This window comes from Oncorhynchus nerka, linkage group LG2 (assembly GCF_034236695.1).
Source record: "Oncorhynchus nerka isolate Pitt River linkage group LG2, Oner_Uvic_2.0, whole genome shotgun sequence".
Classification (NCBI taxonomy): Eukaryota; Metazoa; Chordata; class Actinopteri; order Salmoniformes; family Salmonidae; genus Oncorhynchus; species Oncorhynchus nerka.
In genome coordinates this window covers 64974216-65247618 of record NC_088397.1, presented here as the reverse complement: position 1 = coordinate 65247618, position 273403 = coordinate 64974216, and the positions used below count along the sequence as shown (strand labels likewise).

The 273403-nt window shown below is 44.4% G+C and overlaps 7 protein-coding genes, 1 long non-coding RNA gene and 1 pseudogene across 11 annotated transcripts; 4 read left to right on the top strand and 5 right to left on the bottom strand.

Moving 5' to 3' along the window:
- Positions 1-4865: 4865 nt before the first annotated feature.
- LOC115131453 (photoreceptor ankyrin repeat protein-like) lies at positions 4866-15198 on the bottom strand. Its single transcript, XM_029663202.2, has 4 exons — positions 14893-15198; positions 14549-14678; positions 6919-7059; positions 4866-5934 (listed from the first exon to the last, which is right to left on the bottom strand). Exons 1-4 carry the CDS (start codon positions 15154-15156, stop codon positions 5105-5107), a joined length of 1365 nt encoding a protein of 454 aa, XP_029519062.2. The 5' UTR covers positions 15157-15198; the 3' UTR covers positions 4866-5104.
- Positions 15199-32134: 16936 nt separating this feature from the next.
- LOC115139845 (rho guanine nucleotide exchange factor 25-like) lies at positions 32135-72353 on the top strand. Its single transcript, XM_029677675.2, has 16 exons — positions 32135-32558; positions 58720-59060; positions 59278-59379; positions 63242-63369; positions 63748-63814; positions 64044-64147; positions 64849-64918; positions 65919-66008; positions 66478-66570; positions 67027-67077; positions 67293-67370; positions 67633-67824; positions 67912-68092; positions 68500-68702; positions 68923-69054; positions 71011-72353. The coding sequence occupies exons 1-16, from the start codon at positions 32465-32467 to the stop codon at positions 71125-71127; spliced, it is 2043 nt and encodes a 680-aa protein (XP_029533535.1). The 5' UTR covers positions 32135-32464; the 3' UTR covers positions 71128-72353.
- Positions 72354-75540: 3187 nt separating this feature from the next.
- On the bottom strand, positions 75541-78338 carry LOC115131446 (transcription factor Sp5-like; annotated as a pseudogene).
- A 14405-nt stretch (positions 78339-92743) lies between these two features.
- b4galnt1b (beta-1,4-N-acetyl-galactosaminyl transferase 1b) lies at positions 92744-113762 on the bottom strand. Of its 3 annotated transcripts, XM_065001591.1 has the most exons (13): positions 113573-113762; positions 106372-106486; positions 102334-102426; positions 101825-102094; positions 101503-101679; positions 101082-101188; positions 98955-98992; positions 98663-98843; positions 98432-98524; positions 98119-98306; positions 97757-97897; positions 95369-95606; positions 92744-94834 (listed from the first exon to the last, which is right to left on the bottom strand). In XM_065001591.1, the coding sequence occupies exons 4-13, from the start codon at positions 102037-102039 to the stop codon at positions 94617-94619; spliced, it is 1596 nt and encodes a 531-aa protein (XP_064857663.1). In that variant the 5' UTR covers positions 102040-102094; positions 102334-102426; positions 106372-106486; positions 113573-113762; the 3' UTR covers positions 92744-94616. The 3 variants fall into 3 exon arrangements, with proteins under 3 accessions (XP_064857663.1, XP_029533509.1, XP_029533501.1); XM_029677649.2 differs by lacking the exon at positions 106372-106486; XM_029677641.2 differs by lacking the exon at positions 106372-106486 and having other exon boundaries at positions 101825-102047.
- On the top strand, positions 96706-99535 carry LOC115139838 (uncharacterized). Its single transcript, XR_003865167.2, has 3 exons — positions 96706-97240; positions 97534-97579; positions 97760-99535. It is a non-coding gene; the product is annotated as an uncharacterized LOC115139838 (long non-coding RNA).
- Positions 113763-117688: 3926 nt separating the features above from the next.
- Positions 117689-129375, top strand: LOC115139812 (protein OS-9-like). Of its 2 annotated transcripts, XM_029677618.2 has the most exons (15): positions 117691-117895; positions 118324-118506; positions 119028-119091; positions 119361-119437; positions 123692-123790; positions 123968-124169; positions 125634-125771; positions 125897-125997; positions 126079-126133; positions 126247-126338; positions 126457-126657; positions 126858-127065; positions 127439-127606; positions 128274-128383; positions 128636-129375. In XM_029677618.2, exons 1-15 carry the CDS (start codon positions 117746-117748, stop codon positions 128774-128776), a joined length of 1989 nt encoding a protein of 662 aa, XP_029533478.1. In that variant the 5' UTR covers positions 117691-117745; the 3' UTR covers positions 128777-129375. The 2 variants fall into 2 exon arrangements, with proteins under 2 accessions (XP_029533487.1, XP_029533478.1); XM_029677627.2 differs by lacking the exon at positions 127439-127606 and having other exon boundaries at positions 117689-117895.
- Positions 129376-160556: 31181 nt separating this feature from the next.
- Positions 160557-198591, top strand: apof (apolipoprotein F). Its single transcript, XM_029677608.2, has 2 exons — positions 160557-160664; positions 196801-198591. Exon 2 carries the CDS (start codon positions 196848-196850, stop codon positions 198168-198170), a length of 1323 nt encoding a protein of 440 aa, XP_029533468.1. The 5' UTR covers positions 160557-160664; positions 196801-196847; the 3' UTR covers positions 198171-198591.
- A 17197-nt stretch (positions 198592-215788) lies between these two features.
- Positions 215789-218695, bottom strand: LOC115139798 (G-protein coupled receptor 84). The gene is made up of 2 exons (XM_029677596.2): positions 218605-218695; positions 215789-217557 (listed from the first exon to the last, which is right to left on the bottom strand). The coding sequence occupies exon 2, from the start codon at positions 217554-217556 to the stop codon at positions 216303-216305; it is 1254 nt and encodes a 417-aa protein (XP_029533456.1). The 5' UTR covers position 217557; positions 218605-218695; the 3' UTR covers positions 215789-216302.
- A 383-nt stretch (positions 218696-219078) lies between these two features.
- LOC115139792 (zinc finger protein 385A-like) lies at positions 219079-260152 on the bottom strand. Its single transcript, XM_029677582.2, has 7 exons — positions 259990-260152; positions 242215-242325; positions 229117-229288; positions 226778-227107; positions 224125-224312; positions 223258-223344; positions 219079-223085 (listed from the first exon to the last, which is right to left on the bottom strand). The coding sequence occupies exons 1-7, from the start codon at positions 260146-260148 to the stop codon at positions 222813-222815; spliced, it is 1320 nt and encodes a 439-aa protein (XP_029533442.2). The 5' UTR covers positions 260149-260152; the 3' UTR covers positions 219079-222812.
- Between the last annotated feature and the right edge of the window lie 13251 nt (positions 260153-273403).

Here is a 273403-nt window from a genome sequence, read left to right as displayed (position 1 = left end):
TTCTGAAAAATAAACAGTGTGTATGCATTGAAATTGACACCATACATCTAAAAAGGAGGACACAGAAATCAACTCCATCTTTTTGAGAGAGCCGTGTCCCTCCCTCCTAGACACCGAAATGTGCCTTTAGGCTGGACACAGTACAGTAATCCCTCCATTGTCATTGTATTGTGTTACATTGTAGAGGCATCAGAGTTACCTAATACTGTCTTTCCGCTCAGCTCCACCTTGGATTGATTCATTTGTCCACAGTAGAAGAGGGTGTGGTCCTGCTCATGTATGTCACATATAGAGGGAGCTAGTTTGATCCAGTTTATTGTATCTCTTCTCTCTCTCTCTCTCTCTCTCTCTCTCTCTCTCTCTTCTCTCTCTCTCTCTCTCGCTCTCTCTCTCTCTCTCTTGCTCTCTCTTGCTCTCTCTCTCTCTCTCTCTCTCTCTCTCTCTCTCTGCTCTTCTCTCTCTCTCTCTCTCTCTCTCTCTTGCTCTCTCTCTCTCTCTCTCTCTCTTGCTCTCTCTTGCTCTCTCTCTCTCTCTCTCTTGCTCTCTCTCTCTCTCTCTCTCTCTCTCTCTCTCTCACACACACACACATTGTGCTGAACACATTCAAGAATAGTTTTGTACATCATAGTAAGTATCCAGTATTATTTAATGCAGTCATAAGGAACAGCCCACAGGGCACAGATGTTAATTCAACATCTATTCCATGTTGATTCAACGTAATTGAATTGAAATTACGTTAAAACAACATTGATTCAAACCGTGTGTACCAGTGGGAGTGTAGTGTTCAAAGCAATGCAACTCTGTCTTGCTACAGCACATGTATACTCCCAACATTTCCCCTGGAACCGATAATACAACACGAGTTGATTTAATTACTCATGATTACCATCTAGATACCGAATCCAGTGAAGCACTCATGATCTCTCTCTCTTTCGTAAAAATAAATAAATAGAAGCTCTTTTTTCCTCTGTAACACTCCATTTGTCCAGCATTCAAATAACTAAAAGAGCAGACATTTACCCGAAATAAACTTTGTAATATCTTTGGTTACATAAATTAAAGTCATGCATATTATACGAACTATAGCCTAATTCCATTTGTAAGTATTTGCATAAAGGTTGAACTCCTTTGAATTAGCTCCAGACCATAATCTAGTGTCCTCTACCTTTATAGGGGGATTGGTCTGTACATTATGGCAATGCCTAATCCCCCTAAATCTAAAGAAATACTCTGCCCTTGGCCCCCAGTCAACCCCCACCACGCCCTAGGTTGCCAGACTGACCAGACAGGCGGAGGCTTTGAAGGGGTATTATCTCTCTGAAGTTCACTGACTCCCACACATACAGATATTTACAACCATACCCCGACAGGCCTACACATAGTTTACACAGAGAGAAGTGTAGAGAGGAAACACTGCCTTCAACCATATACTGACATACTGTAAGACACATTATCTGATGGATAGGAGTGTGGGACACAAATGCATTATTTTGGGGGGATCAAAATGTGGATTAAGGTGAAGTATAATCCAAAGAACCAATGTCTTTTTTTTTGCATTAGTATTATTTTGTTGTATAATTCTTGTAAGTGTGACCAATAAGTCATGTCAAATACATTTCCATTTTGATAAGCTTAGCTAGAGCTCATTAGTTTTGCCTATTACACTCTGATCTTAAAAGTAGCATTTTTAAATCGATGCCGTCTTGTAGTTTCATTCACTTATTGTACTTTGATCATTTTACCTTGATTGTAGTATTTCCAGTCAGACTGCGTCGACAGTCTTGAGTAAAGCCGTGAGGAATGAAAAAAGAGAAACAAGGTCGCCCTCGGGTGGCAGATTTGAGGTAAAGTGTAGCCCAAGTGAAGTCTGTCAAGTCCTTTTTACACCTGAAAATAGCAGGTGCCAACTTTGCACTGTTGCATGCTTGTATCTGGCTCATACATCATTCAAATGTAAAAAAAAAAAAAATGTAATAAAATGTACCTAGGATGGCATGGCCCATTATACCTTTGACTTCATGTCAGAGGATTACTATTTTAAAATTAGACTCAGCGATATGACGTAGATTGAGAAAGTAAACAGCATAGTGGGTCAATTTCCGCATCAACTAAGAGCGTTGAAGACTTGATTTACAAAACTCAGTCCTGACTCCTAAATCTTAAAATGGCCTCAGCCCTCCATTTTAGGTCCACGGTAAACAGCACAGAATCAAATGACATCATAAACAGGCATCTTTCACAATGGTTTATTTACACAATAAAGTCACCAACACACACATATATAAATGTATGTATGTATGTATGTATATATATATATATACATACATACATACATACATACATTTATATATATATATATACACATGATGAGAGAGGCCTGTAATTTTCATCATAGGTACACTTCAACTATGACAGACAAAATGAGAAAGAAAAAAAATCCAGAAAATCACATTGTAGGATTTTTAATGAATGTATTTGCAAATTATGGTGGAAAATAAGTATTTGGTCACCTACAAACAAGCAAGATTTCTGTCTCTCACGGACCTGTAACTTCTTCTTTAAGAGGCTCCTCTGTCCTCCACTCGTTGCCTGTATTAATGGCACCTGTTTGAACTTGTTGTCAGTATAAAAGACACCTGTCCACAACCTCAAACAGTCACACTCCAAACTCCACTATGGCCAAGACCAAAGAGCTGTCAAAGGACACTCAATACTTTGTTATATACCCTTTGTTGGCAATGACAGAGGTCAAATGTTTTCTGTAAGTCTTCACAAGGTTTTCACACACTGTTGCTGGTATTTTGGCCCATTCCTCCATGCAGATTTCCTCTAGAGCAGTGATGTTTTGGGGCTGTTGCTGGGCAACACAGACTTTCAACTCCCTCCAAATATTTTCTATGGGGAGATCTGGAGACTGGCTAGGCCACTCCAGGACCTTGAAATGCTTCTTACGAAGCCACTCCTTCGTTGCCCGGGTGGTGTGTTTGGGATCATTGTCATGCTGAAAGACCCAGCCACGTTTCATCTTCAATGCCCTTGCTGATGGAAGTGGGTTTTCACTCAAAATCTCACGATACATGGCCCCATTCATTCTTTCCTTTACACGGATCAGTCGTCCTGGTCCCTTTGCAGAAAAACAGCCCCAAAGCATGATGTTTCCATCCCCATGCTTCAGACTAGGTATGGTGTTCTTTGGATGCAACTCAGCATTCTTTGTCCTCCAAACACGACGAGTTGAGTTTTTACCAAAAAGTTGTATTTTAGTTTCATCTGACCATATGACATTCTCCCAATCTTCTTCTGGATCATCCAAATGCTCTCTAGCAAACTTCAGACGGGCCTGGACATGTACTGGCTTAAGCAGGGGGACACGTCTGGCACTGCAGGATTTGAGTCCCTGGCGGCGTAGTGTGTTACTGATGGTAGGCTTTGTTACTTTGGTCCCAGCTCTCTGCAGGTCATTCACTAGGTCCTCCCGTGTGGTTCTGGGATTTTTACTCACCGTTCTTGTGATCATTTTGACCCCACGGGGTGAGATCTTGCGTGGAGCCCCAGATCGAGGGAGATTATCAGTGGTCTTGTATGTCTTCCATTTCCTAATAATTGCTCCCTCAATTGATTTCTTCAAACCAAGCTGCTTACCTATTGCAGATTCAGTGTTCCCAGCCTGGTGCAGGTCTACAATTTTGTTTCTGGTGTCCTTTGACAGCTCTTTGGTCTTGGCCATAGTGGAGTTTAGAGTGTGACTGTTTGAGGTTGTGGACAGGTGTCTGTTATACTGATAACAAGTTCAAACAGGTGCTATTAATACAGGTAACAAGTGGAGGACAGAGGAGCCTCTTAAAGAAGAAGTTACAGGTCTGTGAGAGCCAGAAATGTTGCTTGTTTGTAGGTGACTTATTTTCCACCATAATTTGCAAATAAATCCATAAAAAATCCTACAATGTGATTTTCTGGATTTTTTTTCTCATTTTGTCTGTCATAGTTGACGTGTACCTATGATGAAAATTACAGGCCTCTCTCATCTTTTTAAGTGGGAGAACTTGCACAATTGGTGGCTGACTAAATACTTTTTTCCCCGACTGTACATACATACATTTATATACATACATACATTTATTTATATATATATATATATATATATATATATATATATATATGTGTGTGTGTTGGTGACTTTATTGTGTAAATAAACCATTGTGAAAGATGCATTCGGAAAGTATTCAGACCCCTTAACTTTTTCCACATTTTGTTACGTATTTTTTTTAAATCCTCATCGATCTACATACAGTACCCCATAATGCCAAAGCAATTGGTGGGACCTTCTAAAGACAGGTGTGTGCCTTTTCAATCAATTTACCACAAGTGGACTCAAATTAAGTTGAAGAAACATCTCAAGGATGAACAAGGCAGTTAACCCACTGTTCCTAGGCCGTCATTGAAAATAAGAATATGTTCTTAACTGACTAGCCTAGTTAAATAAAGGTAAAAATAAAAAACAATGGAAACAGGATGCACCTGAGCTTAATATGGAGTCTCATAGCAAAGGGTCTGAATACTTATGTAAATAAGGTATTTCTGTTTTTTATATATTAATAAATGTGCAAACATTTCTAAAAGCCTGTTTTCGCTTTGTCATTATGGGTTATTGTGTGTAGATTGCTGAGGATAATTTAAAAAACAAAAAACATTTTAGAATAAGGCTGTAACATAACAAAATGTCAAAAAGTCAAGAGGTCTGAATGCTTTCCTGTATATTCCAGAATTATTTTCAGATGAACTGTTTTATACAAATAATTATCAGACTCAAGTTGCAAATGCTGGTAAACACTTGAATACATTCAGTTATAAAAATTTCACAAATGTAGTGCACGGGGCCTTTACTGGTCCTGTAAAAAAAAAAAAACTTTACAAAGCAGTATGAATATGATGGCCTTTAAAGAATCAATTTTACTGCATTGGCCATAAAACCGAGTCCAAACCTTTGAGTAATTTGAGCAGTACTTCATCATTCAGATGTTTGGAGTATAACTCCAGGAAAAATATATAGGAAGTTATTGGAAATGTGTGGCATCGAAATAAATTGGCAGCTTTAGACATCTCACTACTTCTCTCTCTTCTTTTTCCTTTCCTTTTCCTTCTTGGCCTTCTCTTTTTCTTTCTCTGCTTTCTTCTTCTCCTTATTCTCTTGCTTCTCTGCTTTGTACTTCCATACGGGCAGCTCCAGGTGACCCTTGTGCCTCTTCTTCTTTTTTTCCTTCCTAGGCGTGGGCTCTCCAGACTTCACTATCTGGATCTTGGGGATGCAGCCGGAAGGGAACACACTATTCCTGTGGGCCATGTTCCTGGGCATGAAGGTGCACACCCCGATTGAGGCTATAGAGATAATACTGCCCCTGCGCTCTGTGTCCACACAGCAGGACGTGGCGATGGTCTCGGCCAAGTGGATGTGTGGAATGATGGAGGAGACGGAGACGGAGCCTTTGCTGTGGCACACAGAGCTCTCCTCCAGCTTCTTCTCTGAGTGCTTCTTCCTCAGCTCAGGCACGGCCAAGCGCCTCTTTCCCACCTCGGGGGGGCTGGTGGGGCATAGCGGCCGGCAGGCGGTGGCCACCAAAGGGCTGTGGATGCTGGTGGTGATACGCACCATATGGTCCAAGACCCCGTTGTCCTGGGGGTCTTGGAGAAAATTGAAGCTGAAGGTGGACTTGATGCGCTGGGTGATCATCTGGCCGGTGCTCTTGTTGGCTGTGGCTTTGGCCACCAGCACTTTCAGTTCTGGCCACTCGGGGATGTAGCTCTCAGTAAACTGCTCGGCTCTAGGCCGCAGGTTGAGGCGGCGGAGGCGGCTCAAGGTCTCGTAGCGGCCCGTCTTTAGTGCCCAGTCCCGCGCACACTTCTGCTTCCTGGTGTCTATTGCATTTAGGTCTGCACCTGGAAGACAAATAGCAGTGAAGGGAAAAAATAAATAGCTTTCAGGTCATAATATTTCTCCATTGAAACACTTTCATTCACATTCCATTGCATATAGATCTATATTATAGCACCATAATGATAATCATGTGCTACATGAATAAGAAAACATAGATGCTTCTTGGTTTATGATGGATAGAGGGGAGAATTAATTATCTTTAATGTGATGGGGGAAAGGCTTCAGTTAGCTGAGCATGTTTTCCTCAACTCTTTTAGCATATTGACAAATGAGTGACTGTGACTCCAGTGGATACTACTGATCTTGTGAAAAGAGGACAACATATCTGGAGTAAAGAAACTTCGCTAATCTCCCGGCAGCCAAGACAAAGATTACACCAGAGTGTGCCCCCTAATTGATCCCTTAAACCTGGCATCCGTCACTAACACATGCTCCCAACCAGAGAAAGTTGACTGCAAACATTGGCAGACACACCACAGGTACATCCATCCCAAACACATTACTACACACTTCCTATAACCTTTGCCCTTCAATTTGTGGGTTCATGCTCAACCCCAAATAGAACAGAGATTTTATAATTGCCAATTGCCTGAGTCAGCAACATTGCTACCTGGGAGAAAGCATAGGCTAATCCCAGAATTCTGTGTGTATAACTATCTATTCCTCCTCTCTCCCTCTCTGGGCCTTACTTCTGTTTAGAAGTATACCCTTTGGAATCTCTGAAGTAATTTAATTAATTTAATGTCAGCGGACACACTGTTGTGTGTCTGATAATACATGTGAGCTATGTGAACTGTGAACTGTGAACTGCACAAACATACAATGAAGGCTTATACCCAGTATACGCAGGTAAATTAGGGTCAGAATTATGTTTTTATACTTGTAACATCAATTTCTCAGGTTATCTAAACATTCATAAGATGTTTTCTCATGACTACAGTATGGTGTGTATGGTAGCGTTGAAGTGGAGGAGGCCTCTCACTCACCGGCCATGACGAGGGAAGACACCACATCGTCTCGGCCCTGCATGGCAGCTTTAATGAGTGCGGTGAAGCCACGGCAGTCCCGGATCTCTGTGTCTGCCCCGGGGTAGTAGTTTAGGATGTAGGTCACTGTAATGGTGTGACCTGGAGAAGGATACAGGGTGAGAATGGGTTCAGGGTATCATGAGGCGCCATCGAAAATACTAAAGGCCTGTCACAAATGTCACCATTATTTCCTATGTAGTGCACTACTTTTGAAGTAGTAAGTACCACAGATAGAACAATGAGCCGGATATTTCACTGGATGTTTGAATGTGAAAAATCTGGAGGGCGTTTCCACTCACTACCAAATAAGGTGAGGAGAGGAAGCCCAGTGGCCGGCAGTGGGAGAAGATGGAGTGGTTTTGGCCAACATTCTGCTAATTTTCTCATCGATTAAACATTTGATCTCTATACAATTTTCTCTTTCCAAAACTATCATCTGTAATCTGTACCGCCCCCAGAAACCTTCTCCTTTTACTCTCTATTCCAGACGTCCTAGACGACCAATTCTCATAGCTTTCAGCCGTACCCTTAGCCTACTCCTCCTCTGTTCCTCTGGTGATGTAGAGGTTAATCCAGGCCCTGCAGTGCCTAGCTCCACTCCTATTCCCCAGGCGCTCTCTTTTGATGACTTTTGTAACTGTAATAGCCTTGGTTTCATGTATGTTAACATTAGAAGCCTCCTCCCTAAGTTTGTTTTATTCACTGCTTTAGCACACTCTGCCAACCCGGATGTCCTAGCCGTGTCTGAATCCTGGTTTAGGAAGACCACCAAAAACTCTAAAATCTCCATCCCTAACGACAACATTTTCAGACAAGATAGGATGACCAAAGGGGGCGGTGTTGCAATCTACTGCAGAGATAGCCTTCTACTTCAAAAAATCCACCTCTCTAAAAACAAGTCTCTCACCGTTGCCGCCTGCTATAGACCACCCTCTGCCCCCAGCTGTGCTCTGGACACCACCACCACCATTGTTGCGACCACTATTACCAGCCTGTTCAACCTCTCTTTCGTGTCGACTGAGATTCACAAAGATGTTTTTTTTAACATTTTTATATATTTTTTAAATTTCACCTTTATTTAACCAGGTAGGCTAGTTGAGAACAAGTTCTCATTTACAACTGCGACCTGGCCAAGATAAAGCATAGCAGTGTGAACATACAACACAGAGTTACACATGGAGTAAACAATTAACAAGTCAATAACACAGTAGAAAAAAAAGAGAGTCTATATACATTGTGTGCAAAAGGCATGAGGAGGTAGGCGAATAATTACAATTTTGCAGATTAACACTGAAGTGATAAATGATCAGATGGTCATGTACAGGTAGAGATACTGGTGTGCAAAAGAGCAGAAAAGTAAATAAATATAAACAGTATGGTAGGTAAAATTGGGTGGGCTATTTACCGATAGACTATGTAGAGCTGCAGCGATCGGTTAGCAGCTCAGATAGCAGATGTTTGAAGTTGGTGAGGGAGATAAAAGTCTCCAACTTCAGCGATTTTTGCAGTTCGTTCCAGTGACAGGCAGCAGAGAACTGGAACGAAAGGCGGCCAAATGAGGTGTTGGCTTTAGGGATGATCAGTGAGATACACCTGCTGGAGCGTGTGCTATGGGTGGGTGTTGCCATCGTGACCAGTGAACTGAGATAAGGCGGAGCTTTACCTAGCATGGACTTGTAGATGACCTGGAGCCAGTGGGTCTGGCGACGAATATGTAGCGAGGGCCAGCCGTCTAGAGCATACAGGTCGCAGTGGTGGGTGGTATAAGGTGCTTTAGTAACAAAACGGATGGCACTTTGATAAACTGCATCCAGTTTGCTGAGTAGAGTATTGGAAGTTATTTTGTAGATGTCATCGCCGAAGTTGAGGATCGGTAGGATAGTCAGTTTTACTAGGGTAAGTTTGGCGGCGTGAGTGAAGGAGGCTTTGTTGCGGAATAGAAAGCCGACTCTAGATTTGATTTTAGATTGGAGATGTTTGATATGAGTCTGGAAGGAGAGTTTACAGTCTAGTCAGACACCTAGGTACTTATAGATGTCCACATATTCTAGGTCGGAACCATCCAGGGTGATGATGCTAGTCGGGCGTGCGGGTGCAGGCAGCGATCGGTTGAAAAGCATGCATTTGGTTTTACTAGCGTTTAAGAGCAGTTGGAGGCCACGGAAGGAGTGTTGTATGGCATTGAAGCTCGTTTGGAGGTTAGCTAGCACAGTGTCCAAGGAAGGGCCGGAAGTATACAGAATGGTGTCGTCTGCGTAGAGGTGGATCAGGGAATCGCCCGCAGCAAGAGCAACATCATTGATATATACAGAGAAAAGAGTCGGCCCGAGAATTGAACCCTGTGGCACCCCCATAGAGACTGCCAGAGGACCGGACAACATGCCCACCGATTTGACACACTGAACTCTGTCTGGAAAGTAGTTGGTGAACCAGGCAAGGCAGTCATTAGAAAAACCGAGGCTACTGAGTCTGCCGATAAGAATATGGTGATTGACAGAGTCGAAATCCTTGGCCAGGTCGATGAAGACGGCTGCACAGTACTGTCTTTTATCAATGGCGGTTATGATATCGTTTAGTATCTTGAGCGTGACTGCGGTGCACCCGTGACCGGCTCGGAAACCAGATTGCACAGCGGAGAAGGTACGGTGTGATTCGAGATGGTCAGTGACCTGTTTGTTGACTTTGCTTTCGTAGACCTTAGATAGGCAGGGCAGGATGGATATAGGTCTGTAACAGTTTGGGTCCAGGGTGTCTCCCCTTTGAAGAGGGGGACGACTGCGGCAGCTTTCCAATCCTTGGGGATCTCAGACGATATGAAAGAGAGGTTGAACAGGCTGGTAATAGGGGTTGCTACAATGGCGGCGGATAGTTTCAGAAATAGAGGGTCCAGATTGTCAAGCCCAGCTGATTTGTACGCGTCCAGGTTTTGCAGCTCTTTCAGAACATCTGCTATCTGGATTTGGGTAAAAGATAACCTGGAGAGGCTTGGGCGAGTAGCTGCGGGGGGGGTGGGGGGGGGGGGGGGCGGAGCTGTTGGCCCGAGGTTGGAGTAGCCAGGAGGAAGGCATGGCCAGCCGTTGAGAAATGCTTGTTGAAGTTTTCGATAATCATGGATTTATCGGTGGTGACCGTGTTACCTAGCCTCAGTGTAGTTGGCAGCTGGGAGGAGGTGCTATTGTTCTCCATGGACTTTACAGTGTCCCAGAACTTTTTGGAGTTAGAGCTACAGGATGCAAATTTCTGCCTGAAGAAGCTGGCCTTTGCTTTCCTGACTGACTGCGTGTATTGGTTCCTGACTTCCCTGAACAGTTGCATATTGCGGGGACTATTCGATGCTATCCGCCACAGGATGTTTTTGTGCTGGTCGAGGGCAGTCAGGTCTGGGGTGAACCAAGGGCTATATCTGTTCTTAGTTCTGCATTTTTTGAACGGAGCATGCTTATCTAAAATGGTGAGGAAGTTACTTTTAAAGAATGACCAGGCATCCTCAACTGACGGGATGAGGTCAATATCCTTCCAGGATTCCCGGGCCAGGTCGATTAGAAAGGCCTGCTCGCAGAAGTGTTTTAGGGAGCGTTTGACAGTGATGAGGGGTGGTCGTTTGACTGCGGATCCGTAGCGGATACAGGCAATGAGGCAGTGATCGGGGTGTTAAGCATATCCCAGTTTAGGTCACCTAACAGAACAAACTCTGAAGCTAGATGGGGGGTGATCAATTCACAAATGGTGTCCAGGGCACAGCTGGGAGCTGAGGGGGGTCGGTAGCAGGCGGCAACAGTGAGAGACTTATTCCTGGAGAGAGTAATTTTTAAAATGAGTAGTTCGAACTGTTTGGGTATGGACCTGGAAAGTATGACATTACTTTGCAGGCTATCTCTGCAGTAGACTGCAACTCCTCCCCCTTTGGCAGTTCTATCTTGACGGACAATGTTATAGTTGGGTATGGAAATCTAAGCCAGGATTCAGACATGGCAAGGACATCTGGGTTAGCAGAGTGTGCTAAAGCAGTGAGTAAAACAAACTTAGGGAGGAGGCTTCTGATGTTGACATGCATGAAACCAAGGCTTTTTCGATCACAGAAGTCAACAAATGAGGGTGTCTGGTTGGAAACCAAAGATTTTGGAAAGCAGCTGCGGTCATCCCCCTCTTCAAAGGGGGGGACACTCTGGACCCAAACTGCTACAGACCTATATCTATCCTACCCTGCCTTCTAAGGTCTTCGAAAGCCAAGTCAACAAACAGATTACCGACCATTTCGAATCCCACCGCACATTCTCCGCTATGCAATCTGGTTTCAGAGCTGGTCATGGGTGCACCTCAGCCACGCTCAAGGTCCTAAACGATATCTTAACCGCCATTGATAAGAAACAATACTGTGCAGCCGTATTCATTGACCTGGCCAAGGCTTTCGACGTTCGTCAATCACCACATCCTCGATAGCCTTGGTTTCTCAAATGATTTTTATTTTATTTTACCTTTATTTAACTAGGCAAGTCAGTTAAGAACAAATTCTTATTTTCAATGACGGCCTAGGAACAGTGGGTTAACTGCCTGTTCAGGGGCAGAATGACAGATTTGTACCTTGTCAGCTCGGGGGTTTGAACTTGCAACCTTCCGGTTACTAGTCCAACGCTCTAACCACTAGGCTACCCTCGCCTGGTTCACCAATTACTTCTCTGATAGAGTTCAGTGTGTCAAATAAGAGGGCCTGTTGTCCGGGCCTCTGACAATCTCTATTGGGGTGCCACAGGGTTCAATTATTGGGCCGACTCTCTTCTCTGTATATATCAATGATGTCGCTCTTGCTGCTGGTGAGTCTCTGATCCACCTCTACGCAGACGACACCATTCTGTATACTTCTTGCCCTTCTTTGGACACTGTGTTAACAACCCTCCAAACGAGCTTCAATGCCATTACAACTCTCCTTCCGTGGCCTCCAACTGCTCTTAAATACAAGTAAAACTAAATGCATGCTTTTCAACTGATCGCTGCCTGCACCTGCCCACCCTTCCAGCATCACTACTCTGGACGGTTCTGACTTAGAATATGTGGAAAACTACAAATACCTAGGTGTCTGATTAGACTGTAAACTCTCCTTCCAGACTCACATCAAACATCACCAATCCAAAGTTAAATCTTGAATTGGCTTCCTATTTCGCAAACAAAGCATCCTTCACTCATGCTGCCAAACATACCCTCGTAAAACTGACCATCCACTCCTCGACTTCGGCGATGTCATTTACAAAATAGCCTCCAATACCCTACTCAATAAATTGGATGCAGTCTATCACAGTGCCATCCATTTTGTCACCAAAGCCCCATATACTATCCACAACTGCGACCTGTACGCTCTCGTTGTCTGGCCCTCGCTTCACTCTCGTCGCCAAACCCACTGGCTCCAGGTCATTTTTTTATTTTTTTATTTCACCTTTATTTAACCAGGTAGGCTAGTTGAGAACAAGTTCTCATTTGCAACTGCGACCTGGCCAAGATAAAGCATAGCAGTGTGAACAGACAACACAGAGTTACACATGGAGTAAACAATTAACAAGTCAATAACACAGTAGAAAAAAAAATGGGCAGTCTATATACAATGTGTGCAAAAGGCATGAGGAGGTAGGCGAATAATACAATTTTGCAGATTAACACTGGGGTGATAAATGATCAGATGGCCATGTACAGGTAGAGATATTGGTGTGCAAAAGAGCAGAAAAGTAAATAAATAAATAAAAAAACAGTATAAAAACAGTATGGGAATGAGGTAGGTGAAAATGGGTGGGCTATTTACCAATAGACTATGTACAGCTGCAGCGATCGGTTAGCTGCTCGGATAGCTGATGTTTGAAGTTGGTGAGGGAGATAAAAGTCTCCAACTTCAGCGATTTTTGCAGTTCGTTCCAGTCACAGGCAGCAGAGTACTGGAACGAAAGGCGGCCAAATGAGGTGTTGGCTTTAGGGATGATCAGTGAGATACACCTGCTGGAGCGTGTGCTACGGATGGGTGTTGCCATCGTGACCAGTGAACTGAGATAAGGCGGAGCTTTACCTAGCATGGACTTGTAGATGACCTGGAGCCAGTGGGTCTGGCGACGAATATGTAGCGAGGGCCAGCCGACTAGAGCATACAAGTCGCAGTGGTGGGTGGTATAAGGTGCTTTGGTGACAAAACGGATGGCACTATGATAGACTGCATCCAGTTTGCTGAGTAGAGTGTTGGAAGCCATTTTGTAGATGACATCGCCGAAATCGAGGATCGGTAGGATAGTCAGTTTTACTAGGGTAAGCTTGGCGGCGTGAGTGAAGGAGGCTTTGTTGCGGAATAGAAAGCCGACTCTTGATTTGATTTTCGATTGGAGATGTTTGATGTGAGTCTGGAAGGAGAGTTTGCAGTCTAGCCAGACACCTAGGTACTTATAGATGTCCACATATTCAAGGTCGGAACCATCCAGGGTGGTGATGCTAGTCGGGCATGCGGGTGCAGGCAGCGATCGGTTGAAAAGCATGCATTTGGTTTTACTCGTCATCTACAAGACCCTGCTAGGTAAAGTCCCCCCTTATCTCAGCTCGCTGGTCACCATAGCAGCACCCACCTGTAGCACGCGCTCCAGCAGGTATATCTCTCTGGTCACGCCCAAAACCAATTCTTCCTTTGGCCGCCTCTCCTTCCAGTTCTCTGCTGCCAATGACTGGAACGAACTACAAAAATCTCTGAAACTGGAAACACTTATCTCCCTCACTAGCTTTAAGCACCAGCTGTCAGAGCAGCTCACAGATTACTGCACCTGTACATAGCCCATCTATAATTTAGCCCAAACAACTACCTCTTCCCCTACTGCATTTATTTATTTATTTATTTTGCTCCTTTGCACCCCATTATTTTTATTTCTACTTTGCACATTCTTCCACTGCAAATCTACCATTCCAGTGTTTTACTTGCTATATTGTATTTACTTTGCCACCATGGCCTTTTTTTGCCTTTACCTCCCTTCTCACCTCATTTGCTCACATCGTATATAGACTTGTTTCTACTGTATTATTGACTGTATGTTTGTTTTACTCCATGTGTAACTCTGTGTCGTTGTACCTGTCGAACTGCTTTGCTTTATCTTGGCCAGGTCGCAATTGTAAATGAGAACTTTGTTCTCAACTTGCATACCTGGTTAAATAAAGGTGAAATAAAAAATAAATAAAATAAACAAACAGAGTGGACTGTGTTTTGTAGACTTTACCCTTTGTCAATTTTTTTTTTTTTTAGTTGTTTAAAAGGAGTGCAAGGGCAAAATGAGTTATTGCACACGCATACTTCACAGGGTATACGTTCCCCAAGGGAAATATTCAAATAAATACTAGAACGCGCCAATAGGATCTCACTATCTTGTGCTTGGCTCTACCCACCACCTTGCTTGTTCTGCCCACTATGATTAATTTTCTCCCATTGGAAACGACAGGCTCTGGTATACCCTGGATTAGTTATAAAAATCTTTGGTTGTACTCTATAAAGGAAATAGGTTCCATTTGGAATGCAACCATGTGCTAATGACGTTTCACTGTGTAGTATTTAGTAATAGGTCTGGTGAGAGTGGCTCACCTGCTTGTGCAGCGATCATCAGTGCTGTGTTGCCATCGTTGTCCTGGTGATTTATGTCCAGGTAGGGACAGTGGTAAAGAGATTGCACAATGTCCAAAAAACCCTTATAGCACGCCACCATCAGTCCAGTCTGTTGGGTAAAAAAATGTGGATTAGACTGATGAAGAAAAAATCTGACTGTGTCAGAGTGAAGGCTGCAATTAAGTCCAACAACAATTATACATGACTTGATTGAAGCATTCTGTGTCTTCATACAGGGGGCATGATGCTCCTGGTATTTAAACTAGTAATCCTCAGGACTCGCTGGATCATACACCCCCAAAGCTAGCAAGAGAGACCCATACCCAGCCGTTGTGGTCTACCGCCATGACCTCCTCTTTTGTAACCCCTCTCTCCAGAACCTTTCGGAGCGCCAGGGGGTCATTCCGAGTGCACACATCATACAGCGTGTTGGCAGTACCCTGTGAATCACCTTCCTGCTCGTAGTCATCTGAGAGGACACTCCCAGAGTCTAACACACTCCCTGACAAAGACACCTCTGAGGCGTCCTTGTCAGGGCCTTTGCCCAGGAGGGGGTCCTCAGACACAGAGTTCTTCACAGCAGCCATCTTGGAAGAGATGGAACTGGACCCTCAGCCTACATCACAACTGGAGCTTTGAGAAACAGAACAAGATGGGTCAAATGTCAGAGACTAAAACGCAGTCTGGCATGGGCACACACCTAGAGACCTCTATGGGAAATAAACCAGGGGTCAGACCAGTCTGTTGATTGTGTTAACATTGAAGTTGAGGCAAAACCACAGAGCCATTCAATGGGCCATTAGAATGATCTATAGATCAACAACACATTTCTCTGATATGATTGACAGATTGACTGGAGGAAACGCAACATAATTCTTCATCAGGGATAATGATTGTTTATCTCTTTGAGAGTGGTTACACTTCTCCAGCCCTATCCCTCAGCTGTTTACCAAATAAGTGGGGGGATGACCAGTTTGTTGTTGTCCTAGATTGCCCATTTAATCTCTGTGTATGGCAACAGAACGGTTGTGGCTGAGCGAACTCAACGTGCCTTCAGTGTTGAATAACTGGATTAGGATCTGAAAGCCCTTCTGAACACAATGCTAAATTCACACTAAGAATAAAAAGAGTCACACGTGGGACTTCAGCGGCTCGTGTTTGGGCTTTAAATCCAGCCACACCTGTACCAGGCCATCCTCGCATCTTGGCCATTGAAACGTCTCTGGTTGTTTTTCGCTTACGAGGATAAGCCTCAGAGATGTTGAGATGTTGGATATACGTATTACTGATGCATAACGCATCACAGATGCATCACAGATACATGTATCCTCAGACTAATTGTACAGTGTTTCAACGACCCCAGCGACCCCACATCAGGGTGCCACACTGTTAAAGAACAAATGGAGGGTTGAGAAACCAATAGATAGACAGAGGACCACTGAGGATAGAGTGTCACCCAGGGAGACAGGTGTTTCAGAGATGCTGATGTAAAACACATCAACAGAGTCCCTGGGGTTACAAAGCCTCTTATGCAAGATTAAAGGCACTCTATTTGCAAAACATGGAACCATCTATAATATAAGCTTGAGAATTTGTTCTACATCGTCTTTGATGTCCAGAGCACAGACTGAAATGCAGTTGAGCGTCCTGAACCATTGCCTCTTAACGGCAGAAAACAGTCAGCAACTGTTGTGCTCGGTTCAATTATCGTTCACCTGAGCATGCACATTTCTAGAAGATCATTATAAAGAACACAATCTATAATTAAATCTTCAAAACTGTCTCTAGTAGAACGTCTCTGGCAGAACATCTTTTAAAACCCATCCCTGAAGAATGCACTTACCTCAAAAATCTAACTGGTTTCTACTCACTCTGCCTCTTGAGAAGATATTGTTCAAACTGCCCAAAAAAATTATTCTCTGTAGATATGGTACACCACCCAACAACCGTGTAAAGATACAGAAGTCACTTCCTAATCCACCTCTTTTCCTGTGTCCTTCCAGTGAGTGACAGGTGAATGCAGGTTTCCCACACAGGCCCATTTACGTCGGTGCATTTCCCTTCTCCATCCCATAGTCTGCCGGACGACATGAGGATCAGAGGAGGAGTCAGAGGAGGAGTCTTAACGTAGACACCAGGTGTCTCAAGTCAGCCAGCATGCTCTCTCACCTCATCCCAATTACTGAGGATTTCAAGAGGGGATTATTGAATGGCCATTTCCATCTCTCTCTACAAACCACAAATACGTTGAGACCTATGCCACCTTAAGTCTGAAACAAACCGACTGTCCCTTTCCCTCTTATATTGTCCTCTCTGAGCCACTGTAACACAGTGTTAGGAAATTATGTTGTGTAATCACGAGTGTCATGCAAGGTTTTCCCCCCATTTCATTCAGTTAATCCATTGCCTTATTCGACATCTTTTTGAAGCAGACAGGTATGACTGTTGTGCCAAAGTCCCCCTCAAGCCAACAAACTTCCCCCTTGTGTTGTCCTCCTGACCAATGAGAGGTATTTCTCTTACAGTCATACTTACCTCACCATCTTGTGGCTCCCCAGTTTGGACACTGTTCTAATGTGTCATTCATGGTTTGTGAAGACCGGTCTCGTATTTTTACAAATGATGTGATTTGTGGCTTAAAAACAACACAGATGTGTTTATGACCCATTACAAAGGTCTACGTGAGAGTTGCAGTCAGAACAGAGTAAACAGTCCAGTGGTGTTGAAGACAGAACTGTAGGGGAAACAAGGAAGAAGGAGGCAAAGAGATGACTCAGCAAAGTCTGCCCAACAGACCTTTCCCATGATGCCTCTGTCATAATCTTATTGTGTCTGTTCTTTATTTTCTCTGATATTCCACCTGTCTGGCAGGGTGACTCCCTCAAGCTTCTCATTCCATCCAAATACACATAGTCCTGCCTGATCAGAGTTTACTGTGGGACACAGCTTTGTTACCAAACACACTGCTGCTTGTCAAGCCCCACCAATGGGGTGGCCTAGACTGGGATAAGGCTGGAATTAAGTAGTATAAGTACTCGTATAACGACACATGACATGGATACAGAACGAGAGGTGACACTCCCACCACCTTTTTCTCTCAATCTTGCTCTTTCTATTTAGATTATGATTCGATAATACACTAAAAACAGCCAACTTCTTCTCATCTTTTAAATAGTGTTTGTTGTTCAACATACCAGAGCCAGACAGAGAGCAATGATCTGGTGCTTTAATGAAAGCAGCTTATGCCAGAGGAGTCTAAATGTTTTCTAGGACTTTAAATCTATCAAATCTATCACTTTCTCACGGTCATTTAATTCCCACTAAGATCTTCAGATCTGTTGGTTTGATTTCGCAGACTAGTGGAACAGCTTAGATTTACCACAGAGTGGCGCTACTGCTGAGCTAAAAACAAAACAGAACTCCTGTCCTTTTACAGTACAGAACTAGAAAGAGAGATTTAGCTGTTTTTTTCTGATTCAGTTCTTGGGGTTTACCTCATACGTTTTTTCATGGACACACTCATTCGTCCTATCTCCTGATATGGGACTGGAAAGAAGCTACAATATCTTTCAGGGAAAGGAACTGGGGCTATGTCTAAAACCAAATCTATGTTTTAACCAAAGTCATGGGTCTGGCTAATATTGGATTCTTGGCAGTTGATCAATAATGAATCTCCAATGGTTATGGCTTTGAAAAAGGGTTTAAATAGACATATTCCCTGCTGGTTATTCCTAATAATTTTCTGTTTTTCATTCAATTACTTCAGTTGTAAGTGTTTAAAAAAGTACAACGTCTTTGTTAGGTGTTAAGCCTGTGTTAAAAGATGCTTAAAATGATTCAAATACTAAAATAAATTGTGTGTGTGTTGAATCATCTTTGGGAAAAAAAGAGAGATGTGGATTTTAAAATGTTGTGGTAATTTCATTCAATACATGAATTCTGATTATTTCCAGGGATGCACAACATCCTGAAATATATATAGGCATCTTTGCTAAAAAGAAAACTATATTTCCCTTGACGGAGTGATGCTGAATGTAAAAAATGGCTCAGCTTACCCCTACATACGCTCACACACACTGAATCAAATATTCCCATTCTAACTTACTTTCAGTGTATCCAACACATACACATGAATCCTACATCACATGTACAAATGGTATCTGGAGGAGGACAACAGTGCAATGCTGCAACTGTCTGAAAACTGTTTTTGTGTTGTCTCAGAGGTACAGGCCACTGGGGCAAATGGTGAGTGGGTGTTTTGAGAGTGTTATAACTTTGTGTTTTATACAGAGGACAAACAATGCCTCTGTTAGTGATGATACTAGGATTCTTGGAAACATAATGTGTGGCTCTCACAGAAATAAGCATTACAAAGCAAACTTACACACACACACACACACACACAGTATAAGCAAATATATATACACAGACAAGCGTATACCCATACAGTACAAGTCAAAAGTTTGGACACACCAACTCATTCAACGATTTTTGTTTATTTTTACTATTCTCTACATTATAGAATAATACTGAAGAAATCCATATTTTGAAATAACCCATATTGAATCATGTAGTAACCAAAAAAGTGTTAAACAAATCAAAATATACTTTATATTTTTCAAAGTAGCCACCCTTTGCCTTGATGACAGCTTTGAACACTCTTGGCATTCTCTCAACCAGCTTAACCTGGAATGATTTTCCAACAGTCTATAAAAGGAGTTTCCACATATGCTGAGCACTTGTTGGCTGCTTTTACTTCCCTCTGCGGTCCAACTCATCCCAAACTATCTGAATTGGGTTGAGGTCGGGTGATTGTGGAGGCCAGGTCATCTCATGCAGCACTCCATCACTCTCATTCTTGGTCAAATAGCCTTTACAGAGCTTGGAGGTGTGTTGGGTCATTGTCCTGTTGAAAAATCGAATTTTAAAAAACTGCGCTCAAACCAGATGGGATGGCGTATCGCTGCAGAATGCTGTGGTAGTTATGCTGGTTAAGTGTGCCTTGAATTCAAAATAAATCACAGACAGTGTCACTAGCAAAGCACCCCCACACCATCACACCTCCTCCTCCATGCTTCATGGAGGAAACCAGACATGCGTAGATCATCCATTAACCTACTCTGCGTCTCACAAAGACATGGCGATTGGAACCAAAAATCTCAAATTTGGACTCATCAGACCAAAGGACAAATTTCCACTGGTCTAATGTCCATTGCTCGTGTTTCTTGGCCTAAGCAAGTCTCTTCTTATTATTGATGTCCTTTAGTAGTGGTTTCAAATCAAATCAAAATCTAATTTTATTTTATTTGTCATATACACATGGTTAGCAGATGTTAATGCAAGTGTAGTGAAAAGCTTGTGCTTCTAGTTCCGACAATGCAATAATAACCAACGAGTAATCTAACCTAACAATTTCACAAGAACTACCTTATACACAGAAGTGTAAAGGGATGAAGAATATGTACATAAAGATATATGAATGAGTGATGGTACAGAACGGCATAGGCAAGATGCAGTAGATGGTATCGAGTACAGTATATACATATGAGATGAGCAATGTAGAGTATGTAAACATTATATTAAGTGGCATTGTTAAAAGTGGCTAGTGATACTTTTTTTTACATCAATTTCCATTATTAAAGTGGCTGGAGTTGAGTCAGCAGACACTCAATGTTAGTGATGGCTGTTTAACAGTCTGATGGCCTTGAGATAGAAGCTGTTTTTCAGTCTCTCTAATAGCTTGTTTGATTGCCTTGCGGAGGGAATAGCTACACTGTTTGTATTCGGTCATGTTTCCGGTCACCTTGCCCTGGTTAAAAGCAATGGTTGGTGCTTTCAGTTTCGTGCGAATGCTGCCATCAATCCAAGGTTTCTGGTTTGGGAATGCTTTAATAGACATCACGATGCACTTGTTAATAAACTCGCTCACCGAATCAGCGTATTCGTCAATGTTGTTGTTTGACGCAATGCGGAACATATCCCAATCCACGCGATCGAAGCAATCTTGAAGCGTGGAATCAGATTTGTCGGGCCAGCGTTGAACAGACCTGAGCACTGGAGCTTCCTGTTTTAGTCTCTGGTTTCTTTGCAGCAATTCGACCATGAAGAACTGATTCTCGCCTCCGTTGATTCTCATTGATGTTGAGATGTGTCTGTTACTTGAACACTGTGAAGCATTTACAGTGGGGCAAAAAAGTATTTAGTCAGCCACCAATTGTGCAAGTTCTCCCACTTAAAAAGATGAGAGAGGCCTGTAATTTTCATCATAGGTACATTTCAATTATGACAGACAAAATGAGAAAAAAAATCCAGAAAATCATATTGTAGGATTTTTAATGAATTTATTTGCAAACTATGGTGGAAAATAAGTATTTGGTCACCTACAAACAAGCAAGATTTCTGGCTCTCACAGACCTGTAACTTCTTCTTTAAGAGGCTCATCTGTCCTCCACTCGTTACATGTATTAATGGCACCTGTTTGAACTTGTTGTCAGTATAAAAGACACCTGTCCACAACCTCAAACAGTCACACTCCAAACTCCATGGCCAAGACCAAAGAGCTGTCAAAGGACACCAGAAACAAAGTTCTTGAAATGTTCTGCATTGACTGCTGTTCATGTCTTAAAGTAATGATGGACTGTCATTTTTATTTGCTTATTTCAGCTGTTCTTGCCATAATATGGACTTGGTCTTTTACCAAATAGGGCTATGTTCTGTATACTACCCCTACCTTGTCACAACCCAACTGATTGGCTCAAACGCATTAAGAAGTTAACTTTTAACAAGGCACACCTGTTCATTGAAATGCATTCCAGGTGATTACCTCATGAAGCTGGTTTAGAGAATGCCAAGAGTGTGCAAAGCTGTCATCAAGGCAAAGGGTGGCAACTTTGAAGAATCTAAAATCTAACATCTATTTTGATTTGTTTAACACTTTTTTGGTTACTACACGATTCCATATGTGTTATTTCATAGTTTTGATGTCTGCACTATTACTATACAATGTAGAAAATAGTCAAAAACCCTTGAATGAGTAGGCGTGTCCAAATATTTGACTGGTACTGTGTGTCCATAGACATACAGCCAGACAACAGAGAACATTTGGTGGAGACACAGAAGTGCATGTATTAATGGTTTGTTCTTTCTTTCTTTCTCTCTCTCTCTCTCTCTCTCTCTCTCTCTCTTTCTCTTTCTTTCTCTCTCACTCCTCTCTCTCTCTCTCTCTCTCTCTCTCTCTCTCTCTCTTTCTCTCTCACTCCCTCTCTCTCTATCTCTGTGTCTTTCATTACAATGCGGGGAAAAGAGAAGAAAGTGTAGGAAAATATATATATAATGTAATGTTATTGGTCACATGCACCGAATACAACAAGTGTAGACTTTACAGTGAAATGCTTACTTACAAGCACATTCCCAACAATGCAGAGATAAAAAGCACATTGTAACACAAAAACAATAATGAGGCTATATACAAGGAGTACCAGTACCGAGTCAATGTACAGGGGTACGAGGTAGTTGAGGTAATAAAGTATGTACATGTAGGTAGGGGTAAAAGTGACTAGGAAATCATGGTATATAATAAACAGAGTAGCAGCGTATTTTAAATGTGGAAGTGTGTCTATGTGTGGGTGTGTGTGTTTTGTGTTTGTGAGCATATGTGTGTTGGGAGTGTCAGTGTAATATGTGTGAGTGTGTGGGTGGAGGTGAGTGTACATAGAACCAGTGCAAGGAAGTTAGTGCAAAACAAGAATTAAATAATAAAGGGGGTCAATGTAAACATTTCAGGAAGCCATTAGATTAACTGATCAGCAGTCTTATGGCTTTGGGTAGAAGCTGTTCAGGTGCCTTTTGGTTCCAGACTTGGCGCTCCGGTACCACTTGCCGTGTGGTAGCAGAGAGAAAAGTCATGGCTTGGGTGACTGGAGTCTTTGACAATTATTTTTAGGGCCTTCCTCTGACACCGCCTGGTATAGAGGTCCTGGATGGCAGGGAGCTCGGCCCCAGTGATGTTCTGGGCTGTACGCACGACATGAGAGAAAGCGATAAGAAGAGGGAGGTTGCTAGGGGAAGGATGAGGAAAGGGGTGAAATGGTTGGTTACATCTGATACCCAATACCAAAGAAGGCAGTTGGAGTGGGTAAGGAGCAAATGGAAATCTGTTACAGAACTTCGACATGACAGAGGAATTTGTTCTGTTTTTTTTCATAGAGTTTGAAGGGGTTTTATAGGATAGATTTGGTTAGATGGACATTTTTAGCTTGTGCTGAAGGTTCTGAAGGTTCAGAAGCTGCTCTGAGAGCAAGAGACTACTGGGAAAAGGGAGGAAAATATTCTAAGGGTTTGAAGAGAAGATACACAGAAAGCATAGAATGACATGTATATTCTTCCATGTAAGCTGCAGTAAGGTAGTTTACACAATATACATCACAGAAGACTGAAGTAGAAGAAAAGCGTTTAACTTAGAAACACCTGGTTTTCTGCGTAAAAAAACGATGTTATTAATTATGAAAAGTATTAATAACATTCCACCCATGAGGCCACTGAAGGGCCATTTGGTCATTTGTCTGCAGGAAAGGGCTACGAGCCACATCATAGCACTGTAAGATAATAGGTAAACACACAGTGCATTCAGAAAATATTCAGACCCTGTTACGGTTTTCTTCCGTCGAAGGAGAGTCAGACCAAAATGCAGCGTGGTAATTTCCATACATGTTTATTGAACGAAAAAACACGAACAATACAAAACAACAAACGAAACGTGAAAACCTATACAGCCTATCTGGTGACTATAAACACAGAGACAGGAACAATCACCCACGAAATACACAGTGAAACCCCGGCTACCTAAATATGGTTCCCAATCAGAGACAACGAGAATCACCTGACTCTGATTGAGAACCGACTCAGGCAGCCAAACCTATGCTACACCCCTACTCAGCCGTAATCCCAATGCCTACAAAACCCCAATACGAAATACAACATTTAAACCCATGTCACACCCTGGCCTGACCAAATATATAACGACAACACAAAATACTATGACCAAGGCGTGACAGAACCCCCCCCCCCTAAGGTGCGGACTCCCGGACGCACCTCAAAACCATAGGGAGGGTCAGGGTGGGCGTCTGTCCATGGTGGCGGCTCCGGCTCGGGACGTGGACCCCACTCCATTAATGTCATAGTTCCTCCCCTTCGCGTCCTGGGATAATCCACCCTCGCCGCCGACCATGGCCTAATAGTCCTCACCCAGAACCCCACTGAACTGAGGGGCAGCTCGTGACTGAGTGGCAGCTCGGGACTGGGGCAGCTCGGGACTGAGGGGAAGCTCGGGACTGAGGGGAAGCTCGGGACTGAGGGGAAGCTCGGGACTGAGGGGAAGCTCGGTACTGAGGGGAAGCCCGGGACTGAGGGGAAGCCCGGGACTGAGGGGAAGCCCAGTACTGAGAGGAAGCCCAGTACTGAGAGGAAGCCCAGTACTGAGATGGAGCTCAGGCAGGTAGTTGGCTCCGGCAGCTCCTGGCTGGCTGGCGGATCTGAAAGAGTCTGGTTGACTGGCAGATCTGGAAGATCATGGCTGATCCATGTTGACTGACAGCTCAGGCTGCTCCATGCAGATTGACAGCTCTGGCTGCTCCATGCAGACTGGCAGCTCTGGCTGCTCCATGCAGATTGACAGCTCTGGCTGCTCCATGCAGACTGACATCTCAGGCTGCTCCATGCAGTCTGACAGCTCAGGCTGCTCCATGCAGGCTGACAGCTCTGGCTGCTCCATGCAGGCTGACAGCTCTGGCTGCTCCATGCAGACTGGCAGCTCTGGCTGCTCCATGCAGTCTGGCAGCTCAGGCTGCTCCGAACAGGCAGGAGGCTCCGGCAGCGCTGTAGAGGAGGAAGGCTCTGGAAGCACTGAACAGGCGGGAGACTCCGACAGCGCAGGAGAGGAGGAAAGCGCTGGCTGCGCTGAACAGGCGGGAGGCTCCGGCAGCGCAGGAGAGGAGAAAGGCTCTGGCTGCGCTAAACAGGTGGGAGACTCCAGCAGCGCTGTAGAGGAGGAAGGCTCTGGCTGCGCTGAACAGGCGGAAGGCTCCGACAGCGCTAGAGGGAAGGAAGGCTCTGGCTGTGCTGAACAGGCGAGGCGCACTGAAGGCCTGGTGCGTGGTGCTGGAACTGGTGGTACTGGATCGAGGACACGCACAGGAAGCCTGGTGCGGGGAGCTGCCACCGGAGGACTGGTATGTGAAGGTGGCACAGGATGGACTGGACCGTGAAGGTGTACTGGAGAGCCTGAGAGCAGGACTGGCACAGGACGTGCAAGGCTAGGTAGGTACACAGGAGGCCTAGTGCGTGAGGCTGGCACATTTTTCACCAGCCGACTAACACGCACCTCAGGACGAGTATGGAGCGCTGACCCAGGTGCCATCAAATCCCCGACACGCTCCGTCGGACGAATCTTGTACCTAAAGCACCAAGCTAGCAACTCCCTCATTACTCTCCACTCCACTTTCCCCATTAACTCCTTCACAGTCTCTGCTTCGCTCACCTCTAACACCGGCTCTGGTTCTGGTCTCCTCCTTGGCTCCTCACGATTAACAAGGAGAGTTGGCTCAGGTCTATCTCCTGACTCTGCCACTCTCCCTCTGAGCCCCCCCCCAATACATTTTTTGGGGCCGACTCACGGGCTTTCTTCTGCGCCGTCGTGATTGTTTCTCCAACTCCATTCTCCTATAACCCTCTTCGCACTGCTCCAGCGAATCCCAGGCGGGCTCCGGCACTCTCTCTGGGTCGACCGCCCACCTGTCTATTTCTTCCCACGTCGTATAGTCCCGATATTCTCCCGGCTGATCCCAGGGTCCTTCTCCGAACAATTCATCCTCCTTTCGCTGCTCCTGCTCCTGCTGCCTGTTACCACGCCACTCGGTCCGTGTGTGGTGGGTGATTCTGTTACGGTTTTCTTCCGTCGAAGGAGAGTCGGACCAAAATGCCGCGTGGTAATTTCCATACATGTTTATTGAACGAAAAAAACACGAACAATACAAAACAACAAACGAAACGTGAAAACCTATACAGCCTATCTGGTGACTATAAACACAGAGACAGGAACAATCACTCACGAAATACACAGTGAAACCCCGGCTACCTAAATATGGTTCCCAATCAGAGACAACGAGAATCACCTGACTCTGATTGAGAACCGCCTCAGGCAGCCAAACCTATGCTACACCCCTACTCAGCCGCAATCCCAATGCCTACAAAACCCCAATACGAAATACAACATTTAAACCCATGTCACACCCTGGCCTGACCAAATATATAACGACAACACAAAATACTATGACCAAGGCGTGACAGACCCCTTGACTTTTTCCACATTTTGTAATGCTACAACCTTATTCTAAAATGTATAAAATATTTTTTTACAAACAATAAACAATAACCCATAATGATGAATTGAAAACAGATTGTTAGATTTTTTTGCAAATGCATAAAAAAATATATAAAACAGAAATACCATATTTACATAAGTATTCAGACCCTTTGCTATGAGACACGAAATTGTGAGAAGGTGCATCCTGTTTCCATTGATCATCCTTGAGATTTTTCTACAACTCGATTGGAGTCCACCTTTGGCAAATTCCATTGATTGTACAGGATTTGGAAAGGCACCTGCACCTGTCTATATTAGGTCACACAGCTGACAGTGCATGTCAGAGCTAAAACCAAGGCATGAGGTCGAGAGTTCCTCTGTGGAGCTGGGAGAACCTTCCAGAAGGACAACCATCTCTGTAGCACCACCAATCAGGCCTTTGTGGTAGAGTGGTCACTCCTCAGTAAAAGGCACATGACAGCCCACTTGGAGTTTGCCAAAAGGCACCTAAAGGACTATCAGACCATGAGAAACAATATTGTCTGATTAAAGAAAGATTGAACTCTTTGGCTGAATGCCAAGCGTCACATCTGGAGGAAACCTGGCACCATCCATATGGTGATGCATGGTGGTGACAGCATCGTGCTGTGTGGATGTTTTTCAGGGACAGGGACTGGGAGACTAGTCAAGACTGAAAGAAAGATTAACGGAGAAAAGTACAGAAAGATCCTTGATGAAAACCTCCTCTAGAGCGCTCAGGACCTCAGACTGGGGCCAAGGTTCACCTTCCAACAGGACAGCGACCCTAAGCACACAGCCAAGACAACACAGGAGTGGCTTCGGGACAAGTCTCTGAATGTCCTTGAGTGGCCCAGCCAGAGCCCGGACTTGAACCTGATCAAACATCTCTGGAGAGACATTTACATTTACATTTAAGTCATTTAGCAGACGCTCTTATCCAGAGCGACTTACAAATTGGTGCTTTCACCTTATGACATCCAGTGGAACAGCCACTTTACAATAGTGCATCTAGGTCTTTTAAGGGGGGAGGATTACTTTATCCTATCCTAGGTATTCCTTAAAGAGGTGGGGTTTCAGGTGTCTCCGGAAGGTGGTGATTGACTCCGCTGTCCTGGCGTCGTGAGGGAGTTTGTTCCACCATTGGGGGGCCAGAGCAGCGAACAGTTTTGACTGGGCTGAGCGGGAACTGTACTTCCTCAGTGGTAGGGAGGCGAGCAGGCCAGAGGTGGATGAACGCAGTGCCCTTGTTTGGGTGTAGACCTGAAAATAGCTGTACAGCGACACTCCTCATCCAACCTGACAGAGCTTGAGAGGATCTGCAGAGAAGAATGGCAGAAACTCCCCAAATACAGGTGTGCCGAGCTTGTAGCGTCATACCCAAGAAGACTCGAGGCTGTAATCGCTGCCAAAAGTGCTTCAACAAAGTACTGAGTATAGGGTGTCTGTTCCCAATAATGTTTGCACTATGTTTTGTGCTGCTACTATGTTGTGCTGCTGCCATGTTGTGTTGCTACCATGTTGTTGTCATGTTGAGTTGCTACCATGCTGTATTTTCATGTGTTGCTGCCATGCTATGTTGTTGTCTTAGGTCTCTTTATGTAGCGTTATGGTGTCTCTCTTGACATGATGTGTGTTTTGTCCTATATTTTTAATTTATTTAACATTTTTAATCCCAGCCCCAGTCCCCACAGGAGGCCTTTAGCCTTCTGGTAGGCCGTCATTGTAAATAATAATTTGTTCTTAACTGACTTGCCGAGTTAAATAAAGGTCAAATAAAAAATATAAATATATATTCTTATGTAAATGTGACATTTCAGTTTTTTATTTGTAATGCATTTGCAAAAAAATCTAAAACACTGTTTTTGCTTTGTCGTTATGGGGTATTATGTGTAGACTGAGGAGGGAATTTAAAAAAAATCAATTTTAGAATAAGGCTGTAACTTAACAAAATGTGGGAAATGTCAAGGGGGAGTCTGAATACTTTCTGAATGCACTGTATTTGTAGGACTACTGGTAAAAGTAGAAATACAGAGTGCTACATGTCTCTTTGGAGGACTGTATGGCTCCATATACTTTACATAAGATCCAGATAGTGTATTTCCCACAGATGATATCATGGGCGCAACTTTGGTTTTAGAAGTGGGGGGGGGGACATAATTATTATTATAGATTTTTTATCCAGTCGGATAAACACTCCAAACAGCATCCTCATGGTCCTAAAGCACACCGTTTCCTCTTTTTGTATCACATTCCAATTATAAAACTGGGGGAATGCAATTTCAGAATGTGGGGGGGACATGTCCCTATCACCAGTGAAAGTTGCACCCCTGGAAGATATAAGAGACAACTATTCTGGGGCTGAGATAGTGAGAGAGGGTAGTGAGAGAGGGTGGCTTCACTGCTTTAACATTCCCTCAGTTAAATGTAATCTTTCCAGAATTATTACCAATGACCAGATGCAATGGGTCCAGTCTAATTTCATTTAGTCAAATTAAATGTAACATTTATTAATTTTGTAATTTCATTGCGTGAATTATCCAGTGTGTTTGGTTTAATTCATTCTGAAAGGTTTTACTCTGTCCTAAATCTATCTCATGTTGAAGATTTCCAAGACAAAGGAGGACCGGCTGCTGCTTGGTTAGCAGAAGTGGAGAGCAGAGAGGGGTTTCAGATGGAGACTGAGACCTAGTGAGATCCTGGGACTGGGAGGCCGAAAAGATAAGGAAGATAGGGGTGGTGGGGGTGATAGGGGTGGGGGGGTGGATGGTAAGGGGAAGTGTGCTGTCAAATATAGCAGCATTCTATTAAGGGTCAGTTTGACCTGTCAATCAGAATCAAAACAACCATCAACTCTAGGGGGTCACACAAAAGTATTTCAAGGATCCAAATTGATAATATGATGCAGTGCTTTGCTTCACCACTAGGTGACAGTATCAGACCCAGTCTCTGTGCCTTGGGCTGTATCCCTCCTCGCTGCAGACAGGGCAGGTAAACACAGCAAGGCCTGCCTATCTGTCTGTAGCTGGAGGGCTCCAGGCCAGAGTTCTGCAGTCTGTCCCATGTCCCCCTCCCTCTCCTCCCCGTCTCCACCAGAGGAACTGTCTAACTATATCCCAAATGATACCCTATTCCCTACATAGTGCACAACTTTTAACCAGAGCCCTTACAGGCCTTGGTCAAAAGTAGTACGCTATACAGGAAACAGGGTGCAATTTGGGACAAACTCTGACGGCTCCTTAGCCCCAACCAGAGCAGAGGGTAGGGAGGGGAAGGAAGGAGGAGGGCAAATTAGATTTGGTAGGGAGAGAAATCAAGCCACATTTCCTTGAGCAGGAGTTGGAAATGGTTTCAGGAGAGTGCAGAAAGGAAGAAGTGGTACCGGGGCTGGGGTTGGGTCAGGGTGCAGATGTTTACAGTTTGGATTGGGAAGGAAAGGCTGATCTGAAGGTGTTTTGATTCTAGAAGCATAGTTATGTCTACTCTAGCCTCACCTTCTGAGCAACAATTCCATACTACCAGCAACACAGTGATCCAACCCTTCAACATACACACGTACGCAACACACACACACATTGGAGAAAGATCAACGCTTTTCAGCTCACTGGGTTCGTCATTTAAGCAGGGGTTTTAAAGAGGCTTAAGTAGATGGCCAAGGGACCAAGCGCATTTAGATATTTTTATAGCCTTAATCTCCTGGGTAGATTCAGATTGCTGGGTTGTGCTGGTCTACCCATGATCGAGAGAGTGGATAGAGAGAGGGTGTGCGATAGAGGATGGATGGAGTGAGATGGATGATGAGACAGAGAGGGTGAGAGAATGAGAGACACATATGCTGCTTCTTCATAACCTTCCTATAATTTCTGCTCCAGTAAGCCTGCTGCAGTCATTCTCCATTTCTAGGTTCATATAAATTATTTTAGACGTAGCTCTCCATGGAGTAAACGCTACCACGGCCACACGCACCTGTGCTGCTGAGATCATCTGGTCAAAAATTATTTTATCTGAGATTAGAGAAAACAAGACTCCAGGCCTCAGGCTTTGTTATTTACTGTGTGTGGGATATTTTACCTGCACATCGCTGCTTACTCTTGAGAGAGAGAGAGAGAATGAGAGAGAGAGAGAGAGAGACTAACACCACTGTAAATACAACCCATATTTATGTTTATTTAATTCACAATAATATAAAATTGAAATACCACTATTCTTTTGAAACTATTGTGAGTGTAATGTTTACTGTTAATTTCTGACTGTTTATTTAACTTTTGTTTATGATCTATTTCACTTGCTTCGGCAATGTGAACATATGTTTCCCATGCCAATAAAGCCAATTGAATTGAATTGAGAGAGAGAGATTTCTATACTGACATTATAAGCCTCGGTCTAAACACGCAATGGACTCCATTGTGATTGGTATCTGTCTGTACCGCCACGAACATCTGGAGAATCTATAGTCAATGGTGGAGAGTGGAGAAGTGTATATGACAGACCAGACTACACACTATGTCCACTTACATCTACAAATCCCTTTAGAAGGCAGCTGTCCTCTTGATTAACAAGAGACAGAGGGAGGGAGAGACTGTGGAAGTAGAGAAGGTGTTATGATTAGTAAAATACATTATTATATCAAATATATGATATAAGTTCTCCGTAAATACATGTTTGCAACAAAACATACTCACTTTAAATTGTACTACTGTCACGCCCTGACCGTTGAGAGCTTTTATATGTCTCTATTTTGGTTTGGTCAGGGTGTGATTTGGGTGGGCATTCTATGTTCCTTGTTCTATGATTTGTATTTCTGTGTGTTTGGCCGGGTGTGGTTCTCAATCAGAGGCAGCTGTCTATCGTTGTCTCTGATTGAGAACCATACTTAGGTAGCCTTTTCCCCCACATGTATTGGTGGGTAGTTGTCCATGTATAGTTGCCTTTGCGCACTACGTTGGCGTTTCGGTTGATGTTTATTGGTTTGTTGGCGAAGTATGTACGCTCCCCGACGCTGAACCTTGGTCCACTGTTTACACCTTAGACGATCGTGACAACTACTTTATTAAAAACAAAAAAATTTTTTTCTCTTTAACCAAATTGATTATTTATCTTTAGGCTTCATTAGTGGTAAACGACAACATTTAGAAATGACAAAATATTAGATCCATGGATCTCAATATTTTTAGACAGGTGACATTTTGTGTTGAGCAAGACTAGTGGCATCCAGGGAAAGTTTGTGACATGAAGTGGTTTCTGTAAGAATTCCAGGTGTGTGTGTGTGTGTGTGTGTGTGTGTGTGCGCGTGCATTTTGAATGTGTGTTGCTGAACGCTGTTGATATGCACGTGTTTACATAAACAAATGAGCCTCAAAGATATCGTCCTGGAGTAAACATTTGATATACACCCAGTTCTGTATTGACCAGTTTCATTCCTTATACTCCAATCAAACATTTAGGCAAAGATATATGCACTTACATGGAGACCTTAATGACACTACCAGGAATAAAGGAGAACAGAAAGTATACAGCAAACAGGTATACCATAAGGTCAAATAACAGTGAGTATTATAAACATTCACTTTCCCACAAAAAAATCCATAGGAAGAAAAAGAGAAGCAGGGTTGCCAGGACAATGTCCGGGTGAGAGATGCAGACACCGTTGGTGCGTTTCAGTTGAGGATTTACCATGGTGTTTTACCCAAAAGACTCAAACGTTTCTGTTTCCATCTACTCAGACCTGCAGCCATGTCTCACTGGGGCATGGCTCCGGCAAACCTGCCCTGACAAGGCCCCAGGCCCTGGGTCCTTTTCAGCCTCAATTTACCAACAATGGCTAACTCTGAACTTTAACACCTTCTTGAAAAGCAACTGTCTTGAATGATGCAGGTGTTGATTCTGCTCGCACCAAGTCTTAGTGTCACATTCCTGATGGAAACAGAACTACACTAGAGCTGACATTAACATAAACATTGGTGACAGACTGGTGTGGGGGTAAGTGTCATTGGAAAAGCACCATGAGTAAATGAGAATGAAAGCTCAGGCTGGTGTGGTGAGGGAAAATAGGAAGGAGAAAAAAGGTAGAAAAAAATATGAGGCGGAGGGAACTACATGCTGGAATAGCCAGCGAGCAGAGCTGTAGACTCCACCCCCCTGCCTCCCTCAATCTCTCTATTTCTATCTCTCTCTCTGTTCCACACACACAGAATGCTAGCCCACTATGTGACCACAGAGTGAGCTCAGTGAATTGTGGAAAGCATATTGTTTCTCCACATCTCTCCCTCTCTCTTTCACTCTTCCACATGGGATCCTAAAAGACTGGACTATTTCTTCTTTGGATATCCTCCTCCTGCTCTGGGATTTAACTGAGAGTAGAGCAAGCTTTCTTTCTTTTTCTTTCCTGAATTTTTTTTTTATCTTCTGGGGATTACCACAGAAATACCTCCTGTGTGCGTTTGAGCGTGAGTGTGTGTGTGTGTGTCCTGTGCCATGCCCACCCCTGGTCGCTTTGGGACTAACGGCAGTGGATCAGCATGAAGGGGGGTCACCATCAGCGGGGGTGCGGGTGTCCGCACCTGTTCCGAAAAGTACTGGCTAAGTGTGGCTGCTGCTACGCCCGAGTTCGAGGTTGGTACATCTCTGCCTTATGTCCGTCATTTTCACCCAGCTACCTCTCTTCGCTTTACTGGTCTCAGATGAGATGGGAGTTTAGTTTGCTTTCTCAGTTATACTGTAGGTCAGATGGTCTGTGCAGTTGTGAAGTCTGTGTTTTTTGCTTCTGTAAACTTACACATGTTTGTCCGAGATGGTTTGAGATCAGATGATGAGAGAGAATCAGCAGTGCTCCATCGATTGCTGGTTGATATTCAATCTGTTTTTAGGTCAGATACTACTAGCAAATGGGCACCATTAAGTATAGCCTATACTCTTCTTCACTGTCCAAATCGGTTGTTCTGAGATCAGATATTGAGACTGAGACACTGCTACAGCTATAGGCTGAGAGAATTTATCCTTTTTATTGGGGTATTATGAATCATACTATGGTACTCTATTGGAATGAATGGCAGTAGAGGCATAATCCTGATTTTACTTATGTAGGAAAATAAAACAAAGGCGTGTGATATATCAGAAATTGTGTAATATAATATTTTTTTGTCAACCTAAAATATTGTCATATAATCATAAATACAGTTTATATGCATTTTATACAAATGTTCCGTATAAATAGCTTCTAAAATATATGTAAACTGACCATAAATGTCAACATTTTTGTTTTCTTGAAAAGCTGAGAGTGCTGTTATATGATACAATATCAGTACTTGTCCTAGCATCTACTGATTTCAGCCAGTGTACGGCTGTGGATTCACTGCATTGTTTGAATGGAATGTTGACATATTGGCAATTCATTTGAAACATTTATGGAATCCTTCCTCTAAAACTGTCTGGCTAGCTACCTAACAAACATATAGTGCAGATAAATTCTTCAAATTCATTATTTTACACAATCTTACCACAGAAATGGCAACGATGGTTGACCAGCTCCCTGACCAAAATGGCTGACCTTTATTCCATCATAAGTTCACCCAATTCTCGTATTCTAAGTCCTAATTCTATGGGGGCGACCTCTAGGAGGTGTGTGGTACGTCAGTGTCTCTATCTTACTCTCACTCTTTCATTTTCTTTTTTTGTCAGTCTGTCTGTCCTTCTCCCTCTTACCTCCTCATTCCTTTCCACTCTTCTCTCTTGTTCTCTCTCGGGGGAGAGACAGCTGACGATAATTGATGGTGATGTTTTGCTGATACTCCAACTCCTCCAGAGGAAATTAAATGAAATGTCTTTGGGCCCTGGTTGTGTTCACTCTGCTCTGGGGTTTGCAGCAGACACATTGCTAGTCTCATGCGGACACGGGAAGCTGTGCAGAATGTGAAAATGTATCACGCTACACATCTAGTTAGAGAGACTATCAGTTATATATAAAGTTAGAACAGTGACATAATTATTGTATTCTCAGTAATATAGAGTTCAAACAAAAACAGTAACTATACAGCGCCTTCGGAAACTCTTCAGACCCCTTGACTTTTTCCACATTTACGTTACAGCCTTATTCAAACATCTCATCAATCTACACACAATACCCCAAACAGATTTGTAGAATTATTTTCTAATTGATTACAAATGAAAAATGTGAAATATCGCATTTGCAAAAGTATTCAGACCCTTTACGCAGTACTTTGTTGAAGTACATACGGCAGTGATTACAGCATCGAATCTTCTTGGGTATGCCGCTACAAGCTTAGCACACCTGTATTTGGGGAGTTTCTCCCATTCTTCTCTGCAGATTCTCTAGTTCTGTCAGGTTAGATGGGTGCGTCGCTGCACAGATATTTTCATATCTCTCCAGAGATGATCGATTGGGTTCAAGTACGGGCTCTGGCTGGGCCACTCAAGGACATTCACAGACTTGTCCTGAAGCCACTCCTGCGTTGTATTGGCTGTGTGCTTAGGGTCGTTGTGCTGTTGGAAGGTGAACCTTCACCCTAGTCTGAGGCCCGAGCTCTCTGGAGCACGTTTTCATCAAGGACCTCTCTGTACTTTTCTCCATTAATCTTTGCCTCGATCCTGACTACTCTCCCAGTCCCTGCCACTGAAAAACCTCCCACAGCACGATGCTGCCATGGTGCCAGGTTTCCTCCAGACGTGACACTTGGCATTCAGAAGTTATGCTTGGCATTCAGGCCAAAGAGTTCAGACCAGACAATATTGTTTCTCATGGTCTGAGAGTCTTTAGGTGTCTTTTGGCAAACAACAAGCTGGCCGTCATGTGCCTTTTACTGAGGAGTGGCTTCTGTCTGTCATAAAGGCCTGATTGGTGGAGTGCTGCAGAGATTGTTGTCCTTCTGGAAGTTTCTCCCATCTCTACAGAGGAACTCTGAAGCTCTGTCAGAGTGACGGCCGAGTTCTTGGTCACCTCCCTGACCAAGGCCCTTCTCCCCCGATTGCTCAGTTTGGCTGGGAGGCCAGCTCTAGGAAGAGTTTTGGTGTTTCCAAACTTCTTCCATTTAAGAATGATGGAGGCCACTATGTTCTTGGGGATCTTCAATTCTGCAGAAATGTTTTGGTACCCTTCCCCAGATCTGTGCCTCGACACAATCGTGTCTCGGCGCTCTACGAACAATTCCTTCGACCTCATGGCTTGGTTTTTGCTCTGACATGCACTGTCAACTGTGAGACCTTATATAGACAGGTGTGTGCCTTTCCAAATGATGTCCAATCAATTGAATTTACCACAGGTGACTCCAATCAAGTTGTAGAAACATCTCAAGGATAATCAACAGAAACAGGATGCACCTGAGATCAATTTTGAGTCTCATAGCAAGGGTCTGAATAATTAAGTAAATAAAGTATTTCTGTTTATTACATTTAATACATTTGAAAACATTTCTAGAATGCTGTTTTCGCTTTGTCATTTTGGGGTATTGTGTGTAGATTGCTCAAGATTTTTTATTTAAAAAAAAAATCTATTTTAGAATAAGGCTGTAACGTAATGAAATGTGAAAAAAGTCAAGGAGTCTGAATACTTTCTGAAGGCACTGTATACAGTACTATTGGGTTTAAACTAAGGTTGCAAAATGTACATAGACACTGTGACTCTGCTCAGTGAAGTAGGTTTGACATAGACACTGTGACTCTTTTCTCAGTGATGTAGGGGTGCAATAGACACTGTTACTTACTCTTTGCTCAGTAATGTAGGGTTTTCATAGACACTGTGACTCTGCTCAGTGATGTAGGGTTGACATAGACACTGTGGCCCTTTGCTCAGTGATGTAGGGTTTTCATAGACACTGTGACTCTTTGCTCAGTGGTGTAGGGTTGACATAGACACTGTGACCCTTTGCTCAGTGATGTAGGGTTTACATAGACACTGTGACCCTTTGCCTAGTGATGTAGGGTTTACATAGACACTGTGACCCTTTTATCATTGATGTAGGGTTGACATAGACACTGTGACCCTTTTATCAGTGATGTAGGGTTTACATAGACACTGTGACCCTTTGCTCAGTGATGTAGGGTTTACATAGACACTGTGACCCTTTGCTCAGTGATGTAGGGTTTACATAGACACTGTGCCCCTTTGCTCAGTGATGTAGGGTTTACATAGACACTGTGCCCCTTTGCTCAGTGATGTAGGGTTTACATAGACACTGTGACCCTTTGCTCAGTGATGCAGGGTTTACATAGACACTGTGACCCTTTTATCAGTGATGTAGGGTTGACATAGACACTGTGACCCTTTGCTCAGTGATGCAGGGTTTACATAGACACTGTGACCCTTTGCTCAGTGATGCAGGGTTTACATAGACACTGTGACCCTTTGCTCAGTGATGCAGGGTTTACATAGACACTGTGACCCTTTGCTCAGTGATGCAGGGTTTACATAGACACTGTGACCCTTTGCTCAGTGATGCAGGGTTTACATATATCCCGAGAGAGTCAGCGATACGCTCACATCTGGAAATCTGCAGTGTCTCGGAATGTGCTGCTTTCGGATCATTGGATCATGGAAACGCTGGAGTCACTGAGTCACTCTGCCGAACATTCCTTTCCCCCAAAAAGCTAGGCTTAAGCAACCCCCTGACCCCCCCCCCAATACACACACAAACTCTGAACAGCTATCCCCCCCCAAAAAACTGTTCCCGACAACTGAAAGGGGATTTATGGAGCACTGTGGTGAATAAATGTTATGTTCATTATCGTCTGTTCACAGAAGCACAGAGCTGATGACTGCTGGATAGAAAAATGCTGCTGTACTCTAACTGTGGGGCTACAGGTGCGGTATGGTACAGGAGTTGTAGCGATGAGACAAAAGACAGTAACTACCAACAATTGGATACCACGAAAAGGGGGTGAAAAAAAGAGGAGATAGTATCACAATGGTCAAATACCACAATGTTTAGACAATTTAGACATTATTTGACCATTGTGATACTCTCTCCTCTTTTTTTTACCCCCCCTTTCTCCCCAATTTCGTGGTATCCAATTGTTGGTAGTTACTGTCTTGTCTCATCGCTACAACTCCTGTACGGGCTCGGGAGAGACGAAGGTCGAGAGCCATGCGTCCTCTGAAACACAACCCAACCAAGCCGCATTGCTTCTTAAACCTTTTAAGGAGGCTGCGAATTTTTGCAAAATTTCAACGTCCTGCTACTTATGCCAGGAATATAGTATATGCATATGATTAGTATGTGTGGATAGAAAACACTCTGAAGTCTCTAAAACTGGTTAAATCATGTCTGTGACTATAACAGAACGTGTGTAGGAGGCAAAATACCAAGGAAAACTGTTCACAAAAAACACACAAAAAATATCCCTCCGCCAGTCTCTGTATTGTCTATGGCAAGGGAAAATAGATAGCGTCCAGTTTACAATGCCTACAGCTTCCACACGGTGTCGCCATTACTGGCAATTGGCCTGAAGTTTATCCTTGGTTAGATGAGGAATACGCACTTCCTGTCTTCGGGTACACCAGAGGAAGTTATGAAAGGAAGAAAATGGACCATGATTTCAAGACTTGCTGCTATCGAATACAGATCGCCCCGTGATCAATTTGATCGATTATTAACGTTTACTAATACCTAAAGTTGGATTACAAAAGTAGTTTGAAGTGTTTTGTCAAAGTTTATAGGCAACTTTTTTAATTAAAAAAAATGACGTTGCGTTTTTGAAAGCAGTTTTTTCTTGATCAGACGGGCTTCATAAATGGACATTTTGGGTATACATGGACGGATTTAATCGAAAAAAAGACCCAATTGTGATGTTTATGGGACATATAGGAGTGCCAACAAATAAGCTCGTCAAAGGTAATGAATGTTTTATATTTTATTTCTGCGTTTTGTGTAGCGCCGGCTACGCTAATTATTCTGTTTACGTCCCCTTTGGGTATTTTGGGCGTTGCATGCTATCAGATAATAGCTTCTCATGCTTTCGCCGAAAAGCATTTAAAAAATCTGACATGTTGGCTAGATTCACAACGAGTGTAGCTTTAATTGAGTACCCTGCATGTGTGTTTTAATGAAAGTTTGAGTTGTATCGAGTACTATGAGTTGTCACTCTGAAATTTCCGCTGATTTCCGCTGATGTTGATCCCTGTACAGGGCTGCAGCCCTAAAAGGCAGCGCACATCCAACCCGGAAGCCAGCCGCATCAATGTGTCGGAGGAAACACCGTCAAACACCTAGCGACCTAAAAATGGTCAAATACTCCAGCCACCCTAGCCATAGACTGTTCTCTGCTTACGCACAACAAGCGTTACCGGAGCGCCAAGGCTAGGTCCAAGAGGCTTCTAAACAGCTTCTACCCCAGCTTCTTCTTTCACTGTAAGATCTACACCTGTTGTATTCGGCGCATGTGACTAATACAAGACTAATACAATTAGATTAGATTTGATATTGATAATGAGAGGGAGAGCGAGAGAGCGAGAGAGTGAGAGAGAGATATGGAGTTGAGGGGACAAACACACAGGGGGGTTGTGAAGGGAATCAAGGTCTAGAAACAACAGAAACACACAGAGAAAGAGAAAAGTAGGAGGTGGAAAGAAGGGAAAAGTAGAAGGCCTGGCTCTAACCACTTTTCTCCCCTCATGTGTCCTAAGAGTGGAGGATAGAAAGCAAGATGAGAGAGTGGAAAGACAGAGAGGAAAGACAGAGAGAAATGACAGAGAGAAATGACAGGCACTGTACCTGGCCCACCACAGGAGTCGCTAGTGACAAGGATATCCCTACCGGCCAAACCCCTCCCGGTCACGGCCGGCTGCAACAGAGCCTGGGCTCGAACCCAGAGTTTCTGGTGGCCTTAGACCACTGCACCACCCGGGAGGCCTGTACTCTCTCCTCTTTTTGACTAGAGGTCCTCTCAGTTCCTCAAAGCTCTGTCTTTGGCACAATTTAGCAGTGCTGTGAGCCTGCCCTGGCACAGAAGCTGTACAGGAGAGCTCTCCTCTCCATGAGTTAGGGATGTCAGAGAGCTCCCTCCCTGCCAAAATATTTGTACTCTTGTAATCACGACTGTGTGTATGTGTGTGTGGGTTTGTTTAAGTGTGTGTACATGTTGAAGTGTGTTTGTACAGTGTAGAGATAATCTCCTCTCTCTTTCTGCCGACCCTGTTTTGATTCATTTCCTAATTTACCAAAGGCTAAATATAAAGATACTGAGGCTTGAGGCCTGTTTGAATGACAGATCTGCTGCCTGGCTGACCGAGGATTACATCCTCTATCCATCCTGCACACATCCTCAAATGCGAGCCAACACACACACAAACACACATACGAACATTCACGCAGATCGTCAACCGAACAACCTATTTGTGGAGCATGTTAACCTTTTAGCATTTCAGTGTAGATAAGACCTACGTACCTTATCAACAGCCAAACAGCCAAACTATATAGTGCACTATATTTGACCAGGGCCCATAGGAATAGGGTTGCTTTAGGGACATGGACCTAGTTTTATTCATCAAAGTGCAGTGATGTACCATAGCAACAACTGCTCTGCACCGTAGTGCAGTAGAGCTGATGGAGACTCCAGAATATCATGCTGTTATAATCTGACTTCTGACTGGGACCATCCACATCTACAAGATAATACTGATCAACCAGAGAGCTTAATGCCCACTGGTTGTGTGTCTGTGTCTGTCTGTGTGTGTGTGTGTGTGTGTGTGTGTGTGTGTGTGTGTGTGTGTGTGTGTGTGTGTGTGTGTGTGTGTGTGTGTGTGTGTGTGTGTGTGTGTGTGTGTGTGTGTGTGTGTGTTTGTGTGTGTGTGTGTGTGTGTGTGTGTGTCTGTCTGTCTGTGTGTGTGTCTGTGTGTGTGTGTGTTCGTGGGTGTGCCTGTGTGTGTCACATCTCCCAGTGTGGTTGTAAGTATATGTGCAAGTGTCTGTCTGCTGCCTTTCCTCTTTTTCTGTGACAGTGTTTGGTTTGCACAGAGTGGTGTGTGCACGCGGGGGAGTCAGTACTGTGCCGGGACAGATTACCACTCTCTCCCTCTGTCTGTCCCTGTTTCTCTCTCCCCCCCTCTTAAATCCTTTGTTGTTCCAGTTGCTCAGGCAGTGATTAAAGTGCAGTTCTATCCATGCTGCAGAGACAAAGTAGATGTGTGAAATGGGTAAACTAGGAAAGCATTATGTTAGGATGGCACTCTTACTATGCTGCCTTTCTCTCACTCATTCTACCTTGTTGTCTTTCAAAGCAAGTGACAGCATATCTCTTACACCCAGTGTCTCTTTGGTCCTGGCCACTGCACCATATACACGCACGCACACACACACACACACACACACACACACACACACACACACACACACACACACACACACACACACACACACACACACACACACACACACACACACACACACACACACACACACACACACACACACACACACACACGCACACAGCATAGACTAAGCCATGATGATGATCTCAGTGTATTTTCAACCATCATTCCTCTTGGAAGATCTATCTTTCTCTACAGTAATTGTCATGTAGCCTGTCAGACAGTGTCAAAGTGTTCCTGTTAATGTGACAGTGATAATTGGTGTTTTAAAAGAAACTGAGTGAGGTCACCATCAACCTGGTGGTTTGATGCTCTGTTATACTGAGAGAGAGAGAGAGATCATTACAACACTGTATATAGACACAATATGACATTTGAAATGTATTCTTTTGGATCTTTTGTGAGTGTAATGTTTACTGTTGTTACTTTTGTGTTGTTTATTTCACTTGCTTCGGCAATGTAAAAATGTTCCCATGCCAATAAAGCCCCTTAAATTGAAATTGAATTGAATCCCCTGTCTCTCTCTGTCCACTGTTAAGTCTCTGATTTAGAATGTATGTGTATGTGTGTGTGCTCTTTATTGTCACTGCCGGGTGTAAGTGTCTGACTGTCTCCTCATGGAGCTTTCTGTCCCCCTTTCCACTCTTTCTCCTCTGTCTTTCCTCTCTTTCTCCTCTGTCTTTCCTCTCTCTCTCCTCTGTCTTTCCTCTCTCTCTCCTCTGTCTTTCCTCTCTCTCTCCTCTGTCTTTCCTCTCTCTCTCTCTCCTCTGTCTTTCCTCTCTCTCTCCTCTGTCTTTCCTCTCTCTCTCTCTCTCCTCCGTCTTTCCTCTCTTTCTCCTCTGTCTTTCCTCTCTCTCTCCTCTGTCTTTCCACTCTCTCTCTCCTCCGTCTTTCCTCTCTTTCTCCACTGTCTTTCCACTCTCTCTCTCCTCCGTCTTTCCTCTCTTTCTCCTCTGTCTTTCCACTCTCTCTCCTCTGTTTTTCCACTCTCTCTCCTCTGTTTTTCCACTCTCTCTCCTCTATCGTTCCTCTCTCTCCTCTGTCTTTCCTCTCTCTCTCTCTCCTCTGTCTTTCCTCTCTCTCTCTCCTCTCTTTCCTCTCTCTCCTCTATCTTTCCACTCTCTCTCTCATCCGTCTTTCCTCTCTCTCTCCTCTGTCTTTCCTCTCTCTCTCTCGCTCTCTCTCTCGCTCTCTGTCTCTCTCTCTCTTTCTCTCTCTCTCTCCTCTGTCTTTCATCTCTCTCTCCTCTGTCGTTCCTCTCTCTCTCTCGCTGTCTTTCTCTCTCTCCTCTGTCTTTCCTCTCTCTCTCCTCTGTCTTTCCTCTCTCTCTTTCCTTTGTCTTTCCTCTTTCTCTCCTCTGTCTTTCGACTCTCTCAGCTGGATTTCCATCCTCCACTCTTAGGATACATGAGGGGAGAAAAGTGGTTAGAGCCAGTTAGGCCTTCTACTTTTCCTTTCTTTCCACCTCCTACTATTCTCTTTCTCTGTGTGTTTCTGTTGTTTCTAGACCTTGATTCCCTACACAACCCCCGGTGTGTGTTTGTCTCCTCAACTCCCTATCCCTCTCTCTCCCTCTCATTATCAAAATCAAATCGAATCAAATTGTATTAGTCACATGCGCTGAATACAACAGGAATACAACAGGTGTGAAGGAAGAATCTTACAGTGAAGGAAGAATCTGGGGTAGAAGCTGTTTAGAAGCCCCTAGTCTTGGCGCTCCGGTAACGCTTGTCGTGCGGTAGCAGAGAACAGTCTATGGCTAGGGTGGCTGGAGTATTTGAACATTTTTAGGGCCTTCCTCTGACACCGCATGGTATAGAGGTCCTGGATGACGGGAAGCTTGGCCCTAGTGATGTACTGGGCCGTACGCACCACCCTCTCTAGTGCCTTGCGGTCGGAGGCCGAGCAGTTGCCATACCAGGCAGTGATGCAACCAGTCAGGATGCTCTCGATGGTGCAGATGTAGAACCTTTTGAGGATCTGAGGACCCATGCCAAATCTTTTTAGTTTCCTGAAGGGGAATTGGTTTCGTCGTGCCCTCTTCATGACTGTCTTGGTGTGTTGGACCATGTTAGTTAGTTGGTAATGTGGACACCAAGGAACATAAAGCTCTCAAGCTGCTCCGCTACAGCGTCGTCGATGAGAATGGGGGCGTGCCCGGTCCTCTTTTTCCTGTAATACACAATCATCTCCTTAGTCTTGCTCACGTTGAGGGAGAGATTGTTGTCTTGGCACCACACGGCCAGGTCTCTGGCCTCCTCCCTATAGGCTGTCTCGTCTTTGTCGGTGATCAGGCCTACCACTGTTGTGTCATCGGTAAACTTGGAGTCTTCCCTGGTTGTGCAGTCATGAGTGAACAGGGAGTACAGGAGGGGACTGAGCACGCACCCCTGAGGGGCCCCTGTGTTGAGGAGGTTACCTACCCTTAACACCTGGGGGCGGCCCGTCAAGAAGTCCAGGATCCAGTTGCAGAGGGAGGTGTTTAGTCCCAGGGTCCTTAGCTTATTGATTGGAGTAGGGTTTTCTGACCAGCCTTTCAAAGCACTTCATGGCTACAGACATGAGTGCTACGGGTCAGTAGTCATTTAGGCAGGTTATCTTAGTGTTCTTGGGCACAGGGACTATGGTGGTCTGCTTAAAACATGTAGGTATTACAGACTCGGACAGGGAGAGGTTGAAAATGTCAGTGAAGTCACTTGCCAGTTGTTCAGCGCATGCTCTCAGTACACGTCCTAGTAATCCGTCTCGCCCTGCGACTTTGTGAATGTTGACCTGTTTAAAGGTCTTACTCACATTGGCTGTGGAGAGCGTGATCATAGTCTTCCGGAACTGCTGGTGCTCTCATGGATGTTTCAGTATTATTTGCCTCGAAGCGAGCATAGAGGTAGTTTAGCTCGTCTGATAGGCCCGTGTCACTGGGCAGCTCTCGGCTGTGCTTCCCTTTGTAGTCTGTAATGGTTTGCAAGCCTTGCCACATCCGACGAGCATCAGAGCCGGTGTAGTATGACTTGATCTTATTTCTGTTTTGACACTTTGCCTGTTTGATGGTTCGTCGGAGGGCATAGCAGGATTTCTTATAAGCTTCCGAGTTAGTGTCCTGCTCCTTGAAAACGACAGCTCTACACCTGCATTGCTTGCTGTTTGGGGTTTTAGGCTGGGTTTCTGTACAGCATTTTGAGATATCAGCTGATGTACGAAGGGCTATATAAATAAATTTGATTTGATTTGATTTGACTCTAGCCTTTAGCTCAATGCGGATGTTGCCTGTAATCCATGGCTTCTGGTTGGGGTATGTACATACGGTCACTGTGGGAATTTCATCATCGATGCACGTATTGATGAAACCATTGCCTAATGTGGTGTACTCCTCAATGCCATCGGAGGAATCCCAGAACATATTCCAGTCTGTGCTAGCAAAACAGTCCTGTAGCTTAGCATCTGCTTCATCTGACTACCTTTTTATTGATTGAGTTTAATTTTTGTTTGTAAGCAGGAATCAGGAGGATAGAATTATGGTCAGAGTTGCCAAATGGAGGGCGAGGGAGAGCTTTGTACGCATCTCTGTGTGTGGAGTAAAGGTGGTCTAGAGTTTTTTTCCCTCTGGTTGCACGTTTAACATGCTGATAGAAATTTGGTAAGACGGATTTAAGTTTCCCTGCATTAAAGTCTCCGGCTACTAGGAGCGCCGCCTCTGGGTGAATGCTTTCGTGTTTGCTTATGGCGAAAAAACCTCAAGACTTCCTTAGATATCATGCACCAGCTGTTATTTACAAATATACATAGTGCGTCGCCCCTTGTCTTACCAGATGCTGCTGTTCTGTCCTGCTGATACAGCGTACAACCAGCCAGCTGTATGTGGATAATGTTGTCGTTCAGCCACGGCTCCGTGAAGCATAAGATATTACTGTTTTGAATGTCCCGTTGGTAGTTTAATCTTCCGCATAGGTCATTGATTTTATTTTCATAAAGATTGCACGTTTGCTAGCAGAATGGAAGGAAGTGGGATTCATTGGATCGCCTACAAATTCTCCGAAGGCAGCCTGCCCTCTGGCTCCTTTTTCTCCGCCTTCTATTCACGCAAATGAAGGGATCTGGGCCTGTTCTCGGGGGCTCGTCGGACTCATTAAAAGAAAAAAAGGATTCTGCTAGTCCGTGGTGAATAATTGCAGTTCTAATGCCCAGAAGTTATTTTCGGACATAAGAGACAGTAGAAGCAATATTATGTACAAAATAAGTAAAAAAATAAGTTACAAACAACGCAAAGAAACAAACAAAAAACACAATTGGTTAGGAATACGTAAAACATCAGCCTTGTTCTCCGGAGCCATCTTATCTTATCTCTCTACCCTCTACCTCCCCTCTCTCTCCTCTCTCTGTGTTAACCATTACCTCTCCCCCAACACCCCAACACCCCAGTGACCCAACCTGTTCTGTTCCTCCTCCGTCTCCCTTGTTTATTAACCTGAGACAGAGAGTCAAAACAGAACCATATTCGCTCTTCCTTACATCTCAATCCCTCACTTTTTCTCTCTGTCTCTCTCACTTTCTCTCTGTCTCTCTTACTCTCTCTCTTTATCTCCCCTCTTCTCCCAGTTTATCTAAGAAGATGTAATGTGACTTTCTATATGTTGATGTGAACATTTTTCAGCAGCTGTTGTCTATCAGTGATGTCAGGGTCAGAGACGCCATCATTTTTGGGGGATAAATAGGCAGGAATGCCTGGTGATGTTAGTGCATTCCCAGCTAGTGCATCTGGTCCTTGGAAGTTGTGGGAACGTACATTTTAGGTTTCCCATAGGTTCTGGGAACAAAGCCATACATTTCCTGACCATTAAAACTGAATGTTTTTTTTTACTTTCTGAGAATGGAAGGGACACTTTTGCCTCTTCTGGTAATGTACATTTTTAGGTTGCAGGGAGGTTCTGAGAATGTTTTACTATGGTTCTCTATGGTTCCCTGAACGGTTTTATTACCGTTCTAAGAATGGAGATAAGTTATTTGAACATGATTAAAAAACATTCTGAGAACATTTTATAAATCTAGTGAACGTTTTGAACAAAATTGTAATGTATTTTTTTTATTTTTTACTTTCACTGAATGTTTCAACAAGACTTTCAATTACACTGCTAACTTAGTTTTGGTTAACTGTTTTGAACACCAAGGACAGATAGGACACATGGAAATTAATTTGCTTTGTCATTAATCATGCAAACACATGAATTTTTTATTATGGCATGGTCGTCAGTGAGATTCAAACCTATGATCTTCTGTTCTCTATATTCTGTTCTGCGCTACCAGGATGTAGGTACCGTGCCATGTTTAAAAAAAAAAGTCACACAAAGCTGTTCATTTTAGTCTATTCAAACGGACCCAATTTCAAAGAAAACAAGCACTCAATATTTGAACGTTACTAATGTTTTCTTGTGTGTTTTTATGGAATGTTGTCTTTATGTTCTGAGAACATCACTTTAAATAGAGGAATGAGAAAACCTGCAGAAAATGTTATGCAGAAGTACTGAAATTCCCACAGAAGAACATTGTTTCTTAACATTCTCTGAACGTTCAAGATCATGACTTTAAATAGAACCACGCGGAAACCTGTAGGAAACGTTATGCTGAAGTATTGAAATTCCCACAGAAGAACGTTGTTTCTTAGCATTCTCTGGACTGTTTCACAACATTCCCAATGTCAAACCAGTTGGAGAACATTCCTAGAACATGACCAAAAATATAATTAAATGTAACCATGTTTGAACTTTTAGGAAATGTTCTGTTAAAGTAATGAAATGCCAAGAAAATAGCCTTGTTTTGTCATGTTCCTTAAATGTGCTGAGAATGTTCCAAAGCCAAGCAATATCCTGCAACATTCCCAGAAAGTTGTGGGAAGGTTGTATGCAAAATAACCATAGGACAATCAATCTCTCACCAATCTCTAAGAAACACGGTTTTCAGAACGTTATGTGCTAGCTGTATTCTCTCTTTGTCATCAGCTTAAGGCAGAATCAAGACCCCTCCTTTCATGATGGAAAAATATGTATTAATAGTTTTAATAGCTCGCAATTGAAAGCAATTCTTGCAAATTCAACTGAATTCGGAGGCTGGTGATATTTTTATACTGTACTTATCAAGGCCACTGTCTTTTCCTCGAACTTGCTCACTAAAATTTATCACTCACACATATAAACTTTTATTTTCTTTCTCTCCTCTCTTCCTCATCCTCTCTTCCCATTTTTCATTAGGCTCAAAATTCAGTGAACTGTATACAAACACAAAGTGAGAAAGACTGAATATGTTATGAAAATGTTTGGGAAAATGTAATCGGAAACACACTCAAATCAAATCAAATGTATTTATATAGCCCTTCGTACATCAGCTGGTATCTCAAAGTGCTGTACAGAAACCCAGCCTAAAACCCCAAACAGCAAGCAATGCAGGTGTAGAAGCACGGTGGCTAGGAAAAACTCCCTAGAAAGGCCAAAACCTAGGAAGAAACCTAGAGAGGAACCAGGCTATGTGGGGTGGCCAGTCCTCTTCTGGCTGTGCCGGGTGGAGATTATAACAGAACATGGCCAAGATGTTCAAATGTTCACAAATGACCAGCATGGTTAAATAATAATAATCACAGTAGTTGTTGAGGGTGCAGCAAGTCAGCACCTCAGGAATAAATGTCAGTTGGCTTTTCATAGCTGATCATTAAGAGTATCTCTACCACTCCTGCTATCTCTAGAGAGTTGAAAACAGCAGGTCTGGGACAGGTAGCACGTCGGGTGAACAGGTCAGGGTTCCATAGCCGCAGGCAGAACAGTTGAAACTGGAGCAGCAGCACGGCCAGGCGGACTGGAGACAGCAAGGAGTCATCATGCCAGGTAGTCGTGAGGCATGGTCCGAGGGCTCAGGTCCTCCGAGAGAGAGAAAGAAAGAGAGAATTAGAGAGAGCATACTTAAATTCACACAGGACACCGGATAAGACAGGAGAAGTACTCCAGATATAACAAACAGACCCTAGCCCCCCGACACAAACTACTGCAGCATACATACTGGAGGCTGAGACAGGAGGGGTCAGGAGACACTGTGGCCCCATCCGATGACACCCCCGGACAGGGCCAAACAGGAAGGATATAACCCCACCCACTTTGCCAAAGCACAGCCCCCACACCACTAGAGGGATATCTTCAACCACCAACTTACCATCATGAGACAAGGCCGAGTATAGCCTTGAGTCACATCAGTGACTCAACCCACTCAGAGCCCTCAAAGAGAATTTAGCATCTCTGACTCCTAAACTACTGCAGCACATAAACTCTGACTAATTACCCAGTCTCTGTGTGTGTGTGTGTGTGTGGTCATCACTGCCGGTAAAGTGTAAAAATAAACCTGATACAAAGTAATTAAAAAGGAAATGATGGTGGTGATGTGTGGCTTTCAGACTTTCCTAATGCACACAGATTTTCCTAATTCAGACTTTCCTAATGCACACTAACTGTTTATGATAAGGGCCTGGAGTTTTTCCTTTTCTTGAACAAGTGATCCTGACCAGGCAAAACTCCTGGCCCTACAGTGTATCTATGGGGATGTGGGGATGATTACTGACATTTAGAGAACCCACTGGGCACAGCCGTCATTTCAACGTCTAGTTTTGATTTACATTTGGTTGAGTTGTCAACTAACATGAATTCATTGTGAAATCAACAAAAAGGTTAGGCTAAAAGTTGGCTGAAAAAATATTAAATTCCCTTAAACTGATTACTCTTTTCAAATCCAATCAGTTTTCCATGATGATTCAACGTCATCACATAGAATTTTGAGATTGAAATGACATGGAAACAATGTGGATTGAACCAGGTCACAAAAACAAACAGTCCTGTTTTATTTGGGTGTACCAGATTAAGGATCATTATCAGATTAAATTACTCAGACTCATGTGAAACCAGAATGATTATGTTCGGTGTATAAAACACAGTATAATCCCTCGCTTTCTAGGGATGTACAGTGACAGTTTCTGTACCCTTTTTGGCCTATGAGCAGAGTTAATACTAATCGGATAGGAGAGGATAGGAAAGGGTTAAATTGTTCTATAACAGATTCATAGTTTGCTGATGAGAGCAGTGTGCACTGAGGGGTATTTGCCTTGGCAGCTTTCCAACAGGAAGTTCAGAGCAGCTAGCCATAGGAGCCATCACAGCCCAACAGTCCACAGTTTACTGCAGTGGGGATGACCTCATCTAAAGGCGCAGTTAAAAAAAAAAATAGACACAAATTATTTAATCGAAATTCATAACAGGCCAAACAGGAAGGATATAACCCCACCCACTTTGCCATTACACTATTTTGTATTACACTATTTTCATCACAATGTATTGTGTGTATTACACAACTTTCTTTATTTATATCGCATTTGTTCATGTACATTACACAAATTCCAATTTGTGGTTGCTAACATTAGCTAGGTGGCTAACATTAGTTAGGCTAGCTAGGTGGCTAACGTTAACTAGGCTAGGGGTTAAGATTAAGGTTAGGGTTTAAGGTTAGGGTAAGGTTTAGGGGTTAAGGTTATGGTTATGGTTAGGTCACATGCTAGCTAAGTAGTTAAAGGGTTAAGTTTAAGGTTAGGAGTTAGGAGTTAGGTTAAAGGGTTAAGGTTAGGATTATGGGGAAGGGTTAGGTAACATTCTAAGTAGTTGCACAGTAGCTAACAAGTAGTAAGTAGTGGCAAAGTTGCTAATTAGCTAAAATGCTAACGTTTTCCCTGATTCGAACACACAACCTTCCGGTTGCTAGACATTCGTGTTGAAAGCCTACCCATCCTCCCAGACCAACCTTCCTCCTATTGTTTCTGTCTTAAGTTACCTACTGTCTTCATCTATGATTGAAATTCACTGTATAGAAAATTGTGTACTGCCCATGAAAAATGTGCAGTTTTATAGCTAATCTCATGCTATTTTACACGTTTTGCCATGAAGCTGAGAGACAATGTTGCGGTTTTACAGCTCAAGGATTCTTAAAAGATGGGACAATATCAAATATTGTGTTAATATTAACAACATTTGAAACATATATTTTGATAGACCAAAGCATTAGCTATCAAACCAACCTCCTAATTATATATTTTTTCTTCATATAATGCAATTACAATAACTGAATTTATGTCAACTCCGTCACACAATAAAAGGCATTTCATTTCTACAATTATTCTTTAATCACAGAGGGCTTTTGCAAGAAACTACATACAATCATGTGCCACCTCAGATTTGTCCTTTTTGTAAATGTATATATGATCTTTTGTTTAAGATTTTTCTTCTTCTCTGTAATACTACTAGCCACAGAGCAATTTGGCTTTAACCAGCCCAGATAGTTTCCCAATTTCTAAACTAGCTACCAAGAAGACATTTAAGGCTATCAATCAAGTTTGAGTAGCTAGCTTGCCTAACTTTATTAGCTGGCATGCCTACTGGCAAGGTTAGTAGACTTAAGAAAAGCAAGCAATTACTAAATGTACTGACTCACGTTGCGTTCAACCTTTACCCAGATTTAAGCAAAAAAACACAGATCAGGAGGATACAGACAGCTCAAGAGGTATGCTTAGACATGCAGAAAATTACAAATATTTTTTTATATAGAATTAAGCATAATGATTACGGCTCTAGATTGCAGGAAACATTTTTTTGACAACCCCACAGCCATCCTGACATACTTTGTGCCCCTCAGATTGCATGATGCACCTGCAATTTGTGTGTATTTGGCGCGCTACAGTTAGGCCCTAAAGCTTATGCTTAGGCTATCCACTAATGCCAGACAAAAATAATGGAAAAAAACCTCAACGTAGCCTATAGACATGAATTGCACAATAATTATACATTCATGTTTTTTAATGTATTGTTTTCTCTTTATTCAAGCGACCCGTCACCCAACCGCCCTTCAGCCACACAATATTTCATGACCCTAAGCCCCCCCGCCGGCGGGTTATAAGTCATTGGTCTCTGACCCTGTTATCACACCCCACATATTTTCAAAGAGATTTGGTTTGACTTTGGAGCCAATTCAACTCTAACCAGTATGGCTGATCTAAACAGCCCTGTGAAAAAGGTACATTTGTCACATATTTTCATGGCTACTGTGTGTAGTAGGTCAACTTTAGGACTACATCTCTCCATTTGTGAGGATCCGTGTTTAGTGTTATGCTGCCGAGTAAGTAGGTGTACTGTAGATAAGGGTTTTGCCTGGCTATAAGTGAACATAACCATGTGTAACTGTATGCTGAGTAACACAGGGCTCTATATGGGTAATAGTAGTCCTGTCCTCTTTCTCTTTAGACTGGGAAGACCCCTTTTACCATGGTTGTCTGAGAGCAGGGCCCTACCTTCTTGATACTAGCCATCCCGGATCCGGGATCGTGAATACAGCCTCAAGCTCATTACCATAACGCAACGTTAACTATTCATGAAAATCGCAAATGAAATTAAATAAATATGCTAGCTCTCAAGCTTAGCCTTTTGTTAACAACACTGTCATCTCAGATTTTCAAAATATGCTTTTTCAACCAAGCATTTGTGTAAGAGTATTGATAGCTAGCGTAGCATTTAGCGTTAGCATTCAGCGGGCAACATTTTCACAAAAACAAGAAAAGCATTCAAATAAAATCATTTACCTTTGAAGAACTTCAGATGTTTTCAATGAGGAGACTCAGTTAGATAGCAAATGTTCAGTTTGTCCAAAAAGATTCTTTGTATAGGAGAAATCGCTCCGTTTGGTACATCACGTTTGGCTACCAAAAAACCCCGAAAATTCAGTCATCAAAACGCCGAACTTTTTTCCAAATTAACTCCATAATATCGACTGAAACATGGCAAACATTGTTTAGAATCAATCTTCAAGGTGTTTTTCACATATCTCTTCGATGATATATCGTTCGTGGAAGTGTGCTTTCTCCTCTGAATCCCATGGGAAAATGCCTGCAGCTGAAGATTACGCACCAATTTAGACAAAGGACACCGGGCAGACACCTGGTAAATGTAGTCTCTTATGGCCAATCTTCCAATGATATGCCTACAAATACGTCACAATGCTGCAGACACCTTGGGCAAACGGCAGAAAGCGTAGGCTCATTCAGGGCACATTCACAGCCATATAAGGAGACAATGGAAAACAGAGCCTCAAATTCTGCTCATTTCCTGTTTAAAGTTTCATCTTGGTTTCGCCTGTAGCATCAGTTCTGTGGCACTCACAGATAATATCTTTGCAGTTTTGGAAACGTCAGAGTGTTTTCTTTCCAAAGCTGTCAATTATATGCATAGTCGAGCATCTTTTTGTGACAAAATATTGCGCTTAAAACGGGCACGTTTTTTTATCCAATAATGAAATAGCGCCCCCATAGCTTCTTAAGTAGGTCACAAAAGTGGATCCCATCTTTCTGTTTGTGTTTCTATCTGTGTGTGTGTACAGTTGAAGTCGGAAGTTTACATACAATTTGGGGCATTGTTCATTTGGAAGTCCCATTAGCAACCAAGCTTTAACTTCCTGACTGATGTCTTGAGATGTTGCTTCAATATATCCACCTAATTTTCCTGCCATCTATTTTGTGAAGTGCACCATTCCCTCCTGCAGCAAAGCACCCCCACAACATGATGCTGCCACACACGTGCTTCATGGTTGGGACGGTGTTCTTCAAATTGCAAGCCTCCCCTTTTTTCCTCCAAACATAACGATGGTCATTATGGCCAAACAGTTCTATTTTTGTTTCATCTATTTGAATTAAAGGGCTTCCTAAAGATACAGTGAGCTCCAAAGTATTGGGACAGTGACACGTTTGGTTGTTTTGGCTCTGCACTCCTGCAAGCATATTATTGCGTCAAATTCACTTATGTGCATTAAAATAGAAAAAAGTAAAGTATTGGGTCCCATATTCATAGCACACAATGACTACATCATGCTTGGGAAATTTGTGGATGCTACCATGATTACGGATTATCCTTAATGAATCGTGAATAATGATGAGTAAGAAAGTTACACACACACACAAATATCATACCCCCAAGACATGCTAACCTCTCACCATTACAATAACAGGGGAGGTTAGCATTTTTCGGCTGGGGACTCCAAATGACTCAATACATTATTTACCATGAATTTCTATTGGGCACATTATAATTTGAAACACAACCAAAACAAACAGCAAATGCATCCAACAATTTGTAGAGTCACAAGCTTTTGTCATTGCCTGCTAAGAATATGGGACCAAATATTTCACTTTTTACTTCTTTAATACACATATAAGTGTATTTGTCCCAATACCTGCTACACTTGTGAGTAACACGTTTTGGTTTATTTCATACTGTCATTTACAATGTTTTTCCCCGAATTTTGTCATTGTATTTTGTTTGGAGCGCTTCATGTGAGCAATGAGGATGTGTCTGTTTTCTCTGTCCTCTTAATGTTGATTCAGCGTGCGCACCTGAGCATGCACAGAAGTAGGCTAACTAGCCTGCTGCGAGAAAATGCATGAAAGAACCCATTTGGCGTTGTCTGATTTCTTATTGACTTGTTGGCTTTATGTATTTTTACTTAGTTGTCAAGGAAGTTATAGGCCTACTGCTACATTGGCCTAGGGCTAGGCTATCTCTTAGTTCCATGCACTTATTTCTTTAGCCATTCAACCTCCATTGCTCACAGGAAGCAAACGGAGGAGGTGCTCTGTCTCAAAAGCCAGGGACCTGTAAGAAATAGGCATAACCTTGGGAGCAAAAGCTGCATTAGGACATAACAAACTCCAAACAGGAATGCTGTACTGATAGTGTGTGGAGATCTCCAACGCGCTTGGCCGATGCCAAGGCCATGAGCAGGGCATTATTGTAGGAAAGGACGTTCAGCACCACAGACTCCAGTGGTTCAAACGAAGGGTTACACAGAACATCCAGGACCAAAGCCAGGTCCCAGGTTGGTGACATAGGCTTAGACACTGGTCTGAGCCACCAGATTCAACAACAGACCCTCCTGACGGACACTATCTACGGTGGCCTGAATCAAGTCCACCGGAAGAAACGCATAGAGCAGGGTCCGAGGCCACTGACATGCCAAAGCATCCGTTCCCAACGGAGTGCCCAGTTCCGCCATTGAGAAGAACAGACAACAATGCACGTTTTCTCACAATGAGTGAAGATCTATGTCAGCCCTGGCTAACTGGTCCCATATCTAGACAACCACCAGTCTCCACTCCGTAGAGATACGACCCCCCCCCCCCCCCCCCGGGAAAGTAGATCCGCACCCACGTAGAGAGATCCAGGAAGATGCATCACCCTGAGCGACAGGACATTCTCTCTGCTCCATAAGAGCAGATAATGGGTCAGGTTCAGCAAAGAGAGAAAGCCCATCCCCACTGCCTGTTTATGTGCACCACCACTGTCCTGTTATCAGACCTTACAAGGAGCCAAAGCCCTTATGCACGACAAGAATACCATGAGCAACCGATGTCAGTGGCGAGATGCGTCCAGACTTGAAGCAATCACTCAGCTCTGAAACAGATGCATACACAGCAGTCCCAGATGCACCACAGCTGTCATAAAGGCCATCAGACCAAATAACTGCAGCCACAATTGAAAAGGCACCGAGTTCCCCAGCTGAAACTGTGCCAGACAGAGCTGGAAAGCGACCCTCTTTGTTGCGACAAAAATGCATGCTTCAGAACCAAGTTCAGAACAAGTCCCAGATGCTGAGCTAAAGTCAAACAGCTTTTCTTGTGATTCATTATGAACCCCAGAGGCTGAATACGGAAAACCAGCGTGGCAGTGTGGAGCTCCACCTGTTCCCTCAATTACAGCCAATCGTCCAGATAAGCCCCACCGGTGCAAAATCCGCTTCCACCACCATAGAAAAGTAATGACAGGGAAACTAAGCTTCCTGAAGCATTGGGGTTTTTCAGACAATTGCGTTGAAATAGGTTAATTACTCCAGGCTTTGATCAGCACAGTGTACACTAGTGGCACCTGCTGGTCAAAAGTATTTAGAGCAGCCACATGATTATAGATGCTGTCCCACTGATACCAAACCAATCAGGTGGTTGTTCAAGGAAATTAAGCTTTGGACGTCATTGATCACGTGCTTCCGATAAAATGATACAGTCATCGGAACACTGCTTCGAAGTACACTGCTTACCGATTTTGACACGTATCTCGGAGCTCCAGCATCAAACGTAACATAACTGTAGAAAAGGTGCAAGGATTAGGGACAGCCCGAAAGGCAGGACCAGAAACTTGTAGGCCACACCCTCAAAATGAAACCTCATCTATGGGGAGGCTGTATAAATGATCCTCTTAAGGATCCGCCCCTTTTTAAAAATTTGCACCTAAAATGACATACCCAAATCTAACTGCCTGTAGCTCAGGATCTGAAGCAAGGATATGCATATTCATGGTACCATTTGAAAGGAAACACTTTGAAGTTTGTGGAAATGTTAAAGGAATGTAGGAGAATATAAAACATTAGATCTAGTAAAAGATAATACAAGGAAAAAAACAACATTTTTTGTGCCATCATCTTTAAAATGCAAGAGAAAGGCCATAATGTATTATGCCAGCCCAGGTGCAATTTAGATTTTGGCCACTAGATGACAGCAGTGTGTGTGCAAAGTTTTAGACTGATCCAATGAACCATTGTATTTCTGTTCAAAATGTTGCAAGACTGTGCACTCTCCTCAGACAATAACATGGTATTCTTTCACTGTAATAGCTACTGTAAATTGGACAGTGCAGCAGTTGGATTAACAAGAATTTAAGCTTTCTGCCAATATCAGATATGTCCAGGGAATTTCTTGTTATTTGCAACCTTGTGCTATTCACATTAGCCAACATTAGCTCAACTGTCCCTCAGGGGACCCACCAATCCTGAAGATGACTAAATGAAAAAGCACATCCTTCAGATCTATGGACGTGAACCAATCTTTGGTCAGGTTGGATGGGGAGCGTTGTTGCACAGCTGTTTTGAGGTCTGTCCAGAGCTGTTTGATTTGGTTCAAGTCTAGGGTCTGGCTGAGTCACTCAAGGACATTCAGAGACTTGTCCCGAAGCCACTCCTGCGTTGTCTTGACTGTGTGCTTAGAGTCGTTTTCCTGTGCGAAGGTGGACCTTCGCCCCAGTCTGAGGTCCTGTGCGCTCTGGAGCAGCTTTTCATCAAGGATCTCTCTGTACTTTGCTCCGTTCATCTTTCCCTCGATTCTCACTAGTCTCCCAGTCCCTGCCACTGAAAAAATGTCCCCACAACATGATGTTGCCACCACCATCCTTCAACGTAGGGATGGTGCGAGGTTTCCTCCAGACATGACACTTAAAATTCAGGCCAAAGAGTTCAATATTGGTTTCATCAGACCAGAGAATCTTGTTTCTCATGTTCTGAGAGTCCTTTAGGTGCCTTTTGGCAAACTCTAAGCAGGCTGTCATGCGCATTTTACTGAAGAGTGGCATCTGTCTGGCCATTCTACCATAAAGGCCTGATTGTTGGAGTCCTGCAGAGATCGTTGTACTTCTGGAAGGTTCTCCCATATTCACAGAGGAACTCTGGAGCTCTGTCAGAGTGAACATCGGGTTCTTGGTCACCTCCTTACCAAGGCCCTTTTCCGAATGCTCAGTTTGGCCGGGCAGCCAGCTCTAGGAAGAGTCTTAGTGGTTCCAAACTTATTTTATTTAAGAATGACGGAGGTCACTGTGTTCTTGGGTGCCTTTCAATGTTGCAGAAATGTTTGGTACCCTTCCCCAGATCTGTTGCTCATCACAATCCTGTCTTGGAGTTCTACATACAATTCCTTCGACCTCATGGCTTAGGATTTGCTCTGACATTCACTGTCAACTGTGGGACCTTTTATAGACAGGTGTGTGCCTTGGACTCCAATCAAGTTGTAGAAACATCTCAAAGATGATCAATGGAAACCGGATGCACCTGAGCTCAATTTTGAGTCTCATACCAAGGGGTCTGAATACTTATGTTAATAAAGGTATTTATGCATTTTATTTTAAATACATTTTCAAAAAATTATAAAACCTTTTTTTGCTGTGTCATTATGGGCTATTGTGTGTAGATTGATGAGGAAAACAATTCATTTAATTAATTTTAGAATAAGGCTGTAATGTAATGTCTGAATACTTTCTGAATGCACTGTAAAAACATTTACAATACATTCCGTTCTCAGCATCAACAAAACTCTCTCTATCCTCAATCTTGTTAAGTGTGTTCAGGTGTGTTGCCGTCTAATTGGCCACACATCTTAATGTGTGCTTGTTTCCTTTGAAATGGAGTCTGTTTGAATAGACCAAAATGAATGTATGTGTAAAAAAGCATTGTATTCTAGCTCCATCATGATGATGCAGTGGACTAATTTCATGGATAGAAAACAGAAGACTGTAGGTTTGAATCTCACTGATGTCGTGTCACAATAAAAAATAAATGTGTTTGCATGATTAAAGCCCAAGGAAATTAATTTCCATGTGTCCTATCTGTGATTGGAGTTTTTAAAAAAGTTAACCGAAAATAAGATAGCAGTGTTATTAAAACTCGTATTGAAATATTTAGTAAAAGTTGAGGAAGTTTAAAAGAAACTCAAAATAGCATTATTTTTCCATTCTCAGAGCATTAATAAAACTTCCCAGGAAAACTTTCAAGGAACCAGAGTAAAACGTTCTCAGAACCTCCCTGCAACCTAAAAATAAAAGTTCCCTGAACAGAAATCTCCACTTTAAAAAAACGTTCAGTTTTAACGGTCAGGAAACGTATGGCTTCATTCCCACAACCAATGTGAAACCAAAACATACATTTCCACAACTTCCAAGAAACCAAATGTGCTAGCTGGGTATAAATTAAAAGTGACCAGTACCAGAGAAATGGCCATGTTATTAACAGTGTAACCGCCAATGCGGTGTCTCCTAAAAATGGCTATGTCAGACTTCTACAGAAGATCTGTCTCAGCTTTTCTCTGGGCCACTGATACCCCATTTCTATGATTACAGCTTAAATCAATATGCTGGCGGTACATAGTTAGGAGTCTGGGAGGTGGTCAAAGTGGCAGCAAAGAGCCACAAAGAGGTTAAACCACTGCTGAGATCAGCAAAACAAAATCAAACGTTAATGTTGGGGCTTCCTAATCAGAGCAGTGTGTTTGAGATCATACTCTTTTCCATAGTCTAAAGGCTTCGTTAATGGAATTCATTCTATGGTGTGAGTGAGTGACAGCACTTGTATTAGCCCACTAATGCTAAGTTAGGAGTACAGGAAACAATGGTTAGGATAGAATGAGTGATAGGGGCTGGCTTTGGCTGTCATGATTTAAATCAGCTGCTTTTCCAACACTACAAGACAGACTTACAGACAGAGTGTCTCAGTCAGCTTGCTCTTGCTGACGATGTGTTTTCTCAAGGCCTCATTCGTCTCCCAAGAAAACTCTTCGCTCTTGTCTTCCTCTCTCTCCTCTCAAACTATTTTACTGTGTGTTCGTCCCTCCACCTCCTGCCTCTCAATTCCTCTCACTCTTTCTCACTCCTTTTCCCCTTTGTACCTCTTCTTTTCCTCGTTTTCACTGTCATTGCAATGTCTCATTGGAATCCAAATATACAGTGGGGTCAGCCAGTGTATACCATTCTGTAAACACCAACTCCTTACCCCCTGAGAGAGAAGACACGGTGGGCCGGGCTCAACCCAGCACGGCATGAGTTTAAAACTCATATCCACACTCTCTTTGAGGACATATACAGTATGTGTTAACATAAACCTCCTCCAATATGTTTACCCCTTTCTCCCTGCAGACCCGATCCACACTCTTGTTCCTCCTCTTCCTGCCTCTCTCTCAGTGATGATATCACATCGGCAGGCTGACTCGATGGCTGTGTCATCTGTCGCGTGTGAACTATTTTAGGACGTCAAATCAACAGCTCTCTCTATAGCTTAGTTAAGAATGCCTCCTACCCCCCCCCCCCCACCACACACACACACACACACACACACACACACACACACACACACACACACACACACACACACACACACACACACACACACACACACAAACAGTGTCCGAGCCAAAGTATCTTGTTCTTTCTGTTTCTTTCTTTGTACTGTGAAGTGAGTTTCCACCTGTGGATTTGTTGATTAAATGTGGTTTATTTCGGCCCGGCATGTGACTCCCTATTCTACAATGGTATAAATACCCCTTCTGCTTAAAACAGATAATTTAAGCACATTTTTGTGAGGTGGTAAGGCAATATCCACATGAGAGCTCTGTGTGGGTTAGAAAGCAGTAAATGGCCTGGTTGCTGTGGTATTAAAGCTGGTACTGGGAAATTGAGTACTGTTAATACATTAGTCTATAAATTCAATGTATTCTAAGGAAGTAACCAATAGAAAAACCTGTGCTTAAATCAAGTTGGACTAAATTACCTCAATAACTGAATAACCAAAACCTCTCTCTCTCTGTCTCCCCTGTAGAGTCGTACTCTGTGGCCGGCAGTGAGGGCAGCATCACTCCATCCGTAGGCTCTGTGGCCAACCAGGCCTCTGGCATCTCCAGCCCCTGCTCGCCCTCCTCCCCTGGGGAGTCACGGCACTCCGTCAGTGCCCTGAAGAAGTGGCTCACCAACCCCGTCCGCAAGCTGAGCGTGGGGGGAGGAGGAGGAGTGAAAGGAGGAGGGGGATGCAAGGAGGACAGGCAGGTCCACAGGCTGGATGGGAAGCATCCCTCTCCCCTCCTCCCTAACGGCCAAGCCCTTGGAAGGCCTCTGGAGCAGGGGGAGAACTACACAATCCTCCCCTGCACTGATGTGGACTTGGTGAGGCATTACTCTCTACTATAGCCTTGGAATCCACACAGAGGTTTTTATAAAAGATTGTGATAACATCACTTCAGGACAAACCCCTGACTCCAATGACTTAATATGAATGCCCAAGTAACGTGAATAGATTACGTGTGTATGTGTGTGTGTGTGTGTGTATGTGTGTGTGCGTGCGTGTATGTGTGTTATATTGTGTATGTTGTGTGTTGTGCAGGGTAATGATGGCCTGGTGAGTCAAGCGACGTACTCTCCAACACACCCGCTCTGTCACAGCTACCTATCTGACCTACTACAGGACAGGGATACACACAGTCTGGTAAGGATTACACACATACACACACACAAACAGAGCAGACAGAGGACACTGCAGCCTTTTGTACCCCCCACATTGATTCGGTACCGGTAACCCCTGTACACGGTGCCTTCGGAAAGTATTCAGACACCTTGACTTTTTCCATATTTTGTTACTGTACGTTACAGCCTTACCCTCATTTTTTTTCTTTTTCTTATCAATCTACAAACAATACTGCATAATGACAAAGCAGAAACAGGTTTCTAGAAATGTTTGCTAATTTATTAAAAATAAAAAACAGAAATATCACATTTACATAAGTATTCAGACCCTTTACTCAGCACATTGTTGAAGCACCTTTGGCAGTGATTACGGCCATGAGTCTTCTTGGTTATGACGCTACAAGCTTGGCACAACTGTATTTGGGGAATTTCTCCTATTCTTCTCTGCAGATCCTCTCAAGCTCTGTCAGGTTGGATTGGGAGCGTCGCTGCACAGCTATTTTCAGGTTTCTCCAGAGATGTTCGATTGGGTTTAAGTCCAGGCTCTGACTGGGCCACTCAAGGACATTCAGAGATCTGTCCCGAAGCCACTCCTGTGTCGTCTTGGCTGTGAGCTTAGGGTCGCTGTCCTGTTGGAAGGTGAACCTTCACCCCAGTCTGAGGTCCTGAGCGCTCTGGAGCCCTCAATCCTGTCGCTGAAAAACATCCCCACAGCATGCTTGACCATAGCGATGGTGCCAGGTTTCCTCCAGACGTGATGCCTGGCATTCAGGCCAAAGAGTTCAATCTTTGTTTAATCAGACCAGAGAATCTTGTTTCTCATGGTCTGAGAGTCTTTAGGTGCCTTTTGGCAAACTCCAAGCTGGCTGTCATGTGTCTTTTACTACTGAAGAGTGGCTTCCGTCTGGCCACTAAACCATAAAGGCCTGATTGGTGAAGTGCTGCAGAGATAGTTGTCCTTCTGGAAGGTTCTCCCATCTCCACAGGGGAACTCTGGAGCTCTGTCAGAGTGACCATCGGGTTCTTGATCACCTCCCTGACCAAGGCCCTTCTCCCCCAATTGCTCATTATGGCTCGGAGGCCAGCTCTAGGAAGAGTCTTGGTGGTTCCAAACTTCTTCCATTTAAGAATGGGTCTTGGGGACCTTCAATGCTGCAGAAATGTTTTGGTACAATTCCCCAGCTCTGTGCCACAATGCAATCCTGTCTCGGAGCTCTACGGACAATTCCTTCAACCTTGTGGCTTGGTTTTTGCTCTAAAATACACTGTCAACTGTGGGAACAGGTGTGTTTCTTTCCAAATCATGTCCAATCAATTGAATTTACCACAGCTGGACTCCAATCAAGTTGTAGAAACATCTCAAGGATGATCAATGGAAACAGGATGCATCTGAGCTCAATATAGAGTCTCACAGCAATCGGTCTGAATACTTATGTAAATAAGGTATGTGTTTTCTATTTTTTTTATACATTTATAACAACCTGTTTTTGCTTTGTCATTATGGGGTATTGTGTGTAGATTGCTGATAATTCTTAAAAATATACATATTTTAGAATAAGGCTGTGACGTAACAAAATGTGGAAAAGGTCAATGGGTCTGAATTCTTTCCGAAGGCACTGTTATTGCAATTTTATTGCATTCCTTTAAAAAATATATTTTTTTCATTTTAGTTTATTTATTAAATATTTTCTTATCTCTTCATAAAACTCCTTGCTTAAGGGCTTGTAAATAAGCATTTCACGTGAAGGTCTACACTTGTTGTTTTCGGCACATGTGACAAATACAATTTGATTTGATTGTTAGAGCTCTGTACACAAAGGCTGATTCTGTGGAGATTTAGAGAACAAAGAGATATTACAGCTGTCAGAGCATTCATTTCCCTGTTAGTCAAACACTGGCACTGAGCCTGAAACAACTCCCTTTAAAACCCGTATCAATATTCAATAAGGAGAGAGTGGGGGGAGGTGGCGAAAGAGAGAGAGAGAGAGAGATATCAAAAGAAAGTAAGAGAGAGAGAGAGAAAGAGAATCCTGAACAACAGAGAAAGTGGAGGCGAGGTAACCATAAATAGATGTAAAGTCAGAAAATATCAAGTCTCTCCTCATGTAACCTGAGATACCGCTGTTGCTGGGCAACCGCTTACTGGTTAATGCAAAAATCCTGGTAATTAGAGCATTAACATTCAAACAGAGCACATAAGCAATGCTAGAGTCATCAAACAAACCAGAGGAGTATGCTAAATTAGTATAACAGTTTCCCCCGCAAATACATAGTCACTGGGAATGCTGTACAGTGTATTCAGTGTACAGTATCTGGCAGTAACTCCAATTCACCCAAACATTACCTTCAAAGAACAACTTTGCCTTATCAGTTATTATACGCACATGCACACAAAAACACACACACACGCTCTCGCCCCCTCAAACAATCAGGAAAAACTCTCACCACTTTAAATCTAAAGAACCTTTAAGAAAGCCCTTGCTCAGTGGGATCAATCCTGTGGGATTTTCCAGGCTGCATCTGGAAGTGATCAAGCAGCGATGCAGCAGATCAGCCCCGGACAGTCTACTGCGTCCACAGACTCACTGGGGAGCTGAAAACAGGGTCAGGGCTGGGGGTGGAGGGCTGGAGGGGTGGGTGGAGTAGAGGTCCGGGGAAGACTAAGACGTGGGTGTTAGAGAAAAAGCTACAGGGATGCTGGATATAACATGGTTAGGGAGCAGAGGTAGGGGTAGAGAGGGGTTGAGGGAGACGTGGGTAATGGGGGAAAGAAGAGAAACCAGGGGAGGCTGTCAAGGGGAGGGAATAGGGAGGTAGAGGGGGACTGGAGGTCAGAACAGGGTCTTGGGTGAGTCTCGGTCAGGCTTAGAGAGACTGGAGAATTTACGGGAAGGAAGAAGAGGAAATGGGGGGGGGAGGGGGGCTTGAGGAAGTGCTAGAGGGAATGGCCAGGCTGGAAATGTTCTCACTCCCTCCCTCCTCCTAACTCTTACTGAAACTCCAGCCTTTACACCCCATGACACATTCTAACCACTGAAGCTCTCCATGAGGGTCAATAAATATGTAAATCTTTAGGACTCTTATCAAAGCTCTGCCGTTGCCTTTACCTCCCCTCCACTGTCAGAAGAGATGACCCTGAGCTGAGCTGCCATGAATAGGCTACCTCACTAGGTCCATCAGGAGCTCTGCCATCCCTTTAACATAGCTTAGGTACTGGTGAATAGACATACTGTCTGTGGGCTGCCTGGCGGTGGTAACATTAGGATACGAGGAAGCATGAGGCAGAGGTGCTGTGGCTATCAGCACCCATTTGAGCGGTGGGTTGAGCGGTGGTACAGATAAATACAAGGGTGGCTGAAGTCTTAGAAAGAGAAGATTACATTCTTATTCCTATTAAGAGATTAACCTGTATTTGAGGTGAAGTCTTATTTATTCTTTGAAATATTACTCTCTTGCCATTTCAGCCTGCTATCACCTAGGCAAGAAAGAGAGAAAGGAAAAGAGATGGAAAAGTGCTTATTGCTATCAGAGTACAGAGGGTGTGGACTAAGTGTCACGGCAGGCAGTTTTTTTCAGAGGGGATAAGTTGTGAGGAGTCTCCCTCCTGGAACAACCCAAACGGTGCTGGAGTTGTCCTGAGTAGTCTCCCTCTTGGAACAGCCTACAGGGTGCTGGCCTTGTCCTAAGGAGTCTTCCTACTTCCTCCCTCTCCTTCCCATGGACGTCTGCTTCCTGGATTAGGAGCTACCAGCCATAGGTCCAATTAATGAACTGTCTGTCGGGCCTGGACTCTATGCTCTCTTTGTATAGAAGACATATGCTTACAGTCAACAGACCTGGAGTGAATACATGTATGAACTCACCTCGCCACACTCTTTTTTCAGAACCATCATTATTCCACTATTCTCCCAGAAGAAGAAGATGGCTCCTCCCTGATTGATGACTCGACCAGCCAATGGTCAGCCACCATGGACAGTGAGGAGGACAGGAGGAGTGCCTTAGAGAAGAGCATGTAGGTGGTTGTGACCTCCACGTGAACCCACAGTGTGTCCAGTCTTATGGTCCCTATCCCATTAATGGACTGTCAGTTTTCCACCACAGTATAATGCAGCATATAAGTGCTCCTGGTGCTGCAGTCATTAAGTCCCATTGTCCCAAATGGCAGTCCGTTCCCTAAGGGCCCTGGTCAAAAGTAGTGTACTATACAGGGAATATGGTTCCAGTTGGGATGTAATTCTGTATGCTGTGTCCTGATGAGAGCTAACGGTGTGGTGGAAGTGCTGGCTCCACTCTGGGAGAACCCCATCCCTCACTGTGATGAGAGAAGACACTGTTTAATGGCTGCCCTCTATTACTACAGCCAACTCATCTCTCTCTCTCTCGCTCTCAGATATGTGCTGACAGAGCTGATAGAGACAGAGAAGTTGTATGTGGACGACCTGGGCCTCATAGTAGAGGTGTGTGACAAATCGATCATGTGACATTTTTTATGCTGACCCCCCCTATCAGTTATTTTTTATATAAAGTACCTAGTCTGAAAAAATACTATTTTTTCTGTTATGCCATAGAAGTTATGCTATTGTCTCTACCATATTACACAATGATGACTATAGCCAGATGCCCTCCTGTGAAGTAGCAGTATTTCCTGTCCTGAGGTAGGATGTGTGTGTCTTCTACTTTGCCCAGGGCTACATGGCCAGCATGGCCACTCAAGGGATTCCAGAGGACATGAAGGGCAAAGACAAGATAGTGTTCGGGAACATCCACCAGATCTATGACTGGCATAAAGAGTAGGTCTCACGCTCTTGGCTAAACGTGTGTGAATGTGAATGCTGAGCGCTGTTTATGTGAAGAGCGTATGTGTGAGAGCTCACTGAGACTGGAGCATGTTCATCAGCACGTATCATATAAGTCTGATGCTCTCACACTGAATCCACATGGCTGTCAGATATTTCCTGTGTGTGTGTGTGTGGTCTCGGTAAAACCTGTCGGATCTGTTTCTCTCGATCTTTCTGTGTTTCTGTGTGTATCTGTTTCCATGTGTATAGTTGTGTGTGTATCTGTGTGTCTCTTCCCCTCTGCCTGTGTGTGTGTGTAGACGAGTGTATATTGGTGTTCGACCCTCCCCTCTGCTCTGTGTGTGTGTATCTGTGTGTCTCTTCCCCTCTGCCTGTGTGTGTGTAGACGAGTGTATATTGGTGTTCGACCCTCCCCTCTGCTCTGTGTGTGTGTATCGGTGTGTCTCTTCCCCTCTGCATGTGTGTGTGTAGATGAGTGTATATTGGTGTTCGACCCTCCCCTCTGCTCTGTGTGTGTGTATCTGTGTGTCTCTTCCCCTCTGCCTGTGTGTGTGTAGATGAGTGTATATTGGTGTTCGACCCTCCCCTCTGCTCTGTGTGTGTGTATCTGTGTGTCTCTTCCCCTCTGCCTGTGTGTGTGTAGATGAGTGTATATTGGTGTTCGACCCTCCCCTCTGCTCTGTGTGTCACAGCTATCTCCTGGGGGAGCTGGAGAAGTGTGTGTCAGAGCCCGACAGACTGGCCCAACTCTTCATCAAGCATGTGAGTCTGTGTGTGTGTGTGCAAATGAGTGTTTGTGTTTGCATAAGTGTAACTCTTTGTTTGCGGACACACCATGACAACCTAGCCCCTTACATGGTCTTTGATTCTGTTTTCTTGTATTTGGAATGAAGTTCCAGGGTGTCCCTCTGTGTGTCTGGTAAGAAGTCCTGGTCTCTTCAGAGTACTGACTGTTTACTGTCCCTGTCTCTGGCTCACTGCCATCCAGATGTGTCTTGATCGTTCAGGCTGCCTGGAGGAGAGGAGAGGTGAAAGCCAGTAGAATAATAATAAGTGCAGGCATAATTGTCCTACAGGGCTTTGTACTGTGCTACGGTCAGCTAACAGGTCCAGTTACAAAGAACCAGTGTTCAAACGCCAGGCTGTTTGTGAAACTGCAGAAACAAATGAGCCATAATGACAGATAAATGACATTCAAAGCAAATAAACAGCTGTGTTTGTACTTAGTGCACACACACAAACGTGCGCGCACACATGCACACACACAAACAGCTGGGTTTGTGTGTGAAGGTCTGGATCTCACAGAAAAAAATAGGCCGAGTGAGAAAAGCAAAACCATGGCAGGAAATCGTCCATGTACACATACACACATTCTTACATTATCTTCTATAGACACATGCACATACTCTCTCTTTCGCTCTCCCACTTCCCGGTCTCTCTTTCGCTCCCTCTCTGTTCCTTCATTAGTCCAGCAAGTTTAATTAAGCAAGAGTGAATTAAAGGATTCTTCCAAGGCTGCCGGAACCATTTAATAAGGCAAAGTTCCTGCTCTTATTTAACAGACTTCAAAAGGGCCTGGAGGGGAAGGAGAACTGAGTCAAACTTAGAGGAATAAGAGGGTTAGAGCGTCCACAACGGCAGAGACATTTAGCCTACATACACACACACACACACACACACTAGCTCTCTCACACACAGGGACCACAGGCGCCACCATCTGGTAAAGCTCTCATCATCTCTGTGTTTGTTTTTGGACCTCTAGGAGCGGCGTCTCCACATGTACGTAGTGTACTGTCAGAACAAGCCCAAGTCAGAGCACATTGTCTCAGAGTATATCGAGACCTACTTCGAGGTGAGTGACTCTTCACAGTACAACGACAAGGATAGTTTAAGAGCAGTTAAATCCCACTCAGGCATCATTCTAGCCTAATTCCTCTTATTTCTCTAACTCTGGTCTGGGTTGTTTGTATCTTAAGTGCTAATTCTATGTCTCTTTATGTCTGACTGACCCGAACCTGCCCTTTGTTCTGTATGTCTTCCAACTGGGCACAGACATCAGTTCAACGTCTAATTTTGATTTACATTTGGTTGAGTTGTCAACTAACTTGAATTCAATGTGATTTCAACAAAAACATATGTTTTCTGAAAATCCAATCAGTTTTCCATGTTGATTCAACATCACATACATTTTTTTTGTTGAAATGGCATTGAAACAACGTTGATTCAATCCATTTTTGTTCAGTGGGTTCTGTCTGGCTGACCCAAAGCTGCCCTTAGTTATGTGTGTGTCCGATGAGGAGCTAACCTGTCTGGTTCTGTAGGAGCTGAGGCAGCAGCTGGGCCACAGACTACAACTCAACGACCTGCTCATCAAACCAGTACAGAGGATCATGAAATACCAACTACTGCTCAAGGTGTGTGTGTTTGCATCTGCATGTGTACTTGTCTAAGTGCGTCTGCCTGTGTGCGTATATGTGTGTGTTTGAAATCCCTCTGGAATATGGAAAATAACTGGTATAATTAGCATGATGTTATCTAGCCCTAGCTGATTTGAGTCATCGTGAAATGGAGCTGTATTGAATGACTTGTCACTGGAAGAGATGGAGAGAAAGGCAGGAAGAAAGACACATTGTGAGTGACTGGAGAATAAGCAGCCTGCCCCTCAGCATTGTGGGAGCTTTTACTGTGATTTAGAGATGAATGTTGAAAGCTTTTGTCCCAAGAGTCCCAAGTCCTCTTATCAGCTCACTAATCTCACAATGGATAATATATCGCTATTACATGATGAAACACAAGATACAGTACAGTCCCATTTTGTTCAGAAATCACTCTGAAACGTTCAGTAACTATTCTCTGATTGGATCCCTCAGGACTTCCTGAAGTACTACACCAAAGCAGGAAGGGATACCTCCGAGCTGGAGGTGAGAGTTCTCCCAAAACCATGGTACAAACAGTCATGGTCAAAACATTTCCAATACTTTCTTGTGATATTACTGTGAACTGCACACAGAGTTCTCTCATGTACACAGCTCTGTTGGAGAACGAGAAAAAAATACTGTTTTAAGTTGCAAACCATAATTGTCGATCCCACAACATCTCTTTCTCTCCATCTCCACCCCTCTTTTCTCACCCACAGAGAGCGGTGGAGGTGACGTGTTTCGTGCCCAAGCGCTGTAATGATATGATGAATGTGGGCAGGCTGCAGGGCTTTGAGGTGAGATAGACACCAGACGCTGTTCTCCATGTGATGTTGTGTTGTGTTTTCTAGCACAGTTGGCAAGCATGTATGAGACGACTGAAAACAGGTGGAAACCATTTTGATTATATCACTTGTCAAAGAAAAACATTATACATGATGAGTACAAAAAGTATGGAAATCTATTCACTCACAACTTTAAGTTGCTCTGGATAAGAGTGTCCGCTAAATGACTCAAATGAGTGTTTTTCTTTCTATCTTATGGGGGTCTCTCTCTCAGGGGAAGATCACAGCTCAGGGGAAGCTGCTCCAGCAGGACACCTTTACAGTCAGTGAGCAGGACAGCAGCTTCCTGTCCCGCGCCAAGGAGAGGCGTGTCTTCCTGTTTGAACAGCTGGTCATTATCAGTGAGCCAATCGACAGGAAAAAGGGCTTCTCTCTGCCAGGGTACACCTTTAAAAACAGCATCAAGGTGAGAATGGCGGAGTACTGTGTGTGTTTGTGTTTCTGTGCGCGCGTGTGTGTGTATGTGACCCTTGTGCATCTCTCTCTACTGCAGCTCAGTTGTCTGGGTGTGGAGGACCACTGTGAGGAGGACCCATGTCGTCTGGTCCTGACGTCCCGCGGGCCTGATGGGAGCGTGACACGCTTCGTCCTACAGGCATCGTCCCCTGAGACGCGAAGGGCCTGGGTCAACGACGTGGTCCAGATCCTGGAGACACAGAGGAACTTCCTCAATGGTACTGCTGCTGACAGCTGGACCAGGGCCACATACATCATGTGTTCCAAATGACATCCTATTCCCTATTTGTGTACTACTTTTTTCTCTGATGTTTACACACACAAGTATACAAAACATTTCCATGACAGACTGACCAGGTGACTACAGGTAAAAGCTATGATCCCTTATTGATGTCACTTGTTAAATTCACTTCATTCAGTGTAGATGAAGGGGAGGAGACGGGTTAAAGAAGGATTTTTAAGCCTTGAGAGAAGTGAGACATGGATTCTGCCATATGGATACATTTATAGATGCTCAATAAACAAGTAAATAGTACCATTGGTTAAGCATCAACTGCATGATTGTGTCTCACTCTTTCTCCCTACAACGAACCTCCTGTCTTTCCCCATCTCCTGTGGTCCATAGCTCTCCAGTCTCCTATAGAGTACCAGCGAAGGGAGTCCAACAGCCTGGGACGAGCCATGAGGGCGCCCGTGGCAACGACCTCTGGCCTGCGACCCCACTCCTCGGCCTCCATTGACCGCCACCGGCTACCTTACCTGCACTCCTACAACACCTCTCTGCCCTCCCTGCACCTGCCCAGCCAGGGACCCACTGCAGAAACACAGGTAGGCACTAATAACACCACCCCATTCCCTACATAGTAGGGAACCGGAGCCCTATTGAATAGGGTGCCATTTGGGATGCTGACCACAGAAAGTGAAGATACCAGTAGCTACTAAAACTATTGTAAGAATACATTTAATCTAATTACCTAATTATTTATCGCTCTCTATTTCTCTCTCTCGCTGTCTTTCTCTTATTCACCCCTCCTTTTTCCTCTTTTAGTCCCCACTGTACCTTAGCCCTGCAACACCCCGTCCCTCTCACCTCCCTCTGAAGCTCACCATGTCCCAAGAGGCCAGGCACTGCCAGGGGGTGTCCAACGGCCTGTGCCCCCCTACCCAGCACAGCTTACAGGTATTCAACCACACTGCAGAGAAATACAATAAGAACCCACTGACTCCAACACTCGCCTTATAGCAGTGATATAGTATCTTGCAGGTTCTGACAATTCACAACTGCTATCCACATTGACCAAATCCTATTTTGAGAGCAACCACACATTTCTACAGAAATATAATCAAAGCATGATTTACAGTACGGGAAAGTCTGAGTTAACTTAGGACTCACTGCCATTTGGGCTCCTGAGTGGTGCAGTGGTCTAAGGCACTGCATCTCAGTGCTAGAGGTGTCACTAAAAACCCTGGTTCGATTCCAGGTTGTATCACAACTGGCTGTGATTGGGAGTCCCATAGGAGAGCAGCGCACAATTGGCCCAGTGTTGCCGTCATTGTAAATAAGAATTTGTTCTGATCTGACTTGCCTAATTAAATAAAAATGTGCCGGATATCTGTCATTAACCTCCCATAAACTCTCTCATCACTACAGATCAGTGAATAGTTTAGTTTATAAATAGCTCTTCTACGGTTAGGATGAGGGGAATAACTCAGCACTTTCCCAGGTTCTTTACTGTTCCATTATATTATTCCCCTGGCCATTGGCCCAGGTTGTCGTGGTTGCCAGTGCTAGAGGGAAATGACTGGGCCAGTCCTATCCTCTGTCCGAATGGAGATATCCTGTTGTTGTTCCCAGCTGGGGTTACACTACTAATGGCACCCTGGCTGGCTGTCATATTGATCTGTGGTCAGTTCCTAGAAATACTATAGAAACCATATAGATTGCTGTCGAGTCCCGCTGATCCCAAGTCAGAATACTCTGAGGATGTCATCTTCAGCAGACAATCTGATCCCTAGTCAGTTTTGGATAGGCTCAGGGGTTAAAAACATTCCTTTGTCCCAATGTTCTCCAGTCAGTTCCCAGGGATAACTAGCCCAGTGCCCTGACTGGTGGTTTATCTTATTTAGCCAGACTCTCCCCATTAAAAGGAGGAAATGGGTTTGATTTCAGGGCTCTTATCAGAGGCTTGTCATGCCTGTTTCCACACTTCATTTCGTTCCTCCTCTCTCTCTGGTAGATGCAGACAGGGGGATAGGGAACTTTTGGGGCCTTTGGAAAAAAGTGTAGTCCTGTCAGTGGGTTGAGGGCTATTTGAAACAGTTCTTTGTGTTTGGAAAGAGATGTATGCTACAATAGATATAGAGAAGGTGAGAGGACTGATAGCATTGTGTGAAGGCTGAGTGAGTTTAAACTGTTGGGTCACTCTCTCTTCCTGTCTCCATCCAGGGTTGATGTAAGGATAGGATCTTGCTTTATAACCATTCAACATAGCATCATCTTTGTCTTTCCTCTTTGCAAGGCTAGGTAGGGTTTCAATTTCTCTGTGTGTTTGTCTCTCCATCTCTCTGAGATTAAGAGCTCAGTTCACTGTGGGGATATGCAGGTGGTCCAGGAAACAAAGGAACTCCGAATCTACTAGAAATAATGTAACTTTAAAGTATATTCCAATAACCCCTCAGCGACAGTAAGGAAGGCAATTACCAGCTTCCTCCTATACACAATATACAGGCCTTCTTGTAACAGATTTTTTTTATTTAACCTTTATTTAACTAGGCTAGTCAGTTAAGAACAAATTCTTATTTACATTGACGGCCTACCCCGGACGACGCTGGGCCAATTGTGCACCGCCTTATGGGACTCCCAATCACAGCCAGACGTGATACAGCCGGGATACGAACCAGGGACTGCAGTGACAGCTCTTGCACTGAGATACAGTTCCTTAGACCCCTGCACCACTCAGGAGCAGATACAGACTTTCGTTTGGAATATGACTCAGAGACTGCACAGATGTCCAAACGGAATATGTAATAAAGGCTTTGATATAAAAGTTGACATATTAGGCCTCTTGCCCCAGGTATGACTCCACTATGTGTATGTAACTGAACACGCTGCCTCTGTCTACTCTGGTCTTCTCAGGGTGGTACTGTCTGTTACCATGGAGCCATGCCAGGGGAGGGAGGGACTTACGCATCGCATCGCTCAGGCAACCTGGATCAGCTAACTGAACTCTCTCTGCATGAGCATGAGTGCTGATAACCTTTTACTTCACAGCCTGAATGAAGGGGTGTAGGGTGAAGTTGCCCCTAGACGCTGATCTTAGGTCAGTTTAGAATTTCCCCCAGGTTAGGTTTGGGGGATGAGGAAGCTGATCCTAGATCTGTACCTAGTGTAACCTTCACAGTCTATAGCGAATGAGGGGCAGGCTGATAGAGCCCTGGTTAACCTGGCTCCACTCAGGACAGGCAGGGGGCCTAGGGCGGGGTTAGTTCAGACAGTTTCACTATCACAACTCTTGTGATTACCCTAATAACATTATGATTACTATGGTATCTCTAGCTTCTAATTATGATTTTTTTGTTGGTATTTCTGTCATATTACATTTTCTACTATTTTGAAACCTGTATTTACTATTGTGATGCGAGAAGTGAAGCAGAAATGCAGCCCTCTGGTGTTTGTGAGAGAAAAGGAAAAGTAGCCAATGGTGTCTCTCGCTCTCTGTGTGTCTGTGTGTCTGTGTGTGTGTGGTGTGTGTGTGTGTCTCTCTCTGGTGGAATGCATCTGCGTTGCAACGGTTGCTATTCACACTGCAAACCGTTTCTACAGTACAGTACCACTCATATGGTGACACGCTTAACACCATTTGTTTTCGTATAGAAATAGACATTTGGGAACTACCACGAGTCGCCAGCCCTTTCATGTTGCTTTTTCTTAAACACTGGGACCATATTAACATTATGCTACTGCTACGTGTGACAGATTTGATCACTTTGCACAACAAGGAAAGTAAAACAGCAGTGGGGAGGTAATGCCATATCTATTCTCTGTCCCTCTTCCTAAATAGCTATCCTCCTATTCTGAATTCATCCTCACCACCATTTCATAAAGCAGCCTTTGGGTCAAGAGTGTTGACATTGTGGGCCGAAGAACTATTTGAGCCTGATTGTGGGACTGAATTTGTCCAGGGCTTGAGCAGTCATGATTGTCTCCTCTATCCATTATTACTGTGTTGCTCGGTTTGTATACTTTTCCCTTCATTTAAGGGGCCACTTTAACCCTGCCATTGTTCCAACGTTATCTGAAGAAAACACACGTAAACTCACACAAAGCCCACTCCAAACTCTGAAGGAGAGAGGAAAAGGGGACACCGACAGAGGGCGTGCTCATCTGTCAGTGTCATCATGAATGTAAATAATCTGCTGTGAGATCAGATCAATAAACAACGTTTATGAAACACTGCTGCTGTTTCTCCCCCCATCATACTTCTGGTCTTGGTCATGTTATGTTATAAGACTGCCGAAAAGGAACTGATAGTGAGATGACTTGAATATCCTGGAAATTCCCAGAATGACCATTTCCTTCACGTAGTCAACACTAGCTGTTGCCTTTGAGATGAATACTTCCACCACACAGGAACAATACAAAAGTGAACAATAGCACCACTAAGCAAGAGTAATTCAATTTATTCTGTCTAAAACTAAACAATAACGTTTCACATCCATTGGTGATTTGTTTAGCGTCCACGTGGTTCATTTTGCCTCCCTAACAGGCTTTGGGAGGGTATTGGAAAAATACTACAGGTATTTAGCTTCCTCAAAATGGTGAGTTGAGGGACAACTTTAAATGCTCAAAATAGGGCACTTGGTGATAGATGGCTACCTGATAGAAGATGCTCACGCACATGTTCAAATATATTGTCAACAGTAATTGACAACAGTTGACAAAATGGCCAAACAATCACTTGAGTTATCATTACTTGTCACGTTGTAGAAGTGATTGGAGACAGGCGCAGGAATATGTAAAAGGGAGCTTCAATACTCGACCCAAAAATACAACATGCCATGAAAAGGCACAGGGACGAATCCCAAAACAAACGAGACCCGTAATAATGCACAGGACGAGTCCCGTAACAACAATGCACAGGACGAGACACGTAACAACGAGAACACAAAACACGCAGGGCAAAAGCCGAAACAAACTACAGGTACTCACAAGACCAACGGACCTGGGAACAACAACCAAACAAAACAATGGTGAACAGAGGGCACATATATAAATCAAATCAAATCAAATTTGATTTGTCACATACACATGGTTAGCAGATGTTAATGCGAGTGTAGCGAAATGCTTGTGCTTCTAGTTCCGACAATGCAGTGATAACCAACAAGTAATCTAATTAACAATTCCAAAACGACTCTCTTATACACAGTGTAAGGGGATAAAGAATATGTACATAAGGATATATGAATGAGTGATGGTACAGAGCAGCATACAGTAGATGGTATCGAGTACAGTATATACATATGAGATGAGTATGTAGACAAAGTAAACAAAGTGGCATAGTTAAAGTGGCTAGTGATACATGTATTACATAAGGATGCAGTCGATGATGTAGAGTACAGTATATACGTATGCATATGAGATGAATAATGTAGGGTAAGTAACATTATATAAGGTAGCATTGTTTAAAGTGGCTAGTGATATATTTACATAATTTTCCATCAATTCCCATTATTAAGTGGCTGGAGTTGGGTCAGTGTCAATGACAGTGTGTTGGCAACAGCCACTCAATGTTAGTGGTGGCTGTTTAACAGTCTGATGGCCTTGAGATAGAAGCTGTTTTTCAGTCTCTCGGTCCCAGCTTTGATGCACCTGTACTGACCTCGCCTTCTGGATGATAGCGGGGTGAACAGGCAGTGGTCCGGGTGGTTGATGTCCTTGATGATCTTTATGGCCTTCCTGTAACATCGGGTGGTGTAGGTGTCCTGGAGGGCAGGTAGTTTGCCCCCGGTGATGCGTTGTGCAGACCTCACTACCCTCTGGAGAGCCTTACGGTTGAGGGCGGAGCAGTTGCCGTACCAGGCGGTGATACAGCCCGCCAGGATGCTCTCGATTGTGCATCTGTAGAAGTTTGTGAGTGCTTTTGGTGACAAGCCGAATTTCTTCAGCCTCCTGAGGTTGAAGAGGCGCTGCTGCGCCTTCTTCACGACGCTGTCAGTGTGAGTGGACCAATTCAGTTTGTCTGTGATGTGTATGCCGAGGAACTTAAAAACTTGCTACCCTCTCCACTACTGTTCCATCGATGTGGATAGGGGGGTGTTCCCTCTGCTGTTTCCTGAAGTCCACAATCATCTCCTTAGTTTTGTTGACGTTGAGTGTGAGGTTATTTTCCTGACACCACACTCCGAGGGCCCTCACCTCCTCCCTGTAGGCCGTCTCGTCGTTGTTGGTAATCAAGCCTACCACTGTTGTGTCGTCCGCAAACTTGATGATTGAGTTGGAGGCGTGCGTGGCCACGCAGTCGTGGGTGAACAGGGAGTACAGGAGAGGGCTCAGAACGCACCCTTGTGGGGCCCCCGTGTTGAGGATCAGCGGGGAGGAGATGTTGTTGCCTACCCTCACCACCTTTGCTAATCAGGGGGAATTGCTAATCAGGGGGAATGGGAACCAGGTGTGCGTAATGAAACAGTTCATTGACGCCTAGAGTCCGGTGACGTAGACCTCAGAAGCTGGTGCACGGAATGACCAGCAGTACCGGGGGAATCCGTGACATTACTGAAAGTGTTCAGTCTTTTATTGTTTTATTTGAATGAAACCAAGCTCAAACAGTTTGTTTTACTCAAACATAGTTTTGATTCTTTCTGATTTTATACTCATGTAATGTAGATCAGTGTTAATTGAATCACTATTATTTTGGCTTTCTGACAACCAAATTACAATTAATGTCAGTTATCCTGTGCATCATGCTAAATCGACTAATATATGTAATTAATTTACAATACATTGTATGATATCAATACAAATGTCCCAAAAATACACACTTAAGAAATAAGCCCAATAAACCGCTACTTTGTACTTATCCAAAAGAGAATGTGGTCCTTCCTCTAAGGATTACAATACATTCTAGTGTGGTGTTATTGAAAACCATAACTCCGCATTCATATATTCTCTACTGGCAGACTGAATTAAAATAGCCATTGTAAACAGCATTACAGCATTATTTCCAAAATTATTTGTATTCTGACTTCCTCCCTGATGTCTTTGGTCACTCTCTGAGACCAGTTATCTCCATTAGAGGTCCATGAGAAAGGAATATTCAACCACCACAACTCTTCTGCTTTTATTGCCAATCTCCACACAGGCAGTCATGCTGAACAGAACATCATCTGAAGATCACAGGCCTCCTGCTGGCGGAGTGGACAATGCTGGCTACAATGACCATGACAAACATGTTGTCATGACAATGGTTTGATGGTGTAAAAGTTTGTGTAAGAAGTCTCTTTCTCCAAAGAAAGGCCATTGGTCTGCCCTCGACTCTGTCTCCACACTGGCCCTTCTGTCTTTCTGCGGGTCTCATGGCCTGAACTCCACACACACAGAGACAGGAGCTGGGGTTCTCAATAAAACACACCATACTGACCGCGAGTCACTTTGCTTTTTGTATTTTCTCTACTCCTTCTTGATGTTCCTGGCTGGTGCCACCCTGTGGCTGTGGAGCCTCCTGTTGGGGGCCCTGGTTGTCGTGGACCCTCCCCCCTGGTGGGTCTCGTGTTTTGCCAGGTGGTCGCTCCGCATGAACCTCTTCCCACACGTCTGGCAGCCGAAGCGCTTTTCCCCAGTATGTGTGCGCAGGTGCCTCTGCAGCTCGTCTGAGCGTGTGCAGTTCTTCCCGCAGAAGAGCCAGCTGCAGACGAAAGGTCGCTCCCCGGCATGCCATCGCAGGTGGGCCTTCAGGTGGGAAGTCTTCTTGTACACCTTGCCACACTCGGGCAAGTGGCAGATGTGGAGCCTCCTCTGGCCTGGTTCCTCAGGGTTAGCTGGAGCACCTGTGCACCCAGAGGAGGCCTGGCAGTTGGGGCACTTGCAGTGCCTGCAGCACCGTGTGGAGCCCAGCAGGCACTTGGAGGAGCCTTGGAGGAGGGCTGCAATCTGAGGCTGGTTCCCCAACACCAGCTGTCTGCCCAGGGCAAAGGGGTGAGAGTGGTGATGGTGGGTCTGGCCATGAGGTTGCTGATGACCATGGGGGATGCTGGTGGTCTGGGGTAATATCCACCACTGCTGACTGTATCCACCCTTCCTCTGTATGCCGACCAGGGTGGTGGGGGTGTCTTTCTGTGGAACCTTGGAGGAAGTTCTCCCCCATACCATTGTGCTGGGGGTGGAAGTATGGAGTATGAGAGCTAACCTGGACCTGAGGAGCGAGCATCTTCACTGGGGGGAGCTCAAAGGTGTAGGCAGCCGGGGTGGAGGAGGGCTCAGCAGGAGGGGTGAGAGGCAGCTCATGGAGGTGGTGGTGCTGGTGTGGATGGGGGTGAAGGTCCAGTCCGCTCTGGACGTGTCCAGGAAAATTAAGTTTTGGCACTGTCAGAGTTGCCACCTGTTGGACCCTTAGACTGGAGCTCTGGGCCACTTCACTGCCCAATAGCTGGAGCATCCCAGTCATGGAACTCATGGTCCCTTCATAGGATGAGTGTGGCCGTTCCTGCCGCAGTCCACTGCCCCCCAGCCGGGCTTGGCCCCAGGGTCTGGCCAGGAAGGAGGAGAGGGGATGGGGTCCGTTCTCAGGAGAGGAGCTGGGTGTGCGGTCCTATGGGGTATAGAAAGAATGGATGTTAGACATGCTGTACACTATTGAATGAGATATTCCTGAGCAAAAACCACATACAGAATCAAGATATTATAGTGATAACACAGAACTTAGACTTCTTTCTAATAAGAAACTATAGAACAGTGGTGACCTTTTACTGTGAACTTCTACATCTCTATTTCTAAAATATATGTTATAATTTTATTGATGTAGTCAATGTATTTTATTAACTAAAATAGAGTAAATATTTTAAGGTAAAATACTGCTGCTAACAAATGAATCCAGACGAATTCCTATAAATATATTGGGAGAAAATGTATCAATAATTGCACTTGACAATTTCAAAATGTACTCTGAAGAAGGCTAACACTGAAATGACTCTCCCATACCAAATTCCACTAAAAACATTTTCCTCGTCTGTAAGAAATGGTTGAGAAAGTGGTCGGTCCCCGGAAATGCGGCCATGACTTTTGCGCGCTTCTGCGGCCAACGTAGTTTTTAAACTGGTCTCAGCACAAGTGCAGCACCGAAACAAAATCTAGAAAACGGGATTTTGCTGTGTCTCAATTCTCTTCCAAAGTCAGTCTAATTTTCTGAAAAAAAAACAACAACCTCATAACGTGTTTTATATTGTTGTGGAGAAATATAAGTGGATTAAAAAAATTGATTGTAGGAATGATTAATTCCAAAATACGTGCTACGGCGGTATCCCTTCTGCATCCTTGTCTTCACTGATTGCCTCGAACGCTATGACTGGATATCCTTTGAAGTGTGCGGAGAACCAATCGACACATTCTTGGCAGCATCTTGTTTGGGAGAGATTTCACAGTACAGATAAAGTAAGAACCGTCTGTGTGTGTTTGTCAATGAGAGGGTTAGATTAATCTCGCCCGGGTGCCAGTGTTGGCGTGTTTTGCATTGGCTGAAAGTTAAATCGATTGCATTCGATTTTAAACCGGGCCTCCCGGGCTTGAGCCAAGCGCCCTGTTAAAGCCCACGGTTAAGTCTGCTCAAAACAAATGTGACGTAATTAAGCACATGTAGTAGCATAATTATTAGGATTGTGTGTTTTCTCATCCAAAGGTGATTGGTTTTGATATTAGGCCTAAACGCTTTATCTTCCTTTCCCCAAAAAAATGTAATAGAAAAATTATAACATTTATTTTATGGAAAAGAGCTGGGCGATGCACCATACTGCCCTGTTGACAAAATCTTCGATTACTATTTGATTTGAGAATGGCGCTCATTTCTCCCGATTACTTGACCGGCCTTTGCCTGGTCCCCTGCAGCTCAGCATAATCGAATCCGACAGAGAGCGAGAAAGAGAGGAGGGGCGAGGGACATAGACATTCACTATATGGTTTACCTGAATAATTTACCCTTACTTTTACTGCAGTTTTGAAACTCTAAAAGTGCAGTAACTGCAGTACACTGTGGTATTTTGGATGCAGTAATTGCAGAATAACTGCAGCATACTGCAGTTATACTGCCCACTAACTGCAGCTACACTGCAAAATTACTACAGTAAAAAAAACGGTGTAATTTTGGATGCAGTATTTGCAGCATATAGTATATATGTAACAGTATAACTTCAGTCACTCGCCCCTACCTGGGCTCGGCACACATCGACAACAGCCACTCTCGAAGCATCGTTACCCATTGCGCCACAAAAGCCGCGGGGAACAACTATTTCAAGGTCTCAGAGCAAGTGACGTCACTGATTGAAACGCTATTAGCGCGCACCACCGCGAACTAGCTAGGCATTTCACATCGGTTACATAAAGGCTACAGTAGTGTAGGCTATATGAACATCTGGGATAATGTTTTTTCTTTGGGCCGAATTAGCCTGATTTCACTAATGGACAAATATCCACAATTTATCTTTTTATAATAGGTGGTCTACTACTATTTCATTGCAAGTATTTGGAAATGGTTTTGTTTCTTTTTGTGTGTGTTTCTTTCTTGATTGTGTATAATAATACAAGATCAAAGCGCCCCAATACCGTCTGAAAATCAATCAAACTAATGGTTTTCGAAGATCTCCCTCCCCGGGTTCAAGTGAAGGCCATATCTAATCTTATTGCAAATGCAGACACAACAGTTTGTAACGGTGACCATTTTACCTCTTCAAAGAGCCTTCCAAGAGGTGTCAAGTGATATTTGCATAGCAACAAATAACAGTCCCGTCCCATCCTAATCTCAATGACAACCAACAGGACATTTCTCTTTTGCATTCAATTTCAAACTAATGATGTTGTCACTGTTGCTTTAAATCAATTATGGACTTTTGTTTATTTTGATTGTGTCTTTATTCTGGCATTTTTATACATTTACTTTCCTTACTAGTTAACTATGACACCATATTTCACTCAGGAGTCAATAACCATTGTGAAGTTATTTGTCAATTGTATTCATCCATATCTCTTTTCCCCTGCATTTCAGTTTAAAAATGTATCCATAGAAATGAAATGGACAATGGACATTTCATTTTAATGGATATATAAGGTATAAGGTTTGCTTCATCTTTCAGTCATGTCTCCATGACATCCCATCATACATCTATATTTGCACCAAGGACTGTGACATCTGTTATGACAAAATGGTCAGATGTGAGGGACAGGCCAACAAACCTATAGCATTTAGGCTATTACCTGTTAAAGACAAATGAGGGTCAGTTAAGAGGCCATGATGTTATATGTTAAGTGTTATATGTCTTATATGCCCATATCTGCTGTTGGAAACATGAATGTTTTGATCCTAAAGTTTGTTTTGTTATGAAAGGTTGCTGGAGGAAAACTGTAACACACCAAAAATGGAGTTGAAAATATTTTGGCAGATTACGTTTGTCAGGAATTTTTCACATTGGAATATAGAAATGAAATTTAATAGAAAATGTTGTAAATTCTGTTAAGAGGTTATTTTACAATGTAAGTATTTTTTTTCACATCTGAAGCTATGGATGAATCACCCCCTGAATCTCCCTGCGCTCCGGCTCTCCCTTGGTTCCAGAGGCACGGGCAGGGAGAGATCCCAGGGATCACTAGAACAGGCTAGGTGGAGAGGTAGCACATCACATCAACAAACAGGCTTTCATACCTTTCTCTCTGGCATTAATGAGAGAGAGGCCTTAACTGAAATATTGACACTCCCTCAGTTGGCACCTCCAACGTGATCATTTGATTAATGTAGTGAGTGAATGAGTGAAGGAGCATGCGGTTTTGTGGTTTCATCTGCTAGAGCTCAAGGTCGTGGTTTGTGTTGGAAACCCTCTAGCACTGCCCACTGTCCAAATCACTTTTTTATTTGTCACATTCTTTTTAAACAACATGTGTAGACTAACATTGAAATGCTTACTTATGGGCACATTCCCAACAATGCAGAGAGAAAGAAAATAGAGAAATAATAGAAAAGTAATGACACATAATAAATACGCAATGAGTAATGATAACTTGGCTATATACATTTTTATTATTTTTTATTAAACTAGGCAAGTCAGTTAAGAACAAATTATTATTTACAATGACAGCCTACTTGTAAAGCCCCCCCGGCCAAACCCTCCCCTGACCCAGACAACACTGGGACAATTGTGCGCCACCCTATGTGATTCCTGATCGTGGCCGGTTGTGATACAGCCCAGGATCGAACCTGGGTCTGTATTGACACCTCTACCACTGCAATGCAGTGACTTTGACCGTTGCGCCACTCAGGAGGCCAAACATGGGGTACCGGTACTGAGTCGATGTGCAGGGATACGGGGTAATTGAGGTATATATGTACATATAACTAGGAATACAGTAACTAGTTAACAGGACAGATAATAAACAGTAGCAACAGCATAAGTGATGAGTCAAAAAAGTTAGTGCAGAAAGGGTCAATTCAGATAGTCCAGGTAGCTATTTGGTTAACTATTTAACTAACTATTTAGCTGTCTAATAGCTTGAGGGTAGAAGCGGTTCAGGGTCCTGTTGGTTCTAGACTTGGTACATTGGTACCGCTTGCCGTGCAGTAGCAGAGAGAACAGTCAATTACTTAGGTGGCTGGAGTCTTTGACAATTTTTAGGGCCTTCCTCTGGCACCGCCTTGTATAGAGGTCCTGGATGGCAGGGAGCTCGGCCCCAGTGATGTACTGGGCCGTACGCACTACCGTCTGTAGCGCCCTGCGATAGGATGCCAAGCAGTTGCCATACCAAGCGCTGATGCAGCCAGTCAAGATTCTCGCAATGGGGGCCTCCCGGGTGGCGCAGTGGTTAAGGGCACTGCACTGCAGCGCTAGCTGTGCCACCAGAGACTGGGCTCGCGCCCAGGCTCTGTCGCAACCAGCAGCGATCGGGAGGTCTGTGGAGCGATGCACAATTGGCCTAGGGTTAGGGTTAGGGAGGGCTTGGCCGGTAGGGATATCCGTGTCTCATCGCGCACCAGCGACTCCTGTGGCGGGCCGGGCACAGTGCACGCCAACCAAGGTCGCCAGGTGCACAGTGTTTCCTCTGACACATTGGTTGCGGCTGGCTTCCGGGTTGGATGCACGCTGTGTTAAGAAGCAGTGCAGCTTGGTTGGGTTGTGTATCGGAGGACGCATGACTTTCAACCTTCGTCTCTCCCGAGCCCGTACGGGAGTTGTAGCGATGAGACAAGATAGTAGCTACTAAACAATTGGATCCCACAAAATTGGGGAGAAAATGGGGTAAACATTAACAACAACAAAAAATAACAAAAAAAAGAAAAATCTCAAATTTGGACTCATCAGACCAAAGGACAGATTTCCACCGGTCTAATGTCCATTGCTCGTGTTTCTTGGCCCAAGCAAGTCTCTTCTTCTTATTGGTGTCCTTTAGTAGTGGTTTCTTTGCAGCAATTCGACCATGAAGGCCTGATTCACGCTGTCTTCTCTGAACAAACATGGGAGTAATGCTTCACTCTTTGATATGCCACGTCAATATTTTACTCACCAATCAGCTGGCATGTGCCTTCTCCTTTTGACTCATCACATACGCTGCTGCTACTGCATATTATCTAATCTGTTGCCCAGTGACTTTACCCCTACCTACAGTATATGTACATATCTATCTCAATTACATTACATCAATTACATGGGCTCTCGAATGGCGCAACGGTCTACGGCAGGGGTCTCCATTCCTGTTCCTGGAAAGCTACCCTCCTGTAGGCTTTTGCTCCAACCCCAGTTGTAACTAACCTGATTCACCTTATCAACCAGCTAATTATTAGAATCAGGTGTGCTAGATTAGGGTTGGTTGAAAACCTACAGGACGGTAGCTTTCCAGGAGCAGGGTTGGAGAGCCCTGGTCTAAGGTACTGCATCTCAGTGCTAGAGGTGTTACTACAGACACTCTGGTTCAAATCCAGGCTGTATCACAACCAGCCTTGATTGGGAGTCCCATAGGGCGACGCACAATTGGCCCAACTTCATCCGGGTTTGGCTGTCATTGTAAATAAGAACTTGTTCTTAACTGACTTGCCTAGTTAAATGGGGAACAGTGGGTTAACTGCCTTGTTCGAGGGCAGACAACAGATTTGTAACTTGTCAGCTGGGGATTCGATTCCGCAACCGTTCGGTTACTGGCACAACTCCCCATATGCAGCATATGCAGCTGCTCGGCCATGGAAACCCATTTCTGTTATTGTGCTGAAGTTGCTTCCAGAAGCAGTTTGGAACTCAGTAGTGAGTATGGCAACCGAGGACAGACAGTTTACACGCTTCAGCACTCGGCGGTCCAGTTCTGTGAGCTTGTGTGGCCTACCACTGTGGCTGAGCCGTTGTTGCTATGCCGGGGGCAGGTCTAACAGGCAGAACTTTGACCAACTGACTTGTTGGAAAGGTGGCGTCCTATGACGGTGCCACGTTGAAAGTCACTGAGCTCTTCAGTAAGGCCATTCTACTGCCAATGTTTTTCTATGGAGAAGGCCTGCACACACCCTCACCCAGTCTCACTGACTTGGTGTAGCTGAGCTGCTCATCATCGGGTTGGAGCGAGCGGTCGCATCCGCGCTTCGGTCTGCTTCGGTCTGCAGGTTGTATAACTTTTCATTACATTTCATTACATTTCATTATAGTACAACGGTTTGATTTGTCTAATCTTAGCAATTTCTTCTTAGCTAGCTACATAGCCGTCTTTGTATCAAAGATAATTGCGTAATTATCGTATTTCGTCGTCCTCCTATCTGCCCAGCAGCTAGCCAGCTAGCTAACGTTCACCGTCTACCGTAGCACTGTAGTAACTATCACACTCAACTGAACGACTTGATTAGTGTAGTGTTAGCTAGCTACATAGTTGTCTTTGCTGTCTTCGTATCCAAGATAATTGTGTAGTTTAGAGTGTGTAGTCTTAGAGCGATTATCTTAATTTACCGAGGTTAGCTAGCCAGCTATTTGTCGTCCTTAACGTAGGAGTCACTCCTAGCTAGCCAACAGCTAGCCAACGTCTACTGAATAGAACTTTCGCATGCCGGTCGCATTCCGCTTCGCTCCACAGGTAGTATCACATTTTCATTTCATTTCATTACAGTCCCAACGGTGTGATTTGTTTGATCGTAGCTAGCTACATAGCTAGCTACATAGCCGTCTTTGTTTCAAAGATAATTGTGTAGTCTAGAGCGATTTTCTAGGTTAGCTAGCCAGCTATTGTCGTTCTTTTAACGCAACGTAACGTAATCAACACTGCTAGCTAGCCAGCTAGCCCCGAATAGCAGCATTGTAGAAACTTTACACTCAACGGAACGACTTGATTAGTGTAGTGTCAACAACGCAGCCACTGCCAGCTAGCCTACAAAGTCAACAACGCAGCCACTGCCAGCTAGCCTACCTCAGCAGTACTGTATCATTTTAATCATTTTAGTCAATTAGATTCTTGCTACGTAAGCTTAACTTTCTGAACATTCGAGACGTGTAGTCCACTTGTCATTCCAATCTCCTTTGCATTAGCGTAGCCTCTTCTCTAGCCTGTCAACTATGTGTCTGTCTATCCCTGTTCTCTCCTCTCTGCACAGACCATACAAACGCTCCACACCGCGTGGCCGCGCCACCCTAATCTGGTGGTCCCAGCGCGCACGACCCACGTGGAGTTCCAGGTCTCCGGTAGCCTCTGGAACTGCTGATCTGCGGCCAACAAGGCAGAGTTCATCTCAGCCTATGCCTCCCTCCAGTCCCTCGACTTCTTGGCACTGACGGAAACATGGATCACCACAGACAACACCGCTACTCCTACTGCTCTCTCTTCGTCCGCCCACGTGTTCTCGCACACCCCGAGAGCTTCTGGTCAGCGGGGTGGTGGCACCGGGATCCTCATCTCTCCCAAGTGGTCATTCTCTCTTTCTCCCCTTACCCATCTGTCTATCGCCTCCTTTGAATTCCATGCTGTCACAGTTACCAGCCCTTTCAAGCTTAACATCCTTATCATTTATCGCCCTCCAGGTTCCTCGGAGAGTTCATCAATGAGCTTGATGCCTTGATAAGCTCCTTTCCTGAGGACGGCTCACCTCTCACAGTTCTGGGCGACTTTAACCTCCCCACGTCTACCTTTGACTCATTCCTCTCTGCCTCCTTCTTTCCACTCCTCTCCTCTTTGACCTCACCCTCTCACCTCCCCCTACTCACAAGGCAGGCAATACGCTCGACCTCATCTTTACTAGATGCTGTTCTTCCACTAACCTCATTGCAACTCCCCTCCAAGTCTCCGACCACTACCTTGTATCCTTTTCCCTCTCGCTCTCATCCAACACTTCCCACACTGCCCCTACTCGGATGGTATCGCGCCGTCCCAACCTTCGCTCTCTCTCCCCCGCTACTCTCTCCTCTTCCATCCTATCATCTCTTCCCTCTGCTCAAACCTTCTCCAACCTATCTCCTGATTCTGCCTCCTCAACCCTCCTCTCCTCCCTTTCTGCATCCTTTGACTCTCTATGTCCCCTATCCTCCAGGCCGGCTCGGTCCTCCCTCCCGCTCCGTGGCTCGACGACTCATTGCGAGCTCACAGAACAGGGCTCCGGGCAGCCGAGCGGAAATGGAGGAAAACTCGCCTCCCTGCGGACCTGGCATCCTTTCACTCCCTCCTCTCTACATTTTCCTCCTCTGTCTCTGCTGCTAAAGCCACTTTCTACCACTCTAAATTCCAAGCATCTGCCTCTAACCCTAGGAAGCTCTTTGCCACCTTCTCCTCCCTCCTGAATCCTCCTCCCCCTCCTCCTCTCTGCAGATGACTTCGTCAACCATTTTGAAAAGAAGGTCGACGACATCCGATCCTCGTTTGCTAAGTCAAACGACACCGCTGGTTCTGCTCACACTGCCCTACCCTGTGCTCTGACATCTTTCTCCCCTCTCTCTCCAGATGACATCTCGCGTCTTGTGACGGCCGGCCGCCCAACAACCTGCCCGCTTGACCCTATCCCCTCCTCTCTTCTCCAGACCATTTCCGGTGACCTTCTCCCTTACCTCACCTCGCTCATCAACTCATCCCTGACCGCTGGCTGCGTCCCTCCCGTCTTCAAGAGAGCGAGAGTTGCACCCCTTCTGAAAAAACCTACACTCGATCCCTCCGATGTCAACAACTACAGACCAGTATCCCTTCTTTCTTTTCTCTCCAAAACTCTTGAACGTGCCGTCCTTGGCCAGCTCTCCCGCTATCTCTCTCAGAATGACCTTCTTGATCCAAATCAGTCAGGTTTCAAGACTAGTCATTCAACTGAGACTGCTCTTCTCTGTATCACGGAGGCACTCCGCACTGCTAAAGCTAACTCTCTCTCCTCTGCTCTCATCCTTCTAGACCTATCGGCTGCCTTCGATACTGTGAACCATCAGATCCTCCTCTCCACCCTCTCCGAGTTGGGCATCTCCGGCGCGGCCCATGCTTGGATTGCGTCCTACCTGACAGGTCGCTCCTACCAGGTGGCGTGGCGAGAATCTGTCTCCTCACCACGCGCTCTCACCACTGGTGTCCCCAGGGCTCTGTTCTAGGCCCTCTCCTATTCTCGCTATACACCAAGTCACTTGGCTCTGTCATAACCTCACATGGTCTCTCTTATCATTGCTATGCAGACGACACACAATTAATCTTCTCCTTTCCCCCCTCTGATGACCAGGTGGCGAATCGCATCTCTGCATGTCTGGCAGACATATCAGTGTGGATGACGGATCACCACCTCAAGCTGAACCTCGGCAAGACGGAGCTGCTCTTCCTCCCGGGAAGGACTGCCCGTTCCATGATCTCGCCATCACGGTTGACAACTCCATCGTGTCCTCCTCCCAGAGCGCTAAGAACCTTGGCGTGATCCTGGACAACACCCTGTCGTTCTCAACTAACATCAAGGCGGTGGCCCGTTCCTGTAGGTTCATGCTCTACAACATCCGCAGAGTACGACCCTGCCTCACACAGGAAGCGGCGCAGGTCCTAATCCAGGCACTTGTCATCTCCCGTCTGGATTACTGCAACTCGCTGTTGGCTGGGCTCCCTGCCTGTGCCATTAAACCCCTACAACTCATCCAGAATGCCGCAGCCCGTCTGGTGTTCAACCTTCCCAAGTTCTCTCTCACGTCACCCCGCTCCCTCCACTGGCTTCCAGTTGAAGCTCGCATCCGCTACAAGACCATGGTGCTTGCCTACGGAGCTGTGAGGGGAACGGCACCTCAGTACCTCCAGGCTCTGATCAGGCCCTACACCCAAACAAGGGCACTGCGTTCATCCACCTCTGGCCTGCTCGCCTCCCTACCACTGAGGAAGTACAGTTCCCGCTCAGCCCAGTCAAAACTGTTCGCTGCTCTGGCCCCCCAATGGTGGAACAAACTCCCTCACGACGCCAGGACAGCGGAGTCAATCACCACCTTCCGGAGACACCTGAAACCCCACCTCTTTAAGGAATACCTAGGATAGGATAAAGTAATCCTTCTCACCCCCTTAAAAGATTTAGATGCACTATTGTAAAGTGGCTGTTCCACTGGATGTCATAAGGTGAAAGCACCAATTTGTAAGTCGCTCTGGATAAGAGCGTCTGCTAAATGACTTAAATGTAATGTAAATGTAAACAAAAACAACAAAACGAACGTGACGCTATGACAACGAGTGCAGACACAGGCAACTACACATAGACAATAACCCACGAAATACCCAAAGAAGATGGCTGCCTAAATATGGTTCCAAATCAGAGACAACGGTAAACACCTGCCTCTAATTGAGAACCAATCTAGGCAACCATAGACATATATAAACACCTAGATGATAAACAACCCCATAAACTTACAAAACCCCTAGACAGTACAAAAACACATTCATCACCCATGTCACACCCTGACCTAACCAAAACAACTGGGTCGAGGACACGCACCTCAGGGCGAGTGTGGGGAGGAGGAACAGGGCGTACTGGACTGCCGAGGCACACTATAGGCCTGGTGCGTGGTGCCGGCACTGGTGGTACCGGGCTGGGGACACGCACCTCAGGGCGAGTGTGGGGAGGAGGAACAGGTGTACAGGGCTCTGGAGAAGCACAGGAAGCCTGGTGCGTGATGTTGGCACTGGTGGTACTGGGCTGGGGACACGCACCTCAGGGCGAGTGCGGGGAGCAGGCACAGGACGTACTGGGCTGTGGAGGCGTACTGGAGGTCTGGAGTGTAAAGATGACACAACCCATCCTGGCTGGATGCTCATTCTAGCCCGGCCAATGTGAGGAGCTGGAATATAGCGCACCGGGCTAGAAGTGCGCACTGGAGACACCATGCGCATCTCTGCATAACACAGTGCCTGACCAGTTACGCGCTCCCCACGGTAAGCACGAGGAGTTGGCTCACTTAGCCAATCTCCTCGTGTGCCCCTCCCCCAAAAATGATTGGGGCTGCCTCTCGGGCTTCCGTGCTAGCCGTGTACCCTTATATCTTCGCCGTTCCTCCATTCTCCTGTATCCCTCCTCGCACTGTTCCAAAGAATCCCCTGCAGGCTCTGGCACTCTCCCTGGATCGATCGCCCAACTCTCAATCTCCTCCCAGGCTGTTACCCATTCGTCCTTCTCCCGGGTCCATTTCTCCATTAAGCGCTGTTCCTCCCAATCACGCTGCTTGGTCCTTTTAAGGTGGGTTATTCTGTCACGATCGTCGTAGTGAGGAGACCAAAGCGCAGCGTGATGTGAATACATCTTCTAATTAATGAATGAAGAACACTTAAACAAAAACAACAAAACTAACGCGACACTATGACAATGAGTGCAGACACAGGCAACTACACACAGACAATAGCCCACGAAATACCCAAAGAAGATGGCTGCCTAAATATGGTTCCAAATCAGAGACAACGATAAACACCTGCCTCTAATTGAGAACCAATCTAGGCAACCATAGACATATATAAACACCTAGATGATAAACAACCCCATAAACGTACAAAACCCCTAGACAGTCCAAAAACACATACATCACCCATGTCACACCCTGACCGAACCAAAACAATAAAGAAAACAAAGAATACTCAGGTCAGGGCGTGACACTCAGATATAGGACAGACACTTTTTGGGGGGACTATCTGTTGTTCCATGTACTGAATCTGTTATTAAATGTGTTTCTTTGGGCATTAAAGAATTAATATCTATAACCTGTAAAAACCATGTTAAGTAAAATGTATAATCTGACTGAGTATAATTGAAATAAGATCTGATATAATAACATTTTTTTTTAGTCGAATAGACCCACATAAGGATTAATTCAAGTAGTCTGGTAAAATTCCGATTGAATTCTTAGACCGATTTTCACAATAAGTCAGTTCCAAAGCTGAAGTTTTAATGAGTTTAGAAAAAAATGGAATATAGATCAGGGGAAAGGGAAGTGGAAGGATATAAGTTGGGAATAAATTTGAAAATAAACATGGTAAGAGGCAGAAAAGAACAAATTGTATTTAAGAAAAAGGGAGAGATTAATGAGGATCCTAATTAAGGGAAAAACTAAATGTTCAGTGGTCTAGGAGTAGGTAATGGGGCTTATCAAAAGGGATGGATAGGAAACTAAAAAAAAAAAAAAATGTAAGCTAACAATTGGGAATAGAAGTTAAAGATATAATCAGATAAAACATATGAGAAATTGTTTGTTAACCAAGCCTGTATGTCCAGGATTGTATGCATTACAGGTGAACTACAGGTGAAGTCACTCAATCCAGTCCCAGAGGCTTGGGGACCATAGAAGACCCTGGTGACAGCTAGCTGAAAGAACCCAGATTCATATCCACGGCATAGAAGGAATAGTCATTGGGATAAAATCGTTTTAAATAGTTTTGTTTGGTTCAAATTGGTAAGACATTTTTTCACTGTCGGACAATAAACAGAGTTCGGGAGAAGAACTGGAATTAAGCAGAATTGGCCGTAATTGGGCCAACTCTCGTGATGGTGGAATGAAGTAACCCTACCTGTCCTATCACCCCTGTTTTTGAGAAGTGAAGATGTGTCTGGCTCAAATGTGTATTTTGTTCCAAAATAAGTTTTGATTAATCATTAAGAATCCCTAGATCTGGGTAGACAAGAAGTTAGAGAAGATTACATGGTCTAACTGACTTCATATTGGACAGTTCTAGGATTGGAGAAGAGGATACCGGTATAGCATGGAGGATCCCACAAGGGTGGATAGGTTTTCCATGATATGGGGAAACCTGGGAGCAATGTTGAACTTTGTAAAGGTGATGAAATCCTACTAACCATCAAAACTATTAAGCTCTCTGATGCAGGCACTCTCACCCTCGGACTACAAAGGACGAGGACAGACATGATGGGTGTGTTTTCTATCAGGGTACTGCCAAGACCAGAGGTAACCTGGGGCTTATTGGATAGAAACTAAAAAAAAAAAAAAAGAAGCTAACACACTCCGTCACTCAATCCCAGAAGGCTTGGGGGCTCAGATTCATATCACCATTTTTCACTGTCGGACAATAAACAGAGTTCGGGAGAAGAACTGGAATTAACAGAATTCGAGGGCCAACTCTTTCAGATGAAGTAAACCTGTCCTATCACCCTGTTTTTGTTCTACCACCACACCATTAAGAAGACTATTGAACTGGTATTGATCAATTAGAAACTGAGACTGGTAGGGACAATTTGTGGCTGTCTTATATGAGGTACACAGCTAAAACCCTGAGAGGAAAGGACTGTATTATTTGAAGTTATGCTAGACCTGTTCTGGCTACACCCATTTGCTGTAGGAGAAGGAGAGGGGTGGTTGTGTATTTTGAGAAGTTTTTACCAGGTTAAGCCCAATTCAACCCTCTGTTCCTCTTTGAGCCTTGTGTTTCCTGCAGTACCTCCTCATCGGGCCTCTTGGGGTGTTGAGGCATATGGGGCAATTACGAGTGCATCACGGGTACAGGTAATGGCATTGATTATGGGAGATTGCCTGAAGCTGATTGCAGGAGTAACATAACCATTCATTCCACTTGGCCAGTTACAGGCCTAAACCAAACGAGTGGTCTGGCTGATGTATGTTGGACCAGTGGAGCCAAAAGAGGGCTGAGACCCATTCTTAGAGGAGAATGGCAAGGTACGTGTGGTCTGACCAGTTTGATAATTCCACGGACCATTGTTGATGTTGTTGCTGAACAGCTGCTGAGTTCTGTAACCAGGGGACCTGAAAACATTCCATCCCATGGGAGACAGATGTAGTAGTGCTCCATGGACAGAGGATGTAGTTGACATACACTAACCTGATGGGAGTGCCAGTGGGGATTCCTCATGAGTTTCAGGCCTTGGGTAGGAATGATGGACTCTGGCACTTACTACCTACTATGGGTCCAGCCATGGTGGATGCTGGACAGACTGCATGGATTAATTATATCTACTATGGTCAACAGCGTTTTGTGAATTACTCCCGTGATGCACTCACTAGTATGTCTGAACAGCTTGAGGCCACATTTGGGGTTTCCAGACAGAATAGACTTGCCTTGGATATGCTTCTTGCCAGTCAGGGGACGTCTGCAAGATGTTCGGCAAACAATGTTGCACGATATTCCTAATACCAGTCCAGATGATAGTTTTAAACTTCACAATCTAAGGCGGGGTTGATGCACTATCTGCTAAGATGAGGTCCACGGGGGGGTGGAGGAGTCTGTTCTCTTGGCCTGGTTTGGTAAGTGCACTGGTAGGATGGTTACTGGATTTCTGACCCTAATTCTTGTATTATTTGTTATTGATGTGATGTGCTGTTTGCATCATACTGTGTTTTGACAAGTCTGTTACAGATGTGGTGAGGGCTTCAGGCATGATGCCTTTGCTTGATGCTCCAGTTGGCGATGCCGATACGGAAGCATGCTTTCAGGGGAGGATGGGACTGACTGATGATGACACATGGTTTGGAGTCCCTGGGTGGCAAGGTGCCCACTTGGTACAGGATAGAAGTAGCTGAGAGGACCAGATGGTTTCTAATAATTCTTTACTCTGTTTTCCATGACCAAAGTTTTATCCTACATCTTACATGTCAATAACAATAAAGTTTTATCCTGTTTTTGATAAGTGACACCCTTGGGGGGAACAAAGGCATACAACAAAGGCATATATAACTTGTTATTAGTAATAAACTTTTTATTATTTTCATGAAATGCTATGACTGCTGGAATAAAGGATAATTGAGTGACACCCTAGCAGGAGTAAAAAGGGGGATCCAGTTGCTTTTATTGATTAAGCTTCTCCATTGTATGTCGTGTCCCATCTGGGATGGGAAGAGGGGGAAATTATTTTTCTTTGTGGGCCATTTCCGGATAGACATACCTAGTTTAGGATATTTTTCCTTTTTGGATTATGTCTTCGTTTTTGCTTGGAGTAATGTATCTGGACTATATCACATCTCTTAGGAGATGTGAAGAGAGGGTATCAGAAACTTTTTCCTGCTGGAAAAGCTGGCTAATGTGGACAATAATTTTTACTTTTATTTTGAGCTGTTCTCCGCTCTGTTAAATGAGGGTTGTAAGCCAACTTAGTACATAGTGGGATTGAATGGAGAACATGATGGGAATACATATATATCTATTTCTGTTTAGTACCGTGCCTTATTTCATAGTCCCTTAGGGGGAAGTTTTTTGTTTGTTTTTGTTTTTTTTGTGTTGTGTCTGGATCTAGTTAGGTGGTGTCACGTCTCTGAGGAGACGTGAAGAGAGGGATAAGGAATTGCTATTTCGTATGCAGGTGACTAAACTTACTGCTAATTACATGGCTACAACTCACAGTAAAAGCCTGTGGGGTCCCCTACAGGATAGCTCCCACATTACACACATAACTTTTAACCGAACACTGTGCCCGAAGAAGATCCTACGATGACGGACAGACAACTGAGCCAAACAGACTACAACCAGCTGAACCAATCCGGAGATCCGATCTTCCTAGGGTCAACCTACTTTCTGTGACGTATATAAGGGCTGTGCTGACTGTTTACGCTCTCTGCCTGCTGTTCCAACACGAACTAACGGAAGAGCCGTATTTACGTGTACCAGATATTCTCCCTCTGAAATAAACTGTCGCTTGTCGTACAATTTTAACACCTGGTCTGAATCGATCCTTAATCTCCGGATTGGTTCAGCTGGTTGTAGTCTGTAGTCTTCCGCCATTGGCTCAGTTGTCTGTCCGTCATCGTAGGATCTTCTTCGGGCACAGTGTTCGGTTAAAAAAGGGAGATTATGTGTGTAATGTGGGAGCTATCCTGTAGGGGACCCCACAGGCTTTTACTGTGAGTTGTAGCCATGTAATTAGCAGTAAGTTTAGTCACCTGCATACGAAATAGCAATTCCTTACAAAAGAAGAGTACAAAATGTATTAATAAAAAACTATTTTCCAAAGCCTTTAAGTGGGCACAGACAATTCAACATTCATTCCACTTTGGTTCAATGTAATTTTATTGAAATGCAGTGGAAACAACGTTGATTCAACCAGTGTGTGTGCAGTGGGATGTGACCAATTTTAAGAAATTTATTGTATAGTAATAATTTGTAACAATGCACCAACAAATTGCATCTTGCAACCCACCTGGACTCATGCAGTGACCCATAAGTGGGAACCACTGCACCAGAACACCCTCTTAAATGTTGCCTTAAAAAATCACAGTACCATACATCAGCTGTATTTTTTTATCAGAGACTTTATAATCATGTTTAAACGAAAACAGTCTGATAATGCAGAAGGTTGTTGTGATGATAGTCGTCAGGTTGGAAAGACTCAGACCCGTGGTTCTATGGTGAAGCAAGCAGAAAAAATACAACCGCCATCATCATCATCATCAACATCAGTTGAACAATGGAAATCACTGTCCAAATCCCTTCAGAGAATGGAATTCAATCAAACCTATCATTAAGCAGTGTCTTTGTTGACAAACTACTGCCCCTACTCACATGCAGAACACTTCTCATTCTGAAAACGGGAAGTGTCTAGCTGGTATTAGTCATAGATTCCCATGGAAGAGCTACTCCAATCAAGGTTCAATTGAACTGAGATCTCACTTAGTGTTAAATATCCCCTTTCATGAAAGACAAATCTAAATCTGGCATCACCCAAAATTGTATCTGTTTTAAAATCTTCCTCTATTCAAAAAGGAAAAAATAAAAAGGTATCTAATGTATCACTGGCACCTTGGGGTATTTCATAACAAATTCAAAAAAACTATTTGTTGTTTGATTTTAGAAAACACTATTCTGATGCAAGGGTGCCATCTAGCGGTCATGACACACAATAACATTATGTGATCCTGCTGTCAGGTTGCATGGCAGAGGAACTGGAAGTATAAAATGTTTTGCTTGCCTTGGTACTTCGGTGTGACTGTGACCCTTATTTTCTCATTCATATCATCTCTCTGTGATGTGTTATCCTAACATTGTGTCTCTCCAACCATTTCCTTTGGTGCTCTACTCATTCTTACAGCGTTTCAACTCTCTAAACTCAAACTGTGCCATTATTGCCATCATTCTATTAGTGTGTGTTTATTTCCATGTAAGAATTGGTAAAGAAATAGAGAGACATGCACTTTGGTCAAACTAACCCTTCTGTTCGAGGTAGCATATGAAAATGCAATTCATCTCCCCTCCCATTCAAATGCGTACATGGATAGAAGCATTCCATATTATGATGCTTGGAGTATAAAACAGAGTGGAATCGACCCTAGATAGACAGAATGCACTAGACCAGGTGAAACAGGGATATTATTCCTGGGTTAGATCCCAGACCAGATGGATGAGCATCATTCTCCTCAAGCATGGGCCAGTCAAGGGCGACACAGAGGTTTCAAACCAAATATATAATTCAACACCAAACCACCTGGGAAACCATTGGCACAGACACCCAGGGAGAATCAGCCACACATTTAGAGTCTTGTATGCGTTCATTGTCTGGGGTTGGAAAGGGAGCACCCATGCGTTGTGTCTCTGAAGGGGTTGTCACATGCTGAGAAGTGTCCTCTCTACTGAATGACTGTCAATCCCCATCCTCAGTCCCCCTTGGTCCCCACAATCCTCATTTGTCTGACCCTTAGAGCTCAGTCCAGCTCAAACTGTATAGTGCAAAGGGAAGGACAGAGTACACATACCTCTGATCTCTTCATAACAGTATGGAAACTCGTTCACCTCATTTAGTCCTGTGAGGGCATAAGGCTAACTCTTTCCTCAACAAAAGGACTCGGTGGCGACTCGTCAGATAAGATTTGAGGCACAAAACGCACATATATCCCTTAATATGATCTCAACCTAGAGTTTACAATCAAGAGTACACAACTGAAGAGAAATTATGATTAAGTTAAGAGAAATGACAGCTTTGCTCTGTTTGAATGGCAATCCCTCTAGAGTGAAACAAGCAAGGTCGATATTCAAGGGGATGTGTGTAATGTGGTTGTTTAAAATCTTATCCGATTGGACACATCGGGCGAGAGCTTCTTTGGCAACTCAGAAAGAGCATGAATCTTGAACGAGAGGAGAAACGACAGGTTAACAAAACAGGTCATTTAATTGTGAGTCAAACACTGGAAGCGGTTCTTGAAATAGAGGAGGCCGTTTTTGGTGTGTGTGGCATCCGAAGAGGCTGGTGGGTAGCGGAACTTGGCATACGTCTTGTCACTCTCTGATTGGCTGACCCAGGGAAGCTTGATCTTGGTGGCGTGGTTGACAATGACATCATCACAGGATCCCACGTGAAGCGAGCCGAGGCCATCGATGAAAAACTCTGTGACAAGAACCAAGGGGTCAAGAGCAAAAGAAAAGAGGTTAGTTTTTATGCTAAGGGAACTTAAAGTATCACACAATTTATATGTACAAAAGCAACTAACAAACATTTGAGAAGAAGCTATTTCGTTCCCTTCTTGAGCTTTTTGATACATAATTAATGAATGACTATTCAGACTGGTTTTGAAGATCTGTTACCTATATCACTTTCTTCCAAATGTAGATGGTGCAGCTCAGGGGTTAAATTGTGAATTCGGACATGGAGGAGCCCTATTTGGAGGGTTTTGGATCAGGGTTAAGCCAGGGTTGAACACAAGTTATGCCAAGATTAGGGTTTAGGGTTAGGATTGAGTTGGGATGTGGACACAAAGCTAGGGTTAGGGTACTCGTATCCTACTTTCTATCCTACTCCTCTTTGGACTCATAAGGTGCAGGTGCAGGCTCCGCGTAGCACCGACTACATTTGACTACTGGTACAGCTGATGTTATGGACAGGCACACTCTGTGTGGTGCTGGGGTTTGGGTCTGTACTCACCCAGGTGGGCCACTCTGGCCAGACGGGGGTCAAAGCCCACTTGCTGGACTTTGTCTGTGCGGGCCAGGAAGAAGTTGATGACCCCGTCCGTGACTACGCAGTTTGGAAAGCCCTGGATGATGTGGTGGAAGCCCCTCCGCATATGCAAGCAGTCACCCTCCTCCTCCCCTGGCTCAATGGACATGGTCTGCCTGTAGGTGGCAGTATAGCCAGTGGCCTCCCGCACTGCACCACCCACCTAAATTACACACACACACACACAGTGCATAAAACACAGATACAAATGTGCATATAAAGAATGCATTAACTGATTCTGACATACATACACACAAAGAACATACAGTGCATTTGGAAAGTATTCAGATCCCTTGACTTTTTCCACATTTTGTTACGTTACAGCCTTATTCTAAAATTGTTTAAATCATTTTTTCCCCCTCATCAATCTATATACAATAACGCATAATGACAAAGCAAAAACAGTTTTTTTGACTATTTTGCTAATTTATTACAAATAAAAAAATACTTAAGTATTCAGACCCTCTACTCAGTACTTTGTTGAAGCACCTTTGGCAGTGATTAAAGCCTTGAGTCTTCTTGGGTACGACTCTACAAGCTTGGCATTCCTGTATTTGGGGAGTTTCTCCCATTTTACTCTGCAGATCCTCTTATTCTCAAGCTCTGTCAGGTTGGATGGGTTCGTCGCTGCACAGCCATTTTCATGTCTCTTCAGAGATGTTCGATCAGGTTCAAGTCCGGGCTCTGGCTGGGCCACTCAAGGACATTCAGAGACTTGTCCCGAAGCCACTCCTGCTGTGTGCTTAGGGTCGTTGTCCTGTTGGAAGGTGAACCTTCACCCCTGTGTGAGGTCCTGAGCACTCTGGAGCAGGTTTACATCAAAGATCTCTCTATACTTTGCTCTGTACATCTTTCCTTCGATCCTGACTAGTCTCCCAGTCCCTGCCCCTGAAAAACATCCCCACAGCATGATGCAGGTGGACTCCAAGTTGTAGAAACATCTCAAGGATGAACAATGGAAACAGGTTGCACCTGAGCTCAATTTCGAGTGTCATAGCAAAGGGTCTGAAAACGTATGTAAATAGGTGATTTCTGTTTATTATTATCAGTTTTAGAAAAAGGCTGTAACTTAACAAAATGTGGAAAGTTTAGGGGTCTGAATACTTCAGAATGCACTGTATACTATGTACAAAACAAACATTAGGGGTACTTCCAATTGTCTGACTGAAGTTGATCATGAGTGCATGCTGTAGTGATATACGAAATCAGAGGGAAACCGATGGAAACAGTTGGATCCTTGATCACGTCATCTTTCCAAAGGACACAATAAACAGACAAAACTAAAATAAGAACCAGAAAACCGAGAAGTATCTCCGTTCCATGTTTGTCTGTCTGTGCTTTTGGGGTCCGAAGAAAGAAGCGATTCAAAGTGTCCAGCAGACCAGCTGCTGACATGTGTAACCCATAGAGTCCCCTCTCAAGAGTAGGAGTCCCAGTCTATGGTACACAAGAGGTCTATTCTATTCCCAGAGCACACAGTAAGTCTCTGAGCGGGATTCAGGCTCCAGCCAAAACACCCTTCACCCTCAAACAGAAACACACAGATCATTCATTACAAGCCTTATGTGTGGGTGTCAGCTTTTGTGGCTTTTGTGCTAGGATTGTGTGTATGACATGTGTGTGTGCGTGCATGCATCCATGCCTGCATGTGTGCGTGTTTGTGTGAGTTTGTGCACACGCGCATGACTAATATTGCTGTGGTGTTCATGTATTACAGAGCAAGAATATGCCTGTACGGTTCAGTGAAGAAGAGAGGATGAGAGAACGGAAGAGTCTGTTGAGAGATTGTTTTCTTCTGTAAGTAGTAAACAAGGCCTGGGATTCAATATTATCACGCTTGTAGACAATGCAGCTTTTAAAGGCAATGTTATCGCATTTGTGAGATGATAGACTGGATGTGGCTAGCAAGGAATGCCTCCTCCTCATTTGTCATCTTCAGAAGACAGCTAACATAATTCATTTCAATAGTCTTTTCATGATGTGCTGTAATTCTAAATGATTTTTAAACTTTCATTTAATAACTCATAATAAGTTGTGTCTGTTGGGCAAAATGACTGAAATGTTGATTATGTTTCCTCATGCTACCCAAGATTGAATCGTGTAGGTGCTGTTTTTGGCTTTGCAGAGTAAATCCCAGTGAGTAACCAATGTGTTCTGAGTCCAGAGAAAAGATTCTGAACTGGATTCGACTGTTGCATAGAAAGTGGACCATTGTTGAATTATTGGAACTAACTATCAAAGTATTTGAACGATTTCATGTGATATTTGAACCCAGGTCTACAATACAGTATGGCAATGCCTGTGCCCCCTCACCAGGTCCAGGGTAGTCCTCTCCAGGACGTCCACCAGTTTCTCCAGCTTGGTGTTGGCCGTGAAGATGAAGTCATCGTCCACCCACAGCACATACTTGGTAGTCACCTGGGAAACGGCTAGGTTCCGTCCTGCAAACCAGCCCTAGTTGTTGTGACACAGAGAACAGGATGTGGGAAAGAGGAAGCAGAAGCGAAAGGACAACTAAGAAAATCACAGACAGTACTTTTTCACTTAAGGTCATCTGTCAAGGATCATTTAAGCAAACAATGATAGTGTTAGACACATTTTTGACCTGACAGGTACACGTACACTGTATCCCATCCCTTACTTGCAAATAGAGGCAGTAGTGTTTAAAAACAAACCTTTCCAAATGGCATGATGTAATGTTCGATGTAGGGGCCAGAGACCATCTTTGGGTTTTCACTGTCATCAGCTATTACTATGGTGACAGTGGAATAGTATTTTCGCACACTGTCGATGAGATCTTGGAGCTTGTCATAGCGCAGGAAGGTTTTGGTTGCTATGGTAACAAGGGCACTGATGTTGTATTCTAGAAGGGGAACAGAGAGAGACAAAACGTTAGGGTATTGATCTCAGATGCAATTATTATTTATTGTTTTGTAAGTGTTGTGCGGTTGTGACAGATACAGTCAGCCGTTGTATTTGTCGACATACCCCCGTTGGGTCCCGTGTTGTAGAGTTTTGGAGTTACACCATGACGGACCTTGATAGTAAACATGGCTTGGTGACCCTCTGTCTCAACCTGCACTGAAAGACACAGCAAGAGTATTTCCAACCTCATTACCACAAATATTTTACAGATGTTATTTGGCATAGGACTTTGATAATGTACACAACACAGAAATAAGTAGTACACAGCAGAAGGACAGGTGTGTCTGGCCTCACCTGTGTCTGCTGTACTAGGGTGGAACAGTGTGTTGGTATAGGTGACAAACTGTAGCTGCCGGTTCAAATTGGACAGCAGGCTGCTGGTCAGGGTCATGTGCATCTCCCCGTCACCTTTGACCTTTACCCCCTCAACCTCTGCTGCCACGTTTAACGTTCCCAGGGTGGAGGTGAAGTTGACCTGAGAAAGAAAAAAATTAAGAGGGAGACAGAGAACAAAGAAGACAAGGACCAGACAAATGGAATAGTATTGGAAATAATAACTCAAACCAAATGTTATTGGTCTACTTACTGTGTACAGCTCTCTGGGATGGTCTTGTACTGCAAGTCCTGAAAACATATGACATCAATTTACTGGCATATTTGATGAAGGTGTTGGATGTTTATCCAATCCAAATTCACCACATCAATTGTCAGCTGGAGTAAACACTATTTCTCTGTTGTGCAACAAAACACTATTCTCTCCTCTAAAACAGCCATACAGTGCAGTAGGTTATCATGGTAGTAATAGTGGTAAGGGTATAGAAAGTAGATGTCAGTGGTTGCAATAATAGTACTAACACCGTAGTAATACTAGTGTTAGATTGTTAGAACACCTATTGTCTGTCACGTTAAAAGACAATGAGTTTTACCTCCAAATACCCTGATGAAGATAGATTGAGACCAGCACGTTGGTGAATAAGATCAGCATCAAGATTACCGGTGTGCTGGGGTTTTTCTTCTTTTTAACATTGTTGTAATAGGACAGTCTCCCTGAATTCGTAACTTGATACAATTACACTTGTATTTGTATGCTTGCCCTATTTTGCCAGGTTTCCTGATGAAGGTCGGCTGACTGAAAGCTCAGCCACAATTAAAGAAATGTGCATCTGACTAGAAGTGTGCAGAGACTTGTTCCTGTTTCTCCAGTTTTGCCTTTTGGCTCCAGCACCTTCACTAATCAGCTCTGGGTGAGCAGTAGATTTTGCCTGTTATCGCCAGGTTTCCATTACAAATTAGGTTTTAAATATCAAGGAACCTACAGTCCATTCGGGAAAGTATTCAGACCCCTTCTCTTTTTCCACATTTTGTTACGTTACAGCTTTATTCTAAAATGGATTATCAATCTACACACAATACCCCATAACGACAAAGTGAAAACAGGTTTGTAGACATTCTTGCTAATTTATAATTTAAAAAAAAAAAACACGTATTCAGAGCCTTTGCTATGAGACTTGAAATTGAGCTCAGGTGCATCCTGTTTCCATTGATCATCCTTGAGATCTTTCTACAACTTAACTGAATTCACCACAGGTGGACTCCAATCAATTGGACATGATTTGGAAAGACACACACCTGTCTATGTAAGGTCCCACAGTTGACCGTTCATGTCAGAGCAAAGACCAAGCCATGAGGTTGAAGGAAATGTTCGTAGAGCTCCTAGACTGGATTGTGTCGAGGCACAGATCTGGGGAAGGGTACCAAAACATTTCTGCAGCATTGAAGATCCCCAAGAACACAGTGGGCTCCCTCATTCTTAAATTGAATAGGTTTGGAACCACCAAGACTCTTCCTAGAGTTGGCCGCCCGGCCAAACTGAGCATCGGGACGTGACCAAGAACCCAATGGTCACTCTGACAGAGCCCCAGAGATGGGAGAACCTTCCAGAAGGACAACCATCTCTGCAGCACTCCACCAATCAGGTCTTATGGAAGTGGCCAAACGGAAGCCACTCCTCAGTATAACGCACATGACAGCCCGCATGGAGTTTGCCAAAAGAAACCTAAAGACTCTCAGACCATGAGAAACAAGATTCTCTGGTCTGATGAAACGAAGATTGAATTCTTTGGCTTGAATTCCAAGTGTTAAATCTGGAGGAAACCTGTCACCATCCTGGTGGTGGCAGCATCATGCTGTGGGGATGTTTTTCAGCAGCAGGGACTCTGAGACTAGTCAGGATTGAGGGAAAGATGAACAGAGCAAAGCACAGAGAGATCCTTGATGAAAACCTGCTCCAGAGTGCTCACGATCTCAGACTGGAGTGACGATTCACTTTCCAACAGAACAATGACCATAAGCACAGAGCCAAGACAACGCAGGAGTGGCTTCGGGACAAGTCTCTGAATGTCCTTGAGTGGCCCAGCCAGAACCTGGACTTGAACCCAATCAAACATCTCTGGAGAGACCTGAAAATAGCTGTGCAGCGACGCTCCCCATCCAACCTGACAGAGCATTCCGTTTTTTTACATTTCTAAAAACCTGTTTTTGCTTTGTCATTATGGGGTATTGTGTGTAGATTGATTAGATTTGAATTTATTTAATCCGTTTTAGAATAATGCTGTCACGTAACAAAATGTGGAAAAGGTCAAGGGGTCTGAATACTTTCCGAATGCAATGTATGTCAAGGTACAATTAAACTAATCTCTGTTATGGGTCAGACCTGGGATGAGGATGGTTTTGAGTGGCCGTACTTCCATCCCCTGTGTTGGGTACTGCAGAGGATTGTTGGCCTCGGCCACAATGAGCATATCTGCAGGAGTCTGAGATCTGTAGGGGCAGATACACACCAGTTTAATAATCAGTACTCAAAGCTATTACAGCTAGACTAAAGCCTCGTGAACCCTATTTGGCCTATATGTTTTAAAAACTGGGTAATGTTGAGCCTAACCCAATGACATCATCTCGTTTGTTCAAAAGACCTACAGCAAGTTTAACCTAAACCTAAGAATTTCCAATCTTGGTATTTAGTCACATGAAATGACAAACACAGCAACTTCCCCTAGGGTAAGGACTACCTACGATGATATATGGGAAGTCCTTCCCTTTCAGTTTTGTGCTGGTGTACAGTCCTTTGCTCTCACCTCATCTGGAAGCCCTGGTACTCCTTGGCCCTTCGTTTCTTCATCTCTTCCAGCTCAGAAGCCTCAAATGCAGTGTGCATGGGGTGGGCCGACACCCGGGGGAACAGCAGCTGGGCAAAGGGCAGGTTCATGCCCCCACTCTCACCTTCACACACACACCCGTTACGTGCCAACAGACTGGAGACAGACGAAAGGGATGATAGGACTTCATCAATCAAATGACAATAAAACATGATTTCCACCACATCATCAGCTTATTGAATCAGAATATCAAAGAGAGAAAAAAATGAATAATTTCAAAGGTCTTATATCAAATACTAACCCTGCAACACTCTCCTTCACGCGATAGGGGATGTTGGCAGATCTGTGGTCTGGTTCTGGGAACCTCTCCTCCAGGTGCCTCTCTACTGCAGGCCCTGGTCTCTGCCAGACATCCACGGTGGTGTAGGCCCGGGTGGGCCAAGAATGGAGGAGGGCCATCACCAACACCACAGACGCCACGATGGCCAATAACACTGTCTTCCTTAAGGAACGCATCCTAAAAACTGTCACAGCACACAAGGACAAACAGGAGAGGTGCTGCGGTCACCACCTGCTTGGGCGGCGAAGAAAAAGTCCAACATTATGTGACCATATCTGAGGTGACAAGATTAGCCCAATTGCTGGATGAATTGAACGCTGCCATGATTCGGTTATCTTCAGCTACAGTAAATGGCAGCTTACAGTATCACATGAAATCTGATTTAACACTTTCTAAACAACTTGAATTTGTTATGCAACAGAAAAAACATGTCTGGCATCCATTACAGTAAAAGACAGCTGGAATCATACCCTACTGCCTGTATCCACTCAGAGAGAAGGCATCTCCTGTCGGCCATTGGATCCCCCAAAATCCCATAATGAACAGCTAAGGACTTTCCCCATCTGTAAATAATAACACACAGTTATGTTTATTCAGTAGGATACCTGAAGTAACTTCTAATTTCCAAGAGCAAGGTATTAACGGACAAGTGAAAAATATGAATGTTTGTAAAAAAAATAAAAATAGATCTAGAGGGGAGGAAACTGTGACATGCAGGTACAGCAAAGGTAAGGATTTTTAGCAGATTGAATGGCCTTTTATGATGGAGCTGTTAAATGAATGGTAGTGATGACGGTTGTGTTAACAGCAGATAAATGCTGAGCAAAGTCTAGTGGGAAAGAAGGCTCTATTTAAGTACAACAATAAGAGCCAAGGGAGATAACAAACTTGTCTGGTCGGTGACTTGTTTCATGATAATTGCCAATGTTAAGATAATCAAACAATTCTACTGACTTAGTTTTAAAGCAGACACGAGAGATCGCTCAAGGTTGTAGCAAGTTCAGTAATCTATCCCCTTCCTTTGGAATATGCATCTACTGTAGCGACATTCCACTTCTGACACAATTGCAGTGAATTCAGGGGTCTCAATGACTATCACTGAAGCAGAATTCATAGTTTACAGCTGCAGAGACACACCCACAATAGTTCACCAACTGATTATGACATATACAGTGGGGCAAAAAAGTATTTAGTCAGCCACCAATTGTGCAAGTTCTCCCACCTACAAAGATGAGAGAGGCCTGTAATTTTCATCATAGGTACACTTCAACTATGACAGACAAAATGAGAAAGATATCCAGAAAATCACATTGTAGGATTTTTAATGAATTTATTTGCAAATTATGGTGGAAAACAAGTATTTGGTCACCTACAAACAAGCAAGATTTCTGGCTCTCACAGACGTGTAACTTCTTCTTTAAGAGGCTCCTCTGTCCTCCACTCGTTACCTGTATTAATGGCACCTGTTTGAACTTGTTATCAGTATAAAAGACACCTGTCCACAACCTCAAACAGTCACACTCCAAACTCCACTATGGCCAAGACCAAAGAGCTGTCAAAGGACACCAGGAACAAAATTGTAGACCTGCACCAGGCTGAGAAGACTGAATATGCAATAGGTAAGCAGCTTGGTTTGAAGAAATCAACTGTGGGAGCAATTATTAGGAAATGGAAGACATACAAGACCACTGATAATATCCCTCGATCTGGGGCTCCACACAAGATCTCACCCCGTGGGGTCAAAATGATCACAAGAACGGTGAGAAAAAATCCCAGAACCACACGGGGGGACCTAGTGAATGACCTGCAGAGAGCTGGGACCAAAGTAACAAAGCCTACCATCAGCAAGGGCATTGAAGATGAAACGTGGCTGGGTCTTTCAGCATGACAATGATCCCAAACACACCGCCTGGGCAACGAAGGAGTGGCTTCGTAAGAAGCATTTCAAGGTCCTGGAATGGCCTAGCCAGTCTCCAGATCTCAACCCCATAGAAAATCTTTGGAGGGAGTTGAAAGGCCATGTTGCCCAGCAACAGCCCCAAAACATCACTGCTCTAGAGGAGATCTGCATGGAGGAATGGGCCAAAATACCAGCATCAGTGTGTGAAAACCTTGTGAAGACTTACAGAAAACGTTTGACCTCTGTCATTGCCAACAAAGGGTATATAACAAATTATTGAGATAAACTTTTGTTATTGACCAAATACTTATTTTCCACCATAATTTGCAAATACATTCATTAAAAATCCTACAATGTGATTTTCTGGAGAAAAAAAAATCTAATTTTGTCTGTCATAGTTGAAGTGTACCTATGATGAAAATTACAAGCCTCTCTCATATTTTTAAGTGGGAGAACTTGCACAATTGGTGGCTGACTAAATACTTTTTTGCCCCACTGTAGGCTGCGTTTACACAGGCAGCCCAATTCAGATCTTTTGCAAATTAGGCTGTGTTTACACAGGGAGCCCAATTCTGAGCTTTTTGCCACTAATTGGTCTTTTGACCAATCAGATAAAATTATTTTGCCAATAATTGGGCAAAAGATCAGAATTGGACTGCCTGTTTAAACACAGCCGTATTTGCATATCTGATACCTGCATATCTGATTTGCATATCTGATACCTGTCTGATATTTTATGTATAAACAGAAAGAAAAAAAACACATGGATTTGGATCTTTTGACATCCGATTTATACTACCTACAATTGGCTGCTTTTACAGAGGCGGATCAATTTGGATTATCTTTTCACTAATTGGTATTTTGACCAATCAGATCAGTTCTGAAAAAGATCTGACGTGAAAAGATCTGATGTGATTGATTAAAAGACCAATTAGTGAAAAAATATCAGAATTCGGCTGAAGGTGTTAATGCAGGTACAGTCGAAGTTGGAAGTTTACATACAGTTAGGTTGGAGTCATTAAAACCTGTTTTTCAACCACTCCACAAATTTCTTGTTAACATACTATAGTTTTGGCAAGTCGGACACGACATCTACATTGTGCATGACACAAGTAATTTTTCCAACAATTATTTACGGACAGACTATTTCACTTATAATTCACTGTATCACAATTCCAGTGGGTCAGAAGTTTACATACACTAAGTTGACTGTGCCTTTAAACAGCTTGGAAAATTCCAGAAAATGATGTCATGGCTTTAGAAACTTCTGATAGGCTAACTGACATCATTTGAGTCCATTGGAGGTGTACCTATGGATGTATTTCAAGGCCAACCTTCAAACTCAGTCCCTCTTTGCTTGACATCATGGGAAAATCAAAAGAAATCATCCAAGACCACAGAAAAAAATTGTAGACCTCCACAAGTCTGGTTCATCCTTGGGAGCAATTTCCAAATGCCTGAAGGTACCACGTTCATCTGTACAAAGAATAGTATGCAAGTATAAACACTATGGGACCACGCAGCCGTCATATCGCTCAGTAAGAAGACGCGTTCTGTCTCCTAGAGATGAACATACTTTGGTGTGAAAAGTCCAAATCATCCCAGAACAAGGGCAAAGGACCTTGTGAAGATGCTGGAGGAAACAGGTACACACGTATCTATATCCACAGTCTATCGACATAACCTGAAAAGCCACTCAGCAAGGAAGAAGCCACTGCTCCAAAACCGCCATGAAAAAAGCCAGACTACGCTTTGCAACTGCACATGGGGACAAATTGTACTTTTGGGAGAAATGTCCTCTGGTCTGATGAAACAAAAATAGAACTGTTTGGCCATAATGACCATCGTTATGTTTGGAGGAAAAAGGTGGAGGCTTGCAAGTCGAAGAACACCATCCCAACCGTGAAGCACGGGGGTGGCAGCATCATGTTGTGGGGGTGCTTTGCTGCAGGAGGGACTGGTGCACTTCCCAAAATAGATGGCATCATGACGTAGGAAAATGATGTGGATATATTGAAGCAACATCTCAATACATCAGTCATGAAGTTAAAGCTTGGTTGCAAATGGGTCTTCCAAATGGACAATGACCCCAAGCATACTTCTAAAGTTGTGGCAAAATGGCTTAAGGACAACAAAGGCAAGGTATTGGAGTGGCCATCACAAAGCCCTGACCTCAGTCCTATAGAACATTTGTGGGCAGAACTGAAAAAGCATGTGCGAGCACGGAGGCCTACAAACCTGACTCAGTTACAGCAGCTCTGTCAGGAGGAATGGGCCAAAATCCACCCAACTTATTGTGGCTTATAGAAGGCTACCCAAACCGTTTGACCATAGTTAAACAATTTAAAGGCAATGCTACCAAATACTAATTGAGTGTATGTAAACTTCTGACCCACTGGGAATGTGATGATAGAAGTAAAAGCTGAAATAAATCATTATCTCTACTATTATTCTGACATTTCACATTCTTAAAATAAAGTGGTGATCCTAACTGACCTAAGACAAAGAATTCTTACTAGGATTAAAAGTCAGGAATTGTGAAAAACTGAGTTTAGATGTATTTGGCTAAGGTGTATGTAATCTTCCGACTTCAACTGTATGTACATACGTATTCTGCTACAAACCCAATCCTCCAAATGCGACCGCTGTCTGGACGCTCAGATCAGATTGATTTGCTCTGAAGTGTTTTTATTTAGCACCCTGCCGTGTTCATGACAACCACCCTAAAATTGAAAGGAACAGTGAAAGGATATAAGCATTGTGTCTGTGTACTACTTCAGAGGATACATCAGTGTGAATGTGCAAATATGATATGGGTCACATGTAAAACTGGGTGTGGACAGTCAGAAAAAAAGAATGGATATCGAAAGGAAATCAGATTTGGGTTCTTCGGTTGTCTGTGTAAACACAGCCATACAAGCCTAATTTAATTGGTTCATATGAGGTTCGGAAGTCATAATTGTCTTTCAGACTATCATGTCTGTGGCGGTGAACTATGTTACCAAGTTTTCCAGTATTTTTAATAATGAGATATGCACCTTGATTTCGAAGAATATAACAAGAATACCTTCATGGGATTACTACACCTATGTTATGTACTTTATTACAACCAAACAACAAATAGTTTCAAGTCGTGTTCAGAAAACATGTTGCTCTCATGTGGAATTTCATTCATTGATCATTACATACTGTTTCATAGAAATCATGTACTATTTGCATGTAAAAATGTTATGGTCATGGAATACACTTGCACCATTGTTTATGTCTTAGTTGGTGACCCACTCTTTGAGGATATCCACATCTTACAGAGTGTAGCTTTAAACAATAGTACAACGTTGCACCGTTCACATTCAAACAAAGGACATGCAAATATTCCTACTTTGTGGTACCGTCTTACTTATTATATACATAAGGACTGTAAAGTAAGTAGCCTGACCCCTTGCATTAAGCATAGTACAATCCCCCAAAATAGATATAGTCTATCAAATTAAAAACAGTTCAAACCTATTTGTGCACTTTCAATGCAGATAAATAAGTCAGGTGCATTTCATTGACAATTACATTTGTCAGATATTAGTTCAAGATTTTTACTTTATGAAAGCCACAACAATGTTTTGACATGGAGACCAATGATGTCATATACAGTAACCAGCCACCTACTGGTCATTTATTTATGTGATCATTATCACAGAGGACTGTAACGATCTTCTTCATCTGATGAGGAGTATGAAAGATCGGACCAAAACGCAGCGTGGTAAGTGTCCATTTTAATCAAATATAACTGAACACTGAATACAAAATAACCAAAGTGAAACAATGAAAATCAAAACAGTTCTGTATGGTGAAACACAGACAAAGAAAACAACTACCCACAACCCATAGTGGGAAAACAGGCTGCCTAAGTATGGTTCTCAATCAGAGACAATGACAGACAGCTGTCCCTGATTGAGAACCATACCCGGCCAAAAACACAGAAATACAAAAACATAGAAAAAAAGAACATAGAACGCCCACCCTAGTCAAACCAAAATAGAGAATAAAAAGGGCGTGACAAGGACACTGATTTCCCTTCAGACTATAGCTGTACTGATTAATTTGGTTGGAGTGTATGTAGGGGGCAGGGAGAGTGTGTATAGGGGGTCAGGAGAGTGTGTATATGGGGTAGGGAGAGTATGTGTAAGGGGGTAGGAAGAGTGTGTATAGGGGGTAAGGAGAGTGTGTATATGGCGTAGGGAGAGTATGTGTAAGGGGGTAGGAAGAGTGTGTATAGGGGGTAAGGAGAGTGTGTATAGGGGTTAGGGAGAGTATGTGTAAGGGGGTAGGAAGAGTGTGTATAGGGGGTAAGGAGAGTGTGTATATGGCGTAGGGAGAGTATGTGTAGGGGGTAGGGAGAGTGTGTATATGGGGTAGGGAGAGGGCGCGACCTGCAAGAGTTCCCACTGTGTAGAACCTAATGCTTGTGTCCAAGCAACTCCCGTTTTCATAAGGGATGGATATTTTAATTAAGACTATTAAAGGTTTTAGTGGCCTCTGGAGTGGCACAGCAGTCTAAGGCGCTGCATCGCAGTGCTAATGGCGTCACTACAGATCCGGGTTTGATCCCGGTCTGTATCACAACCAGCCGTGATCCGAAGTCCTATAGGGCGGCACACAATTGGCCCAGCGTCGGGCACCTGCAGGCATCAGTTGAAGGGTCGTCAGTTGAACTGTGTTTCCTCCGACACATTGGTGCGGCTGGCTACCGGGTTACACGGGCAGGTGTTAAGAAGTGTGTTTTGGCGGATCATGTTTCGGGGGGACACATAACTTGACCTCCGATTCCCAAGCCCATTGGGGAGTTACAGCGATGAGACAATATCGAAATTGGGGTAAAATACAAAGGTATTAGTGCCCTAAACATTCATGCATGTCACTTGGGTTGGGTACTAATTATTTCTCTGACATTTTTCAAACATATATCTATCTATATTAGATAGCCTGCATCAAACAAACTTACAGATACAGTGCATTCAGAAAGTATTCGGACCCCTTGACTTTTTCCACATTTTATTACATTACAGCCTTATTCTAAATATTTATTAAATTACATTTTTTTCCTGATTAATCTACACACAATACCCCATAATGACAAAGCGAAAACAGGTTTTCAGAAATGTTTGCTAATTTATTAACAATATAAAGCATAAATACCTTATGTACATAAGTGCCCTCACCTCCTCCATGTAGGCTGTCTTGTCATTGTTGTTAATCAAGCCCACTAATGTAGTGTCATCTGCAAACTTGATGATTGAGTTGGAGGCGTGCATGGCCATGCAGTCATGGGTGAACAGGGAGTACAGGAGGGGGCTGAGCACGCACCCTTGTGGGGCCCCAGTGTTGAGGATCAGTGAAGTGGAGATGCTGTTTCCTACCTTCACCACCTGGGGGCAGCCCATCAGGAAGTCCAGGACCCAATTGCACAGGGCGGCGTTGAGACCCTGGGCCTCAAGCTTAATGATGAGCTTGGAGGGTTATATGGTGTTGAATGCTGAGCTGTAGTCAATGAACAGCATTCTTACATAGGTTTTCCTCTTGTCCAGATGGGATAGTGTGCAGTGTGATGGCGATTGCATCATCTGTGGACCTGTTGGGGCAGTATGCAAACTGAAGTGGGTCTAGGGTGGCAGGTAAGGCTGAGGTGATCCTTGACTAGTTTGTCAAAGCACTTCATGATGACAGAACTGAGTGCTACGGGGTGATAGTCATTCAGTTCAGTTATCTTTGCCTTCTTGGGTACAGGAACAATGGTGGCCATCTTGAAGCATGTGGGGACAATAGACTGGTATAGGGAGCGATTGAATATGTAACTCTGTGTTTCTGTCTGTTCACACTGCTATGCTTTATCTTGGCCAGGTCGCAGTTGTAAATGAGAACTTGTTCTCAACAAGCCTACCTGGTTAAATAATGGTGAAATATTTTTTAATTTTTAAAAAATATGTCCGTAAACACACCAGCCAGCTGGTCTGCACATGCTCTGGGCCAGCAGCCTTGCTAGTCGGCCATGGAGAAGGAGAGGGGGGGTGTGCAGTACTTGTTAGTGGGCTGCAACGGTGGCACTGTATTATCCTCAAAGCGGGCAACGGTGTTTCGTTTGGTTGGAAGCGTGACGTCGGTGTCCGTGACATGGCTGGTTTTCTTTTTGCAGTCTGTGATTTCCTGTAGACCCTGCCACATAGTCTCGTGTCTGAGCCGTTGAATTGCGACTCCACTTTGTCCCTGTACCGGCATTTCGCTTCTTTGATTTCCTTGCGGAGTGAATAACTATACTGTTTATATTCAGCCATATTCCCAGACCTCTTTCCATGGTTAAATGCAGTGGTTCGCACTTTCAATTTTGCGCGAATGCCGCCATCCATCCACGGTTTCTGGTTAGGGTAAGTTTTAATATTCACAGTGGGTACAACATCTCCAATGCACTTCCTTATAAACTCACTCACAGAGTCAGCGTATAGATCAATGTTGTTCTCTGAGGCTGACCGGAACATATCCCAATCCGCGTGATCAAAACAATCTTGAAGCGTGGATTCCGATTTGTCAGACCAGCGTTGCATGGTTCTAGTCACTGGTTCATCCTGTTTGAGTTTCTGCCTATAAGACAGTCAAGCAAGATGGCGTCATGGTCGGATTTGCTGAAGGGAGGGTGGGAGAGGGCTTTGTATGCATCGCGGAAGTTAGAGTAGCAGTGATCGAGTGTATTATCTCTGAGAGTACTGCAATCAATATGCTGATAGAATTTAGGTAGTCTTGTTCTTAAATTTGCTTTGTTAAAATCCCCAACTACAATAAATGTGGCCTCAGGATATATGGTTTCCAGTTTACATAGAGTCCAGTGAAGTTCCTTGAGGGCCGTCGTTGTGTCTGCTTGAGGAGAATGCACACAGCCATAACAATAGCTGACGAGAATTCTCTTGGGAGGTAATATGGCCGGCATTTGATTGTAAGTAATTATAGGACAGGTGAGTAGAAGGACTTGAGTTCCTGTAGTTCCTGAGTCGTTAATCATGAAGCATACACCCGCCCTTCCTCTTCCCAGAGAGGTGTTTATCTCTGTTGGCGCAATGCATGGAGAAGCCCGGTGGCTGAACCAATTCGGACAACATATCCTGAGAGAGCCATGTTTCCGTGAAACAGAGAATGTTACAATCTCTGTTGTCTCTCTGGAAGGCAACCCTTGCTCTAATTTCATCTACCTTGTTGTTAAGAGACTGGACATTGGCGAGTAGTATACTCAGGGGAGGTGGGCAATGTGCACGTCTATGAATCCTGACCAGGAGGCCGCTCCGTCTGTCCCTTCTGCGGCGCCGTTGTTTTGGGTCGGCTTCTGAAATTAGATCCATTGTCCTGGGTGGTGGTCCAAACAGGGGATCCGCTTCGGGAAAGTCATATTCCTGGTCCTAATGTTGGTAAGTTGACATTGCTCTTATATCCAATAGTTCTTCCCGGCTGTATGTAATAAGACTTCAGTTTTCCTGGGGTAACAATGTAAGAAATAATACATAAAAAAACAAAATACTGCATATTTTCCTAAGGACTTGAAGTGAGGCAACCATCTCTGTTGGCGCCATTTGCTCGGAATACAGCAGGTTTTCGCCGAAAAGCCGGGCCGCACGACCATCATTGAACACCATGTTTGCACCCGGCCCGGGGATACGGTACAAAAGAGGCCAAACTTGAGGCCCGAATGAAGGCCGTGAAGCAGGAAGTGAAGGCTATGCTGAGGATGGGGGTCATTGAAGAGTCCCACAGCGCATGGTGTTGGTGCCAAAACTGGCGCTGCTGGACTCGCTCAGGCAAGCTGGGTTGACAGCAAACCCCAAGAAATGCAAGCTAGTGCTGAAAAGGTGGAGTACCTGGGGTATTTGTTCAGACGGGGGAACGTCAAGCCCCAGGAGAGGAAGGTCCATGCGGTACGTGACTGGCCCATTACACGCACCAGTCCTTCCGGGGATTGGCAGGATACTACAGCCGGTTTATCCCCAACTTTGTAGCTATAGCATCCCCCCTTACCGTTCTAACCAGGGCCTGCCTCCCGAAAACAGTCAAATGGACGGGAACGAGACCGAAGCGGGGTTCAAGCGCCTGAAGGAAGCTCTGTGCTCCCATCCACATCACTAAGGATGGAACATGGTCCACACACACCAGCACAGTCTTGAAGAGGGCACGGCAGAACCTCTTCCCCCTCAAAAAGATTTGGCATTGGCCCTTGGATCCTCTAAAGTTCTACAGCTGCACCATCGAGAGCATATTGACTGGCTGCATCACCGCTTGGTATGGCAAATGCAGTGCAGACAGCCCAGTACATCACTGGGGCCGAGCTCCCAGACATCCAGCACCTCTATGTAACAGTATAGCTTTTATCCGTCCCCTCGCCGGGCTCAAACCAGGGACCCTCTGCACACAGACAACAGTTACCCACGAAGCATCGTTACCCATCGCGCCACAAAAGCCATGGCCCTTGCAGAGCAAGGGGAACAACTACTTCAAGTCTCAGAGAGAGTTACCTCACCCGATTGAAACCGCTAACTAGCTAGCCATTTCACATCGGTCACATCTATTTCTGACACTTTTACACTCATCATTTGTTGCTGCTAGTCTGTACTTTATTCTACTCTTATTATTATCTATCCTGATGCCTATTCACTTCACCCTTCCTTCATGTACATACAGTGGCAAGAAAAAGTATGTGAACCCTTTGGAATTACCTAGATATCTGCATAAATTGGTCATAAAATTTGATCTGATCTTCACCTAAGTCACAACAATAGACAAACACAGGTTGCTTACACTAATAACACACACATTATTGTATTTTTTCTTGTCTGTATTGAATACATAATTTAAGCATTCACAGTGTACTGCAAATATGACTACAAGAGCACAGTGCAGAATGCTCATTAAGAAGAGTCCTAGAGTGTCAGCTAAGGATTCACAGAAATCTCTGGAACATGCTAACATCTCTGTTGACGAGCCTACACTAAACAAGAATAGTGTTCATGGGAGGACAACACGGAAGAAGCCACTGCTGTCTAAAAAACAAAAAAAAACGTTTACATGCAAACGCAAGAACAGGTCGGCTATAATAGTCGATGGAATATACAGAATCAAAGAGTTGGATGCCTGTATCCTTGCCAGCGCCATGTCTAGTAGCGCTGTCTGTGTCCCTCCCGACTAATGTGTGTAATGCTTATTTTGCCTTTCCAGGACCCGTAACAATTTAGAATTTATTTACTGCAGTCATCGACAGGCTTATGTGTGAGCATCTCATCCTTGCGCTCCGTTATATTTCCTCTGATGCAATCCAATTGCACAAACTAGGAAAAACGCACTATGTTGTCATTCAGATCTAATCAAATCTGGACCAATTTCAGGTCAAAGCACGTCGATGGACAGAATTGAGATATATGATTCAGCCTTTCTCAGAGGCCTCTGAATTGACCGGGTGCGGTTGGTGCACGTAGACAAATGATACAGGTATAATTGTTTATTATAATGTATTTTTTCTCAATACAAATTAAATATGGCAGCAATACACTCGTAAAAGGTCACCAACGTCTCTAATGATATTTAACAAGATATAATTAGGATATATCTTATTCTGAATCAAAGCCTCTAATTCGCATATAATGTGCATAAATGCTGTGAAACAATTATATATTTGCACGACTGTTTCAAGTTAAATGGGAATGCAACTGATAAAATTCTCAATAATAATCCATCATAAGGAAATCATAGGCCTTTCATGAATATTATAACCTCAAAATAAATCGTACCTTAACGTCTCCACCAATCAGATTGTCCGTTTGAAATTGCCACCAATATACTTATAATGCATGCGTAAAATAATGTTGTTAAAAATCTAGTTACATTCCATTTATGTGAATCCGGCAGTAGCACTGTTTTAATTCCGATAGATGATATGCTTCATCCCCCTGCATGCAGCACAGTGCTGTGCGCCCACGCCAGGCTGTTCCGCCAAGACTCGTAAAACAGACGCAAGAGCGATGCCACGAGCGGCCAGTCGTTGGAATCGCAGCAGAATGCATGCATCGAATTTAATTGCATGAAGGTTCATGCAAAGGCATATCCAACGGAAGACTATCATTATAAAATGTACTGCAAAGCAATAGACTAGTCTCGATCAGACCAGCATCATTGCGTTTTGGACCAGAAGTACATTCATTTTCAATTTTGCAACAATATGCATCAAATTGTATGCATAGTAGGAAAAAGTGAATGTTGAACTTTTGTTGCATACATATTCAGTAAAAAAGTTTGACTGCAGAGTTTATTACACAGCATTGACGCAACGGCACTGTCGTCTGATCGAGGTGTGGCGCACTAACCTACATCATCTGCCAAGAGATCTGGACCTTTATTGCACAGGTGATGGTGCAGTGGTGACTGCAGGGTCTCTGCCCAGCTCCACTACAGTTATTGCTACATTTATTATGGCAGCGGTAGAATAATTCCAGTGGTCTCTTATGCCACGAAGGTGTATTCATGCAGCGAGAGAGAAAACAACGAGACAGACAAACAGAGAAATGGATAATGTTTTTTTTGTACTTATTGCTACATTTATTATGGCAGCGGTAGAATAATTCCAGTGGTCTCTTATGCCACGAAGGTGTATTCATGCAGCGAGAGAGAAAACAACGAGACAGACAAACAGAGAAATGGATAATGTTTTTTTTGTACTTTGACAAGAAATTGTACAACTGGCAGCAACAAGACGAATTGAGAGAGAGAGAGAGAGAGAGAAAGAGAGAAAGGGAGGCTGAGCAGCCCAATTCCGCACCCTTTCCCAAATGGTTTATTTACACACTTTCTAGCATGGATTTTGAATGTTGGTACCTCGCTCCAGCCAATTATTTGCTTGCAATTCAATGCTTTTAAATCAATTACGGGAGTGTGCGCTTCAGTTGTGTTGCATTGCATTTTGACTAAACACTAGAACGCAAATACAAACCGTACGGAAACTTTTTATAGCATGCCATATAATGGGTGGGTATCACTGGGCAAATTCGTTTAACATCCCCCGGTTCCCCGAGGTTATTAGTTTAGACCGTTCCAATGGTCCTTAACACTTGTTTTTATTACATTTTATTTAACTAGGCAAGTCAGTTAAGGACAAATTATTATTTGCAATGATGGCAAATAATAATGATTCCCCAGCCTGTGCCCAGGGTCCTTCTCCGTTTAAAATCTCCTCCCATGTCCAGGAGTCTTGAGATTTCTGCCGCTGCCCGTTACCACGCTGCTTGGTCCTTGGTTGGTGGGTGATTCTGTAACGCTCGTCTTCCTCCTCTTCTGAGGAGGAGTAGCAAGGATTGGAGGACCAATGCGCAGCGTGGTACGTGTTCATGATGAATTTATTAAACACACTAAAACAAAAATAACAAGGAGAATGACACGAAATGAAACAGTCCTGTCTGGTGACATACACAAAGACAGAAAACAATCACCCAAGAAACACAGGTGGGAAAAGGCTACCTAAGTATGATTCTCAATCAGAGACAACTAACAACACCTTTCTCTGATTGAGAACCATACCAGGCCAAATGCAAAACACAACATAGAAAAACGAACAAAGACAACCCTCCCCAACTCTTGCCATGACCAACCTAAAACAAAGACAAAACAAAAGAACTAAGGTCAGAACGTGACAAAGGTAGGAGAGTCAGACACTCACACTTACTTCCTGTATTGGAGTTGTTGGTTATGTGGGTTGTGCGGATGGGGAACCAGCATAGGGTTCTTATTTTGCAGCTGTAGCCAGACCCCAGCTTGTCTAAATTGTCCACCCTTCCTTTTGTGGCATTGCAATCCACTATGATCTCTGTTTTTTGAGGTTCCTGGCCATAGATTCTCCCATCCCTATGCAGCTTCATTTTTTGCCTTTCTTTGGCACATTGGACACTAGGGACGTGTCAGCTGTGAACAGAGGAATTGATAGGCCTGTTCCATGTATTCAACAGCTGAGGAGGGAGCTCTGGCATGTTTTTTCGTACTGTTCCTACCATCGTCAGGTTCCTCTTGAGGAGCTCCTGTCCCAGCTTGTGCGAAGTGAAAAAGTTATCGTATGTGATGTTGTGGCCACAGAGACCCTGTGTCACGTCCAGGACAACCCGCATTCCTTGGTTCTTCTCAGGGGCTCCACCATCTGGCTTCTCCGTATACACTTGTAAGTTCCACACATATGATAAAGCAGCATCACAGGCAGCCCAGAACTTGATTCCATATTTTGCGGGTTTAGACGGTATGTACTGCCTGAAGGGGCAGCAGCCCCTAAATGGCATAAGCTGCATATCAACAATAACTTTGGGCCCAGGGTTGTGAAACAGGGGAAGGCAGTCCACCAACTTGTCCCACACTGACCTGATTGCAGCTAGCTTGTCTCTCTGCCCCCGAGCTGGTCTGGTGTCTCGGTTATCGAAGCGGATAATCCTGGAAATAATGTAGAAGTTTTCCCAGAGACATTGTTGCACAGAAAAGTTATCTGGCAGTTTCTGCATCCCGCAGGGATTCTGTGGATTCCCGATTGGATCTAAAAATACCAGCAAGGATAAGAACCCCAAAGTATGCATGTGAATGAGTTTGGTCCATCTCCTTCCATCTCTCTCCAAAAACACACCTTCCTTCCAAATTAGTGCAGTCCAGAATGATTTTCTGATGGTGTCTGGGATGAACAGTTATGTCCTGCACACGAGTAAGCGCCATCCGCGTTGATCCTGGTTGCATCCTTATCACATTGGCAGCCATCTGGGGTGGCTCATTCCTTGGACAAGAAGACCATTCAAGTTCACACATTTTTGACATCCATATTTCTCCTCCTGCCGACTGCTGATGAGCTGATTGCTGACGGGCTGGTCATGGGAATGGCTGAGGGTCAATCTCATCCTCTTCTTCCAACTCAGTCAGACTCCGAATTGACAGAGACATGATCCTCATATTCTGAAATTTAAGGAGTCACATATGCCATGGTAAGGAGTCACATATGCCATGGTAAGGAGTCACATATGCCATGGTAAGGAGTCACATATGCCATGGTAAGGAGTCACATATGCCAAGCTATTTATTATTATGTGTCCCTCCCCAAATTTGCCCCTGGCTGGGGTATATTTTTACAATGTATCGAAATAATGTATTGTAATAACATTGTGCAGGTTCCCGCAATACATTGTGTAGTTTCACACACTTACAAAGGGTAAAGAGTACGAGAAAAGCTGAAGACATGCAGATAGGCAGGGAGACAGACAGACAGGTTCTTGGTGTTATGTTGAAACAGCAGGCCCAGGGAGGAGGGTGACACAGTGAAGGCACACAGCAAACCTTTTTGTTTCATTTTTACTTGTTTTGACCTACACATACACTTTTCCACACTTTTATTACCCTCGGGTCCAGTGGACCTGATCACCAAATATGTGCTTTATAAATGTGTAGGAGTGTACACAGTGTGCACTCAATGAAAATGTGTTATTTTACATGTTCTTCACAGAAAATGAGCCAAGGCCAATGAGTCTCAGGTTGAAAAAATTATTAATTGTATAGTTTTTATTTGAGTAAACATTGAAAATTGGTCCCACAGACCCAAACACCACACAAGGGTTAACAAGGGTTAAATTAAATCTAAACTCACCCGGGGATCCGGGCCATGCAAAACGAACTCACCCAATGATGTATGAGCCACGCCTATACATACTTATTCGACCAATCGAGGAAACAGTCGTGTCCAAAACGAGGGATTCTGGATATGTTTGACAATTATCCAATAGGACAACGTAGTGGCTTTGATTGACATGTATAATACCGTATTATGTGGTATTTGATGTCCCTGTTGTCCAATCCATGACGTTCCATAGCACAAATAAACAGCAACAAGACTTGACAGATGTAGCTAGCTAGCTTTTATACAATAGAAGAAAGAGAAGCAGAAACTAGCTATCATGGCTGCTTCCGTGGTTAGGTGGTTGAGGGGATTGTACGTTTTCTTTTTGACATGTCAGCTATCCGTCTTGGCTTTCTTGAATCTAGAGGAATTAAACGAGGTGAAATATGGGATCCAGATTCTTCCAGATCCTGTCATTATGGGGCAGGTGAGACGTGAAATTAAGAAATTATAGTTTACGTTAGCTAGCATGCATGGTCTCAGCGATTCTGCCCAGTTAGCTATCTAACGTTACTATAGATCGCTAGTGGAGTCAGATGGCTAATGGCTTGCTAACGTTAGTCGTGATATTTGAATGAAATGATAATGCACTAGCTATCTAATTAGATGAAGTAACGTTAAAATAGTGCTGCTAGCTAGCGCCCCAGTCAACAATGCGGACGTTACCGTTATGCACAGACTGATACATTGTGCTAACTGTTGCTACCTACTAATATGTAGCTATCGTTTAGAAAACGCAGTTTCAAGTTGACAGCAGCTGTCAGATAGCATACTTGCCTAGCTAGCTATCTCGTTAACTAGCTATGTAATAGAGTCTGTTTTATCTAGCGTTATGTCATGTTTTCTACAATACAGGCTAAGACAGAAGAAGTCATGCTGGTGTCCAGCAAATACAAGCAGATGTATGAATGTCGCCTTCCAGCCCAGGCAGTGAGGTTTCACCAGGACCGAGCCTCTGAGCCTGACTCCCAAGGCTACACCGGACCAAGCATCCCAGACCTGCTCAAGCCCATGCACACTGCCCCCTGCCTAGTGAAGGTCAGACACACACACGCACACACACAAGAAGACTAAGGGGAGGAATACTATACCACTGCCTAGAGACAACAGTGCTTCATATTGCATCAATGTCTAAACAGTTTTCTCCCCTGGCCACTTTACACCAGAACTATTGCAGACAGTTATAAAATGATGCTTTTAATTAAATGGAAGAGAATACGTTTAGTTGGCCCAGGTTGGATGCTTGCAATGAGTTGTGCAACTTGTATTGACAGTTAAATACCTATCGTGCTTATCTGATTTGGTCAGTTTGCATAACCTAACCATCCAAATTGTCTCTACAATAAGCTACCTCTCTTACTGTATATGGATGAAGAAGTCACTTGGATTATTGAACTTGTAATCTACCGGACCTTGAGTTGGACAGACTCCATATGCACATAAGAAATCAACTTCTCCATATAAGGCTATTTGCTATTCTTCTAGTATTGTAAGGTCACTGTCAACATGAATATGAAATGTCATAGCAACTGAAACGTTGTCATTCTCTATAACTGCAGACAAAAGACTGGTGGACATATGAGTTCTGCTATGGACAACACATTAGACAGTACCACCTTGAGGGTAAGATTTATTTTCAACCACGGTGTTTGCCAAAAGTTAACACAAGTAGCAACAGCTGGATCATCTTGTTTGTACTCACTGTTTACACTTTCACCATGTTTATTTTGGATCCCCTTGTTACACGTCATTATTTACTTATCTGGTGTTGACCTGTCTAGTGTTGACCTGTCTGTCAAGTGCTACTGCATCACATGGTTTACCTGATGGTGCTTTGTCTATTTAGATTTAGGCCTTGCCTCTAATGATAGTCTGTTTTTATCTCTCCACAGACACAGACATCAAAGGGGATGTTCTCTTCCTGGGGTACTATGATTCAGAGTTTGACTGGAACAATGAAACAGCCAAGGTAACTGGCTTAATCCTCTGTTGCATGCAGCCCCTCTCCTCTCTACCCTTAAAGCATTTTGTCATACTTTGTGGTGTTACTTCGTGGCGCTGGAGGGGATGACTGACATTTTACGTCCTCCTAACCAACTTTGCTATTTAAAAAAAAAAAAAATGCATTTCACTTTTTAAACTTATTTTGTACATAATGTAGCTGCAACTGTCTCTTATGACCGAAAATAACTTCTGGACATCAGAACAGCGATTACTCACCTCGAACTGGAAGAATATTTTTTTCTTTAACGAGTCCGACGCGAAGGATATACTGCTTTCTCGGGAACGGGCTCAAATCCCGTCATTAGCGTGAAAAAGAGGGTGGAGGCCGGGCTTCCTTCTCATAATTCGTAGGCCAGTGAGTAAACTCCCATTGCACGTTGGCCAATAGAACAGATGGCAGTCATTGGAAAATAAAATAGATGACCTGCGATCACGATTATACAACCAATGGGACATTATCTGTAATATCTTGTGTTTCACCGAGTCGTGGCTGAATGACGACACGGATAATATAGAGCTGGCGTTATTTTCCATGCACCAGCAGGACAGAGAAGCTACGTCTGTTAAGACGAGGGGCGGGGGTGTGTGTCTATTTGTCAATAACAGCTGGTGCGCGATGTCTAATATTAAAGAAGTCTCTAGGTATTGCTCGCCTGAGGTAGAGTACCTTATGATAAGCTGTAGACCACACTATCTACCTAGAGAGTTCTCATCTATATTATTCTTATCTTTCTATTTACCACCACGATGCTGACACTAAGACCGCACTCAACCAGCTGTATAAGGCCATAAGCAAACAAGAAAAATGCTCATCCAGAAGTGGTGCCCCTAGTGACTGGGGACTTTAATGCAGGCAAACTTACATCTGTTTTACCTCATTTCTACCAACATTTCACATGTGCAACCAGAGGGAAAGAGAACTCTAGACCACCTTTACTCCACACACAGTGATGCATATAAAGCTCTTCTCCCGCCCTCCATTTGGCAAATCTGACCATAATTCTATGCTCCTGATTCCTGCTTACAAGCACAAACTAAAGAAGGAAGTACTAGTGACTTGCTCAATACGGAAGTGGTCAGATGACGCGGACTGTTTTGCTAGCACAGACTGGAATATGTTCCGTGATTCATCAAATGGCGTTGAGGAGTGTACCACATCAGTCATCGGCTTCATCAATAAGTGCACCAATGACGTTGTCCCCACAGTGACTGTACGTAGATATCCCAACCAGAAGCCATGGATTAGAGGCAACATCCACATTGAGCTAAAGGCTAGAGCTGCCGCTTTCAAGGAGCGTTACACTAATCTGGACCCTTATAAGAAATCCCGCTATGCCCTCAGATGAAACATTAAAAAAGCAAAGCATCAATACAGGATTAAGATTGAATCCTACTACATCGGTTCTGAAGCTTGTCGGATGTGGCAGGGCTTGAAAACTATTACGGACTACAAAGGGAAACCCAGACGTGAGCTGCCCAGTGTCGCGAGCCGACCAGACGAGCTAAATGCCTTTTATGCTTGCTTCAAGGCAAGCAACACTGAAGCATGCACGAGAGCACCAGCTGTTCTGGACAACTGTGTGATAACGCTCTTGGTCGCTGATGTGAGACTTTTAAACAGGTCAACATTCACAATGCAGCGGGAACAGGATTACCAGGACGTGTACTCAAAGCATGCGCGGACCAACTGGAAAGTGTCTAAACGGACATTTTCAACCTCTTCCTGACTGAGTCTGTAATATCTACATGTTTCAAGCAGACCACCATAGTTCCTGTGCCCAAGGAAGTGAAGGTAACCAGCCTAAATGATTACCGCCCCGTAGCACTCACGTCGGTAGGCATGGAGTGCTTTGAAAAGCTGGTCATGGCTCACAACAGCATCCATCCTGGATACCCTAGACCCACTCCAATTCGCATACCGCTCCAACAGATCCACAGACGACACAATCTCAATCGCACTCCACACTGCCCTTTCCCACCTGGACAAAAGGGAACACTTATGTGAGAATGCTGTTCATTGACTACAGTTGAGTGTTCAACACCATAGTGCCCACTAAGCTAAGGACTCTGGGACTTAACACCTCCCTCTGCAATTGGATCCTGGACTTCCTGAAGGGCCGCCCCCAGGTGGGAAGGGTAGGTAACAACACGTCTGCTATGCAGATCCTCAAAACTGGGGCGCCTCAAGGGTGTGTGCTTAGTCCCCTCCTGTACTCTTTTCACCCGCAACTGCGAGGCCAAACACAACTCCAACACCCTCATCAAGTTGATGACACAACAGTGGTAGGCCTGATAAAATCAAATCAAATTGATTTATATAGCCCTTCGTACATCAGCTGATATCTCAAAGTGCTGTACAGAAACCCAGCCTAAAACCCCAAACGGCAAGCAATGCAGGTGTAGAAGCACAGTGGCTAGGAAAAACTCCCTAGAAAGGCCAAAACCTAGAGAGGAACCAGGCTATGTGGGGTGGCCAGTCCTCTTCTGGCTGTGCCGGGTGGATATTATAACAGAACATGGCCAAGATGTTCAAATGTTCATAAATGACCAGCATGGTCAAATAATAATAATCACAGGCAGAACAGTTGAAACTGGAGCAGCAGCACGGCCAGGTGGACTGGGGACAGCGAGTAGTCATGTCAGGTAGTCCTGAGGCATGGTCCTGGGCTCAGGTCCTCCGAGAGAGAGAAGAAGAGAATTAGAGAGAATATACTTAAATTCACACAGGACACCGGATAGGACAGGAGAAGTACTCCAGATATAACAAACTGACCCTAGCCCCCCGACACAAACTACTGCAGCATAAATTCTGGAGGCTGAAGCACCCCCACAACACTAGAGGGATATCTTCAATCACCAACTTACCATCCTGAGACGAGGCCGAGTATAGCCCACAAAGATCTCTGCCATGGCACAACCCAAGGTCAACCCAAGATCACCGACAACGAGGAGACACCTATAGGGAGTAGGTCCGAGACCTGGCAGTGTGGTACCAGGACAACAACCTCTCCCTCAATGTGAGCAAGACAAATGAGCCGATCGTGGACTATGGGAAAAGGCGGGCCGAACAGGCCCCCATTAACATCAATGGGGCTATAGTGGAGCGGGTCGAGAGTTTCAAGTTCCTTGGTGTCCACATCCCCAATGAACTATCATGGTCCAAACACACCAAGACAGTCATGAAGATTCCACAACACCTTTTCCCCCTCAGTAGACTGAAAATATTTAGCAGGGGTTCCTAGATCCTCAAAGTTCTACAGCTGCACCATCGAGAGCATCCTGCCCAGTTGCATCACTGCCTGGTATGGTCATTTTTTTACACTGTTGCTACTCGCTGTTTATTATCTATGCATAGTCATTTCAACCCTACCTACATGTACAAATTACCTCTACCCCCACACTGATTCAATACCGGTATTCACTGTATATAGCATCGTTATTTTATTGTGTTACTTTTAATTCTTTTTTCGTAACTCTTTATCTTCAACTGCACTGTTGGTTAAGGGCTTGTAATAAGCATTTCACGGTATTCGGCGCATTTTAACAAATAAACAAATAAAGTTTATCTGATTCAGTATGTGTTTAACTCATACAAAGGACAAAACCAAGAGTTTTTCATGTATACTTGCTGGAAAACATGCAAAAAACATGTTGTATAAGCCAATTGAGAGAGAATGTACAGGAAAATCTCAAGCTGTTTAGATTTGTATCCTACTTTGTTTTCACCCATTTTACTATAGTTGCATTAGGGTTAGAATGAGTGCTTGGCAGGTACGGGCTGCTTGTTTGTTTTGGAACACAGCATGTACCTTGTTCAGGTTGATGATATGATGAGGGAAAGAACCGCGTGTGAGGCTGACTTGATTGCTACAGCAGAAGTGACTCCCTCCCCTGATACTCACCCGCTGTTTCAAGTTGTATGTACAGGATACACTGTCCAACAAAATTCTTACTGGCAGGTTCCTTCTGGACAATTCAACAATAAAAGTTTAGATTACAAACATAAAGTAAATGGCTCAGTAGAATATAATAAACATTTTAAGTATAATACAGGAAGGCACAATTTATGGTGCAATATTAACACGTCTATCAGGAAAGGGGGGCATTGGGGGCAAGTGTTTAAATTTGATGTAATGGTCTATGCAATTTGATGATACAGTAGAATATCTATGGTGTATGTGTTGATAATAATCTCTTTCTCTTCCTCCCTGGTGCCCAGGCCTCCAAGCAACACAGACTGAAGCGCTACCACAGTCAGAGCTATGTCAATGGCTCCAAGTGTGACCTGAACGGGAACGCCAGGGAGACTGAAGTCAGGGTGAGAGCCTATGCGATGGGGTCTTAATATTGCAATAAACATCAGTAAGGACAACCTGTGTTTTGTATTGTATTTAATAAATATTGTAAAACTCCAAACACATTAGATATGACTGGTGTGGCTCCTTGACAATCCATGACTTCTGGCCCCTGATTTGCTCTGGTCTGTGTTGTCCAGTTTGTGTGTGAGGAGGGCTCGGGGGACTACGTGGCCCGTGTGGATGAGCCCCAGTCGTGCCGCTACGTGCTGACGGTCCACACCACCCGCACCTGCCAGCACCCCTTCCTGCGCCCGCCCTACACCGCCAAGCCCCAGGGCATTGTGTGCCAGCCAGCCCTCAGCACCCAGCAGTACATGGACTATGTCAAGGCCCAAGTCTGTGAGTCAACAGGGGCTGGGGGTCTTTGGGAGGGTGCTTGGCCTATACAGTGGTTGCTCAACAAAATGTTTTGCGATTATGCTGTGGGACTTAGAGGTAATTTGTGGTTTAATACGGTACCCTGCATCACTACTTCATTGCTCTAGACCAGCGCAATGGGGAGTTGGAGCACTGATTATCCTTTTGGGTCCCAAGGCGCTACTGTGTCTCTAACTGACAATTAATGGGCGACATAAACCAAATAGAAACTGAGTCCTCACATGTCCTCAACTGGCAGCTTCATTAAATAGTAGCCACAAAACACCAGTCTCAACATCAACAGTGAAGTGGCGACTCCGGGATGCTGACCTTCTAGGCAGTCATTTCTAAGTCATTTATCCCCGGCACCTACATAAAGCTGAGTGACTCACTCATTCATGGCTTTGGATCAAAATAAGTACCAACATTCTTTCTGATAGTCTTTAATAAAGAAATGTTTTGGTTATCCTGACCTAGACACCATGTACAGTATTATAATAGCCCATTATGGGCTATTAGCAGGACAATATACCTTTACCAACACCTCTGTATTTTGGTACTTTGTGCATGGCAATTGATCAGCGTTAAACTTTGTGGATGGGGCCTCCCGAGTGGCGCAGCGGTCTAAGACACTGCATTACTACAGATGCTGCTTTGATACCTGTGCCAGCCGCCACCGGGAGACCCATGAGGCGGCTTTTGGTTTCTCTCCCTCTAAAAACAGAAATAAACCATTCTAAATAACAAACTTTATTTACAAATTAGTGAGAATGTCTCACCCCATGTTTAAGAATGGCCTTTTCTCGCTCACTAGGTTAAATGAAAACAAAATCATCTCCAAAATATCGTTAATTTTTAAACAAAGCGATTTATTATTAATTAGTTTCGAATGATATGAATGCCCATTAGATATTCTCACAGATCAGATTTGCCCTAATGAAAAATGCCTCTTAGATATTAATTTAGAATCCTCCAATGCTCTTAGTACTGTAGCCTTCTCCCGACCATCACGTTATACAGGATGGAACGGAAAATATGGCATTAACGGAAACCCTGAGGGTTTCGTTTTTCGTCCAATAGTAACGCCATAATATTCAATTAATTAAGCTACATTTCTTAAAATCAATCCCATATACTATGTTCTTACAAAAGAGTTGTACAATTCTTTAGTCTTCAATATTGGCATTACTATCAAATGCTTCTCAAAGATGCCCTCTGGTGGTCTAACTAGCATTAATGGTAAAAATGGCTGACAATCACATAACGTGTCATAGAATTCTGCAGCAGCCCACAAGGTGTGCTGCAGTATGATGCAACTTTTTAAAGGAGGAACCACTATGTACTGTGATATGGAGCCAGACTGAATATTTTAATTGGTACTTTCCTGATTTCACAAGTCCTAATGAATAATGTAACTCTGCTTCTCGCTCTGTCTTTCATTTTCAGCGGATACGAAACGTAAAGTGGAGCAGATCTCAGAGGAGCTGAAGACTCTTGATGAGATGTTGGCTGGTGACGAGGGGACAGACGAGGACTCAGCGACGCCAACTGATGACCCAGATGTCCTGGGGTCAGACACAAAAGGTACAAATCCCGTTTGCTTAATCAAAGTACTTAATTTTTTAAGGACAGCTTGCTTGCAGGATTTTATAATGAAAGCATCATATTGAGAAATAATCTGTCCTCTTGATTCATTCCTCTTGGACCAGATGCAGTTCTGACCTCTGAAGAGCCCGAAGATTCTGATTTCTGGGAGGGAGTGACAAAGCCAGGGAGTACCACAGCAACTGACACCACTTCAGAGCATCAGGTACAGTCAGTGATCGTCATATCTTTGAACGTATGTCTTAGTCTTCCACAAGATGGCACCAACAGTGTTTTGTTTTCACAGGCTGGAGAGGATGCCTATGATAATCAGCTCACAGACAATGAGGTCACAGAGGATGGTAATATATTAAACTGGAATTTATTTATTTTTTCACCGTAATATCACTTCTGATGCTTTCAAGTATTTTCCTTTTGGTTAATATCCATCTGGTGTTTTCTTTACTCCGCATAGCTTTTGGAGATGAACAATTTAACTTCAAGATCATCACTGACCCTGCAGACCTGATGAAATTTGTGCAGCATCTCAAAGAGAGCAACAGAAAGGTTAGTGCTGCCTTTAGGCCATGGCACAGTTTACTTTTACCCATAACAATGTATTCATAATTCAGTGACATTTTTGTGCATTTCATTTCAATATGGTTAATTCTGAGTTTGTTCTCAGAAAGCAGAAAATGAAGCAAAACAAGAACGAGAGGAACTCCAAAATGAGAAGGAAAAGGAGAGGGATGAGGAGGGGGATGAAGAAGAGCATCTCTTGCTGCAGGAGTTTGAGGAGGAGATAGCTGACATCTCAGTGCCTTCTGCCAACATTGAGGAAATGAAAGGGGAAATGCAAAAGGAGTTTGACAACATCATAGACGAGGTGCGAACAGACACTAGAGATGCTAGACAAGTGTACAGGCTGTAAATGGGTCTCTGTAATAGAACAGGTTATTGAGTGCTCAACCACATTATTGGCCAAACATGTGAGGTAGATGGACATCTAAATGACCATTATTTTGTCAACATGTTAATATTTTGATTGATAATGTTGCTTTGTGGGGTTTCTCTTTTTTGTTCTAGGCTCAGCAAGAACTGGAGACCGAGGGTCTGAAGGGGGAGTTTGACCGCACTCAGGCAACCCAGACCCTGGAGGCTACTCTGGACAAGCTGCTGGACCGCCTGGAGGACAAAGAGGCCAGGGACACAGAGGCAGAGCCCCAGACAGAGGGAGGCCAGAGGGCCAATGACCCAGCCAGGGGCAGTCCCAGCCTGGCCCCTCGACAGCCAGGTAACTGGGCTCTCTGCCTGGACCTCCACCCTCTGGGCCTGGCTCTGTGTTCATAGATCATACATCTACATTCCATGTATATTCATTTCTATGTAGATGTCTGTCATAATTTCTTGTTCCATCTCATGTTCAGTACCTTTTTGGAGATTCGCTGTTCAATGCTCAGGAGAGAGTAAAATGGGAGTAGGCTATATCCGTATACTTACAGTCCCATATATAGAGAAAGGGAATCATAGAATACCGGTAGTGAATTGAAAACTCTTGAGCGATCCCACCCACATTGCTGGCTTTAACTCCTACATCCTGTTGCCCTACTTTTACTTGTTGGGAGGTGACCTCTGTTGTTTGTCCCTCTTTTGTCTCGTCACCCCAGACCAAGCGGCTGACGACCTTGTTAAGATCAGAGTTACTAAGTATAAGACAGGCAGCAGTCCCGATGGGGAGGTCAAAGTTCAGGAGATGGGCGAAGGTGACCCCCAGTGGCAGCACATTAAGGACGTGGTTAAAGAACAGCTAGAGAAGGCGGGACTGAAGGCCGAAGGTAGGAAGGGGAGTGCCCAAAAACACACGGCCTGTCTCTCTTTTCCTCCTGATATCTTTAGCGTATGATCATGTCACTCTTCTCATCTAATTTGGGCTATTTAGGTCAGGTTCCAAAAATAGAAGGGGGTCACTGGCAAAACAGAGCTATGCTTTGCATGATCTCGTATCTCTTGAAATGGGTTTTTAAATACCCTTCAGATCTCTGGTGTGTGGCAAAGTTAATGTGTGAACATATTATCTGAGGAAGCTTCTGGGTGTGCTTGTCATATTAACATTTCAAAATAGGCTTATCTGAGGCTGGAGTTGACTGTGATACTAGGTTGCTTCTTGTGTAAATATTTTCCGCCTGGATTTTAATGATTTGTATATAGCATGAAATATATTTTTAAGAGGTGTAGATGCAACAGTCACACTGTCTCATCCATTTTCATCTGTCTCTTGTGTGCTTTCCATGTCTCGTTTCTATGATCTATTCTCATTTTGTGTGGTATTGTGTCAGAAGCTTTTCAATAGGGTTGCTGGCTGACATTCATGTTTGTGCAGAGTTGCACATTTTAAGCTGTCCATATTCTAGTGTGTGTGTGTATATATGTGTGCGTGCGCACGCGCTTTGGTCTACGTGAAACGCTTGTTAGTATTGTAAAGTTGAAAAATGATTTTTTAAGGTAAAATTGAGGTGAAGATTATAACACGAAGGACAGCTGAGGAGGCTGGGGACCAGTGGTTGACTGAAGAAGATACCAAGTCCTTCAGAGAGCTGCTCATCAACCTACTGGTAATTACAATTTTTAAAAATCAACCTTTTAAAAAACACTACAGAGTTTCCTCTTCCGTCTAGAAAAATGTTTTGATATGTGTTGAAAAAGATCTGTAAGGACATTTTCTCTATTTGGTTCAATGACTGCTCTCAAAACCAATATAAGCAATTGATGGAGAGGGAAGCAGTTCAACATTTTGGAAGAAGTCTAAGTAATATATGAGTAATTGTGTGAGCTATTATTTTTGCTCTTCCCTGTATTTCTCTCAGACAGGGGGAACAGAAGAGGTTTACAAGGAGCAAAAGAGACAGCAGGAGTTGGAAAACAACTACAGATTTGTATGGGGAGAGAGACAGGAAGAGGCCCAGTCCACCAGCACTGCACCGGACTCGGACGATGTGGAGTTATGAGCTCTGGGGAGACGTTTCCTCGCATCGTGGGAACCAAGCACCTGTGGAGACAAGGAGTGTCCCTCTCCCCTGTCAGAGCTCTGAACTCACTGTCAAGTCTCAGCCTCCCCTGGGGCCCCACTGGTAAAACCAGTGTCCACAGACACACCTGTTTCCACACTCAGAAATGTGTTGTGTCCGTATCAGGCACTTATGTACCTTGCACAAACAAATCCAATTGTCTCAGCTGTGGTAGTGTAATAGTGTCAGTTTTTTTTTCTCTCTAGTGAGAGGCCAATGTGATGGCTGAAAAAGCATTATTTCAATGTTGATTGCTATCAGTTGGAATCAGAGGAGGGTGAAAAACACCATGGACTGGACAATTTGCACATGTGAAAATGTCTCTTTCTTGGACTGTATATGATGTTGAACTTTTCTATTTCTACAGAACTATGATACCCTCTCCTGTATCCACATAGCAGTGCTTATAATTACTCCTCTGTATTTGTTTGCTGCTCTACACTGATTAAATCACCTCAATGAGTGATGCACTGGGGGAATTGACCTGGTATTTACACTTGGCTTCACAACTGGATGAATACAATATGTTTGCAAAAGGAGTGTTTTGTTCAATTTATCTTTTATTTTGTTTTGTTTTGTTCTGCAATGTTTAAAGAATGCAGGTTCGGAATCCTGAAAAAGATTGAGACACATATGCTGTTGTAGGCTGGGTACCAGTGTCTCCACTCTCTGTACTCCATGTCATGTGCCAAAGAGGCTGGCCTTTCTGCTATCTTCAATGAACATTCTATTGTTAATGAGCTCGAGCAGATCCTGATTCGATTGGAATTCTTGTCACTTTTTTTCTCCACAGAACATGTTGGTATCCGGTTGCTTTTTTTTGTTTGTCCAGATGAAACCAATCTGTGAAAGTTTCTACAGTAGCACACGTCTAAATTCTCAAACTAAATACATACTGCAATTCCATCCACAAAATGTCTTAATTCAACTTGCTAACAGCTAAATGTTTTTAAAAACTTTTATAAATTACCGTTCTATTTCTGATGCTCCACATGTTGTCAAGGAAAATATGTTAATTCCGGCAGCCAATGAGCAACTCCGCTATAAATCCAGCACATATTAAACAGTCTCTTTGGCAATGACAAGGGGTGGAATGTTAGTTTAAGAGGCTGGTACTCAGACTAATGTTGTTGTGGTTTAGAGGTTGAACCACAGTTTTGAACTATTTAAATCAGAACGAGTGTCATTTAGTATAGCTTTTCCTCTTTAATTACATTACCAAGTTAATTTCGTCATTGTGGAATTGACATGCTTGTTGAAGCAATCATACTTCATATGGATTTTGTAGTATTTTAGAAGATGAGAAATGTTTCTGGAAACTTTACATTTATAAAATTTGAATGTTCAAAATCGTTATTTGAAGTTAAAGATTATATTTAGCTCTAATGGCATTTAGAACCAAAGGATACTCAAATGTAATTTCTCTGAAATAAGTATTGGAGCTTGTCTAGTGAGAGAAATGGACACCCTCCCTAAAAGTAATTTTGAGCTGCCTTGTAAAATTTGTTCAGCCAAAAACGTTCTTTTCAACATTGTGCTCATAGGGCAGCTGTTCTTATCAACAACTCCATTTTAAAGTTACAACCTTGGCATTGGACAACATAGGAAACTGGTTAGAAAACGGACGTTTCTGACTTACTAACAGAATGAACGCAGTACATGTATAACTACAACCAGTTAGCGATTCGGAAATGTCAGCGTTTCCTAGTTCCGACTAGCACTTGAACTCGGCATTGTTTTGTGCAAAGTTTTTTTCAGAGATGTCGAAGGCGTCACAGGCTGACTACACCGCGGGTGCGGTGCAAAAATAAATGTAGAAATCTATGTTATTCAATTATTGCGCCGACGCGCATCTGCTTTGCCATGGGCTAAAATAGAAGTCAGTTCTATTTCTGACGCAGATCGCGCTGCAAGTCCTGCCTCTCCCATCTCATTGGTTGTTAGAAGCAGGTACCCAGCAGGGACTGAAAGATGAACGAGGTCAGTGGCGGTAATGCACCTAATTTATTAAAGTTGCCAATCTCATAAAGTCAAGAGAAGGAAAAGGCCTGGAAGGTGGAGAGATGACTAGAAATGGTTCGGTTGATCGTTTTATGAGTGGATTAATTGTCAAGGTAGAGGATCTTGTGCATTTCAGGTAAAATAACAACTCAAATGTTTATATCCCAGGACAAATTAGCTAGGAACAGCAAGCTAGCTAAATAGGACAAATTAGCTAGCAATTGCTAGCTAAATTGCCATGTTTAATGCTTTTTCGACCTGTCCCCAAATTAATATAATTGGTTCAGAGTTTATTTTGATATTTTAACCTGCATGTCGTGATCGTGTAATTGTAGCTCATCAAAATATATAAATAGTTTGGCTTGAACATGTGAGGGGATCATTTTTATATGAAGTCAAAACCATTATAAGCACACTTCCCTGAGAGATATTATAGGGTGAAGAGGTCAAACAGATCCAATGTTGATACATTGTAAGTTATTACACTACACTAGATGGACACCCTCCCTAAAAGTAATTTTGAGCTGCCTTGTAAAATCTGCATACTCATACCTAGCTGATTTAAAATAAAGACCATTAAAATAACATGGGCAAGAAATGCCACAGTGATTATTGATATTTTGAGGAATTCGTGGTTTCAATTTTTAGGTGATTGGCCTATATGAAGGAAACGACTGCTTTTTCTGTTAACAACCCCATAACACCCTCACACTTTCATCAACATTTTTTTGAAGTAATTAAGCCTTTATCATAAGGATCATATGTTCTAGTACAGTAGCTACTTGGTTAAAACGTTTGCCTTACGTCAATGACTGTACAATGCTCTGGTGCCAATCAATGATGGTTGTGCCTGTTGCGTGTCGAATAGAAGTAGAGGGCGGGGACTAAAGGCAAGAAACCGCAAAGGTTTAACCAATCAAGGGATTCCGATACATTTTGTGGGCCTGTACATTATAATATAATTTATATTATCAGAAACTGGAGTGTATTTATTCCGCCTATTCTGTTGCAAAACGTTTCTTAAACGGAAGCAAACGAAAGGGGGCGGGAGCTACCCGAATATGTCCAATAGAAACTAGTTTTGCTCTCTTTGCTTCTGTTTGGTTCTTAAACGGGTTCCGTAATGAATACACCCTTGATGTTGACGTTTCCAGTACCTCATGGTGCAGCCCACCCACCCATAAAGAGGCTTTTAACATCTAAGTTTAACCTGTGGCTAAAGTAGTTCAATTTCCTATTGACAGTAATAAATGAACGGACTTTACGCACCAGTGAAAGACACCGGATAATCGATATTGTTTTAGGCTGACAATTGGAATTGATGTCTTATTTCTCATCCATGCTAACGTCAGCTGGCTGTCTAAAATTGATGATGTGAGATGAGGCGGCTAGCGACAACATAGCTATTCAGCAAGCTGAAGAATACTCAAAGGAAAGAGAAGAAAATACTTCACTTCTCTCACTAGTTTAACGCCAAGTGGAATTTCGTATTTGTTTTGACGAAATTGTGTTTAACTCGTGAGCAAATGTCTAAATTATAGTTAATCTTAGTCCAACACGCGCCACGGTTTTCCTACGTTTCAACTGGATCAAAGAGTGACTTTTCCGCAATGTAATTCAAGTAATGGTAAGTGCGAGCTAGACTGATTACCCAGTTCCCTTTTGATATCTCCACCAGAGATTTTGGTAGTTTTTTTGTTGTTGTTGCAGGGCCTACAATGTCATTTGTTTCCAGCCAACAGTCTGACCCTGCCATACTTAGTTAACGTTAGTTCAGCCATGTACTGTATGTGTTTAGCAAAAGTATTCAAAAGTATTCCTTGGATATCATCACTTTTTATTGTGTTACAAAGTTTGATTAAAATAAATTCATGTTAGCAGGCAATATTAACTAGGGACATTGTGTCACTTCTCGTGTGTACATTGCTCACAGAGTCGGGGTATATTCAACAGTTTGGGCTGCCTGGCTCGTTGCGAACTAATTTTCCAGAATTGTACATAATTATGACATATCATAGAAAGTTGTGCAATGTAACAGCAATATTTAGACTCAGGGTTGCCACCCATTCGATAAAATACGGAATGGTTCAGTATTTCACTGAAATAAACGTTTTATTTTCGAAATTATAGTTTCCAGATTTTACATATTGCTGTGTTTATTATAATTAAGTCTATGATTTGATAGAGCAGTCTGACTGAGCGGTGTTAGGCTGCTGCCTGCAGGCTCGTAAACATTTCATTCAATCAGCGTTTACTGCGTTTGCCAGAAGCTCTTAGCAATGCTTGAATCACAGCGCTGTTTATGATTTAAAGCCTATCAACTCCCGAGATAAGGCTGGCAATGCTAAACATTCAATAGTCAAAGATATATGGTAGTCATAATTCCTATAACTACAACTTCTTTTTTTAATAAATATTTTTTGTGAATTTTACCCCTTCTCCCCATTTTCGTGGTATCAAATTGTTTAGTAGCTACTATCTTGTCTCATCGCTACGGCTCCCGTACGGGCTCGGGAGAGAAGGTTGCGTCCTCCGATACACAACCCTTCTTAACACAGCGCCATCCAACCCGGAAGCCAACCGCACTAATGTGTCGGAGGAAACACCGTGCACCTAGCAACCTTGGTTAGCGCGCACTGCGCGATGAGACAAGGATTTCCCTACCGGCCAAACCCTCCCTAACCCGGACGACGCTAGGCCAATTGTACGTCGCCCCACGGACCTCCCGAACCCAGACTCTCTGGTGGCGCAGCTAGCGCTGCAGTACAGCACCCTTAACCACTGCGCCACCCGGGAGGCCCTAACCTGAAACTTCTTAACTGGGAATATTGACTCACCAGCTTTCATATGTTCTGAGCAAGGAAGTTAAATGTTAGCTTTTTTACCTGCCACATATTGCACTTTTACTTTCTTCTCCAACACTTTTTGCATTTAAACCAAATTGAGCATGTTTCATTATTTATTTGAGACTAAATATATTTTATTTATGTATTATATTAAGTTAAAATAAGTGTTCATTGTTCATTCAGTATTGTTGTAATTGTCATTTTTATATATATTTATTATTGGAAAAAAAATAGACGCCGATACCGATTTAATAAAATCGACCGATTTTTAATTTGGTTCTCCAATAATCGGTATTGGCGTTGAAAAATCATAGTCGGTCGACCTCTAGCCGGTACATACATTTATGCCTGAGATCTCAAATAGAAATGCATTTAAAGAGTCATGACTCATGCACTTTATTATGTGCTTAGCACCTTGTTATATGTTAAGCAAAGCATGTGGTTTCATCTTCCTAGTCTATATACCAAGCAGCCCTATCTTGATAATGGATGTGATCGTCACACCCGTTTTATTTCAGACGTTTTCATGCTTGAACGTTTCTTGAGGTGGAGAAGCAGATGGTAGTTCCTGGTTATCTGATAAATCAGTCCACTAAAGCAACCTGTGTTCTAAACGGGGATAGGTTTGGGTTGAAGGAGTTATATGATCACCATTATCACCAACCAAGATGGCGTAGGAGTGAAGACGTGTTTGTTTGTTCCTCTCGTGTACTTTTGTATTTTTCATATTTTTTTGTATATATATATTTACATTTATTTTCAATCTATTTTCGATTTTTAATTCGATTATACCTTCCGGTAACCTGCCTCACCCAATGTGATACGGAATCGCTATAATTTTCAATTTTAGAACACATTCAAGAACCTCCAGAAGCTAATTAGCTACAAGCTATTTAGTCATTGTTCTGCTACGGGTCCGCAGTCAAACGACCACCCATAATCACTGTCAAACGTTCCCTAAAACACTTCTGCGAGCAGGCCTTTTCTAATCGACCTGGCCCGAGTATCCTGGTAGGATATTGACCTCATCCCGTCAGTTGAGGATGCCTGGTCATTCTTTAAATGTAACTTCCTCACCATCTTAGATAAACAGGCTCCGTTCAAAAAATGCAGAACTAAGAACAGATATAGCCCTTGGTTTACTCCCGACTTGGCTGCCCTCGACCAGCACAAAAACATCCTGTGGCGGACTGCAATAGCATCGAATAGTCCCCGCGATATGCAACTGTTCAGGGAAGTCAGGAACCAATACACGCAGTCAGTCAGGAAAGCAAAGGCCAGCTTTTTCAAGCAGAAATTTGCTTGTAGCTCTAACTCCCAAAAGTTCTGGGACACTGTAAAGTCCCAGCTTCCCACTGCACTGAGGCTAGGTAACACGGTCACCACCGATAAATCCATGATTATCGAAAACTTCAACAAGCATTTCTCAACGGCTGGCCATGTCTTCCTCCTGGCTACTCCAACCTTGGCCAACAGCCCCCCAGCTACTCGCCCAAGCCTCCCCAGCTTCTCCTTTACCCAAATCCAGATAGCAGATGTTCTGAAAGAGCTACAAAACCCGGACCCGTACAAATCAGCTGGGCTTGACAATCTGGACCCTCTATTCCTGAAACTATCCGCCGCCATTGTCGCAACCCCTTTTACCAGCCTGTTCAACCTCTCTTTCATATCGTCTGAGATCCACAAGGATTGGAAAGCTGCAGCGGTCATCCCCCTCTTCAAAGGGGGAGACACCCTGGACCCAAACTGTTACAGACCTATATCCATCTTGCCCTGCCTATCTAAGGTCTTCGAAAGCCAAGTCAACAAACAGATCACTGACCATCTCGAATCCCACCGTACCTTCTCCGCTGTGCAATCTGGTTTCCGAGCCGGTCACGGGTGCACCTCAGCCACGCTCAAGGTACTAAACAATATCATAACCGCCATCGATAAAAGACAGTACTGTGCAGCTGTCTTCATCGACCTGGCCAAGGCTTTCGACTCTGTCAATCACCATATTCTTATCGGCAGTCTCGGTAGCCTTGGTTTTTCTAATGACTGCCTTGCCTGGTTCACCAACTACTTTGCAGACAGAGTTTAGTGTGTCAAATCGGAGGGCACGTTGCCCGGTCCTCTGGCAGTCTCCACAGGGTTCAATTTTCGGGCCGACTCTTTTCTCTGTATATATCAATGATGATGCTCTTGCTGCGGGCGATTCCCTGATCCACCTCTACGCAGACGACACCATTCTGTGTACTTCTGGCCCTTCCTTGGACACTGTGCTATCTAACCTCCAAACAAGCTTCAATGCCATACAACACTCCTTCCGTGCCTCCAACTGCTCTTAAACGCTAGTAAAACCAAATGCATGCTTTTCAACCATTCTCTGCCTGCACCCGCACGCCCGACTAGCATCACCACCCTGGATGGTTCCGACCTAGAATATGTAGACATCTATAAGTACCTAGGTGTCTGGCTAGACTGTAAACTCTCTTTCCAGACTCATATCAAACATCTCCAATCTAGAGTCTGCTTTCTATTTCGCAACAAAGCCTCCTTCACTCACGCCGCCAAACTTACCCTGGTAAAACTGACTATCCTACCGATCCTCGACTTCGGCGATGTCATCTACAAAATAGCTTCCAAGACTACTCAGCAAACTGGATGAAGTTTATCATAGTGCCATCCGTTTTGTTACTAAAGCACCTTATACCACTCACCACTGCGACCTGTATGCTCTAGTCGGCTGGCCCTCGCTACATATTCGTCGTCAGACCCACTGGTTCCAGGTCATCTACAAGTCCATGCTAGGTAAAGCTCCGCCTTATCTCAGTTCACTGGTCACGATGGCAACACCCACCCGTAGCACGCGCTCCAGCAGGTGTATCTCACTGATCATCCCTAAAGCCAACACCTCATTTGGCCGCCTTTCCTTGCAGTTCTCTGCTGCCTGTGACAGGAACGAATTGCAAAAATCGTTGGAGACTTTTATCTCCCTCACCAACTTTAAACATCTGCTATCTGAGCAGCTAACCGATCGCTGCAGCTGTACATAGTCCATCGGTAAATAGCCCACCCAATTTACCTACCTCATCCCCATACTGTTATCTATTTACTATTCTGCTCTTTTGCACACCAGTATCTCTACCTGCACATGACCATCTGATCATTTATCACTCCAGTGTTAATCTGCTAAATTGTAATTATTTGCCTACCTCCTCATGCCTTTTGCACACAATGTATATAGACTCTATTTTTTTTCTGTGCTATTGACTTGTTTATTGTTTACTCCATGTGTAACTGTGTTGTTGTCTGTTCACACTGCTATGCTTTATCTTGGCCAGGTCGCAGTTGTAAATGAGAACTTGTTCTCAACTAGCCTACCTGGTTAAATAAAGGTGAAAAAATAAATAAAGTTTACTACTGTATAGGCCTATTTTCTGTTTGTGCAGTCTTCTAGGAACCACATTGTGAACAGCTTTGATAGAATCTATTTTCAGAGGCTCAGGTTTCTTTTCTCCCTGGTGAATTGTAAACCGTGTTCTCCTCAGAGGGCTTAGGGTATTTATGTGATTTATCATGACTCGTTACCATATACCAGGTACAGATTAACAGTAGCAATGTACATTTGTATGCCTATAAATCCTCTTAGATTAGCAGTCTTCTTTCCTGGAGTGAAATTAAATTGTGTATTTATCTTTAATTCTTCATACAGAGTGTAGCGTTGTGATTAACAGTAGCCTAATTGCTTAGAAGATCATAGTGTGCCCTTAGGCGATATTTCCATATACTCTTATATGCTATAAAATTTATAAAAAGGCATGTGTTATCCATGTTATTTAGAACAATGGGGTCTGTACCTCTGCAGTGTTGGAGTAGGACCAGTTTAGACTGATGGATAGTAGGACCAGTTTAGACTGATGGATAATAGGACCTGGGTCCGGACGGATGGATAATAGGACCTGGGTCCGGACGGATGGATAATGGGACCTGGGTCCGGACGGATGGATAATGGGACCTGGGTCCGGACGGATGGATAATGGGACCTGGGTCCGGACGGATGGATAATAGGACCTGGGTCCGGACGGATGGATAATGGGACCTGGGTCCGGACGGATGGGTAATGGGACCTGGGTCCGGACGGATGGGTAATGGGACCTGGGTCCGGACGGATGGATAATGGGACCTGGGTCCGGACGGATGGATAATGGGACCTGGGTCCGGACGGATGGATAATGGGACCTGGGTCCGGACGGATGGATAATGGGACCTGGGTCCGGACGGATGGATAATGGGACCTGGGTCCGGACTGATCAGTAATGAACGCTGAATTATCAAGTGCAATAAATCATCCACACCCCCTTTTAAATCAGCTGTTTTCTTGAAGGAGCAAAGCATGCACACATTTAAAAACCATATGCTAATTATCCTTCTATTTATTAAATGTCTTGCACAATTAACTTAATTTGTTTTTATCACTTTACACTTATGTGGGGAAATTACCCCTGTAAACGTAATTTGCATATATGACGCACAAGTAGAGGAGAGTCTCATTTCATACAAGCACATTTGTTTCCAAGTTTGATTTTCAAAAAGAGGAGAGTAGAGATGAGGAGAGGACGGAGGTGAGCAAAGCCAACTGAGATTCCCCTATATACGGTTGCAACATTTTTGGGGAAAGTTGGCAGATTTTTGAAACCCTAAGTGAGCAATATGTTTGGAACATTGACAATAAAATCAGAGTATCAAATTGCAATACATATCGTATCGACACCCAAGTATCGTGATAATACCATATTGTGAGGTACCTGGCAAAAAAATGCATAATTACCAGACTGATCAATAGACCAAGGTGTCATGGACCATTTACAGAATGCCCAAGATAACACCAGGTGTTAATAATTGCTCTCCTATTTAAACCAGTTCTACCAGTGATGCTGCTATGCCAATGAGAGGGTAAAACCTTTTGGCCCAATTTATCTTTCACCTTGGCTTTATCCTATACACATATGAAGCAGCTCATGCTTTGATATGGTATAAAAAGCAGTCAGTTATTCCTTGGATATATTGATTTGACCATGTGTAGGCTATTCATTGTCAGTGGGATCTAACTGTGTGGAAAGTGTGACTACAGTATGTGGTTGCTATAGGATTGTGCTACCTGGTCTTTGGTATAGCATATCAGGAGATGCCCTTATTGATCCCAGGCAGAACTGGGACAGGTTGAAAGAAAAGAGGGAAGGACAAAGGACGGATTGTGTTCCAATGTAATAGTGGGTAATCAACTTTTTGACTTGCTGACAAAATGACATTAGCACTACTATAACTTTACTAGTACATTGTCTCGTGTCCAATATGTTGTTATGTAATGCTAAACAGATCAAAGGCCTTGGTCTGCCCTCACTGTATGTACCCATCCCTTCCCCCGTCCCCGTCCTGGCTCTAATCCTGGTGTTTTGTACCATAGGGGGTGAATTGCTGCTCGGACCTCTGTGTGTCTTCCCACTATGTGGACGCGTCCCTCATGTACCTGCTGGAGTACTACACCTACCACCTGTGTGCCTTTGACTACAGGTACTGCTACCAGCCCCCGGCCCCCCTGGGCTACAAGATGGAGGTGTGGGACAGGTCAGAGGGGGGACACTCGTACTCCAAAGAGCAGCCAGCAATCCTGAGGGGGGCGGGTGCATCCAGGACAGACAGGAAACAGGAAGTGATGCATCCTGCTGCTGTATGGGAGAAGGACCCACCTGCTGCTGCTCAGGATGACTAGCAGTAGCAGCCGTGTGTGTGTGTGTGTGTATGCTTGCCATTTGAGGCGTGCATGTTTTACACATATGTGCAAATCACCCGCACAAAAGTGAAGAGACGGTGCAAACTGTGGTGCCTCCAAATAAGTGTGCTGTTGTGAAGGATCTGCAAAGAATTTCTGCTGTGATGGCAAGATTGGCCTTTTGGCTGTAAGTTGGTTGGGTTGTCACTGCAGCAACCCCATCCCTTTTTAGTCCTTGTTTTATATTTAACATGATTGTTAGCTCATACCAGTTTTAATCCATGTTGTTTTAATTATCTCAGTTCTTTAACCACTGTCTTAAGACTCATGAAATAATTATTGGATGATTTACTGGCTGATTTTGGATTAGCTTTGCATACCCTAGTCAAAACCTAAGCTACTAGGGGTTGAAAACCAAGCCTGGTCTTAGATCTGCATTTATACCTGTAGAGACGGGTGAAAAGAGTATCTGTAATTAGACGTGAAAAAAACCAGCAGTTCTTTCAGCCTCACTGATCCTCCCCCCCCCCACTCCTTTTGGAGGGAGAAAGAGGAATCCTAGGAGACCTGGCTTTCTCTATTCTCTATCAGCCCCAGTAGCTTGTGCCTTGTAAATCATGATTGTATGCCCCGTCAGCTGCACATTTTGACACTGCACTGTGACAAGTCTAAGAATGATCTTTTCAGAGAGGAGAAATCTCATTGTTTATACGTTCCACAGATCTAGGCCAATAGGAAGGCCTTATGTTGGGAGGTAGAGATGCCTTTTGGACATGTCGCTTGAACCTACCTGTGCATGATCAATTCAGCTATCTCTGTTGGATTAGGTAATATTTTGTTCATTTGTTTTATTTATATTGAACCAAAATGTAAACGCAACATGTAAAGTGTTGGTCCCATCTTACATGAGCTTAAATAAAAGATCCCAGAAATGTTCCATACGCACAAAAAGCTTATTTCTCTAAAATGTGTTTACATCCCTGTTAGGGAACATTTTTCCTTTGCTAAGGTGATCCATCCACTTGATAGGTGTGGCATATCAAAAAGTTGATTAAACAGCATGATAATTACACAAGTGCACCTTGGCAGTACGTCCAACCGGTTTCACAAACACAGAACACTTGTAACCACACCCGCCCAGGACCTCCACCTCTGGGTTCTTCACCTGCGGAATCGTCTGAGACCAGCCACCCGGACAGCTGATGAAAGAAATTTGTATTTCTGTCTGTAATAATTTCCCCTTTGTGGGAGAACTCATTCTGATTGGCTGGGCCTAGCTCCCCCATGGCTGTGCCCCTGCCCTGTCATGTGAAATCCATAGATTAGGGCCTAATTCATTTATTTAAATTAACTGATTTCCTTATATGAACTGTAATGCCATAAAATCATTGAAATTGTTGCATTTATATTTTTGTTCAGTATACAGTGCCTTCAGAAAGTATTCAGACCCATTGACTTTTTTCACATTTAGTTTTTTTCCCTCATCAATCTGCACACACTATCCCATAATGACAAAGCAAAAACTGGTTTTTAGATATGTTTTTTAAAATTTGTAATAAATGAGCAAAAATCACAGTAAGTATTCAGACCCTTTACTCAGTACTTTGAAGCACTTTTGGCAGCAATTACAGCATCGAGTCTTCTCGGGGATGACGTTACAAGCTTGGCACACCTGTATTTGGGAAGTTTTTCCCATTTCTTCTTTGCAGATCTTCTCAAGCTCTGTCAGGTTGGATGGGGAGTGTTGCTGCACAGCTGAAAAACATCCCCACAGCCTGATGCTGTACCCCCATGCTTCAACTTAGGGATGGTGCCAGGTTTCCTCCAGATGTGACGCTTGGCATTGAGGCCAAAGAGTTCAATCTTTGTTTCATCAGACCAGAGAATCTCTTGTTTCTCATGGTCTGAGAGTCTTTTGGTGCCATTTGGCATACTCCAAGCTGGCTGTCATCTGCCTTTTACTGAGGAGTGGCTTCTGTCTGGCCACTCTACCATAAAGGCCTGATTGGTGGAGTGCTGCAGAGATGGTTGTCCTTCTGGAAGGTTCTCCCATCTCCACAGAGGAGCTCTGTCAGAGTGACCGAGACCCTTCTCCGATTGCTCAGTTTGGCCGGGCGGTCAGCTCTAGAAAGAGTCTTGGTGGATCCAGAACTGTGTTCTAGGGGTTCATCAATGCTGCAGAAATGTTTTGGCACCTTTCCCCAGATCTGTGCCTCAACACAATTCTGTCTCTGACCTCTACGGACAATTCCTTCAACCTCATGGCTTGGCTTTTGCTCTGACATGCACTGTCAACTGTGGGGTCTTCCATATAGACAGGTGTGTGCCTTTCCAAATCATGTCCAATCAATTGAATTTACCACAGGTGGACTCCAAGTTGTAGAAACATCTTAAGGGTGATCAATGGAAACAGGTTGCTCCTGAGCTCAATTTAGAGTCTCATAGTGAAGTATTTCTCTTTTTTTTTTATAATAAATTAGCAAAAATGTCAAACCCTTTTTCACCTTGCAATTATGGGGTATTGTGTGTGTGGATTGCTGTGGATAATTTCTTTAAAAAAAATCAATTTTAGAATAAGGCTTTAACAAAATGTGGAAAAAGTCAAGGGGTCTGAATACTTTCCGAGGGCACTGTATATGGAGGATTGTCAGGGATTGTGGTGCTTCTACATACACAGAGTTTTATTACAGATAGAAATACTCCTCAATTTCTTCAGCTGTCCGGTTGGCTGGTCTGACGATCCTTCAGGTGATGCTGGATTTGGAGATCTTGGGCTGGTATGGTTACACGTGGTCTGTAGTTGTGAGGCCAGTTCGACATACTACCAAATTCTCAAAAACAACGTTGGAGGTGGCTTATGGTAGACTAATGAACATTCAATTCTCTGGCAACAGCTCTGGTGGACATTCCTGCAGTCAGCATGCCAATTGCCCGCTCCCTCAAAACATGTGACATATGTGGCATTGTGTTGTGACAAAACTGCACATTTTAGCGGCTCTGTGTAATGATCGTGCTGTTTAATCAGCTTCTTGATATGCCACACCTGTCAGGTGGATGGGTTATCTTGGCAAAGGAGAAATGCTCACTAACACGGATGTAAACAAATTTGTTCACAAAATTGGAGAGAAGGAAGCTTTTTGTGCATATGGAACATTTCTGGGATCTTTTATTTCAGCTCATGAAACATGGGACCAACACTTTAAATGTTGCGTTTTATATTGTGGTTCTGTGTAGTTTACATTCTTGTCAAAGGGAACGGTGTACAGAACTCTGTTTTATTTATGTATATGTATGTTTAAGAAGAGTTAGAGTTAAATGTAATCAATTTAATGAAAAGTGCTTTAACCAGCATATTAAAGAAAGACATTTTACTTTTACCTTTGGGTCAATTGTGCTTTCTTCTGTTTGAATGGGATTGAGGGGAGGGCTAGTTAAGTTTTAGGGTCATATATGGTTATATACTCATTTATTATTATAGGGGGATATAACCATATTTTACAGTATGTTCTCAACGGTGTGAGTTTACTCAGCTGTGTATTTCTTATCTCTCCCCACCCATATGGGCTGAATTAGACTGATTTGATTGACTGAACAGTAAACCTGATATGAGGTGACAATCATCTCAGAGACCGAGGCGCTCCAGGGTTACCAAAGATTGGTTGGTATATTATCATGTTCAAAAAAAACCTTCATATGGTATAACATACCTAATGTACTACGACCATGTCTAACATAACATAGAAACAATGTTCAGTACAAAAATAACCTTATTCATTTGCAATACTTTGTGTGTTACAGACATTCATTCATTCTCTTATAGTGGTGACAAAAAGTAAAAATAGTGGTATCACAGCAAGACGATGGTTTCTTAGTGGAAAATAAGGTAACTCCGGATGAATGATGTGTATACAGTCTGGCGTAGTGCAGTCTGCTGTGCTGTGTTTGGTTGGATGAAAGGGACGAGGCGGGACCCTATACACCGGGTACGAATCTGAGCAGAGATGGAACAAGAAAAACGTAGCTCAACTCATTGGTCAGATCTAGAAAGATGACAGAGCACCACTAAGAACTAGCACAACAGTCCAGCCAGCACAGGGCTGATAACTAGTACAATCTTAGTTGCTTTCGTTTAGTGATTGTTTAATAATTTAATATGAAGATTCAACTCACTCCATATTAGACCATAATGGTCTCTAACCGATATGGGTCTCAATCACATGACTTTGGCGTGTTGTTTTTGTACTGATTGGTCATTTCATGTAAAGACCTACTTGCCTCAGTCTCCCTTTCTTGATGAGAATGCCTCCTCTTGGCTGTGGGTATACCTCCCCCCTCCAGGGCTGAGGGATGGCTATCAACAGCACAGATCAACAAGTTAAACAGGCTTAGTTAGTAAACACGTTCCCCAGCATTCTTTAGCCATAATCTACTTTGGCATTTAGGAATTCCAAAAAGTGCCACTGGAGGGCAGATTGTCTCCAGGCTCTGTTTTCCCTCTACCCATCAATAGATCTGTGTAGCATATCATAGCTAGTTACTCACCTGACCCGGAGCTCCTGCGACCCAGGAGGCCCACAAAGACATCATCCATGTCCCCTACAGAAAAAAAGTCTGGTTCTTTAAAAACGTTATCATTACATAGTGTATCCAAGGTGTTGGATAAGATTTGACTTACTGATCTTACTTCTTTGTGATGGTAGCTCATTTACACCTGAAAATAATGATTGCATATTACTGTGTTGTTCCCACAATCTAAATGCTGCATTTTACTGAATTTGTCTTCAGATGCATTAGTCACAGACAAGCTGCCTTCGATAAACCTACTGTGTATCTGCATAAATCCATAATGCACGCGGCCATCCATATTGAAGAACCAGCTACCAGTGATGGCAAACAAAGGTTCTTTAGGCCCCCGGTGTCCCAGACTCTCACCTGCACTCCTCCTGCCCATCAGACCCACAAAGGTGTCGTCGTGAATGTCCCTATACCTCTTAAAATGAGTTAAATCACTGCTGAGGTAATATGGGCTGTCCTGGGAAAGCAGAGAGTTTGTATCAATAAATTGACTTAGTTTTGAAATGTTTTTTTAATTTGTGAGATACAGACCAACGGCTACAAGACCCAATATGAGAAGACGGCAAAACCTTATTCTTAGAAATGTAATTTAAATACTAGAACAGTGTCTACATGCAGTATTGAGTTGTAGGAGTCCTCTTCACAGTCTGACTCCATGGGAAATGAGATGAGGATAACCAAGAAAGTCAATATGACCTGCGCACAGCCGTGTCTCATCATCACTCTGCTGTCCAGGTGGGATAGTGTTCTCTGCAAACTAAGGCAGGAGAAAAGACAGCCATGAGAAACAGGGTATTTTTGAACCTTTATTTAACTAGGCAAGTCGGTTAAGAACGGCCTAGGAACAGTGGGTTAACTGCCTGTTCAGGGGCAGAACGACAGATTTGTACCTTGTTAGCTCGGGGATTTGAACTTGCAACCTTTCGGTTACTAGTCCAACGCTCTAACCACTAGGCTACCCTGCCGCCCCATGAGTAAAATGTATCTTCAAAAAGGTAGAATACATTATACATTTTTTTCTCAAAATGACATCACAGTATCTGAATTTATGAGGCTGCTTAGACTATTATTTTGATAGCCTACAGGAAGTATTTTCCAAGCCCCCCAAACACAAATTATATTGCACAAATAAATACTGGGATTTAAAAATAAATAAAACATAACTGGATGATATAAGATCACAATATTCTCTAAATGAGAGTACACTTATTGACATTTGGCAACACAAGATGGTGTCCCTGACAAATCAATGCAATGTAGGTCTAGCTTACTATTAGCATTATATATATATTCATACTATTTCTTCACATTTTATTGTGTTACTGTCACGTTCTGACCATAGTTCTTTTGTGTTTTCTTTGTTTTAGTGTTGGTCAGGACGTAAGTTGAGTGGGCATTCTATGTTGTGTGTCTAGTTTTCCCGTTTCTATGTTTGGCCTGATATGGTTTTCAATCAAAGGCAGGTGTTAGTCATTGTCTCTGATTGGGAACCATATTTAGGTAGCTTGTTTTGTGTTGGGTTTTGGTGGGTGATTGTTTCCGTGTCTGTGTTTGTTCGCCACACGGTACTGTTTAGGTTTTGTTCACGTTTATTGTTTTGTATTCATTGAGTGTTCAGTTTATGTTTTTAACCTCTTGCGACGAGCAATCCCGTATCCGGGAGCGTAATTATAGCCTCAAGCTCATTACCATAACGCAACGTTAACTATTCATGAAAATCGCAAATGAAATGAAATAAATATATTGGCTCACAAGTTTAGCCTTTTGTTAACAACACTGTCATCTCAGATTTTCAAAATATGCTTTTCAACCATATCTACACAAGCATTTGTGTAAGAGTATTGATAGCTAGCATAGCATTAAGCCTAGCATTCAGCAGGCAACATTTTCACAAAAACAAGAAAGCATTCAAATAAAATCATTTACCTTTGAAGAACTTCGGATGTTTTCAATGAGGAGACTCTCAGTTAGATAGCAAATGTTCAGTTTTTCCAAAAAATATTATTTGTGTAGGAGAAATCGCTCCGTTTTGTTCATCACGTTTGGAAAAGAAAACCCCCAGAAAATTCAGTCATTACAACGCCAAACTTTTTTTCCAAATGAACTCCATAATATCGACAGAAACATGGCAAACGTTGTTTAGAATCAATCCTCAAGGTGTTTTTCACATATCTATTCGATGATAAATCATTCGTGGCAGTTTAGTTTCTCCTCTGAACCACATGGAAAAATGCATGCAGCTGGAGATTACGCAATAATTTCGACGGAGGACACCAAGCGGACACCTGATAAATGTAGTCTCTTATGGTCAATCTTCCAATGATATGCCTACAAATACGTCACAATGCTGCAGACACCTTGGGGAAACGACAGAAAGTGTAGGCTCATTCCTTGCGCATTCAAAGCCATATAAGGAGACATTGGAACACAGTGCCTCCAAAATCTGGGGCATTTCCTGTTTGAAATTTCATCTTGGTTTCGACCTGTAGCATCAGTTCTGTGGCACTCACAGATAATATCTTTGCAGTTTTGGAAACGTCAGAGTGTTTTCCTTCCAAAGCTGTCAATTATATGCATAGTCGAGCATCTTTTCGTGGCAAAATATCTTGTTTAAAACTGTAACGTTTTTCATCCAAAAATGAAATACTGCCCCCAAAGGTTCAAGAGGTTACATAAACAACCATGGACACTTACCACGCCGCATCTTGGTCCGATCCTTGCTACACCTCCTCAGAAGATGAGGAGGAAAACCTTTACAGAATAACCCACCAACCAAGGACCAGCCGGCGTGGTAACAGGCAACGGCAGTAGGAGCAGCGCAAGAAGGAGGAATGGACATGGGAGGACGAGTTGGACGGAAAAGGACCCTGGGCAGAGCCAGGGTAATATCGCCGCCCCAAAGCAGAGCTGGAGGCAGCGAAAGCAGAGAGGCGGCATTACGAGGAGCTGGCGCGGAAGCGTGGCTGGAAGCCCGAGAGGCAGCCCCAAAAATGTATTGGTGGGGGCACAGGGAGATTGTGGCAGAATCAGGAGTCAGACCTGAGCCAACTCCCCCTGTTTTCCGTAAGAAGCCAAGGAGGAAACCAGAGCCTGTCTGGGCGGTAATGGAGCAGTCGGCGAAGTTGAGGGGTGAGTCTGAGATTGTCAAGGAGTTGTTGGACAGATTGGAGGAGAGTGAACGGAGGGGAGATTAGTCATCTAGTCGTCTGGTGAAGACTGTGCCAGCCTCACGCACCAGGCCTCCTGTGCACCTTCCTAGCCCTGCACGTCCTGTGCCAGCTCAGCGCTACAGTGCTCCTAGCCGTGCTAACCGTGGCGGGCGTTGTACTGGTCAGGCACCGTGTTATGCGGTGGAACGCACGGTGTCCCCAGTACGCGTGCTTAGCCCTTTGCGCTACATCCCAGCTCCCCACATCTGCCGTGCTAGTGTGAAGATCCAGCCAGAGCGGATGGTGCCAGCCCTGCTCTAAAGATCTCCAGTACGCCTTCACGGTCCGGTCCATCCAGTGCCACCTCTCACCAGCCTTCCGGTGGCAGCCCCCTGCACCAGGCTGTATCTCCGTCCTTTGGCTACAGGTGCTCCCGCCGGTCCAGCGCTGCTAGCGCCTTCCGCTCTGGACAAGCAGGAGACTCTAGCAGCAGAGCCGCCAGAGTCTCCCGCCTGTCCAGAGCCGCCAGAGTCTCCCGCCTGTCCAGAGCCGCCAGAGTCTCCCGCCTGTCCAGAGCCGCCAGAGTCTCCCGCCTGTCCAGAGCCGCCAGAGTCTCCCGCCTGTCCAGAGCCGCCAGAGTCTCCCGCCTGTCCAGAGCCGCCAGAGTCTCCCGCCTGTCCAGAGCCGCCAGAGTCTCCCGCCTGTCCCGAGCCGCCAGAGTCTCCCGCCTGTCCCGAGCCGCCAGAGTCTCCCGCCTGTCCGGAGCCGCCAGAGTCTCCCGCCTGTCCGGAGCCGCCAGAGTCTCCCGCCTGTCCGGAGCCGCCAGAGTCTCCCGCCTGTCCGGAGCCGCCAGAGTCTCCCGCCTGTCCGGAGCCGCCAGAGTCTCCCGCCTGTCCGGAGCCGCCAGAGTCTCCCGCCTGTCCGGAGCCGCCAGAGTCTCCCGCCTGTCCGGAGCCGCCAGAGCCGTCAGCGAGCATGGAGCCGCCAGAGCCGCCAACCAGCCAGGAGCCGCCAGAGCCGCCAGCCAGCCAGGAGCCGCCAGTCGGCATGGAGCCGCCAGAGCCGTCAGTGGGCATGGAGCCGCCAGAGCCGCCAGTCAGCCATTTTAAATAAACAACCATGGACACTTACCACGCCACATCTTGGTCCGATCCTTGCTACACCTCCTCCTCCTCAGAGGAGGAAAACCTTTACAGTTACAAAGCGTGATTAATTTTTAATTCAACAGTCTAGAAAATAGTCTAACGTCAAAGTGGATCAAAATATATATATATATATATATATATATAAGAAGAAGAAGAAATATAAAAAAAAATAGACAAATAACACAAAATAACAGTAGCGAGGCTATATCAGGGGGTACCGGTACAATGTGCGGGGGCACTGGTTAGTCGAGGTAATTGAGATAATATATACATGTAGGTAGAGGTAAAGTGACTATGCATAGATAATAAACAGAGAGTAGCAGCAGCGTAAAAATGGGGAGTGGGGTGGGGACAATGCAAATGTTACGGTTAGCCATTTGATGAACTGTTCAGGAGTGTTATGGCTTGGGGGTAGAAGCTGTTAAGAAGCCTTTTGGACCTAGACTTGGCGCTCCAGGACCGCTTGCCGTGACGTAGCAGAGAGAATAGTCTATGACTAGGGTGGCTGGAGTCCTTAGCAATTATTTGGGCCTTCCTCTGACACCACCTGGTATAGAGGTCCTGGATGGCAGGAATTTTGTCCCCAGTGATGTACTGGGCCGTAAGCACTACCCTCTGTACTGTCTTGCGGTCGGAGGTCGAGCAGTTGCCATACCAGGTGGTGATGCAACCAGTCAGGATGCTCTCGATGGTGCAGCTGTAGAACCTTTTGAGGATATGAGGACCCATGCCAAATCTTATCAATCTCCTGAGGGGGAATAGGTATTGTCATGCCCTCTTCACAACTGTCTTGGTGTGTTTGGACCATGTTCATTTGTTGATGATGTGTACATCAAGGAACTTCAAGCTCTCAACCTCCTCCACTACAACCCCGTTGATGAGAATGGGGGCGTACTCAGTCCTCCTTTTTCTGTAGTCCCGAATCATCTCCTTTGTCTTGATCTCATTGAGGGCGAGGTTGTTATCATGGTACCACACTGACAGGTCTCTAACCTCCTCCCTATAGGCTGTCTCATCATTGATCAGGCCTACCATTGTTGTGTCGTCGGCAAACTTAATGATGGTGTTGGAGTCGTGCATGGCCATGCAGTCATGGGTGAACAGGGAGTACAGGAGGGACTGAGCACGCACTCCTGAGGGGCCCCTGTGTTGAGGATCAGCGTGGCAGATGTATTGTTAGCTACCCTTACCACCTGGGGATGGCCCATCAGGAAGTCCAGGATCCAGTTGCAGAGGGAGGTGTTTAGTCCCAGAGTCCTTAGTTTAGTGATGAGCTTTGCGGTTACTATGGTGTTAAATTCTGAGTTGTAGTCAATGGATAGCATTTTCACGAAGGTGTTCCTTTTGTCCAGATGGGAAAGAGCAGTGTGGAGTGCAATAGAGATATGCAAATTGGAATTGGTCCAGGGTTTCTGGGGTGATGGTGTTGATGTGAGCCATGACCAGCCTTTTCAAGCACTTCTTTGCTACAGACGTGAGTGCTACGGGTCGGTAGTCATTTAGGCAGGTTACCTTGGTGTTCTTGGGCACAGAGACTATGGTGGTCTGCTTGAAACATGTTGGTATTACAGACTCCGTCAGGGACAGGTTGAAAATGTTAGTGGAGACACATCTGCCAGTTGGTCAGCGCATGCTCAAAGTAAACGTCCTGGTTAATCTTGTTCACATCGGCTACTGAGAGTGTGATCACACAATCGTCTGGAACAGCTGATGCTCTCATGCATGCTTCACTGTTGCTTGCCTCGAAGCGATGACAGCTTTGCACACTCTTGGCATTCTCTCAACCAGCTTCATGGGAACCACACATTCAGAGATCATCTGTTCAACCAATCTCAAATTTGGACTCATCATACCAAAGGACACATTTCCACCGGTCTAATGTCCATTGCTCGTGTTTCTTGGCCCAAGCAAGCCTCTTCTTCTTATTGGTGTCCTTTAGTAGTGGTTTCTTTGCAGCAATTTGACCATGAAGGCCTTATTCACGCAGTCTCCTCTGAACAGTTGATGTCCTCTGAACAGTCCTCTGAACAGTTGTGTCTGTCCTCTGAGGTGCAGATAACGCTAATGAATTTATCCTTTGCAGCAGAGGTAACTCTGGGATTTCCTTTCCTGTGGAGGTCCTCATGAGAGCCAGGTTATTGATGGTTTTTGCGACTGCACTTAAAGAAACTTTAAAAGTTCTTAACATTTTCCGCATGAACTGACCTTCATGTCTTAAATTAATGATGGACTGTCAATTATTTTTGCTTATTTGAGCTGTTCTTGATAGAATATGAGCTTGGTCTTTTAACAAATAGGGATATTTTCTGTATACCACCCATACCTTGCCTCAAAGGCATTAAGAAGGAAAGAAATTCCACAAATTAACTTTTAAGAAGGCACACCTGTTAATTCAAATGCATTCCAGGTGACTACCTCATGAAAATGGTTGAAAGAATGCCAAGAGTGTGCAAAGCTGTCATCAAGGCAAAGGGTGGTTATTTTGAAGAATCATATATTTTGATCAACTATTTTTTGGTTACTACATGATTCGATATGTGTTATTTCATAGTTTTGATGTCTTCACTCTTATTTTACATTGTAGAAAATAGTACAAAATAAAGAAAAACCCTTGAATGAGTAGGTGTGTCCAAACTTTTGACTGGTACTGTATGTTTGGAGCAAATCCAACACAACACATCACTGAGTAACTGCCTCCGTATTTTCTAGCATGGTGGTGGCTGCATCATGGTATGGGTATGCTTGACATTGGAAAATACTGGTGGGGTTTTCAGGATAAAATTAAAATGGATGGAGCTGAGCACAGGAAAAATTCTAGAGGAAAACCTGCTTCAGTCTGCTTTACACCAGACACTGTGAGAGGAATTCACGTTTCAGCAGGACAATAACATACAACGCAAAGTCAAATCTACAATGGAGGTGCTTGCCAAGAAGACAGTGAATGTTCCTGAGTTACTGTTTTTGACTTAAATCTGCTTAAAAATCTTTTGTAAGACTTTAAAAAATGGCTGTCTAGTCATTATCACCAGAGCTTCTAGAAAGAATTTTGAAATAATAATAATGGGCAAAAATTGCACAATCCAGGTGTTCAAAGCTGATATAGACTTACCCAAGAAGAATCCCAGCTGTAAATGACGCCAACGATGTTTCTAACATGTATTGACTTGATGAGTTGAATACTTATGCAACAACAATATTTCAGTCATTTCATTTGTATTAATCTTTAAAAGAAAATATATTTTGTTCTTCACATTAAAGGTTATTTTGTGTAGATTGTTGACAACAAATTACAATTATATCAATGTTAATCCCACTTTGTAACACAATAACGTAAGGATCTGAAAATACTTTTGCAAGGCACTGAATATGCTATAGCTTTATTGAGAGTTACCTGTAGACTTTTTAACAAAAAAGACAGACTACAAGGAATAATGTCTATCTTTTGACAAGTCATGACAGTTTAGCTAAGAATTTGACACTTTTTTTTAAACGATAAAATAAATAATACAAAACAGTAAAAAATTGATTACTTTAAAACTAAAACATGTTTTCCCCCCAAGGATGCATGCATTAACAATACAAAAATGATTACCTTATTGATATTTGTTCTTATGTCGATGACAGAGAGAACCTGATGCTTCTTTTTCCGTATAGCCCTCCTATGTTCTACAATGAAAAGGAAATGTCCTGTAGAAATTCCACCACAAATGATCTCTCCCAATATCTGCCTGATTATTATAGGTACAGCAGAGCACACATGCTCCAATCAGGGTTCGACCAGCTACCCCATCTCTCTCTCTCTCTCTCTCTCGCTCTCTCTCGCTCTCTAACCATCTCTCTCTCACCATCTCTCTTTCTCACCATCTCTCTCACCATCTCTCTCCCTCACTATCTCTCTCTCACCATCTCTTTCTTTCTCTCTCTTGCTCTCATCATACGTAGTAACAGGTGCATAACATTTGATTATAACCAAAGGATATTGCAATACTCATGACCTTTTACCACAAAGGTAGGCTACTGTATGAATAACTAACAGATAACTCGAAGTATAGAGTTGCAATAACATTTCCCAATCCCAATGAATTGTTTCCATCACACTGGTAATGCAGTGGTTTAGGGGCATTCTAACAGTTCCAAGCCATTGCATTTACAGGAGACAACTGTATGTGGCAAGAGACAGATGCTGTCAACCTAAACTACGTTTTATGCATACTGTATTATCCTCTCAATAAATGGCATACCTCTGAGTAAATGTGTCTTTTGTACCCAGACTTCATTCCAATTATGTCAAGGTCAGTGGATGAATCATTTACATTATTCATGAGGTCAAAATAGGGCCTTTACAAGCTCTCTGCGTAAAATGGCTGTTTCATAATGAACTTGTTAACAATGTAACTTTCTTATTGTGTTCAGATAATAGGGAGAGGTAGTGTGGGTTTGAGGTCACCGTTTTTAATAAGATGCTATCTCAGCTTGATCAAACAAAATGTTCAATCTTTTCAACTTTCTTTGTCTGATTTGTGCCAAAAAAGTGAAAATCTGTCAGTAGTTGGGTGGCCCTGACATTTCCAGGGAAATGAGAAGATGATTGAAAGATGGGGGCAGTCATGACTGTAGCCTCCTACAATCTCGAGACAGAAGGAACAACTTTTAATTAGACCATTGAGGGTGGATGATTGAACCATTGAGTGTGGCACCATTAGTCTCTATACAGTGGGTATCTAACTGTCCTCTGCATTGAGCATGCTGGAGCAGCTCGCCATTCTAAAGGCTTTCTATAGCATTGTGACTGCGGAAATTCTTTTGTAACCTTTATTCACCTTTATCACATATCACAAAAAGGTTTGATGAATCTGTTCGTGTGTGTGTTGGGGGGGGGGGGGGGGGGGGGGGGCGTCTTGTGGGTGTTTGCATCTCCATCTGCGTCTATGCTTCTGGTTCTGACTCATGGAGATGTATCAGTCTCTACATGTGGCAGATATCTTGGACAAGGGGGTTGGGGCATTGAATTTTCATTGAAAATAATTGTAATTACTTGTGCTGGAAAAAGTACCCAATTGCCATACTTGAGTAAAAGTAAAGATACCTTAATAGAAAATGCCTCAAGTTAAAGTGAAGGTCACCCAGCAAAATACTACTTGGGTAAAAGTCTAAAAGTAGTTGGTTTTAAACAGGGGCGCAACATTGGTTTTATAATTTGGGGGGACATTATAATTATTATTATTATAAAAACGCCTAACCGACTGCTCGGAGGCATCCGCACTGTCCTAAAGCCCACTGTTGCCTCGTTTTGTAACACATTCCAATGTGTGTGTGTGTGGGGGCGACAATTTGTCACCCCTGTCCCCAGTGAAAGTTGCACCCCTGATTTGAGGTATCAAAAGTAAATGTAATTGCTAAAATATACACAAGTGTCAAAAGTAAAAGTATGAATAACTAAAAATTCCGTATATTAAGAAAACCAGACGGCACTATTTTATTTTTATTTTATTTTTATGGATAGCCAGGGGCACACTCTGACACTCAGACATAATTTACAAATGAAGCATTTGTGTTTTGTGAGTCTTCCAGATCAGAGGCAGTATGGATTACTAGCGTTGTTCTCTTGATAAGTGTCTGAATTGGATCCTTTTCTGTCCTGCGAAGCATTCAAAATGTAACGAGTACTTTTGGGTGTCAGGGAAATTGTATGGAGTAAAAAGTACATTATTTTATTTAGGAATGTAATAAAGTAAAAGTTGTCAAAAATGTAAATAGTAAAGTAAATTACAGATACCCCAAAAAATGAAGTAAGTAATACTTTAAAGTAAGGATCGTACCATTTAAAAAAATTTTTAGCCTAAAATGACATTATGTACTTTTCACCACTGCAGATGAGTCATTGGGAACAGAGGCTCCTATTGACACATTTTGTTCAATGTTACTTATCAGTGGTTTCAGTGAAATGTTGGATGAAAATACCTAAACAGACTAACTTCAACCCATGTAGACAGACTACCTGCATGATAAAGTACAGTGTTGCCTTTCTATTTCCAATTCTGATCCAGACAAAACAGCATAGTACAAGTCTATTAAATCTTATATTTATGTAACAGTCACTCAGACCATAAGCACATTATTTTTTGATAAGAGTTTTATTACTTTAGAGGCAGCTGGAAATAATGCCTGGATGACTTCTACTCGGGTAGAGACATAGGGGAAACAAACCTCATGTATTCTGTCCTGTATTGTAGTGAGTGATGACTCATGGTTCGCTCAAGGTTACCCATAGCGACAATATGAACTGTAGTTAGAGAAAAGTTGCTCCAAGGAGCCAGTATGTTCTTCTGATTACAATTACAATTATATTACAATTCTATTCATGACTACATTGTCCATGAATAGAATGCCAATGTATGGCTTAGTACTAGATGTTCCCTTCTCAGTGGTACTTGGTGTGTGTTTATGTGTTTGTGTTGTCCTTTGAGACAGAGAGAGAAAGATCATGTTTCCTTTGTTTTGTGTTTCCTGAGGATAGGATGCTGCTTCCAGATCGTCACCAGGCTGACAGACGTAACAGGGAGCAGAAAAACTCCCACACAACAACAGGATTGATGACCAGTCCACTCTCGCCTCCTTTCTACCACAACTGACAACTGTCATCCATAACCGCCCTGCTGTCTTCCCTCCCTAACGTAATCATACTCTGTTCATAACATAGATTATGCCTGGGTTTAAATCAAGCATTATGACAGAGTAACAGGGTTGTAATAATATCAAAATGAACAAGTGTGTTTAGCGTCTCTCCATTGCAGAAATATAACCCCAACGGATGCCATAATTAAGTTTCTCACAAACACTCACATACGCACAAACGTGCACACACATGCATACTCACCCACAAGCACACATTGGATGAGAGAACATGCTGACCCCACTCACAGTATTATTGAACCACCTTTCATTGAACAGCTCCCCAATCACTTTATTTTTTACTTCCCTGTTCTTGAACCAATTATGTATTTTTCTTTTTCAAATGATCAATGTGAAATCACTACAAAGACACAATTCCTCAAACACTGTGTCACCTTCAATCAGTTCCCAAGCCTTGGTTTATTACTTTATGTGTTTTTGTATTTATTGGGTGATGAGGGTTGGAGAGTAACTGATACTGGTGGGAATCGCTAGGGGACTGGTCCTTGTGGGGCAAAATGTAGGGAAAATGGCGCAGCACAGCTTCCAGAAAAAACGTCACTTTTAAACGTCACTTTCGTGGCTAATTGAGGTAACACAGTAATTCTGCTCATAGGTTATCATAGATTATGTACACATAAATACTTAGTAGTTGCCAAAGTCCCAGAGCATGTCTTTATAATAAGAGTGTAACAAGCAGCTGCAACTGTCCAATCTGGAATAAGAGTGTTTTCTCAGCCCTGTGTGTTGAATGTTGCCCTAAGGGAATCTAACCTGTCTACACAGTGGAAATCATTCACTTTCACACTGCCTGTCCCTTGTGTGTGCATATGTGTGTGATGTGAGCCAGTATTTGCATAGGAAAGGGCAGTAATGCATCTTGTTATTAGACCGATGTACAGTATATCTCACTGTTCTGTTGAAAAATGCATATTGTTGGTTGCATGTCTTTTGTGTGTGTGGCGGTATGTGTGTGTGTTTGTTCACAATATTCTGTCTATCTGTATGTGTGTATTACATTTTTAGAATGTTATGTATTGTGTCTGTGTGTGTTCCATCAGTGTCAAACTGTGAGAATAAATACTGTATATCTCACTTTAGATCATGTCTCCATTAACACCTCTGAGAAAAAAGTGCTTTCAGACAGATCACCTTTCCCTCGTTCTTTCTCTTCATCACTCTCTTTCTTCTATCTTTCATTTTGATGCTTTCTTTACTTGTGACTCTGTTTTCAAACCAGTGTTCAAGATCACTTTGACAGTGTTATTGTGTCACCACATGCTCTGAGACTGATTGGAAAAACACACCCACCTCCACACGATCTGATTTACAGCTCTTTTGACTTTTCAAGTGATTTTTACATCACTACAATACTAGTCTGGAATAATTACTGTCATCACATATACTCTCGGGTCACAAGCTTCAAGTTCCTTGTTGTCCAAATCCCTAAAGAATTAACATGGTCCACACACCAACACACGACAATGCCTTTTCCCCCTCAAGAGGCTGAAAAGATTTTGCATGGGCCCTCGGATCCTTAAAAGGTTCTACAGCTGCACGATTAAGAGCATCTTGACTGGCTGCATCACCGCTTGGTATGGCAACTGCTTGGCATCGGACCGCAAGGCGCTACAGAGGGTAGTGCATACGGCCCAGCTTATCTCTATACTAGGTGGTATCAGAGGAAGGCCCTAAAAATGGTAAAAGAGTCCAGACTGTTCTCTCTGCTACCGCCCGGCAAGTGCTACCGAGGCACCCTGAACAGCTTATACCCCCAAGCCATAAGACTACTAAATATACTGAACAAAAAGTTCAGTTCAGTTCATAAAAGGAAATCTAGGCCCTAATCTATGGATTTCACATGAGTGGGAATACAGATATGCATCTTTTGGTCACAGATACCTTAAAAAATTATTTGGGGGGCGTAGATCAGAAAACCAGTCACTATCTGGTGTGACCACCATTTGCCTCATTCAGCACGACAAATCTCCTTCGCATAGAGTTGATCAGGCTGTTGATTGTGGCCTGTGGAATATTGTCCCATTCCTCTTCAATGGCTGTGCGAAGTTACTGGATATAGGTGGAAACTGGAACACGCTGTCTTACACGTCGATCCAGAGCATCCCAAATATGCTCAATGGGGGACATGTCTGGTTTGTATGCGGGCCATGGAAGAACTAGGACATTTTCAGCTTCCAGGAATTGTGTACAGATCCTTGCAACATGGGGCTGTGCATTATCATGCTGAAACATGGGCCTCAGGATGGGCCTCAGGATCTCTCCACGGGATCTCTGCATTTAAATTGCCAACGATAAAGTGCAATTGTGTTCATTGTCCATAGCTAATGCCTGCCCATACCATAATCCCACCACCACTTTGTTCATAGAATTGACATCAGCAAACCGCTGGCCCACGTGACGCCATACACGTGGTCTGCAGTTGTGAGGCCGGTTGGACGCAATGCCAAATTATCAGAAATGACGTTGGATGTGGCTTAGGGTAGAGAAATGATCGTTCAATTCTCTGGCAACAGCTCTGGTGGACTTTCCTGCAGTCAGAATGCTAATTGCAGGCTCCCTCAACACTTGAGACATCTGCAGCATTGTGTTGTGTGACAAAACTGCACATTTTAGAGTGGCCTTAGAGTGCACCTGTGTAATGATCATGCTGTTTGATCAGCTTTTTGATATGCCACACCTGTTAGATGGATGGATTATCTTGGCAAAGGAGAAATGCTCAACAACAAGGATGTAAACACATTTGAGAGAAATCAGCATTTGGGGTGAAGGAACATTTCTGGGATATTTTATTTCAGCTCATGAAACATGGAACCAACTCTTTCTAAGTTGTGTTTATATTTTTGTTCTGTGTAGGTAACCAAATAACTACCTGGACTAGCTGCATTGACCCCCTTTGCACTAACTCTTATGACGCATCACGTGCTGCTGCTACTGTTTGTTATCTGTCCTGTTGCCTAGTCACTTTATCCCTACCTATCTGCCTAAATGACCTCTTAGCCCTGCACATTGACTCGGTATTGGTGCCTAGTGTATATAACCAAGTTATCATTACTCTTTGTGTATTTATTCATTGTGTTATTCTTTTTTTCTATTTTTTTTCTCTCTACATTGTTGGGAAGGGTCCATAGGTCAGCATTTTACTGTTAGTCTACACCTGTTTTATACAAAGCATTTAACAAATCAAATTCCATTTTTGTAATTTTTCATAATTTTTTTACCCCGTTTTTTCTCCCCCAATTTCATGGTATCCAATTGGTAGTTTCAGTCTTGTCTCATCGCTGCAACTCCCGTACAGACTCGGGAGAGGCGAAGGTCGAGAGCCGTGCGTCCTCCAAAACACAACTCAACCAAGCCGCACTGCTTCTTGACACAATGCCCACTTCACCCGGAAGCCAGCCGCACCAATGTGTCGGAGGAAACACTGCACCTGGCAACCGTGTCAGCGTACACTGCGCCCGGCCCACCACAGGAGTCGTTATTGCACGATGGGACAAGGACATCCCTGCCGGTCAAACCCTCCCCTAACCCAGGTGACGCTGGGCCAATTGTGCGCCGCTCCATGGGTCTCCCGGTCCTGGCCGGCTGCAACAGAGCCTGAACACGTACCCAGAATCTCTAGTGGCACAGCTAGCACTGTGATGCAGTGCCTTAGACCACTGCACCCCTCGGGAGGCCCATCCAATTTCATTTTATTTGACATGGGGTGATATCCAATCGTATCAACTATTTCACAGTGGTTGCCTCTACTTTTAACAGTGGTTTGCACTACTTTTAACCACTACTGTAGTCAAAAGTTGTACACTATAAATAGGGACTAGGGTGCCATTTGGGAGTCACCCAGAGCATACTCTCGGAACACTACCCCTGAGAAGTCATTAAGACTGAGCAGCTGAGCATTACATATCGGTTGTGCTTGATTTTTCAGTGGTGCTTTGATTAGCCCTTGGAGGATTCCTGCAAACTGCAATAAGGATGGAACATTAAATTATAAAAATGACCCTCTTTCATGAGTCACAAGACAAGTGGAGGGGGTGTGTATTGTCTCAGCTGCAGTGTAGCAGGATGTGCGAGACACCCCACTATGCTCTAGGGCCAGATCCCAGTTGGAGGCTTGGCTCCATGAACAGGTCCCGCTCTTCCCAGCAAATCCGTTCCAACTCAACTACAGCCTATCAACTGTAGAGAACATGTTGGGTCGAAGCAGTGAATGACATAGACTTATCCACTCATCTGGCCAATAGTAAGTCGTTTTGGAAGCTTGGGTGAACCCGAACTTCCCCGCCTCCTCTGTGTGGCTGTTTGTTTTGGGTCACTGTGGCCCTTTTGTTGACCAGGGCTAGTCTTTGGCCCCACGTTTGAAAAGTGAACAAGACCCCACTCACTTAGAGGGAAAGATGTGTGGGTACTCTCACAGGTCTGGGGAAGAATGAAAAGAGCACTTGGCATATGAGAGAGAGAAAGAAAGAGAGAGAGTGAACTAGAGCGAGAACGAGAGCGAGAAAGAAATAACAAAACACAGATCTGAAGTGAAGGGAACTGTCCGGTAGTTTCATCACTACCAGAGCGTATCACACAGCAGCAGATTGGTCATCCTGTAAGCAGAGAGAACAGGAGCAAAAATGTACTCATCTACTTTCTGACTTTAATTTATTGTCATCAACAAGCTGTTATATACATGTTAATGCTGCTGTTACACCCATCATTGCATAAAGAATGTAATATACAGAAAAAGTAAAAATGTACTTCAAAGAACTCGTTTCATTTGACCAAAGACTTTTCCAATCTTTTGATCACTGAAACATCAGGATGGTCATTCATTCAGTCTGGAATACATTGTTCAGTTGTCTTATAAAACACTTGGCTAGCATAAGAGGAGGGAATGGGATGTACCACGGCTGACACAACAGGGCTTAGACAAGAGTGAGAGAGGGAGTACCCACAGTTCACATACTGTATACTGATGGCATCCTCAGGGCAGAACTATACTCTGCTGAAAGCTCCCAGTGCCAAAGTCATGGGGTTTTATCCTCTTTCTATAGAGAGGAAGACTAAGTGAATAGGCCCTCTGGAGAAAAAGGAGGTGTATTTTCCCTTAGACTTCAACACGAAGGGTTCTTGTTCGTAATGAAGTGTTGGAGTGTCTAGTGTGTTGAGAGGGGTATGTTCTGGGGTGGTGCCGTTGTGGTGGAGTATTTTTGGCAGTAAAACTTAAAATAAGGAGGGGAGTGATGTCTGGCTCATTGAGTCAGCCTAGTTTCATTTTGTAGGACTAACGATGGGTGGGATTAATTAAGTCTTCACACAGGATGACCTTCATCTCTCCCGCTTCTTGACCAGAATGAAAAATCCGCCCAGGTCACGAGGTAAGATTGCTGCCAAGTATCTGGGTCAAAAACAGAGAGAGAGAGAGACAGAGAGAAAGAACGCAGGGGCAAACAAACAAAGCGGCTTTAGAAAACATGGACCCTCTCCACGTGAATCAATATTCCATCCTTGTCCTAACTATTGAGCAATGAGGCCAACTCAGAAAAAGAGAGAGGCAGAGAAAGTGGGTAAGAGAGAGGGAGGGGTGAGGGGTGTCATAGTTTGGGCAAAAGCTGTGTTAAATAGTGAAGTAACCTGACTCTGAGTATCACACACTAGGGATTTGGACGGAGGTTTGAGGTAAGTGTTGAACAACTGTTTATTAAGATGCATATTAAAATATTAAATGTGTTTTTTTAATGTAAGTTGTGCGTGAGTAAATTACATTATAGTTAGATAATGGGGAACATCGAGGGTGGTAAAAATGTCCTTTTCTACTTCAAAGCCATCTTTGATAAATTATTGGAACATTATCTTTGGACTATGAAATACTTTGTTCTTCTCCACATCAAAACTCACATCTGTCTGATGAAGACAGACAACCTATTATATTCTAAAATAATATGAGACATTTATGAAAAACAAAAGTCAAATAAAAGTGAAGAGGCATACTATCTGCTTTAGACAGACCAGAGGTTCTCAAACTTTTTATGGCCGGGACCCCTTTTGCGATAGCAAATTCATCAGGGACCCCCTCATAATCAGAATAAAACGCGAGTGAGAAAAAAATATATAAATATAGCAAACAAGAAGTTTTACTACAAATTCGGCACTGTATGGTCAGACGAACCAAGTAAAAGGCCCTTGTATGGAACATTTAAAAGATCTGCCTCTTGGCATTGGATAATTGTTTTGTTGTTGCAGCTGTATAGTTAATATCCTGCAATTCTACACATTTATCATGCAATAAGACAGAGAGAAAACATAGCAGTTTTAAACCTTAAATTACAGTGCATTTATGTAAAAAAAAACATGACCTTGTATTCTATTGTATTGAACCTTCTAAACTTATTCCAAAATGTATTTAATATTTTGTTGTTGGGTAATATTCATTAAAAAATTTTTTTACGTACTGTACCTCCGTGGACCCAACTTTGAGAACCCCTGACATAGACAGCATGATGTTCAGGAAAGCACATTGTTGTATTGTTTTGAGGGACATAATGCAGCAGCAAAGAGGGCTTAGAGAGCTAGAGTTGGAGAGCTAGAGTTAGAGAGCCAGAGTTGGAGAGCTAGAGTTGGAGAGCTAGAGTTGGAGAGCTAGAGTTGGAGAGCTAGAGTTAGAGAGCTAGAGTTAGAGAGTTAGAGAGCTAGAGTTAGAGAGCTAGAGTTAGAGAGCTAGAGTTGGAGAGCTAGAGTTGGAGAGCTAGAGTTGGAGAGCTAGAGTTAGAGAGCTAGAGTTGAGAGAGCTAGAGTTGGAGAGAGTTAGAGAGCTAGAGTTAGAGAGCTAGAGTTAGAGAGCTAGAGTTAGAGAGCTAGAGCTAGAGTTGGAGAGCTAGAGTTAGAGAGCTAGAGTTAGAGAGTTAGAGAGCTAGAGTTAGAGAGCTAGAGTTGGAGAGCTAGAGTTGGAGAGCTAGAGTTAGAGAGCTAGAGTTAGAGAGCTAGAGTTAGAGAGCTAGAGTTGGAGAGCTAGAGTTAGAGAGCTAGAGTTAGAGAGCTAGAGTTAGAGAGCTAGAGTTGGAGAGCTAGAGTTGGAGAGCTAGAGTTGAGAGCTAGAGTTAGAGAGCTAGAGTTGAGAGCTAGAGTTAGAGAGCTAGAGTTAGAGAGCTAGAGTTGGAGAGCTAGAGTTAGAGAGCTAGAGTTGGAAGGCTAGAGTTAGAGAGCTAGAGTTGGAGAGCTAGAGTTGGAGAGCTAGAGTTGGAGAGCTAGAGTTGGAGAGCTAGAGTTAGAGAGCTAGAGTTGGAGAGCTAGAGTTAGAGAGAGCTAGAGTTGGAGAGCTAGAGTTAGAGAGCTAGAGTTGGAGAGCTAGAGTTAGAGAGCTAGAGTTGGAGAGCTAGAGTTAGAGAGCTAGAGTTGGAGAGCTAGAGTTGGAGAGCTAGAGTTAGAGAGCTAGAGTTAGAGAGTTAGAGAGCTAGAGAGAGCTAGAGTTGGAGAGCTAGAGTTAGAGAGCTAGAGTTAGAGAGCTAGAGTTGGAGAGCTAGAGTTAGAGAGCTAGAGTTAGAGAGCTAGAGTTAGAGAGCTAGAGTTAGAGAGCTAGAGTTAGAGAGCTAGAGTTGAGAGCTAGAGTTGGAGAGAGTTAGAGAGCTAGAGTTAGAGAGCTAGAGTTGGAGAGCTAGAGTTGGAGAGCTAGAGTTAGAGAGCTAGAGTTAGAGAGCTAGAGTTGGAGAGCTAGAGTTAGAGAGCTAGAGTTAGAGAGCTAGAGAGAGCTAGAGTTGGAGAGCTAGAGTTGGAGAGCTAGAGTTAGAGAGCTAGAGGAGAGCTAGAGTTGGAGAGCTAGAGAGAGCTAGAGTTAGAGAGCTAGAGTTAGAGAGCTAGAGTTGGAGAGCTAGAGTTGGAGAGCTAGAGTTAGAGAGCTAGAGTTAGAGAGCTAGAGAGTTAGAGAGCTAGAGTTGGAGAGCTAGAGTTAGGAGAGCTAGAGTTGGAGAGCTAGAGTTGGAGAGCTAGAGTTAGAGAGCTAGAGTTGGAGAGCTAGAGTTGGAGAGCTAGAGTTAGAGAGCTAGAGAGAGTTAGAGAGCTAGAGTTAGAGAGCTAGAGTTGGAGAGCTAGAGTTGGAGAGCTAGAGTTAGAGAGCTAGAGTTAGAGAGCTAGAGTTAGAGAGCTAGAGTTGGAGAGCTAGAGTTGGAGAGCTAGAGTTAGAGAGCTAGAGTTAGAGAGCTAGAGTTAGAGTTAGAGCTAGAGTTAGAGAGCTAGAGAGAGCTAGAGTTAGAGAGCTAGAGTTAGAGAGCTAGAGTTAGAGAGCTAGAGTTAGAGAGCTAGAGTTGGAGAGCTAGAGTTAGAGAGCTAGAGTTAGAGAGCTAGAGTTAGAGAGCTAGAGTTAGAGAGCTAGAGTTAGAGAGCTAGAGTTGGAGAGCTAGAGAGTTAGAGAGCTAGAGTTAGAGAGCTAGAGTTAGAGAGCTAGAGTTAGAGAGCTAGAGTTGGAGAGCTAGAGTTAGAGAGCTAGAGTTAGAGAGCTAGAGAGCTAGAGTTGGAGAGCTAGAGTTAGAGAGCTAGAGTTGGAGAGTTAGAGAGCTAGAGTTGGAGAGCTAGAGTTAGAGAGCTAGAGTTGGAGAGCTAGAGTTAGAGAGCTAGAGTTGGAGAGCTAGAGTTAGAGAGCTAGAGTTAGAGAGCTAGAGTTGGAGAGCTAGAGTTGGAGAGCTAGAGTTAGAGAGCTAGAGTTGGAGAGCTAGAGTTAGAGAGCTAGAGTTAGAGAGCTAGAGTTGGAGAGCTAGAGTTGGAGAGCTAGAGTTAGAGAGCTAGAGTTGGAGAGCTAGAGTTAGAGAGCTAGAGTTAGAGAGCTAGAGTTAGAGAGCTAGAGTTAGAGAGCTAGAGTTGGAGAGCTAGAGTTAGAGAGCTAGAGTTAGAGAGCTAGAGTTAGAGAGCTAGAGTTTAGAGAGCTAGAGTGGAGAGCTAGGAGAGCTAGAGTTGGAGAGCTAGAGTTGGAGAGCTAGAGTTAGAGAGCTAGAGTTAGAGAGCTAGAGTTGAGAGCTAGAGTTGGAGAGCTAGAGTTGGAGAGCTAGAGTTAGAGAGCTAGAGTTAGAGAGCTAGAGTTAGAGAGCTAGAGTTGGAGAGCTAGAGTTGGAGAGCTAGAGAGAGCTAGAGTTGGAGAGCTAGAGTTGGAGAGCTAGAGTTGGAGAGCTAGAGTTGGAGAGCTAGAGTTAGAGAGCTAGAGTTGGAGAGCTAGAGTTAGAGAGCTAGAGTTAGAGAGCTAGAGTTGGAGAGCTAGAGTTAGAGAGCTAGAGTTAGAGAGCTAGAGTTGGAGAGCTAGAGTTAGAGAGCTAGAGTTGGAGAGCTAGAGTTAGAGAGCTAGAGAGCTAGAGTTAGAGAGCTAGAGAGAGAGCTAGAGTTAGAGAGCTAGAGAGTTAGAGAGCTAGAGTTAGAGAGCTAGAGTTAGAGAGCTAGAGTTAGAGAGCTAGAGTTAGAGAGCTAGAGTTAGAGAGCTAGAGTTGGAGAGCTAGAGTTAGAGAGCTAGAGTTAGAGAGCTAGAGTTGGAGAGCTAGAGAGAGCTAGAGTTGGAGAGCTAGAGTTGGAGAGCTAGAGTTGGAGAGCTAGAGTTGGAGAGCTAGAGTTGGAGAGCTAGAGTTAGAGAGCTAGAGTTGGAGAGCTAGAGTTGGAGAGCTAGAGTTGGAGAGCTAGAGTTGGAGAGCTAGAGTTAGAGAGCTAGAGTTAGAGAGTTAGAGAGAGAGCTAGAGTTGGAGAGCTAGAGTTAGAGAGCTAGAGTTGGAGAGCTAGAGTTAGAGAGCTAGAGTTGAGAGCTAGAGTTGGAGAGCTAGAGTTAGAGAGCTAGAGTTAGAGAGCTAGAGTTAGAGAGCTAGAGTTGGAGAGCTAGAGTTGGAGAGCTAGAGTTGGAGAGCTAGAGTTGGAGCTAGAGTTGGAGAGCTAGAGTTGGAGAGCTAGAGTTAGAGAGCTAGAGTTGGAGAGCTAGAGTTAGAGAGCTAGAGTTAGAGAGAGCTAGAGTTAGAGAGCTAGAGTTGGAGAGCTAGAGTTAGAGAGCTAGAGAGTTAGAGAGCTAGAGTTAGAGAGCTAGAGTTGGAGAGCTAGAGTTGGAGAGCTAGAGTTAGAGAGCTAGAGTTAGAGAGCTAGAGTTGGAGAGCTAGAGTTAGAGAGCTAGAGTTAGAGAGCTAGAGTTAGAGAGCTAGAGTTAGAGAGCTAGAGTTAGAGAGCTAGAGTTGGAGAGCTAGAGTTAGAGAGCTAGAGTTGGAGAGCTAGAGTTAGAGAGCTAGAGTTAGAGAGCTAGAGTTGGAGAGCTAGAGTTGGAGAGCTAGAGTTGGAGAGCTAGAGTTAGAGAGCTAGAGTTAGAGAGCTAGAGTTAGAGAGCTAGAGAGCTAGAGTTAGAGAGCTAGAGTTGGAGAGCTAGAGTTGGAGAGCTAGAGTTGGAGAGCTAGAGTTGGAGAGCTAGAGTTGGAGAGCTAGAGTTAGAGAGCTAGAGTTAGAGAGCTAGAGTTAGAGAGCTAGAGTTGCTAGAGAGCTAGAGTTGGAGAGCTAGAGTTGGAGAGCTAGAGTTAGAGAGCTAGAGTTAGAGAGCTAGAGTTGGAGAGCTAGAGTTGGAGAGCTAGAGTTGGAGAGCTAGAGTTGGAGAGCTAGAGTTAGAGAGCTAGAGTTGGAGAGCTAGAGTTAGAGAGCTAGAGTTGGAGAGCTAGAGTTAGAGAGCTAGAGTTAGAGAGCTAGAGTTAGAGAGCTAGAGTTAGAGAGCTAGAGTTAGAGAGCTAGAGTTGGAGAGCTAGAGTTAGAGAGCTAGAGTTAGAGAGCTAGAGTTAGAGAGCTAGAGTTAGAGAGCTAGAGTTGGAGAGCTAGAGTTGGAGAGCTAGAGTTAGAGAGCTAGAGTTGGAGAGCTAGAGTTGGAGAGCTAGAGTTAGAGAGTTAGAGAGCTAGAGTTGGAGAGCTAGAGTTAGAGAGCTAGAGTTAGAGAGCTAGAGTTAGAGAGCTAGAGTTGGAGAGCTAGAGTTGGAGAGCTAGAGCTAGAGTTGGAGAGCTAGAGTTGGAGAGCTAGAGTTAGAGAGCTAGAGTTAGAGAGCTAGAGTTAGAGAGCTAGAGTTGGAGAGCTAGAGTTAGAGAGCTAGAGTTAGAGAGCTAGAGTGAGAGAGCTAGAGTTGGAGAGCTAGAGTTGGAGAGCTAGAGTTAGAGAGTTAGAGAGCTAGAGTTAGAGAGCTAGAGTTGGAGAGCTAGAGTTGGAGAGCTAGAGTTGGAGAGCTAGAGTTAGAGAGCTAGAGTTAGAGAGCTAGAGTTGGAGAGCTAGAGTTGGAGAGCTAGAGTTAGAGAGCTAGAGTTAGAGAGCTAGAGTTGGAGAGCTAGAGTTAGAGAGCTAGAGTTAGAGAGCTAGAGTTAGAGAGCTAGAGTTAGAGAGCTAGAGTTGGAGAGCTAGAGTTAGAGAGCTAGAGTTGGAGAGCTAGAGTTGGAGAGCTAGAGTTGGAGAGCTAGAGTTAGAGAGCTAGAGTTAGAGAGCTAGAGTTAGAGAGCTAGAGTTAGAGAGCTAGAGTTGGAGAGCTAGAGTTGGAGAGCTAGAGTTAGAGAGTTAGAGAGAGCTAGAGTTGGAGCTAGAGTTAGAGAGCTAGAGTTAGAGAGCTAGAGTTAGAGAGCTAGAGTTAGAGAGCTAGAGTTAGAGAGCTAGAGTTGGAGAGCTAGAGTTGGAGAGCTAGAGTTAGAGAGTTAGAGAGCTAGAGTTGGAGAGCTAGAGTTGGAGAGCTAGAGTTGGAGAGCTAGAGTTGGAGAGCTAGAGTTGGAGAGCTAGAGTTAGAGAGTTAGAGAGCTAGAGTTGGAGAGCTAGAGTTGGAGAGCTAGAGTTGGAGAGCTAGAGTTAGAGAGCTAGAGTTGGAGAGCTAGAGTTGGAGAGCTAGAGTTAGAGAGCTAGAGTTAGAGAGCTAGAGTTAGAGAGCTAGAGTTGGAGAGCTAGAGTTAGAGAGCTAGAGTTAGAGAGCTAGAGTTAGAGAGCTAGAGTTAGAGAGCTAGAGTTGGAGAGCTAGAGTTGGAGAGCTAGAGTTAGAGAGCTAGAGTTGGAGAGCTAGAGTTGGAGAGCTAGAGTTGGAGAGCTAGAGTTAGAGAGTTAGAGAGCTAGAGTTGGAGAGCTAGAGTTGGAGAGCTAGAGTTGGAGAGCTAGAGTTAGAGAGCTAGAGTTGGAGAGCTAGAGAGCTAGAGTTAGAGAGCTAGAGTTAGAGAGCTAGAGTTAGAGAGCTAGAGTTAGAGAGCTAGAGTTAGAGAGCTAGAGTTAGAGAGCTAGAGTTAGAGAGTTAGAGAGCTAGAGTTAGAGAGCTAGAGTTAGAGAGCTAGAGTTAGAGAGCTAGAGTTGGAGAGCTAGAGTTAGAGAGCTAGAGTTAGAGAGCTAGAGTTAGAGAGCTAGAGTTAGAGAGCTAGAGTTGGAGAGCTAGAGTTGGAGAGCTAGAGTTAGAGAGCTAGAGTTAGAGAGCTAGAGTTAGAGAGCTAGAGTTGGAGAGCTAGAGAGCTAGAGTTAGAGAGCTAGAGTTGGAGAGCTAGAGTTGGAGAGCTAGAGTTGGAGAGCTAGAGTTGGAGAGCTAGAGTTGGAGAGCTAGAGTTAGAGAGCTAGAGTTGGAGAGCTAGAGTTGGAGAGCTAGAGTTAGAGAGCTAGAGTTAGAGAGCTAGAGTTGGAGAGCTAGAGTTGGAGAGCTAGAGTTAGAGAGCTAGAGTTGGAGAGCTAGAGTTAGAGAGCTAGAGTTAGAGAGCTAGAGTTAGAGTTAGAGAGCTAGAGTTAGAGTTGGAGAGCTAGAGTTGGAGAGCTAGAGTTAGAGAGCTAGAGTTAGAGAGCTAGAGTTGGAGAGCTAGAGTTGGAGAGCTAGAGTTAGAGAGCTAGAGTTAGAGAGCTAGAGTTAGAGAGCTAGAGTTGGAGAGCTAGAGTTGGAGAGCTAGAGTTAGAGAGCTAGAGTTAGAGAGCTAGAGTTGGAGAGCTAGAGTTGGAGAGCTAGAGTTAGAGAGTTAGAGAGCTAGAGTTGGAGAGCTAGAGTTGGAGAGCTAGAGTTAGAGAGTTAGAGAGCTAGAGTTAGAGAGCTAGAGTTGGAGAGCTAGAGTTGGAGAGCTAGAGTTGGAGAGCTAGAGTTAGAGAGCTAGAGTTGGAGAGCTAGAGTTGGAGAGCTAGAGTTAGAGAGCTAGAGTTGGAGAGCTAGAGTTGGAGAGCTAGAGTTAGACTAGAGCTAGAGAGCTAGAGTTGGAGAGCTAGAGTTAGAGAGCTAGAGTTAGAGAGCTAGAGTTAGAGAGTTAGAGTTAGAGCTAGAGTTGGAGAGAGCTAGAGTTGGAGAGCTAGAGTTGGAGAGCTAGAGTTAGAGAGCTAGAGTTAGAGAGCTAGAGTTAGAGAGCTAGAGTTAGAGAGCTAGAGTTGAGAGAGAGCTAGAGTTGGAGAGCTAGAGTTAGAGAGCTAGAGTTGGAGAGTTAGAGAGCTAGAGTTAGAGAGCTAGAGTTGGAGAGCTAGAGTTGGAGAGCTAGAGTTAGAGAGCTAGAGTTGGAGAGCTAGAGTTAGAGAGCTAGAGTTGGAGAGCTAGAGTTAGAGAGCTAGAGTTAGAGAGCTAGAGAGAGTTAGAGAGCTAGAGCTAGAGAGAGCTAGAGTTAGAGAGCTAGAGTTAGAGAGCTAGAGTTAGAGAGCTAGAGTTAGAGAGCTAGAGTTAGAGAGTTAGAGAGCTAGAGTTGGAGAGCTAGAGTTGGAGAGCTAGAGTTAGAGAGCTAGAGTTAGAGAGCTAGAGTTGGAGAGCTAGAGTTAGAGAGCTAGAGTTAGAGAGCTAGAGTTAGAGAGCTAGAGTTGGAGAGCTAGAGTTAGAGAGCTAGAGTTGGAGAGCTAGAGTTGGAGAGCTAGAGTTAGAGAGCTAGAGTTGGAGAGCTAGAGTTAGAGAGCTAGAGTTGGAGAGCTAGAGTTGGAGAGCTAGAGTTAGAGAGTTAGAGAGCTAGAGTTAGAGAGCTAGAGTTAGAGAGCTAGAGTTGGAGAGCTAGAGTTGGAGAGCTAGAGTTGGAGAGCTAGAGTTAGAGAGCTAGAGTTAGAGAGCTAGAGTTGGAGAGCTAGAGTTGGAGAGCTAGAGTTAGAGAGCTAGAGTTAGAGAGAGAGCTAGAGAGAGAGTTAGAGAGCTAGAGTTAGAGAGCTAGAGTTGGAGAGCTAGAGTTAGAGAGCTAGAGTTAGAGAGCTAGAGTGAGAGCTAGAGGAGAGCTAGAGTTGGAGAGCTAGAGTTGGAGAGCTAGAGTTAGAGAGCTAGAGTTGGAGAGCTAGAGTTAGAGAGCTAGAGTTGGAGAGTTAGAGAGCTAGAGTTAGAGAGCTAGAGTTGGAGAGCTAGAGTTGGAGAGCTAGAGTTGGAGAGCTAGAGTTGGAGAGCTAGAGTTAGAGAGCTAGAGTTAGAGAGTTAGAGAGCTAGAGAGCTAGAGTTGGAGAGCTAGAGTTGGAGAGCTAGAGTTGGAGAGCTAGAGTTAGAGAGCTAGAGTTAGAGAGGAGAGCTAGAGTTAGAGAGCTAGAGTTGAGAGAGCTAGAGTTGGAGAGCTAGAGTTGGAGAGCTAGAGTTGGAGAGCTAGAGTTGGAGAGCTAGAGTTGGAGAGCTAGAGTTGGAGAGCTAGAGTTAGAGAGCTAGAGTTGGAGAGCTAGAGTTAGAGAGCTAGAGTTGGAGAGCTAGAGTTGGAGAGCTAGAGTTAGAGAGCTAGAGTTAGAGAGCTAGAGTTAGAGAGCTAGAGTTGGAGAGCTAGAGTTAGAGAGCTAGAGTTAGAGAGCTAGAGTTGGAGAGCTAGAGTTAGAGAGCTAGTTAGAGAGCTAGAGTTAGAGAGCTAGAGTTTGCTAGAGAGCTAGAGTTGGAGAGCTAGAGTTAGAGAGCTAGAGTTAGAGAGCTAGAGTTAGAGAGCTAGAGTTAGAGAGCTAGAGTTGGAGAGCTAGAGTTGGAGAGCTAGAGTTGGAGAGCTAGAGTTGGAGAGCTAGAGTTAGAGAGCTAGAGTTGGAGAGCTAGAGTTGGAGAGCTAGAGTTGGAGAGCTAGAGTTAGAGAGCTAGAGTTAGAGAGCTAGAGTTAGAGAGCTAGAGTTAGAGAGCTAGAGTTAGAGAGCTAGAGTTAGAGAGCTAGAGTTGGAGAGCTGGAGAGCTAGAGTTGAGAGCTAGAGTTAGAGAGCTAGAGTTGGAGAGCTAGAGTTGGAGAGCTAGAGTTAGAGAGCTAGAGTTGGAGAGCTAGAGTTGGAGAGCTAGAGTTGGAGAGCTAGAGTTAGAGAGCTAGAGTTAGAGAGCTAGAGTTGGAGAGCTAGAGTTGGAGAGCTAGAGTTAGAGAGCTAGAGAGCTAGAGAGAGCTAGAGTTAGAGAGCTAGAGAGAGCTAGAGTTAGAGAGCTAGAGTTGGAGAGCTAGAGTTAGAGAGCTAGAGTTAGAGAGCTAGAGTTGGAGAGCTAGAGTTGGAGAGCTAGAGTTGGAGAGCTAGAGTTAGAGAGCTAGAGTTAGAGAGCTAGAGTTGGAGAGCTAGAGTTAGAGAGTTAGAGAGCTAGAGTTAGAGAGCTAGAGTTGGAGAGCTAGAGTTAGAGAGCTAGAGTTAGAGAGCTAGAGTTAGAGAGCTAGAGTTGGAGAGCTAGAGTTAGAGAGCTAGAGTTGGAGAGCTAGAGTTAGAGAGCTAGAGTTAGAGAGCTAGAGTTAGAGAGCTAGAGAGAGTTAGAGAGCTAGAGTTGGAGAGCTAGAGTTGGAGAGCTAGAGTTGGAGAGCTAGAGTTAGAGAGCTAGAGTTAGAGAGCTAGAGTTAGAGAGCTAGAGTTGGAGAGCTAGAGTTGGAGAGCTAGAGTTAGAGAGCTAGAGTTAGAGAGCTAGAGTTGGAGAGCTAGAGTTAGAGAGCTAGAGTTAGAGAGCTAGAGTTAGAGAGCTAGAGTTGGAGAGCTAGAGTTAGAGAGTTAGAGAGTTAGAGAGAGCTAGAGTTGGAGAGCTAGAGTTGGAGAGAGTTAGGAGAGCTTAGAGAGCTAGAGTTAGAGAGCTAGAGTTAGAGAGCTAGAGTTGGAGAGCTAGAGTTAGAGAGCTAGAGTTAGAGAGCTAGAGTTGGAGAGCTAGAGTTAGAGAGCTAGAGTTAGAGAGCTAGAGTTGGAGAGCTAGAGTTAGAGAGCTAGAGTTAGAGAGCTAGAGTTAGAGAGCTAGAGTTGGAGAGCTAGAGTTAGAGAGCTAGAGTTAGAGAGCTAGAGTTGGAGAGCTAGAGTTAGAGAGCTAGAGTTAGAGAGCTAGAGTTGGAGAGCTAGAGTTGAGAGAGAGTTAGAGCTAGAGTTAGAGAGCTAGAGTTAGAGAGCTAGAGTTAGAGAGCTAGAGTTAGAGAGCTAGAGTAGAGAGAGAGCTGAGTTAGAGAGCTAGTTAGAGAGCTAGAGTTGGAGAGCTAGAGTTGGAGAGCTAGAGTTAGAGAGCTAGAGTTAGAGAGCTAGAGTTGAGAGAGCTAGAGTTGGAGAGCTAGAGTTAGAGAGCTAGAGTTAGAGAGCTAGAGTTAGAGAGCTAGAGTTGGAGAGCTAGAGTTGGAGAGCTAGAGTTAGAGAGCTAGAGTTAGAGAGCTAGAGTTGGAGAGCTAGAGTTGGAGAGCTAGAGTTAGAGAGCTAGAGTTAGAGAGCTAGAGTTAGAGAGCTAGAGTTGGAGAGCTAGAGTTAGAGAGCTAGAGTTAGAGAGCTAGAGTTAGAGAGCTAGAGTTAGAGAGCTAGAGTTAGAGAGAGCTAGAGTTAGAGAGCTAGAGTTGGAGAGCTAGAGTTAGAGAGCTAGAGTTAGAGAGCTAGAGTTGGAGAGCTAGAGTTAGAGAGCTAGAGTTAGAGAGCTAGAGTTAGAGAGTTGGAGAGCTAGAGTTGAGAGAGCTAGAGTTAGAGAGCTAGAGTTAGAGAGCTAGAGTTAGAGAGCTAGAGTTAGAGAGCTAGAGTTAGAGAGCTAGAGTTGGAGAGCTAGAGTTGGAGAGCTAGAGTTAGAGAGCTAGAGTTGGAGAGCTAGAGTTGGAGAGCTAGAGTTAGAGAGAGAGCTAGAGTTAGAGAGCTAGAGTTGGAGAGCTAGAGTTGGAGAGCTAGAGTTAGAGAGCTAGAGTTAGAGAGCTAGAGTTAGAGAGCTAGAGTTAGAGAGCTAGAGTTGAGAGAGTTAGAGTTAGAGAGAGCTAGAGTTAGAGAGCTAGAGTTGGAGAGCTAGAGTTAGAGAGCTAGAGTTAGAGAGCTAGAGTTAGAGAGCTAGAGCTAGAGAGAGAGAGCTAGAGTTGGAGAGCTAGAGTTAGAGAGCTAGAGTTAGAGAGCTAGAGTTAGAGAGCTAGAGTTGGAGAGCTAGAGTTAGAGAGCTAGAGTTGGAGAGCTAGAGTTAGAGAGCTAGAGTTAGAGAGTTAGAGAGCTAGAGTTGGAGAGCTAGAGTTGGAGAGCTAGAGTTAGAGAGCTAGAGTTGGAGAGCTAGAGTTGGAGAGCTAGAGTTAGAGAGCTAGAGTTGGAGAGCTAGAGTTAGAGAGCTAGAGTTGGAGAGCTAGAGTTGGAGAGCTAGAGTTGAGAGAGCTAGAGTTAGAGAGCTAGAGTTAGAGAGCTAGAGTTGGAGAGCTAGAGTTAGAGAGCTAGAGTTAGAGAGCTAGAGTTAGAGAGCTAGAGTTGGAGAGCTAGAGTTGGAGAGCTAGAGTTGGAGAGCTAGAGAGAGCTAGAGTTAGAGAGCTAGAGTTGGAGAGCTAGAGTTGGAGAGCTAGAGTTGGAGAGCTAGAGTTAGAGAGCTAGAGTTAGAGAGCTAGAGTTGGAGAGCTAGAGTTAGAGAGTTAGAGAGCTAGAGTTGGAGAGCTAGAGTTGGAGAGCTAGAGTTAGAGAGCTAGAGTTAGAGAGCTAGAGTTGGAGAGCTAGAGTTGGAGAGCTAGAGTTGGAGAGCTAGAGTTGGAGAGCTAGAGTTGGAGAGCTAGAGTTAGAGAGCTAGAGTTGGAGAGCTAGAGTTGGAGAGCTAGAGTTAGAGAGCTAGAGTTAGAGAGCTAGAGTTAGAGAGCTAGAGTTGGAGAGCTAGAGTTGGAGAGCTAGAGTTGGAGAGCTAGAGTTAGAGAGCTAGAGTTAGAGAGCTAGAGTTGGAGAGCTAGAGTTAGAGAGCTAGAGTTGGAGAGCTAGAGAGAGCTAGAGTTGGAGAGCTAGAGTTAGAGAGCTAGAGTTGGAGAGCTAGAGTTAGAGAGCTAGAGTTAGAGAGCTAGAGTTGGAGAGCTAGAGTTAGAGAGTTGGAGAGCTAGAGTTAGAGAGCTAGAGTTAGAGAGCTAGTTGGAGAGCTAGAGTTGGAGAGCTAGAGTTAGAGAGCTAGAGTTAGAGAGCTAGAGTTAGAGAGCTAGAGAGTTAGAGAGCTAGAGTTAGAGAGCTAGAGTTAGAGAGCTAGAGTTGGAGAGCTAGAGTTGGAGAGCTAGAGTTAGAGAGCTAGAGTTAGAGAGCTAGAGTTAGAGAGCTAGAGTTGAGAGCTAGAGTTGGAGAGAGTTAGAGAGCTAGAGTTAGAGAGCTAGAGTTGGAGAGCTAGAGTTGGAGAGCTAGAGTTAGAGAGCTAGAGTTGGAGAGCTAGAGTTAGAGAGCTAGAGTTGGAGAGCTAGAGTTGGAGAGCTAGAGTTAGAGAGCTAGAGTTGGAGAGCTAGAGTTAGAGAGCTAGAGTTAGAGAGCTAGAGTTGGAGAGCTAGAGTTAGAGAGCTAGAGTTGGAGAGCTAGAGTTGGAGAGCTAGAGTTGGAGAGCTAGAGTTAGAGAGCTAGAGTTAGAGAGCTAGAGTTAGAGAGCTAGAGTTGGAGAGCTAGAGTTGGAGAGCTAGAGTTGGAGAGCTAGAGTTAGAGAGCTAGTTAGAGAGTTAGAGAGCTAGAGTTAGAGAGCTAGAGTTGGAGAGCTAGAGTTGGAGAGCTAGAGTTAGAGAGCTAGAGTTAGAGAGAGCTAGAGTTAGAGAGCTAGAGAGAGCTAGAGTTGGAGAGCTAGAGTTAGAGAGCTAGAGTTGGAGAGCTAGAGTTGGAGAGAGAGAGAGAGCTAGAGTTAGAGAGCTAGAGTTAGAGAGCTAGAGTTGGAGAGCTAGAGTTGGAGAGCTAGAGTTGGAGAGCTAGAGTTGGAGAGCTAGAGTTAGAGAGCTAGAGTTAGAGAGCTAGAGTTGGAGAGCTAGAGTTAGAGAGCTAGAGTTAGAGAGCTAGAGTTGGAGAGCTAGAGTTGGAGAGCTAGAGTTGGAGAGCTAGAGTTAGAGAGCTAGAGTTAGAGAGCTAGAGTTGGAGAGCTAGAGTTAGAGAGCTAGAGTTGGAGAGCTAGAGTTAGTTAGAGAGCTAGAGTTAGAGAGCTAGAGTTGGAGAGCTAGAGTTAGAGAGCTAGAGTTAGAGAGCTAGAGTTGGAGAGCTAGAGTTAGAGAGCTAGAGTTGGAGAGCTAGAGTTGGAGAGCTAGAGTTAGAGAGTTAGAGAGCTAGAGTTGGAGAGCTAGAGTTAGAGAGCTAGAGTTGGAGAGCTAGAGTTAGAGAGCTAGAGTTAGAGAGCTAGAGTTGGAGAGCTAGAGTTAGAGAGCTAGAGTTAGAGAGCTAGAGTTAGAGAGCTAGAGTTGGAGAGCTAGAGTTGGAGAGCTAGAGTTAGAGAGCTAGAGTTAGAGAGCTAGAGTTAGAGAGCTAGAGTTAGAGAGCTAGAGTTAGAGAGCTAGAGTTAGAGAGCTAGAGTTAGAGAGCTAGAGTTAGAGAGCTAGAGTTGGAGAGCTAGAGTTAGAGAGTTAGAGAGCTAGAGTTGGAGAGCTAGAGTTGGAGAGAGTTAGAGTTAGAGAGCTAGAGTTAGAGAGCTAGAGTTGGAGAGCTAGAGTTGGAGAGCTAGAGTTAGAGAGCTAGAGTTAGAGAGTTAGAGTTAGAGAGCTAGAGTTAGAGAGCTAGAGTTAGAGAGCTAGAGTTGGAGAGCTAGAGTTGGAGAGCTAGAGTTGGAGAGAGCTAGAGTTAGAGAGCTAGAGTTAGAGAGCTAGAGTTAGAGAGCTAGAGTTGGAGAGCTAGAGTTGGAGAGCTAGAGTTGGAGAGCTAGAGTTAGAGAGCTAGAGTTGGAGAGCTAGAGTTAGAGAGCTAGAGTTAGAGAGCTAGAGTTGGAGAGCTAGAGTTGGAGAGCTAGAGCTAGAGCTGGAGAGCTAGAGTTAGAGAGCTAGAGTTGGAGAGCTAGAGTTGGAGAGCTAGAGTTAGAGAGCTAGAGTTAGAGAGCTAGAGTTGGAGAGCTAGAGTTGGAGAGCTAGAGTTAGAGAGCTAGAGTTAGAGAGCTAGAGTTAGAGAGCTAGAGTTAGAGAGCTAGAGTTGGAGAGCTAGAGTTAGAGAGCTAGAGTTAGAGAGCTAGAGTTAGGAGAGCTAGAGTTAGAGAGCTAGAGTTAGAGAGAGCTAGAGTTGGAGAGCTAGAGTTGGAGAGCTAGAGTTGGAGAGCTAGAGTTAGAGAGCTAGAGAGAGCTAGAGTTAGAGAGCTAGAGTTAGAGAGCTAGAGTTGGAGAGCTAGAGTTGGAGAGCTAGAGTTAGAGAGCTAGAGTTGGAGAGCTAGAGTTGGAGAGCTAGAGTTAGAGAGCTAGAGTTAGAGAGCTAGAGTTAGAGAGCTAGAGTTAGAGAGCTAGAGTTAGAGAGCTAGAGTTGGAGAGCTAGAGTTAGAGAGCTAGAGTTAGAAGGCTAGAGTTAGAGAGCTAGAGTTAGAGAGCTAGAGTTAGAGAGCTAGAGTTAGAGAGCTAGAGTTAGAGAGCTAGAGTTGGAGAGCTAGAGTTGTTAGAGAGCTAGAGTTGGAGAGCTAGAGTTGGAGAGCTAGAGTTGGAGAGCTAGAGTTAGAGAGCTAGAGTTAGAGTTAGAGAGCTAGAGTTAGAGAGCTAGAGTTAGAGAGCTAGAGTTAGAGAGCTAGAGTTGGAGAGCTAGAGTTGGAGAGCTAGAGTTAGAGAGCTAGAGTTAGAGAGCTAGAGTTGGAGAGCTAGAGTTGGAGAGCTAGAGTTGGAGAGCTAGAGTTAGAGAGCTAGAGTTAGAGAGCTAGAGTTAGAGAGCTAGAGTTGGAGAGCTAGAGTTAGAGAGCTAGAGTTAGAGAGCTAGAGTTGGAGAGCTAGAGTTGGAGAGCTAGAGTTAGAGAGCTAGAGTTAGAGAGCTAGAGAGAGCTAGAGTTGGAGAGCTAGAGTTGGAGAGCTAGAGTTAGAGAGCTAGAGCTAGAGAGAGTTAGAGAGCTAGAGTTGGAGAGCTAGAGTTAGAGAGCTAGAGAGAGAGGAGAGCTAGAGTTAGAGAGCTAGAGTTGGAGAGCTAGAGTTGGAGAGCTAGAGAGCTAGAGTTAGAGAGCTAGAGTTAGAGAGCTAGAGTTGGAGAGCTAGAGTTGGAGAGCTAGAGTTAGAGAGCTAGAGTTAGAGAGCTAGAGTTAGAGAGCTAGAGAGAGCTAGAGTTGGAGAGCTAGAGTTAGAGAGCTAGAGTTGGAGAGCTAGAGTTGGAGAGAGCTAGAGTTGAGAGAGCTAGAGTTGGAGAGCTAGAGTTGTTAGAGAGCTAGAGTTGGAGAGCTAGAGTTGGAGAGCTAGAGTTGGAGAGCTAGAGTTAGAGAGCTAGAGTTTAGAGTTAGAGAGCTAGAGAGAGCTAGAGTTAGAGTTAGAGCTAGAGTTAGAGAGCTAGAGTTGGAGAGCTAGAGTTGGAGAGCTAGAGTTGGAGAGCTAGAGTTAGAGAGCTAGAGTTAGAGCTAGAGTTAGAGTTGGAGAGCTAGAGTTGGAGAGCTAGAGTTGGAGAGCTAGAGTTAGAGAGCTAGAGTTAGAGAGCTAGAGTTAGAGAGCTAGAGTTAGAGAGCTAGAGTTGGAGAGCTAGAGTTGGAGAGCTAGAGTTAGAGAGCTAGAGTTAGAGAGCTAGAGTTAGAGAGCTAGAGTTAGAGAGCTAGAGTTAGAGAGCTAGAGTTGGAGAGCTAGAGTTAGAGAGCTAGAGTTAGAGAGCTAGAGTTAGAGAGCTACAGTTAGAGAGCTAGAGTTAGAGAGCTAGAGTTGGAGAGCTAGAGTTAGAGAGTTAGAGAGCTAGAGTTGGAGAGCTAGAGTTGGAGAGCTAGAGTTAGAGAGCTAGAGTTAGAGAGCTAGAGTTGGAGAGCTAGAGTTAGAGAGCTAGAGTTAGAGAGCTAGAGTTGGAGAGCTAGAGTTGGAGAGCTAGAGTTAGAGAGCTAGAGTTGGAGAGCTAGAGTTAGAGAGCTAGAGTTAGAGAGCTAGAGTTAGAGAGCTAGAGTTAGAGAGCTAGAGTTGGAGAGCTAGAGTTAGAGAGCTAGAGTTAGAGAGCTAGAGTTAGAGAGCTAGAGTTGGAGAGCTAGAGTTGGAGAGCTAGAGTTAGAGAGCTAGAGTTAGAGAGCTAGAGTTGGAGAGCTAGAGTTAGAGAGCTAGAGTTGGAGAGCTAGAGTTAGAGAGCTAGAGTTAGAGAGCTAGAGTTGGAGAGCTAGAGTTAGAGAGTTAGAGAGCTAGAGTTGGAGAGCTAGAGTTGGAGAGCTAGAGTTGGAGAGCTAGAGTTAGAGAGCTAGAGTTAGAGAGCTAGAGTTAGAGAGCTAGAGTTGGAGAGCTAGAGTTGGAGAGTTGGAGAGAGTTGGAGAGCTAGAGTTGGAGAGCTAGAGTTAGAGAGCTAGAGTTGGAGAGCTAGAGTTGGAGAGCTAGAGTTAGAGAGAGTTAGAGAGCTAGAGTTAGAGAGTTAGAGAGCTAGAGTTGAGAGCTAGAGTTGGAGAGCTAGAGTTGGAGAGCTAGAGTTAGAGAGCTAGAGAGAGAGCTAGAGTTGAGAGCTAGAGTTAGAGAGCTAGAGTTAGAGAGCTAGAGTTGGAGAGCTAGAGTTGGAGAGCTAGAGTTGGAGAGCTAGAGTTAGAGAGCTAGAGTTAGAGAGCTAGAGTTGGAGAGCTAGAGTTAGAGAGCTAGAGTTGGAGAGCTAGAGTTGGAGAGCTAGAGCTAGAGTTAGAGAGCTAGAGTTAGAGAGCTAGAGTTGGAGAGCTAGAGTTAGAGAGCTAGAGTTGGAGAGCTAGAGTTGGAGAGCTAGAGTTAGAGAGCTAGAGTTGGAGAGCTAGAGTTAGAGAGCTAGAGTTGGAGAGCTAGAGTTAGAGAGCTAGAGTTGGAGAGCTAGAGTTGGAGAGCTAGAGTTGGAGAGCTAGAGTTAGAGAGCTAGAGTTAGAGAGCTAGAGTTGGAGAGCTAGAGTTGGAGAGCTAGAGTTAGAGAGTTAGAGAGCTAGAGTTAGAGAGCTAGAGTTGGAGAGCTAGAGTTGGAGAGCTAGAGTTAGAGAGCTAGAGTTGGAGAGCTAGAGTTAGAGAGCTAGAGTTAGAGAGCTAGAGTTAGAGAGCTAGAGTTAGAGAGCTAGAGTTGGAGAGCTAGAGTTGGAGAGCTAGAGTTAGAGAGCTAGAGTTAGAGAGCTAGAGTTAGAGAGCTAGAGTTGGAGAGCTAGAGTTGGAGAGCTAGAGTTGGAGAGCTAGAGTTGGAGAGCTAGAGTTAGAGAGTTAGAGAGCTAGAGTTAGAGAGCTAGAGTTGGAGAGCTAGAGTTGGAGAGCTAGAGTTAGAGAGCTAGAGTTGGAAGGCTAGAGTTAGAGAGCTAGAGTTGGAGAGCTAGAGTTGGAGAGCTAGAGTTGGAGAGCTAGAGTTGGAGAGAGTTAGAGAGTTAGAGAGCTAGAGTTGGAGAGCTAGAGTTGGAGAGCTAGAGTTAGAGAGCTAGAGTTAGAGAGCTAGAGTTAGAGAGCTAGAGTTGGAGAGCTAGAGTTGGAGAGCTAGAGTTGGAGAGCTAGAGTTAGAGAGCTAGAGTTAGAGAGCTAGAGTTGGAGAGCTAGAGTTGGAGAGCTAGAGTTAGAGAGCTAGAGTTAGAGAGCTAGAGTTAGAGAGCTAGAGTTGGAGAGCTAGAGTTAGAGAGCTAGAGTTAGAGAGCTAGAGTTAGAGAGCTAGAGTTAGAGAGCTAGAGTTAGAGAGCTAGAGTTAGAGAGCTAGAGTTGGAGAGCTAGAGTTAGAGAGCTAGAGTTAGAGAGCTAGAGTTAGAGAGCTAGAGTTAGAGAGCTAGAGTTAGAGAGCTAGAGTTGGAGAGCTAGAGTTAGAGAGTTAGAGAGCTAGAGTTGGAGAGCTAGAGTTGGAGAGCTAGAGTTAGAGAGCTAGAGTTAGAGAGCTAGAGTTAGAGAGCTAGAGTTAGAGAGCTAGAGTTAGAGAGCTAGAGTTGGAGAGCTAGAGTTGGAGAGCTAGAGTTAGAGAGCTAGAGTTGGAGAGCTAGAGTTAGAGAGCTAGAGTTAGAGAGCTAGAGTTAGAGAGCTAGAGTTAGAGAGCTAGAGTTAGAGAGCTAGAGTTGAGAGAGCTAGAGTTAGAGAGCTAGAGTTAGAGAGCTAGAGTTAGAGAGCTAGAGTTGGAGAGCTAGAGTTGGAGAGCTAGAGAGAGAGCTAGAGTTAGAGAGCTAGAGTTAGAGAGCTAGAGTTAGAGAGCTAGAGTTGGAGAGCTAGAGTTAGAGAGCTAGAGTTGGAGAGCTAGAGTTAGAGAGTTAGAGAGCTAGAGTTGGAGAGCTAGAGTTGGAAGGCTAGAGTTAGAAGGCTAGAGTTAGAGAGCTAGAGTTAGAGAGCTAGAGTTGGAGAGCTAGAGTTGGAGAGCTAGAGTTAGAGAGCTAGAGTTAGAGAGCTAGAGTTGGAGAGCTAGAGTTAGAGAGCTAGAGTTAGAGAGCTAGAGTTAGAGAGCTAGAGTTAGAGAGCTAGAGTTGGAGAGCTAGAGTTAGAGAGCTAGAGTTAGAGAGCTAGAGTTGGAGAGCTAGAGTTGGAGAGCTAGAGTTGGAGAGCTAGAGTTAGAGAGCTAGAGTTAGAGAGCTAGAGTTAGAGAGCTAGAGTTGGAGAGCTAGAGTTGGAGAGCTAGAGTTGGAGAGCTAGAGTTAGAGAGCTAGAGTTAGAGAGCTAGAGTTGGAGAGCTAGAGTTAGAGAGCTAGAGTTAGAGAGCTAGAGTTGGAGAGCTAGAGTTAGAGAGCTAGAGTTAGAGAGTTAGAGAGCTAGAGTTAGAGAGCTAGAGTTGGAGAGCTAGAGTTGGAGAGCTAGAGTTGGAGAGCTAGAGTTAGAGAGCTAGAGTTAGAGAGCTAGAGTTAGAGAGCTAGAGTTAGAGAGCTAGAGTTGGAGAGCTAGAGTTGGAGAGCTAGAGTTAGAGTTAGAGAGCTAGAGTTAGAGAGCTAGAGTTAGAGAGCTAGAGTTGGAGAGCTAGAGTTGGAGAGCTAGAGTTGAGAGAGCTAGAGTTAGAGAGCTAGAGTAGAGAGAGAGCTGGAGAGTTAGAGAGCTAGAGTTGGAGAGCTAGAGTTGGAGAGCTAGAGTTGGAGAGCTAGAGTTAGAGAGTTAGAGAGCTAGAGTTGGAGAGCTAGAGTTGGAGAGCTAGAGTTAGAGAGCTAGAGTTAGAGAGCTAGAGTTGGAGAGCTAGAGTTGGAGAGCTAGAGTTGGAGAGCTAGAGTTAGAGAGCTAGAGTTAGAGAGCTAGAGTTGGAGAGCTAGAGTTGGAGAGCTAGAGTTAGAGAGCTAGAGTTGGAGAGCTAGAGTTAGAGAGCTAGAGTTAGAGAGCTAGAGTTGGAGAGCTAGAGTTGGAGAGCTAGAGTTAGAGAGCTAGAGTTGGAGAGCTAGAGTTAGAGCTAGAGTTAGAGAGCTAGAGTTGGAGAGCTAGAGTTAGAGAGCTAGAGTTGGAGAGCTAGAGTTGGAGAGAGCTAGAGTTAGAGAGCTAGAGTTAGAGAGCTAGAGTTGGAGAGCTAGAGTTAGAGAGCTAGAGTTAGAGAGAGCTAGAGTTAGAGGAGAGCTAGAGTTAGAGAGCTAGAGTTGGAGAGCTAGAGTTAGAGAGCTAGAGTTAGAGAGCTAGAGTTGGAGAGCTAGAGTTAGAGAGCTAGAGTTAGAGAGCTAGAGTTGGAGAGCTAGAGTTGGAGAGCTAGAGTTAGAGAGCTAGAGTTAGAGAGCTAGAGTTAGAGAGCTAGAGTTGGAGAGCTAGAGTTGGAGAGCTAGAGTTAGAGAGCTAGAGTTAGAGAGCTAGAGTTGGAGAGCTAGAGTTGGAGAGCTAGAGTTAGAGAGCTAGAGTTGGAGAGCTAGAGTTAGAGAGCTAGAGTTAGAGAGAGCTAGAGTTAGAGAGCTAGAGTTGGAGAGCTAGAGTTGGAGAGCTAGAGTTGGAGAGCTAGAGTTAGAGAGCTAGAGTTAGAGAGCTAGAGTTGGAGAGCTAGAGTTAGAGAGCTAGAGTTAGAGAGCTAGAGTTAGAGAGCTAGAGTTAGAGCTAGAGTTAGAGCTAGAGTTAGAGAGCTAGAGTTAGAGAGCTAGAGTTAGAGAGCTAGAGTTAGAGAGCTAGAGTTAGAGAGAGAGTTAGAGAGCTAGAGTTGGAGAGCTAGAGTTAGAGAGCTAGAGTTAGAGAGCTAGAGTTAGAGAGCTAGAGTTGGAGAGCTAGAGTTGGAGAGCTAGAGTTGGAGAGCTAGAGTTAGAGAGCTAGAGTTGGAGAGCTAGAGTTAGAGAGCTAGAGTTAGAGAGCTAGAGTTGGAGAGCTAGAGTTAGAGAGCTAGAGTTAGAGAGCTAGAGTTGGAGAGCTAGAGTTGGAGAGCTAGAGTTAGAGAGCTAGAGTTAGAGAGCTAGAGTTGGAGAGCTAGAGTTAGAGAGCTAGAGTTGGAGAGCTAGAGTTGGAGAGCTAGAGTTAGAGAGCTAGAGTTAGAGAGCTAGAGTTAGAGAGCTAGAGTTAGAGAGCTAGAGTTGGAGAGCTAGAGTTAGAGAGCTAGAGTTGGAGAGCTAGAGTTAGAGAGCTAGTTGGAGAGTTGGAGAGCTAGAGTTAGAGAGCTAGAGTTAGAGAGCTAGAGTTGGAGAGCTAGAGTTGGAGAGCTAGAGTTAGAGAGCTAGAGTTGGAGAGCTAGAGTTGGAGAGCTAGAGTTAGAGAGCTAGAGTTGGAGAGCTAGAGTTAGAGAGCTAGAGTTGGAGAGCTAGAGTTAGAGAGCTAGAGTTAGAGAGCTAGAGTTAGAGAGCTAGAGTTGGAGAGCTAGAGTTGGAGAGCTAGAGTTAGAGAGTTAGAGAGCTAGAGTTGGAGAGCTAGAGTTGGAAGGCTAGAGTTAGAAGGCTAGAGTTAGAGAGCTAGAGTTAGAGAGCTAGAGTTAGAGAGCTAGAGTTAGAGAGCTAGAGTTGGAGAGCTAGAGTTAGAGAGCTAGAGTTGGAGAGCTAGAGTTAGAGAGCTAGAGTTGGAGAGCTAGAGTTGGAGAGCTAGAGTTGGAGAGCTAGAGTTAGAGAGCTAGAGTTGGAGAGCTAGAGTTAGAGAGCTAGAGTTTAGAGTTAGAGTTGGAGAGCTAGAGTTGGAGAGCTAGAGTTGGAGAGCTAGAGTTAGAGAGCTAGAGTTGGAGAGCTAGAGTTAGAGAGCTAGAGTTAGAGAGCTAGAGTTAGAGAGCTAGAGTTGGAGAGCTAGAGTAGAGAGAGAGCTAGAGTTGGAGAGCTAGAGTTAGAGAGCTAGAGTTGGAGAGCTAGAGTTAGAGAGCTAGAGTTGGAGAGCTAGAGTTGGAGAGCTAGAGTTAGAGAGCTAGAGTTAGAGAGCTAGAGTTAGAGAGCTAGAGTTAGAGAGCTAGAGTTGGAGAGCTAGAGTTGGAGAGCTAGAGTTGGAGAGCTAGAGTTGGAGAGCTAGAGTTAGAGAGCTAGAGTTAGAGAGCTAGAGTTAGAGAGCTAGAGGAGAGCTAGAGTTGGAGAGCTAGAGTTGGAGAGCTAGAGTTAGAGAGCTAGAGTTAGAGAGCTAGAGTTGGAGAGCTAGAGTTGGAGAGCTAGAGTTGGAGAGCTAGAGTTAGAGAGCTAGAGTTAGAGAGCTAGAGTTGGAGAGCTAGAGTTAGAGAGCTAGAGTTAGAGAGCTAGAGTTAGAGAGCTAGAGTTAGAGAGCTAGAGTTAGAGAGCTAGAGTTAGAGAGCTAGAGTTAGAGAGCTAGAGTTAGAGAGCTAGAGTTGGAGAGCTAGAGTTAGAGAGCTAGAGTTGGAGAGCTAGAGTTAGAGAGCTAGAGTTAGAGAGTTAGAGAGCTAGAGTTGGAGAGCTAGAGTTAGAGAGCTAGAGTTAGAGAGCTAGAGTTGGAGAGCTAGAGTTAGAGAGCTAGAGGAGAGCTAGAGTTAGAGAGCTAGAGTTAGAGAGCTAGAGTTGGAGAGCTAGAGTTAGAGAGCTAGAGTTGGAGAGCTAGAGTTGGAGAGCTAGAGTTAGAGAGCTAGAGTTGGAGAGCTAGAGTTGGAGAGCTAGAGTTGGAGAGCTAGAGTTAGAGAGCTAGAGTTAGAGAGCTAGAGTTAGAGAGCTAGAGTTAGAGAGCTAGAGTTAGAGAGTTAGAGAGCTAGAGTTAGAGAGCTAGAGTTGGAGAGCTAGAGTTGGAGAGCTAGAGTTAGAGAGCTAGAGTTAGAGAGCTAGAGTTAGAGAGCTAGAGTTAGAGAGCTAGAGTTGGAGAGCTAGAGTTGGAGAGCTAGAGTTGGAGAGCTAGAGTTAGAGAGCTAGAGTTGGAGAGCTAGAGTTAGAGAGTTAGAGAGCTAGAGTTAGAGAGCTAGAGTTAGAGAGCTAGAGTTAGAGAGCTAGAGTTAGAGAGCTAGAGTTAGAGAGCTAGAGTTGGAGAGCTAGAGTTAGAGAGCTAGAGTTGGAGAGCTAGAGTTGGAGAGCTAGAGTTAGAGAGCTAGAGTTAGAGAGTTAGAGAGCTAGTTAGAGAGCTAGAGTTAGAGAGCTAGAGTTGGAGAGCTAGAGTTGGAGAGCTAGAGTTAGAGAGCTAGAGTTGGAGAGCTAGAGTTAGAGAGCTAGAGTTAGAGAGCTAGAGTTAGAGAGCTAGAGTTAGAGAGCTAGAGTTGGAGAGCTAGAGTTGGAGAGCTAGAGTTAGAGAGCTAGAGTTAGAGAGCTAGAGTTGGAGAGCTAGAGTTAGAGAGCTAGAGTTAGAGAGCTAGAGTTAGAGAGCTAGAGTTGGAGAGCTAGAGTTAGAGAGCTAGAGTTAGAGAGCTAGAGTTGGAGAGCTAGAGTTGGAGAGCTAGAGTTGGAGAGCTAGAGTTAGAGAGCTAGAGTTAGAGAGCTAGAGTTGAGAGCTAGAGTTGGAGAGCTAGAGTTGGAGAGCTAGAGTTAGAGAGCTAGAGAGTTGGAGAGAGAGCTAGAGAGTTAGAGAGCTAGAGTTGGAGAGCTAGAGTTGGAGAGCTAGAGTTAGAGAGAGAGCTAGAGTTAGAGAGCTAGAGTTAGAGAGCTAGAGTTAGAGAGAGTTAGAGTTGGAGAGCTAGAGTTGGAGAGCTAGAGTTAGAGAGCTAGAGTTAGAGAGCTAGAGTTAGAGAGCTAGAGTTGGAGAGCTAGAGTTGGAGAGCTAGAGTTAGAGAGCTAGAGTTAGAGAGCTAGAGTTAGAGAGCTAGAGTTGGAGAGCTAGAGTTAGAGAGCTAGAGTTGGAGAGCTAGAGTTGGAGAGCTAGAGTTGGAGAGCTAGAGTTAGAGAGCTAGAGTTAGAGAGCTAGAGTTAGAGAGCTAGAGTTGGAGAGCTAGAGTTGGAGAGCTAGAGTTAGAGAGCTAGAGTTAGAGAGCTAGAGTTAGAGAGCTAGAGTTGGAGAGCTAGAGTTAGAGAGCTAGAGTTGGAGAGTTAGAGTTAGAGTTAGAGAGCTAGAGTTGGAGAGCTAGAGTTGGAGAGCTAGAGTTAGAGAGCTAGAGAGCTAGAGTTAGAGAGCTAGAGTTGGAGAGCTAGAGTTGGAGAGCTAGAGTTAGAGAGCTAGAGTTAGAGAGCTAGAGTTAGAGAGCTAGAGTTGGAGAGCTAGAGTTGGAGAGCTAGAGTTAGAGAGCTAGAGTTGGAGAGCTAGAGTTGGAGAGCTAGAGTTAGAGAGCTAGAGTTAGAGAGCTAGAGTTAGAGAGCTAGAGTTAGAGAGCTAGAGTTGGAGAGCTAGAGTTGGAGAGCTAGAGTTAGAGAGCTAGAGTTAGAGAGCTAGAGTTGGAGAGCTAGAGTTGGAGAGCTAGAGTTAGAGAGCTAGAGTTAGAGAGCTAGAGTTAGAGAGCTAGAGTTGGAGAGCTAGAGTTGGAGAGCTAGAGTTGGAGAGCTAGAGTTGGAGAGCTAGAGTTAGAGAGCTAGAGTTAGAGAGCTAGAGTTAGAGAGCTAGAGTTGGAGAGCTAGAGTTGGAGAGCTAGAGTTAGAGAGAGTTAGAGAGCTAGAGTTAGAGAGCTAGAGTTGGAGAGCTAGAGTTAGAGCTAGAGTTAGAGAGCTAGAGTTGGAGAGCTAGAGTTGGAGAGCTAGAGAGCTAGAGTTGGAGAGCTAGAGTTAGAGAGCTAGAGTTAGAGAGCTAGAGTTAGAGAGCTAGAGTTGGAGAGCTAGAGTTGGAGAGCTAGAGTTAGAGAGCTAGAGTTGGAAGGCTAGAGTTAGAGAGCTAGAGTTGGAGAGCTAGAGTTAGAGAGCTAGAGTTAGAGAGCTAGAGTTGGAGAGCTAGAGTTAGAGAGCTAGAGTTAGAGAGCTAGAGTTGGAGAGCTAGAGTTAGAGAGCTAGAGTTAGAGAGCTAGAGTTAGAGAGCTAGAGTTGGAGAGCTAGAGTTGAGAGAGCTAGAGTTGGAGAGCTAGAGTTAGAGAGCTAGAGTTGGAGAGCTAGAGTTGGAGAGCTAGAGTTAGAGAGCTAGAGTTAGAGAGCTAGAGTTGGAGAGCTAGAGTTGGAGAGCTAGAGTTGGAGAGCTAGAGTTAGAGAGCTAGAGTTGGAGAGCTAGAGTTGGAGAGCTAGAGTTAGAGAGCTAGAGTTAGAGAGCTAGAGTTAGAGAGCTAGAGTTAGAGAGCTAGAGTTAGAGAGCTAGAGTTAGAGAGCTAGAGTTAGAGAGCTAGAGTTAGAGAGCTAGAGTTAGAGAGCTAGAGTTGGAGAGCTAGAGTTGGAGAGAGAGTTAGAGTTAGAGAGCTAGAGTTAGAGAGCTAGAGTTGAGAGCTAGAGTTGGAGAGAGAGTTAGAGAGCTAGAGTTAGAGAGCTAGAGTTAGAGAGCTAGAGTTAGAGAGCTAGAGTTAGAGAGCTAGAGGAGAGCTAGAGTTAGAGAGCTAGAGTTAGAGAGCTAGAGTTAGAGAGCTAGAGTTGGAGAGCTAGAGTTAGAGAGCTAGAGTTGGAGAGCTAGAGTTAGAGAGCTAGAGTTAGAGAGCTAGAGTTAGAGAGCTAGAGTTAGAGAGCTAGAGTTAGAGAGCTAGAGTTGGAGAGCTAGAGTTAGAGAGCTAGAGTTAGAGAGCTAGAGTTGGAGAGCTAGAGTTGAGAGCTAGAGTTAGAGAGCTAGAGTTGGAGAGCTAGAGTTGGAGAGCTAGAGTTAGAGAGCTAGAGTTAGAGAGCTAGAGTTAGAGAGCTAGAGTTGGAGAGCTAGAGTAGAGAGAGCTAGAGTTGGAGAGCTAGAGTTAGAGAGCTAGAGCTAGAGTTGGAGAGCTAGAGTTAGAGAGCTAGAGTTGGAGAGCTAGAGTTGGAGAGCTAGAGTTGGAGAGCTAGAGTTGGAGAGCTAGAGTTAGAGAGCTAGAGTTAGAGAGCTAGAGTTGGAGAGCTAGAGTTAGAGAGCTAGAGTTGGAGAGCTAGAGTTGGAGAGCTAGAGTTAGAGAGTTAGAGAGCTAGAGTTAGAGAGCTAGAGTTAGAGAGCTAGAGTTGGAGAGCTAGAGTTAGAGAGCTAGAGTTAGAGAGCTAGAGTTGGAGAGCTAGAGTTAGAGAGCTAGAGTTAGAGAGCTAGAGTTAGAGAGCTAGAGTTGGAGAGCTAGAGTTAGAGAGCTAGAGTTGGAGAGCTAGAGTTAGAGAGCTAGTTAGAGAGCTAGAGTTAGAGAGCTAGAGTTAGAGAGCTAGAGTTGGAGAGCTAGAGTTAGAGAGCTAGAGTTAGAGAGCTAGAGTTAGAGAGCTAGAGTTAGAGAGCTAGAGTTGGAGAGCTAGAGTTAGAGAGCTAGAGTTGGAGAGCTAGAGTTAGAGAGTTAGAGAGCTAGAGTTGGAGAGCTAGAGTTGGAGAGCTAGAGTTAGAGAGCTAGAGTTAGAGAGCTAGAGTTAGAGAGCTAGAGTTAGAGAGCTAGAGTTAGAGAGCTAGAGTTAGAGAGCTAGAGTTGGAGAGCTAGAGTTAGAGAGCTAGAGTTGGAAGGCTAGAGTTAGAGAGCTAGAGTTAGAGAGCTAGAGTTAGAGAGAGCTAGAGTTGGAGAGCTAGAGTTAGAGAGCTAGAGTTGGAGAGCTAGAGTTGGAGAGCTAGAGTTGGAGAGTTAGAGTTAGGAGAGAGAGCTAGAGTTAGAGAGCTAGAGTTAGAGAGCTAGAGAGAGCTAGAGAGAGCTAGAGTTGGAGAGCTAGAGTTGGAGAGCTAGAGTTAGAGAGCTAGAGTTAGAGAGCTAGAGTTGGAGAGCTAGAGTTAGAGAGCTAGAGTTAGAGAGCTAGAGTTGGAGAGCTAGAGTTGGAGAGCTAGAGTTAGAGAGCTAGAGTGAGAGAGCTAGAGTTGGAGAGCTAGAGTTGGAGAGCTAGAGTTAGAGAGCTAGAGTTGGAGAGCTAGAGTTAGAGAGCTAGAGTTAGAGAGTTAGAGAGCTAGAGAGCTAGAGTTGGAGAGCTAGAGTTGGAGAGCTAGAGTTGGAGAGCTAGAGTTGGAGAGCTAGAGTTAGAGAGCTAGAGTTAGAGAGCTAGAGTTGGAGAGCTAGAGTTGGAGAGCTAGAGTTGGAGAGCTAGAGTTAGAGAGCTAGAGTTGGAGAGCTAGAGTTAGAGAGCTAGAGTTAGAGAGCTAGAGTTAGAGAGCTAGAGTTAGAGAGCTAGAGTTAGAGAGCTAGAGTTAGAGAGTTAGAGCTAGAGTTAGAGAGCTAGAGTTAGAGAGCTAGAGTTAGAGAGCTAGAGTTGGAGAGCTAGAGTTGGAGAGCTAGAGTTAGAGAGCTAGAGTTGGAGAGCTAGAGTTGGAGAGCTAGAGTTGGAGAGCTAGAGTTAGAGAGCTAGAGTTGGAGAGTTAGAGAGCTAGAGTTAGAGAGCTAGAGTTGGAGAGCTAGAGTTGGAGAGCTAGAGTTAGAGAGCTAGAGTTGGAAGGCTAGAGTTAGAGAGCTAGAGTTGGAGAGCTAGAGTTAGAGAGCTAGAGTTAGAGAGCTAGAGTTAGAGCTAGAGTTAGAGAGCTAGAGTTAGAGAGCTAGAGTTAGAGAGCTAGAGTTGGAGAGCTAGAGTTGGAGAGCTAGAGTTGGAGAGCTAGAGTTAGAGAGCTAGAGTTGGAGAGCTAGAGTTGGAGAGCTAGAGTTGGAGAGCTAGAGTTAGAGAGCTAGAGTTAGAGAGCTAGAGTTAGAGAGCTAGAGTTGGAGAGCTAGAGTTAGAGAGCTAGAGTTAGAGAGCTAGAGTTAGAGAGCTAGAGTTAGAGAGCTAGAGTTGGAGAGCTAGAGTTGGAGAGCTAGAGTTAGAGAGCTAGAGTTAGAGAGCTAGAGTTGGAGAGCTAGAGTTAGAGAGCTAGAGTTAGAGAGCTAGAGTTGGAGAGCTAGAGTTGGAGAGCTAGAGTTGGAGAGTTAGAGAGCTAGAGTTAGAGAGCTAGAGTTGGAGAGCTAGAGTTGGAGAGCTAGAGTTAGAGAGCTAGAGTTAGAGAGCTAGAGTTGGAGAGCTAGAGTTGGAGAGCTAGAGTTAGAGAGCTAGAGTTAGAGAGCTAGAGTTAGAGAGCTAGAGTTAGAGAGCTAGAGTTAGAGAGAGCTAGAGTTGGAGAGAGAGCTAGAGTTAGAGAGCTAGCTAGAGTTAGAGAGCTAGAGTTGGAGAGCTAGAGTTGGAGAGCTAGAGTTAGAGAGCTAGAGTTAGAGAGCTAGAGTTGGAGAGCTAGAGTTGGAGAGCTAGAGTTAGAGAGCTAGAGTTAGAGAGTTAGAGAGTTAGAGAGCTAGAGTTGGAGAGCTAGAGTTGGAGAGCTAGAGTTAGAGAGCTAGAGTTAGAGAGCTAGAGTTAGAGAGCTAGAGTTGGAGAGCTAGAGTTAGAGAGTTAGAGAGCTAGAGTTGGAGAGCTAGAGTTAGAGAGCTAGAGTTAGAGAGCTAGAGTTGGAGAGCTAGAGTTAGAGAGCTAGAGTTAGAGAGCTAGAGTTAGAGAGCTAGAGTTGGAGAGCTAGAGTTGGAGAGCTAGAGTTAGAGAGCTAGAGTTAGAGAGCTAGAGTTAGAGAGCTAGAGTTAGAGAGCTAGAGTTAGAGAGATAGAGTTAGAGAGCTAGAGTTAGAGAGCTAGAGTTGGAGAGCTAGAGTTGGAGAGCTAGAGTTAGAGAGCTAGAGTTAGAGAGCTAGAGTTAGAGAGCTAGAGTTAGAGAGCTAGAGTTAGAGAGCTAGAGTTAGAGAGCTAGAGTTAGAGAGCTAGAGTTAGAGAGCTAGAGTTGGAGAGCTAGAGTTAGAGAGCTAGAGTTGGAGAGCTAGAGTTAGAGAGTTAGAGAGCTAGAGTTAGAGAGCTAGAGTTGGAGAGCTAGAGTTAGAGAGCTAGAGTTAGAGAGCTAGAGTTAGAGAGCTAGAGTTAGAGAGCTAGAGTTGGAGAGCTAGAGTTAGCTAGAGTTAGAGCTAGAGTTAGAGAGCTAGAGTTAGAGAGCTAGAGTTGGAGAGCTAGAGTTGGAGAGCTAGAGTTGGAGAGCTAGAGTTAGAGAGCTAGAGTTAGAGAGCTAGAGAGTTAGAGAGCTAGAGTTAGAGAGCTAGAGTTGAGAGCTAGAGTTAGAGAGCTAGAGTTAGAGAGCTAGAGTTAGAGAGCTAGAGTTAGAGAGCTAGAGTTGGAGAGCTAGAGTTGGAGAGCTAGAGTTAGAGAGCTAGAGTTAGAGAGCTAGAGTTAGAGAGCTAGAGTTGGAGAGCTAGAGTTAGAGAGCTAGAGTTAGAGAGCTAGAGTTAGAGAGCTAGAGTTGGAGAGCTAGAGAGTTAGAGAGCTAGAGTTAGAGAGCTAGAGTTAGAGAGCTAGAGTTGAGAGAGCTAGAGTTGGAGAGCTAGAGTTGGAGAGCTAGAGTTGGAGAGCTAGAGTTAGAGAGCTAGAGTTGGAGAGCTAGAGTTAGAGAGCTAGAGCTAGAGTTAGAGAGCTAGAGTTGGAGAGCTAGAGTTGGAGAGCTAGAGTTAGAGAGCTAGAGTTAGAGAGCTAGAGTTAGAGAGCTAGAGTTGGAGAGAGCTAGAGTTAGAGAGCTAGAGTTGGAGAGCTAGAGTTAGAGAGTTAGAGAGCTTAGAGAGCTAGAGTTGGAGAGTTAGAGAGTTAGAGAGCTAGAGTTGGAGAGCTAGAGTTAGAGAGCTAGAGTTAGAGAGCTAGAGTTGGAGAGCTAGAGTTGGAGAGCTAGAGTTAGAGAGCTAGAGTTGGAGAGCTAGAGTTGGAGAGCTAGAGTTGGAGAGCTAGAGTTAGAGAGCTAGAGTTAGAGAGCTAGAGTTGGAGAGCTAGAGTTGGAGAGCTAGAGTTGGAGAGCTAGAGTTAGAGAGCTAGAGTTAGAGAGCTAGAGTTAGAGAGCTAGAGTTGGAGAGCTAGAGTTAGAGAGCTAGAGTTAGAGAGCTAGAGTTAGAGAGCTAGAGTTAGAGAGCTAGAGTTAGAGAGCTAGAGTTAGAGAGCTAGAGTTGGAGAGCTAGAGTTAGAGAGCTAGAGTTAGAGAGCTAGAGTTGGAGAGCTAGAGTTGAGAGCTAGAGTTAGAGAGCTAGAGTTAGAGAGCTAGAGTTAGAGAGCTAGAGTTGGAGAGCTAGAGTTAGAGAGCTAGAGTTAGAGAGCTAGAGTTGGAGAGCTAGAGTTAGAGAGCTAGAGTTGGAGAGCTAGAGTTGGAGAGCTAGAGTTGGAGAGCTAGAGTTAGAGAGCTAGAGTTGGAGAGCTAGAGTTAGAGAGCTAGAGTTAGAGAGCTAGAGTGAGAGAGCTAGAGTTGGAGAGCTAGAGTTGGAGAGCTAGAGTTAGAGAGCTAGAGTTAGAGAGCTAGAGTTGGAGAGCTAGAGTTAGAGAGCTAGAGTTAGAGAGCTAGAGTGAGAGAGCTAGAGTTGGAGAGCTAGAGTTGGAGAGCTAGAGTTGGAGAGCTAGAGTTAGAGAGCTAGAGTTAGAGAGCTAGAGTTAGAGAGCTAGAGTTAGAGAGCTAGAGTTAGAGAGTTAGAGAGCTAGAGTTAGAGAGCTAGAGTTGGAGAGCTAGAGTTGGAGAGCTAGAGTTAGAGAGCTAGAGTTAGAGAGCTAGAGTTGGAGAGCTAGAGTTGGAGAGCTAGAGTTGGAGAGCTAGAGTTGGAGAGCTAGAGTTGGAGAGCTAGAGTTAGAGAGCTAGAGTTAGAGAGCTAGAGTTGGAGAGCTAGAGTTGGAGAGCTAGAGTTGGAGAGCTAGAGTTAGAGAGCTAGAGTTAGAGAGCTAGAGTTGGAGAGCTAGAGTTAGAGAGCTAGAGTTAGAGAGCTAGAGTTGGAGAGCTAGAGTTGGAGAGCTAGAGTTAGAAGCTAGAGTTAGAGAGCTAGAGTTGGAGAGCTAGAGTTGGAGAGCTAGAGTTAGAGAGCTAGAGTTGGAGAGCTAGAGTTAGAGAGCTAGAGTTAGAGAGCTAGAGTTGGAGAGCTAGAGTTAGAGAGCTAGAGTTAGAGAGCTAGAGTTGGAGAGCTAGAGTTGGAGAGCTAGAGTTGGAGAGCTAGAGTTAGAGAGCTAGAGTTGGAGAGCTAGAGTTAGAGAGCTAGAGTTGGAGAGCTAGAGTTAGAGAGCTAGAGTTAGAGAGCTAGAGTTGGAGAGCTAGAGTTAGAGAGCTAGAGTTGGAGAGCTAGAGTTAGAGAGCTAGAGTTGGAGAGCTAGAGTTGGAGAGCTAGAGTTAGAGAGCTAGAGTTAGAGAGCTAGAGTTAGAGAGCTAGAGTTAGAGAGCTAGAGTTGGAGAGCTAGAGTTAGAGAGCTAGAGTTAGAGAGCTAGAGTTAGAGAGCTAGAGTTAGAGAGCTAGAGTTGGAGAGCTAGAGTTAGAGCTAGAGTTAGAGCTAGAGTTAGAGAGCTAGAGTTGGAGAGCTAGAGTTGGAGAGCTAGAGTTGGAGAGCTAGAGTTAGAGAGCTAGAGTTAGAGAGCTAGAGTTAGAGAGCTAGAGTTGGAGAGCTAGAGTTGGAGAGCTAGAGTTGGAGAGCTAGAGTTAGAGAGCTAGAGTTGGAGAGCTAGAGTTGGAGAGCTAGAGTTAGAGAGCTAGAGTTAGAGAGCTAGAGTTGGAGAGCTAGAGTTAGAGAGCTAGAGTTGGAGAGCTAGAGTTGGAGAGCTAGAGTTGGAGAGCTAGAGTTAGAGAGCTAGAGTTAGAGAGCTAGAGTTGGAGAGCTAGAGTTGGAGAGCTAGAGTTAGAGCTAGAGTTAGAGAGCTAGAGTTAGAGAGCTAGAGTTAGAGAGCTAGAGTTAGAGAGCTAGAGTTAGAGAGCTAGAGTTAGAGAGCTAGAGTTGGAGAGCTAGAGTTAGAGAGCTAGAGTTGGAGAGCTAGAGTTGGAGAGCTAGAGTTGGAGAGCTAGAGTTAGAGAGCTAGAGTTAGAGAGTTAGAGAGCTAGAGTTAGAGAGCTAGAGTTGGAGAGCTAGAGTTAGAGAGCTAGAGTTAGAGAGCTAGAGTTGGAGAGCTAGAGTTGGAGAGCTAGAGTTAGAGAGCTAGAGTTAGAGAGCTAGAGTTGGAGAGCTAGAGTTGGAGAGCTAGAGTTAGAGAGCTAGAGTTAGAGAGCTAGAGTTAGAGAGCTAGAGTTAGAGAGCTAGAGTTAGAGAGCTAGAGTTAGAGTTAGAGAGCTAGAGTTAGAGAGCTAGAGTTGGAGAGCTAGAGTTAGAGAGCTAGAGTTAGAGAGCTAGAGTTAGAGAGCTAGAGTTAGAGAGCTAGAGTTGGAGAGCTAGAGTTGGAGAGCTAGAGTTGGAGAGCTAGAGTTAGAGAGCTAGAGTTAGAGAGCTAGAGTTAGAGAGCTAGAGTTAGAGAGCTAGAGTTAGAGAGCTAGAGTTAGAGAGCTAGAGTTAGAGAGCTAGAGTTAGAGAGCTAGAGTTGGAGAGCTAGAGTTAGAGAGCTACAGTTAGAGAGCTAGAGTTAGAGAGCTAGAGTTAGAGAGCTACAGTTAGAGAGCTAGAGTTAGAGAGCTAGAGTTGGAGAGCTAGAGTTAGAGAGTTAGAGAGCTAGAGTTAGAGAGCTAGAGTTGGAGAGCTAGAGTTAGAGAGCTAGAGTTAGAGAGCTAGAGTTAGAGAGCTAGAGTTAGAGAGCTAGAGTTAGAGAGCTAGAGTTGGAGAGCTAGAGTTAGAGAGCTAGAGTTGGAGAGCTAGAGTTGGAGAGCTAGAGTTGGAGAGCTAGAGTTGGAGAGCTAGAGTTAGAGAGCTAGAGTTGGAGAGCTAGAGTTAGAGAGCTAGAGTTAGAGAGCTAGAGTTGGAGAGCTAGAGTTAGAGAGCTAGAGTTAGAGAGCTAGAGTTGGAGAGCTAGAGTTAGAGAGCTAGAGTTGGAGAGCTAGAGTTAGAGAGCTAGAGTTAGAGAGCTAGAGTTAGAGAGCTAGAGTTAGAGAGCTAGAGTTAGAGAGCTAGAGTTGGAGAGCTAGAGTTAGAGAGTTAGAGAGCTAGAGTTGGAGAGCTAGAGTTGGAAGGCTAGAGTTAGAGAGCTAGAGTTAGAGAGCTAGAGTTGGAGAGCTAGAGTTGGAGAGCTAGAGTTAGAGAGCTAGAGTTAGAGAGCTAGAGTTAGCTAGAGTTAGAGAGCTAGAGTTGGAGAGCTAGAGTTGGAGAGCTAGAGTTGGAGAGCTAGAGTTAGAGAGCTAGAGTTAGAGAGCTAGAGTTGGAGAGCTAGAGTTAGAGAGCTAGAGTTAGAGAGCTAGAGTTGGAGAGCTAGAGTTGGAGAGCTAGAGTTGGAGAGCTAGAGTTGGAGAGCTAGAGTTGGAGAGCTAGAGTTAGAGAGCTAGAGTTAGAGAGCTAGAGTTAGAGAGCTAGAGTTGGAGAGCTAGAGTTAGAGAGCTAGAGTTGGAGAGCTAGAGTTAGAGAGCTAGAGTTAGAGAGCTAGAGTTAGAGAGCTAGAGTTAGAGAGCTAGAGTTAGAGAGCTAGAGTTAGAGAGCTAGAGTTGGAGAGCTAGAGTTAGAGAGCTAGAGTTAGAGAGCTAGAGTTAGAGAGCTAGAGTTGGAGAGCTAGAGTTAGAGAGCTAGAGTTAGAGAGCTAGAGTTGGAGAGCTAGAGTTAGAGAGCTAGAGTTAGAGAGCTAGAGTTGGAGAGCTAGAGTTGGAGAGCTAGAGTTAGAGAGCTAGAGTTAGAGAGCTAGAGTTGGAGAGCTAGAGTTAGAGAGCTAGAGTTAGAGAGCTAGAGTTGAGAGCTAGAGTTAGAGAGCTAGAGTTGGAGAGCTAGAGTTAGAGAGCTAGAGTTGGAGAGCTAGAGTTAGAGAGCTAGAGTTAGAGAGTTAGAGAGCTAGAGTTGGAGAGCTAGAGTTGGAGAGCTAGAGTTGGAGAGCTAGAGTTAGAGAGCTAGAGTTAGAGAGCTAGAGTTAGAGAGCTAGAGTTAGAGAGCTAGAGTTGGAGAGCTAGAGTTGGAGAGCTAGAGTTAGAGAGCTAGAGTTGGAGAGCTAGAGTTAGAGAGCTAGAGTTGGAGAGCTAGAGTTGGAGAGCTAGAGTTAGAGAGCTAGAGTTGGAAGGCTAGAGTTAGAGAGCTAGAGTTGGAGAGCTAGAGTTAGAGAGCTAGAGTTGGAGAGCTAGAGTTGGAGAGCTAGAGTTGGAGAGCTAGAGTTAGAGAGCTAGAGTTGGAGAGCTAGAGTTAGAGAGCTAGAGTTGGAGAGCTAGAGTTAGAGAGCTAGAGTTAGAGAGCTAGAGTTAGAGAGCTAGAGTTGGAGAGCTAGAGTTGGAGAGCTAGAGTTAGAGAGCTAGAGTTAGAGAGCTAGAGTTAGAGAGCTAGAGTTGGAGAGCTAGAGTTGGAGAGCTAGAGTTGGAGAGCTAGAGTTGGAGAGCTAGAGTTAGAGAGCTAGAGTTGGAGAGCTAGAGTTGGAGAGCTAGAGTTAGAGAGCTAGAGTTAGAGAGCTAGAGTTAGAGAGCTAGAGTTAGAGAGCTAGAGTTAGAGAGCTAGAGTTGGAGAGCTAGAGTTGGAGAGCTAGAGTTAGAGAGCTAGAGTTAGAGAGCTAGAGTTGGAGAGCTAGAGTTAGAGAGCTAGAGTTAGAGAGCTAGAGTTAGAGTTAGAGAGCTAGAGTTAGAGAGCTAGAGTTGGAGAGCTAGAGTTGGAGAGCTAGAGTTAGAGAGCTAGAGTTAGAGAGCTAGAGTTAGAGAGCTAGAGTTAGAGAGCTAGAGTTGGAGAGCTAGAGTTAGAGAGCTAGAGTTGGAGAGCTAGAGTTGGAGAGCTAGAGTTAGAGAGCTAGAGTTAGAGAGCTAGAGTTGGAGAGCTAGAGTTAGAGAGCTAGAGTTAGAGAGCTAGAGTTGGAGAGCTAGAGTTGGAGAGAGAGTTAGAGAGCTAGAGTTAGAGAGCTAGAGTTGGAGAGCTAGAGTTAGAGAGCTAGAGTTAGAGAGAGCTAGAGTTAGAGAGCTAGAGTTAGAGAGCTAGAGTTGGAGAGCTAGAGTTGGAGAGCTAGAGTTAGAGAGCTAGAGTTAGAGAGCTAGAGTTGGAGAGCTAGAGTTGGAGAGCTAGAGTTAGAGAGCTAGAGTTAGAGAGCTAGAGTTAGAGAGCTAGAGTTGGAGAGCTAGAGTTAGAGAGCTAGAGTTAGAGAGCTAGAGTTAGAGAGCTAGAGTTAGAGAGCTAGAGTTAGAGAGCTAGAGTTGGAGAGCTAGAGTTGGAGAGCTAGAGTTGGAGAGCTAGAGTTGAGAGAGCTAGCTAGAGTTAGAGAGCTAGAGTTAGAGAGCTAGAGTTAGAGAGCTAGAGTTAGAGAGCTAGAGTTAGAGAGCTAGAGTTAGAGAGCTAGAGTTAGAGAGCTAGAGTTAGAGAGCTAGAGTTAGAGAGCTAGAGTTGGAGAGCTAGAGTTAGAGAGCTAGAGTTAGAGAGCTAGAGTTAGAGAGCTAGAGTTGGAGAGCTAGAGAGAGCTAGAGTTAGAGCTAGAGTTAGAGAGCTAGAGTTAGAGAGCTAGAGTTAGAGAGCTAGAGTTAGAGAGCTAGAGTTAGAGAGCTAGAGTTAGAGAGCTAGAGTTGGAGAGCTAGAGTTAGAGAGCTAGAGTTGGAGAGCTAGAGTTAGAGAGCTAGAGTTGGAGAGCTAGAGTTAGAGAGCTAGAGTTGGAGAGCTAGAGTTAGAGAGCTAGAGTTAGAGAGCTAGAGTTAGAGAGCTAGAGTTAGAGAGCTAGAGTTGGAGAGCTAGAGTTGGAGAGCTAGAGTTAGAGAGCTAGAGTTAGAGAGCTAGAGTTGGAGAGCTAGAGTTGGAGAGCTAGAGTTAGAGAGCTAGAGTTAGAGAGTTAGAGAGCTAGAGTTAGAGAGCTAGAGTTGGAGAGCTAGAGTTAGAGAGCTAGAGTTGGAAGGCTAGAGTTAGAGAGCTAGAGTTGGAGAGCTAGAGTTGGAGAGCTAGAGTTAGAGAGCTAGAGTTAGAGAGCTAGAGTTGGAGAGCTAGAGTTAGAGAGCTAGAGTTGGAGAGCTAGAGTTAGAGAGCTAGAGTTAGAGAGCTAGAGTTAGAGAGCTAGAGTTAGAGAGCTAGAGTTAGAGAGCTAGAGTAGAGGAGAGCTAGAGTTAGAGAGCTAGAGAGCTAGAGGAGTTGGAGAGCTAGAGTTAGAGAGCTAGAGTTAGAGAGCTAGAGTTGGAGAGCTAGAGTTAGAGAGAGAGCTAGAGTTAGAGAGCTAGAGTTGGAGAGCTAGAGTTAGAGAGCTAGAGAGTAGAGTTAGAGAGCTAGAGTTAGAGAGCTAGAGTTGGAGAGCTAGAGTTGGAGAGCTAGAGTTAGAGAGCTAGAGTTAGATAGCTAGAGTTGGAGAGCTAGAGTTGGAGAGCTAGAGTTGGAGAGCTAGAGTTGGAGAGCTAGAGTTGGAGAGCTAGAGTTAGAGAGCTAGAGTTAGAGAGCTAGAGTTGGAGAGCTAGAGTTAGAGAGCTACAGTTAGAGAGCTAGAGTTAGAGAGCTACAGTTAGAGAGCTACAGTTAGAGAGCTACAGTTAGAGAGCTAGAGTTGGAGAGCTAGAGTTAGGGAGCTAGAGTTGGCAAAAAGCCAGTTGGAGTGTTTGCCCCTTCACAAGCCAAAGCGAATCGTTGGTTTCGACAAATAACAAATATTGAGTTGAAGTTTATGTAAACGTGCTATTTAAAAAAACATTGATTTTGACTGACTGTGTACCTCAATGTCTTCCCCAGATTCCTGTGTGCAGCTGGACTGGAATAGAACTCTCACAGGCAAAATTATGCATCCTAAAATGAAGTGGCTGTTTCTGATCCAACTACTGCTGATTGAACAGTCTCTGTGTAGGACACCAACTCCCCCTGCTCTGAAGAACACTCCGGCCTTCAAGACCTCTGTCTTAGGGGAGGGGGACACTATCAAAAAGGGGAAGCAGTTGCTCCTTGGGTCCCAGACCCAGCTTGGGCTTCCATTAGGTGCAGCGGAGAGTGCGGCCCCTGAAGAGTGGGTGGTGCAGGATGAGGCCAGGGCACAGTCTGCTCAGCGTGTCGTCACCACGCTCAAGGCCAAGCTGCAGGGCAGAATCCTCATCCAGGCCAACACCAGCTGTGAGGAGTTGCTGTCTGCCTCCACCCTGCAGGACCCCTCCTCCGCCCTGTTGCCCCGGGAGCTCCTGGGCCTCTCCCTAGTGCCCGTGCTGGTGGTGGCAGGCTGTCCCCGGGAGGCCCAGACCCTGGTGCTCAGGCTGTACAACCTGCTGGGAGTGGAGGACACTGAGGAGCTCCTCATAGAGGTGGAGAGTCTGATGGCGAGTGGAGCACCCCATCCCAGAGCCACAACAACCCCTGCCTCACATGTGGGGAAGGTCCAAGCAGAGCGCCACCTCCAGGCAGTGATGTTCAACATCCAGCAGCTGGCCAGGGCTGGGGAGGGCCATAGGGGACAGGGGGCCTCTGGAAAGGGGAAGCAAGAGCAGTGTCAGGGCTGGACCAGGGTGAATGGGACCCTGCTGTTAGGGGATGCGATGGAGGGAGCCACAGGGGGGCTGGAGGAGGCGATAAGGGCCTGTGAGAGCCAAGGGTCCATGTGTGCGGGTGTGTCCCGTAACAGAGGGCAGTACCAGGCAGTTCTGAAGCCAGGCAGCCGGGTGGTGCCTTCTGAGGACTCTGACTCAGAATGCTGGATTCGACAGTGCCAGGTGCAGGAGGAGAAGTCACCTGTGGCCTCAGGGCAGCGGGCGGGGCGGGCGCGGCGCAGCCCCCAGCGGAACTGCGTCAACAAGAAGGAGGAGCGGGTGTACAACGTGGTGGAGTGGATCCCTGTCGTCAGCACCCTTTACAACCTGGGCACGGCCGTCTACTACACCTCTGTCAACTGCTCCGAGATGGCCAAGGAGAGAGCCATCCTCAGCGCCGTCGACCTTGGCACAGACGCCCTTATGGCCGTCACTGGGGGAACAGTGGGTGTAGCGGGCTACGTTGCCGGGGCAGGCGTGAAGACGGGGGTGAAGGCTGGGATCAAGTACCTGCTGTCCTCCATGAAACAGCATGAGGACCTAATAGTTAATGAGTACAGTTGGGAGGAGGGAGTCATTACCATACAGTAAACAGCCAGTAGCCTGGTAGGTATTCAGATATGATTTTGCTTCAGCCAATGGCATCATAAAGAGATGTGGCGACCAGGAAGTGGTCTCAGGGAACCCCTGAGTCAACCCTCTTAGACCACCTTGACCTCTCCTCCACCCCATCCTCTCAACCCAAACCCCTTCTCTCCTCCTTCAGCATTATTGGTCAGGTCAGACTCAATTTCCACCTCTGATACTTCAAGTGCAGGGACTATTGTAATGGTACTACTAATCAGTTGATGTGTTGTTGTTCTGCCTCCTCTGGAAACAGATGGAGCAAAATTCAAGCTGGCTATTTGTAAAAATGTAAACTCATTGATTTATAAGCAACTTTTCATTGGCATGAAAGTGTGCAACTGCCCTTGAAAAAAATCATTGATTGATTAAATTATCATTCTAGCTAGTTGTTTTTTTACGACTACTTTTGAGTGTCTTCTTTGACCAAATCCATAACTTCATCATTATATCAGGTAAGAATGAGTCATGACTGATTGAATATAAACTTTTAGCTTAGTCATTGCAAAGGAATTCACAACACTTTTCCAGAGCCTTTCAATGTGTTTTTTTCACTGCAAATTGATTGGACAAAACACAGGTAGGGGAGAGGGGGTAAGTTGAGACATTTTTTACATTCTGCATCACTCCGTCAAGAGAAATATAGTATTCTTTTTAACAAAGATATCTACATATATTTCAGGATGTTGTGTATCCCTGGAAATAATCAGAATTCATGGAAAAATGAAAGTTTTTTTAAACATAGCTTGTCCAAAAAAAGGTATCTTGGCACAATTTACCCGGGTATGGGGTAATTTGAGCCACGAAAGGGAGTAAGTTAAGCCACCTACACATTTCTGTACTGAATTCAATATAACCACTACCTTTTTAAAAACATGTCTATCTTTATTTCCGAAACACAATTCAACACATTTTTTTGTCTTTGAATCATTTTAAGCATCTTTGAACACAGGCTTAAGACCTAACAAAGACTTTGTACTTTTTTTAAACACTTTTAACATGGGCCAGGCCCTGTTGTTACCTCATCTCCCAGCAATAATACCTTGCATTATGTCTGAGAAGAAAACTTGCTCAACTTGCCATTAGCTCAACCATTGCCCACACAGCTACAAGGATGCACTTTTATGCTAAGTTTAGGACCTCATATTGAAGTTTATAAAGACCCCAACTGATGTATAGAACAATCTCAAAATTATCTACTTTGGATTAGACTTGGTGAAAATTAGTTTTTTGGACCTAACTTGCTTACCTCCTTTTCCATGTGGTTTCTTCCATTACAGACTACATGAAATGATGACCTCCTCCTAAATATTGGTCAAATTATACATTTGTGTTTCCCAACAATGCAGAGAGAATTTTTTTTAATTTATTTTTTAAAATGATAACATGAGGAATGGGGCACCAGTACCGAGTCGATGTGCAGGGGTACCAGTTTTTATTTGATTTTTTATTTTATTTCACCTTTATTTAATCAGGTAGGCAAGTTGAGAACAAGTTCTCATTTACAATTGCGACCTGGCCAAGATAAAGCAAATCAGTTCGACACATACAACAACACAGAGTTACACATGGAGTAAAACAAACTTACAGTCAACAATACAGTAGAAACAAGTCTATATACGATGTGAGCAAATGAGGTGAGATAAGGGAGGCAAAGGCAAAAAAGGCCATGGTGGCAAAGTAAATACAATATAGCAAGTAAAACACTGCTATGGTATATTTGCACTGAAAGAATGTGCAAAATAGAAATAAAAATAATGGGGTGCAAAGGAGCAAAATAAATCAATTAAATAAATACAGTAGGGAAAGAGGTAGTTGTTTGGGCTAAATTATAGGTGGACTATGTACAGGTGCAGTAATCTGTGAGCTGCTCTGACAGCTGGTGCTTAAAGCTAGTGAGGGAGATACTTGTTTCCAGTTTCATAGATTTTTGTAGTTCGTTCCAGTCATTGGCAGTAGAGAACTGGAAGGAGAGGCAGCCAAAGAAAGAATTGGTTTTGGGGGTGACCAGAGAGATATACCTGCTGGAGCGCGTGCTACAGGTGGGTGATGCTATGGTGACCAGCGAGCTGAGATAAGGGGGGACTTTACCTAGCAGGGTCTTGTAGATGACATGGAGCCAGTGGGTTTGGCGACGAGTATGAAGCGAGGGCCAGCCAACGAGAGATTACAGGTCACAATGGTGGGTAGTATATGGGGTTTTGATGACAAAACAGATGGCACTGTGATAGACTGCATCCAATTTGTTGAGTAGGGTATTGGAGGCTATTTTGTAAATGACAACGCCGATGTCGAGGATTGGTAGGATGGCCAGTTTTACAAGGGTATGTTTGGCAGCATGAGTGAAGGATACTTTCTTGAGAAATAGGAAGCCAATTCTAGATTTAACTTTGGATTGGAGATGTTTGATGTGGGTCTGGAAGGAGCGTTTACAGTCTAACCAGACACCTAGGTATTTGTAGTTGTCCACGTATTCTAAGTCAGAGCCGTCCAGAGTAGTGATGTTGGACAGGCGGGCAGGTGCAGGCAGCGATCTGTTGAAGAGCACACATTTAGTTTTACTTGTATTTAAGAGCAATTGGAGGCCACGGAAGGAGAGTTCTATGGCATTGAAGCTTGCCTGGAGGGTTGTTAACACAGTGTCCAAAGAAGGGCCAGAAGTATACTGAATGGTGTAGTCTGCATAGAGGTGGATCAGAGTCACCAGCAGCAAGAGCGACATCATTGATGTATACAGAGAAGAGAGTCGGTCCAAGAATTGAACCCTGTGGCACCCCCATAGAAACTGCCCGAGGTCCGGACAACAGACTCTCCGATTTGACACACTGAACTCTATCAGAGAAGTAGTTGGTGAACCAGGCGAGGCAATCATTTGAGAAACCAAAGCTGTCGAGTCTGCCAATGAGGATGTGGTGATTGACAGAGTCGAAAGCCTTGGCCAGATCAATGAATACGGCTGCACAGTAATGTTTCTTATCAATGGCGGTTAAGATATCGTTTAGGACCTAGAGCATGGCTGAGGTGCACCCATGACTAGCTCTGAAACCAGATTGCAAAGCAGAGAGGGTATGGTGAGATTCGAAATGGTCGGTAATCTGTTTGTTGACTTGGCTTTCGAAAGACCTTAGAAAGGCAGGGTAGGATAGATATAGTAGGGGTCCAGATTTTGCAGCTCTTTCAGAACATCAGCTGACTGGATTTGGGAGAAGGATAAATGGGGAAGGCTTGGGCGAGTTGCTGTGGGGGGTGCAGTGCTGTTGACCTGGGTTGGGATAGCCAGGTGGAAAACATGGCCAACCGTAAAAAAATGCTTATTGAAATTCTCAATTATAGTGGATTTATCAGTGGTGACAGTGTTTCCTATCTTCAGTGCAGTGGGCAGCTGGGAGGAGGTGTTCTTATTCTCCATGGACTTTACAGTGTCTCAGAACTTGTTTTGAGTTAGTGTTGCAGGAAGCAAATTTCTGCTTGAAAAAGCTAGCCTTGGCTTTTCTAACTGTCTGTGTATAATGGTTTCTAGCTTCCCTGAAAAGCTGCATATCACGAGGGCTGTTCGATGCTAATGCAGAACGACCATAGGATGTTTTTGTGTTGGTTAAAGGCAGTCAGGTCTGGGGAGAACCAAGGGCTATATCTGTTCCTGGTTCAAATTTTTTTAAATTGGGCATGCTTATTTAAGATGGTTAGGAAGGCATTTAAAAAAATAACCAGGCATCCTCTACTGACGGGATGAGATCAATATCCTTCCAGGATACCCCGGCCAGGTCGATTTGAAAGGCCTGCTCGCTGAAGTGTTTCAGGGAGCGTTTGACGGTGATGAGTGGAGGTCGTTTGACAGCTGACCCATTACGGATGCAGGCAATGAGGCAGTGATCGCTGAGATCTTGGTTGAAGACAGCAGAAGTGTATTTAGAGGGCAAGTTGGTTAGGATGATATCTATGAGGGTGTCCGTGTTTACGGCTTTGGGGAGGTACCTGGTAGGTTCATTGATAATTTGTGTGAGATTGATGGCATCAAGCTTAGATTGTAGGATGGCTGGGGGCGTTAAGCATGTTCCAGTTTAGGTCGCCTAGCAGCACGAGCTCTGAAGATAGATGGGGGGCAATCAGTTCACATATGGTGTCCAGAGCACAGCTGGGGGCAGAGGGTGGTCTATAGCAGGCAGCAACGTTGAAAGACTTGTTTTTAGAGAGGTGGATTTTTAAAAGTAGAAGTTCAAATTGTTTGGGTACAGACCTGGATAATAGGACAGAACTCTGCAGGCTATCTTTGCAGTAGATTGCAACACCGCCCCCTTTGGCAGTTCTATCTTGTCTGAAAATGTTGTAGTTAGGGATGAAAATTTCTGAATTTTTGGTGGTCTTCAGGATTCAGGATTCTGACACAGCTAGAACATCCGGGTTGGCAAAGTGTGCTAAAGCAGTGAATAAAACAAACTTAGGGAGGAGGCTTCTAATGTTAACATGCATGAAACCAAGGCTATTACGGTTACAGAAGTCATCAAAAGAGAGCACCTGGGGAAAAGGAGTGGAGCTAGGCACTGCAGGGCCTGGATTCACCTCTATATCACCAGAGGAAAAGAAGAGGAGTAGAATAAGGGTACGGCTAAAAGCAATGAGAATTGGCCATCTAGAACGTCTGGAACAGAGAGTAAAAGGAGGTTTCTGGGGGCGATGAAATAGCTTCAAGGTTATAATGGACAGACAAAGGTATGGTAGGATGTGAATACAGTGGAGGTAAACCAAGCTATTGAGTGATAATGAGAGAGATGTTGTCTCTAGAAACATCATTGAAACCAGGAGATGTCATCACATGTGTGGGTGGTGGAACTAATAGTTAGGATAAGGTATAGTGAGCAGGACTAGAGGCTCTACAGTGAAATAAGCCAATAAACACTAACCAGAACAGCAATGGACAAGGCATATTGACATTAAGGAGAGGCATGCTTAGTCGAGTGATCAAAAGGGTCCAGTGAGTAGTGAGGTTGGTTTTGGTCACGGCAATTCAGACAGCTAGCCGGGCCATCGGTAGCAAGCTAGCATAGGATGGAGGTCTGTTTTTAGCCACCTGGTGCGTTTCCGTCGGTAGGATTAGTGGGGTTCCGTGTGGTAGAGGGGATCAATCCAATTCGCAAAAAAATTCAAATAGATATAGTTATAGAGGCCCAAGAAAAAAGAAAAAATTGTCCGATAGATCTATTCAGATAGCAGCCGATAAGACAGCTAACGATTAGCGGACCAGAGATGGGCGTTCAGGTAACGTCGCGACGAAGGAGCCAGCTGGATAACTCCCTCGGGCAGATAATGTTGGTAGTCGAGTTGTGAAGACCCGGTGGGGCTCCGCGTTGGCAGTAAAACGGGTCTGGATAGGTGATTGTAGCCCAGGAGTGGCTGATGGAACTCTTCAGCTGGCTAGCTCCGGAATAATTTATGTTTGCTCCGGGATCGACGTAAGCCGATAGTCACACGGATAGCAGCTAGCTAGCTGTGAGATCCAGGTATAAATGTCCAGAGCTTGCGATTGAAATCCTGGGACATGGAGAGAAAAATAGGTCCGGTATGTTCCAGTCCGAGCCGCGCCGTACAAAACTGGCGATAGATTTTCGAGCTAAAGGATAGGTAAATAATACTTTAATTTTTTTGGAGAGTGTTCTGAAGTTGAGTTTATGGAAAATAAAAAAATTATATAAAAAGGTATGCGAAGAAAGTTGTAAATATATATATATACGGGACACGACAAGACGAGGACAAAAGACGTCTGACTGCTATGCCATCTTGGTGACATACTTCAAGTTAATTGAGGTAGATACAGTGGGGAGAACAAGTATTTGATACACTGCCGATTTTGCAGGTTTTCCTACTTACAAAGCATGTAGAGGTCTGTAATGTTTACCATAGGTACACTTCAACTGTGAGAGACGGAATCTAAAACAAAAATCCAGGAAATCACATTGTATGATTTTTAAGTAATTAATTTGCATTTTATTGCACCGGGGCGCTATAATATGTATGTAAGTGTGTTTGTGTTGGTATGCGTGTGTGTGTCAAACGTTTTCTGTAAGTCTTCACAAGGTTTTCACACACTGTTGCTGGTATTTTGGCCCATTCCTCCTTGCAGATCTCCTCTAGAGCAGTGATGTTTTGGGACTGTGGCTGGGCAACACAGACTTTCAACTCCCTCCAAAGATTTTCTATGGGGTTGAGATCTGGAGACTGGCTAGGCCACTCCAGGACCTTGAAATGCTTCTTACGAAGCCACTCCTTCGTTGCCCGGGCGGTGTGTTTGGGATCATTGTCATGCTGAAAGACCCAGCCACGTTTCATCTTCAATGCCCTTGCTGATGGAAGGAGGTTTTCACTCAAAATCTCACGATACATGACCCCATTCATTCTTTCCTTTACACGGATCAGTCGTCCTGGTCCCTTTGCAGAAAAACAGCCCCAAAGCATGATGTTTCCACCCCCATGCTTCACAGTAGGTATGGTGTTCTTTGGATGCAACTCAGCATTCTTTGTCCTCCAAACACGACAAGTTGAGTTTTTACCAAAAAGTTATATTTTGATTTCATCTGACCACATGACATTCTCCCAATCTTCTTCTGGATCATCCAAATGCTCTCTAGCAAACACCAGACGGGCCTGGACATGTACTGGCTTAAGCAGGGGGACACGTCTGGCACTGCAGGATTTGAGTCCCTGGCGGCGTAGTGAGTTACTGATGGTAGGCTTTGTTACTTTGGTCCCAGCTTTCTGCAGGTCATTCACTAGGTCCCCCGTGTAGTTCTGGGATTTTTGCTCACCGTTCTTGTGATCATTTTGACCCCATGGGGTGAGATCTTGCGTGGAGCCCCAGATCGAGGGAGACTATCAGTGGTCTTGTATGTCTTCCATTTCCTAATAATTGCTCCCACAGTTGATTTCTTCAAACTAAGCTGCTTACCTATTGCAGATTCACTCTTCCCAGCCTGGTGCAGGTCTACAATTTTGTTTCTGGTCAAATCAAATCAAATTTATTTATATAGCCCTTCGTACATCAGCTGATATCTCAAAGTGCTGTACAGAAACCCATTCTAAAACCCCAAACAGCAAGCAATGCAGGTGTAGAAGCACGGTGGCTGGGAAAAACTCCCTAGAAAGGCCAAAACCTAGGAAGAAACCTAGAGAGGAACCAGGCTATGTGGGGTGGCCAGTCCTCTTCTGGCTGTGCCGGGTGGAGATTATAACAGAACATGGCCAAGATGTTCAAATGTTCATAAATGACCAGCATGGTCGAATAATAATAAGGCAGAATGGAGCTCTATAGGAGAAAGCCCTGCCTCCAGCTGTTTAGAAATTCTAGGGACAATTAGGAGGCCTGCGTCTTGTGACCGTAGCGTACGTGTAGGTATGTACGGCAGGACCAAATCAGAGAGATAGGTAGGAGCAAGCCCATGTAATGCTTTATAGGTTAGCAGTAAAACCTTGAAATCAGCCCTTGCTTTGACAGGAAGCCAGTGTAGGGAGGCTAGCACTGGAGTAATATGATCAAATGTTTTGGTTCTAGTCAGGATTCTAGCAGCCGTATTTAGCACTAACTGAAGTTTATTTAGTGCTTTATCCGGGTAGCCGGAAAGTAGAGCATTGCAGTAGTCTAACCTAGAAGTGACAAAAGCATGGATAAATTTTTCTGCATCATTTTTGGACAGAAAGTTTCTGATTTTTGCAATGTTACGTAGATGGAAAAAAGTTGTCCTTGAAATTGTCTTGATATGTTCTTCAAAAGAGAGATCAGGGTCCAGAGTAACGCCGAGGTCCTTCACAGTTTTATTTGAGACGACTGTACAACCATTAAGATGAATTGTCAGATTCAACAGAAGATCTCTTTGTTTCTTGGGACCTAGAACAAGCATCTCTGTTTTGTCCGAGTTTAAAAGTAGAAAGTTTGCAGCCATCCACTTCCTTATGTCTGAAACACATTCTTCTAGCAAGGGCAATTTTGGGGCTTCACCATGTTTCATTGAAATGTACAGCTGTGTGTCATCCGCATAGCAGTGAAAGTTAACATTATGTTTTCGAATAACATCCCCAAGAGGTAAAATATATAGTGAAAACAATAGTGGTCCTAAAACGGAACCTTGAGGAACACCGAAATTTACAGTTGATTTGTCAGAGGACAAACCATTCACAGAGACAAACTAATATCTTTCCGACAGATAAGATCTAAACCAGGCCAGAACCTGTCCGTGTAGACCAATTTGGGTTTCCAATCTCTCCAAAAGAATGTGGTGATCGATGGTATCAAAAGCAGCACTAAGGTCTAGGAGCATGAGGACAGATGCAGAGCCTCGGTCCGATGCCATTAAAATGTAATTTACCACCTTCACAAGTGCCGTCTCAGTGCTATGATGGGGTCTTTCTGGTGTCCTTTGACAGCTCTTTGGTCTTAGCCATAGTGGAGTTTGGAGTGTGACTGTTTGAGGTTGTGGACAGGTGTCTTTTATACTGACAACAAGTTCAAACAGGTGCCATTAACGAGTGGAGGACAGAGGAGCCTCTTAACCTGTTGAACCTATGGGGGCGCTGTGTCATTATTGGATAAAAAGACGTGCCCGTTTTAAGCGCAATATTTTGTCACGAAAAGATGCTCGACTATGCATGGAATTGACAGCCTTGGAAAGACACAACTCTGACGTCTCCAAAACTGCAAAGATATTATCTGTGCGTGCCCCAGAACTAATGCAACAGGCGAAACCAAGATGAAGTTTCATACAGGAAATGCCCCGGATTCTGAAGGCGCTGTGTTCCAATGTCTCCTTATATGGCTGTGAATGTGCCAGGAATGAGCCTGCGCTTTCTGTCTATTCCCCGAGGTGTCTGCAGCATTGTGACGTGTTTGTAGGCATATCATTGGAAGATTGACCATAAGAGACTACATTTACCTGGTGTCCCGCCCGGTATCCTGTGTGCGTAATCTGTAGGTCCATGCGCGTTCCATTTCTTCAGAATTGAAAGTAAACTGCCACGATGGATTTTATCGTCGATAGATAAAACACCTTGAGGATTGATTCTAAACATCGTTTGTCATGTTTCTGTCGATATTATGGAGTTAATTTTGAAAAAAGTTTGCGTTTTAATGACTTATTATTTTATTTTTTTCCTTACCCAATCGCGATGAACAAAACGGAGCGATTTGTCGACACAAATAATATTTTTTGTAAAAACGGAACATTTGCCATCTAACAGAGTCTCCTCATTGAAAACATCTGAAGTTCTTCAAAGGTAAATGATTTTATTTGAATGCTTTTATGGTTTTTGTGGTAAATGTTGCATGCTGAATGCTAATGCTAAATGGTACGTTAGCCATCAATACTGTTACACAAATGCTTGTTTTGCAATGGTTGAGAAGCATATTTTGAAAATCTGAGATGACAGTGTTGTTAACAAAAGGCTAAGCTTGAGAGCAAATAGATTAATTTCATTTAATTTGCGATTTTCATGAATAGTTAACGTTGTGTTATGCTAATGAGCTTGCTGATAGATTTACACAATCCTGGATACAGGGTTTTTTCTAAATGAGCTTGCTGATAATTTTCACAATCCTGGATACAGGGTTTTTTCCGTAGCTAAACGTGACGCAGAAAACGGAGCGATTTGTCCTAAACAAATAATCTTTCAGGAAAAACTGAACATTTGCTATCTGAGAGTCTCCTCATTGAAAACATCTGAAGTTCTTCAAAGGTAAATTATTTTATTTTAATGCTTTTATGGTTTTTGTGGAAAATGTTGCATGCTGAATGCTAACGCTAAATGGTACGTTAGCCATCAATACTGTTACACAAATGCTTGTTTTGCAATGGTTGAGAAGCATATTTTGAAAATCTGAGATGACAGTGTTGTTAACCTCTTCAGTCGACCCTCTACTTTTTTGAACATTCTGTTAAAAATCGCGCAACATTTCAGCGCCCTGCTACTCATGCCAGGAATATAGTATATGCATTTGCTTAGTCTGTGTGGATAGAAAACACTCAGACGTTTAAAAAACTGGTTAAATCACTGCTGTGGCTTTACCAGAACGGCATTTACATCGAAAAGCACAGGAAAAACTGATCACTGAAAATGGGGAAAATATATCCATGCGCTACTTGAACCCATTGATAAACGTGAACCACAATTAATTGACTGAGGTTGCAGTACCTACAGCTTCCACAGGGTGTCTACAGTCTTGTCATTTCCCTTCGAGTTTTTTCTTGGTCAAACACATACAGGACACCGTATCTAATCCGGTCTAGGACCGGATATTTTCGTTGAGTTTCTAGCCGGACATTTTTCCAGACAGACAGCTAATGATCTTTACATCGCCTCCTGATGAATTTTATCGCTTATTAACGTTTACTAATACCTAAAGTTGCATTACAAACGTATTTCGAAGTGTTTTGTGAAAGTTTATCGTCGACTTTTTGAATTTTAAAAAATGACGTTACGTTTTGAAACAATGTTTTTTTCGTTTATCACACAGTCTACATATAACGATATCTAGGCTTTATATGGACCGATTTAATCGAAATAAAGACCCAAATAGTGTTTATGGGACATCTAGGAGTGCCAACAAAGAAGATGGTGAAAGGTAATGAATGTTTTCTATTTTATTGTGCGGTTTGTGTAACGCCGAAATGCTAATTATTTTGTTTACGTCCCCTGTGGGTCTTTTGGGGTGTTGCATGCTATCAGATAATAGCTTCTCATGCTTTCGCCGAAAAGCATTTTAAAAATCTGACTTGTTGCCTGGATTCACAACGAGTGTAGCTTTAATTCGATACCCTGCATGTTTATTTTAATGAACTTTTGAGTTTTAACTAATACTATTAGCATTTAGCGTAGCGCATTTGCATTTCCAGAGCTCTAGTTGGGACGCAAGCGTCCCGGGTAGAAGCAACAGGTTTTAACAAAAGGCTAAGCTTGAGAGCAAATAGATTAATTTCATTTCATTTGCGATTTTCATGAATAGTTAACGTTGTGTTATGCTAATGAGCTTGCGGATAGATTTACACAATCCTGGATACAGGGTTTTTTTCGTAGCTAAATGTGACGCAGAAAACGGAGCGATTTGTCCTAAACAAATAATCTTTCAGGAAAAACTGAACATTTGCTATCTGAGAGTCTCCTCATTGAAAACATCTGAAGTTCTTCAAAGGTAAATGATTTTATTTGAATGCTTTTCTGTTTTTTTGTGTAAATGTTGCCTGCTGAATGCTAACACTAAATGCTACGCTAAATGCTACGTTAGCCATCAATACTGTTGCACAAATGCTTGTTTTGCAATGGTTGAGAAGCATATTTTGAAAATCTGAGATGACAGTGTTGTTAACAAAAGGCTAAGCTTGAGAGCAAATAGATTAATTTCATTTCATTTGCGATTTTCATGAATAGTTAACGTTGCGTTATGGTAATGAACTTGAGGCTATAGTCACGATACCGGATCCGGGATGGCTCGACGCAAGAAGTTAAAGAAGAATTCACAGGTCTGTGAGAGCCAGAAATCTTGCTTGTTTGTAGGTGACCAAATGCTTATTTTCCACCATAATTTGCAAATAAATTCATAAAAAATCCTACAATGTGATTTTCTGGATTTTTTCCCCTCATTTTGTCTGTCATAGTTGAAGTGTACCTATGATGAAAATTACAGGTCTCTCTCATCTTTTTAGTGGGAGAACTTGCACAATTGGTGGCTGACTAAATACTTTTTTGCCCCACTGTACATAGAAGTAGGCCTATAGGCTACCTGGCCTGATTGTACATAGAAGTAGGCTTATAGGCTACCTGGCCTGCATGCAAATGTAAGCATATAAATGTGCCCATTTGGGGATCTGATAGTATTCCTGATTTGCTTAACGCACAACCACAACCTGTTGAGCAAAGTAATGTTTTCTTCACCTTACCTTCCTTCACAAGCAAACAAAGTCTGTTTTTACATCCATGGAGAATTACAATAGTTCCTCAATGTATTTGAAAAATATTTCCATCTCTCTCCCTTTTGATAACCACTCAGTTTGAAAGGGAAAAATGCTCTGATCCAGTGGATACGTCATAAAGTAGGCCTACCTGATTACTTATCATCAGTGCTTGACTTGGACTGAAATAGGTTCTGGTACTCATTTTGGGTGCTGACACTTTTTTATATTTAGGTGCAGGAGCTACCCAATACCTTTTGAAGTAATATTTTACAAGAGGAACAGAAGCTCAAGCAGTAGAACATTTGAAGTTCTGGTACTCAGCTCCGGTAAGCTCCTTCCCAAGTCAAGTGCTGATTCTTATCTCTTGTCCAAATAGCCTACAGCTGTGTCTGTCCCAAGCTCACTGGTGCTGGAAACTCTGAGGACCCAGAATACTTTATACAATGTTGCAAGTGTGCTAGTACAAGCTTAGGGCCAGACCCAAGTTAATAGTTGATACAATGTTTCACGTTCGTTGTAGACAGGCCATGTCTAACCAATGTGATTTAAAGGATATTTATTTTTATCAGGTTATTTTATACCTGCAGGCTACAACATTTTAATTTGTTAGCTTTATGTAGGCAATTTTTACATGGTTGGTAATGGCAATAGAAGTACATTTTTAGGTTTGTATCATTTTCCTTTAGATTGGGATAGAATGTTGTTTAACCACATTACAAGGATTTTGAGATATGAAGACGTCATTATAAATGAAACTGTTTCACGAAAATGTGCATATGAAAACCATAACTGGCACGCAGATGGGTAGAAATGGTAAGATAAATTGGCATTCAACGTGAGAAAAGTTGCCGACTCCTTGCCTATTACCGGCAACTTCAGGAGAGTAATGGCAGAATCTGCGAAGAGCGGGAGGAGAAGAGTTGGGTCAGGTTAAGGTTTTTTTCTTCTGGTTATCTAGATCTCTGGAGCCCTCTTGAGGCAGTTCTCTTATTTCATCAAACCGTAAGCTTAAAGCGTCAGACAAGCTCAATGCATATAGTTGATTTCATTAAGACATGGGGTGTGTCTATATATGGAAAAATACACGTTTACATTTTTTTTCAACCAATTGATTGTTCGAAAGAACAGATGACTTTCAATCTACTAAGAATTTTTTAAATTTTTTAAATCTGGGACAGCCCTACTGTATATACAAAAGTATTTGGACACCCATTCAAATGAGAGGATTCGGCTATTCAGCCACACCCGCTGCTGACAGGTGTATAAAATCGAGCACACAGCCATGCAATATCCATAGACAAACATTGGCAGTAGAATGGCCTTACTGAAGAGCTCAGTGAATTTCAACATGGGAGCGTCATAGGACGCCACCTTTCCAACAAGTCAGTTTGTAAAAGTTCTGCTCTGCTAGAGCTGCCCTGGTCAATTGTAAATGCTGTTATTGTGAAGTGAAAATGTCTAGGAACAACAACGGATCAGCCGCGAAGTGATAGCCCATACAAGCTCAATTGTTTTTTTGTGTGTTGCTGTTTAAAATAATTTTCTTGCAATTCTATACATTTTTGCCATGTCTGTGTATTAATTTGATATTTGAGTGACAAAAAAATTACAACTATCTATGGGCTAAAAAAAAAAAATAGGAAAGAAAATGTTGGCTGACATGAGCTAGTTGATCTGGACATTTCTGACAAGTTCTAAATAGCTCTCTAAGGTATGCAGTGACTAACATGACAAGAGGAACTGATGATGCACTACCCAATTTAGAAATTGCACTTCTTAGAATTGCACCAATTTAGAATTGCGTCTCACAGTTAGGGAAACATTGCTCTACTACAGAGTTCTCCAACTGCTGGACGGCGGGTGATTTATATATTTTTTGTATTGGTTGACATAAAATACTGCAAAAGCAGCAAATCAACTCCAAATAATATTTTCATTAGGGATATTTGGTTCCAAAGTATTCCCACGCATATTAGAGAGGGATATGTGATCATATTTAAATGTAAGCAAGGTTTGACATTATTATGTTTTAGTCAAATGTTATATCTGTTTGGGCTTCTTGCAGTCAATTTACAGTTAACACATTTATTTGTAATTATGTTCTGGCCCCCTGATAATCCACTCAAGAAAACATCGTCCTCTGGCTGCATCTAGTTGATGATCCCTGCTCTACTACCTCATTCTTGATGCAGTTTATAGTTTGTTACAAAGAATTTGACATCCTTCTTGCAAGATGAGAGTCGATTGATATTCATCTAAATAATTTACCTTTTTACTTTTCAGCACATTACATTAAGTACAATTAAGCTGCTTTTCATCACTAAAGAGTGAGTATTTTTGAATTTGTTCAGCCCAAGCATGTGGATTGTTATGTGCTCTCAATCGCACTCCACACTGTCCTTTCCCACCTGAACAAAAGGGACACCAATGTGAGAATGCTGCCAAAGCAGCAGCTACTATTCCTGGGATCCAGCAAAATTAAAGTGTTCAACACCATAGTGCCCACAAAGCTCATCACTAAGCTAAGGACCCTGGGACTAAACACCCTTTACAACTGGATCCTGGACTTCCTGACAGGCCGCGCCCAGGTGGTAAGGGTAGGTAACAACACATCCGTTACGCTAATCCTCAACACTGGGGCCCCTCAGGGGTGTGTACTTAGTCCCCTCCTGTACTGTGTGGCCAAACACGACTCCAACGCCATCATTAAGTTTGCTGACGACACAACTGTTTTAGGCCTGATCACCGACAATGACGAGACAGCCTATAGCCAGGACAACAACCTCTCCTCAATGTGAGCAAGACAAAGGAGCTGATCGTGTACTACAGGAAAGGCCGGGCCGAACAGACCCCCATTAACATCAACGGTGTGTCCACATCACCCACGAACTATCATTGTCCAAACACACCAAGACAGTCGTGAAGATGGCATGACAACACCTTTTCCACCTCAGGAGACTGAAAAGATTTGGCATGGGTCCCCAGATCCTCAAGAAGTTCTACAGTTGCACCATCGAGAGCATCCTGACCGGTTGCACCACCGCCTGGTATGGCAACTGCTCGGCATCTGACCGTAAGGCGCTACAGAGGGTAGTGCGTACGGCCCAGTACATCACTGGGGCCAAGCTTCCTGCCATCCAGGACCTATATACTAGGCGGTGTCAGAGGAAAGGCCAAAAAATTGTCAGACTCCAGTCACCCACGTCATAAACTGTTTTCTCTGCTACCGCACGGCAAGCGGTACCGGAGCGCCAAGTCTAGGACCAAAAGGCTCATCAACAGCTTCTACTCCCAAGTCATAAGAATGCTGAACATTTAATCAACCCCAGCCCCCCTGTGGTAAACCCAGAGGAGGACCTGAAGCCCATTCTCCAGGAGTTCCTCAACGTCCCCAATGTGTTAGACAGCGTTGACATCCTGTAGGATAACACGGCCTTCCCCGAAGTGGTTCTACCCGGACTCCCCTTCACAGCAGCCCTGTGAATAACCACTCAAACAGTATTCACCACAATACACCATGTCTAACCAAATGATATTACACTTACTACTGTGGAAACACTTACCCATAACAACTGAGAAGACATCCTCCATCCATTTTTAATCTAACTATATTACCCATACACTATTTTCGTAGTACAATCTTCATCAGCTTTGAGCATGCTCATTCGACTATAACCTCGTTACATGGTGCATTCTATATACTGTAGGCTACTACTCTGCTTCAATATAAATGCTGCCTGGCCATTATGTTGTGCCCATCGGGTACAGCATAATACATTTTTGTATGATGAAATATCTCGCTCTTGCGAAGGAATGTAGATTTTTTGATGACTTTGCTCTATGGGACTTGACTGTGTTATGACAAGACAAAATATGTGAATCAGATTTAGATTTTTGTATAATATAACAATGCCTTCACACAACTGGAGCCTTCATAAAAATAAAAAGCTTGGTGTGTGAAAAGGTATTGATCCTTTTGCACTTCTTGTCTTGTATAGCATTTCTGACTACCACTTACCTTATTATTATTAACGTGTCCCTCTGTGTTAATCCACTGTAGGTGTACAGTGTTCTATGGCACAGCGTAGGCTGCCGACAGTGTGATCATTAATGATTGAATTGGTGTATATACCACTATTCACAGTTCAGGGAGTGTGGCAGTGAAACGTCACCACAGGCAGCCAGTTGTTATCGTTTTATGTTGTACTAGCAGCAGCAGGGATGCTGGAAACTTTGCTCTGTTTGTCCAGTACTCCTTACAGCAAGGATAGATGTGCGTTACAGATGACATTCCCAATACATGGGGTAATTTCTTTGTTTATTTTACGGAGCACTGCAGCTCGAATAATGACAGTAATGATGAATGGCTTCAGATAAACTTAATGACCTGTGACCCAACCTGCCAATAAAATACATCTACTTCAATCCTGAAATGTGGCAATGCGTTTGATAGCAAAACCAAAGAGATTCGTCTAGTCTTCAGTTATGTCACAGTGACATATCTACTGAGATAGTTACAATAAAAGTAGGCTAGGATGAGACAAGCTGTGGAAGGAGAAACTATTTGAGCTGAGTAATATACAGTATGTTGCTCTGTATTAAAATAATCTCAACATTGTAATTCCGCAATAGACTACGATATGACAAATCCAATCACGTATACCAATATGACAGCTATGATTACAAATATTCTCAACTATCAGGAGGTGAAGGTCAACTTAATCATGTCATGGAGGACATTTTGAGTTGCAGCATTACTTTAGGACATGCGAGTTGAGAAATCTTTCAAAAGTTCTGCTTTAGGGTTGGCAGAAGTTCCACATGTTGTGTAAATGAAATGTCCTATGTGTAAAAGGATAATATCCTATGTTTCCAAATAAAAGGTACTATGAAGTAATGAGGAGACGTAGATTTGTTTTTGCTTCACTGTCCAAATTCATATGTATTTCAAATATCATTTATAATGTACCAAAGTTGTCAGTGTTGTATTTGGTCCCATATTGTTAGCACACAATGACTACATCAAGCTTGTGGCTACAAACTCCTTGGATCCATTTTCAGTTTGTTTTGGTTCTGTTTTCCCCAATAGAAAGTGAATGGAGTAAATTCTGATGATGCCATAATTAGGAAAAATGATGAGTCAATCACCTCTCACTATTACCAATAATGGGGGAGATTTTGGGGGTGTATGATCTTTGTCCCTTTGTAACTTTCTCTCATCATTCACAATTTATTCAGGATCTATAATTATGGTAGTGTACACATTCATGTAGAAGTGTTCACAAATATATTATAGTATTACAATAAAAGTGACACCAAAAATACCATTCACCATTCACTTCCTATTGGACAAAACATAATCCGTAACACAACCAAAACAAGCTGTAAATGCATCCAACAAGCTTGACGTAATCATTGTGTGCAAGGAATATGGGACCAAATACTAAACTTATGACTATTTAAATACACTAAGGGAAATGTGTCCAAATACTTGACATCTTCAAATGGGGGGACTAGATATATAAAGTGCTTCCATTTCTAAAATTTAAATCAGATAAGTATGAAAATACCCTCAAATAAAAAGGTGACAGTCTGTGTGTGCTGTCACTTTTTATGAAACATTTGATCTCAAATCCAAAATGCTGGAGTACAGAGCCAGATTAAAAACATTTATCATTACTGTCCAAATACACATGTACAGTAGGGGAGTGTAAATGAACAGACAAAAGTACAATGGCACAGACAATAAATAAACACAAGACGTAAAGGAGGCTATAGTTCTTTGCATAACTATCTCCCTGTTGGTGGCTTCTGGCTTCCTGCTGGAATAAAATAGATTTCCTGATGAGATTTGACCACATTATATGGCCGCTCTGAAAGCTATTTCATGTACGGGGACAAAGGCTTAACAGTAACTGTACATTGGTGTTTGTAACTGGGAAAAAACCGAGCATAATCTTAGCCCAAAATAAATTTGCCCTTTCCAAAAATCACAGAAAAGCACATTTTCCCTTGCTAGGTGACAGTACATGTAATATTCAGGAAGGAGGAGAGGAAGTTAGACAGGAGGAAGTAGCTCAATCCATACCAGTGTGGGCTGAGAAAAGTGAGTGATAATTACCAATGTGTGGTTGTCTTATGTATCTACTAAACAACCAACATCTATAGGTCACCGTGTCCAGAGGTGTGTGAAGGGTGTGGCGGCCCTGACTAGAAGGGCCCGGTAGGCCTGTCCGAACTGGCGGTTCATGACAGCGTAGAGCACAGGGTTAATACAACTGTTGAGCCAGGTGAGGTTGGCACAGAACATGTGGAGCACCTGTGGTGCACGGTTCTGCTTATCAGCAATGTTCAGCAGCAGGAACGGGACAAAACAGCCCACGAAACACAGGAAGACAGTGAAACACATCCGGGTCACACGTCTAAACTCAACATTGTCCCCTGAAGAGGTGGTGGAAGAGGAGGGGGCAGTGATGGGGGCAGGAGTGGCCGAGCGGGGCACAGGGTTGAGGGCAGGAGTTAGCTCCTGTGCCCCTGCTAGGTGAGCTGAATGCGAAGTTAAAGCAGAGCCCCAGGTGGAGTGGGAGGACTGGGCTTTCCCAGGGTGCACCTTCACCTCTACCCCCTTGTATTGGGTTAGTTCTGCCTGGCTGCTCAATTCACAGCTCTGGGTGGTGGCCACCCCGCTCCCGACTCCACTATCCCCCTCCGTCCCTTGTTCTGATGAGTTCGGCTTCTTTTGTGACGAGCGTCGGCTAAACCGGTAGCGGACCAGTGCCAGTGCCGCCACCCTGACTCGCCTGTAAATGAGCAGGTAGAAAATCCCCACGCAGCCCAGGCCGATAAAGAAGTAAAAGAATAGCAGCACGGTGGTGTAAGGGCGCCCCCTGGTGCGGTGGAAACTGCAGGTGCACACCTGTGGGGCAAATACATAAACGGGCCAGAGTGGGCCAAAGCTGGCCAGGCCCAGGGCCCAGGTGGAGGGCAGGAGGAGAGCCAGGCCTCGACCAGAAAACACCCGCTCAAACACATCCCGCTTCGTCACCAGCAGGTAACGGCTGGCTGCGATCAGACACAGGGTGATGATAGAGACAGAGTTGGAGAGAAAGAGGAGGAGGCCAAAGATGCTGCACCAGAGAGGTCCGCCCCTCCAGCGGAGGTGTAGGTAGGAGTCGACAGAGACGGGCTGCAGCAGGGTACAGTACAACAGGTCCGCCAGGGCCAGGTTCACTATCAGCACGTTGAAACGCGTCCGCAGCCGGGTGTCCGTGGCGAAGGCCAGAATGGTAAGCATGTTCCCCACCGTTCCAACTATAGTAACTACCGAACCCCACAGCACGCCGAAGTAGCGGTAGGCCTCCACCGAGGGGTGGTGGCAGGAGAAGGTGTCATTCTGCACGTCACCTGTGACGTTCTCCAGCATCCTGGGAAGAGAGAGGTATCAACTTTATTATTCCCCAGGTCAGGGGGAAGTTGGATTGGAAACACAATGATGTAAATCATATAAAGTTGATTCCAATTCAGATACGCATAACAAATGTATTGCACATCACATCATTTACACACTATACACAGAGAGAGAAGAGAAATTCCAAAATGATCAGCTGTCAGTCAAATAGTGGCAGGCTGTTGACGAGTGGGGTTAAGTCAGAAGGGTGCTGTAGGTGCAGGGTTCCTAGACCACTTCCTGCTTGTTGAAAAAATGTGGTGAACCATTAATTGTTCTCTGTCATGTTGGGGTGTTCCACACATGTTCAATAATGTCATGTTTCAGAACCAACCTTGACTTTGTCAGTAGCTGTTCTTGCTATTTCTGCTGCTCTTTTTTCCATTCAAATAATTGATGTTGTTTGGTGTTCTGTGCATATCAGATCACAGCCTTCCCAATAAGGCATGTACTGTAGTAGATATACTGCAGCTACTTCAGCATGACTACAGAGGCAATAACGTTTTGACTGACTAATACTAAACACCTTAATAATGTGTAAAAGAAACTGTACATTTTAAATACAGTATCTATTTTACAAATGGATCAAATTGGAGGGGTCACAGCCCCCTTAATGGACAATACACTTCAATGGACATGCTGTATTATAATATGACTAGGGAAATCCATTCTTTCTCCCACTAGGATTGTATAGCAGACTTGACAATATAATCCAATGCCTTTGATGGAATAACTATTCACTTTCAGTTAGTGTTCCTGGAAATGAACTGTTAACACCATAATAAATGCAGATGTAGGTGTCAGACAATTCTGTTAGATGTCAACAGCTGTACAGTAGAGTACAGGACAGTACATTCCTTTTGATAATAGTTCTCTATATGGGGTGAATAATTAACTCACATCACGGAAGTTGATCTGAAACACGAGAACATCAACTTCCACAGGTAGTGTTAACACAGGAATATGACTATCAAACAGAGTATCACCACAAAGAACAGAATAAATCCTGAAGTTTATTTCTCACCTCAGTTCTAACGTTTTCTGTCAAGGAGTCGTTGTCTCTCTGTGCAGTATCTTGGCATTTGTGTTGTCCTGTGTGTCGTGGTTGTTCTGTTGTCTCAAAGCCTTTATGCAGTTTATCAGTCACTTAACTGGTTCCTTCTCCTTTTCACCTCTTTTGAGCTTCCTCAAGTCTTCTCATTGGTAGATCCCTGTGACCTCATCAAATGTGATGCAATGTGTGTGATTTCTGTTTCATGACGGATGTTTCTCAATTCTGGTCAATTCCGAGTTTTCATAGCAAATAATGTGTTCTTTTTCTGATTTCCTCACCTACTGGCTACTGTATCCTCATTTTGTTAGAAATGCTCACTCTGCACTACTAGTCAGGCATAAGACATTAAAACTTAACAATCAGTATTCAAAAGCATTTCTATGAACATACATTGCGCAGTATGTAGCATCACCACCACAGTCATTTTGTAAATAATTTATTCATCTTCAGTTTGTTTATTCAACAATAAGGATGCTCTTTTGCCAACATCGCTAAAACAGTCTATAATGATTCAATATTATCTCCGAAATAACATTTAATATATTTGTACACATCATTTATTTATTTATTGCAATGAACAAGAGTCGTTAGCAGGAGTGCTGTAAGTATTGCTACAATTTCTCAGTCCTTTACCCTTCTAATACTGTATGAGAAAAAAAATAGTTTGGTGGCTTATAGGAGCAACAGGCTCCATCTGTATGGGTTAGTGTGAGGTTGGGTATGAATACACTACCGGTCAAAAGTTTTAGAACACCTACTCATTCAAGGGGTTTTCTTAATTTTTTAAAACTATTTTCTACATTGTAGAATAATAGTGAAGACATCAAAACTATGAAATAACACATATGGAATCATGTAGTAACCAAAAAAGTGTTCAAATATATTTTGATTTGTTTACATGTGAGATTCTTTAAATAGCCACCCTTTGCCTTGATGACAGCTTTACACACTCTTGGCATTCTCTCAACCAGCATCGTGAGGTGGAATGCATTTAAATTAACAGGTGTGCCTTGTTAAAAGTTAACTTGTGGAATTTCATTCCTTTTAAATGCGTTCGAGCCAATCAGTTGTGTTGTGACAAGGTAGGAGTGGTATACAGAAGATAGCCCTATTTGGTAAAAGACCAAGTTCATATTATGGCAAGAACAGCTAAAATAAGCAAAGCGAAACGACAGTCCATCATTATTTTAAGACAATACGGAACATTTCAAGAACTTTGAAAGTTTCTTCAAGTGCAGTTGCAAAAACCATCATGCGCTATGATGAAACTGGCTCTCATGAAGACAGCCACAGGAATGGAAGACCCAGAGTTACCTCTGCTGCAGAGCATAAGTTCATTAGAAATAAGCCTCAGAAATTGCAGCCCAAATAAATGCTTCACAGAGTTCAAGAAACAGACACATCTCAACATAAATTGTTCAGAGGAGATTGTGTGAATCAGGCCTTCATGGTCAAATTGCTGCAAAGAAACAACTACTAAAGGACACCATAAGAAGAAGAGACTTTCTTGGGCCAACAAACACTAGCAGTGGACATTTGTCCTTTGGTCTGGAGTCAAAATTTGAGATTTTTGGTTCCAACTGCTGTGTCTTTGTGAGACGCGGTGTGGGTGAACGGATTATCTCTGCATGTGTATTTCCCACCGTAAAGCATGGAGGAGGAGGTGCTATGGTGTGGGGGTGCTTTGCTGGTGACACTGTCTGTGATTTATTTAGAATTCAAGGCACACTTAACCAGCATGGCTACCACAGTATTCTACAGTGATACGCCATCCCATCATGTTTGGACTTTTGTTGGGACTATCATTTGTTTTCAACAGGACAATGACCCAACACACCTTCAGGCTGTGTAAGGGCTATTTGACCAAGAAGGAGAGTGATGGAGTGCTGCATCAGATGACCTGGCCTTCACAATCCCCCGATCTCAACCAAATTGAGATGGTTTGGAATGAGTCGCACCACAGAGTGAAGGAAAAGCAGCCAACATGTGCTCAGCATATGTGGGAACTCCTTCAAGACTGTTGGAAAAGCTGATTGAGAGGATTGCATTTTTTATTTAGCTTGACAAGCCAGTTAAGAACAAATTCTCATTTACAATGATGGCCAAGGAATAGCGGGTTAACTGCCTTGTTCAGGGGCAGAACAACAGATTGTTACCAAGTCAGTTCAGGGATTTGATCTAGCAACCTTTTAGTTATAGGCCCAATGGTCTAACCACTAGGCTACCTGCCGCCCCGAGAGTGTGCAAATCTGCCAAGAATGCCAAGAGTGTGCAAATCTGTCATCAAGGCAAAGGGTGTAGAATGTAGAAAATAGTAAAAATAAAGAAAATCTCTTAAATTAGTTGGTGTTCTACAACGTTTGACCGGTAGTGTACATGAGGCAGAATAGGACAACGGTCTCCTCTTAAAGTGGAAATATATGATTAATTTCATTACCCTGGAGGAAATTTTGGCTTGATATCTCATATTATACTACTATCACTCACATCGCTGCTTGTGATGAGCATGTGAGAGAAAATACAGGTTCATATTAATTTCCCCTTTGTGAACTGTAACAAACGTGTCCTACTTCTTCACTTCAAACATCCATCACAGTGTTTCTCACTCACACCACACTCAACATGCTACCATCTGGGTATAGGATCACAGGTCAGCAATCACTCCTGGAAGGGAAAACCCACCTCTCTTGTGTTCTCACTAGAAGATATCCCTAAGCCTCCCCCTGTTGTTAACTGTGTAGAAACAATTCCCTTAACACCCTAATACTACACTTTGTTGGGACTGTGCAGACATACTTAAGTTTTGAGTAAAGGTTCTAAAATTAGCTGTCTCGCTGAGTAGTTTCCAGTTTGAATGAAAGGGGTCACCATTGAGGCATAATTGCGTGCTTTATCTATCTCTACCTATCTCCAGAATACACACATACGCACACACACAGAAACACGACACTTTGACACCAGCCATACAAAAATATAAGACAAGGGCAGAAACTGGAAGAATGCTCAAAGGAACCAATTGACTTCTCGCAACAGTTCCAGTCCGTAACATGTCCCACTCTCCCTTTCTCTCTGACTTCTTACAGACAATAAGACTGAAAGAGGAGGTATGCTAAGAAAACAACAGTTAAATAAATGGTTTATCACAAGTCTATCATTTTTCATTGCATTCATTCACATTTCTTAAAATATCTTATTCAGATTTCTTAAAAACATTTAGCTCTACCTTGGTGCATTCAGTACACATTTCTGCCTTGAGTTACAGTGGGGTTTCTCTATTCCTTCCTTGCTTCCTTCACTTCTCTCTCTCTCTCACCTGATCTGACAACAGAGGATATATAGACTAACATCTATTATCCTCAACACAACACTAGAACATATATCTAGAACCTGGAAACATACAGTACAATGTACCTTGTGCCTGGATCTGCAGAGCAGGCACCTAATCTAGAACCTGGAACTACAGAGTGGGGTACAGATGTAGGATCTTCATTTTATCCAGTTTGCTACAGCAGGAAATAATCCTGCAGCAACAGGAAATGTGAATTATTATGTGGATTATAATTAATGGACATTTTTGTGGGGGTCGATCCATTTTAATAAGGGAAAGTCAAGTCTGACATTTCAAAGTGGAAATTACAAACCCCATAGGCCTTTTTAGGACTCAAATACACTACAAATTTTCTGCAACAGGTTGATAAAATTGAGATCCTACACCTGTAGATAGGTACTGCACTTGGATTATTGAACACCCCAACAGGGTTTTGCAGTATGCAACGTATATTGCAGATGGCTTTGGGTGGGAGTTCACTGAACCAGAAATGCAGAGATGTGGAGGAAATAGAACACTCATTCTACTGAGTCACCCTCAGCCAGGATACAAGTTTGACCTGTACAAATATTTTTAACGGAAGGTTAGAGGAGGGTTAACGGAGGGAAAGCATTGACAGAAAGTCCATCTTAGTCTGTCATGCATCCTTCCTCTTTAAAATGTCTGCAAGCTGTCCATCCTTTGCTTTGGAATTTATTAAACAAAAAAGGGTAGAAGGGTAGAGAGGAAAAGGCATAGTCTTTCCTAATTTCAAATATTTAAGTTTTAACATCTGTTTATTATCTATCAATGGTTTTCCCTGTTTACTTCACAGTGTGCTCCTTCCTGATAGAGCCCCATCCCATCACCGTCAATAAGGGGAGAAGAGGATTGGCCCATGGGTGGTGCGCATAGGCCCAGGGGCGGGCCTTAGGAGGCTGAGGTGCGTGCCTTGTAGTGTGCCATGTAAGAGGTGGTGGTGGGGATGGTAGTTCTGAGTGTGAGAAATGGGACCAGGGGCACGCAGCTGAGCCAGCTGATTGGAGGAGGCAGCGGCTGCCATCGCCGCGGCAACAGCCAGGGGGTTAGGAAACAGTCCATGGCCCAGAGTTTTTGGAAGTTCCTTTGAGAAGGTCAAGGATGACTGAGATCCAGAGAGAGAAACAGTGTAAAGGTTAAAATGAGTAATGAGTAAGGTGAGAGAAGAGGCAAACTGTGGTATGCTGTCTATTAGACAACCCTGAGCTAAATGACTGAATCATCAAATAATGATTTTGAAATATTGCTATAGCCTATACACATAATTGGATCATTACCACAAAGTCTGTGCGATTCTTATGCCGGCTAAGGAGGGGATTGGGCTTCCCTGCGACTCCATCCCGATGCCTTCGACTGGATATATGCTGAAGAGAAAAATAAGTGATGTGTTATAGGTTTTCTTCTTTCTCCAAATGTGCATCCTTCTTTCAGTGAGGTATCAGAATGATGATTTAAGCTGTAGGTATAAGGTACTGTTGCCTCTAGATGCTGATCTGTGGTTAGTTTTGCATTTCCCCCACTAATGGTTAAGGTTAGGATTGGGGGAGGGGTAGCTGATCCCAGTAGTGGAACATGTACCCAGTTCTCACATTTAAGTTAAAGTAAAGAAACTTTCATAGAAACTTACTCAAGTAAAAGTCACCCAGTAAAATACTACTTGAGTAAAAGTCTAAAGTATTTGGTTTTAAATATACTTAACTATAAAAAGTTAAAGTATAAATCATTTCAAATTCCTTCATTTAAGGATAGCCAGTGGTGCACTCCAACACTCAGACATAATTGATAAACAAAGCATTTGTGTTTAGTGAGTCCGCCAGATCAGAGGCAGTAGGGATGACCAATGATAAGTGCGTGAATTTGACCATTTTCCTGTCCTGCCCGAGCCTTCTAAATATAACTGGTGCTTTTGGGTGTCAGGAAAATGTATGGAGTAAAAAGTACATCATTTTCTTTAGGAAAGTTATGAAGTAAAAGTAAAAGTTGTCAAAAATATTCACAGTAAAGTAAAAGTACAGATACCACTAAAAACGACTTCAGGAGTACTTGAAAGTATTTTTGCTGATGTATTTTACACCACTGGCTGATCCTAGATCTGTACCTAGGGGAAACTTCACTCTTGGGCAGTGGCCGTGTTACTTACTCACCTGTTTGAGCTGCAGCTCAGAGTTCACTCTCACGTTGCAGATCTCACAGTGGAAGGTGCGTTCCTGAGTGTTGTGGTCCGAGGGCAGCCCCCCTGCCTGGTCTGGGCTCAGGTTAGGGCCCAGCCGAGGGTAGGTTTTTATGGGGCCCAGCCCACTCCATGCCTCCAGGATGGTTTTGTGTTTGGTACCTGTTACCCGTGAAGAGAGTGGTAGAGAAGGAAATATTAGTTGTTGTTGTTTGTACATTTTAATAAAACTAGGCCTGATAACTCCTTGATTACATTTTCTCTGTGGAGTGTAATGTAGTTCTACATTTCACGATGTTCTTGTTCATTTCAAAACTTTGATATGTTATGTATTTTTTGTACTATTAAGAAATTACAGAACTTTATAATTGTAATATGGAATTGGCCATTGTGACTTTTGTTTAAACTATTGAATTATTTTGCACCTTAAAATCGATTTTGCGTAGCCTGCACATCCACATGCTGCTCCGTGCCTCAATGGAAATGTGTCTCCCAAGGCAAGCCTTTCTCGCTGCATATCCAGCACAAGTTATTGTCTTCCTCGGTTGAATAAATAACGTATTGTTTTTGTGTTTACAAAATTATTTGCAGTATTTCTTTCATCACAGCCGCCAACACAGGCCGCACTCGGTCACCCAGAAGCAAGGTACAGTAAGCGTTTGGATATATTTGTATTAGTATGTTCCTTAAATGATCACTTGTTTGTGGCTATCATTGTAATTAACCTAGCCCTCAGAAGAATATTGTGGACTAGATCACATTGAGGCTAATTGAGCATAGAAAGATGAGTAGGCCTAAGCAGTATATTGAGTCAGAAAGTGTGGTGACATTGACTAGCCACTAGAGAGCACAGCTAAACATTTTCAGGATTAGACTATTCAGCAGTTTTGGTGACCTATCTCCTGCTCTGTTCTTGTCTTGTCATGTAGTACAGAACCATTATCTCCTATTTCTCTTGTTCACTCTCATTTCACGGTCAGTCCCTGTTCACACCTTCTTTTGGCTCTTTTTTAAAGGAACATTTCCTTCTCTCCTTTCTCAGTCTAGTACAGGGAATGGCAACTGGCGAAACCAAATGTAGCTTAGGGCCCCCAAAAGGCTAGTGCCGGCTCTGACTACATGTGTGAGTATGGATGTGGGTAAGCAGACTGAGCCCCACATGATGAGTTAAGAGTTTTGGTGGCCCCCACCCCTATCAAAGTTTCCCATCCCTGGTCTTGATTATACTGTCCATTAGAGGTAACTGACAAAATAAAGGAAACACTTGAGTAAATGAAGTATACAAAGTATATTGAAAGCAGGTGCTTGGTGCTTCCACACAGGTGTGGTTCCTGAGTGTACCAAGTAATTAACATGCCATCATGCTTAGGGTCATGAATAAAAATGCCCAGTTGCCTATTATTTTGGCTACTATGGCTAGAAGAAGAGATCTCAGTGACTTTGAAAGCGGGGTCTCAAAGGAGCATGAGGTTAAGGATTAGCCCCTTTTTTCAATTTTCGCCTATACTCAAATCTAACTGCCTATAGCTCAGGCCCTGAAGCAAGGATATGCATATTCTTGGTGCCATTTGAAAATAAACACTTTGTAGTTTATGGAAATGTGAAAGTAATGTAGTAGAATATAACACATTAGATCTGGTAAAAGATAATACAAAGAAAAAAACAACCATTATTTTGTATTTTTTTGTACCATCATCTTTGAAATGCAAGAGAAAGGCCATAATGTATTATTCCAGCCCAGATTTTGGCCACAAGATGGCATCAGTGTATGTGCAAAGTTTTAGACTCATCCAATAAACCATTCCATTTCTGTTCAAATGTGCCTAATTTGTTTATTAATAACTTTTCATGTTCAAAATTGTGCACTATGTAATTACCTCCAGGTGTGTATGTTTTGGAGGGATGGCTTTAGGAAACACCAACATAACTAGTAGTCCCATGTGGCTCAGTTGGTAGCGCATGCCACTTACACCACCAGGGTTGTGGGCTCGATTCCCATGGGGGACCAGTATGAATGAAAATGTATGCATTCACTACTACAAGTCACTCTGGATAACAGCATCTACTAAAATGTCATATTGTAACTAAAAGAAAACAATGAACCAGACGCATGGAAGTATTGTCCTGTCTCTCTATGTGGTGAATGAAAGCCAAGCTGTTCTTCTGTCATTTGAGTTGAGCTGGTTAATCTAGCCTTGAACACACTGAAATATTCATTGTTAACTCTTCTTCCCTGGGAGTGTGACTTAGGTACTGTGTGTGCATCAGAAGCCCTGGCTTAGTATTGCAATATTTGGCCTTGTGAAGTTATTCAACCACAATACCTTAGCTGTGGTTTGCAGTGTATTCATAAATCCTTGAGTGGAAGAAAATATATTTAATCAGTTATGCCACTGTGTGTAGTTTTGTCCCTTGTGTGTAACAGTGGTATCCCATGATTCAATATCAGAGATCAGGGTGTGAAGGAGGACACATAAAATGTTGTGTTTGTAAAAGCTCAAGCATCACTTTGTGTGGCTAATTTTGAGGCTGCTGAGAAGGCAATATCTATCTATGCCGGAATGTTCAATGACAATAGACTTTATTACACATTGCGTTATCAGTTCTGTCTTTAGAAGGAGCCTTACCTTTGTTGTGCGCCTCTAGCTGAGAGAGGGAGTTGACGGCCACTTTGCACAGTGAGCAGTAGAGCAGCTTCTTGGCCTTGTCCTCCTCAGACTCCTCTGAAAAGAGGCTGGGGGCCGGGGTCAGGGTGTCAGGGGGGCCCGCCATGGGGGTGTCCACCTGGGGGGCACAAAGGGCCAGGGAGGGGATGGAGGTGGAGGTAGTGGGCGTAGGTGTACTCAAAGGGGGCAGGGATGGACACACAGGGAGCAGGGAGGTGTCTTGGACCGACATGGGGATGGGGCTGGGTGTCATGTCTGAGCCGTTTGAATGTGGGCGGGACTGGACGTCATCTGTGAAGAGAACAGATAGGAAATAGAACATTTTCTACCATATTTTATACAATGGGTGGTTCTGATCCTGAATGCTGATTGGTTAAAAACTTGACTTTGTCTCGGGCCTAACAACACCCATGCCAATATATCCACAAACACCGGATTCTTGGGCATTATCACTTACATGTAGAGCACACCAGATAATATGATGATGATGATGATGCTGCGGCACTAGTACAGTACTATGTCTGAACTTACAGGTTCAAAACTCTGCCCCAGAGGGCCACACATCTGTCTCCCCCATCTGGAGTGAGTCAGGGTAGGGTGGAATATCTGGGTCATGTCAGGTTATTCAGGTTGGAGAGGGTGGAAGGAGGGTCAGTAGAACAGCACAATAATCTTAATGTTACTGTAGCTTAACCACTGTATGTAGCACAGGGTCATCTGGCCTGCCAATTGAACCAAGAGATAAACAAAATACAAGTGTTGAGAGCCAGTAGAGCCTTCATACTACATAGTATTTAACCACTCCCCACCACCCTCCTCTCCTCTGCAGGCCAATCCCAGTGACGGATGCCTGGGAAGCTGATTCTTGTCAGTGCTGACAGAGGCGTCTCTTAGCAGACATCCCTCTGTACGACTGTTCTGTTTCACCTCTGATCTCTGACTAAACAGCTGAACTTTACACACACACAGACTGAAACGTGTGTGTGTGTGTTAAGGTTATATCTCTGTGTGGGTTCAGCATGTGTGTGTGTTTTGGGGGGAGCTCCCTCTGCTGTTTCCTGAAGTCCACAATCATCTCCTTTGTTTTGTTGACGTTGAGTGAGAGTTTATTTTCCTGACACCACACTCCGTGGGCCCTCACTTCCTCCCTGTAGGCTGTCTTGTCGTTGTTGGTAATCAAGCCCACTAATGTAGTGTTGTCTGCAAACTTGATGATTGAGTTGGAGGCATGCATGGCAATGCAGTCATGGGTGAACAGGGAGTACAGGAGAGGGCTGAGAACGCACCCGTGTAGGGCCCCAGTGTTGAGGATCAGCGGGGTGGAGATGTTATTCCCTACCTTCAGCACCTGGGGGCGGCCAGTCAGAAAGTCCAGTACCCAGTTGCACAGGGCCGGGTCGAGACCCAGGGTCTCAAGCTTAATGATGAGTTTGGAGGGGACTATGGTGTTGAATGCTGAACTATAGTCAATGAACAGCATTCTTACATAGGTATTCCTCTTGTCCAGATGGGATAGGGAAGTTTCCAGTGTGAAGGCAATTGCATCGTCTGAGCACCTATCAGGGCGGTAAGCAAATTGGAGTGGGTCTAGGTTATCAGGTAGGGTGGAGGTGATATGATCCTTGACTAGTCTCTCAAAGCACTTCATGATGACAGAAGTGAGTGCTACGGGGAGACAGTAATTTAGTTCAGTTACTTTTGGTTTCGTGGGACCAGGAACCATGCTGGACATCTTGAAGCATGTGGGGACAGCAGACTGGGATAGGGAGATTGAATATGTCCGTAAACACAGGATGCGGCTGGGGATGCAATCTGGGCCGTCAGCCTTGTGAGGGTTAACACGTTTAAATGTTTTACTCACATCGGCCACAGAGGAGAGCCCACAGTCTTTGGTAGATGGCCGTGTCGTGGCACTGTATTGTCCTCAAAGCGCGCAAAGACGTTGTTTAATTTGTCTGGGAGCAAGTCGTCAATGTCCGCGACGGTGCTGGTATTCTTTTTGTAATCCGTGATTGACTTTAGACCCTGCCACATATGTCTCGTGTTTGAGCCGTTGAATTGCGACTCTACATTGTCTCTTTACTGAAACGTTGCTTGTTTGATTGCCTTGCGGAGGGAATAACCACACTGTTTGTATTCGGTCATGTTTCCAGTGACCTTGCCATGATTAAATGCAGTGACTTGTGTGTGTTTAGGTTATGTCTCTGTGTGGGTTCAGCATGTGTGTGTTTAGGTTATATCTTTGTGTGGGTTCAGCATGTGTGTGTGTGTGTGCGTTGTAGAGCACAGGTGGTGCTTACCCTGTTTGCTAGGGTTAGGGCCTGGGCTGGATGGTGAGGGGCCTGGTGGAGAGGGGGCGGCTGTGGGGAGAGTGGCCAGCTTGTCACCCTCCTGGGGGCGAGTCTTGGAGGTCTCAATGCCTTTTACCCTCCGAGCATGGCGGTTCCCCTTATAGTGGGCCTCTGCCTGACTCTGAGAAAAGAACATGGGGAGGAGAGGGACATGATATGTCACATCATATTCCACATGGGTATTATTATTCACACTCTTCTGAGCACCATGCTTATCTGATATCTGCGTATATCAGAAAGAAAAAAATATATACCCAATCTTTAGCAGATGATAATTCACTCACGCCAATAGCAGCCTTAGCATGGCCATGGGACACCACGCACACCCTGGCTGTTTTATTTTCACACTACGGCTGTGTCCCGTTTTCCTGTTTAGTACAGTATCTATCATCCACAGGCCTGTTTGAGACCCATTGAGGTCAGTGGAGTAAACTCTAGCCATAGTGTTGACTGGACGTCTCTCAGCAGATGGCTTTAGGCTGTCATATGAGCCCTGTGCTGTCCCTGCTCTGTACCTGCCTGTTCCTGTGGCTGACTGACTGACTGGCTGGCTGACTGGCTGGCTGGCTGACTTGCTGGCTGACTGGCTGACTGACTGACTGTCTGACTGACCGACTGGCTGGCTGACTGACTGAATGGCTGACTGACCGACTGGCTGGCTGACTGACTGGCTGGCTGACTGGCTGGCTGACTGACTTGCTGGCTGACTGGCTGGCTGACTGGCTGGAGCACTCTTCAGCAGTTCAGTAGATCAATTATGCATCTCTGATTAATTTATCACTGAGATCCCCAATGTCTGCACAGGGGTGGGTTTTATTTGTATTTTTTATGTAATTTAACCTTTATTGAACTAGGCAAGTCAGTTAGGAACAAATTGTTATTTACAATGGCGGCCTACTCCGGCCAAACCTGAATGACGCTGGGACAATTGTGCGCCTCCCTATGGGACTCCCAATCACGTCCGGATGTGATACAGCCTGGATTCGAACCAGGGACTGTAGTGACTTTGTAACTATCCTTGTTCAACACAAAATAGCACAAAATACAGCAGCTGAGGAGCATATGCTCTCTGTGGTGTGTTGTCAATGTGAGAACTACACTGAGTGTACAAACAGTAGGTCAGCAGTAATCATTCTTTAAGCGTTCTAGAACATTCCAGACCCTATATAGTACTATAATGTTCAGGACTTCTCTAGTCTGTCTTTACAGAGGAGAATTATAGAATGTTCTGGTGGTTCCTCTGCTGTAAATGACTAATTACTGAACTGAGCCTGTGATGATTATTGAGTAGTGAGAATGGGATTATCTAAAATAGACCCAGAGGTGTGAGGAAACACTGACAGCTGCAACCTGACTACTGCTGCTCAAGGAGAAATAAGGAATGTGAGTGGCCAGAGTGTCACCAAGGGAGGCTGTGTGTACTGTAGGCAGCTACATAGCTACAAAGAGAGCTGGGGCTTGGCAGTAGCGAGGGAGTGAGGGGGGCATCAACGAGGTGAGGGGGCTACTGGGACGTGTCAGGGATGCCTCCCTAAACCTCAGGCAGTAATTGCCGACGACAGAGGTACACATATAGCCCCAGATTAGACATGAATGAGGAGGGGTAACCCACTCAGCAACAGTTATGTTCTCCAAAGAGACAGACTTACAGAGAAAAGTAATTGCCTCTCTCTCACTTCTCTCCCACTCTACTTTCACTATTTCAGATTGTACCCCCTGTCTCTGTCTCTGTCTCTGTCTCTGTCTCTCTCTCTCTCTCTATCTCATCTCCACTTCTCTCTCTCGGTGGAGGAAAGCTTTGGTTTTGAAGCTCTGTCCTGACCTTCAGTGTTTAGGCCTTGGGGGATCAATGAAATTCAACAATCAATTACAACTGAACAGAGTTGACAACAGAGAGGGGAGACGGACAGGGAGACAGGAAGTGGGGATAGCGCAGAGGAAGTCTAGAAAGAGATTAGAAGGAAGGAGGAAATAGAGATCTTTAGTGTAGGACTGAAGAGTTATAAAAGAAGAGTACATGATGTTTGGAATGAGTTAAGAAGCGTTATGAAAAGTGGATATGAAAATATGATCCTTTTCTCTCTGAGCAGGATGTGGCTTTGATGTTTAATCTATGAGTGACAAAGGCAGAGGAACCAGAGAGAACTGGTCTAGCAGCCAAGTCTACTGTACAGCCGACACGCAACACAATGGAGGAGAGAGGGGGTGGGAGAGGAGAGGGAGGACGAGGGAAATACAGAAGAGAAGGGGCACAGGAAGTAGACCAGAAAGAGAGAAAGAGATAGAGACATCAACATGTATGAGGAAGAGGCGGAACAAAGGAAAAAGGATCTATTTTAGGGACTGAAATCGACATATAGAGAGAGAGAGAGAGAGAGAGAGAGAGAGAGAGAGAGAAGGTGTCCAGCTTTGTGGTGCTGCAGTGGTAACGATAGCCAATGCAGCACAATAAAGAGGCATGTGACGTCGGTCTTGCAGCATAGAGAGCTGGGCTGAGCTCTGGCAGCCTGTCCTGTATGGTGGCTGCTTGGAATGAATTGCAGTATACAGTACATTACTGGTGGCAGACTGGCAGTGTGATAGGTTTGCTTCTGAGTTTATATGAATCAATCCAGATATGTTGGTTTGGTTCAGCTTCAGTCTTTAATTGTATCTGGTTCAGTAGATGACGACGTTTAATCCATGTTGACTGACAGAAAACACAATTCAGTGAGAGTGCTGCCGGTACTTAATTTTAAATATTTATATCAAAATATCTTACTGTTCATAGAAGGAAAGACAATGTATGCTGGTTGGGGTATAACATTTGAAACGTGTGGAAAGTATTATATAATATATGAAATGCAGTAGTGCTGCAATAACAGATCCTTGGCTGTATACTGTGAGCAGACTATTCTTTCATTATTAGAGAACTTCCATTGTGCTCTGAGCTCACAACCTGACTTCCCCTCTCAGATCACTGAGTACTGGACTGGTAGAGCAGATGGAGATCAGGACTTTCTCACACACACTGACTGTACTGATGATGATGCATAAAGAGAGTGAAGGCCAAACAGGTGGCCAAGGGTCCAGTCGAGTTTTTACAAAAGTGGAAGTTGAACACACACATACACACCATACACAGTACACTATTCTACACTGCTACATACAGGCACAGACGGACAGATGACACTCACACACCCACACACACAGTACACTATTCTACGCTGCTACATACAGGCACAGATGGACAGATGACACTCACACACCCACAGTACACTATTCTACGCTGCTACATACAGGCACAGACGGACAGATGACACTCACACACCCACACACACAGTACACTAATCTACGCTGCTACATACAGGCACAGACGGACAGATGACAGATGTCACACACACACAGTACACTATTCTACGCTGCTACATACAGGCACAGACGGACAGATGACACTCACACACCCACACACACAGTACACTATTCTACGCTGCTACATACAGGCACAGACGGACAGATGACACTCACACACCCACAGTACACTATTCTACGCTGCTACATACAGGCACAGACGGACAGATGACACTCACACACCCACAGTACACTATTCTACGCTGCTACATACAGGCACAGACGGACAGATGACACTCACACACCCACAGTACACTATTCTACGCTGCTACATACAGGCACAGACGGACAGATGACACTCACACACCCACAGTACACTATTCTACGCTGCTACATACAGGCACAGACGGACAGATGACACTCACACACCCACACACACAGTACACTATTCTACGCTGCTACATACAGGCACAGACGGACAGATGACACACACACACACAGGCACACTGCTACATACAGGCACAGACGGACAGATGACACTCACACACCCACACACACAGTACACTATTCTACGCTGCTACATACAGGCACAGATGGACAGATTACACTCACACACCCACAGTACACTATTCTACGCTGCTACATACAGGCACAGACGGACAGATGACACTCACACACCCACACACACAGTACACTATTCTACGCTGCTACATACAGGCACAGACGGACAGATGACACTCACACACCCACACACACAGTACACTATTCTACGCTGCTACATACAGGCACAGACGGACAGATGACACTCACACACCCACCACACAGTACACTATTCTACGCTGCTACATACAGGCACAGACGGACAGATGACACTCACACACACACAGTACACACTACACTGCTACATACAGGCACAGACGGACAGATGACACTCACACACCCACACACACAGGACACTATTCTACTCACACACCCACACACACAGTACACTATTCTACGCTGCTACATACAGGCACAGATGGACAGATGACACTCACACACCCACAGTACACTATTCTACGCTGCTACATACAGGCACAGACGGACAGATGACACTCACACACCCACACACACAGTACACTAATCTACGCTGCTACATACAGGCACAGACGGACAGATGACAGATGTCACACACACACAGTACACTATTCTACGCTGCTACATACAGGCACAGACGGACAGATGACACTCACACACCCACACACACAGTACACTATTCTACGCTGCTACATACAGGCACAGACGGACAGATGACACTCACACACCCACAGTACACTATTCTACGCTGCTACATACAGGCACAGACGGATAGATGACACTCACACACCCACAGTACACTATTCTACGCTGCTACATACAGGCACAGACGGACAGATGACACTCACACACCCACAGTACACTATTCTACGCTGCTACATACAGGCACAGACGGACAGATGACACTCACACACCCACAGTACACTATTCTACGCTGCTACATACAGGCACAGACGGACAGATGACACTCACACACCCACACACACAGTACACTATTCTACGCTGCTACATACAGGCACAGACGGACAGATGACACTCACACACCCACACACACAGTACACTATTCTACGCTGCTACATACAGGCACAGACGGACAGATGACACTCACACACACACAGTACACTATTCTACGCTGCTACATACAGGCACAGACGGACAGATGACACTCACACACCCACACACACAGTACACTATTCTACGCTGCTACATACAGGCACAGACAGACAGATGACACTCACACACCCACACACACAGTACACTATTCTACGCTGCTACATACAGGCACAGACGGACAGATGACACTCACACACCCACACACACAGTACACTATTCTACGCTGCTACATACAGGCACAGACGGACAGATGACACTCACACACACACACACACACACACAGTACACTATTCTACGCTGCTACATACAGGCACAGACGGACAGATGACACTCACACACCCACACACACAGTACACTATTCTACGCTGCTACATACAGGCACAGACGGACAGATGACACTCACACACCCACACACACAGTACACTAATCTACGCTGCTACATACAGGCACAGACGGACAGATGACACTCACACACACACAGTACACTATTCTACGCTGCTACATACAGGCACAGACGGACAGATGACACTCACACACACACAGTACACTATTCTACGCTGCTACATACAGGCACAGACAGACAGATGACACTCACACACCCACACACACAGTACACTATTCTACGCTGCTACATACAGGCACAGACGGACAGATGACACTCACACACCCACACACACAGTACACTATTCTACGCTGCTACATACAGGCACAGACGGACAGATGACACTCACACACACACACACACAGTACACTATTCTACGCTGCTACATACAGGCACAGACGGACAGATGACACTCACACACCCACACCCACAGTACACTATTCTACGCTGCTACATACAGGCACAGACGGACAGATGACACTCACACACCCACACACACAGTACACTATTCTACGCTGCTACATACAGGCACAGACGGACAGATGACACTCACACACACACAGTACACTATTCTACACTGCTACATACAGGCACAGACGGACAGATGACACTCACACACCCACACACACAGTACACTATTCTACGCTGCTACATACAGGCACAGATGGACAGATGACACTCACACACCCACAGTACACTATTCTACGCTGCTACATACAGGCACAGACGGACAGATGACACTCACACACCCACACACACAGTACACTAATCTACGCTGCTACATACAGGCACAGACGGACAGATGACAGATGTCACACACACACAGTACACTATTCTACGCTGCTACATACAGGCACAGACGGACAGATGACACTCACATACCCACACACACAGTACACTATTCTACGCTGCTACATACAGGCACAGACGGACAGATGACACTCACACACCCACAGTACACTATTCTACGCTGCTACATACAGGCACAGACGGACAGATGACACTCACACACCCACAGTACACATTCTACGCTGCTACATACAGGCACAGACGGACAGATGACACTCACACACCCACAGTACACTATTCTACGCTGCTACATACAGGCACAGACGGACAGATGACACTCACACACCCACAGTACACAGGCTACATACAGGCACAGACGGACAGATGACACTCACACACCCACACACACAGTACACTATTCTACGCTGCTACATACAGGCACAGACGGACAGATGACACTCACACACCCACACACACAGTACACTATTCTACGCTGCTACATACAGGCACAGACGGACAGATGACACTCACACACACACAGTACACTATTCTACGCTGCTACATACAGGCACAGACGGACAGATGACACTCACACACCCACACACACAGTACACTATTCTACGCTGCTACATACAGGCACAGACAGACAGATGACACTCACACACCACACACACAGTACACTATTCTACGCTGCTACATACAGGCACAGACGGACAGATGACACTCACACACCCACACACACAGTACACTATTCTACGCTGCTACATACAGGCACAGACGGACAGATGACACTCACACACACACACACACACACAGTACACTATTCACGCTGCTACATACAGGCACAGACGGACAGATGACACTCACACACCCACACACACAGTACACTATTCTACGCTGCTACATACAGGCACAGACGGACAGATGACACTCACACACCCACACACACAGTACACTAATCACGCTGCTACATACAGGCACAGACGGACAGATGACACTCACACACACACAGTACACTATTCTACGCTGCTACATACAGGCACAGACGGACAGATGACACTCACACACCCACACACACAGTACACTATTCTACGCTGCTACATACAGGCACAGACAGACAGATGACACTCACACACCCACACACACAGTACACTATTCTACGCTGCTACATACAGGCACAGACGGACAGATGACACTCACACACCCACACACACAGTACACTATTCTACGCTGCTACATACAGGCACAGACGGACAGATGACACTCACACACACACACACACAGTACACTATTCTACGCTGCTACATACAGGCACAGACGGACAGATGACACTCACACACCCACACCCACAGTACACTATTCTACGCTGCTACATACAGGCACAGACGGACAGATGACACTCACACACCCACACACACAGGGTTGACGACAGTGACACCTGACCCTACAGCAAACCCTCGACCACAAAGCGCCACAGGGGGTGGTGCGAACAGCCCAGTACATCACTGGGGCCGAGCTCCCTGCCATCCAGGACCTCTATGTCAGGGAGTGTGAAAGGATAGCCGAAAAATTGCCAAAGACTCCAGCCACCCAAGCCGTAGACTTTTCACTCTGCTACTGTTACGGCAAACAGTACCGGAGCATCGGCTCTCGGACCAACAGGCTCTGAGACAGCTTCTACCCCCAAGCCATAAGACTGCTAAATAGTTAATTAAGTGGTTACCCTGATTATCTGCACTGACCCTATCTTACACTGACTCTATGCACACTCACTATATATACACACTCACACACACACACTACACTGAAACTCACTCAAAAACTCCACACACATTCACATACTGTACACTAGATATGCACACACACACATAACACACACACACGCATACCGACAACACAAACACACACACTTTTACACTCATTTGCTATTATTATCTATCCTGATGCCTAGTCACTTTACCCTGCCTTCAAATACCTCGTACCTCTGCACATTGACCTGGTACTGGTACTCTCTGTATATTGATTTATTCTTGTGTATTTTATTCCTTGTGTTACTATTTTTCTTTTTATTATAATTTCTCAGTTAAGTCTACACCTGTTGTATTTGGCACATGTGACAAATAACATTGTATTTGATTTGAGTGTGTACTACAGAATGTGAGAACATGGTGTCCAGGAGAGTGGATTCGAGAGGGTAGATAGATGCAGCTGTTACAGCGTTTCAGACGCTCCCCTGTCTATGTTTCCACCGCTCTTTCCTGAAAAGCATTTAGTGCTTCATTCATTGGCATATGTCAATATTTTTAGCCAGGATCGTGTGTCAAACCTGAGTCTGGCTTAGAGGTGACACTGCGTTTCCCCTGAGCAAAGAGACTTTTACTGTATGTTTAGGGGATATACCCATCCCTCAAGCTGGTCCAATGTACCCTGGCCTGTACTTTCTATACCCATTGTGAAGCACTTCAAAAACATTTAATATTACACAACAATAATGTTGAATACACGTAGTGCACATTATGAAGCAAATTGCCTAAGCCTGCTATAGTGAAATTGTTATACTCAATGCAGTCTATGACCGGAAAACAGGTCTTACCACATCTTACTGGTGATAAAACGCTCCCATCTGTGTAGGGGAGGGGGAGGGGTTGTATAATCAGGCCTCAGATTTGACCGTGTATGTTTACAGGTGAGTTTGTGTTCTAATACACACGGCAGCAAGGAGAGAGGATCATAGACAGAGAGAATAATGTAGAGACAACAGATGTATGTGGTTACAGTACAATATTTGATTTTCAACAAATGAATGTTTCTTATTTTTGTAAGAAACATTAATATGCTGAAAATCCCAAGTTGTTTGCATGGTCAACTTACACACAGCTCTGACGCACACATTTACTCCACCAGACATGTCACAAGGGGTCTTTCCACAGTCCCCAAATCCAGAACAAATTCAAGAAAGCGTATAGTAGAGCCATTATTTCATGAAACTCCGTTCCATCTCATATTGCTGAAATGAACAGCAAACCTGGTTTAAAAAAAACAGATAAAGCAACTCCTCAAGGCACAACGCCTCTCCTCTATTTGACATAGATAGTTTGTTTGTATGTATTGATATGTAGACTACGTGTGTCACGCCCTGACCGTAGAGATCCTTTTATTCTCTATGTTTGTTTGGTCAGGGTGTGACTCGGGTGGGAAAGTCTATGCTTTCTGGTTCTTTGTTTTTGGCAGGGTATGATTCTCAATCAGGGACAGCTGGCTATCGTTGTCTCTGATTGGGAATCCTACTTAGGCAGCCTTTTATCCTTTTCTCATTTGTGGGTTGTTGTCTTCATTTAATGCATGTATAGCCTTACGGAGCATCACGATAGTTTTAGTTGTTTATTGTTTTGTTGGCGACATTTGCACCTTGGTCCGGTCCTTTTCAAGACGACGTTCGTGACAACGTGTGCCATTTTTATTTTATTTGAATTGATGTAGTTCTGTCCTTGAGCTGTTCTTGTGTACTGATGTTCTATATTATGTCATGTTTTATGTTTTGTGTGGACACCAGGAAGAGTAGTTGCTGCTGTTGCAACAGATAATGGGGATCCTAATAAAATACAAAATACAGACAAAGACATGCATTCAAACTGAGCATTGGTTTATGTGCTTATTTCACATTTAATGATGTGTACAGAGCTGAGGGCTTCTGTCTTTATGACTGTATGTTTCAGAAGGCAGTCAGTGTCATAAGCACCTAGATGTTAGACCCCCACTCTACTGGAATGTGTGCAGCACCATCCAAGATCCTAATCACTTTTATATGCCGATGGAACAAACCACTCTGAATAATCCCACAAGGGATGTATATGTTATGATATATTTGTTATTCAACATTCTTGATGTCTTCACTATTATTCTACAATGTTGAAAATAGTAGAAATAAAGAAAACCCTTGAATTAGTAGGTGTTCTAAAACTTTTGACCGGTAGTGTATGTGAACACTTAAACCACCTCTTCTGTTAATTCTGTTCATTCTTTAGTTCTACTCCCTCAGGCATCCTCTTTTTGGTCCCCTGTACAAAGACTGACATGCTGGAATGTGCTTTGTCAGCATTCACTACTTTCTCAAATTTCCCCCAATGACCAGATCAAGTCAGTTTTTTGTTGCATCACATTCACCCTCGCTGACCCCTCACAATCCCTCGATCACAACTATCTCCATGAAGCATTCTAGAAATAAAAGCAGTTGGTGGCTGTCCTATTGATTGCTGCTGATATATCATAAGCACTTGGCCAGCAGTCATTCTAGTGTGTTTCCTTTTAAGACATCCCCACAGACTGAAACACTCAATCCAATCTCAGAACCCTAACCCCCTGTGCTCTAGTCCCCTAGTCCCCGGTTCTCCAGTCCCCTAGTCCCCTGTTCTCTAGTCCCCTAGTCCCCTGTTCTCTAGTCCCCTAGTCCCCTGTTTTTTAGTCCCCTAGTCCCCTGTTCTCTAGTCCCCTAGTCCCCTGTGCTCTAGTCCCCTAGTCCCCTGTTCTCTAGTCCCCGAGTCCCCTGTTCTCCAGTCCCCTAGTCCCCTGTTCTCTAGTCCCCTAGTCCCCTGTTTTTTAGTCCCCTAGTCCCCTGTTCCCTAGTCCCCTAGTCCCCTGTTCTCTAGTCCCCTAGTCCCATGTTCTCTAGTCCCCTAGTCCCCTGTGCTCTAGTCCCCTAGTCCCCTGTTCTCTAGTCCCCGAGTCCCCTGTTCTCCAGTCCCCTAGTCCCCTGTTCTCTAGTCCCCTAGTCCCCTGTTTTTTAGTCCCCTAGTCCTCTAGTCCCCTGTTCTCTAGTCCCCTAGTCCCATGTTCTATAGTCCCCTAGTCCCCTGGTCTCTAGTCCCCTAGTCCCCTGTTCTCCAGTCCCCTAGTCCCCTGTTCTCTAGTCCCTTCATCTCTAGTCCCCTAGTCCCCTGTTCACTAGTCCCCTAGTCCCCTGTTCTCCAGTCCGCCAGTCCCCTGTTCTCCAGTCCCCTAGTCCCATGTTCTATAGTCCCCTAGTCCCCTGTTCTCTAGTCCCCTAGTCCCCTGTTCTCTAGTCCCCTGGTCTCTAGTCCCCTAGTCCCCTGTTCTACAGTCTCCTAGTCCCCTGGTCTCTAGTCCCCTAGTCCCCTGTTCTCCAGTCCCCTAGTCCCCTGTTCTCTAGTCCCTTCGTCTCTAGTCCCCTAGTCCCCTGTTCTCTAGTCCCCTAGTCCCCTGTTATTTAGTCCCCTAGTCCCCTGTTCTCTAGTCCCATAGTCCCCTGTTCTGTAGTCCCCTAGTCCCCTGTTCTTTCGTCCCCTAGTCCCCTGTTATCTTAGTCCACTAGTCCCTTGTTCTCTAGTCCCCTAGTCCTCTGTTGTCTAGTCCCCTAGTCCCCTGTTCTCTAGTCCCCTAGTCCCCTGTTCTCTAGTCCCCGAGTCCCCTGTTCTCCAGTCCCCTAGTCCCCTGTTCTCTAGTCCCCTAGTCCCCTGTTTTTTAGTCCCCTAGTCCCCTAGTCCCCTGTTCTCTAGTCCCCTAGTCCCATGTTCTATAGTCCCCTAGTCCCCTGGTCTCTAGTCCCCTAGTCCCCTGTTCTCCAGTCCCCTAGTCCCCTGTTCTCTAGTCCCTTCATCTCTAGTCCCCTAGTCCCCTGTTCACTAGTCCCCTAGTCCCTGTTCTCCAGTCCGCCAGTCCCCTGTTCTCCAGTCCCCTAGTCCCATGTTCTATAGTCCCCTAGTCCCCTGTTCTCTAGTCCCCTAGTCCCCTGTTCTCTAGTCCCCTGGTCTCTAGTCCCCTAGTCCCCTGTTCTACAGTCTCCTAGTCCCCTGGTCTCTAGTCCCCTAGTCCCCTGTTCTCCAGTCCCCTAGTCCCCTGTTCTCTAGTCCCTTCGTCTCTAGTCCCCTAGTCCCCTGTTCTCTAGTCCCCTAGTCCCCTGTTCTTTAGTCCCCTAATCCCCCCTAGTCCCCTGTTGTTCTGTAGTCCCCTAGTCCCCTGTTATCTTAGTCCCCTAGTCCCCTGTTTCTCTAGTCCCCCAGTCCCCTGTTCTCTAGTCCACCTGTCCCCTGTTCTCTCTAGTCCCCCACAGTCCCCTGTTCTCTAGTCCCACAGTCCCCCCTGTCCTTTTGTACTTTTGTACCCTAGTCCCCTGTTCTCTAGTCCCCTAGCCCCCTGTACTTTAGTCCCCAAGCCCCCAAAGCACCTGTACTTTAATCCCCTAGCCCCAAGCTCCCTGTACTTTAGTCCCCTAGCCCCAAGCTCCCTGTACTTTAGTCCCCTAGTCCCCAAGCCACCTGTACTTTAGTCCCCTAGCCCCCAAGCTCCCTGTACTTTAGTCCCCTAGCCCCCAAGCTTCCTGTACTTTAGTCTCCTAGCCCCCAAGCTCCCTGTACTTTAACCCCCAGCCCCCAAGCTCCCTGTACTGTAGTCCCCTAGCCCCCAAGCTTCCTGTACTTTAGTCCCCTAGCCCCCAAGCTCCCTGTATTTTAGTCTCCCAGCCCCCTTTACTTTAATCCCCTAGCCATCCAGCCCCCTCTACTCTGCTTTGTCCCCACAGCCCGCCAGAGCACAATTGCATAATATTAACTCCTTTCTGGGAAGTGCCAATGAAATGGTGTCAAACAGAGAGACGGTAATGTAAGCTAAGCAGGGCTGCCCCAAGGGGAAAAGTGGAGCAGAGGAATCGTAGACACAGTTCTCACTTGACACCTGCTCCAGCAGTCCAGTCAATCATTGACATATTGGTCAGGTTATGATGTAGTGCATAGATAGATGTGTGGAATACTTAGATGGATGCCTGGATGAATGTGTGGATGGTGGATGCATGGGTGGATGGTGGATGCATGGGTGGATGGATGGATAGTGCCTTACTGCCTTACTTCTGAGTTGAAGCGGATCTGGCAGACATTGCAGGAGATGATGGGTCGTTTGGTCTTCATCATGGGGGGGCCGAAGGTGTGGTTCATCACTGCCTTCTGTACCGGGTCCATCTGGAGGGGGAGGGGGCAGAGAGCAGGTTATAAGGTAAGTACTCTGAGTAGGGTAGCAGATAGACATAGGTCATTGTGCCATGGTGGTGGTAGCAGAGTTAATGAAACGCTTTGAAAAAGGGAGAGGAGAGAGAGAGAGAGAGAGAGAGAGAGAGAGAGAGAGAGAGAGAGAGAGAGGGAGAGAGTGGAGAGTGAGTGAGAGAAAAGGAGAGAGAGTTAGAGAAGGGAAGAGAGCCCTGATTGATGACGACAGGAGAGTGTTTCTTTTCATCAGCAGCTGCCAGAGCTGTCTGTGCCTTGGGTCTTGGGTGCTGTTCAAATGCTTTTTTGATAGTGGGGTTAGAGGGCCCTGATTACAGACTCCATCCAACAGTATAGCAGGATCAAGGAAACTGTATGGCTAAGAAGTTAAAATGGTCTCCTATAGAGAGAAATAGAAATGGGGTCTTTTTGTAGGTACTAACTCTGTCATTGTTTGTTCGACAAAGCCTATGAGAAAAATTAATGGCGTTTTTGTAGGGTTTTAGGATAAACACCAAAAATAAGGTATGTGGTACACACAGGCTTAGGAGAGCTTATACAGGTTGTTCTATGACACAATCTTCATCAGCTAATGTCACTTGTGAATTTTGAAGAATTTATATTATAATAAAAACACATAAATCAAATAAAGGCTTCATAATTCATAAAGATCATGTTAACTTCAAGTTCCTCTGTGTCCAAATCACTAAAGACTTCAAATGGTCTAAACAAAGTCTTCCCCCCCAAGATGTTGAAAAATCCTCAAAAAGTTCTAAAGCTGTACCATTGATAGCATACTGACTGGCTGCATCACTGCCTGGTATGGCAACAGCGATTGCAGCAGGGTGGTGCCAGTCAGTTCATCACTTCCAGTACATCATGGCCCTGTATCAGACAGGTGGTGTACATCAGACAGTCCAGTTCATCACTGGGGCCGGACAGTACAGTACATCACTGGGGCCGGACAGTCCAGTACATCACTGGGGCCGGACAGTCCAGTACATCACTGGGGCCGGACAGCCCAGTACATCACTGGGGCCGGACAGTCCAGTACATCACTGGGGCCGGACAGCCCAGTACATCACTGGGGCCGGACAGTCCAGTACATCACTGGGGCCGGACAGTCCAGTACATCACTGGGGCCGGACAGCCCAGTACATCACTGGGGCCGGACAGCCCAGTACATCACTGGGGCCGGACAGTCCAGTACATCACTGGGGCCGGACAGCCCAGTACATCACTGGGGCCGGACAGTCCAGTACATCACTGGGGCCGGACAGTCCAGTACATCACTGGGGCCGGACAGCCCAGTACATCACTGTGGTAGGTGTGGTAGGAAGGCCCGGAAAATTGTTAAAGACTCCAACCACACAAGCCATAGACTATTCTCTCTGCTTCCGCACGGCAAGCGGTACCGGTGCATCAAGTCTGGCACCAACAGGCTCTTGAACAGTTTCTATCCCGAAGCAATACGACTGATAAATAGCTACACGGACTGTCTGAGTTAACCTTGTATCTTTATTGACCTTTTATTTGTATTTTTGCACTGCCTCTCACACACACTCCCTTCATCATCTGCTCACTCACACATAATATGCACATCCATTTATACTGATGCTACACACACACACTCAAATCAAATCAAATGTATTTATATAGCCCTTCTTACATCAGCTGATATCTCAAAGTGCTGTACAGAAACTCAGCCTAAAACCCCAAACAGCAAGCAATGCAGGTGTAGAAGCACGGTGGCTAGGAAAAACTACCTAGAAAGGTCAAAACCTAGGAAGAAACCTAGAGAGGAACCAGGCTATGAGGGGTGGCCAGTCCTCTTCTGGCTGTGCCAGGTGGAGATTATAACAGAACATGGTCAAGATGTTCAAATGTTCATAGATGACCAGCAGGGTCAAATAATAATAATCACAGTAGTTGTCGAGGGTGCAACAAGTCAGCACCTCACCTCACTCCCACTCACATACAAGCTGCTGCTACTCTGTTTATTTTATATCCTGTTGCCTAGTCCCCTTACTCCTATACATATCTACCTCCATCATATCTACCTCCATCCATCACACAGTATCCCTGTACATTGTAAATATGGTATTGGAACTGACCCTGTATATAGTATGCTTACTTACTTATTGTGTTCTGCATATTTCTTCTTATTTCTCGTGTTTCTTTTCCTAGTAATACATTATTATTTATTATTACATTGTTGGGTTTTGAGTTTGCAAGAAAAGCATTTCCCTGTACTTCTGCATGTGACATTAAAACTCAAAACTGTATGAACAAATCACCTGAACACTGTCTGTAGAGAGGACTCCCCTTAGAATTGGAACAGACCACGATAGTAGACAACTAGAATCTGATGTGAGCAACATGTTCTTAGACTAATATAGAAGGCTTTTACAGTATGTGGAGCATTTCAAAATACTTCACAGCTCTTTAGAAAGACATGTTGACCATGTGGATCTGACTCAAGCCAACCCAGACGTCTGATGTTTACAGTGGTGAACAAAATAGCCCCAAACAGGATTTGTGAGCGTTGTGAGGGTTCTGACCACTCTTTTCTGTATCCACAACCCAGGCTGGGTGTTTCTCCAATCCGCAGCCAAAAGGACTGAGGTTTTATTCAGTTTCTAATCACTGACTGCTACTGTGAACTTGTATTGCAAAATGAGAGGCTAGTTTCACTTTCAACTTCCAAACACCAGGCAAAAGGTGTAATTATTCTCCCATATGTAAGTGGTTGAATACAGTCCCTGTCTATATTTATACTCCTCTTCCTTAACCTGGAGTTCTGTTTGTTCCCCTCATCACTCTCTCGCTCTCCCTCTCTCTCCTGATATGTTATACAGATATTTAAACCCTGAGACCACACCTACCACTTCCCACCCACTCTTCACTCTCTTTTTCTCTCTCCCTCCCCCTCTCTCAGTTTTACAATAAAAAAGGTTGTTGCCCTAGAATACAGATGTCTGACTCCAAATTAATTTGTTTGTACTCACCGTTCTCTCACTCTCTATATGCCAACAACAAGGTGTTTGATCTGTGAAGATGTGTGTGTGTGTGTGTGTGTGTGTGTGTGTGTGTGTGTGTGTGTGTGTGTGTGTGTGTGTGTGTGTGTGTGTGTGTGTGTGTGTGTGTGTGTGTGTGTGTTTACGTGGATGCAGGTGTGTGTGTGCGCAAACAAGACGGCAAGTCATTGTCCTCACCTATTCAAGTCCTACTGTGAATTTTGGTTAGCCATCTGGACTACTCTTTGTGTTTTGTAACATCTCTCTCTCTCTCTCTCTCTCTCTCTCTCTCCCTCTCTTTGTCCAGCTGTGAACAGGCTGATTGATCTCTCTCTTTCCACCCCGCCATTTCTCTATCCACCCGGCTCTACGTTCTGTCTGCCGTTATGACCTCACACATCAAGTCACTCTTTTTACATCCCTTCTTTCATTCCCTCCTCTCTTCATACCTCCACCCATACTGTACACCATATGGGGCTGGTAGAGAAATCATGATCTATTCCACTCTGCACTCTCCATAGACGAGGGCAGCACTCGATCCATTGGACTGTATGACAGCTGAGCGTAATATATGGTGCAAGCAAACTCTTTATAAGTGGATCATGGAGCATTCAGTCTAGCAGCCAGGCTCACAGAGCATCCAGAACTTGCTCCCTCACTGCACTGCCTGTTTGTTGTTCTTATTATACACGGTCTCAATGACAGGTCCTCATGAGAATAGCACTAATTATCTGACAACAACTGGGAAACTCTGGACCTGGAAGCCAATTCCACTGCATTTATTCATTGTTCCTCTCTAATTAGGGACTGAATTAGACCTGGAACCCAGTTCCACTGCATTTATTCATCTAATCAGGAACTGAATTAGTCCTGGAAGCCAGTTCCACTGCATGTAGTCATTGTTCCCCTCTAATCAGGGACTAAATTTGACCTGGAACACCAGATATGTGCAATTCATTATCAGGTAAAACAGGAAACCATCATGCTTCGGACCTCGTTGGGTAAGAGTTGCGTACCCCTGCTCTAGTGGCTCTCTCAACCTCATAAATTACTCATCAGTGCTCTGTGAGCACCCTCTATAGGTTATCAGGGTTAATAAACTCAGCAAAAAAAGAAATGTCTTCTCACTGTCAACTGCGTTTATTTTCAGCAAACTTAACTTAAATAATTGTATGAACATAACAAGATTCAACAACTGAGACATAAACTGAGCAAGTTCCACAGACATGTGACTAACAGAAATGGAATAATGTGTCCCTGAACAAAGGCGGGGTCAAAATCTAAAGTAATAGTCAGTATCTGGTGTGGCCACCAGCTGCATCAAGTACTGCAGTGCATCTCCTCCTCATGGACTGCACCAGATTTGCCAGTTCTTGCTGTAAGATGTTACCCCACTCTTCCACCAAGGCACCTGCAAGTTCTGGGCCATTTCTGGGGAGAATGGCCCTAGCCCTCACCCTCCGATCCAACAGGTCTCAGACGTGCTCAATGGGATTGAGATCCGGGCTCTTCTCTGGCCATGGCAGAACACTGACATTCCTGTCTTGCAGAAAATCACGCACAGAGCGAGCAGTATGGCTGGTGGCATTGTCATGCTGGAGGGTCATGTCAGGATGAGCCTGCAGGAAGGGTACCACATGAGGGAGGAGGATGTCTTCCCTGTAATGCACAGCGTTGAGATTGCCTGCAATGACAACAAGCTCAGTCCAATGATGCAGTGACACACTGCCCCAGACCATGATGGACCCTCCACCTCCAAATCGATCCCGCTCCAGAGTACAGGCCTCGGTGTAACGCTCATTCCTTCGACAATAAACGTGAATCTGACCATCACACCTGGTGAGACAAAACCGCAACTCGTCAATGAAGAATACTTTTTGCCAGACCTGTCCGGTCCAGCGACGGTGGGTTTGTGCCCATAGGCGACGTTGTTGCCTGTGATGTCTGGTGAGGACATGTCTTACAACAGGCCTACAAGCCCTCAATCCAGCCTCTCTCAGACTTTTGCGGACAGTCTGAGCACTGGTGGAGGGATTGTGCGTTTCTGGTGTCACTCAGGCAATTGTTGTTGCCATCCTGTACCTGTCACGCAGGTGTGATGTTTGGATGTACCGATCCTGTGCAGGTGTTGTTATACGTGGTCTGCCACTGCGAGGACGATCAGCTGTCCATCCTGTCTCCCTGTAGCGCTGTCTTAGGCGTCTCACAGTACGGACATTGCAATTTATTACCCTGGCCACATCTGCAGTCCTCATGCCTCCTTGCAGCATGCCTAAGGCACATTCACGCAGATGAGCAGGGACCCTGGGCATCTTTCCTTTGGTGTTTTTCAGAGTCAGTAGAAAGGCCTCTTTAGTGTTCTAAGTTTTCATAACTTTGACCTTAATTGCCTACCGTCTGTAATCTGTTAGTGTCTTAATGACCATTCCACAGGTGCATGTTCATTAATTGTTTATGGGTCATTGAACAAGCATGGAAAACAGTATTTAAACCCTTTACATTGAAGATCTGTGAATTATTTGGATTTTTACGAATTATCTTTGAATGACAGGGTCCTGAAAAAGAGGCATTTCTTTTTTTTGCTGAGTTTATGTTCTGTCATAGGCTCACTGGCTGTAATAACCACTCAGGCAGAGTGGCCATAATATAAGTGCCCTTGCTGACAAAGCCTCTGTATGTTTTAACTGAACTGGAGAGGTTTGAGTGAAAGTGAATGAATGGTCCTAGCAACTAGGACCATGTAAATATGAATGTGTGTGTGTGTGTGTGTGTGTGTGTGTGTGTGTGTGTGTGTGTGAGAGAGAGGGTCTGCTACATATGTGTGTAACAGGGTTGGTTATAATTCCACTTGGCACTGCAGAAATGTGTATTTAATGTTTATTTATTTGAACTGGTTGGTTTAAGTCAGATGTCAATAAGGGGTAATGTCATTGGCTATCCTTGCAGATAGGGGAAGATTGCTTGCAGAAAGTTCTAAAATGGCAACTGAAGAGGAATATTGGGACAGGGACACAGAAAGGTGGATTTCTGAGGAGGAATGGAGGTGGAAAAAGATAAAGAAGAGGTTGAAGAAAGCAGAGGGTAGAGCTGAATCTGAGGAAAATGGCAATAAAAATGGAGATTGAGTGTCGAAAAAGATTGGTGTCAAGTGCAAACAGAGACTGAGTTCTGAATGAGGGTGAATTAAGTGAGTTGGAAGGTGTGGTGAAGAGCTCGGAGCCTGAGCCTGGCATCGATGGATATGATAAAGAAGAATCTGGTCCAGTATGGACCATGGCTGCATGTCGCTGCCACACATGATTTCAAGATGGCGACCGGCAAGTTCGGCATGTTGGCAGCACTTTTACTTTATGTGTTTGTTTTAAATGTTACTGGAAATAATTGCATCTGCTCAGCAATTACTCAGTTATGCAAACACTTTTGATGGCATCCAGCACTTCGCATTTGGAAGAAATGTTATATACCAAACTTTCATAGCACCTTGGCAGAAACCAAAACGATCATCGAAATCCTGTCATGTTATGTCTTGTCCCTGTGCTTTCTCTTCTCTTCGTTTCCCCCTGCTGGTCGTATTAGGTTACTATCTCTCTCTCTCTATCGTTCCGTTCCTGCTCCCAGCTGTTCCCCATTCTCCTAACGACCTCGTTTACTCTCTCACACCTGTCTCCTCTTTTGCCCTCTGATTAAGTCTCTATTTCTCTCTCTGTTTCTGCTTCTGTCCTTGTCGGATTCTTGTTTGCTTTGCCCTTGTTCCGTCCTGTCGTAATCTGCCTCTTCATCAGATGCTGCGTGTGAGCAGGTGTCTCTGTCCTCTACGGCCCGCGCCTACCCAGAGGGACCTGCAGTCTGTTGCCGCTAGCCCTGCAATTCTCCTCTACTACTAGAAGGAGGACTCTCCTGCAAAGATAGAGGATTTATGTTTTCCTGTTTGGACATCTCCTGTAAAGATTGAGGATTTATGTTTTCCCTGTTTGGACATTAAAAGACTCTGTTTCTGTTGAATCGCTGTTGGGTCCTCACTCACCTGCATAACAGAAGAATCCGACCAAGAATGGACCCAGCGACTTCGGATCCTCTCTACTCAGCCGTCGAGATCCAGGGAGCGATGCTAGGCAGACACGAGCAGGAATTGTCTGCTGCTCGACATGCCGTTGAGACCCTGGCCGCCCAAGTCTCCGCCCTCTCGAAACATATTCACAATCTCCGCCTCGATCCACCGGCTACTTCCAGGGCTTCCGAGTCTCCGGAGCCCAGAATTAATAACCCACCGTGTTACTCTGGGGAGCCCACTGAATGCCGCTCGTTCCTCACCCAGTGTGATATTGTGTTCTCTCTCCAGCCCAACACGTACTCCAGGGGTACAGCTCGTATCGCCTACGTCATATCTCTCCTTACTGGACGGGCTCGTGAGTGGGGCACGGCAATCTGGGAGGCAAGGGCTGAGTGTACTAACCAGTATCAGAACTTTAAGGAGGAGATGATACGGGTTTTTGATCGTTCAGTTTTTGGGAAAGAAGCTTCCAGGGCCCTGTCTTCCCTATGTCAAGGTAATCGATCCATAACGGATTACTCTATAGAGTTTCGCACTCTTGCTGCCTCCAGTGACTGGAACGAGCCGGCGTTGCTCGCTCGTTTTCTGGAGGGTCTCCACGCGGAGGTAAAGGATGAGATTCTCTCCCGGGAGGTTCCTTCCAGCGTGGATTCTTTGATTGAACTCGCTATTCGCATAGAACGACGGGTAGATCTTCGTCACCGAGCTCGTGGAAGAGAGCTCGCATTATCCGTTTCCCCCCCTCTCCGCATCACTACCATCTTCCTCCACTGGCTCAGGTGCTGAGCCCATGCAGCTGGGGGGTATTCGCATCTCGACTAAGGAGAGGGAACGGAGAATCACCAACCGCCTCTGTCTCTATTGCGGTTCCGCTGGTCATTTTGTCATTTCATGTCCAGTAAAAGCCAGGGCTCATCAGTAAGCGGAGGGCTACTGGTGAGCGCTTCTACTCAGGTCTCTCCTTCTAGATCCTGTACTACCTTGTCGGTCCATCTACGCTGGACCGGTTCGGCAGCTTCCTGCAGTGCCTTGATAGACTCTGGGGCGGAGGGCTGTTTTATGGACGAAGCCTGGGCTCGGGAACATGACATTCCTCTCAGACAGTTAGGGGGAGCCCACGGCCATGTTCGCCTTGGATGGTAGTCCTCTCCCCAGGATTCAGCGTGAAACGCTACCTTTAACCCTCACTGTCTCTGGTAATCATAGCGAAACCATTTCTTTTTTTGATTTTTCGTTCACCTTTTACACCTGTTGTTTTGGGCCATCCCTGGCTAGTGTGTCATAATCCTTCTATTAATTGGTCTAGTAATTCTATCCTCTCCTGGAACGTCTCTTGTCATGTGAAATGTTTAATGTCTGCTATCCCTCCTGTTTCTTCTGCCCCCTCTTCACAGGAGGAGCCTGGTGATTTGACAGGGGTGCCGGAGGAATATCATGATCTGCGCACGGTCTTCAGTCGGTCCAGGGCCACCTCCCTTCCTCCTCACCGGTCGTATGATTGTAGTATAGATCTCCTTCCGGGTACCACTCCCCCCCGGGGTAGACTATACTCTCTGTCGGCTCCCGAACGTAAGGCTCTCGAAGATTATTTGTCTATAGCTCTCGACGCCGGTACCGTAGTCCCTTCCTCCTCTCCCGCCGGAGCGGGGGTTTTTTTTGTTAAGAAAAAGGACGGGACCCTGCGCCCCTGCGTGGATTATCGAGGGCTGAATGACATAACGGTTAAGAATCGTTATCCGCTTCCCTTTATGTCTTCAGCCTTCGAGATCCTGCAGGGAGCCAGGTTTTTCACTAAGTTGGACCTTCGTAACGCTTACCATCTCGTGCGCATCAGGGAGGGGGACGAGTGGAAAACGGCTGTTTAACACTCCGTTAGGGCACTTTGAATACCGGGTTCTGCCGTTCGGTCTCGCTAACGCTCCAGCTGTCTTTCAGGCATTAGTTAATGATGTACTGAGAGACATGCTGAACATCTTTGTTTTCGTTTACCTTGACGATATCCTGATTTTTTTCACCGTCACTCCAGATTCATGTTCAGCACGTTCGACGTGTCCTCCAGCGCCTTTTAGAGAATTGTCTTTATGTGAAGGCTGAGAAGTGCGCTTTTTATGTCTCCTCCGTCACATTTCTCGGTTCTGTTATTTCCGCTGAAGGCATTCAGATGGATTCCGCTAAGGTCCAAGCTGTCAGTGATTGGCCCGTCCCTAAGTCACGTGTCGAGCTGCAGCGCTTTCTCGGTTTCGCGAATTTCTATCGTCGTTTCATTCGTAATTTCGGTCAGGTGGCAGCTCCTCTCACAGCCCTTACTTCTGTCAAGACGTGCTTTAAGTGGTCCGTTTCCGCCCAGGGAGCTTTTGATCTCCTCAAGAAGCGTTTTACATCCGCTCCTATCCTTGTTACACCTGACGTCTCTAGACAGTTCATTGTCGAGGTTGACGCGTCAGAGGTGGGCGTGGGAGCCATTCTGTCCCAGCGCTCCCATTCTGACGATAAGGTCCATCCTTGCGCGTATTTTTCTCATCGCCTGTCGCCGTCGGAACGTAACTATGATGTGGGAAACCGCGAACTGCTCTTCATCCGCTTAGCCCTAGGCGAATGGCGACAGTGGTTGGAGGGGGCGACCGTTCCTTTTGTCGTTTGGACTGACCATAAGAACCTTGAGTACATCCGTTCTGCCAAACGACTTAATGCGCGTCAGGCTCGTTGGGCGCTGTTTTTCGCTCGTTTCGAGTTCGTTATTTCTTATCGTCCGGGCTCAAAGAACACCAAGCCTGATGCTTTGTCCCGTCTCTTCAGTTCTTCAGTAGCCTCCACCGACCCCGAGGGGATTCTCCCTGAGGGGCGTGTTGTCGGGTTGACTGTCTGGGGAATTGAGAGGCAGGTAAAGCAAGCACTCACTCACACTCCGTCGCCGCGCGCTTGTCCTAGGAACCTTCTTTTCGTTCCCGTTCCTACTCGTCTGGCCGTTCTTCAGTGGGCTCACTCTGCCAAGTTAGCCGGCCATCCCGGCGTTCGGGGTACGCTTGCTTCTATTCGCCAGCGTTTCTGGTGGCCCACTCAGGAGCGTGACACGCGTCGTTTCGTGGCTGCTTGTTCGGACTGCGCGCAGACTAAGTCCGGTAACTCTCCTCCTGCCGGCCGTCTCAGACCGCTTTCCATTCCCTCTCGACCGTGGTCTCACATCGCCTTAGACTTTATTACCGGTCTTCCTTCGTCAGCGGGGAAGACTGTTATTCTAACGGTTGTCGATAGGTTCTCTAAGGCGGCTCATTTTATTCCCCTCGCTAAGCTTCCTTCTGCTAAAGAGACGGCACAAATCATCATTGAGAATGTTTTCAGAATTCATGGCCTTCCGTCAGACGCCGTTTCGGACAGGGGTCCGCAATTCACGTCTCAATTTTGGAGGGAGTTTTGCCGTTTGATTGGGGCTTCCGTCAGTCTCTCTTCCGGTTTTCACCCCAGTCTAACGGTCAAGCAGAACGGGCCAATCAGACGATTGGTCGCATCTTAGGCAGTCTTTCCTTTCGAAACCCTGCGTCTTGGGCAGAACAGCTCCCCTGGGCAGAATACGCTCACAACTCGCTTCCTTCGTCTGCGACCGGGCTATCTCCTTTTCAGAGTAGCCTCGGGTACCAGCCTCCTCTGTTCTCGTCCCAGCTCGCCGAGTCCAGCGTCCCCTCCGCTCAGGCTTTTGTCCAACGTTGTGAGCGCACCTGGAAGAGGGTCAGGTCTGCACTTTGCCGTTATAGGGCGCAGACTGTGAGAGCCGCTAATAAGCGTAGGACTAAGAGTCCTAGGTATTGTCGTGGTCAGAGAGTATGGCTCTCCACTCGTAACCTTCCCCTTATGACAGCTTCTCGCAAGTTGACCCCGCGGTTCATTGGTCCGTTCCGTATTTCTCAGGTCGTTAATTCTGTCGCAGTGCGACTTCTTCTTCCGCGACATCTTCGTCGCGTCCACCCGGTCTTCCATGTCTCCTGTGTCAAGCCTTTTCTTCGCGCCCCCGTTCGTCTCCCCCCTCCCGTCCTTGTCGAGGGCGCACCTATCTACAGGGTCCGGAAGATTATGGACATGCGTCCTCGGGGCCGTGGTCATCAGTACCTAGTGGATTGGGAGGGTTACGGTCCTGAGGAGAGGAGTTGGGTTCCATCTCGGGACGTGCTGGACCGTTCGCTGATCGATGATTTCCTCCGTTGCCGCCAGGTTTCCTCCTCGAGTGCGCCAGGAGGCGCTCGGTGAGTGGGGGGGTACTGTCATGTTATGTCTTGTCCCTGTGCTTTCTCTTCTCTTCGTTTCCCCCTGCTGGTCGTATTAGGTTACTATCTCTCTCTCTCTATCGTTCCGTTCCTGCTCCCAGCTGTTCCCCATTCTCCTAACGACCTCGTTTACTCTCTCACACCTGTCTCCTCTTTTGCCCTCTGATTAAGTCTCTATTTCTCTCTCTGTTTCTGCTTCTGTCCTTGTCGGATTCTTGTTTGCTTTGCCCTTGTTCCGTCCTGTCGTAATCTGCCTCTTCATCAGATGCTGCGTGTGAGCAGGTGTCTCTGTCCTCTACGGCCCGCGCCTACCCAGAGGGACCTGCAGTCTGTTGCCGCTAGCCCTGCAATTCTCCTCTACTACTAGAAGGAGGACTCTCCTGCAAAGTTTTCCTGTTTGGACATCTCCTGTAAAGATTGAGGATTTATGTTTTCCTGTTTGGACATAGAGGATTTATGTTTTCCCTGTTTGGACATCTCCTGTAAAGATTGAGGATTTATGTTTTCCCTGTTTGGACATTAAAAGACTCTGTTTCTGTTGAATCGCTGTTGGGTCCTCACTCACCTGCATAACAAATCCAGTCTGAAATCGCAAATTAATGGTGGAGATCTTATAATAACTCTATGCCTTCTCTTATTGGGTGATATCCATCAATGCCCTGGACCTCACTTTATCATGAACTCATCTAACGGCCTATACACCCATGCTCAGCTTGCGAACGGTGGATAAAGAGTAACAGCAAAGATGTGGTATGTTTGGATTCGCAGTGGATTCATCTAAAATGCAGCGATTCCAGCTTTGGGCAAGGGGTCCTGTCGGTGTGCTGTACCCGCGGGGTGTGTGAGCATTGAAGGTTTAGTGGGACCAGAGGACTTACCGAGGGTGGAGAGTGCACCAGGGGAGGGGGGGTCCACAGCGGAGCGGAGGCAACCAGAGGTGAGTGTTAGCTAACATGTTTTGTATTGGTAAGTTAGTCTAGTAGCCAGCAATCTAAACTATACCAACTGGGCAGGTGCCCAGGGGACCTGACCTCCAGGGGGCCCCCACTGGTTTTGTTAGTCACTCCCTTAGATATCATTAACATGGAATAAATCTTGGCAAAATGTGTAGAATTGCAGGAAAGTTTGCTTAAAACTGCTAAATGTTATCTACTTTCCGTGGCAAAATGTAAAACATCTCTCCACCGTCAACAGGGTTTTCTGCCCACGAGGTGGGCTGGCCCTGTGTGCATGTGTACGTGCATGTGGCGTTTGTGCTTGAGTGTGTGTGTACGTGCCCACCAATGTTTGTCACCGTGCTGACCTTCACGTAAAACCCAACCTGGAAATTAACTGGTTGGGTCCATGTCTAATAACGCTGATTATGGGGAACGCTGGCTGTGCGTCTTATTAAATTGATTATGGGGAACGCTGGCTGTGCGTCTTATTAAATTGATTATGGGGAACGCTGGCTGTGCGTCTTATTCAATTGATTATGGGGAACGCTGGCTGTGTGTCTTATTAAATTGATTAGCCATAAGTCATTGTTGTAAGGTTCTGCTTTTCTTTTCTTAGTCAACCTTGTGTTCTTTTTCTTTGTGTACTTGAACATAGCCCTGTTTCTTTGTGTTCTGGAAGGTAGCCCTGTCTTTCAGTTTTGTTCATTGATTTCACCTGCGTTCGTTTCTCACCTGGTCTCATCAGCTCCCTATTTAGTTCAGTTCCTTCTGTTTGTATGGTTGTGAGGTATTGTTTGTTTTGACTGCCTACCTGTGTTTGACCATTGTCTGCCTGTGACCATGATTCCTACCTTCTGCAAAGGCTTAATAAACATCTGCTGTGCTCTGTGTGTGAATCTCCACCTGAGTTTAATTACAATTGTATTGCAGTAAAATGCACGCTGGGGCATTTTGTGAAGATGCAGAACTTTATTCTGCCACAGGGATAGCAACCACTTGTCAGCTTATTATTGAGGATCATTCTATAAAACCAGTTAATCAGAATACCTCACCTGTCTACAGTTACAAGACCCCTCAAATTGACTGGCACGTACATCCCAGAGGAATATTATGCGAAACCAAAGCCAATTACAATGAATATTCTCAGACAGCCTGCAACAAGATGGCAGCAGTGGTATAGTTCAGCAATAAGGCCTGAGGTGGTGTGGTGCCAGGAGTGCCTGGATATAGCCATTAGCTGTGGTACATTGGCCATATACCACAAACCCCCGAGGTAGAATAGAGTAATGACTGACATTGCTAAATGATATTACACAGCTTTTTAATACAGATCATAACCAAATGTAGCCTATTAAAAGCTGCATATCCAGAGAAAGAATACCCCAATGCATTTAAAAACTACACCATTTGGTCCCGTGTTTTACATGACTAGGTCATGAGATCAGGAAAAAGTCCAGGCCCCCAAAAGACAAATACGAATTTTGCTACACAGCTTTTGAACCTTGTACGACCTCTGAGTTGAAGGGGGTCTACATGTGTGTGCGCTGTGTTAGTGTATGTGTCTGCATAACTGAACGACTTGATTAGTGTAGTGTTAGCTAGCTACATAGTTGTCTTTGCTGTCTTCGTATCCAAGATAATTGTGTAGTTTAGAGTGTGTAGTTTTAGAGTGATTATCTTAATTTACCGAGGTTAGCTAGCCAGCTATTTGTCGTCCTTAACGTAACAGAACTTCCGCACTCAACAATCCGGTCGCATTTCGCTTCGCTCCACAGGTAGTATCACATTTTTCATTTCATTACAGTACAACGGCTTGATTTGTTTGATCGTAGCTAGCTACATAGCTAGCTACATAGCCGTCTTTGTATCAAAGATAATTGTGTAGTCTTGAGCGATTTCCTAGGTTAGCTAGCCAGCTATTGTCGTTCTTTTAACGCAACGTAACGTAAATCAACACTGCTAGCTAGCCAGCTAGCCCCGAATAGCAGCACAGTAGCACAGTAGAAACCATTACACTCAACGGAACGACTTGATTAGTGTAGTGTCAACAACGCAGACACTGCCAGCTAGCCTACATAGTCAACAACGCAGCCTCTGCCAGCTAGCCTACTTCAGCAGTACTGTATCATTTTAATCATTTTAGTCAATAAGATTCTTGCTACGTAAGCTTAACTTTCTGAACACTCGAGACGTGTAGTCCACTTGTCATTCCAATCTCCTTTGCATTAGCGTAGCCTCTTGTGTAGCCTGTCAACTATGTGTCTGTCTATCCCTGTTCTCTCCTCTCTGCACAGACCATATAAACGCTCCACACCGCGTGGCCGCGGCCACCCTAATCTGGTGGTCCCAGCGCGCACGACCCACGTGGAGTTCCAGGTCTCCGGTAGCCTCTGGAACTGCCGATCTGCGGCCAACAAGGCAGAGTTCATCTCAGCCTATGCCTCCCTCCAGTCCCTCGACTTCTTGGCACTGACGGAAACATGGATCACCACAGACAACACTGCTACTCCTACTGCTCTCTCTTCGTCTGCCCACGTGTTCTCGCACACCCCGAGAGCTTCTGGTCAGCGGGGTGGTGGCACCGGGATCCTCATCTCTCCCAAGTGGTCATTCTCTCTTTCTCCCCTTACCCATCTGTCTATCGCCTCCTTTGAATTCCATGCTGTCACAGTTACCAGCCCTTTCAAGCTTAACATCCTTATCATTTATCGCCCTCCAGGTTCCCTCGGAGAGTTCATCAATGAGCTTGATGCCTTGATAAGCTCCTTTCCTGAGGACGGCTCACCTCTCACAGTTCTGGGCGACTTTAACCTCCCCACGTCTACCTTTGACTCATTCCTCTCTGCCTCCTTCTTTCCACTCCTCTCCTCTTTTGACCTCACCCTCTCACCTTCCCCCCTACTCACAAGGCAGGAAATACGCTCGACCTCATCTTTACTAGATGCTGTTCTTCCACTAACCTCATTGCAACTCCCCTCCAAGTCTCCGACCACTACCTTGTATCCTTCTCCCTCTCGCTCTCATCCAACACTTCCCACACTGCCCCTACTCGGATGGTATCGCGCCGTCCCAACCTTCGCTCTCTCTCCCCCGCTACTCTCTCCTCTTCCATCCTATCATCTCTTCCCTCTGCTCAAACCTTCTCCAACCTATCTCCTGATTCTGCCTCCTCAACCCTCCTCTCCTCCCTTTCTGCATCCTTTGACTCTCTATGTCCCCTATCCTCCAGGCCGGCTCGGTCCTCCCCTCCCGCTCCGTGGCTCAACGACTCATTGCGAGCTCACAGAACAGGGCTCCGGGCAGCCGAGCGGAAATGGAGGAAAACTCGCCTCCCTGCGGACCTGACATCCTTTCACTCCCTCCTCTCTACATTTTCCTCTTCTCTCTCTGCTGCTAAAGCCACTTTCTACCACTCTAAATTCCAAGCATCTGCCTCTAACCCTAGGAAGCTCTTTGCAACCTTCTCCTCCCTCCTGAATCCTCCTCCCCTCCCCCCTCCCCCTCTCTGCAGATGACTTCGTCAACCATTTTGAAAAGAAGGTCGACGACATCCGATCCTCGTTTGCTAAGTCAAACGACACCGCTGGTTCTGCTCACACTGCCCTACCCTGTGCTCTGACCTCTTTCTCCCCCTCTCTCCAGATGAAATCTCGCGTCTTGTGACGGCCGGCCGCCCAACAACCTGCCCGCTTGACCCTATCCCCTCCTCTCTTCTCCAGACCATTTCCGGAGACCTTCTCCCTTACCTCGCTCATCAACTCATCCCTGACCGCTGGCTACGTCCCTTCCGTCTTCAAGAGAGCGAGAGTTGCACCCCTTCTGAAAAAACCTACACTCGATCCCTCCGATGTCAACAACTACAGACCAGTATCCCTTCTTTCTTTTCTCTCCAAAACTCTTGAACGTGCCGTCCTTGGCCAGCTCTCCCGCTATCTCTCTCAGAATGACCTTCTTGATCCAAATCAGTCAGGTTTCAAGACTAGTCATTCAACTGAGACTGCTCTTCTCTGTATCACGGAGGCGCTCCGCACTGCTAAAGCTAACTCTCTCTCCTCTGCTCTCATCCTTCTAGACCTATCGGCTGCCTTCGATACTGTGAACCATCAGATCCTCCTCTCCACCCTCTCCGAGTTGGGCATCTCCGGCGCGGCCCACGCTTGGATTGCGTCCTACCTGACAGGTCGCTCCTACCAGGTGGCGTGGCGAGAATCCGTCTCCACACCACGTGCTCTCACCACTGGTGTCCCCCAGGGCTCTGTTCTAGGCCCTCTCCTATTCTCGCTATACACCAAGTCACTTGGCTCTGTCATAACCTCACATGGTCTCTCATATCATTGCTATGCAGACGACACACAATTAATCTTCTCCTTTCCCCCTTCTGATGATCAGGTGGCGAATCGCATCTCTGCATGTCTGGCAGACATATCAGTGTGGATGACGGATCACCACCTCAAGCTGAACCTCGGCAAGACGGAGCTGCTCTTCCTCCCGGGAAGGACTGCCCGTTCCATGATCTCGCCATCACGGTTGACAACTCCATTGTGTCCTCCTCCCAGAGCGCTAAGAACCTTGGCGTGATCCTGGACAACACCCTGTCGTTCTCAACTAACATCAAGGCGGTGGCCCGTTCCTGTAGGTTCATGCTCTACAACATCCGCAGAGTACGACCCTGCCTCACACAGGAAGCGGCGCAGGTCCTAATCCAGGCACTCGTCATCTCCCGTCTGGATTACTGCAACTCGCTGTTGGCTGGGCTCCCTGCCTGTGCCATTAAACCCCTACAACTCATCCAGAACGCCGCAGCCCGTCTGGTGTTCAACCTTCCCAAGTTCTCTCACGTCACCCCGCTCCTCCGCTCTCTCCACTGGCTTCCAGTTGAAGCTCGCATCCGCTACAAGACCATGGTGCTTGCCTACGGAGCTGTGAGGGGAACGGCACCTCAGTACCTCCAGGCTCTGATCAGGCCCTACACCCAAACAAGGGCACTGCGTTCATCCACCTCTGGCCTGCTCGCCTCCCTACCACTGAGGAAGTACAGTTCCCGCTCAGCCCAGTCAAATCTGTTCGCTGCTCTGGCCCCCCAATGGTGGAACAAACTCCCTCACGACGCCAGGACAGCGGAGTCAATCACCGCCTTCCGGAGACACCTGAAACCCCACCTCTTTAAGGAATACCTAGGATAGGATAAAGTAATCCCTCTCACCCCCCCTTAAAAGATTTAGATGCACTACTGTTCCACTAGATGTCATAAGGTGAATGCACCAATTTGTAAGTCGCTCTGGATAAGAGCGCCTGCTAAATGACTTAAATGTAATGTAAATGTAATGCATATGTGCCTTAATTAACATGCCTGTGTGTGTGTGTGGAGTTCGTTTACTCACTGTTGAGTAACTGTTGGTGTTGAAGTTGTGGAAGAGGCCCATGCTGTGTTGTGGTGGAGCTGTGTCCATTGGGAACTGCAGGAACTGTTTCATGTCCAGGGGGGGTGGGATCACTGTGGGGGTCCTGAAGAAGGCAGGGACCACCCCTGGACGGTTCATGCTGCCTAGAGAGAGAGAGAGAGAGAGAGAGAGAGAGAGAGAGAGAGAGAGAGAGAGAGAGAGAGAGAGAGAGAGAGAGAGAGAGAGATTTATTCAGAAAATATCTTAACAGTCAGTGGTCTTTTTCTGTTGTTTCTTAATGTAACCGACTACCAGAGTTGGGTAGGTTCCTTTCTAAGTGTAATCTGTCACAGATACTAGTTACATGTCCAAAATTGTAATCAGTAACGTAACTTTTGGATTACCCAGAATCCGTAACGTAATCTGATTACTTACATTTGGATTACTTTCCCTTTAAGAGGCATTAGAAGAAGACCAAAAAGATCCATCAAATGCATTTGGTGTGTCATCATTGTGGTCTCTGATTTGTGGTCAGAGTCGCTTAGGTGAAACAAACAGAATTGAACGTCATTAAGAAAAAAGAAAGGTGTCATAAAATGTATTTTGTTTTATCACAAACATCCTTTCTAAATTTGAAAGTAATCTAATAGGTCATCTAGTTTTTCAAAAGTATCTGAAATCTGATAACAATATTTGTGTGCACTGCTGTGCTGTAACATCGAATAATGTGCATTGCCATACTGCTAATCCATGAGACTCAGTTTCAGCCCCCCCCCACACACACACATACTCACACACACATACAGTACCAGTCAAAAGTTTGGACACACCTACTCATTCAAGGGTTTTTCTTTATTTTTTTACTCTTTTATACATTGTAGAATAATAGTGAAGACATCAAAACTATGAAATAACACATACAGAATCATGTAGTAACCCAAAAAGTTTTAAACAAACCAAAATGTATTTTATAATTGAGACTCTTCAAACTAGCCACCCTTTGCCTTGATGACGACTTTGTACGCTATTGATATTCTCTCAACCAGCTTCATGAGGAATGCTTTTCCAACAGTCTTGAAGGAGTTCCCACATATGCTGAGCACTTGTTGGATGCTTTTACTTCACTTTGCAGTCCAACTCATCTGAAACCATCTCAATTGGGTTGAGGTCGGGTGATTGTGGAGGCCAGGTCATCTGATGCAGCACTCCATCACTCTCCTTCTTGGTCAAATAGCCCTTACACAGGCTGGTGGTGTGTTTGGGGTCATTGTCCTGTTGAGAAACAAATGATAATCCCACTAAGCTCAAAAAATTGGATGATATTTCGCTGCACAATGCTGTGGTATCCATGTTGGTTAAGTGTATCTTGAATTCTAAATAAATCACAGACAGTGTCACTAGCAAAGCACCCCCACACCATAACACCTCCTCCTCCATGCTTCATGGTGGGAACCGCACATGCGGAGATCATCCCTTCATCTACTCTGCGTCTCACAGAGATACGGCGATTGGGGCCAAAAATCTCAAATTTGGACTCATCAGACCAAGGACATAATTCCACCAGTCTAATGTCCATTGTTTGTGTTTCTTGGCCCAAGCAAGTCTCTTCTTCTTATTGGTGTCCTTTAGTAGAGGTTTCGTTGCAGCAATTTGACCATGAAGGTCTGATTCATGCAGACATTTTCCACATTGACTGACCATGTCTTAAGGTAATGGTGGACTGTCATTTCTCTTTGCTTATTTGACCTTTACTTGCCATAATATGGACTTGGTCTTTTACAAAGTAGGTCTATCTTCTGTATACCACCCCTACCTTGTCACAATACAACTGACTGGTTCAAACGCATTAGGAAGGAATGATATTCCACAAAAGGCACACCTGTTAATTGAAACGCATTCCAGGTGACTACCTCGTGAAGCTGGTTGAGAGAATGCCTAGTGTGCAAAGCTGTCATCAAGGAAAAGGGTGGCTAGTTTGAAGAATCGCAAATATAAATATATTTTCATTTGTTTAACACTTTTTTGGTTACTACTTGATTCCATATGTGTCATTTCATAGTTTTGATGTCTTCACTATTATTCTACAATGTAGAAATAAAGAAAAGTCCTTGAATGAGTAGGTGTGTCCAAACTTTTGACTGGTACTGTACACCTAACCCTACAGTACGGTATGTAAATAAGATATTTATGTATTTAATTTTCAATACATTTGCAACATTTCTAAAAACATGTTTTCGCTTTGTCATTATGGGGTATTGTGTGTAGATGGGTTAGAATTGAATCCATGTTGAATTCAGGCTGTAACAAAACAAATGTGGAATAAGTCAAGGGGAATGATTTATCCCCCCTCTCCTCAATCACTATTTTACAGGAGAGAGAGAGAGAGAGAGAGAGACTAGCTCTACACCTGACAGCCACCTCTCCTCTAATCAACCATTACCTCTGAGCCCAAGTCCTCTGGCAGAGAAGAATAAACATAGACCTCCACTCTGCATCATCCATTTCCTCTCCCCTTCTCTTCTCCTGTGCTGTCTCTCTCTCTCCATCCCTCCCTCCCTCCCCTGCGTTCTCTCTGGCGATGAAGCAGTGGTGAAAGCCTGCACTTGAATAGTCTACTGTGACGGGCGGGGAGGTTAAGCTTCTTAAGTCTCACAGCTGGAGCGCTGCAGATATCAGCCTAGCTCCTCGGTATTCCTCCATCTCTCTCTCTCTCTCTGTCACAGGCTCTTTCTCCCTCACTCTGTGCACTGCTTTCTCTCCCCATTTGACACTCTTTTTCTGCCTCTGCTTCTGTAACCTCCCTACCCTCCCTTACTTCGTCACTCTCCTGCTGGCTGTTCGTTCATCTTCCCTCTCTCTGTCTCCATCTCGCTCTCTTTATTGTCTTTCATTGTAGTCTTTTATTCCGGGTGCCAGTGTGACTGTAACTACTTAACAAATTTGCTACGTTTGGAAAACCGGTCACAAATCCAAAACATTGTGAGCAGGAGCTATTTTGGTTGTGAGGGAGGAAGTTCCTTTGAATAGGAGAGACTTGAAGAGGATCATCAATGTGCTGTCAGTATTAGAGTTAGAGACAGTGCTCTCTCTCTCACCCCCCTCTCTCGCTCTCTCTCTGTTTCTCTCTCTCTCTCGCTCACTCTCTTTCTCTCGTTCTCTCTCGCTCTCAATTCAATTCAATTCAATGGCTTTATTGGCATGGGAAACATGTGTTAACATTGCCAAAGCAAGTGAGGTAGATAATATAAAAAGTGAATCTCTCTCTCTCTCTCTCCTATACAGAGAGTACACAGTGGCAGAATACCTGACCACTGTGACTGACCCAAAATTAAGGAAAGCTATGTACAGACTCAGTGAGCATAGCCTTGCTATTGAGAGAGGCCGCTGTAGGCAGACCTGGATCTCAAGAGAAGACAGGCTATGTGCCCACAAGTGAGGTGGAAACTGAGCTGCACTTCTTATCCTCCTGCCAAATGTATGACTATATTAAATACACATATTTCCCTCAGATTACACAGACCAACAAAGAATTATTTTTTTTAATCCAATTTTGATAAACTCCCATATCTAGTGGGTGAAATACCACAGTGTGCCATCACAGGAGCAAGATTTGTGACCTGTTGCTACAAGACAATGGCAACCAGTGAAGAAACAAACACCATTGTAAATACTTATTTTACCTTTTGTACTTGAACTATTTGCACATTATTATAACACTGTGCCCATAATATGACATTTGAAATGTCTCTATTCCTTTGAAACTTTTGTGAGAGTAATGTTTACTGTTCAATTTTGATTGTTTATTTCACTTTTGTTTATTATCTATTTCAGAGAGAGAGAGAGAGAGAGAGAGAGAGAGAGAGAGAGAGAGAGAGAGAGAGAGAGAGAAGCATTGGAGGGGTGGAAGAGGGAGGTAGTGTTGTTGGGGGGAGGTTGGCTGAGGGTTTAAATATCCTTATAACACGTCAGGAATCCTGCAGCTCACATGATGGTCATAATCACCTCTCCTAAACCGACTTCAGTCAGGACTCGTTTCAAAGCCACCTGTAACTGCGCACTTAACGTTAACACCACAATTCTCGGGAAGTGGCTGAATGACAGAAATGAAAATGTAGGACAGAAGGAGATGAGGAAGAAAGAGGGGGGCGATGTAAGGAGGAATTACATGATCAAATAAGTGTTGGATTAAATGACTTCCGCTATCAAGAAACTAAAAAACCTTGTTAGAAACTCTGAAACTATTTTCTGAACTAATTTCTCCTGCTTCTGCACAGTTCTGTCTCTGCATGCTTTGGTTAACTACCGGTTTAGGTTACATGGAATGAATATCTATAGGTCAACGGCAGCTAACCTAGTGGTTAGAGAGACAAGCCAGCAACTGGAGGGTTGCCAGTTTGAAGCCCGGGTCTGGCGAGAGAAATCTGGTGGGAAGTGAGCTGGCAACCTGCCATTGTTCTCTTGAGCAAGGCCCTTATCCCCCACAACAACTGCTCCATGTGCTCTGTGGCAGCCCGCTGATCCAACCTCTCCATCCTGTATGTGTATGGGTCTTTCGGCAGGGTTGGGATAATGTGGAAGTCAAATGTCCTTTGATGAATAAAGTGATCTTAATCAAACCATGTGTTACCATATCATGAAGATACATTTACTCAAAAGACGAATTAAATATACATGTAACATTACACACTATACACACATAAAAACATATTACACCCATACAGTACTAGTGCAGAAACACATCCTAGAAGCACATAGACATATGATATCCTGCATCTGCCTGAACAGATGCGATCTTAGCCAAGCAGACAGTGGCTGGACAGCAGCACAACCTCCAATCCAGTCTTGAGTGATTTACTTTGGCATCAGATCAGTGAACACACCCAGACACACACAGACACACTCACCAGAGGAGGCTGGTGGAAGGAGCTATAGGAGGACGGGCTCATTGTAATGGCTAGAATGGAATCAATAGAACGGTATCAACCACATCAAACATATGGAAACCACATGTTTGACTACGTTCCATTTATTCCAATCCAGCCATTATAATGAGCCCATCCTTCTATAGCTCCTCTCACCAGCCTCCACTGACACACACACTCCGCCTTCTCCAGTGACGAAGTCGAGAGAGAGCATCAATCTGACATGGTCTGAAAGGCACTAAAGTGTTAAATCCCTGCCAAACTCTGTAATTATCCACCCCTCTCTCCTTCTCTCCTTTAAGACAGTCCTGTCCTGTCAATCCTTCCCTGTTCTCTCTCCTTATTGCTTTTCTCCCCCAAATGCAAATGATTGGCTGAGGAGAAGATCAATGGTAGCGTAATAGCTTATTGGATTGTACAGGGGTTATGAGAGAGGTGGAGGAGACATGGAGATGGAGAAGGAGAAAGAACGAGATCGAGGGAGAGAGAGAAGTGCAAGAATAGAGAGATGGAGTGAGTGAGACTATGAAACAGAGAGAAAATCTGACTAGGTTGACATGCTGATTGATATATTGATAGATTGATATATTTTCTCTACTTTCTCCCGACACCACGAACATCATCATGTTATAATGGAATAATGAGTTGATAAGTTGATGAAGGTAATGGCCGTCTGTTCAATACAGTATTGTTGTACTGTAACACAACTAAGGTGATTTGACAATTTACACTTTCATTTGACAAATGGACACTTTTACTTTTCGTCAGTAAACAACAGCTGAGCTGACACTGAATACGTGATCATGTTAAACTCCATAGAGAAGTGTCCCCCCGCAGGACGAATTTGAGCCACAGCTGATTTTATTTGGCCCACAGGTTTTTGGGTGAGGGGGACATAAAAGACTGTAAAACACCAGCAAATCAGCTCGGAGTAATTTTAATTATGGATATCTGTTCCAAAGTATTGCCATGCATAATAGAAAGATAAACGTGATCATATACTGTACAAAGGTAAGTAAGGTTTGAAATTATTACAGTTTAGTCAAATATTATATCTGTTTGTGCTTCCTGTGGTCATCTTGTGGCCAGTCTACAAATGATTTGTCATTATGTTCTGGCCCCCTAACCATCCGCTCAATAAAAAATGGTCCTGCGTCTGGATCTAGTTGATGATCCCTGCGCTAGAGTCTAAGAACCTGCGGCTGGATCTAGTTGATGATCCCTGCGCTAGAGTCTAAGAACCTGCGGCTGGATCTAGTTGATGATCCCTGCGCTAGAGTCTAAGAACCTGCGGCTGGATCTAGTTGATGATCCCTGCGCTAGAGTCTAAGAACCTGCGGCTGGATCTAGTTGATGATCCCTGCGCTAGAGTCTAAGAACCTCCCTGGATCTAGTTGATGATCCCTGCGAAGTCTAAGAACCTGCGGCTGGATCTAGTTGATGATCCCTGCGCTAGAGTCTAAGAACCTGCGGCTGGATCTAGTTGATGATCCCTGCGCTAGAGTCTAAGAACCTGCGGCTGGATCTAGTTGATGATCCCTGCGCTAGAGTCTAAGAACCTGCGGCTGGATCTAGTTGATGATCCCTGCGCTAGAGTCTAAGAAACGGCTGGATCTAGTTGATGATCCCTGGATCTAAGAAGCTGATCTAGTTGATGATCCCTGCGCTAGAGTCTAAGAACCTGCGGCTGGATCTAGTTGATGATCCCTGCGCTAGAGTCTAAGAACCTGCGGCTGGATCTAGTTGATGATCCCTGCGCTAGAGTCTAAGAACCTGCGGCTGGTCTAGTTGATGAACGCTGCGGCTGGATCTAGTTGATGATCCCTGCGCTAGAGTCTAAGAACCTGCGTCTGGATCTAGTTGATGATCCCTGCGCTAGAGTCTAAGAACCTGCGTCTGGATCTAGTTGATGATCCCTGCGCTAGAGTCTAAGAACCTGCGGCTGGATCTAGTTGATGATCCCTGCGCTAGAGTCTAAGAACCTGCGGCTGGATCTAGTTGATGATCCCTGCGCTAGAGTCTAAGAACCTGCGGCTGGATCTAGTTGATGATCCCTGCGCTAGAGTCTAAGAACCTGCGGCTGGATCTAGTTGATGATCCCTGCGCTAGTCTAAGAACCTGCGTCTGGATCTAGTTGATGATCCCTGCGCTAGAGTCTAAGAACCTGCGTCTGGATCTAGTTGATGATCCCTGCGCTAGAGTCTAAGAACCTGCGGCTGGATCTAGTTGATGATCCCTGCGCTAGAGTCTAAGAACCTGCGGCTGGATCTAGTTGATGATCCCTGCGCTAGAGTCTAAGAACCTGCGGCTGGATCTAGTTGATGATCCCTGCGCTAGAGTCTAAGAACCTGCGGCTGGATCTAGTTGATGATCCCTGCGCTAGAGTCTAAGAACCTGCGGCTGGATCTAGTTGATGATCCCTGCGCTAGAGTCTAAGAACCTGCGGCTGGATCTAGTTGATGATCCCTGCGCTAGAGTCTAAGAACCTGCGGCTGGATCTAGTTGATGATCCCTGCGCTAGAGTCTAAGAACCTGCGGCTGGATCTAGTTGATGATCCCTGCGCTAGAGTCTAAGAACCTGCGGCTGGATCTAGTTGATGATCCCTGCGCTAGAGTCTAAGAACCTGCGGCTGGATCTAGTTGATGATCCCTGCGCTAGAGTCTAAGAACCTGCGGCTGGATCTAGTTGATGATCCCTGCGCTAGAGTCTAAGAACCTGCGGCTGGATCTAGTTGATGATCCCTGCGCTAGAGTCTAAGAACCTGCGGCTGGATCTAGTTGATGATCCCTGCGCTAGAGTCTAAGAACCTGCGGCTGGGTCTAGTTGATGATCCCTGCGCTAGAGTCTAAGAACCTGCGGCTGGATCTAGTTGATGATCCCTGCGCTAGAGTCTAAGAACCTGCGGCTGGATCTAGTTGATGATCCCTGCGCTAGAATCTAAGAACCTGCGGCTGGATCTAGTTGATGATCCCTGCGCTAGAGTCTAAGAACCTGCGGCTGGATCTAGTTGATGATCCCTGCGCTAGAGTCTAAGAACCTGCGGCTGGATCTAGTTGATGATCCCTGCGCTAGAGTCTAGTTCTAGAACCCTTGATTTTTTCCACATTTTGTTACGTTACAGCCTTAATCTAAAATGGAGTGTAAAAAACAAATCCTCATCAATCTACACACATTTTTTAAATGTACCTTTATTTAACTAGGCAAGTCAGTTATTAAGAACAAATTCTTATTTTCAATGACGGCCTACTGGGTTAACTGCCTGTTCAGGGGTAGAACGACAGATTTGTAGCTTGTCAGCTCGGGGGTTTGAATTTGCAACCTTCCGATCACTAGTCCAACGCTCTAACCACTAGGCTATCCTGCCACAATACACCCTAATGATAAAGAAAAAACTGGGTTTGAATATCTTGCAAATGTATTTTTTTTAAATACAGGAAATATCATATTTATATAAGTATTCAGAGCCTTTACTCAGTACTTTGTTGAAGCACATTTGGCAGCGATTACAGCCTCGAGTATTCTTTGGTAAGATGCTACAAGCTTGGCACACCCTTATTTGGGAAATTTCTCTCATTCTTCTCTGCAGATCCTCTTAAGCTCTGTCAGGTTCGATGGGGAGTGTCGCTGCACAGCTATTTTCAGTTCTCTACAGAGATGTTCGGTCAGGTTCAAGTCCAGGCTCTGGCTGGGCCACTCAAGGACATTCAGAGACTTGTCCCGAAACCACTCCTGCATTGTCTTGGCTGTGTGCTGAGGGTCATTGTCCTGTTGGAAGGGGAACCTTCGCCCCAGTCTGAGGTCATGAGCGCCCTGGAGCAGGTTTTCATCAAGGATCTCTCTGTACTTTGCTCTGTTCATCTTTCCCTCGATCCTGTCTAGTCCCTGCCACTGAAAAACATCCCCACACCATGACTCTGCCACTATCATGCCTCACAGTAGGCATGGTTACAGATTTCCTCCAGACGTGATGCTTGGCACTCAGGCCAAAGAGTTAAATCTAGGTTTCATCAGACCAGATAATCTTGTTTCTCATGGTCTGAGTCTTTAGGTGCCTTTTGGCAAACTCCAAGCAGGCTGTCATGTGCCTTTTACTGAGGAATGGTGTTACGAATCCCTTTTGGCCCGACAGTCTAGGGGGGATGGTAATGAGACCCGTAACATAACTCATGCAAATTATTATTGTGACAAAGTAAAAGTGTGCACGAAATAACCACGACAACAGAAATCTACCGTCAAACAAGGTTTATTTATAAACACACGGTAATGGGGGGAGCAGGAAAAGGGGCTGAGCTGGACCCAAGAAAAGAAACAATAAGTATTCAAAAACACCCCTAAGCTAGGCTAGCCTACTTTAACAACAGCTAACTAACTAACCAAAAATACAGTGGGTGGTCCGCCCAGTTCTAACTAGTGTATTTAACAAAGTTCACCTACGGGTAGTGTATGCCCAAGGGCGACTTGTCTTGGTTTCCCCTTTTCCCACCAGCAAACAAACACAAACACCATAACCAAAAACAATACTCACAGGTGATGACAAAGTGCTATGGAGGTGCTTAAACAAAAGAGAGGTTAAGACAAACCGCGAGAGTGAAACACAGAGACCTACAGACATGGCATTTACAGAGAGATTGAGCTAGAGATTGCTAGAGCAAACAAATGATGGAGTTTTTAAACCATGGGGAAGGAACTGTGATAGGGTAGGAAATAGGAGGAGGTGTGTCTTCTGATTGATGATTGATTGTTGACTGATTGGGGAGTGATGGTTTTCACCTGTGAGGGGAGAAGGAGAGAAAAGAAACACACACAGGATACACACACACACAGGATAACTGTATCCGTAACAAATGGCTTCCGTCTGGCCACTCTACCGTAAGGCCTGATTGGTGGATCGCTGCAAATCAAATCAAGCCCTTCGTACATCAGCTGATATCTCAAAGTGCTGTACTCTACTTTGAGATTCTTCAAAGTAGCCACCCTTTGCCTTGATGACAGCTTTTCACACTCTTGGCATTCTCTCAACCAGCTTCATGAGGTAGTCACCTGGAATGCATTTCAGTTAACAGGTGTGCCTTCTTAAAAGTACATTTATGGAGTTTCTTTCCTTCTTAAGCCAATCAGTTGTGTTGTGAGAAGGTAGGGTGCTATACAGAAGATAACCCTATTTGGTAAAAGACCAAGTACATATTATGGCAAGAACAGCTCAAATAAGCAAAGAGAAATGACAGTCCATCATTACTTTGGGACATGAAGGTCAGGCAAGTGCAGTCGCAAAAACCATCAAGTGCCATGATGAAATTGGCTCTCCTGAGGAAAGAAAGACCAAGAGTTATCTCTACTGCAGAGGATAAGGTTATTAGAGTTACCAGCCTCACAAATTGCAGCCCAAATAAATGTTTCACAGAGTTCAAGTAACAGACACATCTCAACATCAACTGTTCAGAGGAGACTGCTTGAATCAGGTCTTCATGGTCGAATTGCTGCAACGAAACCACTACTAAAGGACACCAATAAGAATAAGAGACTTGCTTGAAACAAGAAACACGAGCAATGGACATTAGACAGGTGGAAATCTGTCAATTGAGTCCAAATGTGAGATGATCAGATGAAGATGAACAGATTATCTCCGCATGTTTGATTCCCACGTGAAGCATAGAGGTGTGATGGTGCTTTACTGGTGATACTGTCTGTGTTTTATTTAGAATTCAAGGCACACTTAATGGGCATGGATACCACAGCATTCTGCAGCGATAAGCCATCCCATCTGGTTTGCTCTTAGTGGGACTACCATTTGTTTTTCAACAGAACAAAGACCCAACACACCTCCCGGCTGTTTAAAGGCTCTTTGACCAAGAAACAGTGATGGAGTGCTGTGTCAGATGACCTGGCCTCCACAATCACCCGACCTCAACCCAATTGAGATGGTTTGGGATGAGTTGGACAGCAGAATGAAGGAAAAGTAGCCAACAAGTGCTCAGCATATGTGGGAACTCCTTCAAGACTGTTGGAAAAGCATTCCAGGTGAAGCTGCGTGAGAGAATGCCAAGAGTGTGCAAAGCTGTCATCAAGGCAAACGGTGGCTAGTTTGAAGAATCTAAAATATACTTTGATTTCTTTAACACTTTTTTGATTACTTCATGATTCTATGTGTTATTCCATAGTTTTGATGTCTTCACTACTATTCTACAATGTAGAGAATTGTGAAAATAAAGAAAAACCCTTGAATGAGTTAATGTGTCCAAACTTTTGACTGGTGCTGTTCGTGTTCATTAGAGTCTCACCTTTCGATTGTGGGGTCATATTTGGACGCTACAGACGTTTTCATGAGAAGACCCATTTTCGGGATGTCTTGGTCTGAAGGCTGAAGACAGATTTTGATAATGGTAATAAAATGTTGATGCTGGCACAGACATTGATTCTAGGGGGATAATTCTTAATATCCACTGTGCTGACTCACAGATGACAGACATTTGACACAACTACTCACAGTGGCAGACTGAAGATGGCCTTGGGATGCTTCATAGAGATGTTAAAATATACTGTAAATTATGATTTTTTTTTTACATACAGAAATGATATACAAATAAAACATGTATTATAGGATTGCTACCTTACTACTTTAGTATAATGCTTATGTTGATGTACTGTATCTCATTTGATCTTGACACAATGTCTGATCTCCATGAATTCCCAGTCTCCCCGACAGTCTAGCAAGAGCACATGGCTCACAGACACTCATGAACACACACATATACACACACGTTGGTTTTACTGTTCAAGTGAGGACCATAAAATGTATTCCCATTCAAAATCTGATTTTTCCTAACCCCTAATTTTAAACTTTAGCCCTTAACCTAACTCTAAAACTAAACCTAACCCTAACTCCTAACCCTAACCCTTAACCCTTAACCTAACTCTAAAACTAAATCTAACCCTAACTCCTAACCCTAATCCTAATCCTAACCCTAACTCCTAACCCTAACCCTTAACCTAACTCTAAAACCAAAACTAAACATAACCCTAACTCTGAACCCTTAACCTAACTCTAAAACTAACCCTATCCCTAACTCCTTACCCTAATCCTAAGCCCTAACCCTAATGCTAACTCTAGTTGTCAACCTAAACCTAACCTCTAAGCATTAAACACTTTTGGGGACCAGTGAAATCCCCAGTATTATTTTGTTTTACTATCCTTGTGAGGACCAAATATCTGTAACCCTAGTGATAAACCAAACCCCTAATCCTAAAAGACCCAATTTTCCTTGTGGTGAACGGTGAAATGTCCCCACTTGTCCGAATTGTCCTTGTTTTACTATCCTTGTGAGGACTTCTGGCCGAAATAAGGATAGTATAACCAACCCCACCCACCAGACTCACCACCCCCATGCACATACACAGCTGTGACTAAAGCTGCTGAAATTGGCAATTAATTTACCCGATTCAGATGTAATGATCACAGAGGTAATGTCAAAGTCAGTGATGTAGTCGAGCCTCTCAGTATTCCCTGCCTATCTCTGTCTCTATCTCTAACTGTATCTCACTCCGATCAGGGGAACCAGAGGCTACTGATGTGTCTCCCCACCATCTCCCCCGATGAAAACCTGATAAACGACAACGTTGCAAAGTCCCCATAAACCCCTGCATCGAGCCCAATGCTACACACACTCACTCACTCACTCACTCACTCACTCACTCACTCACTCACTCACTCACTCACTCACTCACTCACTCACTCACTCACTCACTCACTCACTCACTCACTCACTCACACACACACACTGTGGATTATTTTAGCATTAAGCTGAGCACATGATGATGCCAGTCTGCCCACATCTTCATGTAAATGGGGCTGTTGCTGCACAGCCGGCTGTGAGACGAGCTAGCTACCTACTGTACTGGATTACCACAGGCTCCTGAGAAAAGGCTATGTAACTGCTGCCAGAGAGCACGGAGGGGAGGGCTGAGATGATAGCATAGCATGAGACAATTATGGACGGACTACAGATCCCTTATCCACTGCATCTGCTGGATTTGTCTTGTCCATTGTGAAGTGACTTACTGTACGCAGACAGACATTCAGGAGATAGATGATTACAATTATTATCAGGGCAATAAATCGCACAACGCATCAGTTACAGAGATGGATTGCTATTTAGTCCTCAGTTGCTCTGCAGACAAAATGCTGCTCAGGAAAGTATTCTATACGCAATTGCTTGTCACAGAACCACAGTGCTAATGTTTTTGTGCAGGGGAAAGATAATTCTCTCTCTGTGTCGCATTCTGCCTCTGTGAAAGACTGGGAATGAAATCATATTTTACTGCAGCTTAGCTTACCCTCCAGCCAAACGCAGCTATTTCGACCTACGCAGGGGGCACACACAAGCAAACATCCACATGCAGGCAAACACACATATACGAACACAAACACAAGCATGCAACACACACAGCTAACTAGCTAAAGTCACAGACATCAAATGCTGATGACCTTTTCAAA

Excerpts from the sequence above, each read along its gene's own strand:
- LOC115131453 (XM_029663202.2), bottom strand. The coding sequence starts at position 15,156 with ATGGCTGCTGTGAAGAACTCTGTGTCTGAGGACCCCCTCCTGGGCAAA. Across the intron at positions 14,679-14,892 it reads CGGTAGACCACAACGGCTGG|ACTGGACTGATGGTGGCGTG; the intron begins GTATGGGTCTCT and ends TTTACCCAACAG. Across the intron at positions 7,060-14,548 it reads GATGATCGCTGCACAAGCAG|GTCACACCATTACAGTGACC; the intron begins GTGAGCCACTCT and ends ATCCTTCTCCAG.
- LOC115139845 (XM_029677675.2), top strand. The coding sequence starts at position 32,465 with ATGAAGGGGGGTCACCATCAGCGGGGGTGCGGGTGTCCGCACCTGTTC. Across the intron at positions 68,703-68,922 it reads GACCCACTGCAGAAACACAG|TCCCCACTGTACCTTAGCCC; the intron begins GTAGGCACTAAT and ends TTCCTCTTTTAG. Across the intron at positions 69,055-71,010 it reads CTACCCAGCACAGCTTACAG|GGTGGTACTGTCTGTTACCA; the intron begins GTATTCAACCAC and ends TGGTCTTCTCAG.
- b4galnt1b (XM_065001591.1), bottom strand. The coding sequence starts at position 102,039 with ATGCGTTCCTTAAGGAAGACAGTGTTATTGGCCATCGTGGCGTCTGTG. Across the intron at positions 98,993-101,081 it reads CAAAACCATCCTCATCCCAG|GACTTGCAGTACAAGACCAT; the intron begins GTCTGACCCATA and ends ATATGTTTTCAG. Across the intron at positions 97,898-98,118 it reads ACATCATGCCATTTGGAAAG|GGCTGGTTTGCAGGACGGAA; the intron begins GTTTGTTTTTAA and ends CACAACAACTAG.
- LOC115139812 (XM_029677618.2), top strand. The coding sequence starts at position 117,746 with ATGGCTGCTTCCGTGGTTAGGTGGTTGAGGGGATTGTACGTTTTCTTT. Across the intron at positions 124,170-125,633 it reads CTATGTCAAGGCCCAAGTCT|CGGATACGAAACGTAAAGTG; the intron begins GTGAGTCAACAG and ends TTTCATTTTCAG. Across the intron at positions 127,607-128,273 it reads GGCGGGACTGAAGGCCGAAG|GTAAAATTGAGGTGAAGATT; the intron begins GTAGGAAGGGGA and ends TGATTTTTTAAG.
- apof (XM_029677608.2), top strand. The coding sequence starts at position 196,848 with ATGCATCCTAAAATGAAGTGGCTGTTTCTGATCCAACTACTGCTGATT.
- LOC115139798 (XM_029677596.2), bottom strand. The coding sequence starts at position 217,556 with ATGCTGGAGAACGTCACAGGTGACGTGCAGAATGACACCTTCTCCTGC.
- LOC115139792 (XM_029677582.2), bottom strand. The coding sequence starts at position 260,148 with ATGAACCGTCCAGGGGTGGTCCCTGCCTTCTTCAGGACCCCCACAGTG. Across the intron at positions 242,326-259,989 it reads ACACCAACAGTTACTCAACA|ATGGACCCGGTACAGAAGGC; the intron begins GTGAGTAAACGA and ends CTCCCCCTCCAG. Across the intron at positions 224,313-226,777 it reads GCTAGAGGCGCACAACAAAG|GTACCAAACACAAAACCATC; the intron begins GTAAGGCTCCTT and ends CACGGGTAACAG.